Source organism: Aquarana catesbeiana, linkage group LG04 (genome assembly GCF_042186555.1).
Source record: "Aquarana catesbeiana isolate 2022-GZ linkage group LG04, ASM4218655v1, whole genome shotgun sequence".
In the NCBI taxonomy this organism is placed as follows: Eukaryota; Metazoa; Chordata; class Amphibia; order Anura; family Ranidae; genus Aquarana; species Aquarana catesbeiana.
Window position 1 is genome coordinate 517,633,208 of NC_133327.1, and position 288,358 is coordinate 517,921,565.

The 288,358-nt window shown below is 41.8% G+C and overlaps 1 protein-coding gene across 10 annotated transcripts; it reads right to left on the reverse strand.

Annotated features, from left to right (window-relative positions):
* Window positions 1–326: 326 nt before the first annotated feature.
* VIT (vitrin) lies at window positions 327–233,032 on the reverse strand. Of its 10 annotated transcripts, none has more exons than XM_073627772.1 (28): window positions 232,700–233,031; window positions 110,784–110,856; window positions 110,467–110,628; window positions 105,401–105,452; window positions 95,904–95,960; window positions 94,888–95,044; window positions 89,134–89,267; window positions 87,375–87,434; window positions 85,472–85,681; window positions 82,961–83,008; window positions 82,803–82,844; window positions 81,042–81,098; window positions 69,717–69,770; window positions 63,193–63,261; window positions 63,037–63,105; window positions 62,462–62,530; window positions 62,312–62,380; window positions 60,597–60,662; window positions 59,583–59,651; window positions 51,128–51,190; window positions 40,122–40,184; window positions 39,801–39,902; window positions 38,232–38,297; window positions 35,497–35,644; window positions 34,838–34,941; window positions 21,203–21,429; window positions 9,062–9,575; window positions 327–1,850 (listed from the first exon to the last, which is right to left on the reverse strand). In XM_073627772.1, exons 4-28 carry the CDS (start codon window positions 105,429–105,431, stop codon window positions 1,672–1,674), a joined length of 2,727 nt encoding a protein of 908 aa, XP_073483873.1. In that variant the 5' UTR covers window positions 105,432–105,452; window positions 110,467–110,628; window positions 110,784–110,856; window positions 232,700–233,031; the 3' UTR covers window positions 327–1,671. The 10 variants fall into 10 exon arrangements, with proteins under 10 accessions (XP_073483873.1, XP_073483874.1, XP_073483867.1 ...); XM_073627773.1 differs by having other exon boundaries at window positions 63,037–63,099; window positions 82,961–83,011; window positions 232,700–233,030; XM_073627766.1 differs by having other exon boundaries at window positions 82,961–83,011; window positions 232,700–233,030.
* Window positions 233,033–288,358: the final 55,326 nt, after the last annotated feature.

Consider the following 288,358-nt stretch of genomic DNA (forward strand, 5'->3'; position numbering starts at 1 on the left):
GTATGCATTAAGCATAAGTGTACATATTAGCAGATCAATAAAGAATCCTGAAAGTTAGAAGCAATTATGTCCGCATGCTCATGAGAACCCCTAGTGCAGGTGTGACTGTTATCTTCATAGTGATTTCTTGTGCATTTATGTTTAGTAAATCAGGCCTTTTGGCTTCATTCACTTCATAACACATGTTTAAATCAGAAAGCAATTACAAGAAAACTAACAAGTAATAATACATTCTTTAAAAAAAAAAACATTTTCTTCAAAATAACTTTTGTGAGCAGTGAAAAGTGTTCAAACTAAGAGACACAAACATGACATTACAAAGACAATTCTACAGTACAGGGGCATTTATTCCAGCAATAACACAGTAATATTGTAACTTTTTATTTTTTTTTAAATTACTTTATGATGTGATAGAAACAGATTGGATGACATTCTCTCACAAAATATTTGCTCTTTGAAACTGCCAGTAATCATTGCTATCTGTCTCATAATTAATACATCACAAACATTGATTGTGTTGTAAAACTCACAACTTATATTGCATCAGAATTGAAGCAGTAAAACATTTTCTTATATACAAAACAATTTTATAAGTAAAAGGAACAGTATACAAGGCACTGAAACACCTTTAGCTGTATATAAATGCTATATTATATAATGAAAATAGAATAATATTAAAACTGTACAAACTATGCTGAAATATATAGTTTTTCTGATTTTTTTTTTTATGTAAAGATTTTTTTAATTAAAATATACAAAATAATTGAAAAAAACTCAAAACGTCTTACTGATTTGCTATATTGAATTTCATGACTTTTTCCCCCTCTAAAACTTGGATTTAATGTGCATTTTATACAGTTCTGCTTATTCTATACAACTGCTTAGAACTGTGTCATGTGACCCTATGAGGACCAAAATTCATGGCACTGTGTTGATAGATTTCTTTGTAGTCAACTACAAAATCATCACTTATGGAAGAGCAGAAAATAGCTCTTGCACCAAACGAACATCATTTTTTTTCTTCAGTTACAAAGTTACTTGCAGTGTGAACCCACCAATATGAAGAAATCATAAAAAAGAGGAAGAAAAAAAAAATTAATCTGACATATCCTTGTCTTTAAAAGATATGATGCTTTGGGATAGCTTTTGCAAATAAAGCTTTGTTCTTATGATGTATATTAGTAGTTTGACACTAGAGGGCAGTATTGGATAATAACATGATGACATTACTTACAATTATGTTAAATTTGGGCTTTGTTTATTGCTAAGCCTGAAAAAAACTACCATAGATGTCATCGTTCTGTAACAATACTGCCTGTGACCCGTTTTAATAAAGTGTTATTTTTGCATGCTAAGCAGGCCAATAGGTCAGGTAATACCAACTGACTTCATAGCCAGAGTACATTGAATATTTCAAGATTTGCCATATGAATGTCTAACTGTGATGATCATATTTTCAGTTAATTTCATACCTTAAGTGCGGATTGAGGCTGCAATTTACAGGTGGAAAGAAAACATTAGCGTGTCATGGATCAAGATTTAGGACACAAGAATATCTGTAGTCAAAGACAGACCTCTCTAAATTAATACATAATTTGTTGTAGTTTTTCTGTTCAATGCCAGAAAGTGTGTTATACAAGCAGTATGAAACTACTTTAACCAACGCATACTTTAATTTCTTGGTTGAGAATTATACTCTGTACAAATATTCTGGATAATCTTTCCTACGAACTTATAGAGACTGTCAAATTCATCCACAAAGAACGAATGCTCTTTTTTTGGATCCGTAGCAATGGATTCCAGTTCATCTTGGGCTGCCCAGGCGATACCAACGGCATATGCAATGACCCCTGTGAATAAAATGTAACGTTAATAGCAGAATTCTTTACATAGGCATGATTTGAAAAGTCATTTCATTCACATTTGAAGATAAAGAATCCAGCTAAGTAGTAAATAAAGCTGTCAGAGGTTTTAACCCTTTTCTCACTCTTCTAAAAAGAAAAATTTATTGTATTTCGATATGTGTTAGGAGCCTGACAGCTATAAAACAAACAGCAATAAAAAACCTGACAGAGCTTCCCTTTTGCTGTGTATTGCTACTTCTCTTCATCATTGAGGCCCCTTTAGGGTTGCCAAACCTGAACACTTTAGCTTTGCACAGCAATTATTATTTTTTTAATATACACTAAAGGATTCAGTGGTGGCCTGTCCATTAGGGGTACAAGGGCGCCACCCCCCCATCCATGCGTCCGGCCCCCTGATCTACATACAGGGCACCGGACTATGGATTCCAATGGAGGAGGGGTGTTTTTATGAAACACGTGAATAGAGCCAGAGGCTCTAATAGGCTTCAAAAAAGGGTGGATCCCAGCCAGTTGTGTGACAATAGGTTATGAATATTTGCTATTTTCACACTAAATCTCCTCTCCGCCAATCAGGAAGCGGGTCGGTAGACCCATTACCCGATTGGCCAAAACGTCAGGTGATCCTATTGGACGCCTAGCGCCTAGATCGGGTCTGCTGTGCTGGAGCAGAGGACCCCGGAGCCGCTGCCCGCAGCCCACCACTCAGATGGGATAAGTGCCAGACCGACCAGCAGACAGCGGTTGGGGGGGTGTAGTGCCGTCGCTGTGGGCCGCCTAGGGGGAGGGGTTGTTTGCCACCCCCCCAAAAAAATACACCAGCCGCCACTGATATGATTGTAACAGACCTGGGACACCTTTGGACACTCCAAAGAGAATAGTAATGCAGCGGACATAGTGCCCCCTCACCCAGTGCCATCTTAAGAGCATTATAGGCCCCCGGACAATACAGTGCACTGGGGCCCTGTCTACACAATCACGCATGATTGCCCATCAAATGCAGCTTTACTGTTCCTGTGAATGCAACCTCACTGTGCCCATAAAATGCAGCCTCACTGTCCATGAATGCAGCCTCACTGTGCCCACCATTGCAGCCTCACTGTGTCTGTGAATGCAGCCTCACTGTGCCCACCATTGCAGCCTCACTGTATCCGTGAATAGAGCCTCACTGTACCCACCATTGCAGCCTCACTGTGCCCATGAATGCAGCCTCACTGTTCCCACCATTGCAGCCTCACTGTGCCCCCCATTGCAGCCTCACTGTGCCCGTGAATGCAGCCTCACTGTGCCCACCATTGCAGCCTCAATGTGCCCATGAATTCAGCCTCACTGTGCCCACCATTGTAGTCTCACTGTGCCCGTGAATGCAGCCTCACTATGTCCACCATTGCAGCTTCACTGTGCCCACCATTGCACCCTCACTGTGCCCACCATTACAGCCTCACTGTGCCCATGAATGCAGTCTCACTGTGCCCACAATTGCACCCTCACTGTGTCCATGAATGCTGCATCACTGTGCCAATTAATACAGACTCACCATCGCCTGGTAAAACACACACACAGCGGGCATCTCCTCCTGTGTATTACGGAGCTGGCTGGGTCTGTGTTCGGCGGCCGTGCTGTAACAAGGTCCCACCCCCCTAGATCGGCTCGTGTGATAGGTGGAACACTGATTCAATCTACTATTACACAAGTCGGTCTAGGGGGGCGGGACCTTGTTACAGTGTGGCTGCCGAACACAGACCCAGCCAGCTCTGTGATACACAGGAGGAGGAGGAGAAAGGGAAAGAGCGGAGCGCTGCAGCCGCAACTCAAAGTGGCCCCAGGGCAGGCCGCCTACCAGGAAATATCCCAGTATCCTGGTAGGCTAGTTCGGCCCTGGCTGGGGTCGCTGGGCAGGTGGGGCCCCCCAGGCAAGTGGGACCCCCGGGCAGCTGCCCAGCGTGCCCATGTGAAAAGACGGCCCTGCCCTCTCTCTCCTGTCAGGCACTGTTTCAAGCCATGCTCCTGTCTGAATAATGTGTCCGGTTTTCAGGTGGACTGAAATCCAGACACATGATCCAAAACCCGGACTGTCCGGCTGAATCCCGGAAAGGTGGCAAATCTAGGCCCCCCTTTAGATATTACCATACAGGTGTGCTGTGTGCTTACAGGTGTAAGCTCCGGAATTTTTTACCCCCTTCATGACCAGGGCATTTTATTGCTTTTCGGCACTGCTCTACTTTGGTGATTGCGCAGCCATGCAACACTGTACGCAAATAAAATTTGTAATTTTTTTTTACACAAATAGAGCTTTCTTTTGGTGGTATTTTTTTTTTTTTTTTTTATATATTTTTTACATAAACGAAAAAAGACCGACATTTTTGAAAAAAAAACTTTCTGCTATAAAACATGCAATAAAAAAATAAATGAAAAAAATTTCTTCATAAATTTAGGCCAAAATGTATTCTGCTACATGTTTTTGGTAAAAAAAATCCCACTAAGTGTATATTTATTGGTTTATGTGAAAGTTATAGCGTCTACAAATAATGGTATATATACTGGAATATTTCTTTTTAATTTAAGTATAAGCCGACCCGAATATAAGCCGAGGCACCTACTTTTACCACAAAAAAATGGGAAAATTTATTGACTCGAGTATAAGCCGAGGGTGAGAATGCAGCAGCTACTGTAAGTGGAAAATAGGGTCAACAATGCCCATCTGCAGCTTCACTGTGTCCATCTGCATGCCTCAGCCTCATGCCTATGCCTCATGCCTCTGTCTCAGCCTCATGCCTCTGTCTCAGCCTCATGCCTAATGCCTCATGCCTCATCCTCATGCCTCATCCCTCATCCTCATGCCTCATCCTCATGCCTCTGCTTCATGCCTCATCCTCATGCCTCTGCCTCTGCCTCATGCCTCTGCCTCATCCTCATGCCTCTGCCTCATGCCTCTGCCTCATGCCTCTGTCTCAGCCTCATACCTCTTTCTCAGCCTCATGCCTCAGTCTTATGCCTCTTTCTCAGCCTCATGCCTTTGCCTCTGCCTCATGCCTCTTCCTCTGCCTCATGCATCATGCCTCTGTCTCAAGTACTTTGATCGGTGTTGTGCCGGCGTTATCTCCTGGCGCTGTGCCCATCTGCAGTCTTATCCCCCAGCGCTGTTATGCATTCAGTCTAATCGGCGGCCATGCAGTGTAACCAAGCGCCGCCTCCTCCTCGTCGTCCTCTGTGTCCTTCTCCGTGACAGAACACTGACTCGGTATCCCAGCAGTGAGTCAGTGTTCAGCCTATCACTAGGACGACAAGGAGGAGGCTGCGCTTGGTTACACTGCATGGCCGCCGATTAGACTGAATGTATCACAGCGCTGGGGGATAAGACTGCAGATGGGCATAGTGCCAGGAGATAATGCCAGCACAACGCCGATCAAGGGGCATGAGGCTGAGAAAGAGGCATGAGGCTGAGACAGAGGCATGGCATGCGATTAGACTGAATGTATCACAGCGCCGGGTGATTAGGCTGCAGAGGAGTACTCGAGTATAAGCCGAGGGGGGCATTTTCAGCACAAAAAAATGTGCTAAAAAACTCGGCTTATACTAGAGTATATACGGTAGTAATGGTGGTGATCAGTGACTGGAGACTGTGGGGATTGTGATAATGTGGCAGGCAATCTGACTCTCCCTGATACTGGGTGGGAACTGACTAGCTGAAACTGACAACATTATTGACACTAATACAGTGATCAGTGCTAATTCTATACACTGTCACTGTACTAATGGCACTGGCTGGGAAGGGGCTAACATCTAGGTGTAATCAAGGGGTTAACTGTGTGCCGAAAAATGCGTAATGTGTGCTGCTTTTACCAATCTGCGTGGCTGATTTTTCTCCCTGCTTTGCTGGGAGAAAGAAACAGCCACATTGCTGCTTCATGTACAGAGCCCTATGTTGTTAGTAAATACAGGGCTCTGTGCTTTGATTCACTAAACTGATCAGCAGGTCTTGGCCATAAATTATTGGGCGGTACCTGCTGACCGACTTGTGCTGTACCGAATCACAGCACAGATGGGGCGGCAGACGCGCTCAAGTGTGCTGTGTGCCCCCTACTCGGAAATGCCAGATCACAGACATATTTGTGATCTGATGCAGAGTGGCTAACCCCCCCGCCATATATCTACATAGGGTGGTCCGCTAGTGGTTAAATTGAGTTCCTACATTGCTGGACTTGCTACTAACTAAAGATAACCTGAATTCTGCATATTTTGCACAGTATGCTCAGTTTGAATTGTGCAGGGATGATAAGATATATAACCACTTCATGCCCAGCCTATAGACAAATGACGGCTGGGCGGTGGCTTTCCCATCCTAATGGACATCATTTGATGTCCTACCAGGATACTCCATTTGCAGGGCCACGCAGAGGCCACGCGATCTGTCACTGGCCGTGTCCATGGGGCACAGCTGATGACTGAGCAGAGGACCAGCACTATGTGACCACCGTGACAAATCACAGCAGGTCACAGTTGTACACAACTGATGGCCTCGTTCAAGACATCCAATGTGTATAATTGTGTTGCTAGCTGTGATTGGTCAATTTTATCACATGGTACAGACGGGGCCAATCACAGCCCATCTGTACCATGTGATTAGCTGTGACTAATCACAGCTAATCACAACAAAACAGACTGAATGATTCAGTAAAATACTTGCTTATAGCAATGTAATACACCGCTATAAGCAAACATAAGATGTAAAACAAACAAACAAACAAAAACATACTGATCACTTCCCCAGAGCAGTACAATGTTACTATGGTAACATTATATTGCTCTGGTCACAGTGTGTTAAAAAAAAAAATCCTTAAAGAAAAGAAAAAAAAATTTAATAAAAAATGACACCAGTCAGTGTCCTTGATCACCACCACACCAGTTACAGTGGGGACAGAAAGTATTTAGACCGCCTTAAATTTGTCACTCTTTGTTATATTGCAGCCATTTGCTAAAATCATTTAAGTTCATTTTTTTCCTCATTAATGTACACACAGCACCCCATATTGACAGAAAAACACAGAAATGTTGACATTTTTGCAGATTTATTAAAAAATAAAAACTGAAATACCACATGGTCCTAAGTATTCAGACCCTTTGCTGTGACACTCATATATTTAACTCAGGTGCTGTCCATTTCTTCTAATCATCCTTGAGATGGTTCTACACCTTCATTTGAGTCCAGCTGTGTTTGATTATACTGATTGGACTTGATTAGGAAAGCCATAGGTCTATATAAGACCTTACAGCTCACAGTGCATGTAAGAGCAAATGAGAATCATGAGGTCAAAGGAATTGCCTGAAGAGCTCAGAGACAGAATTGTGGCAAGGCACAGATCTGGCCAAGGTTACAAAAAAATGTATGCTGCACTTAAGGTTCCTAAGAGCACAGTGGCCTCCATAATCCTTATATAGAAGATGTTTGGGAGGACCAGAACCCTTCCTAGAGATGGCTGTCCGGCCAAACTGAGCTATCGGGGGAGAAGAGCCTTGGTGAGAGAGGTAAAGAAGAACCCAAAGATCACTGTGACTGAGCTCCAGAGATGCAGTCGGGAGATGGGAGAAAGTTGTAAAAAGTCAACCATCACTGCAGCCCTCCACCAGTTGGGGCTTTATGGCAGAGTGGCCCGACGGAAGCCTCTCCTCGGTGCAAGACACATGAAAGCCCGCATGGAGTTTGCTATAAAACACCTGAAAGACTCCAAGATGGTGAGAAATAAGATTCTCTGGTCAGATGAGACCAAGATAAAACTTTTTGGCCTTAATTCTAAGCAGTATGTGTGGAGAAAACCAGGCACTGCTCATCACCTGTCCAATTCAGTCCCAACAGTGAAGCATGGTGGTGGCAGCATTATGCTGTGGGGGTGTTTTTCAGCTGCAGGGACAGGACAACTGGTTGCAATCGAGGGAAAGATGAATGTGGCCAAGTGCAGGGATATCCTGGATGAAAACCTTCTCCGGAGTGCTCAGAACCTCAGACTGGGCCAAAGGTTTACCTTCCAACAAGACAATGACCCTAAGCACACAGCTAAAATAACGAAGGAGTGGCTTCACAACAACTCCGTGACTGTTCTTGAATGGCCCAGCCAGAGCCCTGACTTAAACCCAATTGAGCATCTCTGGAGAGACCTAAGAATGGCTGTCCACCAACGTTTACCATCCAACCTGACAGAACTGGAGAGGATCTGCAAGGAGGAATGCCAGAGGATCCCCAAATCCAGGTGTGAAAAACTTGTTGCATCTTTCCCAAAAAGACTCATGGCTGTATTAGATCAAAAGGGTGCTTCTACTAAATACCGAGCAAAGGGTCTGAATACTTAGGACCATGTGATATTTCAGTTTTTCCTTTTTAATAAATCTGCAAAAATGTCAACCATTCTGTGTTTTTCTGTCAATATGGGGTGCTGTGTGTACATTAATGAGGAAAAAAATGAACTTAAATGATTTTAGCAAATGGCTGCAATATAACAAAAAATGGAAATTTTAAGGGGGCCTGAATACTTTCCATCCCCACTGTATATGATGACACTGTACTGCACTGATGACAGAATGTAAAAAAAAAAAATAGTGAAAAAAATATTTTTTTTTAATCTTCAAAAATTATGACAAAAAAAAATTCAAAAAACCCGCCATGCCACTTACTAATTACCTTGGATGGTCTACTTTCCAAAAAGGGGTAATTTGGGGAGTATTTCTACTATGCTGGTATTTTAGGGCCTCAAGAAATTAGATCAGTACATCAGGATTTATCAGTTTCCAGATGTATACCATAGTTTGTGGACTCTATAACTTTCACACAGACTAAATAATATACACTGATTTGGGTTTTTTTAACCAAAGAAATTTAGCAGAATACATTTTGGGCTAAATTGATGAAGAAAGATTATTTCTTTGCAAAATTGTATAACCAAAACAAAGAAAAACTTTATTTTTTAAAAATGTTCAGTCTTTTTTTCGTGTATTTAGCAAAGAATAAAAAAAACAGTGGTGATTAAATACCACCAAAAAAAGCTCTATTTGTGTGAACAAAATGATAAAAATTTTGTTTTGGGTGCAGTGTTGCATGACTGCGCAATTGTCATTGCGACAGCGCTGAAAATTGGCCTGGGCAGGAAGGGAGAAAATGTACCCCCTATTGAAGTGAGTAATGAGGAATTTCTTGTGAAAAGAATTACCATTTCGATGAGCAGCTGCAGCCGGAGCTCGGACATCATCATAAGAACGACCATCAGTTATTACAATCATGATCTTCCTCTTGTTTGGTTTTGACTTGCTAAATAGCTGTTCAGTAGCATATGTGATGGCTGCTCCTGTACTTGTGCCTCCACTCCAATAGCCGATTCTCATTATGGCATTCACGACATCTTGCTTTGTGCTGTACTTATCGAAACCAAACTCCAGCCTCTGTTCATACGTATACTGTAAAGCTCCAATTCTTGTGTCTGTGTCTGAAATCTCAAATTCGCTTGTTATATTAGCTATGAACTGCAGAACTGTGCGGAAGTTTCCTGTACCAACACTACTGGATCCATCGATGATGAACCCAATATCAGCAGCATTAAGACAGGTCTTGCTACAGACTAACTTATCAATATCACACATACGCTTCACCAGTGGGTTCACAATTTTATGGAGACCAAACCAACTGGGAACATTGATGGAAAAATGACCATTGGTTCTGCAAACAGCCTGCAAAAAAAAATGATGACTGTTAGTTTGAAAGCATACTGTTACACTAATTAGGCTAAAACTGGTGGCAGAACATAGATATATGTTACCAATTTTCGCACCAGCACAAAATACAGTTGAAATCTGATAGGTATATATATATACTGTAGTATATATTAGTCTACAATGCAACCAGTCATATTCTTAATTTTGTTTCTAACACGTGAAGGTTTTCAGTTATCCAGGTCATGGTATACAGTAGCTAGTAGCAGTTAGTCACATTAAACTGGATTTGTTCTGTAATGTTGACGATTTGCCACTCATCCATCTATATCTACTAGTAATGCACCATTATATTGGCCGCCGAAAATTTTTGGACGAAAACAGGGTTATCAGCATCTTGCCAATTGAAAAAAAAAAGGTGCCGCTAATGGCATGCTGCGTCCCATTGACCTCAATGCAAAATCGCATCCTATTGACTTAAATATAAAATCATGTCCCATTGACTTCAATGCAAAAACGTCCCCTGGTGACTTTAATGCAAAATCGTGTCCCATTGACTTAAATGCAAAAGTGCCAACCACAATAATTACATTTAAGATAAAAATTAAAACTGTCTGTTTTGGTTTTCAGCCAAGTGCATCCTGAATTTTCGGTTTCAGTTTCACCAGAATTCTCATTTCGGTGCACCGCTAATATCTGCACAGGTAAATTAATCACCTTAATCCAATCACCATGGAATATTTTTAAGGCAGATGTTGATTGCCCAAAAACAGCGTGGGAGATGAAAAAGTTTGTGAAAACAATCTTTTCTATTGATATAATCCAATCCCATATGCTAGAAGGTCTTCAGTAGGTATTGATGCTTAAATTTACATGGCTAAACGTGTTGTTTTTTTTTTTTCACTTTGCCAGTATAGAGCTTATGAAGTGGCATTTGTAGAGCTGATGAAGTTACTTTGATAAGTTGCAAAACATCTTCAATATTTCAACATTTCTTTCGACAAGTTCAGTTGAATGTCACTACTGCTAGCTAATAGCTGGAATCCAATTGCTTCTCACACAAGCAAACATATTTTAGGTATTTTATATACATAATATCTGTTGTTTCTCTCTGCTTTTCTTATCAATGTGAACTTAAAGGTAACGTACAGTATAAAGATTCACACTTTTTTTTTTGTTTGAGCTTTATAGTCAGGTCTAATAAAAAAAAATGAAAAAAACATTTTTTTCAGGTAATATTAAATACTGCATATGATAATTTAGTATTTTTGCAAGTAACAAACAGGTGGGCATTTAAGCCCCTTTTACCCACTGTCCTTTGAATCCCTACCTATTGTAAATATCCCGTAGTGTACAGAGTTCAGTAGGTCAAGCAAAAATGTACTGACAAAAGTGAATGGGTCAGAGGAGTGACTCACGTCTGTGTCTCCCACCCTCCATATAGCTGCCTTCAAGATTTCATGCAAAGACAGCATGCCTGAAAGAAAACTACTACTGTGTGCTCACTCTTTAGAAAACAAACAGTGCTCATATCCTCATATAATAAATCATAAAATTGGTACTGGTGCTACTGTGGATTGAGGAGCAAAAAATAGGAATATTAGATGCCTAAAATTCTGCAAGTCTAATATGACAGAGTCTGGACAGGGATTAGTCTATAAATACACAGAACAAAAAAGGGAAACACCTGTCACTTGAAACTAAACTATAATAAATTGGTTAAATGAAAAAACTGATAACATTAAAGCAGCTGTAAAGCTTATAGCAGAGTTCCACCCAAAAATGGAACTTCTGCTTTAAGTGCAGGTGAACCCCTGACATGCCACATTTGGCATGTCATTTTTTTGTGGGGGGAGCAGGTACCCTGTTTTTAGAGGCACGCTCTCCCACTTCCTCCCCTGGTGCCATGGCGCTGGAAGGAAGATCACCTCTCCCCCCTCCCTCCCTGCAATCTTCTGGGACACGTCACAGGTCCCAGAAGATTGCCCGGCTATTCACAGCGCGCAGTGCGGCTCGCGCATGTGCAGTGCTTCACAGCCGGGCGCCCACAGTTAGAGGGAGAGGAGCGAGGCTTCGTATGCCCGCATCGCTGGACCATGGGACAGGTGAGTGTTTGATTATTAAAAGTCAGCAGCTACACTTTTTGTAGTTGTTGACTTTTTAAGTTGGTGGAACTCAGCTTTAAGATTCTTATTTTCTAAAAAAAACAAGTTATACTTACCTGCTCTGTGCAGTGGTACTGCACAGAGCACCCAAACCCCCTCTTCTGGTGTCCCTAGCCGGCGCACTAAGGTCTTTTTCTCTGTGTGCCCCCGTGGAAAGCTGCTTCCTATGGGGAAGCACCTGCAGGCTCACTCATGAGCTGGCCGGTGTATGTCTTTAGATACACACAGCGCAGCTCAGCCCCACCCCCTGCTCTCTGCTCGTAGGATTTGATTGACAGCAGCAGAAGCCAATGGTTTCCATTGCTGCCTCTGTGTCCCCTGTTGAGCGTAAAGACAGGAGAGAGCTGCTGTAGAAGGGCACTCAGAGACTGGAGTTGGGAAAAGAAAACCCGGACCGGTTTAAAAATAAACCGGACTGGAGTTGGGAAAAGAAAACCCGGACCGGATTTGACGAAAAAAACGGACTGGAGTTGGGAAAAGAAAACCCGGACCGGATTTCACGAAAAACCGGACTGGAGTTGGGAAAAGAAAACCCGGACCGGAATTTAAAAAAACTGGACTGGAGTTGGGAAAGGAAAACCCGGACCGGTTTTACCAAAAAAAACCGGACTGGAGTTGGGAAAGGAAAACCCGGACCGGATTCAACGGAAAAAAACGGACTGGAGTTGGGAAAGGAAAACCCGAACCGGATTTTACTAAAAAACTGGACTGGAGTTGGGAAAGGAAAATCCGGACCGGATTCGACGAAAAAAACTGGACTGGAGTTGGGAAAGGAAAACCCGGGCCGGATTTGAAAAAAAAACGGACTGGAGTTGGGAAAAGAAAACCCGGACCGGATTAGACTAAAAAACCGGACTGGAGTTGGGAAAGGAAAACCCGGACCGGATTCGACGAAAAAAACGGACTGGAGTTGGGAAAAGAAAACCCGGACCGGATTTAAAATAAACCGGACTGGAGTTGGGAAAAGAAAACCCGGACCAGATTCGACTAAAAAAACGGACTGGAGTTGGGAAAGGAAAACCCGGACCGGATTTACCAAAAAAAACGGACTGGAGTTGGGAAAGGAAAACCCGGACCGGATTGACCGGAAAAACCGGACTGGAGTTGGGAAAAGAAAACCCGAACCGGATTCGACTAAAAAAATGGACTGGAGTTGGAAAAGGAAAACCCGGACCGGATTTACCAAAAAAAACGGACTGGAGTTGGGAAAGGAAAACCCGGACGGGATTTGACGAAAAACCGGACTGGAGTTGGGAAAAGAAAACCCGGACCGGATTCGACTAAAAAACCGGACTGGAGTTGGGAAAGGAAAACCCGGACCGGATTTACCAAAAACGGACTGGAGTTGGGAAAAGAAAACCTGGACCGGATTCAACTAAAAAACCGGACTGGAGTTGGGAAAAGAAAACCCGGACCGGATTCGACTAAAAAACCGGATTGGAGTTGGGAAAAGAAAACCCGGACCGGATTTAAAATAAAACCGGACTGGAGTTGGGAAAGGAAAACCCAGACCGGATTTCAAAATAAACCGGACTGGAGTTGGGAAAGGAAAACCCGGACCAGATTTACCAAAAAAACCGGACTGGAGTTGGGAAAGGAAAACCCAGACCGGATTCGACGAAAAAAGTCGAACCTAGAGACAGGACTCAGGTAAGTATAAAGGGAGGTAAGGAGGGTTGAAACAAATTCAGGGACTTGTTACTTTAACCTCTTGCCGACCAGCCGAAGCAGTTTTACTGCAGTAGAATGGCACGCAACGTGTACACGGAGCCGATGTGAGTGCCCGGCGGCCGCGATGACCGTCGGGCTCCCGCAATCGCTCGTGACAGGGCGAGAACCGGGATCTGTGTGTGTAAACTAAACCTGGACTGGATTCGACTAAAAAACCGGACTGGAGTTGGGAAAGAAAAACCCGGACCGGATTCGACGAAAAAAACCGGACTGGAGTTGGGAAAGGAAAACCCGGACCGGATTTGACGAAAAAAACGGACTGGAGTTGGGAAAAGAAAACCCGGACCAGATTCGACTAGAAAACCGGACTGGAGTTGGGAAAGTAAAACCCGGACCGGATTAGACGAAAAAACCGGACTGGAGTTGGGAAAAAAAAACCCGGACCGGATTCGACGAAAAAAAAAATGGACTGGAGTTGGGAAAGGAAAACCCGGACCGGATTCGACTAAAAAACCGGACTGGATTTGGGAAAGGAAAACCCGGACCGGATTCGACTAAAAAAACGGACTGGAGTTGGGAAAGGAAAACCCGGACCGGATTTACCAAAAACGGACTGGAGTTGGGAAAAGAAAACCTGGACCGGATTCGACTAAAAAAACGGACTGGAGTTGGGAAAGGAAAACCCAGACCGGATTTACCAAAAAAACCGGACTGGAGTTGGGAAAGGAAAACCCGGGCCGGATTTGAAAATAAACCGGACTGGAGTTGGGAAAGGAAAACCCGGACCGGATTTACCAAAAAAACCAGACTGGAGTTGGGAAAGGAAAACCCGGACCGGATTTACCAAAAAAACCGGACTGGAGTTGGGAAAGGAAAACCCGGACCGGATTTACAAAAAAAAAAAACGGACTGGAGTTGGGAAAAGAAAACCCGGACCGGATTCGACTAAAAAAACCGGACTGGAGTTGGGAAAGGAAAACCCGGACCGGATTTACAAAAAAAAAAAACGGACTGGAGTTGGGAAAAGAAAACCCGGACCGGATTCGACTAAAAAAACCAGACTGGAGTTGGGAAAGGAAAACCCGGACCGGATTTACCAAAAAAACCGGACTGGAGTTGGGAAAGGAAAACCCGGACCGGATTTCACGAAAAAACCGGACTGGAGTTGGGAAAAGAAAACCCGGACCAGATTCGACTAAAAAACCGGACTGGAGTTGGGAAAGGAAAACTCGGACCGGATTTACCAAAAAAACGGACTGGAGTTGGGAAAGGAAAACCCAGACCGGATTCGACTAAAAAACCGGACTGGAGTTGGAAAAGAAAAACCCGGACCGGATTCGACAAAAAAAAATGGACTGGAGTTGGGAAAGGAAAACCCGGACCGGATTGGCCGAAAAAAACGGACTGGAGTTGGGAAAAGAAAACCCGAACCGGATTCGACTAAAAAAATGGACTGGAGTTGCAAAAGGAAAACCCGGACCGGATTTACCAAAAAAAACGGACTGGAGTTGGGAAAAGAAAACCCGGACCGGATTCGACTAAAAAACCGGACTGGAGTTGGGAAAGGAAAACCCGGACCGGATTCGACTAAAAAACCGGATTGGAGTTGGGAAAAGAAAACCCGGACCGGATTCGACTAAAAAACCGGATTGGAGTTGGGAAAAGAAAACCCGGACCGGATTTAAAATAAAACCGGACTGGAGTTGGGAAAGGAAAACCCAGACCGGATTTCAAAATAAACCGGACTGGAGTTGGGAAAGGAAAACCCGGACCAGATTTACCAAAAAAACCGGACTGGAGTTGGGAAAGGAAAACCCAGACCGGATTCGACGAAAAAAGTCGAACCTAGAGATAGGACTCAGGTAAGTATAAAGGGAGGTAAGGAGGGTTGAAACAAATTCAGGGACTTGTTACTTTAACCTCTTGCCGACCAGCCGAAGCAGTTTTACTGCAGTAGAATGGCACGCAACGTGTACACGGAGCCGATGTGAGTGCCCGGCGGCCGCGATGACCGTCGGGCTCCCGCAATCGCTCGTGACAGGGCGAGAACCGGGATCTGTGTGTGTAAACTAAACCTGGACTGGATTCGACTAAAAAACCGGACTGGAGTTGGGAAAGAAAAACCCGGACCGGATTCGACGAAAAAAACCGGACTGGAGTTGGGAAAGGAAAACCCGGACCGGATTTGACGAAAAAAACGGACTGGAGTTGGGAAAAGAAAACCCGGACCAGATTCGACTAGAAAACCGGACTGGAGTTGGGAAAGTAAAACCCGGACCGGATTAGACGAAAAAACCGGACTGGAGTTGGGAAAAAAAAACCCGGACCGGATTCGACGAAAAAAAAATGGACTGGAGTTGAGAAAGGAAAACCCGGACCAGATTTGACGAAAAAACGACTGGAGTTGGGAAAAGAAAACCCGGACCAGATTCGACTAAAAAACCGGACTGGATTTGGGAAAGGAAAACCCGGACCGGATTCGACTAAAAAACCGGACTGGAGTTGGGAAAGGAAAACCCGGACCGGATTTACCAAAAACGGACTGGAGTTGGGAAAAGAAAACCTGGACCGGATTCGACTAAAAAAACGGACTGGAGTTGGGAAAGGAAAACCCAGACCGGATTTACCAAAAAACCGGACTGGAGTTGGGAAAGGAAAACCCGGGCCGGATTTGAAAATAAACCGGACTGGAGTTGGGAAAGGAAAACCCGGACCGGATTTACCAAAAAAACCAGACTGGAGTTGGGAAAGGAAAACCCGGACCGGATTTACCAAAAAAACCGGACTGGAGTTGGGAAAGGAAAACCCGGACCGGATTTACCAAAAAAAAACGGACTGGAGTTGGGAAAAGAAAACCCGGACCGGATTCGACTAAAAAACCAGACTGGAGTTGGGAAAGGAAAACCCGGACCGGATTTACCAAAAAAAACGGACTGGAGTTGGGAAAGGAAAACCCGGACCGGATTTCACGAAAAAACCGGACTGGAGTTGGGAAAAGAAAACCCGGACCAGATTCGACTAAAAAACCGGACTGGAGTTGGGAAAGGAAAACTCGGACCGGATTTACCAAAAAAACGGACTGGAGTTGGGAAAGGAAAACCCAGACCGGATTCGACTAAAAAACCGGACTGGAGTTGGAAAAGAAAAACCCGGACCGGATTCGACAAAAAAAAATGGACTGGAGTTGGGAAAGGAAAACCCAGACCGGATTTCAAAATAAACCGGACTGGAGTTGGGAAAGGAAAACCCGGACCGGATTTACCAAAAAAACCGGACTGGAGTTGGGAAAGGAAAACCCAGACCGGATTCGACGAAAAAAGTCGAACCTAGAGATAGGACTCAGGTAAGTATAAAGGGAGGTAAGGAGGGTTTAACCTCTTAACTTTAACTTTAACCTCTTGCCGACCAGCCGAAGCAGTTTTACTGCAGTAGAATGGCATGCAACGTGTACACGGAGCCGATGTGAGTGCCCGGCGGCCGCGATGACCGTCGGGCTCCCGCAATCGCTCGTGACAGGGCGAGAACCGGGATCTGTGTGTGTAAACTAAACCGGACTGGAGTTGGGAAAAGAAAACCTGGACTGGATTCGACTAAAAAACCGGACTGGAGTTGGGAAAGAAAAACCCGGACCGGATTCGACGAAAAAAACCGGACTGGAGTTGGGAAAGGAAAACCCGGACCGGATTTGACGAAAAAAACGGACTGGAGTTGGGAAAAGAAAACCCGGACCAGATTCGACTAGAAAACCGGACTGGAGTTGGGAAAGTAAAACCCGGACCGGATTTGACGAAAAAACCGGACTGGAGTTGGGAAAAAAAACCCGGACCGGATTCGACGAAAAAAAATGGACTGGAGTTGGGAAAGGAAAACCCGGACCGGATTTGACGAAAAAACGGACTGGAGTTGGGAAAAGAAAACCCGGACCAGATTCGACTAAAAAACCGGACTGGATTTGGGAAAGGAAAACCCGGACCGGATTCGACTAAAAAACCGGACTGGAGTTGGGAAAGGAAAACCCGGACCGGATTTACCAAAAACGGACTGGAGTTGGGAAAAGAAAACCTGGACCGTATTCGACTAAAAAAACGGACTGGAGTTGGGAAAGGAAAACCCAGACCGGATTTACCAAAAAAAACGGACTGGAGTTGGGAAAGGAAAACCCGGGCCGGATTTGAAAATAAACCGGACTGGAGTTGGGAAAGGAAAACCCGGACCGGATTTACCAAAAAAACCAGACTGGAGTTGGGAAAGGAAAACCCGGACCCGATTTACCAAAAAAACCGGACTGGAGTTGGGAAAGGAAAACCCGGACCGGATTTACCAAAAAAAACGGACTGGAGTTGGGAAACGAAAACCCGGACCGGATTCGACTAAAAAACCAGACTGGAGTTGGGAAAGGAAAACCCGGACCGGATTTACCAAAAAAACCGGACTGGAGTTGGGAAAGGAAAACCCGGACCGGATTCGACTAAAAAACCAGACTGGAGTTGGGAAAGGAAAACTCGGACCGGATTTACCAAAAAAACGGACTGGAGTTGGGAAAGGAAAACCCGGACCAGATTCGACTAAAAAACCGGACTGGAGTTGGGAAAGGAAAACTCGGACCGGATTTACCAAAAAAACGGACTGGAGTTGGGAAAGGAAAACCCGGACCAGATTCGACTAAAAAACCGGACTGGAGTTGGGAAAGGAAAACCCGGACCGGATTCGACTAAAAAACCGGACTGGAGTTGGGAAAGGATCGGCTTTACCAAAAAAAACGGACTGGAGTTGGGACAGGAAAACCCGGACCGGATTTACCAAAAAAACGGACTGGAGTTGGGAAAGGAAGACCCGGACCGGATTTAACGAAAAAACCGGACTGGAGTTGGGAAAGGAAAACCCAGATCGGCTTTACCAAAAAAAACGGACTGGAGTTGGGAAAGGAAAACCCGGACCGGATTCGACGAAAAAAAACGGACTGGAGTTAGGAAAAGAAAACCCAGACCGGATTTAAAATAAACCGGACTGGAGTTGGGACAGGAAGACCCGGACCGGATTTAACGAAAAAACCGGACTGGAGTTGGGAAAAGAAAACCCGGACCAGATTCGACTAAAAAACCGGACTGGAGTTGGGAAAGGAAAACCCGGACCGGATTTACCAAAAAAAACGGACTGGAGTTGGGAAAGGAAAACCCGGACCGGATTTGACGAAAAACCGGACTGAAGTTGGGAAAAGAAAACCCGGACTGGATTCGACTAAAAAACCGGACTGGAGTTGGGAAAGGAAAACCCGGACCGGATTTACCAAAAACGGACTGGAGTTGGGAAAAGAAAACCTGGACCGGATTCGACTAAAAAACCGGACTGGAGTTGGGAAAAGAAAACCCGGACCGGATTTTTAAAATAAACCGGACTGGAGTTGGGAAAGGAAAACCCAGACCGGATTTACCAAAAAAACGGACTGGAGTTGGGAAAGGAAAACCCGGGCCGGATTTGAAAATAAACCGGACTGGAGTTGGGAAAGGAAAACCCGGACCGGATTTACCAAAAAAACCGGACTGGAGTTGGGAAAGGAAAACCCGGACCGGATTTGACGAAAAAAACCAGACTGGAGTTGGGAAAGGAAAACCCGGACCGGATTCGACGAAAAAAGTCGAATCTCGAGATAGGACTCAGGTAAGTATAAAGGGAGGTAAGGGGGGTTGAAACAAATTCAGGGACTTGCTACTTTAACCTCTTGCCGACCAGCCGAAGCAGTTTTACTGCAGTAGAATGGCACGCAACGTGTACACGGAGCCGATGTGAGTGCCCGGCGGCTGTGATGACCGTCGGGCTCCCGCAATTGCTCGTGACAGGGCGAGAACCGGGATCTGTGTGTGTAAACACACAGATCCCGATTCTTTCAGGGGAGAGGAGATAGATCGTGTGTTCATACTATGTTTGAACACCGATCTCTCTCTCCTCCTAAACAGTCCCATCCCCCCACAGTTAGAAACATACACAGGGAACACAGTTAACCCCTTGATCACCCCCTAGTGTTAACCCCTTTCCTGCCAGTAACATTTATACAGTAATCAGTGCATTTTTATAGCACTGATCGCTGTATAATTGTCAATGATTTCAAAAAAGTGTCCGATGTGTCCACCATAAGGTCGCAGATCGCCGCCATTACTAGTAAAAAAAAAATAATAATAAAAATGCCATAAATCTATCCCCTATTTTGTAGACACTATAACTTTTGCGCAAACCAATCAATATATGCTTATAACGATTTTTTTTACCAAAAATATGTAGAAGAATACATATTGGTCTAAACTGAGGAAAAAATTTTTTTTTTTTTATAAAAAATGTGGGATATTTATTATAGCAAAAAGTAAAAGACATTGTGTTTTTTTCAAAATTGTCGCTCCACATAGGCCATCAAATACCACCAAAAGAAAGCTCTATTTGTGGAGAAAAAAGGACATCAATTTTGTTTGGGTACAACGTCCCACGATTTGCACAAATGTCAGTTAAAGCGACGCAGTGCAGAATGGCCCCAGTCATTGAGCAGCCAAATCTTCCGGGGCTGAAGTGGTTAATGAATTGAATGCATTAAGTTAAAAATATCCTGTCTTTAGAACCACTTTAAGTAATAAAACAAAGGTACACTTACACCAGTTGGAAGCTGGAGAAAGGACAAATGCAAGTAGGAGATCATACAGTATATGTTGGTTTGCTGATCTGTACATGTATGGGGTGGAGATTGCACTGAATCCCTCAAGTGTCATCATCTACCTGAGTTATTCAGTACAGCCTCCACTCCATACATGGACAGATCAACAAACTGAAATACAGTGGCGGCTGGTGCTCAATTTTCTTGACCCCCCCAGCCAGCCAGTCACCCCCCCCGCAGCCTGCCAACCACATAAACCAAGTGGCTCTCACTCAATCGATTGCCACTCCCCCGTCGCTCAATCGATCGCCTGTGGCATGCCAGGCCCCCTGTCATCCTCTGCACTTACCCCATGCAGGTGGGGGCTCCCCCCGCGTTTCCTCCCGAGTCCCGGCGATCGCTTCTCCTCCTGGCCAGTAAGGAGTTAGGACTTGCGGCCAATCGGGTCTTAGGACTCCCAAACGAGACCAGCTTCCTGATTGACCGGGAGAAGCAACAGAAGACATTAGCGAATATTAATTTGCTAATGTCACAATACTGGGTGGGCTCGGGGGCACAGTGCTCTTTCCCCCGAGCTCACCCTTTTTGAAGCCAATTAGAGCCTCTGGCTCTAATCATGTGCTTCTAAAAAAAAAACAAACAAAAAAAACATTGGAATCCATGCATCTGGCACCCTGCATGTAAATTAGGGGCCAGACGCATGTATTAGGGGGCGACACCCCTGCGCCCCTAATGGACAGGCCGCCACTGCTGAAATAACAGTATATGATCATCCACTTGCATTCGTCCTTTCTCCTACTTCCAACTGTGAGTATACCTTTTCTTTAGTAGTTCATTTTATCAGTTTCTTCATTTAGCCAATTTATTATAGTTTAATTTAAGTGCCAGGTGTTTGCCTTTTTTTGTTTCATATAATAAACGTTTATCAAGAAAACAAGCATTTTTATATTTAAAATATAAAAATATATAAAAAATATAGAATAGTAAAAGTATATATAATTTTAAACATTTATGAATGCAAAAAGTTTTATTAAATGAATTGACCCATGAACATTATATTTATTAGTTAATATAAGTTAATGACAGACAGAGATACAGTATATTTTTTCATACTTTCTCTGCTGTGTGGTTCATTTTAGATCTACACATATAAATATAAAAGTTTAAATTACCTTCTCTACAAAGTTTGGTTCCACAACACTAGACTTTTCATTGTCGTCTGCACCTTCAATTGTCACAAAAAAAATATTTATTCCCGATTCCCGAGCAAGACGAGAGGCTTCTTCCACTTTATCTGTTGGCCATCCATCAACAAGAACTACAGCCACATTTGGAGCTGATCCTCTATTCCCACTGGCATCAGAAAAGTAATTCTTGTTCACATAGGACAGAGCCTTTCCTGAAATTATAGTCATAACGATCTAATGATATCACGAGATATGGTGGTGCTATTTGATTTCGTACACATCAAGGTTTTATTGGTGCATTGCAGATTTTTTGCATGCTGTATACATTTTTAAATATCTTTCACTATGGGAAAACAATCATTGTTAATCACCGATGTTTAGCCAATGGCTAAATACATGCTTTTTGGATGTTTTAATTTTCACCAAGATTGGTCACAAATGGAAGAGGGTATGCCTGACTAAATATCAGTGGTTCACTATGATTGTTTTCATGGACACTTAAGTTTGTTATGTGAAGAACAATATCGCACAGATTGTTACAATTTACACGTGTACTGATGGTTTAAGTGTATGCTATCTATTTTTAGTAAATTATGTGTAATGTAGGGATGAGCTTTCTGTTCGGGTCAAACATGAATTTGACTCGAACATTGGCTGTTTGCCCGTTCGTAGAAAACCGAACATTATGGGCCATTCACGCCAAATTCGAGCGGCGCGTAATGGCCCATAATGCACTGCAAGAGCACAGTGCATTGCTGTATGATGATTGGCCAGAGCATGCACCATGACCTGTATGCTTTGGCTAATCACAGCGCCCTCAGCTAAGAGAGCCATAATTGGCCAAAGGTAGGGTGCCTTTTGTCAAACATGGCTCAGGGGTACTAAGTCCACGCCCCACACTGTATAAGTCAGCCTTGTGTAGTGTGTTGTTGACGTGGACGGAGAGAGAGTGTCATTTAGATTGAGCAGACAGGCAGGCAGATTATTCAGTTAACTGCAGTGTATTTAATATATATATATATATATATATATATACAGATAGTCTCGTATATATATATATATATATATATATATATATATATATATATATATATATATACATCAACTGTATCCAGTTTAGCTAGATCTGACTGCAGTCCGTTCCTGGTGTACTGTTTCTAATATACTTCAGGCAGGCAGGTTATTCAGTTAGCTGCAGTGTATTTAATATATATATATATATATATATATATATATGTAGAGATAGTCTTGTATATATATATCCACTGCATACAGTTTAGCTATATCTCACTGCAGGCCGTTCCTGGCGTACTGTTTCTAATATACTTCTGGCAGGCAGGTTATTCAGTTAGCTGTGTACACAATACATACCGTGCACCCATAGTTGTTATTACACTTCTGTTGGTGTACACAGTACCGTGCACCCCTAGTGCAGTTGCTACTACTTTCCTGGTGGTGTACACAATACATACAGTGCACCCATAGTTGTTATTATACTTCTGTTGGTGTACACAGTACCGTGCACCCCTTGTGCAGTTGCTACTACTTTCCTGGTGGTGTACACAATACATACAGTGCACCCATAGGTGTTATTAAATTTCTGTTGGTGTACACAGTACCGTGCTCCCCTAGGGCAGTTGCTACTACTTTTCTGGTGGTGTGCACAATACATACAGTGCACCCATAGTTGTTATTAAACTTCTGTTGGTGTACACAGTGTCGTACACCCCTACTGCAGTTGCTACTACTTTCCGGGTGGTGTACACAATGCATACAGTGTACCTATAGTTGTTATTATACTTCTGTTGGTGTACACAGTACCGTGCACCCATAGTGCAGTTGCTACTACTTTTCTGGTGGTGTACACAATACATATAGTGCACCCATAGTTGTTATTAAACTTCTGTGGTGTACACAGTGCCGTACACCCCTAGTGCAGTTGCTACTACTTTCCTGGTGGTGTGCACAATACATACAGTGCACCCATAGTTGTTATTAAACTTCTGTTGGTGTACACAGTACCGTGCACCCCTAGTGCAGTTGCTACTACTTTCCTGGTGGTGTACACAATACATACAGTGTACCCATAATTGTTATTATACTTCTGTTGGTGTACACAGTACCATGCACCCATAGTGTAGTTGCTACTACTTTTCTGGTGGTGTACATAATACATACAGTGCACCCATAGTTGTTATTAAACTTCTGTTTGTGTACACAGTACTGTGCACCCCTAGTGCAGTTGCTACTACTTTCCTGGTAGTGTACACAGTACACAATACAGTGTGGTGTTTTTTTGCTAAACAAAATTTACAGCATGTCCGGAAGGCCACCAAGGAGAGGCAGACACTCACAGGCCACTAAAAGAGGGTAAGCAGGCTCTGTGTCTACAGTCGACAGTGCTGGTCCTGGACATGGTGCATCCTCAGCACGTGGCCATGGGGCACGCTTGTCCTTTTTTCCTGCAGCTGGCTGTGTTATTGAGCTACAACATGCAGAAGAGTTGGTGGAATGGATAACAAAGCCGTCCTCATCCTCCCCATCCTCTCTCACCCAGGCTCAGAGTAGTTTGCCTGCCAATGCAGCTGCCAAAGCGGCCTATTCCATCAGCTCCATGTCAACAGTCACTCCTTCCCTAGCCCCACCATCATGCAGGGAGGAGTCCCCCGAACTATTCAACCACAGTGTCAGGTACATGCTACAGGAGGTTGTGCAGCGATTTGAAGGCTCCAATGATGGCACCCAGGTTGAGGAAGGGAGTAACGTGAGCCTAGAGAGAGGGGGTGCCCAAGAAGGTCAAGAAACTGGCAGTCATGTTCCCCCAGCTGCAGCATACTGCCAAGTTTGCTCCAGTGACGAGGGAGGGGATGATGAGGTCACTGACTCAACTTGGGTGCCTGATAGAAGAGAGGAGGAGGAGGCACATCTCCAATGAGGTGGGGGGGGCAACATTACATTATAGCCGCAAAGAGTTTTAAATTACTTTTTTTCCTTTAGAAATGTAATTTTGCTGTGGTATTGTGCTAAACATGGGAAAACTGCGCCACTTTACAGGCATACTATAGTCACCCCCCAGGCATGATATTTAAAGAAATATTTCATTTTTATTGTTTCACTTTAAGCATTATTAAAATCACTGCTCCCGAAAAAACAGCCGTTTTTAAAACTTTTTTTTGCATTGATACATGTCCCCTGGGGCAGGACCCAGGTCCCCAAACACTTTTTATGACAATTACATTGCATATTAGCCTTTAAAATTAGCACGTTCGATTTTTCACATTCGAGTCCCATAGACTTTAACGGAGTTCACGTGTTCGCACTCATTTTTGGTCTGTTCACATGTTCTGCCGCGAACCAAACCGGGGTGGGGGGGGTGTTCGGCTCATCCCAAGTGTAATGCTTGTGTGTCGTTACTATTAATTCTACTTCACACTTTTATTAGCTTTTATTAGTATTTAGTACTGCACTATTTGGTTTTATATGCACATCTGCTTAGCCTGTATAGTAGAAGTATTTTATGTTTTTATCCATGTATCTTATTATTAAACACTTCAGCTCCTGCGTCTGTATACCCCTTAAGGACCTGAGCAAATTTTGCATTTCCACTATGGGAATGTTTTTTTTTGTGATAATTGTGCCATTACAATAATGTTTTACCAAAAATATTTTATTTTCCATAGATTCTATGAACACAAAATGTAATATTTTTAAATGATTTGACCAATGCTAGCCTTACTGTATGGAAAAAGCATGATGTTTATTCTTGCATTTCCCCATTTAAAAAAATCTTTAAAGTATGTTTTTTTGTACAAAGTATGGTAAAGTGAATTCCAAATGAAATAAATAGCTTTTTTTCAATTTATCCTTTTTCTTGTTATACATCACTGAAAAAGGTTACGAACAAAATGAATGAAAACAAAAAAATATTAATGATAATAAAAAATAGACAAATAAAAAAAACTCCAGAAAAATAATAGCTAAGGGGAGAAGGGGAGAAAAGAGTTCATTTGGGCTTAATAGGCATAACTAAAGGTTAAAAAGGAGCTAAATATTAGGGATGAGCCGAACACCCCCCTGGTTCGGTTTGCGGCAGAACATGCGAACAGACAAAAAAGGCGGTCACAAATGAGGCGGTTCTTGGGCAGGTTGCATTCTCTTTGAATGTCAGCCAGCTGAGCACTGCCATTATATGACCGGCGGAAATGACCACAGACTTTCCTGGCCTGCCTCAGGAGATCCTGTAAGCCAGGGTACCTGCTCAAGAACTGCTGCACCACCAAATTCAGGACATGAGCCAAACAGGGAAGATGGGTCAAGTGTCCCTGTCAGAGGGCGTAGAGGAGGTTGCTTCCATTGCCGCATACAACCATTCCTGGCTGAAGCATAGAGGAAGAAGAGGAGGGGGTGGAGGAGAGAGCTGAGGCAGAATCACCACTAGCATTTTGGAGGCGTGGTGGCGGAACAAGCTCCAAGAATACTGAACCCTGTCCTGCATCCTTCCCAGCTGCCAGCAGAGTTACCCAGTGCACCGTGAAAGAAAGGTAATGTCCCTGTCCATGCCTGCTGGACCATGAGTCAGCAGTAATATGCACCTTACTGCTGACCGCCCTGTCCAACGAGGCCAAGACATTGCCTTCCACATGCTGGTAGAGAGCCGGAATGGCCTTCCGTGAAAAGAAATTTGGGAACCTGCCACTGAGGTACCGCACATTCCACAAATTCACAAAAGGGGCAGAGTCTATCAGCTGAAAAGGCAGCAGTTGCAGTGCTAGCAATTTGGCCAAGCTAGCATTCAGACGCTGAGCATATGGATGGCTGGGACCAAATCTCTTTTGACGGTTTAGCAACTGGGGTAGGGAAATTTGCCTGCTAAAATCCGAAGTTGGTGTACCACTAGCAGATTGGCTGAAAGTACTTGGGACACCTATTTCTATACCTTCATTCCTCTCAGTGAAGGTTTCTGAGAGGACTGGAGGTATAGTGGGGTTGGAAATCCCAGCTGATGAAGAGCAAGGAGAGGTCCACCTTGTTCTTTGATGTGGGTCTTTTAAGTGCTGTTGCCAAAGTAGAGTCAGTGACCTCATCATCCCCTCCCTCCTCGTCACTGGAGCAAACTTGGCAGTATGTTGCAGCTGGGGGAACATGACTTCCAGTTTCTTGAATCCTCTTGGGCACCCCCTCTCTCTAGGCTCACGTTACTCCCTTCCTCAACCTGTGTACCATCATCGGAGCCTTCAAATCGCTGCGGATCCTCCTGCAGCATATACCCGACACTGTGGTCGAATAGTTTGGGGGACTCCTCCATGCATGATGATGGGGCTGGGGAAGGAGTGACTGTTGACATGGAGCTGATGGAATAGGCCGCTTTGGCAGCTGCATTGGCAGGCAAACTACTCTGAGCCTGGGTGACAGAGGATGAGGAGGATGAGGACGGCTTTGTTATCCATTCCACCAACTCTTCTGCATGTTGTGGCTCAATAACACGGCCAACTGCAGAAAAAAAGGACAAACGTGCCCCACGGCCATGTGCTGAGGATGCACTGTGTCCACGACCAGCACTGTCGACTGTAGACACAGAGCTTGCTTGCCCTCTTTTAGTGGCCTGTAAGAAGTTTAGAGAAGTTTAATAACAACTATGGGTGCACTGTATGTATTGTATACTGTGTACACCACTAGAAAAGTAGTAGCAACTGCCCTAGGGGTTCACGGTACTGTGTACACCAACAGAAGTGTAATAACAACTATGGGTGCACCGTATGTATTGTGTACTGTGTACACCACCAGAAAAGTAGTAGCAACTGCACTAGGGGTAAATGGTATTGTGTACACCACCAGAAGTCTAATAGCAACTATGGGTGCACTGTATGTATTGTGTACTGTGTACACCATCAGGAAAGTAGTAGCAACTGCACTAGGGGTGCACGGTACTGTGTACACCAACAGAAGTGTAATAACAGCTATGGGTGTACTGTATTGTGTACACCACCAGAAAAGTAGTAGCAACTGCACTAGGGGTAAATGGTATTGTGTACGCCACCAGAAGTCTAATAGCAACTATGGGTGCACTGTATGTATTGTGTACTGTGTACACCATCTGGAAAGTACACGGTACTGTGTACACTAACAGAAGTGTAATAACAACTATATGTGTACTGTGTACACCACCAGAAAAGTAGTAGCAACTGCACTATGGATGCACAGTACTGTGTACTATGTACACCGCCTGAAGTATATTAGAAAAAGTACATCAGTAACGGCCTGCAGTCAGATATAGCTAAACTGGATACAGTGGATATATATATATATACGAGCCTGTCTGTATATATATTAAATGCACTGCAGCTAACTGATTAACCTGCCTGCCAGAAGTATATTAGAAAAACTACACCAGGAATGGCCTGCAGTCACACTTTTATTAGCTTTTATTAGTATTTAGTACTGCACTATTTGGTTTTATATGCACATCTGCTTAGCCTGTATAGTAGAAGTATTTTATGTTTTCATCCATGTATCTTATTATTAAACACTTCAGCTCCTGCGTCTGTATACCCCTTAAGGACCTGAGCAAATTTTGCATTTCCACTATGGGAATGTTTTTTTTTGTGATAATTGTGCCATTACAATAATGTTTTACCAAAAATATTTTATTTTCCATAGATTCTATGAACACAAAATGTAATATTTTTAAATGATTTGACCAATGCTAGCCTTACTGTATGGAAAAAGCATGATGTTTATTCTTGCATTTCCCCATTTAAAAAAATCTTTAAAGTATGTTTTTTTGTACAAAGTATGATAAAGTGAATTCCAAATGAAATAAATAGCTTTTTTTCAATTTATCCTTTTTCTTGTTATACATCACTGAAAAAGGTTACGAACAAAATGAATGAAAACAAAAAAATATTAATGACAATAAAAAATAGACAAAAAAAAAAACTCCAGAAAAATAATAGCTAAGGGGAGAAGGGGAGAAAAGAGTTCATTTGGGCTTAATAGGCATAACTAAAGGTTAAAAAGGAGCTAAATATTAGGGATGAGCCGAACACCCCCTGGTTCGGTTTGCGGCAGAACATGCGAACAGACAAAAAAGTTTGTGCAAACACCGTTAAAATCTATGGGACTCGAGCGTGAAAAATCAAAAGTGCTAATTTTAAAGGCTAATATGCAAGTTATTGTCATAAAAAGTGTTTGGGGACCTGGGTCCTGCCCCAGGGGACATGTATCAATGCAAAAAAAGTTTTAAAAACGGCTGTTTTTTCGGGAGCAGTGATTTTAATAATGCATAAAGTGAAACAAAAAAAATGAAATATTCCTTTAAATTTCATGCCTATAGTATGTCTGTAAAGTGGCGCATTTTTCCCGTGTTTAGAACAGTCCCTGCAGCAAAATAACATTTCTAAAGAATAAAAGTCATTTAAAACTGCTTGCGGCTGTAATGTAATGTTGCCCCCCCCCCCTCCGCCAGCCCATTACCAGGCCCTTTGCATCTGGTATGGATATTAAGGAGAACCCTGCACCCAAATTAAAAAAAAAAAAGGTGTGGCCCTATATACTCTTAACAGCAGCAGTATACAGGCTGTCCCCGGGTTACAAACAAGATAGGGACTGTAGGTTTGTTCTTAAGTTGAATATGTTTGTAATTTGAAACAGGTACATTTTGTAAGTGTAGCTCCAGCCAAAAAATCTATTTTTAAGCTTTTTGGATAACATAGGGAAGGGTTATCATCACCCCTGTAACATTTGTTTTGCTGTCTGTGCCCCTGTTCAGAAGATTTCACCTCACTTCCTGTCCAAATGACAATTGGATTTAGGAAATTTTGGGTTATTAGCGAAACAAGGATTGGTGATAAAGCATCAGTGGAGACACCTTTTTCCATATTAACTCTCACAGGAGAGAATTTCCCTTCCTAGGGGTAGATTTTCTCTCACTTCCTGTTGTCTCCCTCCGTTTGTAAGTAGGAGTCGTTTGTAAGTCAGATGTTTCAAAACAGTGGACTGCCTGTATATACTATACGGCCTGCCCTATACACTCTGCGGAAAATTGGGCCTTAGGTGTTGGTGGTACCAGAACACTGTAAGCCCTCCCAGTTAATCTTGGTGGGCGCTGGAATGGGCCCTGCTGTGAATTATTATATCAAGAATTGTAATTACGCACCCCTGTTAAATAGGGGCATAAAAATTGGGCCTTAGGCAGTGGTGGTTATGGTGGTGGCACAACACTGTAAAGCCTCACAGATACTTTTGTTGAGCTCAGGAACAGGCCCTGCTGTGAAATATTAGAACAAAAATTGTAATTACGTGCCCCTGTTAAACAGGGGCAGAAAAATTGGGCCTTAGGTGGTGGTGGTGGTGGCACAACACTGTAAAGCTTCACGGATACTTTTGTTGAGCGCAGGAACAGGCCCTGCTGTGAAATATTAGATCAAAAATTGTAATTACGCGCCCCTGTTAAACAGGGGCAGAAAAATTGGGCCTTAGGTGGTGGTGGTGGTGGTGGCACAACACTGTAAAGCCTCACAGATACTTTTGTTGAGTGCAGGAACAGGCCCCGCTGTGAAATATTAGATCAAAAATTGTAATTAAGCGCCCCTGTTAAACAGGGACAGAAAAATTGAGCCTTAGGCAGTGGTGGTGGTGCCCTGAACTGAAAATATTCCTAGAAGCTATCATCATGAAGACTGAGGAGGAATAGGAAGTCACTCAGCATAATAGGATAGTCACTCAGCATATGCAGTCTTCAAGGGATCCCACATCCATAGAAAAATCAATCGGTTACATCAGCATCAGGTGCTTGGTAGCTGATGATCCAAGACTGATTCATTTTTATGAATGTGAGCCAATCAACAGAGTCTGTGGACAGGCGCACTCTGTGATCGGTTACAAAGCCTCCAGCAGCACTTAATGTGTGTTCAGAAAGAATTCTGGATGCAGGACAGGCCAGTAGCTCAATTGCATATTGAGCAAGCTCTGGCGAGTGGTCCATCCTCAAGACCCAGTAACCCAGTGGATGTTCTGGTGGAAAGGTCTCCAAGTCTGATCTTGCCCCTAGATATTCCTGTACCATGTAATTCAGACGCTGGCGATGGTTGCTGGAACCGATCAGACCTGGGTGCTGAGGACTGAAGAATTGTCTGAAGGCATCAGTCAGCCGGCCACCTTCTGCACCGCTCTTTCTGTGACTGAACGAAGCCTCAGCAACACGTTGTCCAGCACCAGGAAATTTTAACCTCCCAGGCTCTGGAAACACATTGCACACACCTATCTGCAAGGCCTCCCAAAGATGTTTCATCCTCTGCTCCCTCTGCGAAGGCTGGATAAGTTCTGCAACCTTACCCTTGTAACGTGGATCAAGAAGAGCTGCCAGCCAGTAATGATTCCTCTCCATGATACCATGAATCCTAGAGTCTTTTGCAGGCTTTTCAGGATCAGGGAGGCCATGCAGCGTAAATTTGCAGAGGCATTCGATCCTGAGTCCTCTGAGTCACTAAGGATCACATGATCCTCAACCACCTCCTCCCACCCACGTTCAACTCCATGGGTTTCTGGGGACTGCAAACGATCCCTTGAAGACTGCTGCTGATGCTAAGTGCTATCCTCCACCTCCATGCTGACACAATCCTCCTCCTCCTCCTCTTATTCATCCTGTGTGATCAGTGGGCCTGCAGGAATACTAGTATCTGGATAAAGGGGGCCTTAAGAGGTAAGGAAGTCCTCCTCTTCCTCCCGCTGTTTTGCCTCAAATGCCCTGTCCATTATTCCACAAAGCGTGTGCTCCAACAGGAAGACAAGAGGGACAGTATCACTGATGCATGCACTGTCACTGGTCACCATCCTCGTGGCCTCCTCAAATGGTGACAGGACAGTGCATGCATCCTTGATCAGTAGCCACTGGTGTGGAAAAAAAAAGCCAAACTTCCCTGACCCTGTCCTGGTGCCATACTCACACAGGTACTCATTGATGGCCCTCTGCTGCATGTGCAGCCACTGCAGCACTGCCAAGGTTGAGTTCCACCTGGTGGGCATGTCACAAATGAGGCGGTTCTTGGGCAGGTTGCATTCTCTTTGAATGTCAGCCAGCTGAGCACTGCCATTATATGACCGGCGGAAATGACCACAGACTTTCCTGGCCTGCCTCAGGAGATCCTGTAAGCCAGGGTACCTGCTCAAGAACCGCTGCACCACCAAATTCAGGACATGAGCCAAACAGGGAAGATGGGTCAAGTGTCCCTGTCAGAGGGCGTAGAGGAGGTTGCTTCCATTGCCGCATACAACCATTCCTGGCTGAAGCATAGAGGAAGAAGAGGAGGGGGTGGAGGAGAGAGCTGAGGCAGAATCACCACTAGCATTTTGGAGGCGTGGTGGTGGAACAACCTCCAAGAATACTGAACCCTGTCCTGCATCCTTCCCAGCTGCCAGCAGAGTTACCCAGTGCACCGTGAAAGAAAGGTAATGTCCCTGTCCATGCCTGCTGGACCATGAGTCAGCAGTAATATGCACCTTACTGCTGACCGCCCTGTCCAACGAGGCCAAGACATTGCCTTCCACATGCTGGTAGAGAGCCGGAATGGCCTTCCGTGAAAAGAAATTTGGGAACCTGCCACTGAGGTACCGCACATTCCACAAATTCACAAAAGGGGCAGAGTCTATCAGCTGAAAAGGCAGCAGTTGCAGTGCTAGCAATTTGGCCAAGCTAGCATTCAGACGCTGAGCATATGGATGGCTGGGACCAAATTTCTTTTGACGGTTTAGCAACTGGGGTAGGGAAATTTGCCTGCTAAAATCCGAAGTTGGTGTACCACTAGCAGATTGGCTGAAAGTACTTGGGACACCTATTTCTATACCTTCATTCCTCTCAGTGAAGGTTTCTGAGAGGACTGGAGGTATAGTGGGGTTGGAAATCCCAGCTGATGAAGAGCAAGGAGAGGTCCACCTTGTTCTTTGATGTGGGTCTTTTAAGTGCTGTTGCCAAAGTAGAGTCAGTGACCTCATCATCCCCTCCCTCCTCGTCACTGGAGCAAACTTGGCAGTATGTTGCAGCTGGGGGAACATGACTTCCAGTTTCTTGAATCCTCTTGGGCACCCCCTCTCTCTAGGCTCACGTTACTCCCTTCCTCAACCTGTGTACCATCATCGGAGCCTTCAAATCGCTGCGCATCCTCCTGCAGCATATACCCGACACTGTGGTCGAATAGTTTGGGGGACTCCTCCATGCATGATGATGGGGCTGGGGAAGGAGTGACTGTTGACATGGAGCTGATGGAATAGGCCGCTTTGGCAGCTGCATTGGCAGGCAAACTACTCTGAGCCTGGGTGACAGAGGATGAGGAGGATGAGGACGGCTTTGTTATCCATTCCACCAACTCTTCTGCATGTTGTGGCTCAATAACACGGCCAACTGCAGAAAAAAAGGACAAGCGTGCCCCACGGCCATGTGCTGAGGATGCACCGTGTCCACGACCAGCACTGTCGACTGTAGACACAGAGCTTGCTTGCCCTCTTTTAGTGGCCTGTGAGAAGTTTAGAGAAGTTTAATAACAACTATGGGTGCACTGTATGTATTGTATACTGTGTACACCACTAGAAAAGTAGTAGCAACTGCACTAGGGGTTCACGGTACTGTGTACACCAACAGAAGTGTAATAACAACTATGGGTGCACCGTATGTATTGTGTACTGTGTACACCACCAGAAAAGTAGTAGCAACTGCACTAGGGGTAAATGGTATTGTGTACACCACCAGAAGTCTAATAGCAACTATGGGTGCACTGTATGTATTGTATACTGTGTACACCATCAGGAAAGTAGTAGCAACTGCACTAGGGGTGCACGGTACTGTGTACACCAACAGAAGTGTAATAACAGCTATGGGTGTACTGTATTGTGTACACCACCAGAAAAGTAGTAGCAACTGCACTAGGGGTAAATGGTATTGTGTACGCCACCAGAAGTCTAATAGCAACTATGGGTGCACTGTATGTATTGTGTACTGTGTACACCATCAGGAAAGTACACGGTACTGTGTACACTAACAGAAGTGTAATAACAACTATATGTGTACTGTGTACACCACCAGAAAAGTAGTAGCAACTGCACTATGGATGCACAGTACTGTGTACTATGTACACCGCCTGAAGTATATTAGAAAAAGTACATCAGTAACGGCCTGCAGTCAGATATAGCTAAACTGGATACAGTGGATATATATATATACGAGCCTGTCTGTATATATATATTAAATGCACTGCAGCTAACTGATTAACCTGCCTGCCAGAAGTATATTAGAAAAACTACACCAGGAATGGCCTGCAGTCAGATATAGCTAAACTGAATACAGTGGATATATATATATATACAAGACTGTCTGTATATATACATATATATATATATATATATATATATATATATATATATATATATATATATATATAAAATACACTGCAGCTAACTGAATAACCTGCCTGCCTGAAGTATATTAGAAACAGAACACCAGGAACGGACTGCAGTCAGATATAACTAAACTGGATACAGTGGATATATATATATATATATATATATATATATATATATATATACACGAGACTGTCTGTATATATATATATATATATATATATATTAAATACACTGCAGCTAACTGAATAACCTGCCTGCCTGCTCAATCTAAATGACACTCTCTCTCCATCCACGCCAACAACACACTACACTGGGCCAACGTGCAGGCAGCCTTATATAGTGTGGGGCGTGGACTTAGTCCCCCTGAGCCATGATTGGCCAAAGGCACCCTGCCTTTGGCCAATTATGGCTCTCTTAGCTGAGGGCGCTTGGATTGGCCAAAGCATGCAGGTCATGGTGCATGCTTTGGCCAATCTTCATGCAGCAATACACTGCGCTCCCGCAGTGCATTATGGGCCGTTACGCGCTGCTCGAATTTGGCACGAATGGCCCATAATGCTCGGTTTTGGACGAATGGGCGAACAGCCAATGTTCGAGTCGAACTCATGTTCGACCCGAACAGAAAGCTCATCCCTACTAAATAGGAATACATTGTATTTTTACAAAACTTGTATATTGTGATATACAGATAAAGGTTATATAATTATATAAATTATCTAATTATAATATAAATTATATAAACCTTATAAAATGGAAATAGTAAATACAGTAAAACAATGCATTGATTCATTGTATTTACTTAATGACACTTGCATACAATCTGCAAGTGTCATTTTACACAGGGGTGTCTGCATTTTGACTGCTGTTCTTGCTGTGTCACACAAAGCAAGTTCCAGCTGTCATTTTGACAGCTGGCAATTGCCAGTATTAATGGTGGAGGGAGGAGCTGGACATAAAAGATGAATCCTTAAAACTTTGTTGATGTTTTTAGAATATATGTGTGCCATTCAAAATCCTGAAGTGGCTAAGCATAACCACAGAATAATATATTGTTTGGCATGTGGGATCAGTTTGCAGCAATATATTGTAAACAATTGTAAATCTACAGTAGAATCACTTCTGAAATAAGGCTTCTCTGCAAAGATTAGGGTTGATTTAATAAAACTGTAGAGTATGGTTTTACTAAATCAACCCCATTGTGTGAATAAAGTGATGTTTACATTAACTTACCAACATTAGAATATCCTCCTTTTTGTGGAATTTTTTCAATGGCGTTTCTCAGGTCTTTAGAGTTGAAGTACGATCGTAGGCTGAATTCTGTTGATGGGTCATCCCTGAAGGAAGGAAAACAAGTAACTGTCAAACTTATGACAAACACATGCTTTAGCAGTACATGATCAAAATGAAATGATTATGTTAGAAAGATTAAATTAATTAATTTACATTTCCTTATCTATTACAGCATTTCTTTAGTAGAAAGCGCCACATTTAACCTTGTACTAGTGAATGTGTGCCTGTGCATGCATGAGGTCATTTTTTGAATGGGGCGCAAGTCATTAAGGTTGATTTACTAAAACTGGAGAGTGCAAATTCTGGTGTAGCTGTGCATGGTAGCCAATCACCTTCTAACTACAGCTTGTTCAGTTAAGCTTTGACCAAAAAAAAAAATGAAAGCTGATTGGTTTCTATGTAGAGCTGCACCAGAATTTGCACTAAATCAACCCAGTTGTGTAAGTACTTCAAAAGAAGAAACAGAAGCAATCCAGAATGAATCAAGTGGACCTCTTTTACATGATAAAATATTGAACTAGGTTATCACCTATTATTTTAGACAACCACACTATTGTTAGATAAAGAAAACGTACAGTATATAATGAAAAGATTCTTACCCATATTGTACAATACCCATGAGAGGTCCAGAAATGCCAACATCCAGAGCATCCGCCATCTGGCTTAGGAAAAGTTTCTGAATCCTGAAACGTCTCTTACCAATGCTCCAGCTGCCATCAATGAGGAACACCAGATCTATTTTGCAGTCTACAACATTAAATGACAGAACATTAAAATAAATCATTCTGTATAGAAAACTGTAGAATTTATGACATACTATGTTAAACCCCTTGCATCTTATGCCACATACACATGATTGGAAATTCCACCAGAAAAACTCGACGAGAGCTTTTTGTCGGAAAATGCGACCATGTGTATGCTCCATCAGTCTTTTGCTGGCGGAATTCCAGCCAGCAAAAGATTGTGAGCATGTTCTCTATTTTTCGGTCGGGAAAAGTTCCTATCCGAAAATGCGATTGTCTGTACAAATTCCTACGCGCAAAATTCCTACGCATGCTCGTAAACAATTCGACGCATGTTCGGAAGCATTGAACTTCATTTTCTCGGCTCATTGTAGTGTTGTACGTCACTGCGTTCTTGACGGTCGAAAGTTCAGAGAACTTTTGTGTGACCGTGTGCATGCAAGGCAAGCTTGAGCGGAATTCCGTCGGAAAAACCATCCAAATTTTTTCCGAAGGAAAATCCGCTCGTGTGTACGGGGCATTAGGGGCTATATTAAGAAAGCTGTTTTCCTTTGTTTGGATGTTATGTTCTTGATACAATACATTATTTAGCTCCTATGTCTTAGATTTCATATTACAAAGGTGCATAGCCTGCTCTGTAAGTAGTTGAATTTTACTACTGTTATTACTTAACCTCTTCAGCCCCGGAAGATTTTACCCCCTTCCTGACCAGAGCACTTTTTGCGATTTAACTGACAAATGCGCGGTCATGCGACATTACACCCAAACAAAATTGATGTCCTTTTTTCCCACAAATAGAGCTTGCTTTTGGTGGTATTTGATCACCTCTGCGGTTTTTATTTTTTGTGCTATAAACACATTATTTTTTACTTTTTGCTATAATAAATATCCCCCCAAAATTTATAAAAAAACACTTTTTTTCCTCAGTTTAGACTGATATGTATTCTTCTACATATTTTTGGTAAAAAAAAACGCAATAGGTGTATATTGATTGGTTTGCGCACAAGTTATAGCGTCTACAAAATAGGGGATAGTTTTATGGCATTTTTATTTAAATTTTCTTTTTATTAGTAATGGCGGCGATCTGCGATTTTTATGGGGACATGTCAGACACTTTTGACACTATTTTGGGACCATTGTCATTTATACAGTGATCAGTGCTATAAAAATGCACTGATTACTGTGTAAATGACACTGGCAGTGAAGGGGTTAACCACTGCAGGTGATAAAGGAGTTAAGTTTGTCCTAGGGAGTGATTCTAACTGTGGGGGGATGGGCTACTAGTCACATGACAGCAATCACCGCTCCTGATGACAGGGAGCGGTGATCGCTGTCTTGACACAAGCCAGAATGGGAAAATCCCTTGTTTACATAGGCAACTCCCCGTTCTGAGGTTCCGTGACACAATCACCGAGAGACCGGCAGACATTGAGTCCGCGGGTCCCACGGGCACGGTCACACTGTACGTGGCGGCGTGCCCGTGCCTGCTATCCCTGGCTCTTAAAGGGGACGTACAGGTACGCCCATTTGCCCACCGCTGCCATTGTGCCGACATATATCAGAGTGCAGCGGTCTGCAAGTGGTTAATAATGCTGTTATCTAACTGTCAGTATTATTTATGCAGCCCTTATGATAAAACCAATGCAATAGTAATTTCTGTCATTTAGGCCCCCACAGCTAGGTAGCCTTACTATCTCCAGGCTGTGATTAGACAGTGAGGTTGCAGAAACAGAGGCTGACATGAAGTCAATTTCAGTTACTTGCACTTAAAATATTACATTTGACAATTTAAAAACAAAACAGAAACACAATTGCATTCATTAGTGTTTCCAAGTGCCAGAAATTCATCTTTGAGCAGTACATTTTAAATTGTGCACCAAACATGTTATGTATAACTTTTCTCCCATCTGTTTCGTCAGTGGCGGCCCATCCATAGAGGGCGCACGGGCACCGCCTCTCCTATCCATGTGTCCAACCCCCTGATCTACATATCAGTGATGATGGACCATGGATTCCAATGTGGCGGGGTGTTTTTTTGAAGCACCTGATTAGATCCAGAGGCTCTAATAAGCTTCAAAAAAGGGTCGGCTCAGAGCACAGAGAATGAATTTTCACTATTATCACACTAAAGTTCCTCCCTGCCAATCAGGAGGCAGGTTTCCTGATTGGCTAAAGTGTCCGGTGATCCTATTGGATGCTTAGGGCTTTGGCGGAAGAGGAGACACACGGTTGAGGAAGCTCAAGGAGCAGACACCGGAGCCGCCACGGCCTCTGCCCACACTCCAGGAGAGGAGAGAACACCACAGCCACGCCACCCCAGTGGGTAAGTGCCGTGCCAGACCACCCACGGGGGGGGGGTTCTGTTTCATTGCCGTGCCGCTGGGGGGAGAGGGGGGTGTTGTTTGTTTACCACCCCCCCAAAAGAAGATCCCACCAGCTGCCACTGTGTTTTGCCTTCTACTAGCAGTATTTTAAAAAGAATTTCGTGGTCTTCTGTTTTTTTTACCTAGATTCTTGAATTAATAATATGCAATATTATAAATACACTAAACACTTATAAGTTGTATGCCCTTTATAAAAGGTTCTCATACTTATGCCTCCCAAGGCTACTGTTTCCACGGGTAGTCTTGAGTTCACTTCTTCTTTGGCAGGGACTCCTGAAAGTATTGAATGCATAGAAATCAGTCTAATTTCCTAACTTATTTATTCCACAGAACACAATAAGACCATACTGAATGGAATTTCCCAGCATAATGTGGTAGTAAATAGCTGAGAATTCCTGGTCAGATGTTACATAAGATCAATAATTGGCACATTCCTTCAGTATCAAAGGATATTAATTTCACTTATGCGGAGGAAAAGGCTGTTATAAAGAGTTTAAAAAGGAACATCCCTTCTTGCAGGGCAAAGATTCTTCCCTGTAAACTGTAATTTGGAAAGAAAATTGTTGCTAGCATGAAGTATTTTAAAACAACTTCCAGAAAAGCCTAGTTACAAGACAATGGAAATGTCTGGTAAGGATATGAAAAGTCGGATGAATGGATGAACACATTAATCAAATGCTGACAGCTATTATAAGTTAAGAAAAAGATGTCTAAACTCACATAACATGGTTAAATATATTTATTCAGAATGAGTAATGGTATATGCAATTACGCTTTTCTTTGTACAATGTTGTTTCTATAACGTCCTTGAGATGAGGTACAATTAAATGTCAGTTTATTTTGTCTTAAAGACCTATATGTTGCTTATAACCCACTTTCCAGTGACAGAAAAGCTTAGTTAATCTATCAGTTCCTGAATTCCATAGCGACTATCCATCAATCTGTAGCCATTATTAAAATAACAGGGGTAAGTAAAATCTGCGTTTTCCTGTAAAAAAGTACACCTATTATTTGTAGGTAACATTAAAACTAAAAGTTGATTGGTTTTTATGGACACCCTTATACTTTTTCATTACTCTCATTTTCAAAAGTTATCTGTATTTCCTTAATGCCCACCACACACATAGTTAGTCATAGATCTAAAGGAATTAAATAATCTGTGTCTTAAAAAAACAACTGTTTAACAAAAATAAAAGTAATCTGATTAAATTCGATTGGATTGTTCTCCTAGACTGACTGCTCTTTTTTCAGTTAAATGGAAAATACAATGCGTTTAGTTACATTTATTTAAACATTTTTACGTTTCTACTTTTGTGAAGTAATGTTTTGTTTTATTTACTGCAAATATAAACTTTGTTTTACAAAGAGATGTTTACAATAAGGCAAATTTACAGAGCTTTATGGTTTAGCTGGCATGACACCACATCAGAGGCTACCTGCCTTTTGAATTGCTATTTCTGCATGCCATTTGGAACCATCTGATAAGAGATGAATGCCTGTGAATTCATAACAGTCTTTTTGCAATGATGAAGAAGAGCAGACCAGAGAAAGGATGCTTAAAGCTCCACCCATTGGCTGGATAGAAGACTACATAATATTCACGTGTAATATTGAACAACTAGGCTTTTTTTTTATGAGTGCTTCTAGTAATAACTGACAGAGCATTGATATTTCCATTTGGCACAACCATGGAAAAACACAATTATGCAGCAGGCAAACATAATAGAATAGCACCAACTTTTTCTGTAAGAATTGGTAGTTTACAAAGAAACATACCACTTTCTGAGAACCCTCGCCATGGATCTGGTTCAACATCAACTTTAAATTCAGGTTTAACTGGAACTGGCGCTGGAACTGGCACTGGAATTGCAACAGGAACTGCAATGTAAAAAAAAAAATGTAGTGACCAATACAGCACATGCATGATTGTATTGTATAGCAACTTTATATGTTATCAACGTATACAAAAGTTGGAACAAAAGAGGACACAAAGGCCACTTATTGTGCCTAACTAACAAAGTATGTTGAGAACTAAAGAAAAAAGAAAGTGTGGCTATGTATTATCTAGGTGTAGAACCGAATTGAAAATGTACTTACCTTTGGTTTCTGGCACCTCTTCAGCAGCTCTCCAGGTTGTGTCAGTGTCAGTGTTTCTGGAATCTGAAAAGAAGTGCACACTGACTATATTCACCAAAATAAAATGTAACTGATAGTAGGCATCATGCTTTTTGCTATTGTTTAGGGAACCCAAGTTTGTGAGCCCATAAAAATATCCTTATATACGTTTTCACCCACAGTGCAAAATTAATAGATGTAGACCACAAGTAAATATAAAGAACATATAAATAATTATTATAAACCTGCATGCATTTATTATGTTCTTTATCAAGCAGCAACCGACACAACTTTCTCAAATATCTGCTTTTAAAATCACAAACAGTTTAATGTGGTATCTTAACTCGAAACAAAGTGAATGGAGAGCTAACTTCGTAAGTTACCATCAATCTGCTACCCTCACCAGAATCATTGACTGGTTATATGCATGCCACTTTAAGGGATGGAATAATGTATAATTCCAGCTGAGTGACACTGATTTAAGCATCCCTTTCATCTGAAACTTCTCTTTTCACAACTTTATCCCTAACTACTTGAGGTTACATTTACTCATAACAGTAATATCCCTATAACTTACTATGACTCCTACTGCTGGGTTATTACTATTTCTTTTGGTCCTTCCAGATCTGGAATTTGAAACTGGTCTTCAGAACAACCTCTCCTACTACACTGTGTAACCTGAGGTTCAAGTCTGAAGTCATTTCCAGCAATTATAGGACTCAGTGCCTCACAAAAGATGAATTATTGGAGATACACTCAACTTTCACATAAGTTCCCTATTAAAGCCATTCCGCTGTTTTGATTAACTTAATCCCCTTGAAACTCTCTTGTGTGAACCTCTCATTGCCTGAACCTCTAAACAAATGCATCTCTCAATTGTATAGGTTAATTTTTGAAATGGGTTCTGCCTATCCACAATATATGTCAATTTGAGAAGCAGACCCAAGTCATTAATTGTAGTCAGAGACTTCACTTGGAAATGCAATACCCTAACTACCAAGACCTGGGGTGTACCTTGGCCTAGCTGGTCAGTACGCCTAAAACAGGGCAAAAAGACACAAAAGTAGGTGTGATAAGAAAGCTTGATGAAGGGTAGGTGACAATCAGTCTAGTAGAATAGCGAACGCCCGGATGGCTGCAGTATACGGATCCGGTATGTATCAGCTATAACAGGAGGAATTCCAGTGTCCCATGAATTGATGATAAGAAGGGACCCCCTGTTTGGAACCGGCGAAACTGCCCAGATCCCAAATAAATGTCCCGTAAATGATTTGGATTAAGCCTAATTTCTGAGAAAACACAGACATGAGAATGAACTGCTTTTAGTGAGAGATACGTGGGGGAAAGGGAGCAAGGGCTGACCCGAGGAGCCCCTGCAAAATAATTGCAGAGAAGATCAAACACTTCAAAACGGACACCAGTAAAGTAGCTCTGTAAATTTCCCAATGAACCCCTGACCTGTCTGTCGATTCTTGGCATAGGGAAGTTTTGAGAGGGTGAGCCGCAAAAATGGACGAACTGACAGGAGTTTGCAGGGGTCTGAAGTACTGGATACCTGATAGATATGCTTGATAGTGTTGGCCAATATGCTTGTGGCTAGGGATGAGCCGAACACGGTACCAGAACATACACAAAAAATTCAGCAGAACACACGAACACCGTTAAAGTCTATGGGACACGAACATGAATAATCAAAAGTGCTCATTTTAAAGGCTTATATGCAAGTTATTGTCATAAAAAGTGTTTGGAGACCTGGGTCCTGCCCCAAGGGACATGTATCAATGAAAATAATTTTTTAAAAAACGGGCGTTTTTTCGGGAGCAGTGATTTTTTTTAATGCTTAAAGTGAAACAATAAAAATGAAATATTCCTTTAAATATCATGCCTGGGGGGTGTCTATAGTATGCCTGTAAAGTGGCACATTTTTCCCGTGTTTAGTACCACAGCAAAATGACATTTCTAAAGGAAAAATTGCCATTTAAAACTGATCGCGGCTGTAATGAATTGTCGGGTCTCGGCAGTATACATAAAACTCATTGAAAAAAGAGCATGGGGTCCCCCCAGTCCATTACCAGGCCCTTTGGGTCTGGTATGAATATTAAGGGGAACCCCAAACCAAAATTAAAAAAAAAAATTGTGTGTGGGTCCCCCTAAAATCCATACCAGGCCCTTTGGGTCTGATATGGAAATTAAGGGGAACCCTGCACCAAATGTAAAAAAAATGGCGTAGGGGTCCCCCCAAAATTCATACCAGACCCTTCAGGTCTGGTATAGATTTTAAGGGGAACCCTGCGCCAAAATTATAAAAAAAATGGCATAGGGGTCCCCCAATATCCATAGCAGACTCTTATCTGAGCACGCAACCTGGCAGGCCACAGGAAAAGAGGGGGGAAGAGTGAGCGCCCCCCCTCCTGAACCGAATCAGGCCACATGCCCTCAACATAGAGAGGGTGCTTTGGGGTAGGCCCCCAAAGCACCTTGTTCCCATGTTGATGGGGACAAGGGCCTCATCCCCACAACCCTTGCCCAGTGGTTGTGGGGGTCTGTGGGCGGGAGGCTTATCGGAATCTGGAAGCCCCCTTTAACAGGGGGATCCCCAGATCCCGGCCTCCCCCCCTGTGTGAAATGGTAACAGGGTGCAAGTACCCCTGCCATTTCACAAAACAGTGTCAAAATGTTAAAAACAAAAAGACACAGCTTGGGGACAAGTCCTTTATTAAAAAATAAAAATGTCCCACAATGTCCGAAAAAGAAAAAAAAATCTGCACCCAATCCTCCTCTATGGGAGGCTCCCGCCGTGTGGCGCTTCATTGCCTTTGACATTTCTTATATAACTGAGGGCAGGGCCACCTGGTGATGTACCTGGGTGACCCCGCCCCCTCTGACGCCACGGGGAAGCCATAGGGAAGTCCCCGTGGCGTCAGAGGAGGTGAGGCCACCCAATGACATACCTGGGTGACCCCGCCGCTCTCTGATGCCACAGGGAAGCCATAGGGAAGTCCCCGTGGCGTCAGAGGGGGAGAGGTCACCCTGGTACGTCACTGGGTGGCCTCAACCTCAGTTATATAAGAACTGTCATCAGCGAAGGTTGCAGATTTTTTTTTCGGTCCATCACGGCGAGATAGAAGAAAATGAATGGACATCGTGAGACATTTTTATTTTTTTATTTTTTAATAAAGGACTTGTCCCCAAGCTGTGTCTTGTCGTTTTTAACATTTTGACACTTTTTGTGAAATGGTAGGGGTACTTGTACCCCGTTACTATTTCACACAGGGGGGGAGGCCGGGATCTGGGGGTCCCCTTGTTAAAGGGGGCTACCAGATTCCGATAAGCCCCCTGCCCGCAGACCCCCACAACCACTGGGCAAGGGTTGTGGGGATGAGGCTCTTGTCCCCATCAACATGGGGACAAGGTGTTTTGGGGGGCTATCCCAAAGCACCCTCCCCATGTTGAGGGCATGTGGCCTCGTATGGTTCAGGAGGGGGGGTGCTCTCTCGTCCCCCCCTATTTTCCTGTGGCCTGCCAGGTTGCATGCATGGATAAGGGTCTGGTATGGATTTTGGGGGGACCCCTACGCCATTTTTTTTAAATTTCTGGCGCAGGGTTTCCCTTAAAATCCATACCAGATGTCTGATATGAATTTTGGGGGGACCCCTACGCCATTTTTTTAAAAATTTGGCACAGGGTTCCCCTTAATTTCCATATCAGACCTGAAGGGCCTGGTATGGATTTTAGGGGTACCCCCACACAATTTACTTTTTAAATTTTGGTTCAGGGTTCCACTTAAGATTTATACCAGACCCAAAGGGCCTGGTAATGGACTGGAGGGGGATCCCATGCTCTTTTTTTCAATGAGTTTTATCTATATTGCTGAGACACGACAATTCATTACAGCGGCGATCAGTTTTGAATAACAATTTTTCCTTTAGAAATGCTGTGGTACTGTTCTAAACATGGGAAAAATGCGCCACTTTAAAGGAATACTATAGGCACCCCCCAGGCACAATATTTAAAGGAATATTTATTTTTTATTGTTTCACTTTAAGCATTAAAAAAATCACTGCTCCTGAAAAAAACGGACGTTTTAAAAAAAAAATTTTCATTGATACATGTCCCCTGGGGCAGGACCCAGGTCACCAAACAATGTTAGTGTCCCATAGACTTTAACGGTGTTCCGGCGGCTTTCGAATTTGCCCCAAACACCGCATATTGTTCGGTGAACATCCAAACAACCAAAGTTTGGCCCGAACTTATGCTCAGGCCGAACCGTTCGTCCATCCCTACTTGTGGCAATATACATCGAAAGCCAGAGTCAGGAACCTTAGGAATCTTCCAACCCCCTGATCCACCTTATAAAAAAAATAGGCTATGGCCAAACCATCCATAACACTGAGCTCCCTGACCAACTGGTCCCCATGTGACTGTAACTGCCAGTATTGGGCAAATAAAGAAACAAAATATGCGCAAACTAGGGCAGACGAAAAACTTACGGGGGCTAAAACCAGCGACCTTAACACTCCGAGAGCCCTGCTCATGGTTGTGGAATAAACATGGAGATACCATACCAGACACACAGAAAACTGATCCCACATGATAAACGTCGGCTCGTGCTTCTGCTCGTAACCCGACAACCTAGTCGGAGTCCTAAAACAGGGGAAGGCGGCTAGACTTCATCCTGAGGAATAATTCTCATGGCCTGATTCAGCATACCCAAAAGTGACTGAGAGCCCTCCTTGGAACAGGTTGGGGATCGGACCAAAGATGCATGGTCTGAAGTATCTGACCAGTTCTCCAGGCAACCTTGCAAACAAGAGATTAGAGCCGAGAGTGAAACCCAAAATAATGATGATTTTTGGCCCAGAACTACCACTTTGTGTGCAGACAGGGGACGTTCAGCGTCCACCCTGAGAGAGATTGCAGATCCCTGGGCTGTAACCAGGGTCTTTACACAACAGGAAATCAACTAAATGAATTATCCCCTGACCCCCCTGCAGTTACCCAAAATCCAACGGAGTGCTCGGCAAATGTGTCAAATAAGTAAGGACTGCTTTTGACCCGAAGGTTAAGCTAGTGGTGAAATGACAATTGTGCCATTTACCATGCCATACTAGCAGGCAGGTCTGATAGAAGATGCTTCAAAGCATTGGTAATATCAGATGGATAGCCAATACCCCCCCTAACTGTAGAAAGTGTGGAAAAGCCAGGTCCACGAACGAATACTTCGTTGAAAATACTTCCGCAGGAAAGAGGGCAGCCAAAATGTAAACAAACTATATCGGAAACTTGACACTGGACACCCCGTGGGTCGACCCTCCACCTTCAGAGCGCTGGTCAAAGAACCGGACCAAGAACCCTTGGAAATGACTGCGTACAGTAACTAACCGACCATGAAAGCATGACTGTCTTCTGAACACAAGATACTACATAGGAAAGACTCAGACGAGATAGTGATGAGGCCCGTGTGCAGGCCTGAAAATTCCCCCAACAGGGGCTGTCTGGAGACCGAGGATGGGAGCTTCCTGCACAGCCCCATGACGAAGAAACATTACTTGGCTCAGACATATTAAACCAGAAGGCTTGACAGGACCAGTGGACTAAGGGGATGCTGACTTTGCCTGCAGGAATGTAGGAAGAGCAGGAGTTGGGAGTGCGCTGACACCCTGCCTCTGACCGAGCGAGCAACGATCACCTCCATCCTGTCTTGCAACCATGGAGAGCATATTTAGCCCACATGAACCTGAGTTAAAGAAAAATGCCCAGAACATGTTCCATGCTGGTGGATGGGAGTAGCTGGAACAGAATTGGAAATAAGACTTCGAAGCGTTCTGCCTTCCCGGCTGTGGCCAGGAAAGGAAAACCCCTATGACGAAGCTCCGCTGTGAGTTTAAGTATAGACCAACTCCTTAATGATGGAGTGCTACCATGCTCTGAACCCCCACGTGGGGTTGAAGGGATGAAGGGCGTGAATGAACCTGATGACCCCCACCCTAATGTATGTAGTAAGTGAGCCCGAGTCACCTGCAGTGCAAAGACAGGTGATTAAAACTGAAACACTCAGGGCTAGTGTACCCACAGACCGTGGTGGGTAGTCGTACAGGTGTAATAAAATGAACGTGCATCATATGACATATGGTATACGGGCAAGAAGATTGTGGTCAACAATCATTTAAAAACAAAACCTCAGCCCGTATGGATCTGTAGACGTGACAGATCCCGAGATGTGAGCACTAGCTAACTAAACCCAGGTATACAAAGAAACCTGAACGAAAGGTACGATGAGACAGGGAAACAAATGAAGATGAAACAGCTACTGGTGTATGCCGTAACTGCATGGCACTGACATGCTATGACAGAACACGCTATGACAGAACCGCTATGACAGAACACGCTATGACAGAACACGCTACGACAGAAACCCGCTAAGACAGAACCGCTAAGACAGAAACATACTATGACAGCACTGCTATAACAGAACATGCTATGACAGAACCACACTATAAAAGAACATGCTATGAGAGAACACACTATGAAATAACCTATGACAGCACCGCTATGACAGAATATGCTATTACAGAACCGCTATCAGAGAACCTGCTATGACAGAACTGCTACGTCAGAACCGCTATGACAGAAACCCGCTAAGACAGAAACGCTATGACAGAAACACGATATGACAGGAACACGCTATGACAGGAACACACCTATGAAAGAAACACTCTATAACAGTACCGCTATGACAGAACATTCTATGACAGACCTGCTTTGGCAGAACACGCTGTGGCAGAACACACTATGGCAGAACTGCTATGACAGAACCGCTATGACAGAACACTCTATGACAGAACCGCTGTGACAGAACACCCTGTGGCAGAACATGCTGTGGCAGAACACGCTACAACAGAACCTGCTACAACAGAACCTCTATGATAGAACCGTTATGACCATGGAAGTCTGCAGGTGGGGGCAAAGGGGGGTTCAAGTGCCCCCCCTGGAAGCGAGTACACAGGGTGCCGCACCCAGGTGCCGCAATCTGAGGCAGAGAAGGAGAGCTGAAGCTGTCGGTGCTGCCCGGCTCCTATCACAGGATCTGCACACACAGATCCTCTCAGTCTCCAGGAGCTTCAGGCAGCTGTGTAGAAGAGGGGCGCTGATGTCATCCTCTTCAGCAGAAGCCCAGAAGGAAGAAGATCTACCATGCTGCTAAAATGAGGTCAGTAAACAGGAGGGATTGAGCAGAAACTGACCTTTGGGGGTGAAATTATTGTACTGGGGCAGGCTGCTGCTCCCCCCATGTCATATGCAGTGCAGCGACCACCATGTGATGTATTGTGCCCACCATGTGCAGTAACCACCCTGTGATGTATTGTGCCCACCATGTGCAGTGACCATCATGTGCTATATTGTGCTTACCATGTGCAGTGACCACCATGTTATGTATTGTGACCACCATGTGCAGTGACCACCATGTGATGTACTGTGACCACCATGTGCAGTGACAACCATGTGCAGTGACCACCATGTGATGTATTGTGACCACCATGTGCAATGACCACAATATGACGTATTGTGCCCACCATGTGCAGTGACCACCATGTGATGTATTGTGCCCACCATGTGCAGTGACCACATTTGATGTATTGTGCCCACCATGTGCAGTGCAGTGCCCACCATGTAAAGCAGAGTGGTGTGCCCTCTGTTTATTGTGCTGTACCCACTATGTCATCTGCTGTGCTGTACAATGCCCATCATGTAATGCGGAGTAGAGTGCCCTCTGTGTGATGTGCTGTGCCTACCATGTAATGCAGAGTAGAGTGTCCCCTCTGTAATGTGCTGTGCCCACCATGTCATGTGCTGTAAAGTGCCCACCATGTAATGCGGAGTAGTGTGCCCTCTGTGTAATGTGCTGTGCCCACCATGTCATCTGTTATGCTGTACAGTGCCCACCATGTAATGTGGAGTAGTGTGCCCTCTGTGTAATGTTCTGTGCCCACCATGTCATGTGCTGTGCTGTAATGTTCCCACCATGTAATGCGCAGTAATGTGCCCTCTGTGTAATGATCTGTGCCCACCGTGTCATGTGCTGTGCTGTATAGTGCCCACCATGTAATGCAGAGTAGTGTGCCCTCTGTGTAATGTGCTGTGCCCACCATGTCGTGTGGCGTACTCATATGTAATATGATCTGCTGTGCCCACATGTGGTGCGGTGTGGTGTGCCCACTGTGTAATGTACAGTGCCCACCGTGTAATGTGCTGTGCCCATCATGTAATGCAGAATGGTTATGACAGAAACAAGCTGCGACCGAACACGCTATGACAGAACACGCTATGACAGAACACGCTATGACAGAACCGATATGACAGAACACGCTATGACAGAACACACTATGACAGAACATGCTGCGACAGGAACGCCAAGGTTACAGAAATGATTCAATAGCTGCTGGCATGGAATCATATGAAAATGACCATGGCAGTGGAGCTACCCCACCAATCAGCCCCCCTTCTTGGTACTTGCCCTCGGTGACCCCCCCGAAAGCTTGCAGGGAGACATGCATCAACAGACCTCACAAGTGCTGACTGATAAACCTGCTGGTCTGCATCTTCCTTGATTTGTGACCCCAAGGTAGCATGGACCTGGACTATCAAGCAAGTCTCAAGCCCCCCCCACCAGACCTCCAATGACAGACCAGCTGGCTTGCTCTCCAGGCTCTCAAGGCCATGCTAGGACAGGTGACATGCTGTGCTGCGAGCAGCCCCCCGTTATTAGCCCCCCCGGCCCGTACAAACCAGGACTAATAGCTAACAAATGCAGGCACCCCCTCCCCGTAGAAGCCAGACGTGAGCACCGGGAGAAGTAAGCAGGCGAGTGGCCCCCCCATGATGCCCTGCATGAGCACTGGGAGAAGCGGGTGGGCGGCCCCTCCGATGATGCCCGGCATGAGCACTGGAAGAAGTGAACTCTGTCGAGATCCCTGGAGCCGAGTGTGCTGCCCCTCTGCTGTATGAATGGCAGGAAGTGATGTGGGTGAACTGAAACCCGGAAATGACACTTGCCAGCTGTATTCAGAAAACCCTGAAGATGAGACTACACAGGATCAGACAGAGGAGGAGGGATATATACCCCCAGACTCCTACAAATACAGGCTAGCCTCCATCCAGCCTTCTTACTTGTCTGATTATCAGAAACAAAGTATCTTCAGTCTTGTGTAAGATTGAGGAAATTACCCATAAGTTTCTGTCTCTTTGGTACAGGGACCTTATTGTGTTACACTGAGTTTTCTGGCAATCTCCCCAAAAGTGCTGGAGAAGTTGTGGGGATGTAGGTACTCATGCCCTTATCTGGTGCTTTTGCCCAGCAATTCAGAGCTTTTGGACTATGGTTTCCCAGTATATAAACCAAATACAAGGAACCTCAGTGACCTTCTATGCTTCTGTTCCATTGTATAAGTGAAATAGAATGATATAAGCAATCTATTGCACCTCATTTACTTAAAGCGGTTGTATACCTTCACAAAATTTTATTTAAAAAAAAAAAACCTGTAAGGCAAAAGGCATAATGAGCTAGTATGCACCGCATACTAGCATGCTAGCTCATTATGAAATACTTACCTTAGAACAAGGCATCGGTAGCTGATCCCGGTCACCCTCAAAGGGAGCTGACATTTACCCTCGACGAATCTTCCGGTTTGTGGCTCCGCAGCATGCACGAGGGGGGCTACTTTCCCGTAAGGTCCGGCAGCGTCTGCAGGACCTTCACAGCGCATGTGCCGCTGACATCAGCAGCTGCATGCAAAGTGAATAACTCCTAAACCGTACAGGTTTAGGAGATATTCATTTTACCTACAGGTAAGCCTTATTATAGGCTTACCTGTAGGTAAAAATATAAAAAAAAGGTATACAACCACTTTAATGTGGCTTAATTCCCAATACCTTAAATCTGGAAACAGCCTACTATCCCCTCCATAAAATTATAGTTTCAGAAAATGTTTTGGATTCGCCCATGTATGAACTAACTCACGACTCCAAAAATACCCAAGATATTTATTACATGATATGGGCCTCCTAGACATCTTTAAAAACGAAACCCTCTTACCTGAAGGCTATGTTAACCCATTAATGATTCATATTACTGAATTGTCATTTAATAAGCATATAGTTTCCACCAAAATTAGATATGTTTCTAAACCAGACCGGGTCTCCATCTTTACCCCTTTTCTTTTTCCTACCTTTGTTTCTTTTTCCCTCCTGTATACACTCTATCCATTCCCAAAATCCCTAACCAGTATTAGATGGTACATCTGATATATCATAATGTCTTTTCAACGATATTGGGTATGTTTATAAGTGTGAACAGTGGTAATCACTAAATCTATGTAGTGCTGAATTACTTACTGTACCTAATCTACTTCTGTTTGTATGTGGTTGTATCATCTTTCTCATTAACTTGAAAATTGAATAACAAATAAATACTAAGGCTCCATTCACAACGCATGGTTCTGTTTTGCAGGCAGAAACGTAGCAAATTTTCGCGCTTATCTGAAACACCGCAAATCCCCTTGCGATCCCCGTTACTTTGAATGGCACCCAAATCGCGTTGATTTTGCCACGATTGTGGCCTGAGGAATTGCAATAAATCCGCGCAATCAGAATCGTGGGATGCCTGATGCCCAAAAGAAGTTCTTGAACTTCGGGTGACAATCGTAGCAAAAGCGCGCCATGATTTGGGTGCCAAAGTAACAACTGTGGAATAATCACGCCGTGGTTTGGGTGCCATTCAAAGTAACTATTGAGGAAAAATGGTGCTGTGATTTTGGTGCCATTCAAAGTAATGGGGATCACGATTTGCGGCATTTCCGAATCGTGCTTATTCCGCCCACAAAATGGAAAGCCATGGTGTGAATGGAGCCAAACACTTATTGATATACATATAATAAGGTCGTTTTTAATATTTTGATTTAACACCATCATACAAAATTGGAACTACTTACTGCTTTGTGAGAAGCCGGAGACCCACCTGTCAAACTCTGACATGCTAGACCTTGGATTGGAAACTAAAAAAATAAATAAAACAAATCAAACTTTTGTGATGATGATCTCATAACAAAATTATGTGATAATATGATTATATGTAATAACACACCTAATAACTGACAGACTTCAAGAAACGTGGAATGACACTATATTTATGCTGCCTTTTTTTTTATTTCTAATGTAAACATGGAGCAGTCACTCTGGAGGAGCAGAGTGATCTGAGCTACAGAAAAAGGACTTTAATAACAATATTTCTGTCGTTAACTTTTTAGATAAATTGCTGAATGGTTTCTGCAGCTTCAGACATCAGCAAGGGCTTGCTTTAAAACCTTTAGTGCTTGTAAAGAATATGTAAATACTTGCATGCCCAAAGTCGTGCCATAGATTTACCTTTAAAGGATAGGTGTGCTTTCAGGGTCACATAAAAATATATAGAAGATGACTTTACTAGCGCAATCAGAACAATGCAAGATTTTTTTGACAGAGGCTATTACGATTTCTGTAGGCAATGGCTATACAATTCAGGTAACTATGCATTGAGGATAGGAGAATGTCTGTTGGGTAGGTAAAAAAAGTTTTTTTATGAAATACAATAGTATACGCACCCCTAAATTATTACTAAAGGTACATTTATTTTATTTAGAATGAAAGAAGTGGCGAGGAATTAGAACCACTGTCAGATTTTTATTGCTGCCTGTATCCCTGTTAGGCACTCTTTCTAATAGTCCTGGTCACCAGTGTCACCAAATATAAAAGAACTACAGTTCTTTAAACTACAGTTCTTTAAACTGACAAATATAGAATTAGTGGCAAAATATTTTGCTGAAGCTTTTACATTTTAGTATGGAAAGAGATGCTGAAGTACCTAAAGTTGTTTTGATAGATTTAAAGTTTTTTCCACCCAGCTACAAATGTATCATGCTTTCACCTAAGCATTCTGTTAAAATTGTACCACTCTTGCTATGATAGCCTATTTAATGATACTGTAGTTGTCAAAAACACTCTCTTATTGACTGTGATTAGCTGCCTTGATCTTTTTTTTTGCTTGTTGATGGTCTCAGTAAGAATCAGCATAATTAAAAAAACAGATAGACTATAGAGTTTGTAGACATAGCTTTTAGTAATCTTTTTAAAAATTATAGATTTAGCTTTAAATACTGTTTTGTCAAGTAAAATCCCAGAAAGCTTGGATTGGATTACCCATTTGAAGATGTTACTACAACTGACCTGCCAGCACTTCTCTTTTGGCATGACCACACAAACTGCGGTTTACCTGTGCAGACCATATTTCACGAAAGTGTACAGACATCATAGTGTACAACATCTCAAAAACATAAACACCTCTAGCTAATGATTGCCATAAGTAAATTCAGTCAGAAGAATGATAGCTTTGGAAGAAATAGGGCAACAGGATCAAGTGGCTGCATTTCAGACCTATGCAAATCATGTTTTATCTGGCTTTTGCGGATGGCACCCTCACACCAGCCATCAATGGTGGCAGTGTGCTACTGCCTGAGTCAACAAGTTTCATGTATAAATTGCAGAACAGACACCCCATATCAGAAAAAATGGAATACAGATAGTGATCTAGATAACCTTTAAAAAAGAAAACACATCCCTTCAGTTGTTTACAACTGCACTAGCTAGAGGCACACAACTTCATGGGATACTAATTAATTATAGTGCTTGTGGCTAACACCACTTGAGATTATTTCCTATAGCTAAAAGGCCACTATTCTTAGAAAAAAAATAAATGCATAAATAGTATGGTCACAAAACACAGAGCTACTTTGCCATTGCTTAATGGGTCTATAAAAAAAAAAAAAAAAATATATATTTACTGGTTTATTTCTGCTACAGATTTAAAAATATAATAGCCAACAATGTACATCAAGGTCTTATTTTTGTTACCTTGGTACACTATCTCATTTGCTTAAAATAAAAAAGAAAACCTTGATGTTATACTTTGTATAGTTTTAAGACTTTACCTCATTCCCTATCATCAAGTAAATTGGCTTGACATTTAATTTTTTTTAAATACTTTTTCAATACTTTATTGAAACATTTGAAAACGTTATACATGTACATAATACAAATTTGTATTGTAACAACACATAGTTATACAGTTATAGGACCATCATAGACACCTACAAGAATCATCACTGAGAGACCATATGGGTCACTCATGAATTATCCAGATGTTCACCCTGATACATACTATAGACCAAATCTATAATGTAGCTAGTACTAGTCAGGTATCAATCACCCATGGAGAGGAAAAAAGGTAGGTATGGGGAGGTGTTGGGGGGTAGGGAGGGAAGGGCTGGAGGGGAGGTCCCCAAGAACTCGAAAGAGGGTGTGGACCAGGGAAGGAGAACAGTACATTCCAACCTCCAAAGTGGGGCGATATAACACCCATTTCAGAGAGTAAGATTCCTAGCTGCAACCCATGCTGACCAAATCTTCTCATACTTTTGAAGGCAGTTACTACCATTATACGAAAGCCAGTAAAGAGGTAGGGCTGGACATTTAATTTTGTTAGGTTAGATCTCTTACTTTGACACAAAAGAAAACACTTGAAGGATAAATCAAAAAAATAAAATGTATAATTACTCAAGCTATTATACTGTTTATACTTAAAAAGATATATAAATATATAGTACATTTTAATCAAACATCAATATCGCCAAATAAATTATAAAATACATAGGAGCACATGGTACATTGAGAAAATGGCTCTGTCAACATGCATGTCACCTATGCAGATAGAACAATATTTTTTTCCCTTCTCTCCTTAGTTTTTTTTAAATTTAATTGGTTAATAATATTGTACAGGGAACATATTGTTAGTGTTTCTCTAAAACATTAAAAACGTCACAGAAAAGAATGTGTATTTTTTATCTACATTAATATTAACTATTTAAAACTTCAGTTTTTGAATAGCCTTTGTAAATAATATACACAGAGTTGATTATTTTTTTATGTGAAGGGTGCTTCTAATACCTACCTCAAATTCCTTGACTAAGCTTATCAATTATTGGTTCTTTAACTACTGAATTAAACAAAGAATTATACTATTGACTATAATTTGCTGCACTGAATAAGTCCATAAGCCTATTATAGTGCAAATTGCATAAAACATGGCTGTGAATGCTGTAAGGGAACTTCAGATGTTACCCTCATGATGTACTAGTACAGGAAATACACACAGTGCCTTGAAAAAGTATTCACACTGCTTGAAATTTTCTACATTTTGTCATGTTACAACAAAAAACGTAAATGTATTTTATTGGGATTTTATGTGATAGACCAACACAAAGTGGCACATAATTGTGAAGTGGAAGGAAAATGATAAATGTTTTTCAACATTTTTTACAAATAAAAATGTGAAACCTGGCGTGCATTTGTATTCAGCCCCCCTGAGTCAATACTTTGTAGAACCACCTTTTGCTGCAATTACAGCTGCAAGTCGTTTTGGGGATGTCTCTACCAGCTTTGCACATCTAGAGAGTGACATTTTTGCAAAATAGCTCAAGCTTTGTCAGACTGGATGGAGAGCATCTGTGAACAGCAATTTTCAAGTCTTGCCACAGAATCTCAGTTGGATTTAGGATTGGACTTTGACTGGGCCATTCAAACACATGAATATGCTTTGATCTAAACTATTCCATTGTAGCTCTGTCTGTACGTTTAGGGTTCTTGTCTTGCTGGAAGGTGAACCTCCACCCCAGTCTCAAGTCTTTTGCAGACTCTAATGGGTTTTCTTCTAAGATTGCCCTGTATTTAGCTCCATCCATTTTCCCATCAACTTTGACCAGCTTCCCTGTCCCTGCTGAAGAAAAGCATCCCCACAACGTTATGCTGTCACCACCATGTTTCACAGTGGAGATGGTGTGTTCAGGGTGATGTGCAGTGTTAGTTTTCCGCCACACAGAGCGTTTTACTCTTAGGCCAAAAAGTTCAATTTTGGTCTCATCTGACCAGAGCATCTTCTTCCACATGTTTGCTGTGTCCCCCATATGGCTTCTCGCAAACTGAAAACGGAACTTGTTATGGCTTTCTTTCAACAATGGTTTTCTATTTGCCACTCTTCCATAAAGGCCAGATTTGTGGAGTGTATGTCTTGTGGACAGATTCTCCCACCTGAGCTGTGGTTCTCTGCAGCTCTTCCAGAGTTACCATGGGCCTTCTGGCTGCTTCTCTGATTAATGCTCTCCTAGCCCGGCCTGTCAGTTTAGGTGGACGGCCATGTCTTGGTAGGTTTGCAGTTGTGCCATACTCTTTCTATTTTTGGATGATGGATTAAACAGTGCTCCATGAGATGTTCAAAGCGTGGGAGATTTTTTCATAACCTAACCCTGCTTCAAACTTCTCCACAACTTCTCCCTGACCTGTTTGGTGTGTTCCTTGGCCTGCATGATGCTGTTTGTTCATTAAGGTTTTCTAACAAACCTCTGAGCGTTTCACAGAACAGCTGTATTTATACTGAGATTAAATTATACACAGGTGTACCCTATTTACTAATTAGGTGACTTCTGAAGGCAATTGGTTCTACTAGATTTTAGTTAGGGGTATCAGAATAAAGGGGGCTGAATACAAATGCACGCCACACTTTTCAGATATTTATTTGTAAAGAAATTTAAAAACCATTTATCATTTTCCTTCCACATCACAATTATGTGCCACTTTGTGTTGGCCTATCACATAAAATCTCAATAAAATACATTTACGTTTTTGGTTGTAACAGTTTTAAAACTGCCTTCTCAGTCACGTTGTACTTTTTTATTTTAACATAGTAACAGTTTATGAAGCCTAAGCAGTTTCACATTTTGCCATATTGGTAGAAACCATCTCTGAGCTCAGGTGACTCTCAATCAATGGGTATGACACTGGGTATATATGGTAGAAAAGTAAAACCTTGATGAGTACCTTGATGATCTACCCCAATGTGTCTAAGAGTTACTATTGGCTAAGCATCTTCAGAATTTATGGTATGTTATATAGCCTTAGCTACATGTACAGTATTAGTTGTTTTTAAAAGCTTTAGTACAATCCCTGGAGACTATCTTCATTTAACTGGACAATATCCTTTGTGGCTTTTTCAGACATTAACCCAAGAGCCTCCTAATTCTAAAAAAACATTGGATGTCTAGTCACCTAACTGCAGTCGATTATTCTCTTGTATTATATTGCAATACTAAAGTCACTGCTACAATTGGTGTTTATGTCTGCCACACTGATTACTGTACCATTTGGCAACACTCTGTTTTCTTAAAATACAGTTTTTCATTTGAAAAATATAATGACATGCTAGAATAAGAGTGGCACTGGCAGCCACCATGTTTTGCCTGACTTTGTCAGACTTCTGTACGTGGGGGTCACAGGCTCACAGACATGTAGCAAATAATAGCCAGGTAAAAGTCCTTATGTTCATTATTATGTGCATTAATTGAAGTATTAAAGCTCCTGTATCCGCATAACAACCAGATAGCTAGCATTTTTCTGAAAAAAACTTCTGAAAAAACTAGATACTTCACCTTTAAAAGTTTTCCTTTAATGTAGTAAACGCAAATCTTAAAATCTTATTTTACATTTTTAGGGGTTTTTATATTAATTTTTTTAACAACTGCTTTATACTGTATTCTTCAAAATTCTACTTTAGAACTAGTGGAAAAAAGATGGATCATTTTGTTCCTTTATAGTGGTATTAAAGGTTCCCCGTTGACTCTCCTGGCTCCTCCCCCTTGACCAATGCCCCCAATAGCAAGCTGCTTGCTATGGAGGTACTGGTGCATGCTCGCTCCTGAGTCCTGCTCTATGCATCTATAAAACTTGTTGAGCCGAGTCTCGGACCTGTCCCCTGCTCTTCCTTCATTGACCCATTGGCTCATTGGCTGTGATTGACAGCAGTGGGAGCCAATGGCAAGGCAAAGGGAGTCCTCGGACAGCGGAGGCTTTCCTGGACATCACTGGATCAAGAGGGAGCCCAGGTGAGTATTAGGGGGGCTGTGGGGTGAGTAGCACACAGAAGGTTTTTTACCTTCATGCAAAGAATACTTGAAGGTAAAAAATCTTAAGGCTTTAGGCCCCTTTCACACTGAGGCGCTTCTAAACTGCCAGTAAAACACTGAGTGATTTTGAAGAGCTTTTCAGGCGCTTTTGAAGAGCTTTTCAGACGCTTTTGAGGAGTTTTCCATTCATTTCAATGGAGAGGGGAGTTTTTTCAGCGCTCTGCCCCAGTATGAAAGCATTCATTATTTTAATGGAAATAGGTTTTCGTGAGCTTTTCAGGTGCTTTCTTTAGCGTGAAAGCGCCTGAAAAGCGCCTGAAAGGGGTCTAATCTACATTGGAAAACATTACTTATAAGGTCACATTAAAAAAGATGTAGTAAAATGTTGACAATTATAGATTTAAACTATACTTCTTTTTTATATTTACAGCCTACCAAATTCTTTATTAGTAAAATCTTCATTAATAAGGCTTCATTTACACAGGCCTTTTGCATTTATTTTATTTAAAGACAGAAGAAATCGATCTGGGAAATATATGTTATTAGGCATTAAAATGCCGCTGGGCACAGATTATTTTTTTTATTTTGTATTTAATTAAAATGAATTCACTTGAATGCAAGTAAGCCTACAGTGTTAATTATACCATTTAAAATCAGTACATGCATTAATAGCATTTATAAATATCCTATAAATGCACATAATTGCTGGTATGCCATTGCCCATGTGAATGCGGTGTAAGAGAACATCATAATCTTAAACATTATTGCTGAAAACATATAAAAGACAAACATGTGTTAAACCAATAAATAATATATTCATAAAATAACTGTGCATTGCTTGCAAAAGCAAATAAAATTCTTCTTAACTTATAATGCTTGCTTATGTGTGCTCGCATTTCTAAAATGTGTGGGTATACCTAATGGGTTAGCTTTTATGTACATCTGTGAGTCCTAAATGTGTCTAGTCTACAGTATGTTTAAAGCAGAGGATGCCTTAAAGCGGAAGTTCCACTTTTGGGTGGAACTCCGCTTTAAGTTTTATGTATATTTGTACATTGGATGTAGCGTATTTATCGGCATATAACACGCGCACAGGCGTTATACGCCTCATTTTAGGAGGGAAGTTTCAGGAAAAAAACTTACATTTTAAACAAAGAACTTTGAAGCAAAATAAGGGTCAGTGCCCATCAATGCAGCCTAACTATTGCCCATCTGCAGCCTCACCATTGCCCATCTGCAGGTTGATAAATGCCATCTGTAGCCTCACAATTGCCCATCAATGCAGCTTGATCAATGCCCATCTACAGCCTCACAATTGCCCATCAATGCAGCCTGATCAATGCCTGTCTACAGCCTCACAATTGCCCATCAATGCAGGTTGATCAATGCCCATCTGCAGCCTGATCAATGCCCATATGCCTCACCATTGCCATGAATGCAGCCTGATCAATGCCCGTGTGCAGCCTCACCTCAGATTACTGCTGCCTCGGAGGGGACAAGGAGGGGGGCGTGATGAGCGCCGTCAGATTACATACAGCAAGAATCTCCTGTTTACTCGGCGGCCTCTTTAATACAAAGTCCTGCCTCCTGGACCGGCTTCTATGATAGACAGAACACTGGTCCAATGCCGGCCCAGGAGATGGGACTTCCTATTACAGAGGCCTCTGAGTAAACGGGAGATTCTCGCTGTATGTAATCTGATGGCGCTCATCCCGCCCCCCTCCCTGTTCCCTCCTAGGCAGCCCAATTTGCAGTATGGGCGTATAACACGCATGCACTATTTCCATCCGATTTTCAGCGTTGAAAAGGTGCATGTTATACTCCAAAAAATACAGTATATGTTTTTGTATGTGTAATAGTTTCATTACTGTTTTTACATGTTACATGTTTTCACATGTGGCACTTCAAAAAACAGCCTGTAAGGAGCATGTGCGCTCCTGCTCAGTCATAGCGGCTGGTTCCAGCATCCTGGTTTTGGCTGTGGCATTCTCCTTGTCTGTCTGTCCACCTGCAAGGTGATTGATAGTGGCCAGACTGGGTGGAGACCAAACCTGTTGTAAACTAGCTAAGCCTGCAGTCTCATGCTTGTTATAGAGTGTGTAATACCTGGTCAAGGTGCCTGTTTATCTGCCCTGCTCTGCTAGTTTAGATTTCCCTGTGTATGAACTCACACATAAGAGAGAGAGCTGTGCACGATGTCATTAGCCTAGGCTAATGACCAGACAAGAAAAAGGAAGTGGGCTGTATTTACTGGCAGAAAAAAGGTATTTACTGGCAGAAAAAAAATGTTTTACAATCCAAAGTTTGCATTTACCATAGTGTATATTATTGAAGATGTTAGTACTACTTATGGTAAAAATGCTAGTAACAGCACAATTATAGGAACATATATAGTCTTTACCTTGAGTATCACGGGTTTCTACGGGCCAGAATGGAGCGGCAGGAGGAGCTACATTGCTGCTTTCTGGAACTAAAGATATGAGCTGAAATCAATATTTAGACTTGCTAGTTATATAGCTACCAGCAGAGATGAGCAAATTGATTGCTGTGGTGGCTTGGGTTGATCGTGACTAATGGATATTGACAAACATTTTATTAGAATTTAAAAATGTTCCAGCCCCATTTATAGTAAATTCCAAGCTCATTATGCTGTGCATACAAGTTTGTATCCACATGGGTATAAGAACCCAAGTATGCCAGCCTCCACCATGCTGGCATCAGCCTGCATGTCCTTCACAAGAAGAATTTGGTGGTTACAGATTTATATAAGGATTTTGCTGTTTATTTCTTTGCAAAAAATGTTTATATATCAGTAAGGCCTTGTTCACATTGGTGGCCAGGGGGCTGTAAAAGCAGGTGGTTGAACTTCGGTTATACTGCCCCCAATCACCAACTTGAACAAGGAGATGCAACTACTTAGGGCTGTATACAAGAAAAGCATTGCAACTGCAGAAATAATGAATGCCATGCCACATTCGGCTGGCAGTACCGATGTTCAACATTACGTAGTTAAGTGAATTGGGCCAGTCCAATTACCTCCATAAATTGATTGAAACTTTTGCTTAATGACAATACGTTGAAAGGGGGCCCCCTGTTTTTTGGGCAGTGAAGTGTCAACCCATCCATGGAGAGCATATAGATTGATTTCTGCATGGTAGAGGATCTGCACATGTGACTTTCTAGTCATGGGATTATCAGCCCTTATACCTGGTGAGCTGAGAGGCTTATCATTAATTAGTATAAAAAGTGTGAAAAAAAGGGGAAAAAAGCCATAAAAAAAACACTAGAGGAATGGTGGGTATGAACCTGGTGAACTTTTGTGTGGACACATTAAATAAAATACCAGAAAAGTGCAGTTCTAATGGTATGCTCATCTTAATAATAAGAAAAATATTTCAACAGTTATCATTCATACCTGCTGGTCTGCGCTGTACTGGGGGAACATTTAATCGGTAATTTGGATTTTCTCGCCTCTGTGAAACTGAAACATAGACATGACAACATATATTAAGGGCTAGTCCATTCAAACAAATTAATGTTTCAGGTGTTATTTAGCTAGATTTAGAAGAAATATCATGAAAGCGATATCTTTTTTAAAAAAGTCTACAAAATTTTAATTATTTTTGTGTGTTCCAACTCAGCTAAAATATTCAGTTCACATTCTAATGCACTTTCACCCTATGTTGTTCCCCACTCTTTGACTTTTGAGACTAAGCATTGGTATAGAAAGTAAATATATACTTTAAACGCAAAAATTTACTTTGCTAAGTAAAAAGTCTTCACTTCTTCAGTAAACCAAGCTTGCTGTTAATATACTATATGTATATATATATGTGTAAATTAAAGTTGTACTAAAGTCTTGTTTTTTTATTGTTTAAAAACATCAATGGAGGCACCCGAGCCGAGCGTGTGTCCATTCAGACACGGAGCTGTGGCTTGGTCCAGCCCCCTCTCGTTCCTCAATGGCTCAAGGACTTTGATTGAAAGCAGCGGGAGCCAATTGCACCCGCTGTGTGCCTCAGCCAATAAAGAGGTAGGGTCCTGGACAGCCAAGTCTCTTGTGCAACATCACTGGATCTAGATGGGGCTCAGGTAAGTATTAGGGGAGCTGAGGGGGGTTGCTGCACACAGAAGGTTTTTTATCCTAATGCATAGAATGAAATTAAGATAAAAAAACGTTCTGCCATCAGAACCACTTTAAATGGTATTATAATAAATTCAGTTCCCACCCAGAGGTGTGGCCTGTCAAGGATAAAGCTGGGGCTTAGATACTGTAGGGATTTAGGGGGTTCCATTTACCTCGGAGCATCTGTAGCACAGCAGTTGTTAGTCGATAGTGCTAACGCCATGCTTGGGATGCAACCTGCTAGCTTTCACTAGGGAAGCACCTCGACACAGTTCAGAAAATTACATCACTTTCTATTTTTTATTCACCCAAAGTGCACTTACAGGCAACATCTAAGGGCACAGTGAGTGTGGCCAACCTCCTAAACAGTTTTGAAGGCAGAGTGGATGGTGGACACTACACATGGGAGAAGAAGAAATAGAAGGTGGAAGGAAGATGTGATGAGGTGGAGAGGTGGGGTGGTGACACCACAATCTCCATATCGCCCAATCAGAGAATGCCTTGTATTCATTGAAAAAAAAAACCACAAGGTTTCCTCTGAATGGTGGCGGTGCTGAGCAAGCAATCCCCGGTGGTTACTATAGATAATTGCAGCGGCTTGGCACTGGTCCTACAGGACTGCTGCTATCACTTTAGTAGCCAGGACTACTACAGTAATTTGCAGCTTCAGCTTTAACTAGACCTTAACTACTAAAGATAGCAACATACATAACATGATTGCAACCCAGTCTGGTTGATTACAGTTAGGTAGGGAAACTATGTCTATGGGCACCTTCTGACCTCTTCTTAAATCCCTGTTGATGTGTTGAATCATTATCTTGCACTGAGACACCAGTCATATGAAATTACTACCAGCATTCCCCACTCTGTCTCAACCACCACGGTGTCTCATATCTCATATCTCTTGCTGCAATCTCAGTATTTCTATCTGATGTAAATGTCACAGGCTGAGAATACCTGTTTCATTTAGCCAATAAGTATGTTAAAATAAAATCAGCCTTTACCATCAGCATCATATGTTTCTGCAGACCAGTTAGGCACAGCAGGGGGAGCATTATAACCAGTATCAGGACCTATAGAAAATACATACCATGGTCAGCTAATCATATACTTTATAACAGAATAACTCACAACTTTACTTTTTATTACCATACCTGTTGGCCTACGCTGAACAGTTGGGACTTGTACTCGACTTGGAGTTTGCCAGTCTCGTCGCTGTGAACCTAAAACAGATCATTCACAAGAATACAAATAAGCCATTATGGTGTCATAATACTAGTAGCTTGTGACAGTTGATGTATTAAGAGAAGTAATGAGAGGAAAATAGACTGTAGTTCACTGTTCCAGCATGCAAAAAAAAAGCAATGAGCTAATTTCTGAAAACTACAGTAAATTGCTAATTACAACCAACCAGAATTTAGCCTTCAGACATGTGTTGCAAACATGAAAAAAGTCTGCTTGGTTGCTATGCCTTAAGAGGGCAGCTGCAGAGAAAAATAGATGGGCTGATAATAAGGCTAAATCTCACAATGGAAAAATATGCATCAATAAGCATCAATAGCTGTCAATAGTTGCTGATTTGAAACATTATTTTTTTCACAAACATGTCCTAATTGCCTGTCTTTAGTTAGACATAGTAATTATTATCATAAACATTAGAGTAGAAACAGTAATTATTAATATTATAAATATTAATATTTATTATCAATAATAGTTATAAATCAGTTACCTTGAGTATCACGTGTGTCTGAGGACCAGCTGTGTCCAGTATTTGGAGCTACATTGCTTCTTTCTTGAGCTAAGGTTGCAAAAGTGTTATCATTTAGCACATGCAAATATAATGATTACATTTTCATATTGTTTGTAGCTGCTAAAGTTATCATACCTACTGGTCTGCGTTGCACAACTGGAACATTTCCTCGGCTAGGACTTTGCCAGTCACGTCTTTGCACACCTTGGTAATATAGATGATAGCAAATATATAAATATATAAACAGTTACATTTCTTATTTTATTATAGCTGTTATTTTAGAACTGTAAAAACATTGAATCACATTTAATATTTTTTTTTTAGAGTGAAGGGTTTTCAAGTTGAAATAGCAAGATTGAAAAATGATGATTGAAAATTACAGTGGGGAAAATAATTATTCGACCCCCTGCCGATTTTGTAAGTTTGCCCACTTACAAAGAAATGAAGGGTCTATCATTTTCATAGGTGTATTTTAAAATGATAGAGACAGAATATCAACCAAAAATCCAGGAAAAACACATAAAACAAATGCTATAAATGAAGTTGCAGTTCAGTGAGTAAAATAAATATTTGATCCCCAAGTACTTGGTGGAGAAACCCTTGTTGACAAGCACAGAGGTAAGACGCTTCTTGTAGCTGGTGACAGGATTTGCACACATCTCAGGATGGATTTTGATCCACTCTTCTTTACATATCTTCTCTAAATCCTTTAAGTGATACTAAAGCTTTGTTTAAAAAAAAAAATAACAAACATGTCATACTTACATAGGATGCCATAAGGTGAAAAAACATGAGCCTTTACAATCGCTTTAAGGTTTCTTGGCTGTCTCTTGGCTACTTGAAGTTTCAGCTCCCTCCATACATTTTCTATAGGATTAAGGTCTGGAGACTGGCTAGACCACTCCATAACCCTAATGTGATTCTTCTTGAGCCACTCCTTTTTTGCCATGGTGGCGGTATGTTTTGGGTCAGCCAAAACACTGAAGATGGGTCATGGATGGGTCTTTCAGCATGACAATGACCCAAAACATACCACCAAGGCAACAAAGGAGTGGCTCAAGAAGAAGCACATTAAGGTCATGGAGTGGCCTAGTCAGTCTCCAGACCTTAATCCTATACAAAAATGTATGGAGGGAGCTGAAACTTCGAGTTGCCAAGCAACAGCCAAGAAATCTTAATTAGAGAAGATCTGTAAAGAAGAGTGGACCAAAATCCCTCCTGAGATGTGTGCAAACCTGGTCAATAACTACAAGAAATGTGTTTCCTCTGTTCTTGCCAACAAGGTTTTCTTCACCAAGTACCAAGTCATGGTTTGCTTGGTGATCAAATACTTGTTTTACTCACTGAACTGCAACTCAATTGATAACATTGTTGTCCTCTCATTGAGTTACAGTGCTCTGAGCTGCCTTTAGTGTTTCTCAAACTGGGGGGAGGACATATGTGTGAATGATGAGTAGTTGTGTGGCTGAACAGGCAAGGATCATTATGGGAAAACATTCACCTTCCCATAGTATTCCTGTGAAGAAGAAACACAGTCATTTTGGGTGACCTCATGTTCTATTTGATATGATAAAAGGCATTAAGGACCTCGGCTGTGAACACATACACAACACATACATATAACTGATTTTATTCTCTTTCGAGAAGAGGCAATTAGGAGGGAATATGGTCACCTTGTATAAATACATATGTGGTTCATATACTGGACTTCACTTTAAGATCATTGCAAAAGGGCAAGGGGGTACTCTTTACAACTGGAGGAAAATCTAACCTCTACATATGGAAAGGCTTCTTACAGTAAGAGCTGTGAAAATGTAGAATAGACTTCCTCAATAACTTGTTTTGACTGGTTCAGTAAATTGTTTAAAAAAAAGCTGGATGCATTCATAAAGGCACAAAATATGACTGGAAATGAACATTTATAGGTAAAACCACCAAAAGACGGTTGGTCTGGGGAATATCAGATTTTAAAGGATCAGGAAGGAATTTTTTTTTCCCTCTGGAGAAAATTGGATCATGCTTTATGGGGTTACTTCTTCTGTGGGCACAGGATTCTGGATATGAATATATTCTATTCAATCCTATTCTATTCTACTCGTTATTTATTTTTCCTATTGGTTGAATTAGATACACTTGTGTCTTTTTTCAACCTAACAAACTATGTAACGTGTAACTATTTGAACAAGCTGCTCTCTCTAGCATCTAGGCATACAATGTAGGTAAGATATTGGTTGCACTGATATGCTTATAATACCACTAAAATCGTATATTAATATGATATAAACTATATATATATATATATATATATATAGATATACAGTATCCCACAAAAGTGAGTACACCCCTCACATTTTTGTAAATATTTTATTATATCTTTTCATGTGACAACACTGAAGAAATGTTACTTGGCTACAATGTAGAGTAGTGAGTGTACAGCTTGTAAAAACAGTGTAAATTTGCTGTCCTCTCAAAATAACTCAACACACAGCCATTAATGTCTAAACCGCTGGCAACAAAAGTGAGTACACCCCTAAGTGAAAATGTACAAATTGGGCCCAAATTGTCAATATTTTGCGTGGCCACCATTATTTTCCAGCACTGCCTTAACCCTCTTGGGCATGGGGTTCACCAGTGCTTCACAGGTTGCCACTGGAGTACTGTTCCACTCCTTCATGATGACATCACGGAGCTGGTGGATGTTAGAGACCTTGCACTCCTCCACCTTCCGTTTGAAGATTCCCCACAAATGCTCAATAGGGTTTAGGTTTGGAGACATGCTTGGCCAGTCCATCACTTTGCTTGGCCAGTCCATCACCATTACCCTCAGCTTCTTTAGCAAGGCAGTGGTCATCTTGGAGGTGTATTTGGGGTTGTTATCATGTTGGAATACTGCCCTGTGGCCCAGTCTCCGAAGAAGGGGAATCATGTTCAGCTTCAATATGTCACAGTACATGTTGGCATTCATCGTTCCCTTAATGAACTGTAGCTCCCCAGTGTCGGCAGCACTCATGCAGCCCCAAACCATGACATTCCCACCACCATGCTTGACTTTTAGACAAGACACACTTGTCTTTGTACTCCTCACCTGGTTGCCGCCACACATGCTTGACACCATCTGAACCAAATAAGTTTATCTTGGTCTCATCAGACCACAGGACATGGTTCCAGTAATCAATGTCCTTAGTCTGCTTGTCTTCAGCAAACTGTTTGAGGGCTTTCTTGTGCATCATCTTTAGAAGAGGCTTCCTTCTGGGACGACAGCCATGCAGACCAATTTGATGCAGTGTGCAGCGTATGGTCTGAGCACTGAAGGCTGACCCCCCCCACCCCTTCAACTTCTGGAGCAATGCTGGCAGCACTCATACGTCTATTTCCCAAAGACAACCTCTGGATATGACGCTGGTCTTGGCCACCGTGCTGCAGCTCAGTTTTAGGGTCTTGGCAATCTTCTTATATCCTAAGCCATCTTTATGTAAAGCAACAATTCTTTTTTTCAGATCCTCAGAGAGTTCTTTGCCATGAGGGGCCATGTTGAATGTAAAGTGACAAGTATGAGAGAGTGAGAGTGATAACACCAAATTTAACACACCTGCTCCCCATTCACACCTGTGACCTTGTAACACTAATGAGTCACATGACACTGGGGAGGGAAAATGGCTAACTGGGCCCAATTTGGACATTTTGACTTAGCGGTGTCCTCACTTTTGTTTCCCATGGTGGTGGGAGTGTCATGGTTTGGGGCTGCATGAGGTGCCATGTTGAACGTAAACTGACCAGTATGAGAGAGTGAGAGCGATAACACCAAATTTAACACACCTGCTCCCCATTCACACCTGAGACCTTGTAACACTAACGAATCACATGACACTGGGGAGCGAAAATGGCTAATTGGGCCCAATTTGGACATTTTGACTTAGGGGTGTACTCACTTTTGTTGCCAGCAGTTTAGACATTAATGGCTGTGTGTTGAGTTATTTTTAGGGGACAACAAATTTATATTGTTATACAAGCTGTACACTCATTACTTTTCTTACCTGCATCCTGCCTTTGCCCAATTATGGCTCTCGCAGCAGAGCGTGCTGTGATTGGCCAAAGCATGCAGGTTAGGTGCATGCTTTGGCCAATCATCAGATGTCAATGCACTGTGATCTCGCAGTGCATTATGGGGCGTTCCGCAGCGCTTGAATTTTCCGCGAATGCCCCATATGTTTGATTCGTTTGCGAACAAACGAACACCCGATGTTCAAATCGAACTTACGTTCGACTCAAACCGTGTGCTCATCCCTACTTAAATCCTCTTTCTTCCCCATTCTGATGCTCAATTTGAACTTCAGTAATTCACCTTCACCATGTCTAGATGCCTAATGCATTGAGTTGCTGCCTTGTGATTGACTGATTAGCAATTTGTGTTACCAAGCAATTAAACAGGTGTACCTAATAAAGTGGCCAGTGAGTGTCTCTCTCTCTCTCTCTCTCTCTCTCTCTCTCTCTCTCTCTCTCTCTATACTGTATGTATCTCTCAAAAGTGAGTACACCCCTCACATTTTTGTAAATATTTTATTATATCTTTTCATGTGACAACACTGAAGAAATGACACTTTGCTACAATGTAAAGTAGTGAGTGTACAGCTTGTGTAACAGTGTAAATTTGCTGTCCCCTCAAAATAACTCAACACACAGCCATTAATGTCTAAACCGCTGGCAACAAAGTGAGTTATACAAGCTGTACACTCATTACTTTCCATTGTAGCAAAGTGTAATTTCTTCAGTGTTGTCACATGAAAAGATATAATAAAATATTTACAATAACTGTGAGGGGTGTACTCACTTTTGTGAGATACTGTGTATATAAATATATATATATATATATATATATATATATATATATATATATATATATATATATTGCAGGTAAGAAAATTATTGAACACCTTACTAAAATAAGTATTGAACACGTCACCATTTTTCTAGGTATATATATTTCTAAAGGTGCTATTGACATGAAATTTTCACCACATGTCGGTAACAACCCATGATAAAAGGGAATTACACAGGAAAAAAGTACTGAACACGCTAAGGCCTCTTGCACACTGCAGCTTAAAAAAGCTCAGCACAGCCTTTTTTTTACTGAGCTAAACTACAGGCCAATAATTGTAATGTGCCTATGTACACAGACGCATAAACAAGTGCCGTGCATTCTTCAGTAAAGAATAAATAAACAAATAGAAAAATCTGCTTTTTTGGTCAGTAATTTACACAAATTTGCACAAATGCACACAAATACACGCAAATGCCCACAAATGCCCACAAATGTGCGCAAATGCTCATTTATATATTGTGCAGAACGAGAACATGAGAATAAGTTTTGTGTGCGAAATTGCACGCGTGCATGCGAAGTTGCGCAAACACATATATGTGAAAAGGCACTTAAATACGCGCAAATACATGCAAAAAAAAAAAATCTGAAAAAGTACGTGCTCAAACAGAAGTATCATGTGTAAGAGGCCTGACTGAAATTTATTTAATACTTTGTACAAAATCCTTTGTTGGTAATGACAGATTCAAGTCGCCTCCTGTCTGGAGAAACTAGTCGCATGCATTGCTTAGGTGTGACTTTGACCCATTCTTCCACACAAACAGTCTTCAATTCTTAAAGGTTCCGTGGGCCTCTTCTATGAACTCTGATCTTTAGTTCTTTCCATAGATTTTCTATTGGATTCAAGTCAGGTGATTGGCTGGGCCATTCTAGCAGCTTTATTTTCTTTCTTTGAAAGAATAGCGTCCAAGCCCCGCCCAGTGTGATGCTGTCACTGCCCACCTGACACGTAGCGCCCAATTGGCTTTCTCAAAGGATACTATGCGTCCTAGCTCTGTTAGCTGGTAGCTGCTTTCAATTATAATATATTATATATTTTTATTATTTCTGTGATAAGTTTTGGGTAGAATATAGTAGCGGGGGGATATATATTTACTCATTCAGTAGATGAAGGTCACTCCCCTTCTTTTCATGCGACAGCACTTGTGCTTGGTGATTGGCTCAGTGCATTCACATGGGGGTAGGTATAATGTTCTCAGTCCTGTGTAAGCTCTGACTGAGATCAACTTGGAGCTTACACAGGCCTTCTTCACCTTGCTTCCAGAAAGTATAAAATGTTGTGGAGGCTGGATTTGAAGTAAACCTGCTTCTTTTCCCTGCACAAGCTCCAACTTCTACTTTAAAAATTAATTAATATAACAGTTTAGAGAAGATGGCATTTTAATCCACATAACCACTTGGCATTTTAAAACAGAATGACCCATTTTGCCTCATTTGTCAAGGTCACAGAAGACAGAGCAGGGAATGCTAGAGCCTCAAAATTTGAGGCTCCCATTCTTCTTTGTGGTTCGGAAATTCTATATTTAATGCAAACCATAACTTTCTTTTCAAGTTCTAATGTACTCAGCTTATTAGATAAATATATATTTAATTTGTGTTGCACAAATCTGGCAGCCTTTCTATCACAAAGACCCTCAATAACTTCAGAATAGATTTATTGGAAAGGAAAAAATAAAAACAAGCTGAGTACCATAATAACATTTTACAGTATTTGCTTTCCTGCCTCCAGATGTTATATAATACTACGTAAACATTTTACACTCACATGCTCTGTACTACTTACTTGGATTTGCTTGAATTGCCTTTTCAGCTAAAATCTGCTGAATTCTACTGGCACCTGTCAAGAGTGAAAGGCAAAAATAAGCACGTCTGTTGGTGATTTAAGTTACTACAGAAAACAGACCAATATTTAATCGGATTTTTAATGTGGAATACTGACGGCACAATTAAAATAGCAAAACCAGAGTCAAAAAAAGTTCAGTAGTGCAGACAGAGAGCCTATAAGTTCTGAAATATTGGGACAAGATGATTAGTGTCAGTTTGATGCAGATAACTTTCTAGACAACCTGTAAAGTCAATCAGTGAGCTGCTAATGATATCTAGGTAACAATGCAATTGTGCAAAAATCAGAAAGTCCATTCTGTTCATTAGGGTTTAAAACAAAATTACTTGTAAAAAAAAACACAAGAAGCTGGGCACTACCATGGTGGACATGCAACAATAAAACAAAAACTAAAAATAAATACTGTATAGTAGACAGAGGGCCTTTTCATGTGACTTCAAAGGCAATATAGAAAATAGACCACAAATCCTTTAACCACTTCAATACTGGGCACTTTCCCCCCTTCCTGCCCAGGCCAATTTTCAGCTTTCAGCACTGTCACATGACAATTGCGCGGTCATGCAACGTTGTACTCAAACAATGTTTTTATCATTTTGTTCCCAGATATAGAGCTTTCTTTTGGTAGTAATTGGTCAACACTGGGGTTTTAATTTTTTTTGCCAAACAAATAAAAAAAGACCTAAAATTTTGAAAAAAAAGTTTTTATTTTTCTGTTATAAAATTTTATAAATAAGTAAGTTTTCTCCTTCACTGATGGGCACTGATGAGGCTGCACTGATGGGCATTGATAAGGCGGCACTAATGGGCACAGATGAGATGGCACTAATGAGGTGGCACTGATGAGGTGGCACTGATGGTCACTGATCATGAGGCACTAATATGCAGCACTGATGGGCACCGATAGACGGCACTGATGGGCACTGATAGGTGGCACTGATATGCAGTACTGATGGGTATTAATAGGGGGCACTGATGGGCACTCATAGGTGGCACTGATGGGCACTGATAGGCGACATGGATGGGCAATGAAAGGCCGCACTGATGGCCATTGATAGGCGACACAGATGGGCAATGGAAGGCCGCACTGATGGGCACTTATAGGTGGCGCTGATGGGCACTTATAGTCAGCACTGATGGGAACTGATATGCGGCACTGATAGGTGGCATTGATGGGCACTAATAGGTGGCACTGATGGGCACTGATAGATGGCTCTGATAGGCAGCACTAGTGAGGAAGCACTAGCAGGTATTACTGATGGGCACTAATTGGCACCTCTAATGGCCACTGATTTGCAACCCTAGTGGTCATGGGTGGGCATACCTGGTGGTCCTGGGTGGACATCCTTGGTGGGCATGGGTGGGCATCCTCGGGGGGGTCTGCGCTGATAATCAATCAGCGCAGACCCCCCCTGTCAGGAGAGCAGCCAATCGGCTCTCCTCCACTTGCGTCTGTCAGTGCGAGTGGAGCAAAAGCCAATAGACAGCTCTTCCTGTTTACGCTTTGATCTGCTGTGATTGGACACAGCTGGTCACATGGTAAAGAGCCTATGTCAGAGGCTCTTTACCGTGTGTCACTGTCAGACTGACACACCACACCAACGATCGCTGTCCTGCTTATCCTGCTGGAAATATGACGTCCAGTCAGGATAACTTTGCGGCCGTCATTTTGCTATATGGTGGGTGGAAAGTGGTTAAATAACACACTTGGAGAATGCTTAAAGCTGTATATGGTGTTATGGAACAATCTGATTTTCACAGACAGTCTCTGGCACAGCTTACACTTGCAGCACAACTTTGGCTGTGGAAACAGTGAAATTGTTTTTTTTCTTCTTTTAGCAGCAGCACCCCAATCTGATTAATTTCAGTTTGACAAAAAATCTTTTTTCATCAGAAATTGCAAGTAGTTTGTTAGGGCTGTCTTTTTCGCACTGATGCAAAACTTGCTGATGACCAATTTCTATTAAGCTCTCATAAAGAATTAAGAGACAACAGATGATACAGGAGTGTAAAACTGACCAGCGTCAGGACTTTTTATTGAAGAAGAAATTACTGAAATATGCTAGAGAAAAAGAGTACATGATGTTGTTTTACTACAAGAATTAAGAGACCATAGGGGCAGAGGCGGCTCTATAATTAGGCAAATTCTGCAGTCGCCTTGGGCCTCGCACTCCCAGGGGCCTTGCGGCCGCCTCGTTTGCCTGAGGTGTATGTTGGAGGGAACATCCCCCTGTCAGTGTCCCCACTGAGTGAGCCGGATGGATGAGCGAGGGTCTCTACTAGTATGCAGCCGCAGTGCTGTTATATCATCAGCGCCACGCCTACCTGAAGTCTCCTCCTGTTCCCTCTGCCACTCTCAGCATTCTCCAGCACCCCCTCTCAGTCTCCTCCAGGCAGTGTCGCCTGCAGACAGATTATAGGAGTGGAGGCGGAGCTGATGGCTGCTGCTGAACCCAGGAGGCATGCATGCACATGCAGGAATTCATTCTGCTACAGAAGGACACCGGATGTGTGGAGGGAGGTGATCTGACAGACTCATGTAACTTGTGTGCAGGTACTTGAGATGGGGGAGGGGGTGGTGAGTGCAGTGTTTGCAGCAGGCTGGGAGGCCAGTTCTGGTGCTGTGTTGCTAACTTCAGTTTCTCTATGCATGCCACTGCAAGGTGACCTCTGCAGTGATGGGGAAATAAATTAGGGCTCATTCACCCCATATACCACTTTTCTACCATGTGTACCCCTCTTATGTACATACTACCCCCCACTATACACTCCGCACCCCTCTCATGTACATACTACCCCCCACTATACACTCCGCACCCCTCTTGTGTCATACTACCCCCCACTATACACTCTGCACCCCTCATATGTACAGTGAGGGAAAAAAGTATTTGATCTCCTGCTGATTTTGTACCTTTGCCCGCTGACAAAGAACTGATCAGTCTATAATTTTAATGGTAGGCTTATTTTAACAGTGAGAGACAGAACAACAACAAAAATATCCAGAAAAATGCATATAAAAAAAGTTATAAATTGATTTGCATTCTAATGAGTGAAATAAGTATTTGACTCCCTCACAAAGCATGACTTAGTACTTGGTGGCAAAACCCTTGTTGGCAATCACAGACGTTTCTTGCAGTTGGCCACTCAGGAGGAGTTTTGTCCAGCTCTTCTTTGCTGATCCTCTCCAAGTCATTAAGGTTTCGAGGCTGACGTTTGGTAACTCGAACCTTCAGCTCCCTTCACATATTTTCTATGGGATTAATGCTGCGTACACACGAGCGGACTTTCCGGCAGACTTGGTCCAGGGGACCGGACTCCGTCAGACAATTCGATCGTGTGTGGGCTCCAGCGGACTTTTTTTCCCCAAAAGTCCGACAGACCTAGAAATAAAACATGTTTCAAATCTTTCTGACGGACTCGAGTCCGGTCGAAAAATCCGCTTGTCTGCATGCTAGTTCGACGGACTAAAACTGACGCTAGGGCAGCTATTGGCTACTGGCTATCAACTTCCTTATTTATGTCCGGTCGTACGTCATCACGTACAAATCCGTCGGACTTTGGTGTGATCATGTGTGTCCAAGTCCGTTCGTTTGAAAGTCCGGCGGACCTACGCTGCGAAGTCCGGTGGAAAGCCTGTCGGACCTAGTCCGTCGAAAAGTCCACTCGTGTGTACGCGGCATAAGGTCTGGAGACTGGCCTAGCTCATTTAATGTGCTTTTTCTTGAGCCACTCCTTTTTTGCCTTGGCCGTGTGTTTTGGGTCATTGTCATGCTGGAATACCCATCCACGACCCATTTTCAATGCCCTAGCTGAGGGAAGGAGGTTCTCACCCAAGATTTGACAGTACGTGGCCCTGCCCATCGTCCCTTTGATGCAGTGAAGTTGTCCTGTCCCCTTAGCATAAAAACACCCCCAAAGCATAATGTTTCTACCTCCATGTTTGATGGTGGGAATGGTGTTCTTGGGGTCATAGGCAGCATTCCTCCTCCTCCAAACGCGGCGAGATGAGTTGATGTCAAAGAGCTTGATTTTGGTCTCATCTCACCTAAACACTTTCACCCAGTTCTCCTCTGAATCATTCAGATTTTCATTAGCAAACTTCAGATGGGCCTGTACATGTGCTTTCCTGAGCAGGTCACTGCAGGTTTTCAGTCCTTCACGGCGCAGTGTGTTACCAATTGTTTTCTTGGTGACTATGGTCCCAGCTGCCTTGAGTTCATTGACAAGTTTCTCCCATGTAGTTCTGGGCTGATTCCTCACTGTTCTCATGAGCATTGAAATTCCACAAGGTGAGATCTTGCATGGAGCCCCAGATTGAGGGAGATTGACAGTTATTTGTGTTTCTTCCATTTGTGAATAATCGCACCAACTGTTGTCACCCTCTCACCAAGCTGCTTGGCGATGGTCTTGTAGCCCATTCCAGCCTTGTGTAGGTCTACAATCTTGTCCCTGACATCCTTGGACAGCTCTTTAGTCTTGGCCATGGTGGAGAGATTGGAATCTGATTGATTGCTTCTGTGGACAGGTTTCTTTTGTACAGGCAACAAGCTGAAACTAGAAGGCCTCCCTTTAAGAGATTGCTCCATATCTCAGCTCGTTAGAAGATGCCTGGGAGACAGAAATCTAGCTGATTGATAGGGGATCTAATACTAATTTCACCCATTAAAATGCAAATCAATTTATAACTTTTTTGAAATGCGTTTTTTGGGATATTTTTGTCGTTATTCTGTTAAAATAAACCTACCATTAAAATTATAGACTGATCATCTCTTTGTCAGTGAGCAAACATACAAAATCAGCAGGGGATCAAATACTTTTTTCCCTCACTGTACATACTACCCCCCACTATACACTCCGCACCCCTCTCATGTCATGCTACCCCCCACCATACACTCCGCACCCCTATCATGTACATACTACCTCTCACTATACATTTCGCACCCCTCTCATGTACATACTACCCCCCACTATACACTCCGCACCCCTCTCATGTACATACTACCCCCCACCATACACTCCACACCCCTCTCATGTACATACTACCCACCGTCATACACTCCACACCCCTCTCACGTACATACTATCCCTCACCATATACTCTGCACTCCTCTCATGTCATACTACCCCCCACCATACACTCCGCACCCCTCTCATGTCATACTACCCACCACTATACACTCCACACCCCTCTCATGTACATACTACCCCCCACCATACACTCCACACTCCTCTCATGCATACTACCCCCCACCATACATTCTGCACTCCTCTCATCTCATACTACCCACCACTATACACTCCGCACCCCTCTCATGTCATACTACCCCCCACCATACCCTCCGCACTCATCTCATGTCATACTACCCCCCACCATACACTCTGCACCCCTCTCATGTACATACTACCACCCACCATACACTCCACACCCGTCTCATGTACATACTACACCCCGCCATACACTCCACACTCCTCTCATGTCATACTACCCCCCACCATTCACCCCACACCCCTCTCATGTCATACTACCCACCACTATACACTCTGCACCCCTCTCATGTTATACTACCCCCCCACCATACACTCCGCACCCCTCTCATGTCATACTACCCACCACTATACACTTCGCACCCCTCTCATGTCATACTACCCACCACCATACACTCCTCACCCCTCTCATGTCATACTACCCACCACTTTACACTCACCCCTCTCATGTCATACTACCCACCACTATACACTCCGCACCCTTGTCATGTCATAATACCCACCACTATACACTTCGCACCCCTCTCATGTTATACAACCCACCACCATACACTCCTCTCATGTACATACTACCCCCCCACTATACACTCCGCACTCCTCTCATGTCATAATACTCCCACCATACACTCTGCACCCCTCTCACATACATACCACCCCCCACCATACAATCTGCACCCCTCTCATGTCATACTACCCACCACTATACACTCCACTCCCCTCTCATGTCATACTACCCCCCACCATACACTCAGCACCCCCTCTTGTACATATTACTCCCCACCATACACTCCGCACTCCTCTCATGTCATACTACCCCCCACCATACACTCCGCACCCCTCTCATGTCATACTACCCACCACTATGCACTCCGCACCCCTCTCATGTCATACTACCCCCCCACCATACACTCCGCACCCCTCTCATCTTATACTACCCACCACTATACACTCCGCACCCCTCTCATGTCATACTACCCACCACTATACACTCCACACCCCTCTCATGTCATACTACCCCCTACCATACCCTCCGCACTCATCTCATGTCATACTACCCCCCACCATACACTCTGCACCCCTCTCATGTACATACTACCCCCCACCATACACTCCACACCCGTCTCATGTACATACTACACCCCACCATACACTCCACACTCCTTTCATCTCATACTACCCCCCACCATTCACCCCACACCCCTCTTATGTCATACTACCCACCACTATACACTCCGCACCCCTCTCATGTTATACTACCCCCCACCATACACTCCTCTCATGTACATACTACCCCCCCACTATACACTCTGCACTCCTCTCATGTCATAATACTCCCACCATACACTCCGCACCCCTCTCACATACATACCACCCCCCACCATACAATCTGCACCCCTCTCATGTCATACTACCCCCCTCTCATGTCATACTACCCACCACTATACACTCCGCACCCCTCTCATGTCATACAACCCCCCACCATACCCTCCGCACTCATCTCATGTCATACTACCCCCACCATACACTCTGCACCCCTCTCATGTACATACTACCCCCCACCATACACTCCACACCCGTCTCATGTACATACTACACCCCACCATACACTCCACACTCCTCTCATGTCATACTACCCCCCACCATTCACCCCACACCCCTCTCATGTCATACTACCCACCACTATACACTCCACACCCCTCTCATGTTATACTACCCCCCACCATACACTCCGCACCCCTCTCATGTCATACTACCCACCACCATACACTCCTCACCCCTCTCATGTCATACTACCCACCACTTTACACTCCGCACCCCTCTCATGTCATACTACGCACCACTATACACTCCGCACCCCTGTCATGTCATAATACCCACCACTATACACTTCGCACCCCTCTCATGTTATACAACCCACCACCATACACTCCTCTCATGTACATACTACCCCCCACTATACACTCCGCACTCCTCTCATGTCATAATACTCCCACCATACACTCCGCACCCCTCTCACATACATACCGCCCCCCACCATACAATCTGAACCCCTCTCATGTCATACTACCCACCACTATACACTCCCCACCCCTCTCATGTCATACTACCCCCCACCATACACTCCGCACCCCTCTCATGTCATACTACCCACCACTATGCACTCCGCACCCCTCTCATGTCATACTACCCCCCACCATACACTCCGCACCCCTTTAATGTTACACTACCCACCACTATACACTCCGCACCCCTCTTATGTCATACTACCCACCACTATACACTCCGCACCCCTCTCGTGTCATACTACCCCCCACCATACACTCAACACCCCTCTCATGTACATACCACCCCCCACCATACACTCTGCACCCCTCTCATGTCATACTACCCACCACCATACACTCCACACCCCGCTCATGTCATACTACCCACCACCATACACTCTGCACCCCTCTCATGTCATACTACCCACCACCATACACTCCACACCCCGCTCATGTCATACTACCCACCACCATACACTCCACACCCCTCTCATGTCATACTACCCCCCACCATACACTCCGCACCCCTCTCATGTACACATTTGTTTTATTATTTTTTTACTTTTTTTATGTTTTTTGGTGAGAGTTTTTTCGTTTCTTTGGTGAGATCAGGGGTCTAAACAGACCCCTGAAGTCTCACTTTAAGAGACAGGGAAAGGGACTAAGGACACAGATTCCCTAGTCCCTTTCTCTATGGCCTCAGGTGCACTGCAGATGAATGAACATGAAACAGAGGCTCCTGTTAATTCATAAACTGAAGCATAGTAAACACAGTCACACACTCACTGTGTTCATTTAGAAAAGGAACGGGCTGGTAAATTACATATTTACCAGCCCCTTTTTCTGAAGATCTCCCACAGCAGTCAGCAGGAAAGAAGAGGAGGCAAGCCGGCAGCGCTATGGTGGGATATAGTTATTTTTTTATCGCTTGAATTATTTTTCCCATTATGGGGGTGAGTGGGGCCTCATGTCTAAGTTTTGCCTAAGGCCTCACAAAGTCTAGAGCCGCCTCTGCATAGGTGGCATAGCACTGTAGAATTGTGCAACAGCAGGACAATTTTAATCAGTGATAATAAGCCTAACTAATGTATGTACAGCTTTTATTTTTAGGAGAGTGGAGAATAGGGTGCTCTGGATAGCAAGAAGACTTAAACAAACAGCCCATGACTGGCTTTTGAAATGTGATTAATGCACCACAGCAGCACTTCAGAAAAGAAGTGACGTCAGAGTGGGCGGTTACATGTTTCGGAATTCCACCACACTCCCTATTTCTACCACCTCCCAAAGGTGCATAAGAGCCTTACCAACCCCCCAGGTCGACCCATTGTTGCCGCAATGGACAGTATAACCAGTGGGTTCTCCCAATACCTCCAACCACTGGCACAGGCTCAGCAATCATACATTAGAGATGGAACGTACCTATTAGAACACATGTGAACCCTCCTACATCTGGGTCTCCTTGGACCTTCAATCCTTATATAATTCCATCCCACACAATATTGGTTTACGTGCCTTGCAGTTCTTTCTGTGTGAGGACCCAATGCTCAATGCCCAATGCTCAATTCTGCTCAATGATTTATATGCCTTTTCTTTACTCCCATCGTGTAAGTGTTTTAACCCTTCCTTGTCATTAAAGTGTTTTATTACTGCACTTAGAAGCACCTTCTTCTCTGCTTTGTACAACTTTTATTTTGTCTATGCAGCTAGAGGGTGCATTGAATGTGAGTGATATAATGTAAAGCAATTTAGATGCACACTGTTCTTGAACCTAGATTTTATTTATTTTTTCTTACAAATTTTGCAAAGGCATGCTGAGAACAAAGGGCAGCTTTTGCAGATGGACAGTAGTAAATGAACGCTCTGTCTGCTCAACATGCGCTACTTGATCTATGGTCAACACTTATAGTGTGGCATTGGGGGTTATTTACGAAAGGCAAAGCCACTTTGCCCTACAAGTGCAAACTACAAGTACAAAGTGCACTTGAAATTGCACTGAAAGTGCACTTGGAAGTGCAGTCGCTGTAGATCCGAGGGGGACATGCAAAGAAAATAAAAAACAGCATTTTAGCTTGCACATGATTGGATAATACAATCAGCAGAGCTTCCCCTCATTTTAGATCTACCGCTCAGATTTACAGCAACTGCACTTCTAAGTGCACTTTCAGTGCGATTTCAAGTGCACTTTGCACTTGTAGTTTGCACTTGTAGTGCAAAGTGGATTTACCTTTTGTAAATAACCCCCATTGTGCCATGATGTGACATAACCTGATGCATCTTTTTGTAAACATTTTGAATCAAGACACCTTTATTGAACCACATGAGACTACATGGTTTTGTATTGTTCCAAGTTGCTCTTTTCTATACTGTACATGTGCAGGTTGTCACGTGATGTATTATGATGTCAATTTGTTAACTCATGCTGTACCCTCTTTTATACCCTTCTACTGATTAAAACATGTACTATTTAAACATAAAAAAAAAAAAAAAAATATATATATCCCTAACAATTAGAACCCAAAGATACTGCCCCCAGAAACAAAAGTCCATTTTTGAAAAGGGAAACCTTGCAGCACAAAAAAAATTGCTAACAATAACAAACAGCAGCTAATAGTGACCTCAAATCAACCACGCAATAACACGAAAAACAAAAATCCCCCAATAATAAAAGCAAAAAATAAATAAAAAATACAGCAACATTGTTATTTGCTTAAAGAGCTAGCAATCAGAATCAGTACTGTTTCCTAACTGACTCTAATCTCTCCCTATGCACTCTCATACTGACACTATGGCTGCTCTGTGCCCCCTCCCCCCACATTTTAAAGTGAGGAACTGGACAATTTAAAAGCCCCCTTTATTGGCTCTTTTAGGCTTGCTGGCCTTAGTTTAAAGGTCATGCAGTGGAAATCTGCACAAAATCTAAAAAAAATAAATAAAAATATCCTGGGACTGTGAATCTCAAGGAATTGCTTCAAGGCTGTAGTATCTAACTTTAACCTCATCACTAATCACTAGTAGGAGAATGATTACATTTTTGATTTTCTGGCAGAATCAACAGGTAATTTAATTGCACTTATTTAAGAGATATAACAATATATTTTCATTGTATATTTGACAGACCAAAACAGAGAATATAAGCAAAGAACATTGTAAGGGTTTACATTTATATTAAAGGGGTTGTAAACCCTTGTTTTTTTTCACCTTAATGTATCCTATGCATTAAGGTGAAAAAACTTCTGACACTGACTGGCCCCCTAGCCCCCCCATTTTACTCACCTGAGTCCGTTCGTTTCCTTGGCGGAGATGTGCTGTACCTCTCTGCCCGGGGTTCTCGGCTCTTGATTGGATAGATTGATAGCACCTCAGCCATTGGCTCCCGCTGCTGTCAATCAAATCCAATGACGTGGGTGCCAGGGGGCGAGGCTGAGTCCGCTGAGTCCGGCTTTCTGTGTCTATACACGCAAATGCTGGACTCAGAAGCACGCCTGCACGGTAACCCCCAGGGCCAGCGCGTCTCCCAGAGGGTTTACTGATGCGAGGAGGAGCCGCGAGAGCCGTCGGGGGACCCCAGAAGACAAAGTTCGGGGCCACACTGTGCAAAACGAACTGCACAGTGAAGGTAAGTATGATACATTTGTTATTTAAAAAAAAAAATAAAAAAAAATAGGGTTTACAACCTCTTTAAAGCTGAACTGCCTGCAATCCATTGTAAAGTCAGACTGTGACAGGGAGGGGCAACAGTAAGAGCCAATCAATGTGCAGACAGATGCACTGACAGAATGAGAGCATAGAGGGATTACTCAATGTGGTACTTTGTGCAATCATAGAGTGATAGGGGTGGAAGAGTGACTTAGCTATATTAGTTGATTGCTGCAGTTAGGTCTTGTATAACTATCAATTAGATATTCTAGAACAGTTTGGTGGTGAATATCTACGTGTAAGCTTTAATTGTTTTTCTTACCTGGATTACTCCTCGTTATTTGTCGACTGCTTGCATAAGTAGCTGGTGACCTGACAACTTTAAAAACAGTTTGCAATGAACAATACTGAATGGTCTCAATTTCAGTTTGGATACATTAAAGTGGAACTCCAGGTAAACAGGCAAACACATTGAAATAACTCTGTATATGTTCATAGTTTACCTACCTAAGGATTTGTAAACTTGTCCACATTTGTGATAGTTTGTAAGATCATACTGCTACTTTTGGATTTAGCATTACTGCTCCCCATTATAGCAATATTATTTCAGGATCAGTTCCCTGCTCATTGGACAGGGGGATGGTGCTGATTTATTATTCAAGTAAGTAGTGTGAAAGTGAGGTGTGGGAGAAGAAAACTGAAATGCTTAAAGTATGCTTTCTCTTATGCATCCAAATTGGGATACAACCTACTTTACATCTGTAACATGTTCTCACTGAAATAGCATAACTTAAATAAGGCCTCTTTCAGACGAACGATCCGTTCAGGTCCGCCTGTCAGTTTTTTAGGCAGACCTGAACGGACCCTCCATAGATCTCTATGGAGGTTCGGATGTCAGCGGTGACATGTCCACTGACATCCGATCCGCTCCGATCCGAAAAAGTGTAACGGAGGAAAAACCTACTTTTCCATCCGTTTTCGGATCGGATCGGGTGATGACGGACTCTACGGTCCGTCATCATCCGATCCCCCATAGGGGAGAGCGGCGCTCTGACAGGTCCGTCGATGCACAGAGACAGACCTGTCATCTTCCTGCTCAGCGGGGATCGGCGGAGTGATCCCCGCTGAGCAAGCGGATGTTCACGGGGCGGATCATCATGGATGCGTCCCGTGTGAAAGAGCCCTAAAGATTCAAAAATCTTAGTTCACTGTGTTCATGAGGCGGTTGGGAAGCTGTTTTTGCAGAAATGAACCTTGTACTAAATTTGAACACTGTCTGCCCTAACCCCTTTTTAGATCTGGAAGTTTGCCTTCTGTATTGTATGTTAATAAGAGAAAATTCAGCCTGACCTAAGCCTTTCTATTGGGACAGGCTCAATATGAACTATGGGGACAGGCTTAACTCTGGACTAAATATTTAAAAAAAGAAATTGTCTCCCAGTAGTATTACGTTATTCAAAGCAGCTCAGGCTGCAATACTGCTGCCCCTACTTCTATTCTGCCAGAAGATGTCCTTAGTCTTCTGGGTTGAATGATGCCCAGCATCACTCAACCTAAATACTTTATTGAGGACTTTACTATGAATGTTGGGGAATCATGGAGATGCCCTCTTAGGAAGCGTCCCCATGGTACTCAGCATTTATTGTGTATTTAGTCAAAGAGCAGTGATGATGTGATGATACTAAACCGCTCTCTCATCTCCAAGGACTGCCCCCTAATGGAGAATATTGGCTCATAAGGGGACCCAATGCATCACATGACTGGCCATCAGAAAAAGTTACATATATTAAAATAAAAGCATAACATGTATGGTTGGTGGATGGCTTCAGGAGGAAGAGGGTAATTTCTGTGTGTGGGTTAGTACAGAGCCTGGAATTGGACTTTAAACACGAACTGTGCACATTTTCTGCCTAGCTGTGTAGTTTGTAAAATGTATGTAAATACATGCAAATACAAAATCAAAACTTCAGAATTACAAATCCTTTGGCAAGTACACATATACTGTAAGTATTTCAACTATGCATCTAGTTGTTCATGTACAGTTTCACTTTAACATTTCAGAACAAGATGTGAAATGGTATACCTTGATTTGGAACTCTTCCTTGTGGAGCGGGCATGGGTTGCCCTAAAATATTAACACAAATCAGTGCAATTCACAAATTTCCCAACACAAAAATTTTATAAAGAGTTTATTTAAATATTTCGGGTACAAAGATAAGCTGTCCTGTATCAAACACTTACTTGATTGAGCAGCAACAACTGATGAGTACGCTGGATGAATGTTACTTGCTGCTAAAAAAAAAAATATGAGGAATCAATAATTTGCAATATATTTAAAATAACCTTAAATGAATCCATAAACTGAAAATAGTCCGACATAATTGTGACCCTATGAAAAAGAATCACAGATTTATTTAACAAGGCAATGCAATGTGTAAATACAGTATGACACACTAAGGGGGTTATTTACAAAGGACAAATCCACTTTGCACAACAAGTGCAAACTTCAAGTGCAAAGTGCACTTGAAAGAGCAATGAAAGTGCACTTGGAAGTGCAGTCGCTGTAAATCTCAGGGGGTAGATCTGAAATGAGGGGAAGCTCTGCTGATTTTATCATCCAATCACGTGCAAGCTAAAATGCTGTTTTTTATTTTCCTTGCATGTCCCCCTTGGATCTACAGCAACTGCACTTCCAAGTGCACTTTCAGTGCAATTTCAAGTGCACTTTGCACTTGTAGTTTGCACTTGTAGTGCAAAGTGGATTTGCCTTTAGTAAATAACCCCCATGTGTGGTAATCCTTAAAAAACAATTTCAGATTACTGTTACCAAATTACTTGAAAACTCAAGCTGTGATTAGTTGCTGTACATTTTATATTGCTATAAAAACGTGAAAAAAACACGCTAGAAGCCAGAAATATTCTGAATGAAAAGTGTAAGCAGCAAACCTTCTGTGAGACATATACACAGTGGGTAAACATAAAATAGATAAAGGTCACGCTATTCAATCATGTATATACAAATGTAAAAATTAGATCATTAGAAGAGTCCACAAGTGATGTGAAAATAAATCCTGATGTCAATTTCCACCATCCACCACTGTAGTGATCTTAAATATCAGTGCCTCCAACAACAGCTGAAAGGCTCGCTTACCAGTTCCTATCAATCTCTCATTACAAGGGTTCGTTAGCGCTTGTGGCTTTAGCCCAGCCAAGGCCTTTATCCAGGTGCAGATGGTCTCTCAACAAGATCACCCCTTGGCACCGTATAAGATGTGAATATTTCTCACTCAGGTTCCAGGTGATGCATCTCCTCCGTCTGGAGGAAACACAAAGGAGTTGGTAAGCAAGCCTTTCAGCTGTTGGTGAAGGCACTGATATTTAAGATCACTACGGTGGTGGATGGTGGAGATTGACATCAGGATTTATTTTCACATCACTTGTGGACTGTTCTAATCATCTAATTTTTACATTTGTATATACATGATTGAATAGTGTGTCCTTTATCTATTTTAATTTTATATTATACAGTACTTTTTACTATCTTACTAAATAAATATGAAATTGTTAAAGAGGTCTTAACAGCTGCCAATGCTTGATGAGAGGGGGGTATTTTGGTATAAAACAGACAGTGGGGTAGATTTACTAAAACTGGTGCACTCAGAATCTGGTGCAGCTGTGTATGGTAGCCAATTAGCTTCTAATTTCAGCTTGTTTAATTAAGCTTTGGCAATAAAACCTGGATACTGATTGGTTTCTATGCAGAGTTGCATTTGATTTTGCACGCTCTGGTTTTAGTGAATAACCCTCACCTTTTACCATTATTGGGGTTTCAGTTTGTTGCTATGTATAGTGCCATCCTTACAAGTCTTCCAGTACTGAATATGTTTATACTTAATGTATTCATAAGTAACATAGTGTGGAATTATTACTGATATCAATAAGGCATATTGGCATATGTTAGCATAAGCAATTCACAGCATTATTTTGTGTAAAAAACAAAAACTTTTTGCTCCCCATGAATAACAAATTGCAGCTCATCAGCTCCCAGCCAACCACCTTGGGCTGTCTCAGGTCTTTGAGTACTGGTTGCTACTGTGGAGAGCCTTTTGTTTTCAATGAATTGCCTCCAGTACACAGGTAATTATGAACTGAACATAGAGTGAATTTTTTCTTAACATGATGCAGCAACATAATGATAGTGTTTTAACTTTATTACATGGAAAAACAGTCTTGGAGCTTGCAAGGTGGAGAGTAGCATTTCAACATTATCCTAAATGTATAACTAAATCCACAAATTAAAAAACAATATATTGCAACCTAACAGTCCTTAGATGTGGTGGCTGCATCAGTTTTCCTTTTTTTTTTTTCTTTTGCAGGTGGCAGTTCTTTTTTTTTTTAAGGTGAGACTTCACTACCACTTTCAAGTAAAAAAAAACTGAAAAAACGTAATGCATCCACTTCAACTAAGAACAGGTAGTCTATAATATGCTGCAATTTAGTTTTGGGGTTTTAATACGCTCTAATCCTCAATAATAAGGTTGCTTACAGCATAATATGTTGATATATTTCACATATATATGGAAGGCTTCCTTTATGTCTCTGTATTTTTGGTGTAGTGAACATTACCTTTCTGAAAACCTCAGCAAGCAGGACCACATTAAAAACAGTATTTATGAACTATTTTTAGAAAATAGACAATTGTCTACTAAACTTATGTCAAATAATTTTATAAATATATTCCAACCTACCTACCTGTATCTCTTGCCCGTACCAGTGGAGGTCTCATCCTGGCTGTTGTAGTAGTAGTAGTTGTGGTGGTAGTAGTAGTGGGGGTGGTTGTAGGTTTTGGAGTTGTTGTAGGCTGTGGAGTTGTAGGTTCTGGAGTTGTCGTAGGTGTGGTCGTAGGAACAATTGACTGAGTTGTGGTCAGAACTGGGGATGGTGCCTCTCTTTGCGGGACTTCTATAAAAAACAAAAAACATTTTTTTCTAGCCATAGTAGAAGCACTTTTAATTTAACATCAGTCACTCATAGAATATAACCAGATTGATTTAAAAGCAGACTCACATTTTTAAGACTCAATCAGTAAGGATAATAATTCATATGGACTAAAAATTGTGAAGGGTTGTTTATTAACTTGTATCATCTTTATAAAAAAGCAAAAGGTGTAGCGCCAGTCTTTCTCTCAGCCCACCCATAGAACAGCCAAACAGACTGTTCTTAGTTATCAATCATAAAAATAATTTTGGCTGCACCTGTCAACCTGTCTTTGGGAGTTTATACATTAAAATCTAAGTATGAGCTAGATTAAACGGTTGTAAAATAGATAAGGTCTCCAGTAATTGATTAACACTTCAAAACGTAATCCCAGAAGACTATGGGTTATCTAAAATTATAGCAAAGCAGAATCTGCTAGGCTTCAGATATTAGCTGACTGAAACCCCAGACACAATCATCTGAAAATGAATGAGTCGCTCGTTTGATTCGTTACCAGTATAAATTTCAGCTTAAGCTACTGATCTCTGTACATACATGTTTTTTTTAAATCATGGCAGTAAGGAGACAGAAGAAGACATGTGAAAATTAGCTTTTAGATCCCTCCACTTGCTAAAATAGGAATACAAAATATTAACTAAAATTTTAAGTGCTTTTATACAAACTATGGACAAAATCCTACTTAAATGCTAAGCCTTTTCTGAAATGTCTATTATTTTAGTATTGGATAATTGTCAGTATTATCAAATATCCAACTACTTATGTTTTCCTGTTGCACAGTTTAACAATATCCCTTCTGTTTCTGGCCCAGGTTTCAAGATTAGGGTTAACACATTTTCGGGAATGGTATTATTCAGCATTACTCTAAATCACAGCTGACATTGCAAACGCACTGCATTTTTGACCTGCGTTTGAAGTGTCATTAACTTTGTATTGACACCTGCAGCAGATCACCAGAGAGTGTGATTTGCATGCATTGTGGGAAATGTGCACAGATTGCTGCATCTCCCACATCGCATATGTGCAAACCTAGGCTTAATCTGCACTATAAAAATGTTTTTTCAGTGAAAAAGTAGCATATAGCAGTGACAGTTAGATCAAGCCAAACTGGTGTACCACTCAAAGGCTTTTCTAGGATGCTCCAGCCAGCAGTATGTGTCAGCTGATATAGGGTTCTATTTCAGTGTTTCACAAAGAATTCATGACTGCGCCTTTCACGTTATTTAGGCATGTCAAATATATTCATTGTTTATAGCTGAGAACTCACACCCCACAAAAACTCCTCTGCAAGGTGAAACAAGACAAATTGGAGGAGTTGTGATGAGTTACTATTTCCACCTATAAGCAATAAAGATATTTTAAAAGCTTAGATCACATGGTCAGTGCAGTATTGAATTCTTTTGAGTTCTGATAGAGGTAGCCTCTACTATTATTCAGAAGGTATGTTCAATCTGCTCTCAAAAAGAGGATATTTATTTAACCGATTTAGGACCACCGGCCTGCATTGTACTGCAGATGAGCGGCTCTTACAGGCACAGCGACATACCTGTACGTCGTTGCCTGTTTCTGGGTTCAGAAGAAGATCATATCTAATTTTGTTTACTAAGTGTAAAACACATTAAACCAGCTTCAAAGAAATTGCATTAGGGAAAAAACATACCTCTAGCTTCCACGTATTCAAGAACAGCAGGATATGTTACACCTTTCTTTCCTTTTCCCTCTGATTGAAACACACATAACACAATAACGTTACATATTGGTTTAAAATATATGTGTTAAAATTAATAAATAAATAAAAATGAATAAATAACATATAATCAGACCCGATTCACCTCAAATACCTTTAAATATCAGATGATCAGCTAGCCAATCCTGAACTGATCTGATTTTTAAAACTATAATAAATTGTATTTATTACATTTATGATTTTTTTTTAAATGTGAGCCTTTAGACTAAAGATAAGGTAAAGCAGTACATCTTGACAATCAAAAATTACAAGTCTACAGAGAATTAGATACTTGTGTGAGATATACATTAATATGTACATACCATATCATCTTGTAGTGAAAGATAACCTTCTTGCCTTAGAGATTTAGGAAAGATTATTTTTCCCTCTTGGAGAAAATTAAACCATGCTTTATAAGGATTTTTTGCCATCATGTAATGATGCAGGTGTTTCATTTTTTTTTGGTTAAACTCATTGGATGTGTCATTTTTTTAACCCGACTATGTAACTATGCAACTTCTAATTTTCTTATTTATGTTTTTTTTTCTTCAGTTTGGTGGGTTAACATACTATATTTAAAAAAAAACATGTAAAGCAAAACTCTAAATTGTACCCTACAAAGGAATAGTTGTATATATCAACATGATTTAATGGTCGGTTAATGGAAAAGCAAGGGCTATCAAAGGGAACAAGGTATAAATTACAGAAAACACATAAAGAGTGACTAACAGAAAGGGCTACTTTCAGAAAACAAAAATATATTGAGAACATCAGTTATTGCTGTGAATTTGGTATCAATTTGTATTTTTCATAAAATGTGAAGTCATATGCATCATCTCCACTGAATAAACTAGCTTTTATCTTGATCTCCATCTACCTTCTAGCACTGAATGCAACAGCAACATTACGATGGCCAAGCTTCAAGTCAATGACTGGCCAGACTGGATCCTTTATGGAAGAAAGCAATCAAACATAATTTAAAAGGAAACTTTTTTTTTTTTTTTTTTTTTAATGGGCCTATTTTTTTGCCCCAAACTTTGCTGGCATAAACTCACAAAACTGCATTGCTGCATTGGTGTTCCTTATCTCCCACTACATTTCTTTTATATGTCTAAGGAAATGCTACTTTGTTCTGATACCAACTCTTGGCTAAACACTTTCATTATTGAATTACCTACAGAGTACTATATCTGCAAGTTCAGACCATATGTAGGTCTGAACCTACATATGCATTATATCTCCAAGTAAATTTCTTGATAAAGGACTTTGTACATTACATCAATAAAAATAGACCACAATTGACTTGCATTAATACTGCTAGCCTAGGATGGGCTTTGTTGTATAACCAGCAGTTATATTATGGATTAGCCTACTTTCATTATTTCCCATCAAACTGAATGCTACAAGAAGAAAATACATAGGTAATTATACAACCTATGGATCAATTTAGCCCTAAAATGTTTTGATTCATTTTTAATTTTATGTTTTCTTTTTCTAAGAAAATGTGTGTTACTCCGTATACTAGGTTGATATGTAAGCGCCCGTTCACTTATTCGTATACCTACACTTAGTAATAATGTACAACTTTAATCCAAGTTGGAGATTGTTTTTATGAGAAGCAGTGTCCCTCTTAGATTTTTTTAATATATACAAGTTTTTTTTAAAAGTACATATACACTTTGCTATCCATTACCTGAAACAACAAATGACTCTTTCCAACGTGGTAAAGACAACGATCGTACCCCGTTTGAGAAGCTTCCTTTATATCCAGACTGTCCAGCTACTTTTCGAACAAGAATTTTCCCCCCAGAATTATCAATGACACCACTGTAAATAGAAAGCATGTTTTTTTTCAATTAAAAAAATCATCACTTTAAAAATATCCGATTTTCATTTCGTTATAGTCATGTGACCCCAATGCATTGCTAGCTGACCATAACAAATTTTCAAATTTTCACTTTGCAGATCAAAACGGGACTATTACAGGTGTATTTATAAAAAAATTCTGGAACTTTTTGTCCTAAGCATCTGCAGGTACATTTGTTATGTGTGAATATGAGCAAAAATTAAATGCTGCTAGGCTATTTTCTCTCCAGATTTAATGTTATATATTCATACAGAATAGATCAAATCAGGAAATTATCAGAATGTAGTCACTAAATGGAGCTGATAATCATATCATAGCTCCATCTTTTTAATTAATACATACCATTCAACCTGGATAGAAAATAACATCCAATTTTGCCTTATTCACACAAAACAAATTTTGCAGGATGGAAAGATGTGCATTTTTTATTTAGAAATACACACCTTAAGTGTTTTCTGATTGCTGTTAGATCCCTAAACTGTCAGGAAAATATCCAATGAAACCTGCAGAACTTGTATATGTGTGGATAGTTTTGCAAAATACCAGAATTATGTCCATCAAAAATGAAATTGCCATAAAATAACATAATGTTACTTTAGTTATTCTTTTAAAGGCTTATTTTGCCCAAACGTATGCTTGTAGTTTGGAGCCACCTATTGTCTTTTTTTTACTTGTGGGCTACGGTCAAAAGATATCCCTACCAAAGTTCTAGAATTCCAGGCTCTATCTTAAACTCTACAGTCATTACAGAGCCAAGCAAGAAAGTTTCATCAAACCACAGCAGCAGATGAGAGGGTTAGAAAGGTTCATCAAATCACAGCAGCAGATGAGAGGGTTAAAAACTGGTCCTGAGAAAAATAATTTGATTTTAAGCATAGGGAATACAGTCACAAGACCTTGATTTTGTAGTGACTGGATGGAGTTGCTGGAAAAACACAGCAGGCCCTCAACACAAATAGGTTGTACTATTATTTACAAGATGTAACAGCCACTAGAGTAGATACCAGAGGCATTGCCACTTCTGGACATTGCATAATCAGGTAGAAGAGGTTGTGGGTCTTGTATAGGTCCTCTGTGATTTTTGGATAAGTAGGTTTCCCTTAGTTAATGCAGAGGTGACTCAGCATCCATGGAATACATTGTACTCATTATTGCTGTTATCCATGGCAAATTTCATCTATAGTCACCACTTAAATGGTGACATCCATTAGATGTGTTATATTAGCAGTAGCTGCTTATTAATTGATGTGTCCTAAAAAGATGATACAGCCATGTAGCAATTCCTAGACATAATCCAGGATTTTTATGTAAGCAGTAGTCAGATTATGCTTAGATTTGTTAACCTGGAAAGATGTAAACTGTGCAGGGGTTCGCTCTTCACCCCTAATTGAATCCAGCAATAGCTGATCTATTCGTTTATGCACAAGCTTGAGCTGTGTTTTAGAATATCATATGAGCTTATAGTTATAGTCATACAGTCATTTTCTTTAGTTTCCTTCAGTCAGCCACCCAACACAGAGATAATTGTTAGTGGAATGACCTTTCAGGGTAGCTATTAAATATATGAATAAGATAATGGGAACTGGTTTGTTGAAATCTCCCAGAATTCTATGTTTGACTACCATAATGAATCTTTGAGACTACTTTATATTGTAGCTTGAAGCATGCAGCATTGGGCCACAAGCTAACATAACCCCCCTGGCCTTTTCTTTGCCTGTGTGGTGTGATTCCAGTGTTCAAAAGAATCATGCTGGTGTTTTGGGAGCCCATGTTTTGAGCCTCCCTCTAGAATCCTCTGCTTGATGCTCAAGAGGTGGCTGTACACTTATGCCCCGTACACACGGTTGGATTTTCCGATGGAAAATGTCCGATCGGAGCGTGTTGTCAGAAATTCCGACCGTGTGTGGGCTTCATCGGACATTTTCCATCGGATTTTCCGGCACACAAAGTTGGAGAGCAGGAGATAAAATTTTCCGACAACAAAATCCGTTGTCGGAAATTCCGATCGTGTGTACACAAATCCGACGGACAAAGTGCCACGCATGCTCAGAATAAATAAAGAGATGAAAGCTATTGGCCACTGCCCCGTTTATAGTCCCGACGTACGTGTTTTACGTCACCGCGTTCAGAATGATCGGATTTTCCGACAACTTTGTGTGACCGTGTGTATGAAAGACAAGTTTGAGCCAACATCCGTCGGAAAAAATCCTAGGATTTTGTTGTCGGAATGTCCGAACAAAGTCCGACCGTGTGTACGGGGCATAATTATATGCTGGAATATTTGTTTGTATGATATATATATATATATATATATATATATATATATATATATATATACACAGTATCTCAGAAAAGTGAGTACACCCCCACATTTTTGTAAATATTTTATTATATCTTTTTATGTGACAACACTGAAGAAATGACACTTTGCTAAAATGTAAAGTAGTGGGTGTACAGATTGTATAACAGTGTACATTTGCTGTCCGCTCAAAATAACCCAACACACAGCCATTAATGTCTAAACCGCTGGCAACAAAAGTGAGTACACCCCTAAGTGAAAATGTCCAAATTGGGGCCAAAGTGTCAATATTTTGTGTGGCCACCATTATTTTCCAGCACTGCCTCTTGGGCATGGAGTTCGCCAGAGCTTCACAGATTGCCACTGGAGTCCTCTTCCACTCCTCCATGATGACATCACGGAGCTGGTGAATGTTAGATACCTTGCACTCCTCCACCTTCCATTTGAGGATGCCCCATAGATGCTCAATAGGGTTTAGGTCTGGAGACATGCTTGGCCAGTCCTTCACCTTTACCCTCAGCTTCTTTAGCAAGGCAGTGGTCATCTTGGATTTGTGTTTGGGGTCGTTATCATGTTGGAATACTGCCCTGCAGCCCAGTCTCCAAAGGGAGGGGATCATGCTCTGCTTCAGTATGTCACAGTACATGTTGGCATTCATGGTTCCCTCAGTGAACTGTAGCTCCCCAGTGCCGGCAGCACTCATGCAGCCCCAGACTCCCACCACCATGTTTGACTGTAGACAAGACACACTTGTCTTTGTACTCCTCACCTGGTTGCCACCACACATGCTTGACGCCGTCTGAACCAAATAAGTTTATCTTGGTCTCACCAGACCACAGGACATGGTTCCAGTAATCCATGTCCTTAGTCTGCTTGTCAGAAAACTGTTTTTGCGGGCATCCTTGTGCACCATCTTTAGAAGTGTCTTCCTTCTGGGAAGACAGCCATGCAGACCAATTTGATGCAGTGTGCGGCGTATGGTCTGATCAGTGACAGGCTGACCCCTCACCCCCCCAACCTCTGCAGCAATGCTGGCAGCACTCATACATCTATTACCCAAAAACAACCTCTGGATATGATGCTGAGCACATTCACTCAACTTCTTTGGTTGACCATGGCGAGGCCTGTTCTGAGTGGAACCTGTCCTGTTAAACCGCTGTATGGTCTTGGCCACCGTGCTGCAGCTCAGTTTTAGGGTCTTGGCAATCTTCTTATAGCCTAGGCCATCTTTATGTAGAGCAACAATTCTTTTTTTCACATCATCAGAGAGTTCTTTGCCATGAGGTGCCATGTTGAACTTCCAGTGACCAGTATGAGAGAGTGAAAGCGATAACACCAATTTTGACATGCCAGCTCCCCATTCACACCTGAGACCTTGTAACACTAATGAGTCACAAGACACTGGGGAGGGAAAATGGCTAATTGTGCCCAATTTGGACATTTTCACTTAGGGGTGTACTCACTTTTGTTGCCAGCGGTTTAGACATTAATGGCAGTGTGTTGAGTTAATTTTAGGGGACAGCAAATTTACACTGTTATACAAGCTGTACACTCACAACATTACATTGTAGCAAAGTGTAATTTCTTCAGTGTTGTCACATGAAAAGATATAATAAAATATTTACAAAAATGTGAGATACTGTATATTGTGTGTGTGTTTATACCCTTCTTTGTACCACTTATATTATACAGCACCAAAGGAATCCATAGAGCAATAATACTGGGTCATATGTTTTGTTTATCTTTCAGGGATATTTTTTTCATTAAAAAATTATGTTTTTTAAATAAATCATCAAAAAAATTAAAAAATAAAGAACAAGTTAGAAATATGTGGACTGGTGAAGCCAGAAAGGATCAGAAGAGTGGGTCAGTCAAACTGGTAATAGAACAGGTTTTAACCACTTCCCGCCCGGCCTATTGCAGATTGACGGCCGGGCGGTGGTTCAGTTATCTTGACTGGGCGTCATATGACGTCCAGCAGGATAACATGCCGCCGCATGCCCGTGGGGGCGTGCATCATGGCAATCGGTGGAACGGTGTGTCAGTCTGACACACCGCTCCACCGATCTTGGTAAAGAGCCTCCGGCGGAGGCTCTTTACCACGTGATCACCCGTGTCCAATCACGGCTGATCATGATGTCAATAGGAAGAGCCATTGATTGGCTTTTCCTCACTCGCGTCTGACAGATGCGAGTATAGGAAGAGCCGTACGGCGGCTCTCCTGACAGGGGGGTCTGCACTGATTGTTTATCAGCGCAGCCCCCCTCAGATGACCACACTGGACTGCCAAGGACGCCCCTAAGACCACCAGGGAAGTAGGCAACATGTGGAAGGCCAGGTATGTACCCCATGGCCATCCACATGTGCCCAATGTGCCCAGTCTGTGCCCAATCTGTGCCAATCAGTGCCCACAAATGGGCACTGATTGGCACCATTATATTTCAGTGATGCCCAGCAATGCCACCCATTAGTGTCATCAGTGCCACCAATCAGTGTCATCAGTGCCACCCATCAGTGTCCATCGGTGCCACCTGTCAGTGCCCATCCGTGCCCACCTATCAGTGCCCACCAGTGCCCTTCCGTGCCACCTATCAGTGCCACCCATAAGTACCCACCAGTGCCATGCATAAGTACCCATCAATGCTACCTATGAGTGCCCATCAGTGCCGCCTATGAGTGCCCATCAGTGCCACCTATGAGTGCCCATGAGTGCCGCATACCAGTGCCACCTATCAGTGCCCATCGATGCCACCTATCAGTGCCCATCAGTGCCGCCTATCAGTGCCCATCATCAGTGCCCGTCAGTGCCACCTCATCAGTGCCACCTCATTGGTGCCACCTCATCTGTGCCCATCAGTGCCGCCGTATCAGTGCCTGTCAGTGCAGCCATATCAGTGCCCTTCATTGAAGAGGAAAAATTATTTATTTAAAAATTTTTTTAACAGAAACAAAGAAAAACTTGTTTTTTTTTCAAAATTGTAGGTCTTTTTTTATTTGTTGCGCAAAAAATAAAAGCCACAGAGGTGATCAAATACCACCAAAAAGAAAGCTCTATTTGTGGGAACAAAATGATAAAAAATGTGTTTGGGTACAGTGTTGCATGACCGCGCAATTGTCATTCAAATTGCGACAGCGCTGAAAACTGAAAATTGGCCTGGGCAGGAAGGTGTCTAAGTGCCTGGTATTGAAGCGGTTAATGAATACATCTATTTATCATTTGTCAATAAACTTTAGAGTACAGTAAAAACAGAATAGGTAAGACAGGGTATTTAACTACAAACCTGTGAATGGCTGCTGTGCAAATACTGGAGATTGAGGAGTATATATCTGTGCCATAAGTACGATATTTCCCATCCTGACATCCAGGGGGACATTTTGCAAGGAATTCAGGATTGACTATTTTTCCGGCTTTAATTTCACATTCAATACTAGGCACAGCTGTGAAAGTAAACAATAAGCTTTATATTGTATTCATATATACGTATCTTTGGTGACATAAGGTAATAAAATCACAATCTCATTCTTTATTAAAGCTGAAGTGTGGGCAAAAACTTTATTGGTAGTATTATCTAGATACCACTAAGGTACCTCTAATGATGTGTGCCCCAATGGTGGCTGGTCCTTCCTTCCTGAAAAGTGTGATGTACATGCAGCCTCTGTCAGTGATATCACCACTGAAGTTTCAGCAGTAAAATTGACAGTCGGGGCCGGATCCCACTGATTACAGTGGGTCGCTTGCTGTGCAGCTTCTCCATTCAGAAAATATCTTGTATTCTCTTTAAAGAATACAAGGCATTGTGTGATTGTACAGGTGACGTAAAATCTTTACCATCTCCGCTTGTCCAATCACAATGCAGAGGCTGTTATCATTTACTATTGAAATACAAACTTGTAAAAAACAAACACAATGCCTCAGTGAAAAAACAATACGTTGATAAAGTTCACAACAGTGATAAATGACCTGCTGGGAAGGTAGATGGGAAAATGCACATACTTTCTCCTGCAGCCCCTCACCAAGGATCTGGGAATATCTCATTTCTTTGCACATCATTTATTATTGCAAAACCAAATTATGTTGTCCCCTCCAGCCCCAAGCTATTCCCCATAATGTAGACTAAACTAAATAAATTAGACAATACAATAGAAAACTGGTGACATCTCTATTATGGCCTTTTGTAAGAAGTGAAGATGCAAACTGTACAAAACCAATAGATATACTCTAATTTAGGTAAAAAATGCTACACATAATACTGTATTATATTTACAACATAAGTGATGGAGCGGCATCAAAACCTACGTTGTCTGTTCTTTCTATTCTTCTTGGAAGATACACCAGTACACCCCAGGATTAAAACTGTACAGTGAGAAACAGAGCACAAATAAATGGATTAATCATGAACAAATGCTCTAATTAGCATTTTTAGACAACAAAAGTTAACAAAAGTTAACAATAACATAACTGTTACTTGCTCAAGACATCACTTATACAGATGCTTTCTAAAAGATTGCATTGGGGACTGCAACCGCATAATATATCCAACTGGGAAGAATTTCTAGGGTGTCCAGCGCACTCTGGGAAAGCCTTAGAATATTAAAGTATACAGAAGCGCCTGTGGCTGCGCAAGAAAAGTTTGTGCCAACCTGCTTGCATGCTTCCTGATCACTTCTATTCTTTACAGAAGTCTTGTAATTTTGTTTCTCGTTTCCTGAAGTAAAGTAACAGGTTAGAATCCCTGCGTAGTTTGTTTTCTATATTCTGTCCTGTATTTAGATCATTAAGAGTGGAAGTCAGGTTTTTTGTGTTCTATAGATGCACTGGAAAGAAAAGCCTGTTAGGTGTCGGGGCTTTTTTATTTTTTCAATCGGTTGGTTGATGGGTGTTGGGCATTTTGATTGACATGGATCTTCATAGCTGGATGATGTGATTGAAGATAGGGTCCCTCATTAACACCTGTATCAGACCCTTTTGTAGGATAAAGTTTTGGTATAGTAGAATGGAATACCAGGCTGCTTTGTTTACAGTTCATTTAACAGAATGCAGTGGCTGGGAGCTAATATTTTGCTGGCAATTTAAACACACTTTTTTTATTTGTAAATGTCACTTTTGCTGTAGTAGGTTGTATACATTGTACAGATGCACTAGTTCATAGGCAGGGTCAGGGTATTCCTTTCTATGTTATATAATGCAATTTTTCATTTTGAATGTTTCACTTCAAGCATAATTAAAACTGCTGCTCACTGCCAATTAGAATTTAATTTTTTTTTTCTTTGGTACATCTTTCCAGAACAGTGCTCAACCCTCCATGCTGTTTGTTAGTCAATTTTATTGCCTTGCCTATTATTCTAGAAAACGGCCATTACTGTTTTTTTTTTATTTCACGTAGCTGTTATTGACTTTAATGAGGTTTGGATTCAGCATCCAAACTTTAGTAATGTTCACTGCCCCCCCCCGCTTGAATCAATCCCAGGTATGTTAATCTCATCACTAGTCATGGTATCAATTGTCATTGAGACAGAGAGCTCTGGGTTTTCCAAAATTTTATAGTTGGCCCCAAAATTAAATCTTCGAATGAGAACACTTTGTCCAGTGACAACTGACCCTCACTTTGGATATATTTGCCCTCACTTTGTTGATATTTCCTTTTACTTCCCTTTGCATCTCCTGGACAGGAAGTGAAAGAAAAGCTCCTCAACGGGACACAGACCACAAAAAGATAATATGCAAGGAGCTTTGAAGTGGTTGTACAGGCACAAGGTTTTTACCTTCATGCATTCAGCCCTCCCAATATTTACCTGAGCTCCCTCTCAATCCAGCGATGTCCACGAGAGCCTTGACTCTCCAGGGACTTGCACGCCTGATTGGCTTTTGGTAGCAGCAGGAGCCAAGCCATTGACTCCCACTGCTGTCAACCACAGTCAGTAAGCTAATCAGGAGATGGAGGGGCGCCCCGTGAATGGACACACAGAGCTATGGTTTGGGAGCGCACCTGCTTCGATGCCAAGCTGTTTGCTGTGAGGGCACCCCGCCGGAGGGAAGGGCCAGTTGCGCCAGAGTGCTACCCGAGAAGAGGAGGATCCAGGCTGCTCTGTGCAAAACCAGAGCACAGAGCACGTAAGTATAACATGTTAGCGTTTTCAATGTAAGGCAGTAATATAAGGGTGTGAATATCTCCCGAGTAGGAAGAAGTGGGAGGAAGACTTAGGGAACATAACAGAGAAGCAGTGAAGGCGTATACTAGAATTAGGCCCCTTGGTGTCGCTGTCTCCTTCACAGATAGTATCACATCTATTTTTGTTGCATAGAACATACCGCACCCCCCAAAATATTATTTTTTTTGGATGGAGACCAGATGCCAAATGCCCAAGGTGCGAGGACATTAAGGGGGACCTCATACATACGGTTTGGAGGTGTCCGAAGCTACATAGATATTGGAGGGAGGTTATTGGTACCATAAATTTGGTCTTTGGGACATCTCTAAACCTAGATGTAAGGCTTTGTATGTTGGGCTACATAGAGGAGGATGGAGCACCAGGTAGTAAACAGACTACAACAATTAGATGTTTGTTTCAAGCAAGAAAACTGATTGCACAGAGGTGGCAAGCATTGGCCCCTCGACCCGTGGGGAATGGATGAAGGTTATAAATGATACGATATGGAAGGAAATGTTTGTATATATTAAGCGAGGATGTCTCAAGAAATACAAAAAGATATGAAAATCCTGGTTAGATGTAAATGTATTCAATCCCTAGAGATAGGGGGAAGAGGTGGACGGTATAAGTTTAGCTGCTGACATTTAATAATCGGACAATCACCTGTCCCACGGGCCAGTGATGCGCCCGCCCCTCTCCCCCTCCTCTCTGTGGCACCAGCATTGTAACTGAGGTTGCCTGCTGCGCTGCGTGCTGTGAATGGCCAGGCAGTCTTCTGGGACCTGTGACATGTCCCAGAAGATTGCAGGGAGGGAGGGGGAGAGGTGAACTTCCTTCTGGCACCGTGGAGCCCGGGAGGACGTGGGAGCTGGGTGCCTCTAAAAAGAGGGTATCCACCCCCCCAAAAAAAATGACATGACAAATGTGGCTTGTCAAGAGGTCACCATAACTTAATGCAGAAATTCAATTTTTGAGTGGAACTCTGCTTTAATAGTGTACATTTAAATTTAGCTCAGCTCTTCAGTAAATGCTTTAGAAAGCTTGTGTTTAGTTTGGTAAGATATATATAACATGCCCAGTTCTGCTGTAGCACATAATTTGATTGGGCTTTTTAAATTCTTATTCACCCCAGAATGCATGCATGTATGATGTATTGGTATCCCTTTTTAGATGTATCTGGTATGAATGAGTTCTCAAACCTTACATTGAAATATAACAGCTTTATGCCAAATACAAAAGGACGAATTCTTTGTGCTCCTAGAAAATACTTGTTTTAACCATAAAAATAAGTAAATGATAAACTTTTTAATGTCAATGGACAATGATTTCGATCTTGAATTGCACAATCTCGGAGCCAAGAGGTAGTGGTTTTAATGAGCCAGAAAACATGTTTTTTACTTTTAACAGTAAAAACACAAAAGAAACAAAGGAAACCTCTACTGGCAGAAATATATAGGCTTGCATTGCCAGCCAATGTTAGTTGTCTAGTTTTCTCTGGCTTCAATACTTTCCGAGTAACTAAACTCCTAATCGGCATACTTGTTTCAGGTCATTGACTCGAGATATATTAAAGCCAGAGGACATGACCGCTATGGCAGCCTTGATGTTTCTCTCAGTACAGATTTACTTACGAAAAAAAAAAAAGCTGGTTCACACTTTTGAGTATTAGAAACTTTGACTAAGTGTGTATGCCTCTGTGTGTGTGTCATGTGTATAGATAATTGTATAAACACATTCTTATATTAGAATCAATGAATACAACAACCCACATAGGGTCATTTTTTCAGCACCTAGGCCTTAGGCTAGCCACATATGTGGGCACACTTTGAAGTGAGTGGCTTGATCATCAAGATACTTGACCATACACAAACATGATCAAATCTGACATTTATTTAGGTCATATCCACCCAACTGCATTTGCAATGAGCACATTCTATTTCTACAAGTCAAGGTGGTCAACTCTAATACACTTGTTCCATGCTGTGTACCAGGCAGAATGAAGCATTTGCTCAAAGCAATATAATACTGGATGTTTGGATGAGCACTGCACAAACTATTTCCCCAAAAGAAAATCACACTGGTTCATTGGATGCCAAATTTTACAAAATGTAGTCTGTTTTTGCCAAGGAGTTTGTTCCATTTTCATTTCCTGTATTCTTTAGAGGGCTTCACAACTGCTCTTTCAACTGCTCCTACACTTGCCATTTTCCAAGTCCACAGTTGGTAGACTCTTCATCTAAATGTTGAACACTGGCATCAGTCACCATGCAAATAACTACATCTGATTTTTTATATTTACAGCTTAAACAAAGGTTAAATGTATAAAGGAATTTAATTTGTTTTTCTCTGTTTTTTCAGGAGGCAAAGCCTATAGTTAAAACATTTGACAATTAAGGGGACAGTCATTTTGTTAACCCCATTTTGGGGATGTACTGAGCAAACTTTGGCAGATTAGATTTTAAAATGCAACAGTGCTCCACAGTAAAGGTTTGTAGTAAAAGTGTTTCCCAGGATCAGACACCACAGGATCTTTACTGTTACCCTTATTACCCAGAAAACTTCCATGTGCCATATTGGGGTCTGAATACAGTGCCTTGCAAAAGTATTCACCCCCCTTGGCTTTTTACCTATTTTGTTACATTACAGCCTTTAATTCAATGTTTTTTTTTTTTAAATCTGAATTATATGTGATGGATCAGAACACAATAGTCTAAGTTTGTGAAGTAAAATTGGAAAAATATATACATAAAACAATTTTTCAGAAATAAAAAACTGATAATTGGCATGTGCTTATGTATTCACTCCCTTTCTTATGAAGCCCATAAAAAGCTCTGGTGCAACTATTTACCTTCAGAAGTCACATAATTAGTGAAATGATGTCCACCTGTGTGCAATCAAAGTGCCACATGATCTGTCATTACATATACACACCTCTTTGAAAGGCCCCAGGGGCTGCAACACATAAGCAAGAGGCACCCCTAACCAAACACTGCCATGAAGACCAAGGAACTCTCCAAACAAGTAAGGGACAATGTTGTTGAGAAGCACAAGTCAGGGTTAGGTTATAAAAAAAAATCTAAATCTTTGATGATCCGTGGGAGCACCATCAAATCTATCATAACCAAATGAAAAGAATATGGCACAACAGCAAACCTGCCAAAAGACGGCCGCACACCAAAACTCATGGACCGGGCAAGGAGGGTAATAATCAGAGAGGCAGCACAGAGACCTAAGGTAACCCTGGAGGAGCTGCAGAGTTCCACAGCAGAGAGTGGAGTATCTGTACTTAGGACGACAATAAGCCGTACGCTCCATAGAGTTGGGCTTTATGGCAGAGTGGCCAGAAGAAAGCCATTACTTTCAGCAAAAAACAAAATGGCACGTTTTGAATTTACGAAAAGGCATGTGGGAGACTCCCAATATGTATGGAGGAAGGTGCTCTGGTCTGATGAGACTAAAATTTTACTTTTTGTCCATCAAAGAAAACGCGTATGTCTGGCGCAAACCCAACACATCACATCACTCAAAGAACACCATGTTTTTCAGAATTCAGGACTGGGAAACTGGTCAGGGTTGAGTTAAAGATAGATGGTGCTAAATACAGGGATATTCTTGAGCAAAACCTGTACCACTCTGTGTGTGATTTGAGGCTAGGATGGAGGTTTACCTTCCAGCAGGACAATAACCCCAAACACACTGCTAAAGCAACACTTGAGTGGTTTAAGGGGGAACATGTAAATGTGTTGGAATGGCCTAGTCAAAGTCCAGACCTCAATCCAATAGAAAATCTGTGGTCAGACTTAAAGATTGCTGTTCACAAGCGCAAACCGTCCAACTTTTAGGAGCTGGAGCAGTTTTGCAAGGGGGAATGGGCAAAAATCCCAGTGGTAAGATGTGGCAAGCTCATAGAGACTTATCCAAAGCGACTTGGAGCTGTGATAGCCGCAAAAGGTGGCTCTACAAAGTATTGACTTTAGGGGGGTGAACAGTTATGCACATTGACTTTTTCTGTGATTTTGTCCTATTTGTGGTTTGCTTCACAATAAAAAAAATATCTTCAAAGTTGTGGGCATGTTCTGTAAATTAAATAATGAAAATCCTCAAACAATCCATGTTAATTCCAGGTTGTGAGGCAACAAAACACGAAAAAGGTTTCAGAAATTTGTAATCCCTACTAATTAGGTTATAAAAGGGCAATTTACAAAGAACATATGTGAAAACCAACCTTTTGCAAACACAGCACCTAATGCAGTCTATAGCTAGTTGCCCAGTAACACTTCTTCTAGCTCTACCTCTGCTGAAGATGTTTTCCTAGAGGGTCCCTTCAAGTGGAAAATTGCTATGTCAAAATATAAACTAAGGCCAGAAACTTCACTGATATCTTTTATATTGTCATGAAATAATTTACAGTTATCTTCAATGAAAACTAGTGATGAATAACATTAAGATTTTTTTGCTCTTCTCCAACATCTCAGTAAAGTGATTTTGGTCACATTTCACTGTTTTGGCTAAATGTATTGGTTACTAATGGGAAATGTGAAATAATGTGTATTTTTGGTGGTAAAAATGGCAGTGAATGACTACTGAAGGTTATGGATGCTCCCTTAATGTGGTTGCAAACCTCAAACATGAAAAATAAACAAAGCATGTGTCACTAAACACAGAATTTGGCTCCTCTGATCTATCCTCTCTCTGTTATCTGCATAAGTCACTTTTTTCTGACACAGCAGTCGGGAGATGGCCTGCCCCCTCTCCAGCACACAGCAGATGACTCATACCCTCAATTCTGTATATTTTTCTACGAACCTGTAAGCCTGTGTAAAGAGGGGTTATGTCCCTTCCCTCCACTCAGCTATCAAATAACAGGGAACTCTGTGCTCTAACTTTGCAGTGTGTGTGACTTCATATCCCTGCCTCCTGCTGCTAGTGCTGAGAAAAATCCTTTGATCTGTGTGTTTTTAGAAGGATCTACAGGATAAATGGCTGCAGATAAACAGGTACAATTTATGCATAAGGATTTGTTTAATCTCTGTGTATCACCTGGGGATAGTCACTCCACTCTATGTAAGGGTTTACAAACACTTCCTGGACTTAGTCTTAGACCAAGAAATGGCCCTATAACTACTGTATGTTTTTTTCACAATAAGAAAAAGACAGTGGAGAAAAATGTAAATAAAGCATTAGTACACAAATAACCACCACATAAAAATAGCCTCTAATTAAGGCAAATTTTGCTTATGGAGTTTGTCAACATTGAAAATAATAATTTAACATCAAAATCAATTTCACCTAAATTACTCCACCGATAATTTCAATATAGGCAAGCAATGCACTACCTATTTCTCATAAGTTATATTTTATATCTACTTTTTTTTAAGCCTCAGAAAAAAATGTACAAGTTGGGAAAGGAGCAGATGACCTTATTGTTTCAGTAAATCTTAATGCTTTATTACAATACATTTTAACTCTGTGAGGTGAGGAGAGGAAGGTGTGTCTATTGCATATCAATATATTCCATTGTATATCTGAGAGACCTTGTGCATTGAAAAACTGATTTTAATAAACTTAGGGGCGTATTTATAAAGCAGTGAATGTGACATTGGTGCAGCAGAACTATTCTACCGTGAATGCTTAAATCAGAGAGACACTTTTACAACGCGACTAAGTAAAGTTTACAGGCTTGGAAAGATCAGAATTCAGAGAGTAGTGGTTAATGATTCCTACTCTTAATGATCTAAGGTTATCAGTGGTATACCCCAAGGTTCAGTGTTGGGACCCCTACTTTTTAATATATTTATAAATGATATAGGGTCTGGAATTAAAAGTACAATTTCAGTCTTTGCAGATGACACCAAGCTATGCAGTGGAATAACATCCTTACAGGATGTCTCTAACTTATAAGCCGACCTCAATGCACTGTTTAATTGGGCGACTATGTGGCAAATGGGCACCAGTTCTCAAAAAGGATATCGGGGAACTGGAGAAAGTGGAGAGAAGGGCAACCAAACTGATAAGAGGCATGGAGGAGCTCAGCTATGGGGAAAGATTAGAGAAAATGAATTCTCTTGAGAAGAGGAGGTTAAGGGGGGACATATACATAAGGGGTCCATATAGTGAACTTGGTGTTGAGTTATTCACTTCACGGTCAACACTGAGGACAAGGGGGCACTCTTTACATCTAGAGGAAAAGAGATTTCATCTCCAAATACAGCAAGGTTTCTGCACAGTAAGAGTTGTGAAAATGTGGAATAGACCCCCTCCAGAGGTGGTTCTGGCCCGCTCAGTAGATTGCTTTAACTGCTTTCCGACTGCCTGCCGTCAATCGGCGGCAGAATGGCACTCCTGCGCAAATTGCTGTAGCTGTACGGCAGGCCCTTTAAGGAGTATAGGGGGCGCATGTTCCTAAGGAGCCGATGCATGTGCCCGGCGGCCGTGGTGGCCACCAACGCATGTGCCCGGCAGCCGCAGTGGCCACTGATGCACGTGCCCAGCAGCCACAATGGCCGCCGATGCACGTGCCCGGCGCCCACGATGGCTTCTGGGCACCCGCAATCGCTCCTGACAGAGCGAGAATGTTCTGTTAGGTGAGAGGAGACAGATCATGTGTTCCTAGTATATAGTCCCCAAATCAGTCCCATCGCCCCACAGTTAGAACACAAACTGAGGGAACAATTTAACCCCTAGAAACCCCTTCCCTGCCAGTGACATTTACATAGTAATCAGTGCATTTTTATAGCACTGATTGCTGTGTAAATGTCAGTGGTCCCGAAAATGAGTCAAAAGTGTCTGATCTGTCTGCCTCAATGTCGCAGTCCTGATAAAAATTGCAGATCGCCGCCATTACTAGTAAAAAGCAAATAACTAATAAAAATGCCATAAATCTATCCCCTATTTTGTAGACGCTATAACTTTTGTGCAAACCAATCAACATACGCTTATTGCGATTTTTTTTACCAAAAATATGTAGAAGAATATATATCGACCTAAACTGGTGAGGAAATTTGTTGTTTTTTTAAAATTTGGGATATTTATTATAATAAAAAAGTAAAAAATATTGTGTTTTTTAAAAAATTGGTGCTCTTCGTTTGTTTATAAAAAAGTAAAAACCACAGAGGTGATCAAATACCACCAAAAGAAAGCTCTATTTGTGGGGAAAAAAAGGTTGTTTGGGTACAATATCGCACGACCGCGCAATTGTCAGTGCCGTATCGCAAAAAATGGCTTGGTCAGGAAGGGGGTAAATCCTTCCAGGGCTGAAGTGTTTACAAAAGGCCTGGATTCTTTCCTGTACATAATATAACTGGGTACAAACATTTATAGGTAAAGTTGTTTCAGGGAATATCCGATTGCCTCTTGGGGGATCAGGAAGGAATTTTTCCCCCTGCTGTAGCAAATTGGATCATGCTTTGCTGGGTTTTTCACCTTTCTCTGGATCAACTGAGGGTATAGGATGGGATTGTGTATATGGGATTCTATGGTTATGTTTTTTTAATTTTTTTATTGGGTTAACTAGATGGACTTGTGTATTTTTTTAACCTGACTAACTATGCAACTATGTAACAATTAAAAAACCTTTGGAAATATATTTTAGTAAGAGAGAAAAATATACTAACTGTACAAAATATATACAAATATAAGACTTACCAAATAAAACCGTTATAACTTTTTCCTTCATCGTAGCAAAACAGAAAACACACTGAAAAAGAAAATGGAAATGTTAAATATAGATAAATGCAATACTATATTTATAGTCATGTGAAAAAAATGAGTTCTCCCCTGGAAATGATTTACTTGTTAAATTGTTCAAAAATATTTGAACAAGCAAACATTAAATCTTTATCAAAACAGCGCTTACACATAAGAGTAATATACATTACTTGAATAAAAAACACGGAACATATAAACATTTCAAAGAATTTATTCAAAGGACTTGTAAAGGCAGAAGGTTTTTTTTTTAATCTTAAAGCCTTCTGTGTGCAGCAGCTCCCCTCAGTTCCCCTAATGCCCTGTACACATAATAGGATTTTCCAACAACAAAATCCATGTTTTTTTTCCGTCGGATGTTGACTCAAACTTGTCTTGCATACACACGGTCACACAAATCTTGTCGGAAATTCCGAACGTCAAGAATGTGATGACGTACAACACGTACGATGAGCCGAGAAAAATGAAGTTCAATAGCCAGTGTGGCTCTTCTGCTTGATTCTGAGCATGCGTGGAACTTTGTGCGTCGGAATTGTGTACACACGATCGGAATTTATAACAACGGATTTTGTTGTCTGAAAATTTGAGATCCAGATCTCAAATTTTGTGTGTCGGAAATTCCGATGGAAAATGTCTGAGCCTACACACAAACAGAATTTCCACCAACAAGCTCCTATAGAACATTTTCCGTCGTGAGTACGGGGCATAACACTTACCTGAGGTCCCTCTCTGTCCAGCAATGTCCACGAGTGTCGCAGCCATCTAAAATTCTTGATTGGCTGAGACACTCAATCAAAGTTAGCTAGCCAATCAGGGGAGAGAGGGGGCAGGGCTGGTTTGGGGTTCCATGTCTGCATGGACACAGGGAGCTGTGACTCGGCTCGGGTGCCCCCACAGCAAGCTGCTTGCTGTGAGGGAACTGAACAGGACGGAGGGGCCAGGATCACAGAAGAGGGACCCAAGAAGAGGAGGATCTGGGCTGCTTTGTGCAAATCCACTGCAACAGAGCAGGTAAGTATATGTTTGTTATTTTTATAGGAAAAAAAACAAGACTTCACTTCACCGTCATCCGCTCGATCTATCACAGTGCCGAGCTCCGTTCCCTGTGAGCGTTGCGACGCATGCGGGACAGAGAACGCCGCCAAATTCAAAAAGTAAAACACACAATACTTATACAGTACACTGTAATCTTACAGATTACATTACTGTATCAATTTATTTCTCATCCCTTTTGTCCCTAGTGGTCTGTCCAGTGCCCTGCATGCAGTTTTCTGCTTGGAAACTGGAGATTGTCCGTAGCAACCAAAACCGTCCCTTTACATCAAAAGTGGTTTTAGACCAGCTAGAAAACAGTGATAATAAATTAGAATCACTTGCAGAACTGAGCGATAGTGATTTGTGGGGAAATCCTTCATCAAACACTGAAAGTAATGACAGCGACAATTCTGCAACTGAGCAGATTTCAGTGTTTTTGATTTGATTACATTATTGAACAATTTTTATTATTATTATATTAGTATTTGTTAAAATTATTTATAGTTATTTATTAAATTATAATTTATGATTTCGTTTTTCAAAACTTTATCATACCCGAGATGTCTACTAGACTCTTGTTTGGACAGATTTAAGTGAGTTATTCCTAAGAATTACAGGCCTACAATATAAAATGCCAAATTTCCATGCAAAAAAATTGTACCGCTTTCAGCATCAAAAATCTGAAATAATCATACAGCCAGGGAGGTTAAGTACGCCTTCCAGGCTCTGACATCAACTTATTGAATTTTTTGAATACTCCTTCATGCAATTTTTTTTTTCATTTCCAAGTTCATTTCAAATACCCTCACTGGGATTGAAATCAGGGCTTTGACTAAGTTGGTCAATAACATTTTTTTATGTTTTTGAGGTACTCCTTTGCCAGTGTTGAAAGCTTTTTGATCAAGTAATGAATGATAGCCACACACCAATCAGCTAATAGTGCGTAGAGAGGAGGAAACAGCCTCAGCTCCCCCTGATGGCCATGCCCCCGTGGCCGTTGGGAGGAGCTGAGATTGTTTTTTACTCTTTACTCTTTTTACTCTCTACACACTCTTAACTGATTGATGTATGGCTAGCAATCATGAGCATACCCACACCAGCACCCTTTAAACAATGGAGTATTTTGAGCAACAGCATCTGGCGCTTGGATCAGCGCATGTTCAAGTCTATGTGAGGTACTTTACTGGTGTGCTTTATTATTCATTAACATGCTGCAAGATCCATTTCCAGTACAACTTTAAGTTTTGGAAAAATAGCTTCACATTTCTTCAAGCACACTTCTATATGATGTAGAATTATTAATTCAATGACTGCAAGTTGCCCAGGCCTTAAAGCAGCCAAGCAACCTCAAAACTAAAAATCATTCCAAAACGCAAAAACATTTCCACCACCATGCTTCACAGTTGGTACAATGTTCTTTTTCTGAAATGCAGCCATTAGTTTGCACTAAATATGTCTACTGTTACTATAGCCAACAGTGAGACTGGGATAATGTATAGGAGGATACCCAAATATCCAAAAAATATAGCGCCCAAAACTGAGTCAGATATATGGGGTGGGGGGGGGAAGAGGGAGGGGGAAAGAGGGTGGGGGGAACTGTTAGGAAGGAAGATATCTGGAATTTAAATAAGAGAGGTGTCATCTGCATACTCCCTAAAGTTAACCATACATGGTTAGACAATCGTTCCAAAAAGCATTCAATGCGCTCGATTGTTTGACTTACGAAACGTCAGTGGGCTCATTTTGATTCTCGAAATGCAAATATTTATGCCAAAATACAAACCAACATGTCGGATTTTTTGCACCGAAACAAATGATTTTCTAAACATTAGTAGTGGAATCGATTGAAAACAGTACGAACAAATCTACAGCACATGCGCATGTTAAACTGTAACCCCGCATCATGTAATCGATCTACAAAAAATCTACCGAAAATCTACCATTTATGTTGTTATCGATCGATAGCATGTCAATAATCTACTAATACAATGATGGCATTATCACATGCACGTTCTACAGATTTTTTTACGACCATTTTTGTCCAACTATTTTCTTACTGTGTATGGCCAGCATAGGAAGTATCTAATTATTAGCACCTAATCTAGAACATCTGATTCTGATTTCAAGTAAGTGGTGTAATTTTTCCACATCTCTAAAAAGGATTTTTAATGAATTTAGATTATGAGAGTGTATACGCATGTCGATTTTATGTGTAATTTGTTCAGGTATATTACCTTTATCTTAATGCAGTGTTTGAATGAACATCTAATGTTTGCCTGTTCAATTATATTGAAAAATGAATAATTTCTATGGGGAGTACTTACTTTTTGTATGACTGTATGTACTAAACACATACCATAACTGTCTGTGTATGTACTAAAGGAAGAGAGCATGTTTTAGTTTTTAAAGTGTATATCCACTTAGGGAACTGGATGAAGCTGTATTTATTTCAAGCTTTTCCCATGATTGGGTTTTCATGAGAACATATTTTTACTGTATTTACTATGATACCTAAACATTATGCAAACATACCATTCACATTACTAAGTGAACAGCCTCTACTTTGTTAGTAAATCAACCCTGATGTCCTTCATTGTGTGACGTAGTTTTTTACATTCTTCTATAAATGTATATCTTTCATAGATGAGCCTGCATGATAATTCAGAAATATTCAGATTGATGCACAAACCCATATGTAACTAGTTCTCTTTAAATTATAGATTTTTTTGTGATACTAAAAAAGGGTTAATACAGTTACACAATGTAGCTTAGTTCTCGGCCTTTCTAAAATTTGCCTCTTTTAAATATGATTTAAATAAAGGCAATCTAAATCTATGTTGGCCAAGCCAGGATTACAAAAAGTTTCTATTTTCTTAGAAGCTATTTTCATTACTTAAGGATGCATATGTGGTTTAGATTTGCCCATGAAAGCGGCAGCCCAACTAAGGTTTGTTTTATACTTACAGTCAACTATTCATTATATTATGTGTGGCTGTTAATTAGAAATACACATTTGGGTTTCGTCTGAGAAACCAGAGATGCTTGAAATGCTCAGACATCCTAGGAATAGATCTTTATTTTGGGTTTGCTTAAAAAAAGTTCAAAAATGATCTCTTTGAATTAGTAAACACCAGGGTGCCACCAACATGTTTGGGTCTAACATTATAAATGCAATTTTAGTAAAACCTCACACCCTCCTCAGCATCTAGAGTTAAATAAAAAGAATACTTTAAATCAGAAAGTCAATTCTAGCATCCAGCACATCTGCAGTGCTCCTTGCTATTTACTTTGCTTCTGATCTGCTGTCTGCAGAATGAGCACAGTTCCCCATCTCTGCTAGTCAGCTGCATAGACTTCTATTGGTTCGTAAAAGCATTTTTATGGAGTTTGACCCTATTTTCCCCACCACAGTATGGCAACATAATTTCTATTCTCTGATTGATGGAAAGGGGACTCCAAATCAGGAGAAAGGGGGTAAAAGTCATTTAGTGGTGGCACTTGAAATTGAGAGAGAAAGAAGACAAGAGAGAAAGAATGGTAGCATGCAGTCACCAGGAGGAGGCATTACTATGCTGTCTATTCTGTCATTCAACCTTTATAGGTGGATGAAATTCATTGAAGTCACTGGAGGGTTCCACCTTCAATGCACACATAGAGGTTGATTTACTAAAGATAAAACAGACTGTGCACTTTACAAGTGCATTTGCGCCAGAGCAAATGAGGTGAGGTGAAGCATTCCAAAAATATCCAATCACATGCAAGGAAAATAACAAAACTGCATTTTTGCTTGCACATGGGCTGATGGAAGTCAGTAGAGCTTCCCCTCATGTACTAAGCCCTGAAGCAACTGCACTTGCAGAGTGGCATGGTAGGATTGCTTCCATTTTATTGATGTCACTACAACAGCTTGTAGGAACTATTACTTGGATCAGGTGCAATATATATTTGCATATAAGCAAGGAAATACCTACATTTAAGTTATATGTAGTCTTCTGCAATCAGATTTCGGATAGTTGCTCACATGTGGAGTGCTTGGGTGGGTCTCCTTACTCTAACTTTTGCTGTGCAACTTTCTCTGTGTCTGCTTGATATATTACCAAATAGGTTCACAGTTCTGGCAGTAAGGTTTGAATCTGATGGAAGAAACTGTAGATAAGATAAGCTGAATAAGGTACCATAACAATCAAAGATAGTTAAAGGAAGTTTGTATAAAATCCATAGGTTGCCATTGCTCAACCCTCTTTTTAAAGATTGAAGATGCTTGGCTATTGTGCTATGACTTTCATACCTTTAGTCTGTAGTTCTGTCAGTGTAGGTTTTTTTTCATGGGCTTTGACACCAAAGGTGATAACCACAGGACACTAGCAAAAGAGAAATAATAGTTTAGATGGTTTAGAAAAGTATGCCTGATAGCAAATTTTCTTGAGTGTGTGTAAAGTGCAGGACCTTTGGCTATTTGTATCAATCATATTTTAAAGCAAGCACTTAACTGTCTTATATAAGGGTTGGCAAGGACTATAAACATAGAATGATCAAGTACAAAAGTGAGAACTTTATAGCTGAAAAAAGGCCTTCCTATTGGGTATCAAAACTCAAAAACAAAATGTAATATATTACAGCTTATAAATCCTTAGATTTGGTGACTGCATAAGTTTTAATTTTTCAAGCTAAAACATTTTCAGCAAGTACAGAAAATTTCTGTTCATCGTGCCAGAAGTGCAGTGTCCTTGCCACTTCCTGTGGGCGGAACTAAAAGTATTATTTGCATTAGTTTTTCCTTTTTTAGGCTTTACACCTTTATTTTCACCTGGTGACCCATCATTAACACATTACTGTCCTAAGCTGATGTCACTAACTCACTGTACTATATCTATAAAGGAGCATTGTTGCCACCCTAGAACAAGAAGAGTGTTCAACTACAGAACTATAGATCAATCCTCCCTTTGCTCATCTCTATAAAATAGGATGAAGGTGTTCTGTAGTTAACAGAGGTGAACTGGGTAGGGATGATACAACTGATTCAAATAACCTTGCAGAGGGCATGAGACAGCACTAGATTGCTGGCATCATTAACAGGCATTTTTTTATACTGATCCAAGAGATATAACAAAACACTTTCAATTACATATAATAAACAGACCAACATTTAAGGAATAGGAAATCTTCATTGTTAGGCTTTACATGCGCTTAAAGTCTGTTAAATGTATAATTATTTGTATTAGCATATATATTTACCAGTGAATTAATTCAACATCTTTCCTATACATTTCATTTGTCTTTTTTTAACTGTCAAATTTTCATATATTGTGGTAGCTCAGTGTTCAAAAAAGCTGCTAAAATCAAAATATTTTACTCTGAGCGTGTGCTCTCTGCCATGTCTTAAATGCCTCGAGAACATGTCTAAATTATCATGGTAATAATACTCCTCTTACTTGTTTTCACTAAAAATGGCGCCATGAGCACTATGCTGTTTGTTTCTTATGTTGGAATTCAAAAACAAAATGTGTTTGGTAATTAAGATTTATAGTCAAAATGTTCTTACTGCCTTAGGGATAACAGAGTAATTCAAAGTGAAAGAAAAGTAGAGCTATGCCTATGTAATAAATGAACAAATTAAAATCCATAAACACCTACACCTGCATATACATATGCACACATTACAATGAAAATGTATCTCTTTTTATATGGTAAAGAGCTTTCCAACCATAACTGATCATAAATGAAGAAACCTGCATGAGAAACTTGTTTTAATCAAAGCAAATGGTGTCCTTCTTCTTAATTCCAAGTCAGTAGGACAGAACGAAAGTGATTTCAGTAAAGCTGTAGGTTTATTTTCATATTACTGTTCTTCTTTTAGGGTACAGCATGTCATGGTGGAGTATTTATTATAGCAGACTACAAAACAGTGATGACTTTCGAAGTGCAGTAGTATTTGGCAAAGCCTACGCTTATTGGAGCTGAGTGAAAGTTACATTTCAATTGCTTTTATTGATTTATTGTTTTTGACACAATGAATTCTGCATTATTGAATGAGTGTGAATAAGAGTACAATTGGATGGCCAAAGCAATTTGGGCAACAGCCATTGGTTCGACCAAACTGTGGTGTTTTAAACTTAAAGGTTTCATAAGTGGTAGACTTATTGTCCAGTTTTGTGGCTTATTGGCAGTTAAAAAAATAAATGAACACTGACAAGCAAAGGTAATTTCCTATAGCCTCCTAAAGTATATATATGCAATGTATGCGCATTTGTCTCCAATGATTGTTTTTAGTCTAACCTTTGTGTTTTGGTTGAGACCTGAGTCATTTATTGATGGCATTGAAATGGAGCTCTGCCCAAAAAGGCTTTTCATGGTGACTTTGCATCTCCAGAAAGGAGAGCTGTATCAGCTTTCTGCATGTTTAAAAAGAGTCAGAAGTTCTATTATATATCTATCATTTATAATTTTTAATCAAATGTAATTAATGTAATCAAATGAAATGAATCAATTCCTAACTGAAATGACTGTCTTACGTGTGATCTTTGATACTCCTGAAACCAAATAACATACAAAAATATACAAAGACCTAAAGAAGATTGTGGTGTCTGCTGCTGGAATGTCCCATAAAACGTGCAGTTTAAAACTCTCAAAGTCTAGCTTTGATTCGCTTTTTAGGCTAATTTTTAGTCTAGTTTTTATTTGAAGTTGTATCTCTTACCCATACCCCATAAATAATTAATTGCACCCCTGAATTGATTAATTTACAAATGAAGGTCTTTTGGCTTTGAGGAGATCATATGCATCTGGTTATGAATATCAGGAGCTTGTCCAGAGGGTAGTGATGGCATATTCTCTGAATGGTCTATAGTTGTGTGCAGGGCTCTGTCCTGGGACCAGTTCTATTCAACTCATAAATGATACAAAGGTTGAATAAATAATTCTATATCAGTGATTGCTAGTTATACAAAGTTAAGCAAGTCAATAACTTCACAACAAGATATAACAACAAATAGCAGATGAGGTTTAATATTGAATAATGTCAAGTAATGCACTTGGGAGCTAAAAATATGCACGTCAGATATTCACTAGGGGGAGAACCTCTGGGGGAACTGAGGCTAGAAAAGGATCTGGGGATTCTAGTAGTTCACAGGCTCAGTAATCGCATGCAATGCCAAGCTGCAGCAAACAAGGCTAGCAGTCTATTATCAGTTGCCATCCAGTTTTGGTCACCGATCCTCAGGAAGGATTTGCTTGAACTGGATAGAGTCCAAACAAGGGCAACAAAGCTAATAAGGAGGCTGGAGGACCTCAGTTATGTGGAATGATTACAAATATTAAATGTATCCTTCCTGTAGAAGAGAAGCCTAAGAGGGGATATAATCACAATATATAAATGGTTAAATGGTGACTCCAGCATTGGGAGGAAACTTTTTAATCCAAAGTCTCTTACTCATCTATGACTTTTAGCTATAGGTAAGCCTATAGTAAGGCTTACCTATAGGGATAGTAAATATCTCCTAAGTGCACCGTTTAGGAGATATTTACTTTTGATGCAGCCGGTGACATCACCGGTGCATTCCCCCCTGAAGGAATGGCACATCACTTCAGAGTCCTATGCCACAAACAGTGGCTCCCGCATGTATGTGGGGGAGTGATGTCATTGCGGTTCTGGCCACTCACACAGCCAGAGTCTGCGAACCCGGAAAGAAGACCAGGTGAAGTTGGAAGCAACTTTAGTATGGACAATGCGTCACTGTAGGGCTTTGTTTTAAAGTAAGTTTCACACAATGTGCTAGTTTGCGATGCATGTTTTTCTTACCAAACACAATGTACAGGTATACTGAAAATGGTACTAACACATGTACAGGTATGCAAGTGCACACACACGCACAATCAGGTTGACCTGGATGGACTGATGTCTTTATTCAGCCTTAACAAATATGTAATTATATATCTCATTGTATATGCAAGTGGGTTTATCAATTAAAGTGATTGTAAAGTCTATTTTTTTCCTATAAATATAACAAACATGTCATACTTACCTCCTCTGTTGCAGTGGATTTGCACAGAGCAGCCTGGATCCTCCTCTTCTTGGATCCCTCTTCTGTGATCCTGGCCCCTCCAAGTCTCAGCTCCCTGTGTCCATTCAGACACGGAGCCCTGACCTGGCCCTCAGACGCAGAGGCGTAGCTTGAAGCTTGTGGGCCCCGATGCAAAAGTTGACCTGGGTCCCCCCCTCACTACTTCCAACGTGCATGCAGATACATCCACCGCACGCCAAGATACTCAAAGTGGCTTAAGAGTTTTGAGTTCCCAGAGTTCCTCTTTACATCAGAGGACAGGGATTACCACTGGAGAATCAGAGGACATGGACCCCTGGCAGGTCACTTGGCAGAGCTCCTTTCCCATTCCAGCACTGTATACAGCTCCCCCCACACTACACAGGGCTGAAATCACATTCCTTTACACACAGTCTGTCAGTCTTCACAGGGTGCATCTGGCTTTTATGTTGCCCTTCTGACCTGTGAAATTCTCTGGTCAGAACGGCAGTGTAGTTGCAGAAGGCAGATACACCCTATGCAGATCATGGCTAACTGGCCGTGTGGTAAAGGAATGTGATTTCAGCCCTGTGGAGGAGGAACAGTATAGAGTGCTGTAATGGAAAATGAGCTCAGCAGCCAGGCATAGCATGCAGGGTGGGGGGGGTGGTCAGGGGGCTTGGGGGGGGCAACTTAGATCTGGGAGGGCAAAGCCATGTGACACAAAATCTGGAGCCTGCAGCCATTCAGGGGCCCCCCGAGGAGGTGTTAAGGGATTTGTTTTAGCAATTTCTGAAGGTTTCTCTGTCAGTGTTGGCAGGTGTTGGGGGAAGGTCACCTCCCGGAGGTGTGTGTCTTTTCCCCAGTTGTCAGGGAAGTGGGGTAAGTAGACATCCCTGGATGGGGGGGTACAGAGAATCCCAGCTGGTAACTAGGAGACACTGAGCAGTGTCATACCTCACCAGTGACATCGATCGGTCCCATCGTGGTTACAGGATGGCACTCTCCTCCTCATGCCTCGCTGAGCTCGGTTACCATTCCATGTTGCCAGCACACAGCACAGACACTTCCCCACCCTGGGCTGTTCTCAACTCGTGCTCCTCTTCATTCAGGAAATGGCTCACAGCTTCTCCCTAGCCAATGGGAAGAGAAGAATGTGGACTGTGGAAGGCAAAGTATAAACCCAGTACTGGAGAGTGGCTGTGGGGCCCTAGGGCAGATTGGAGCTGGATTTTGTGGAGGATATGATAATATGACAAGGAGGCTTCTGGGGCCCCCTGGAGCTAGGGGTTGACCCCCGCAACCCCTTATGCTACGCCCATGCTCAGACGGCTGAGACACTTGTGGACATCACTGGACTGAGAGGGACCTCAGGTAAGGGGGGCTGAGGGGGGCTGCTGCACAAAGAAGGCTTTTTATCTTAATGCATAGAATGCATTAAGATAAAAAAAAAAACTTCTGCCTTTGCAACCCCTTTAAGGCAATGAGAAATTTGGTAAGGAGGAGCTAAGTGCACTAACTAGGAGGTCACTTTTACACTATAAACATATAAAAAGTGTATACCATTGTAGATTTGTCAAGCTCAAAACTTTGTGTAGAGGGCAAGATGTATCATTAGTATACAGCATTAGTATAAATAAACACAAACCCATGAAGGCTTAGCACAAAGAATAAAGTAAGCTACAGACCAATGAGGCCTGGAGGCGTGGTTAACTTGAATGCCATCTTGCTACTTGGTGACAAACAGAACTAACTAAAAAACATTAATTGTAACATTACCAGAGAAAATGTAACGTTAACGTGAATAACTTAAATTGACAAGTGCTTTTGGTAACCTAAACTGAGTCAAGAAAGGAAATCACTTTTATTTGGTTGCTGTGAGAGATACATCACCATTGTTCTTTGTACATTTCTTCTAAGAAGGTGTATTCTAAAAGGAACACATATTTTGGAATTCAAAATTATGTTTCCTATGATTGGAATTTAATGATAAAAAAGTGAGTTATTATTATTATTATTATTCATATATAGCACAGTTTGCGCATTGCTTCACAACATGGGGGCAGACAGTACAGTTACAATACAATTCAATACAGGAGGGATCAGAGGGCCCTGCTCGTTAGAGTTTACAATCTAGAAGGGGGGATCAAGTGGAACAAAAGGTAATAACTGTGGGGGATGATCAGATGTAGAGTTCCATAGGACACTAAAACAAAAGGTTGTCATGGAAGTCTCACCTAATACATATTTCTGGAGAGGGAAAGGAATTAGGTAAATAGTATTACAAAGTAACAATTCTGCAGTCCAGTAATACAGACCATTCACCTATATAAATACAATTAAGTAATAAGGTGTGTTCCTCTGAATCTAATCAGCATATAGAAAAAAGAGGGAATGGACCACAGTGTCCAGGAAAGAGATTCTTCAAAAAGGAACAACAGGTATTTATGAAAAAAATTCAAAACAGAGAAACAATACTTCCACCACATAAATTAAAATATGATAACGTTATCAAGACAGAAATGGCACAACAAACACTCAACCCTTATTCAGATCATAAGCCAGGTGGTAAGATGATGAGTCCCTAGAAAAATATTCCCCACATATGAAGAAGCCGATCGCTATTTAATCAATGGGAAAATTCATAGGGAATTCAGCACACATCCGCTGGAGACACCAGTACTGTGTATAAAGTATGATTCCAGGCAAAACTGTGTATTTCAGGGAGAGTAGCTCTATGATAGGGCTTACAGCGGGATTCTAGAAACCGAATATGTGTTCAATGTAGCAGAGATAGTTCATGAAAAATGGATCATAGTAAATGATGAGAGACTAGCCAGTCCCGTCACTTACCCGGCTAGTTGGACGTACACACTGATGAAGGCTTACCACTCTCCCAATGTCCAGTGATCCGAGCAAATAGAGTCACTGAAGAGGGTAATAAACTTTCTGATGGTACAGGGGGGGAGAGGGAAGTTTGTTCGCCGCTAGCAGGTAAAGATCAGCATGTCTGCTTGTGTAGCGGTCTCTCATGTTGCTGTCTACATTCGGAAATTGAAACACTTCCACATTCCAGGAGTCCTCTGTGCTTCCGTAGATGTCTGGAAGGGGAATAGATGTTGCAAATGATCTGTGTACAGACTATAGATGGTGTGGTGGCATAGTCCTGATGCGTTTTACTCGGTGGTCGAGTTTCTTCATAGGATTGGAGAGGCTCTGGAAAAGTCCTGGAGGCAAGCATGGGAGGAGCTGATGAGGGAGCTAGAGAGCAGGAGGTCTTGAGAAGAATGAAGAGAACGATTAGGTTGCTATTTTGAGACTATGTCAGTGATGTAGCTGGGAGCAGAGTTGTGGATGGCTTTGTAAGTAGTTGTTATTATTTTGAATTTAATTCGTAGGGTGAGCGGAAGCCAGTGGAGGGATTGACAGAGAGGAGTAGCAGACACAGAGCGGTGGTAAGGTGGATGAGTCTGGCAGCAGCATTCATGATGGATTGAAGGGGGGGATAGACTATGTAGAGGTAAGCCAATGAGGAGGGAGTTGCAGTAGTTGAGGCGAGAGCTTTGTTGTGTCATTAGTTAGAAAGGGGTGTATTTTGGAGATGTTGCAGAGGTTGAGGCGGCAATATTTGGACAATGATTGGATGTGATTAAAGTAGAGTTCAGAGTCCAGGACTACACCTAGGACCTTGGCATGTGGGGATGGGCTTATGGTTGTTCCATGGGTTTTGACAGAGAGATCAGGGGAAGAGGCACACGGGGGAGGAAAAATGATAAGTTCGGTTTTGGATAGATTACGTTTGAGGAAGTGGTGTGACATCCAGACTGATATATCTGATAGTAAATTAGTGATACGTGAGGAGACTGAAGGAGTGGGCTGAGGGGTAGAGAAATAGATTTGGGTGTCGTCAGTGTAGAGGTGGTATTGGAAGCCATGGGAGGCTATCAGCTGACCCTGGGAGGAGGTGTAGAATGAAAAAAGGAGAGGTCCAAGAACAGAACCTTGGGGGACCCCAACAGAGAAAGGAAGAGGAGAGGAAGAAGTAGAATTGTAACGCTAAAGGTGTGGCTGGATAAGTAGGAAGAGAACCAGCAAAGAGTACAGTCACAGAGACCAAAGGCATGGAGTTTCTTGAGGAGGAGGAGGTCAACCACATCAAAGGCAGCAGAGAGGTCCAGGAGTAGGAGTACAGACTAGTGTCCATTGGTTTTAGCCATTAGTAGATCGTTTTTTTAGTTTTAGGATAGCAGTTTCTGTGGAGTGTTGAGGACGAAATCCTTACTAAATATAACTACACCAACTAAATGTGCAAATACACCAAGCAAGAACATTCAGTAGGTGCTAACTCACATGCAATCTTAGCTTCAGCAATAATCCTGGCAGGCTTTCCTACCACAGAGCTAAATTCACTAACTTTAATATCTACTCTAAGATGTTGTTGCTCACAAAGTGTTAGCAGTTTGGCAAGATCTTAACAGAACAAAAGTTTGCTACCACAGAATTGGTGCCTTTAAGATATACGCATTTTCATAGCAGTAGATGTAGTCACACAGACACATGTCTATGTCTACTTGAGTGTAGTCCAGCAACCTAGATTTTTTGCAGACCCTACAGTGGCCTGTTCTGCAGGTTTACCCATAAAGTACTCTAAAATATGGGAAAAGGCTTATCTTTACTGAAACATTAATGCATGAAATTACTTCTAATCCCCTTCTTAACCTTTGGTCCTGCTTTAATGGGCAGACCTCAAATACATTATTTTAAACAGAGTCTGTTCAGAGGGCTGTCGGAGATTTGACAGATTAGGGTCAACATTTATTAAACAAATACTTACAAGACCTGTCATTAAATGCAAAGTAACATTGCTATGTAGACGATTCAATAAAAGGACAGTAGTTTAATCTGTTTACAGAAATGCAAACGCCTGCTTTACAACTTTTTAGACACTAAGATGAATCAAGGTTAGCCACTGACACTGGTGAAGATTGTTAGCTGTTCCATCAGAAGCTTAAACTATGCCCTTTTCCCAGGATTGCTATTTACAAAAGCGCCATGCAAGCCTGGGAGAGTCCTTCAAGTTTATGTAAATGATTAAATAAATTTACAGACGCTTTTCAAAATTAACCACATGCATATTTTATACAGCAATTTACTTCAAGGACAGAAATAAGATGAATGTGTGTAGATGCACAGCGGCAAATGAAAATTAAAGTGGCTGCAATAAGTAAAATAGAAAATCAGGAGTTGTAAATATGACGATAACAAATTGAGAAAGACAGAGTGGTCTGGAATGTTCAAAGTAATAAAATGTAGACAGGTCTATTTTGTGTACATCCCCATTAATCCATGTTAGATTCTTCTTTCAATAACAAAGGGCTGCTTTTTACATCCAAGTTCTCTGGCTCTCACTCTTCCATCTTATATTTGGTCTTTTCCTCCAATATGCCAGCATACTTAGCAACGTCTATTAATCACTGAACAATTTTTTTGGGAAGTGTGAGCTACTTAGGGCGCCAAGCTCCATTCTGCCACATCATTAATTTTCCTAATATATGCCATTCAGTTTGTATAAACCTTTCTTTGAGTGTATTGAGGAAGGATGGAGCGTGACTCCTTTTTTTCCCCTCTCTCACAACTTTCAACATCTTTAATTGAAGGAACATAGTGGTCGGTTCAGTTCACTGAAAAACACCACTTGTCAGAGTCTTCTGCAACAAATTCAAACGATGAATAGCACATGTTGAAATACCATGACAGAGACCTCTTAACGAGGGCTGGTAATCTGTCATGGTGGTTTGAAACTGAAGCCAGCTAATGTCTCTTTTTACAAATACCTGATGGTTTTACAAGAACCATGAATGATTGTTTTCGCCTGTTTTTGCACATTTTAACCAAAATGTCATGGTTTTTAAGTGTATTTGCAAAGCTGGCTTGTGTTGCCTCAGCTTCTTGGGTTCTTGTCCAGTACTGTTTAGGAGGAATAGCTTAGCAGTAGGAATGGCATGGGAAGAAAATGAGAATTTACTAGACACAAGTAACTGTTAACTGGAACCAGTGTTTGAATCTGCAACAGATACTGTTCAATAAAAGGATCCATGGATGTTGGCCAATATATATATATGAAAAGTGTGTGAGCAAGAAATATTATTGTTGCGCATAGTAAACAAGAGCAAGCCACAGCTTTCATAGCCACAACAGGATAAGAGGGCTGTACTTTCTGGATGAATGAAGGTATGATTTATACATTGCAAGAGCATAGATCCACATGTGTGATAAATATCTTTAGTGATAACACACCACAAGTCATAAAAAAACACTCTTCCTGGAGCTCCGCTTTAATCATAACCCTAGCCAAAAACCTACATCTAAAATTAAAGTTCTATCTTTAGTCCTGTACCTGGCTCTAACCTAAGCTATCCCTATTCCTTGGCAAAAAAAAATAACTCATTAGTAACAATGAATGTTTACAGGACCACAGGAGCCAGCGTACTGGATCCTGCACAACCGTCAAATCAAGTTTTAAAGAAGTTCGAAGCCTCACCCCTATGCTACCATGTAGCAAGGTCTTTGCTATGGTCCTGCTTTTCTTGAATATTCACTTAGTTTATTGAGAGAAGATTCTGAACTGATTTAAATCAGCCCCCACTGTATGGGTCTGAAATTGTGTGTATATACATAAAAGAAAGACAAAAAAAAGGGTAGTTAGTTAGCAACATTAAATAATTTAAGTTATCAAAGAAGAATGTAAGACTATCTACTGTAGATAGCTAGATATGAGTTTCAGGTTCATAGAAGTAGATGTAATCTGGATATATAGGGCTGGTCTCCCAGAGGGCATATTACACATATAATGATTTCTTGGTTGCCATGTGATATAGGCACTTTCCATCAGGAATTATGTCACACCTATATGACTCACCAGAACAGTAAATGCAATAAATCTGCTCTGTTAGGTCAATGAAGCATAAAACACATGGAATGTGAAAATAATTCTGTTTGAACAGTGATTTTACTTGGGCTTGTGCATTCTAAATAGTTCTGTCTAAAGTTGTTTGAACTTTAGCAGCAGAAAGGGATAATAGTAGTTGTCAGGCAGGCTGTACAGACAAATGAAATGTCAGTTCAGCTTTAACTGCGGAGCCACAACCAAAATCCGCCCAAGAAAATTGTTACCATACCATACTAGGATCCATGTCCTACCAAAATGTCAACAAAGCCAAAGACACAGTTTATTTGACCTTTAGTAAAGCCAAGAGAAATTCTTCATTACATTTTCTTTTTGACAATTTTAACTGCTGCCAGGGTCTCACAACTTTGTCTGTATACTATTCCTCTCCCACTCCTGCCTCGCATGGGCTCTAGTCCTTTGTATGGGTCTGTGCTGCCATTTTGGATCCCGTCCTTTAGTAAAGGCTAAATGTTACCTTAATGTATTCTCTGTATTAGGGTAAAAAACCTTACCTGAGCTGAACCTCGATCCAGCACTGTGCCGGAGAGCAGCGGCACTACTCATGCGCTACCTCATCACTGGACTCAGTGAGTGCATCCTGATGCTTCTGATGCTGTCAATCAGATCCAGTGGCAAGGGAACAGGGGGCCAGGGACAAGCCACACTATGTGTGTCAATAGATGCACACAGTGAGACTCAGGATCAAGTCCACACAAGTGCACCCCTAGTAAGCAGATTGCTAGGGGAAACTTGGAAGGTAGAGGAGGATCAGGGCTGCTCTGTGCAAAACCACTGCACAGAGTAGGTAACTATAACATATTTGTTATTTTAAAAAATCCTTTAAAATCACTTTAACTTTTAATATACATATATATATATATATAGATCTATATATATATATAGATCTATATATATATATAGATCTATATATATATATATATAGATCTATATATATATATATCTATATATATATGCACAGAGTATTCAGACCCCCTTACATTTTAAATTTATATTGCAGCCATTTGCTAAAATAGTTTAAGTTCATTTTTTTCCTCATTAATGTACACACAGCACCCCATATTGACAGGTCATGAGCAGTGCCTGGTTTTCTCCACACATACCACTTAGAATTAAGGCCAAAAAGTTCTATCTTGGTCTCATCAGACCAGAGAATCTTATTTCTCACCATCTTGGAGTCCTTCAGGTGTTTTTTAGCAAACTCCATGCGGGCTTTCATGTGTCTTGCACTGAGGAGAAGCTTCCTTTGGGCCACTCTGCCATAAAGCCCCGACTGGTGATGGGCTGCAGTGATGGTTGACTTTCTACAACTTTCTCCCATCTCCCGACTGCATCTCTGGAGCTCAGCCACAGTGATCTTTGGGTTCTTTTTTACCTCTCTCACCAAGGCTCTTCTCCCCCGATAGCTCAGTTTGGCCGAACGGCCAGCTCTAGGAAGAGTTCTGGTCGTCCCAAATCGTCTTCCATTTAAGGATTATGGAGGCCACTGTGCTCTTAGGAACCTTAAGTGCAGCAGGAATTTTTTTGTAACCTTGGCCAGATCTGTGCCTTGCCACAATTCTGTCTCTGAGCTCTTCAGGCAGTTCCTTTGACCTCATGATTCTCATTTGCTCTGACATGCACTGTGAGCTGTAAGGTCTTATATAGACAGGTGTGTGGCTTTCCTAATCAAGTCCAATCAGTATAATCAAACACAGCTGGACTCAAATGAAGGTGTAGAACCATCTCAAGGATGATCAGAAGAAATGGACAGCACCTGAGTTAAATATATGAGTGTCACAGCAAAGGGTCTGAATACTTAAGACCACGTGATATTTCAGTTTTTCTTTTGTAATAAATCTGCAAAAATGTCGACAATTCTGTGTTTTTCTGTCAATATGGGGTGCTGTGTGTACATTAATGAGGAAAAAAAATTAACTTAAATGATTTTAGCAAATGGCTGCAATATAACAAAGAGTGAAAAATTTAAGGGGTCTGAATACTTTCCGTCCCCACTGTATATATATATATATATATATATAGAAATAGTAATATATATATATATATAAATATATTTATATATATATATATATATATATATATGTGTGTATATATATATTTATGTATTTACGAGGGGTCATCAAAAAGTTTTCACACTTTTTTATATTTAATAGAGTTAAAAAAAGTGATGGATAGGAGTTGCCTATCTATAAAGTTCCATGACACTCCTGAAACCTGCTCTGTGTGTCCATAAGACACTGTGCTCCGAGCCCACCCAGTTGTGTTACAATAGCGAATGAATATTCACTATTGTAACACTGAATCGCCTACCGGACAATCAGGAGGGGGGTCATGGGACCTATCACCCAATTGGCTGAAAGGAGATCCGATCGGATTGGCTGGTAGGAGATGCACAGCGCACAGAGGAGAGGAGGGAGAAGACACATGCAGGGGAACCGAGTAGTAAACAAGCAGCCCCCAGTCCAGAGAGACCCTGTCCCCTCCCGCCACGCAGCCCGCAAAATGGGGTAAGTGCAGGGCCCCAACTGACACTGACCAACTCTCTGTTCGTATATCCACAAAGCTGGAGGAAGTGTCATTGGAGTACAAGTACGCTGATTACCGCACACATGTTCTATTGATAACTACAAGTCTGTCTGCTGATGTTTAAAATGTTTAATCTTTGCATATGAAAAGTGTTTGTCACTGTGAAGAGTTGTGAAAGTGTGGTTCTTTACTTCTAAAGCCTACCAAAAGGAGGGGACTTCCCCTCTTTGACAGTTGTTCCTGGAAGAGGTGTCCCCAGTGAAATATTTAATCTCACCTTTTTCTCTGGGGGACAACCTTACATTTTTTTAATTACCCATCTCATGGCGGAAGTGGTACCCATCCCACAATAAAAACTTTGGCTATAAGCCTTCCCCACTCCATTTAAAACTGGATAAAATTTTTTGAATTTACTTACACTTTAATGGCATGCATGAACCTTTCTATCAAGGCATAGGTGGCATTGTGATGGCATATAAGAATTTGTAGAAGAACATTCCCAATAATAATTTTTCAATTAGATGACTTTAGAAATGTTTTTAAGTGTTTATGAGAATAAAGGTTAAATCATTAAAGATAATCAAAGTATTGATTAATGAAAATGTACAGGATTTCCCCCAGAGCTGGTTCTGCTGACAGCCTGACCTATAAAATGCTGGATTTTCCACCATATTTTGTCCAGATATGCAAACTTGTTGTTCTCTAAACTGTACAGTGAAGACTGCAGGTAAGCAAAATACAGATACAAAAAGAAAGTAATGCCAGCCTGGGCCTATAATGTGCTTTTTAAGCACAGGTAAAGAAAAGATCTGGTGTGTTTAGAGTGTGAGTTATAAAAACTTACAATGGAACTTACAATGCAACTTACAATTAAAGCCTATATTGCTAAGTGAAATATTAAAGTGTTACTAAACTCACAACAGTAAAGTCAGCCTGTACATGCAGTAAAAGGGATAGTAAACCCTCAAGGTTTTTCACCTTAAAGCATTCTGTGCATTAAGGTGAAAAACCTCCTGTGATGCAGCAGCCCCCCAGAGCCCCCCTTTTACCTACCTGAGCCTGGTCTTTCCAGCGATGGGGATGAGCACACCAGATCCAGCCGGTGTCTCGGGTCCTGATTGGATAGATTGATAGCAGCACAGCCATTGGCTCCCACTGCTGTCAATCAAATCCAATGACGTGGGAGCCGGGGGGCGAGGCCAAGTCTTGCTGTCTGTGTCAATGGACGCAGCAGCAGGACACGGGAGCTCACCCGCATCAGTGCCCCGAGGGAGAGCGGCTCTCCAACGGGGCACTCAAGAAGAGGAGGAGCCAGGAGTGCTGCTGAGGGACCTCAGAAGTGGAGGATCGCGGCCACTCTGTGCAAAACCAACTGCACAGAAGAGGTAAGTATGAGATGTTTTTTTTTTTTTTTTAAACAAACATTTACATATTCTTTAAAGCATGCTTGTTATACTCACTGTGGAACCTAAGAGGTTAATCCTCTGCGTTGTGTAAAAAGGCTGTTCGATTCTGTATGCACAGATCCTCCCCCTCTGTCTGCATAAGACAGAGTTACTGGAGTCAGGCTGTACATGCTCAGTTTGGTGTGTATTGCTAGAGAGTTTTTTTGTAGCAGTGGTACTGGAGGGGGGGTTGTAGCGGTGGTACTGGAGGGGGGATGGCAGTGGTGGTATTGGAGGGGGGGTGGCGGCAGTGGCACTGGAGGGGGGTGGTGGCGGTGGTACTGGAGGGGGGGTGGCGGAAGTGGTACTGGAGGGGGGTGGTAGCATTTGTACTGGAGGGGGGGTGGTGGTGGTGGTACTCAAGGGGGGGTGGCAGCAGTGGCAGTGCCATCCTCTCCCACCACCACCTCTGCCTCTTACTGATCCCACACCCCCACCACTGATCTCATCCCTATTCCCCCCATTATCACCTCTGTTGTAGTGGTGATGGATGGGGCGGGGGGATAGGGATGAGATCAGTGGTGGTGGGGGGGATGGGATCAGTAAGATGCAGAGGTGGTGGAGGTTGGGATCAGTGCAAAATGTCACGACTTACCGCCAACCAATCAATCCCCTACCTCAGAAATGATCCTTCACCGTGCCTCCTCCAGGAATGCCTTGCCTCATGGGTAGATGGACTGTAGACGGGACAGCAGGTACTCCATGCAGTCACAGAGGGGAGTGCTCCTTCCCTGCTTTCACTCAATTGGTCTGCTGACTTTTTTCAGTGTCCGCCTCCCTACATTCTCTCTGTCCCTGGATAGGCGGGGCCTGGGTGGTCCACACACACAGTCTGCCTCTGCCTTCTCTCTCCTCAGCGGGCGAAAGCCACCCTTCCCGCGGCATGGACCGACAGATGACAAATGGACACCGACACACACTCACACACTGAACAGCCAGGTGGGCCCCTCACGTGGCAGGAGGGCCCCTCACAGTCACACTGATGAATGGGCAGTCGGCGGCCCCCCTGAAGTGGCAGAGAACTGCGGGGCCCAGTCGCAAGTGTGACTGTTGCGACCCTGATAATTCCGCCACTGATACTGCTGATGAGAAAAGGTATTTAGCAGTTTGTATTTACTAAAATGATTACATTTCCATGTTATGTGTGCTGTGGGAGACCAAATATAGTGAATGCACGGTCCTGGGTTTAGTGATACTTTAATTCCTGTTGGACTGACCTAAATGTGTATAATTAGGTGGGTGCAAATACTATTCCTTTGCCGGTTTTCAGATTCTGGTAAAGTATGTGACTCACACCCCTTGCTTTTATGTGACTGTTTTGGTGCTTGGCAATTGACCTGGCACTGTCATATAGGAGTAAGGACCCTAAGCCTAGTAAGAGCTCGAACAGTGATTTCTATACTCTTAGAGGCTCAGAGTAGCCGTAGGGGAGCAAAGGAAAGGTAAGTATGGGCTATTGGCGAGGGTTAGATTCCTTTCCAGTGGATCCTTATCCACACGTCTCTTCACTACCTTAAAGCAAACTTGTAGCAAAAAGCAATATTTAAAGGCAATAGTCCTTAGATATGGGGGTTGCGTACATTTTCATTTTTCAGGCTAAAAACACTTTATGACTTAAAGTGACACTAAGCTCTAGTTTAAAAAAAATTCTAATAAGTACAGTATGTATTCTTAACTCAGAAAAGTACCTTGTATTGATCTCATTCTCCCTCAAATAAATGATTTCCTGGCTATGTTTGTTTTCCATGGTTCGACTCTATGTATCCCCTGCTCTTACACACAGTGACCATGAACTTTGGACTATGGAATGTGTAGTGTCCATAGGGCAGTGCACATGAACTTTGGACTATGGAATGTGTAGTGTGCATAGAGCAGTGCACATGACCGCAACTAACGTGTACTGCTCATTCAGGTTCAGGAGCTCATAGAGGACAAAGAGGAAGAAAACCACAATAGGAAACAATTTTATGAAAAAATAGATTACAGGGTCATTAGGTAGTGGATATGTATGGATAATGTTTTGAAAATAAGGATATCAGAAATAAGTATCATTAAGTCCACATCATTAAAAACTATCAATAAATGCTGTATTACATGCTGTTCATACCCACACAAACACTATGGGATTTGTTTTCCGTATTCTTAAATACGTAAAACCTTCTTGATGTTCTCTATCTCCCCCTTCTAACCATGTCCCCAATGTAGTTGGAAATTTTACAGGGCAGTGTTGACAGCTAGTGCACATGCTCTTTTTTCAGTGAGTTTCTGTGCAAAAACATTTCCTCCCTATCACATCTAAGCACCTCATGTAACCACAGAGTCACACATGTGGGCGTATACACAGTGGTAAATGACAGAACACTCCATCCCTCCTCCTCCATGCTCACTAACCAGCTAAACACAATGGAGGAGGGATATTGCATCTTGATTGATGGGGACTTCACCTCCCTGTTAATCTAAGACACAGGCTAGAGGGGCGTGACAAAGCCTGTGACTAGCAGAAATCATCTCACACCATGTTATTGCCAAAATATAAAATCGATTTGATTTCAAATATATTTTTGTATGACAATTTAAAACAGTTTATTGATATTAATTATTTATTTTTATGCTATATCCTGAAGGCTGTTTTTTTTTTTTTGTTTTGTTACTTTGAACATGTGATCAGCAGCAGAGGACAAAAAAGCTCCTCCTGCTGATGTTTCCCTGCAGACAGGCTACGAAAGAGCTGAGTCATGTGACAGCTGTATATCGATTAGGAAAGAAGGTACTTCGATTTTTTATTTTAGTAAAATAATTACAGTGCCATCATCCATATACAGGCAGTCCCAGAGTTACAAACATCTGACTTACAAATGACTCATTCTTACAAACTGAGGGAGACAACAGGAAGTGAGAGGAAATCTGCCCCATAGGAAGGGAAATTCACTCCTGTAACGCGATCTGACTTTCCGCCAACAAAACTGTGGAATTTTGTCCGAAGGGCGTTGGCCCAAACTTGTCTTGCATACACATGGTCACACAATTGTTGGCCAACAATTATGAACGTAGTGACATACTAGACGTACTACATGTTTTTTCAGCTCTTTTGCGCCACCCTTTGGGCTCTTTCTGCTAATTTTGTGCTAGTAGAAGTTTGGTGAGTGTTGATTCACGCTTTTCATTTCGCACTTTTTATTTCGCACTTCTCATTTCGCACTTTTCAGTTTGCGCTTTTCAGTTTGCGCTTTTCAGTTTGTTTCTGAATGGCCGTTCGTCAACCAGCCATGTTGCGGAATCGGAGGAGATAACGTTTTATTTATTATTGGCCTTGGAGTTATTGCCTTGATATTAATTTTTTGGTTGAATAATGATTTGATTTGGTAAATTTTCTATATTTTTGGATGCATAGAATGCACTTTTTGGTTAGGTTCTATTGGCAGATAGCATGTCTAATTTTATTTTTTAATTTTTTTTAATGCACAATAAAGAAATTGTGTAGAATAATACTTGGCTATGTGTTTTACTTCAAATGACAGTTTGGGAGTAGGCAGTTACATTTAAAAAAATACAATGTAAAATTTACAAGGGACACCAACATAGTTGTATCTTTGATTTTAAAAACTACGGGATAATGGTGTTGCGGTAACTTGCCCAAATAAAAAAAAAAAAAAGCATAATAATATTATTCTTGATATCACTAGAAGAAAAAAAGCCTTTGAAAATTTGTTTGCAATAACTCCATCAGTATCACCAGCAATGCAGCTTCATTATTATCCCATTAAAGAAGAAGAGAATTGTGCGCTGCATTTGGAGATTTCATAATTTGCTGCACTGCAAATGTTAATTCTCCATTACGAACGCTAGTGTACAAGACCGACAGCTTCTGCTTCCGAGCATGCGTGTTTGTACTTTGTACTTTTGTCCAACGGACTTGTGTACACACAATCGGAAAATCTGACAACACACATTTGTTGGCGGAAAATTTGAAGATATGCTAGCCAACATTTGTTGGCAAAATGTTGGACAACAATTGTCCGATGGAGCATACACATGGTCAGATTTTCCGCTAACAGCCTTACATCTAACATTTCCCATTGGAAAATCCGATCGTGTGTATGGGCTTTAAGAGTTATCGTGGGAAAAAGGTGTCTCCACTGAAGCTTTATCACCAATCCTTCTTTCCACAACAACCCAAAATTTTCAAAATCCAATTGTTACAGGGACAAAAAAAGAGTGAAATCTTCAGAACAGGGGCACACACAGCAAAACAAACGTTACAGGGGTGTTAGCCCTTTCCTATGCTATTCCAAAAATATTTTTTTGACTGGAGTTACACTTAAAAAATGTATTTGTTCCAACTTACATACAAATTCAACTTAAGAACAAACCTATAGACGCTTTCTTGTTTGTATCCCGGGGACTATCTATACAGAAAGAGAAGGGATAATGTAAATTAAACAGTGTGTTTAATATCACTGTAGGGTATTAAGTTGACAGAAAAACGCCCTTACTCATAGAAACTGTGCAATATCTATTATCACTTGTTACTGTGCAGAGTTAACACATTATCACATAACTTGTCTGAAATTCATTTTTATTCTGTCTGTTCCAGTGAACTGTCCCTTTCTTTAATTGCAGTTCTAAGGAGCCAGTCTTGACAAGATGATGTTTATGATTCTGTTGTATGGGGGTGAAGCATAACATACAACTCATTGTGCAGACTTTAACAGCCTCCAGGTATGTTTTGTACGTGGGGGAGAAGAATTTACATCCAGTCTCTTGCTCTGCACAGACACTTAACATTACCTGAGGGATGCATTTGTGCATTTTTTCAATGTACTGTGCATGTCTACACAAAACTTGAAATACACCTTTTCAGAAGTAAAAAAGAGAAGGATCAGTTCACTCCTGAAGCAATATATAGTTTTCTTGTGGTAAGTATTCACGAGCTACCTCTTTTGTGTGTTGCTTTATTTGTTATTAAAAAGCAGATTAGTTGAACTTAGCCAAGTAACAGCACATGCCACCTTCTCTGATACATGGACATACTATGTGGTATTATTGTCTTTATGTATTTACAGTAGACAACCGAGATGCATAAGGAAGCGATTTAATTTTTTTTTTTACTTGATTGCTAAAGAAAACCTATCATGAGAAACAGAGGTTGCCATAGCTAATCCTCCCTTCTGAAATTGCTAGTGGCCCGACTGCCTTGTAACCTTCTTGCTTGAAATCTTTGAATAAGTGACCTAGGAACAAGTACACTGATGAGAATTTCTGAAGCTGCCCAAAGATTAATTTTTTTTTTTTTCCTTCAGCCAGTGGGCCAAATAAAAAAAAAAGAAGAGATTCCTCCATCACACAAGCAAAGTAGACAGAGGAATCCTACCTACTGTGCCAATACTTTGACAATGGGACTCCTCCGCTGTCAGAATACACAGATCAGCCAACGGGCTACAGCCTCTGATCTTCAAAAGCCTTCAAAAATTCTCATTTGCCAGGATTCGATCATTAGATTAACTTCTGTTGAGCGGGAATATCCACAGATGGTACAAAATTCAGCAGGTCCCTGCTGAACCAGCCAAATTTCTATCCATCTATGGCCAGCTTAAGTTTTGTCTGAATGACCTGATCTGCACTGATTTGGATTAACCATTTGCCGACCACCCCATGTTTTTTTGGTAAACTGCATTTATATCCTGCTACTCCAATCCACTTTAAACTTAATACAGACTGACTGCTTTTCAAATGTCTCTTTGGTAAAGTGAATTTATGTTACTGGTGTGTCACATTAAATCTGTAACCATGTTCACATTATTGTGATGTTTACTTTGTTTAAGTCTTACCTAAATTATGGGTTCCCTTATCTTTATAATTCTGGCCTTTTGGTCCTCTTGCAGTTTGATTGTGGTATGAAAATTTTGCTGTGCTAGCTGTCTGCCTAATATTACCTCCTGATTAATTAATAGCCAAATTCCATCCTCATCCATCACAGTATAAAACAAGACCTTCTTTATGGGGAGGCACATGCGGAGGGCACATGCTAGGAGGGCATGTTGGGGTTCTTTCAAAAAAGTAGGGTTCTTTAAATAAATGGCACTTCCGCTCTTGCACTTCAGTGATTTGCACAAAGCATACAGCATCAGCAGACTACTTTACAAAACACCAGACAGCAGGTAATCTCATTTCAAAATCAACTCTCCTTCCTCTTTGAAACATACATTTTTATCTCTCCTTTTCACAGTTGCAGCCTCTCTCCTCAAACTCTTTATTCTTCACCCCTCTTCTCCACCACACAATCTGTACATATCACCCTTTCTTCTCCCCTCTTCCTATTACTGAACCCATCACCTCTTTCAAACTCTAATCCCAAATGCTAACAAACCCCCCATGATGCTGAAGCATGTCTCCTCATATGAATCATATTCTCATATTACCTCCCTTACTCTTCTGCTTCTCCTAACCTCTGGAGATATATTCTCAAACCCTGGCCCTCCCTCATTTAACTGTGCCCAACACACCCATCACCCCACATCCTCTGGCAGTAGACACAATCTATGCAATTTAGTCTTTATTCCTCTTCTTCCCAATACCAGCCTCCCCTTCTCTGTGCCCTCTGGAACGCCCGCTCTGTCTGCAACAAACTCACCGCTGTTCATGACCTCTCGGTCACAAACTCCTTTAATCTACATGCTATCACCAAAACCTGGCTCCATGAATCCGACACTCCTTCTCCTGCTTCCCTCTCCCACAGTGGCCTTCTCTGGACTCACTCCCTAATGGAGGCAAGGGCGGTGGAGTGGGTTTGCTCCTATCCCCACAGAGCACCTTCCAGGTTTTTCACTCTCCTCCCTCTCTGTCCCTCTCATCATTTGAAGTTCACCATATATGCCTATTTTCTTCAACTTCCCTAAGAATTGCTGTGATCTACTGCCCCCCTGGACCGTTATCCAATTTCCTTGATGAGTTTTCGGCCTGGCTACCCTATTTTATCTCTTCTGATATTCCCACAATCCTTCTCGGCGACTTCAACATCCCTGTTAATACAAGCGATCCTGCTACTTCTAAACTTCTTAGTCTAACCTCCTCATTTGACCTGAAGCAATGGGTACAGGCTTCTACTCTGATGGCAACACCCTTGACCTTGTATTCTCTAACCTATGTGCTCCATACAACCTCTCCAACAGTCATTTTCCTCTCTCTGACCACCACCTTATTAGTTTCTCTCTCTCCCTGACTTCCACCACTTTTCCCTCCAATCGCTTAACCATCACCCGCAGAAACCTTCGCCACTTCAACCCTTCTCTCCTCTATTCTGCTACTGACCACCTCTATGACAAAATCTCACCCCTGCCCTGCCCCAACCAAGCCACTTCTGTCTATAATAAATCCCTGTCCTCAACCCTGGACAAGCTCGCTCCCCTCACTAGACACAGAATCAGGCCTCGACCTCTACAACCCTGGCAAACAGATGACACCAGAAATCCCAAAAATGTAGCAGTGCTCTTGGGCATCTGTGGCATAAGACTAAGTCACTCAAAGACTTCAACCAATACAAATCTGCCCTCCAAAAATAAAATTTTTGCCTCCACACTGCCAAACAGACCTATTTTACCACTCTCATTAACACGTTCTCATCCAGTCCTCGTCAGCTCTTCTCTACCTTCAACTCTCTATTTCGTCCTCCATCGCCTCCCCCACTAACTCACTCACTGCCCAGGAGATTGAAAATCACTTCAAAAATAAGATTGATACAATTCGTGATGAAATCTCCACTCTACAGGTATCTCCCCCAGTTAACAGCCCATGTCAACAGGTACAATCGACACTCCCTTATTCAAACCTGCTACTATAGACGAAGTTGCTAAACCCCTTTCTAATGCCCCCCTAACCACCTGCCCCCTAGACCCTATTCCCTCTCAAATACTACGGGAACCCTTTGACTCTAACCTACACTCTCTAACCCACGTCTTCAATCTCTCCCTCTCTTCTGGCATCTTCCCCAAATGAGCTAAAATATCTACTGGTTACCCCCATACTTAAAAAGCCGTCCTTGGACCCTACCAATCTTAACAATCTGTACCCTATCTCTTTGCTCCCCTTTTCCTCTAAACTCCTTGAAGGCCTGGTCTACAACCAACTGAATGACCACCTCATAAAGAATAACCTTCTTGATTCCCTTTAGTCTGGATTTGCCCTCAACACTTCACAGAAACTGCTCTTTTAAAACACACAAAAACCAATGGACACTATTCTGTACTCCTACTTCTGGACCTTTCAGCTGCGTTTGATATGGTTGGCCACCCCATCCTCCTCAAAAACTTCACTACCTCAGTCTCCATGACTGCTCTTTGGTGGCTCTCATCCAACTATCCCAACGTACCTTCAGTGTCACTTACAATTCTTTTTCCTCCTCTCCTCTTCCCTTCTCTGTCGGGTCCCCCAAGGTTCTGTTCTTGGACCTCTCTTATTTTCATTATATACCTCTGGGTCAGCCGATTGCCTCACATGGCTTTCAATACCATTTCTACACTGACGACACCCAAATCTATCTCTCCACCCCTCAACTCACTCCATCAGTCTCCTCACGTGTCTGGATGTCACACCACTTCCTCAAACTCAACTTGTCCAAAACCAAGCTCATAATATTTCCTCTCCCACATGCCTCTTCCCCTGACTTTTCTGTCAAGAGCAATGGCACAACCATCCACCCATCCCCACATGCCAGGGTGCTAGGTGTTATCCTGGACTCTGAACTCTCCTTTAGGCCCTAAATCAAATCCCTTTCCAAAGCTTGCTGCCTCAAATTCTGCAACATCACCAAACTACGTCCCTTCCTAACCAATGAAACCACTAAGCTCCTGATTCACTCCCTGGTTATCTCTCGCCTCGACTAATGCAACTCCCTTCTCATTGGCTTACCTTTAAATAAACTATCCCTTCTTCAGCCCATCATGAATACTGCTGCCAGACTCATCCACATTACAAACCGCTCAGCATCTGCTACCCCTCTCTGCCAATCCCTCCATTGGCTGCCACTCACCCAACCAATTAAATTCAAAATACTAACAATAAGTTACAAAGCCATCCACAACTCTGCCCCCCAGCTACATCACTAGCCTAGTCTCAAAATACCAATCTAATTTTCCTCTTTGTTCCTCCCAAGACCTCCTACTTTCTAGCTAACTCATGATTTCCTCCCATATTCACCTCCAGGACTTCTCCTGAGCCTCTCCCATCCTCTGGAATACCCTTCCCCAATCTGTCAGACTATCTCCAAATCTAGCTATGTTTAGGCAATCCCTGAAAACTTTTCTCTTCGAAGAAGCCTACCCTGCCTCCACCTAACAACTGTTCTTTTATTTTCTTCATCAGCTCATCCCCCGCAGTTATTACCCTTTCATATCACTTGACCCTCCCTCCTAGATTGTAAGCTCCAGGCCCTCTGATTCCTCCTGTATTGAATTGTATTGTAATTGTACTGTCTGCCCTACTGTTGTAAAATGCTGTGCAAACTATTGGCGCTATATAAATCCTGTATAATAATAAAAATAATATTTGTAGTAAAATGCATGATGGTGCATTTGAAAAAGGTCAAGTGAGATTTTAGCTTGGCATTCTCTTCATTTTAACATGTGTGCGTTATGACAACACAAAGATGTAAATAGCCCTAAAGTGTTTTTAGTTTTGAATATAGTAGGGAAGAATTAAAACTAATTTAAATTGGATTAAAAAAAATATTTTATTGTTGTCTGTGCCCCTGTTCAATAATTTCACCCTCACTAGTTGTGTTGGTGACCATATTTGTAGTAAATCCCAAATTTTTAAACTGTCACCAAAACAGGAGGTGAGGGTAAGTCATTCAACAGGGATGTCTGTTCATCTGTTCAGGTGACACTGTACAGAAGGAAAAACCCCTTTCTTTGTAGAAATGTACTTTCACATCCTGTTGCATCATCTCGATTTTTTCTGCTATGAACCAATTTTATCATAAACTTTGGGCATTTGCTTGGTGCGATCATTGCACTCTATATACGTGGATTCATAACTCTGCATATTCCCCCCATTTTCAAAGGATGTCCCCGCTTTGTGGAGTGCTGCTGAACTGGAGCTTGTATGTCCAGTGATAGTTTGAAAGGCACCTAACTTTTACTTGTGTTTGAACAAAAAACATTGACAGGGTTCTTAACTATTCCCTACTCCAGGGCTGGACAAATCCTAGTCACCATGGCAGTAAAAAAAGCTCCAAGTGACCAGGTATATTCATATTTTAAATTTATTGACTGTAGTTCCCACAATTGCCACAAGAAGTCACCTAAAGGAAATGAGATTTCCTTATTGACTGTAGATCTATCAGCCTCTACTAGATTGAACCTAATAGAAAGAGGATTTCCTCAATCACTGAACTTTACCAGAACAATAAATTGTTATTGCAGACTACCATGGACCAAACTTCTCTGTACATATATCAAACTGTGAAAAAATAAATAAAAAATAGAGCTGTGTTCCCAAGACAGATTGTTTATGTGTACACAATTTTAACACTAAAATACAATAATATGTAATAATATATTGTATATAATAATGTGCGTAAAAACCCCAAGACCACATTGTATCCAGGAGACTCCTTTAACTGTATTCTCACGGCCTACCTGATAGCAACTCCCTTTTTGGGATTAGGCAAGGATTGTTATATATGTTGTATTATGTGATGTACTAGTTCTGGTGTTAGTTAAGAATACATACAGTATATATGAGTCTTTTGACATATGGAACACAAAGCCCATAATTGAGCTCTTTTTTTTTTTTGTTATTATTATTATTACTATTCTTTTTTTTTGCACAGCTTGATATGTGTACACGGGAATTTGGTTTGTGGTAGTCTGCAACACATTTGCAAGTGTTTCCTCCCTGTATTTTTGTAGTGTATAAGAAAGTGAGATGACTTATGGGTCAGATCTGTGAGATGGAGACAGCATAGGTGTTAGTACTTTGAGACTGTAGGAACAGTTGGGTCAGCACTTTGTGTGTGAGAGTATAGTCCTGTCTGCATGGGATTGTCCAAAAAAAACAAAACAAAATCAGGGCAGTGGCCACCAGGATTTGTTTGGGTCTGTTTTATCGATGTATGTGCCCAAACATTCACTTTGGGGTCTATTTAAAAACAAAATGTACAAGTATTCGCACAGCCATCACAAAAAAATCCCTGTATTGTACCTAATTTATCTTTTCTATAATTGCCAGTTCCATTCAGTGGCCGTCATGCAGTATTTACCTGATTGAGGTATTTCAAGGAAATACTGCACTGTGGCCTCTGGAAGGAGCTGACGATCATAAGAAATAAACAGGCCCAATACAGGAATTATTTGTGACAGATGTGGAAATACTTGCAACATTCACGCAGCAATTGTTTATTTTTTTTATAAATAGACCCCTTTGTGTAAATATGTCAATGAAAAATAACTGGGCCATGGCGTCTGACTGTAGACTGCTGGCTCCTAGTTTTTTTTTCTGTTGGCTACTAGATATCTGAAAGATTTGTCCAGTCCTGCCTCACTCTATCCAAAACAAAACAGTAAAATGAAAAAGGAGGAAGAGGAGAGTGGGACTTAAAAGAGGCTTTTGACGGCGTGCCTCATTTAAAGTCCCACCCTCTTCTTCCTCCTTTTTCTACATAGACAGGGATGGAGGCATGAGACCTTAATAGGTCCCTGCCTCATTTAACCACTTAAGCCCCTGACAATTTGGCCGGCTAAAGACCAGAGCACTTTTTGCGATTCGGCACTGCGTCGCTTTAACTGACAATTGTGTGGTCGTGCGACGTGGCTCCCAAACAAAATTGACGTTCTTTTTTTCCCACAAATAGAGCTTTCTTTTGGTGGTATTGATGACCTCTGCGGTTTTTATTTTTTGCTCTATAAACAAAAATAGAGCAACAATTTTGAAAAAATTGCATTATTTTTTACTTTTTCTTATAATAAATATCCCCAAAAAATATATATAAAAAAAATTTTTTACTCAGTTTAGGCCGATACGTATTCTTCTACATATTTTTGGTAAAAAAAATCACAATATGCGTTTATTGATTGGTTTGCGAAAAAGTTATAGCGACATTATGGTGGAAACATCGGACAATTTTGACACATTTTTTGGGACCATTGTCATTTTTACAGTGATCAGTGCTATAAAATTGCACTGATTACTGTAAAAATGACACTGGCAGTGAAGGGGTTAACCACTAGATGGCTAGGAAGGGGTTAAGTGTGTCCTAGGGAGTGATTTTAACTGTTAGAGGGCGTGGCTATGAGTGACACGTCACTGATCACTGCTCCCGATCACAGGGAGCTATGATCAGTGACAGTATCACTAGGCAGAACGGGGAGATGCTTGTTTACAGTAGCATCTCCCCGTTCTTCAGCTCCGTGAGACAATCGCGGGCATCCCCACAGACATCGAGTCCGCAGGACCCGCAATCCTACTCACAGAGCTTGCGGCAGGGTCGCGCGCGTGCCGCCAGCGGTGTGCATGTGACCACACGGCGGCAAATTCAAAGGGACGTACAGGTACGCCCATTTGCGCAGCTGTGCCATTCTGCTGAAGTATATGTACATGCGGCGGTCGGCAAGTGGTTAAAGTCCCAACAAATCGTTTCTTTTCGCAAAACAGCAAAAAGGTTTTGGCTTTACATACACTCTAATTAATTTCGTAGTTTCACCTTTCTCACCAGTGTTGTCAAGCTCAAATTTAGTGGTGATTAGTCTAATTCCATCACTTGATTTGTCTCAGAGAATGCCAAAACATTCATTAACTTGTAAAACTGAGTTTCAAGGAATGTGTTGGTAACTTGCCAGCTGTCAGGGTATTAATTAAAAAGTATTACAATTATTCCCAGTAGCAATAATATTTGGAAATTCATCTGCCATTGTGATATTCCTTTCAGGCCTTCTAAAATGTCTTCATTTTGTTCAGCACGTTGCTGGTGGCCACTAAAGAAATTATCATTGTAAACTGATGTTTTGCTAGTGTTTTGCTTTGCTATACAAATTGAAATATTCTACATTTAAGTAGCATTTTAGGCAATTTACAATGAAAATAAAAACCAATAAAGCTACTGTAAGGCCCCTTTCACACTGGGGCGGTGGGGGCGTCGGCGGTAAAACAGCGCTATTTTTAGCGATGTTTTATCGTCGTTTTTGCGGCTGTATTCGGCCGCTAGCAGTGCGGTTTTAACCCTCCCCGCTGGCGTCCGAAAAAGGGTTAAAACCGCTCGCATAGCGCGGCTATAGCCGCGGTATTGCCGCGGTATAGCTGCGCTGCCCCATTGATTTCAATGGGCAGGAGTGGTTTAGGAGCAGTGAATACACCACTCCTTCACTGCTCCAAAGATGCGGCTTGCAGGAGTTTTTTTCTTCTCCTGCCAGCACACCGCTTCAGTGGGAAAGCCCTCGGGCTTTCACACTGAACAAACAGCAGCGGCTGTTTTGGGTCGGTTTGCAGGCGGTAGTTTTAGCGCAATAACGCCTGCAAACCGCCCCAGTGTGAAAGGGGTCTAAAAAGAAAAAGCAACATAAAACTGCTAGAAATGCACATACATATCTGTATAAATAGAAATATTTGCTACCACGATTTTAGGATTATGTCAATGTTAGTTCAAACTTAAAAGTTATGTGAAGGATTTGGTTGGGTGTTAAGGTTAGATTAGGTGCTAAAGATTCATTTTTAGGATAAAGAGAAGAGTAACGTTTAAAGTGGTTAAAAACCCTCATATATACCCAGTGAAGTGACTGGCATTAGGTAATACACAGAGATTAAAAAAATCCTTCTACATAAGCTGTACCTGTTTATCTACATCAATCTGTCCTCTACAATCTTCCAAAATAGTAATTTTAAACAGCATCTCAGCTCTAAAAAGCAGGGGGCAGAGATCTGATGTCTCACAAAGCGGAGTTCAGTGTGGAGAGCTCTGTGCCCTAATTGAAGGGAAGGAACACACCCCCTTAACACAGTACATGGGAACATGCACAGTTGTGGCTTTCAATTGCAGGTTGTGTGCTAGAGCCCCCCTCCCCATCACCAATTCCCTCTTGGAGTCAGAAAAAGCTGTCAGAAGTGACTCATGCAGATAACAAAGGAATGAGGCAGCAAAAAGGAATCACACTCAGTGCATTGGATAGAGACACCATACAGAAGGATATGCTTTGTTCAAATTTTACATTTGAGATTTACAATCACTTTATTGTTGATGAGGATAATCATTAGTGTTATTTTTACAGGTGGATTAAGTGTTAGTGTTCTCCTCAGTTTAGGGTTAATTTCTAGAATCATGTCAAGATTTAGGGATAAGTTTTACATCTGGATCATGGTAACTTTTAGTTAAAGTGGCTGTAAAAGCACAAGGTTTTTTACCTCCATGCATTCTATGCATTCTTTTTTTAACCCCTTCCCACTGCCACCACTCAGTGCTTTAACCACTTCAGCCCCGGAAGGATTTACCCCCTTCCTGACCAGAGCACTTTTTACAATTTGGCACTGCGTCGCTTTAACTGCTAATTGCATGGTCATGAAATGCTGTACCCAAACGAAATTTGCGTCCTTTTCTTCCCACAAATAGATGGTATTTGATCACCTCTGCGGTTTTTATTTTTTGCGCTATAAACCGAAAATTTTGAAAAAAAAAATGTCACTTCTTGAGGTGCTAAAATGGCAGGGCAGTACAAACCCCCCCCCCCAAATTACCCCATTTTGGAAAGTGGACACCCCAAGGAAATTGCTGAGAGGCATGTTGAGTGCATTGAATATTAATTTTCTTTGTCCCAAGTGATTGAATAATGACAAAAAAATTAAAAATAAAAAAAAAATTACAAAACGTTGTCACTAAATGATATATTGCTCACACAGGCCATGGGCATATGTGGAATTGCACCCCAAAATACATTTAGCTGCTTCTCCTGAGTACGGGGATACCACATGTGTGGGACTTTTTGGGAGCCTATCTGCGTACGGGGCCCCGAAAACCAAGCACCGCCTTCAGGCTTTCTAAGGGTGTACATTTTTGATTCACTCCTCACTACCTATCACAGTTTCGAAGGCCATAAAATGCCAAGATGGCACAACCCCCCCCCTACCAAATTGGAAATTGGACACCACAAACTATTTGCTGAGAGGCATGGTGAGTATTTTGCAGCTCTCATTTGTTTTTGAAAATAAAGAAAGACAAGAAAAAAATTTTTTTTTTTCTTTTTTCAATTTTCAAAACTTTACAAAAGGTGAGGTCTGCAAAATACTCACTATACCTCAGCAAATAGCTTGGGGTGTCTACTTTCCAAAATAGGGTCATTTAGGGGGGGTTGTGCCACCTGGGCATTCCATGGCCTCCGAAACTGTGATAGGCAGTGAAGAGTGAAATCAAAAATTTACGCCCTTAGAAAGCCTGAAGGCGGTGCTTGGTTTTCGGGGTCCCGTACGCGGCTAGGCTCCCAAAAAGTCTCACACATGTGGTATCCCCATACTCAGGAAAAGCAACAGAATGTATTTGGGGGTGTAATTTCACATATTCCCATGGCATGTTTGAGCAATATATAATTTAGTGACAACTTTGTGCAAAAAAAAAAAAAAATTGGTCTTTTTCCCGCAACTTGTGTCACAATATAAAATATTCCATGGACTCGACATGCCTCTCAGCAAATAGCTTGGGGTGTCTACTTTCCAAAATGGGGTCATTTGGGGGGGGGTTTGAACTGTCCTGGCATTTTATGCACAACATTTAGAAGCTTATGTCACACATCACCCACTCTTCTAACCACTTGAAGACAAAGCCCTTTCTGACACTTTTTGTTTACATGAAAAAATTATTTTTTTTGCAAGAAAATTACTTTGAACCCCCAAACATTATATATATTTTTTAAAGCAAATGCCCTACAGATTAAAATGGTGGGCGCTTCATTTTTTTTTCACACAGTATTTGCGCAGCGATTTTTCAAACGCATTTTTTGGGAAAAACACACTTTTTTAAATTTGAATGCACTAAGACACACTATATTGCCCAAATGTTCGATGAAATAAAAAAGATGATCTTAGGCCGAGTACATGGATACCAAACATGACATTCTTTAAAACTGCGCACAAAAGTGCATTGGCGACAAACTAAATACATTTTTAAAAGCCTTTAAAAGCCTTTACAGGTTACCACTTTAGATTTATGGAGGAGGTCTACTGCTAAAATTACTGCCCTCGATCTGACCTTCGCGGTGATACCTCACATGCATGGTGCAATTGCTGTTTACATTTGACGCCAGACCGACGCTTGTGTTCGCCTTTGCGTGAGAGCAGGGGGAACAGGGGTGCTTTTTTTTTTCCTTTATTATTTTTTTGCATTTTTATCTTATTTTTAAACTGTTCCTTTCATTTTTTTTAATCATTTTTATTGTTATCTCAGGGAATGTAAATATCCCCTATGATAGCAATAGGTAGTGACAGGTAGGGTCTATTAGACCCTAGATCTCTCCTCTGCCCTCAAAGCATCTGACCACACCAAGATCGGTGTGATAAAATACTTTCCCAATTTCCCAATGGCGCTGTTTACATCCGGCGAAATCTAAGTCATATACGTACAGCTGGCAGGAACAGGTTAAAGTCTCTAGCTAAAGCTGTAAATTACACACATAGTTGAATGAATCACAGAGACTTATTTCTAACAGCTCAGTACAAAAGTTCAGACACAGTCAGCCACAAGGCAGGCTGCTATTGCTGTGCTGTCCCTTTAGAAAAGTTATAGTATTCTGGGAATCCTTTGTCATATGTTAAATAATTGATTAATAGTCAATATTAATATTGATAAAAAAGTTTAAATAATAATAAACTGATTGGAGGTATTGTTAGTAGAGTGTATGTCATGTATCTTTTGAAGTCACACACGATAGAATATCCATGCAGAATAAAACTGGCCATACATGGATCGAAATTAGGCCAGTTCAGCAGGTACTAGTCAAATCTCGATCCATGTGTGGCCACTGTGGTTCAACAGCACTCAATCTACCGACATATAGACTTTTGTTAAACCACCCTGATGGTATATCTTTGTTTGATCAGCGCAGCAGGCAATAGGTGACAGTGCCGATCTGTGTATTCTGATGGTGGGGGAGCTTCAAATGTGTGGATGGGAGAATCAAGTTACTTTTTTCATTCAACCTGCTGGTTGAATGAAAAAAACTGACCCATGTATGACCAGCTTTGATCCCACCAATTTTGGAAGCCAATGTCAGGGCAGCGAATGCATAACTGGAAGTGTGACAGTTATGAATTATTTGCTTTTTCCTGCCTCTCTACTAATTGCATTTGTAAAAGTTAATAGTTTTTAAAGGTTTGGTCAGCAGAAAAGTTTTTTTGCAAGGAGTTAGGAATCTTCAGTAACTTGAAAAAGGTAACAAATAACTACTCAACCTGTATACAAAAACCTCAACCTGTATACAAAAAGTTTTGCACATGGCTGTAAGTCCTCAAAGTTTATTTATCAAAAAGATATACAACACATATAAAAAACAGCACTCAAAACAGCAATGATAAAAATAGGGAGAATCAGAAAACCTATAACTGTGTTGCACCCTGATTTTTTTGTAGCATTTAGGCTTAAGCCTTGTACACAAGATCAGATTGTTGGCCAACAAAACCGCGGACTTTTGTCCGAAGGGCGTTGGCCCAAACTTGTCTTGCATACAAACAGCAAGGAATTGTTGGCCAACATATACGAACATAGTGACGTACTACGTTGTTTTTCAGCTCATTAGCGCCACCCTTTGGGCTCCTTCTGCTAATTTCGTGTTAGAAGTTTGGTGAGTGTTGATTCACGCTTTTCATTTTGCGCTTTTCATTTTGCGCTTTTCAGTTTGCCCTTTTAATTTTGCGCTTTTCAGTTTGCGCTTTTCAGTTCGCACTTTTCATTTCACATTTTTCATTTCGTGTTTTTCAGTTCGCGCTTTTCATTTTGCGCTTTTCAGTTTGTTTCTGAACGGACGTTCGTCAAACAGCCACGTTACGGAATCGGAGGAGATAAAGTGTTATTTATTATTGGCCTTGGAGTTATTGCTTTGACATAATTTTTTTGGTTGAATAATGATTTGATTTGGTATATTTTCTATATTTTTGGATGCATAAAATGCACTTTTTGGTTAAGTTCTATTGGCAGATAGGATGTCTAATTTTATTTGTTTTCTTTTTTTAATACACAATAAAAAAAATGTGGAGAATAATACTTGGCTATATGTTTTACTTCAAATGACAGTTTGGGAGTAGGCAGTTACATTTAAAAAAATACAATGTAAAATTGACAAGGGACACCAACATAGTTGTATCTTTGACCTTAAAAACTACGGGATAATGATGTTGTAACTTTCCCAAATTAAAAAAAAAAAAAAGCATAATAATATTATTCTTGATATCACTAGAAAAGAAAGCCTTTGAAAATTAGCTGGAAGCCACTGGCTTAGAAGGGGTTAACACTAGGTGTTAACACTAGGGGGCGATCAAGGGGTTAACTGTGTTCCCTCTCTGTGTTCTTACTGAAGGGGGATGTGACTGTCTAAGGGAGATGACAGATCGCTGTTCATACTTAGTATGAACACACAATCAGTCTCTTCTCCCCTCAGAGAACTGGGATTTGTGTGTTCTCATTGTGTCACGAGCAATTGCTGGAGCCCGGCAGTCATCGTGCCAGCCGGGCCCTCGCATCGGCTTCGGGGGCGAGCAGCGGGTGCGCCTAGTGGCCACAGGGCGAAGCGTCGTAACATAGCGTTGTTTCGCCCAGCCGTGCCATTCTGCAGTAAAACTGCGGCGGCTGGTCGGCAAGTGGTTAAACAATTTATTGTATAAATAAAATTTAGCCCCTACTGTGGGGTACTCACATTTCATGGGTGCTACAGTGCACCACTCTTTACAAGTGTATACATGTGTATTAAACACACACTTTTTAGCGCAGCACTTTTTTTATTATATTTTTTTGCTGAATGCACTGCCTTTCAGCAAAAAAAAAATCAAAGGATTTTCCGACGAAAAATGTTCGATGGGAGCTTGTTGTCGGAAATTTCCATCAGACATTTTCCATTGGAATTTCCGTCACACAAAATTTGAGATCTGGAGCTCAAATTTTCCGACAACAAAATCCGTTCTTGTAAATTCCGATCGTGTGTACACAATTCTGATGCACAAATTTCCACACATGCTCTCCATCAAGTACGAGCCGGAAGCGCTTGTTCTGGTAAAACTAGCGTTTGTAATGAAGATAGCACATTCGTCACGCTGCAAATTTAAAAATTTTTGAATGCAGCGCATTCTCTTCTTCTTTATAATGCTAGAATAATGAAGTTTTGAAGTAAAACACATAGGCAAGTATTTGTAAAAAATAAATACACATTTATTCTGGGTCATAACAAAATAAAGAGGAAGGCAACGCTGGAGAAACTGGTGACATTTTTGAAGCCTTTGTACCCCAGGGCACACATCAGTTATTTTACAGTCAAAATTGGTGGCCTGAGGAGTCCTGATAATAGTGAGCACAATCCGGTCCAGGACTACAAGAGATCAGGAACAGCAGCAGATGATATCTGTTCCAGGCTGTGGTCTTACAACAGCCTCCCTGTTTTGTCAGACCAGACTGAACCCAGGCCATCACACTCTTGTCTTCCTTCCATGCGTGCTTCCACGCTGTGGCTCTGGTGTTGTAGTTGTGGCAGGAGGTGGAGGAGGAGGAGGAGGACCATGGTTGAACTCACAAATGTGGCTTTGGCTTGTGAGTTCACCCCTCAACCCCCTATTTAGGACTTCTAAGCTAACTTCCTCAAATAAGAGGTGTTGGCCCTCCTCCATTTCCTGCATTTTGCAGGCTGCCATGTAGGCATAGTCCTCTTGAATATTGGGGGGGGGGGGGTATGAGGGCCGCAGTAGCCTTCTGAAATAGGCCAAGTGCTGCCTCCTCTAGGTTACTCCTCTTCCTGGGACTTTTTTTGGAAGGCGGAGGGGAGGGACCTGGGATTCAGGCAGGCTACTGGGCCCGGCCACCTCCTGGCTGCCACTTACCCCGCCACCTCCTTGCTGCCACTTTCCACAGCCTCCTCCTGGCTGAGACTTTCCTGTGTATGAAAAAGGGACATAGTTTTAGTTTTTGGTTCATCAATCACACACAATTTTCATCTCATGACTGTTGCAAATTGAATGTTAATAAATAGAAAAGACTATCATTCTGACCCCAGCATTTTTCATTCTTGTCCCAATCATTTGCGGCCACTACTGTCTATTGATATGTAAAGCACTTTGTAAAATCAGAAATTACTGATCAATAATAACATTTAGTTAACATCAATAATTATTTGACAAGAAATATGTTGAACAATGCAATACCTGGCTCAAGCTGGGCTCCTCCACTTCTTCCTGGCTGAAAGACCCAGGTTGGACATCGAAAGTCTCAGCTGAGGTGGAAGGAAGCCTTGAAGGAAGACTGGAGAGTGCTGGCCTGGGTTCAGTCTGGCCTGCCAGAAAATGCAGTCTGTCATAGAACCACAGCCTGGGTACTTAAATGTCATCTACTGCAGCTCCTGATCTCTGGGAATCCTGGACCTTCTTGTGCTCCCTATTATAAGTGCTCCTCATGCCACCAATTAGGGCCTTCAAATAGGGGATGTCTGCCGTGGGGATCACCGGCTTCACAAATTCCAGCAATTGATCCAGCCCTGCCTTCCTACCCAAATGTCAGAAAGGCCAAGATCACCTCTAAAGTTATGAAAAGTCTGCACAGGAATTTTGGGGTACGGCGATCCAAGGATCAACTGAGGAAACGCTGGTCAGGCCTGAAATTGAGGGAGCAGGATCAGTGCAGAAAGATCAAGAGAGTTCTTCAAAAAAGTAAGTAGTTCCTATTATGATTATTATTATTACTTGCATTATTACTTGCATGCTGCTCCATGTACTTTTCTTTACTGTTGTACAGTTTAAAATGGCAACTTTCAGGTTCGTGGGCACAGTAATCGTTAGTAGTAAACATTGTTTGTTCGTCCATTAATACAATGTTTTTGGCAGATACAGGTTAACTACATTTGTTAAGGCCTATTTGTAGTAAAAGAATCTTAGTACATTGTTGTCTTGATTGGTTTGTACTAGAATGAAATGCAAACTTGATTCAGTGTAAGGAGAGGACACTCAGCAGCTGTTTACACATCTGGACGCAGGAGCACTAGTGTGGGACACCAGAACAAACTTTTAGGGTGTCCCACACAGGTGCTCCAGTGGATACTAGGGGTGTCTCCATGTGTGAAAATTGTACAAAAAAGGTAAGTATTACAGCTTTAGAAAGGGAAAAGAAAATATGTCTTCAGCTTGGAAAAAACACAATTGAACGACACTTCCAAGCAATGTTTCATATTACTATTTCTGGCCTCAAATATCTGAGTGCTAAGTATACCTTTTTTAAATTCACATAGGGGAGAAAAGACATCTGAGGACACCAGGGACCCCCCACGTCCAAAAGAAAAGCAAATCCCCACACCACAACCAGAAGATGTGTAGGAAGGACAGGTTTATGAAGTGGGCGAAATAGTGACCACAACAGTTAGGTGTCTGAGACCACAGCTTCAGGTAATAGATGGATGCCTGCATATTTATAATACATGATGTGTTTTTTCATTTTTGGTGATGTGGATGTTGTGGAAAAAAATTCGCATTTCACAAGTACAAGTGCACACATCCTCATTGGGGAGATCATGGTGTGCAATCATGATTTACAAAAGATCAAGGAAGACATCAATGATATTGAAAAAAGACTCAAACACATCATTGATATTTTAGGCCGAATCTAAAAAACACCTAAAGTCTTCATTTTTTTGCTATTTTTCACCAATTTTTTAATTTTGAAGATGCACACAGTATGTCAACATGTGCTATCTGCCATCATGGGATATCCATGTACGCGTTTGGTGGGTGCAACCCCTTCCTCGCAACTAAAGTAGCTGAGAGGAAGGGGTTGCACCCCCGAAACACGTCCATTGATCCCCCATGATGGGAGCTAGCACATGTTGACATTAGGCATGGGATCAGGAAGGAAATCCCCATTTTGACTCTCAATTTGTGCGCATCTTCAAAATTTGGCTTTCACAGGGGTGACATCACCCCATCTGATGAAGGCAAGATCAACACAGTTTGGACATACTAATGTCTGATCTTGCCTTAATTTTTTCTAAGTTGAACTTTGTAAGTTCCTGAGTTGGGTATGTTTTATGGTTTTAAACCTGCCTATTTAACACAAAAAAGGCTATTTGTACTGTCTATACCAAAAATGTTATTCCTAAAATATGTTGGTTTGTTCAAAAACCCTTTTCTAACGTACATGTGCACAGAGTAAAAATTTTAAGACTCAACAATGTGCGGCTTGTTCTTTCAATGCTCATTAGCAGTTTTTGGAGTAAGTTGTTGTTTACAGTGACAATGGGGGTTATTTCCTAAAGGCAAATTCACTTTGCACTACAAGTGCACTTTCAAGTGCACTTTTGCAGTGCACTTGTAGTGCAAAGTGGATTTTCCTTTATTAAATAACTCCCACAGTGCTTTATAATTTGCCACAATCATGCCATTTTCTTGACTCTGCAAATTTCATTTGTGGTGCTGAAAATTATGTATATTTTTAACTGTAATGCATTACATACATTAACAACAAAAACAAAGTGTGTGTGTAGCAGACCCACAACATAATAATTGTTCACTGAAGAAGAGATTGTCACCTCATATATCAAATAAATTACGTTTGCACTATTGAAGAAAATGTCAAAAAATAAAAGCCCATTGGAGAACCTAGGAGACAGTTAAAAGAAACACAAGCAGTAAATCAAAGGAAATATTATTTCAGTTTAAATAAAAAAAAATATCTGTAAAATGTTTCTAAAACATTTTCTGGCATATCAATAGCCACCCTACCCGCAAAGTACTCCATATATATTTTTTACGGACTTCACGTGCACTTTGGGGGGGCAAGCACTGAAAACCAGATACAAACCCACAAGCACAAACTGAGGAGCAGAAACGATCAGAAAAGCACAAGGCTGAAAAGCGCGAATCATCTCTCACCAAACTTCTACTAACACGAAATTAGCAGAAGGAGCCCAAAGGGTGGCGCACTTGGTATTGAACTTCCCTTTTCTAGTGCTGTTGAATGTGTTGTATGTCACTGCGTTCTTGACGTTCGGAATTTCCAACAAGATTTGTGTAACAGTGTGTATGCAAGCCAACGTCCGTCGGAAAAAAACATGGATTTTGTTGTCGGAATGTCTGATCGTGTCTACGCGGCATAAGTATGCGTAACAAAGTCATGTAGCTGTTTTCATGAACTAATAATTGGGTTCTAGCATAAGCTCTGTTATTGGTGGTTCTCTTTAACAGATGTAGCATTACAAAAAAACCTAGCAAAAAGATTTGTGGTGCACTTTTCCCTTTTTAGATTTGTTTTCACTGTACAGCTCTTGAAAAATAAAAGGTGACATATACTACAATTATATACATTTTTTTACATTCATGTGCCCAAGCTCTGAAATGTCTAGATTTACAGGTCAAACATTCATCAAAATGATTTGAGCCTCAGACTATCAAACTCTCCCAATAGATGCATGCAGATGAAATAATACTTAAGGTCCGAAATTATTCTTAGTAATTAGTTGCTTAGGTAATGCATGGCTTCTATTTGAACAAGGTTTGGTTCACATAACAGCCACACACCAGGCACTCATGACAGTAAATAATTGACTTAAAGAAAAAAGGGTAAAATGAAAGAAAATTATGTCGATAAGACTACTGTAAATCTTAAGGAAATGTAGCTGATGTTTTCTGTGTAACCTGGAGCAAAATGAATATTGTATGTGCTGTTATGCTTGTGATTTATGATCTTGCCACATATTAGAACATAGATGAGCAACATTGCTCCAGGTCTGGGTTAATGGCACCCAGCAGCAGAAAAAGACATGCATATCTCACAAAAATCTCTTTGTTTTCTAATTCTACAATTCTGTGAAATATTATCCAATTCACCAGCTTACCAAAAAGAACTTTGTTTTTTTTTTTTCAGTACATTTTTATTGGATTTTTATGATAAAGTACAAAACAAATAACAAGATTTACCGCCCAGCCACAAATCTCACATAGAGTATCATAGCGGTAGTACATATAGAGGCTATATGTAAAACAACAACCTGTAAGTCACTGAGAAACTAAGAAACCAAATTAGTAACAGAGCAGCATACATAATTGAGAAAATCTGAATAAGATTCAGTAAGAATAAAAATATATCAGACCATTATAACCAGGGACTCCACTGCTTAAGAAACAAGGGCAGCTTATCATTTTTCAGAGCTAACAATCATTCGTTAGCAAAGTTAACTATTTCAATGGTTTCTGAGGTATTAGGCAGAAGGTTTTGTATCTTAATGCATTCTATGCATTACGATAAAAAACCTTTTGTGTGTAGCAGCTGCCCCAGCACCCCCCTAATAATTACCTGAGCCCCATCTCTCTCCAGCGATGTCCACGAATGCCTAAGCTGTTCGCAACACTCCTCCTGATTGGCTGAGACACAGTAGCGGCGCCATTGGCTCATGTGGCTGTCAATCAAAGTCAGTCAGCCAATCAGGGGAGAAAGTGGCAGGGCTTGGCCGAGGCTCCTTGTCTGAATGAACACACGGAGCTCTGACTCGGCTCAGTGCCTCCATAGAAAGCTGCTGACTGTGGGGGCACTCAATAGGAGGGAGGGGCAAGAAGCAGCAAAGAGGGACCCGAGATGAGGAGTATCTGGGCTGCTCTCTGCAAAACCAACTGCAGAGAAGAGTTAAGTATAACATTATTGTTATAAAAAAAAGGAGACTTTACAATCACTTTAAGTGCCTCTAGTACCTAGTAATTGTGGTTCTAGCCGCTAAGAGAAAGTGGGAAATAACAGTATGAATGTAATGGGGGAAATCTTCAATCCCTAGATTTAGTAGTGCCAGGCCTGGAGAAGGCTGGGTAATAATTCCATTTATCTCAGAAATAATTTGGAATATTTTTTTCCAGAAACCACTGAGGTGTTCACAATACCATAAAATATGTGGCAACATGCCTACAGATCCATAATTTCTCCTACAGAGTGGGGAGTGCATAGCACCAAATTTGTCCAAACGATAAGGCATATAATACCATTGCAGGGCAATTTTTATAGTCATCTCCCAATGGTTTAGAACAACTTGAAGCGCTATATAATGATGTAAATGCCATCTTCCATTTTTTTCCCATAAATAGAGCTTTCTTTTGGTGGTATTTGATCGCCTCTGCGGTTTTTATTTTTTGCGCTATAAACAAAAGAAGAGCGACAATTTAAAAAAAAAACACAATACCTTTGACTTTTTGCTATAATAAATATCCCACATTTTTTATCAAAAAAAAATTTTTTTCCTCTGTTTAGGCTGATATGTATTCTACATATTTTTGGTAAAAAAAATCACAATAAGCGTATATTGATTGGTTTGCGCAAAAGTTATAGCATCTACATAATAGGGGATAGATTTATAGCATTTTTATTATTATTATTTTTTTTACTAGTAATGGCGGTGATCTGCGATTTTTATTGGGACTGCGACATTGCGGTGGACAGATCGAACATTTTTGACACATTTTTGGGACCCGATGCGCGTGGCCAGCGGGCATGAGGGCGCGATCGCTGCCTGCTACCCGCGATCGCGGGCACGAGAGCCAGCACGGGTATTTGTGTTTGTGTTTTTGAACTTAGTGTCAACATATAAATCCAAAAACATTGTAATGCCTTTTTCAACCCGTGTTTTAAACACAAAGGTTAAAATAACTAACTTCAAAAGCAAGAACTTCGGGAAAGGGAAGACGGATATGTGGGAGTAAGTATGAGTGCTGGCTAATATTGCTCTCCAAGCTAAAAGAGAAGAGTGAAACGTGGGTGGGAGGGTTTGTAGCGCTAAAGGTTTCCTTAAGTCAAGTATTGGTAATGATAGAGGTTTCCACCTGGGATTAGTATTGGCTCAAGGCCAGGCCAGGGTATATCTAGGGTCGGATGAAACCAACTTCTAAGTTGGTCTAAACGAATTGATGTAAAGTAATCTCGGTCTTCAGGCTGCAGAAGGTTAGCTCTCTTCTCTGCCCCTCCAGCGCTCATTTATGCCGCGTACACACGACCGGTTTTGCCGTCGGAATAGACTCCCAAGGTTTCTCCAACGGAACTCCGATGGAATTCTGCTCAAGCGGTCTTGCCTACACACGGTCACACCAAAGTCTGACCGTCCAGAACGCAGTGACGTACAACACATACGATGGGACTAGAAAAAGGAAGTGCAATAGCGATCGCGCCACCCTTTGGGCTCCTTCTGCTAATCTCGTGTTTATCTTGTGTTAGTAGAAGTTCGGTGAGAGACGATTCGCGCTTTTCAGCTTTAGTGCTTTTCAGTCCGTTACTGCTCTTCAGTTTGTGCTTGTGGGTTTGTATCTGCTTTTCAGAGTGTGTAGACTGATTTTCTGATTTTCAGCTCACTCTTCACAGGCCTTGCTGTTCTTCAGTGTGTTCTGTTAGTGCGTTCTGGCCAGCCGACCGTTTTGAAGCCATGTTGTGTGTACGTACTCGTCATAGAGTTCGTGCTGTGTGGAGGCTTGGTGTTGGAGTTCATTCTTTGACCCAAGCCCAGTCCATGAACAGGGTGGGGAGGAGTTCATGGACCAAAAATTGGTTACTCCAGCGTGACCAATTCTGTCATATGCCTTTGCTTCGTGAGATCCAGGAGAATAATCCTGATGATTTCAGGAACTTTCTCATGATGACGGACCACTTTTTTCACCATATGTTGGCTTTGCTGACCCCTTATATTAGCAGGCAGGATACCTGCATGTGGCAAGCCATCACTCCGGAGCAGAGGCTAGTCGCCACGTTGCGGTACTTGGTGGCTGGGAGAAGCCTGCAGGACCTCAAGTTCTCGACAGGCATCTCCCCCAGGCTCTGGGGATCATTATCCCAGAGACCTGTTCTGCTATTATTCAGGTCCTGCAGAAGGACTATATTAAAGTAAGTTTTGTCCTTTAACATCACATTCTATTGTATTTAATGTTTGCTAATATTTTGTATTTCTTTCATCATTCCCTAATTACCATGATTGTAATATGCTGTGAATGACCCCTTTGTGCCCATGCATGCTGTAATTTTTTAATACTCCTTTTTTGGCCTACATGCATATTTTCCTTCACTAACTTCCCCAGCATGCTATCCTGGGCCCATATACACCTATAGCCTAGTCACTTAACAATGTATTTTGTCAGCTCCATTGTAGTGCTTTACCCCAAACACCCCCTAAAATCTGTACAAATGTTATTGTTGTCCTTAAATTCAGGCAGAGTATCAGAGGCTTTTTTTGGGGGGCCCAAACTCATCTCGAACCCTACCCCCCTAAAATTTTTACAATGGGCCATCAGAGGGGGGGATTAATCTGATAAGTGGCCCTTATATTTTTGTCCTTAAATACTCCTTAAAATAAATGTTATACTGATGTTGGCCAAGAATGTTTGTGTCTAATCTGCTTGCAATGTTATGTGCAAAAGTACTAATATTATTTTTTCTGTTTTGACTCCACAGTTTCCTTCAATGACACAGGAATGGCAGACTGTGGCCTCCCATTTTTCAGACCGTTGGGACTTTCCCAACTGTGGAGGGGTTTTAGATGGCATGTCCACACTGTGCCACAACCCCATTCAGGGTCATACTATTTTAACTATAAGGGGTTTCATAGTATCGTGTTATTGGCGGTGGTGTCAGCACAATATGAGTTCCTCTATGTGGACATGGGGAAGAATCGCCGGATGTGGAGTCTTCGCCCAGACGGAGTTTTACCAATGGCTCCAGAGTGGTGGCCTGGGATTGCCACCTGATGAGGACAACGTTGATGGACTCCCATTTGTCTTTCTTGCTGATGAAGCGTGCGGTCTGGGCGAGCACCTGATGAGGCCATTCCCCCAGAGGAGGGTTTTTAACTACTGGCTGGCCAGAGCCAGAAGAGTCATGGAGAATGCCTTGGGGATAATGGCCATCCGGTTCCGCCTGTTTCTGACAGCCATACACATGGCGGAGTATAAGCTCAACCACATAATCTTATGCTGCTGCATATTGCACAACTTTTTACGTAAAAATTCACACAATTATCTTGCCTCAGTTGGGCCTGAGGCCGGACTTACTTCCAATCCTCTTACGGGCCTGGATACTGACCGTCCTGGCTTGTCACCCCAAAGCACCCCTGAAGTTCGGGAGAAATATGTTAATTATTTTACAGGTAGGGGGGCCATTGCAATGCCAGACAATGTCTAATTTTTAATAATAAAAAAAAAGATTTGATAAAATCTTGAAATTTCTTTATTGCTTGTGTTTCTTTTTGGCTGTCTCCTAGGTTTTCCTAGTGCACTTGTAGTGCCAAGTGGATTTTCCTTTAGTAAATAAGCCCCATTGTCACTGTAAACACCAAATTACTTATAAAACGGGTAATGAGCATTGAAATAAGAAGCCACACATTGTTCAATTGTTCATTAGCAAACATTTTACTCTGTGCACATTCACATGTGCATTTTAAAATTTTGCTGTAAAAATTTTTTTTTTCTCATTTTTTTTTTTTCAAAAAACATTTTTTGTTGTTATAAACATGCATGTTTCTAAACATAACATACCCAACTCTGGAACTTACAAAGTTCAACGTTGAAAAACTGAAGGCAAAATCAGACATTATAGAGTCAAAAATGTCTTGATATTGCCTTCATCAGATGGGGTGATGTAACCCCTGTAAAAGACAAATTTTGAAGATGCACAAAATTTGGGAGTCAAAATGGATATTTCCATCTTGATCCCAGGCCTAATGTCAACATGTGCTATCTCCCATCATGGGGGATTAATGGACATATTTTGGGGGTGCAACCCCTTCCTCTCACCTCCTAGAGTTATGAGGAAGGGGTTGCACCCACAAAACGCTACATTGATATCCCCTGATGGCAGATAGCACATGTTGACACACCGTGTGCATCTTCAAAATGTGGCTTTTAATATGTAAAAAAAAATTTTTGGTTGAGTCCAAAAATGGCAAAATGGTGGGATTTTGAAGAAATTCAGATTCTCCCCAACACATCAATCATGTTCTTCATTTGTTGTTCCATAACATTCAGTTTCTTCCTTATGATGTCCAGTTCACCATTCCACACCATGATGTCGTGGATGATCCTTTGGGCACTGTCACTTGTGAAATGTTCAGCTTGCTCTTCCACAACCAGCACACCTAAAAATTAGAGTAAAAACATGAATTATAAATATGCAGGCATACATATATTACTAGAAGCTGGGGTGTCAGACACTCACCTGTTGTGGTGACAATCTCACCGACTTCCTCTACCTCTCCTTCCTCCAGATCCTTGGGGTGTGTTATTTTTCTCACTTCCCCTTCTTTTTGAGGTGGGGGGTCCCTGGTGTCCTCTGAATGGTGTCCTCCAAGTCTTTTCTCCCCCTATGAGAATGAAACAAAATGTATACTTAGCACACAGATATTTAAGGCAAGAAATAGTAATATGAAACATTGCTGGGAAGTGGGGGACAATTGTCCTGTTTTGGGCAGAGTTCTAAGCTGAAAACATGATTTTTGACCTTACCAAAGCTGGAATACTTCCCATTTCTGACAATTTTCACACATGGAGACACCCCAAGTATCCACTGGAGCACCTGTGTGGGACACCTTAAAAAGTTTGTTCTTGTGTCCCACACTAGTGCTCCTGAGTCCAGATGTGTAAAAAGCTGCTGAGTGTCCTCTCCTTTATACATTACACTGAATCAAGCTTGCATTTCATTCTAGTTACAAACACATCTAGACAGCTATGTCCAAAAATGAGTTTTAGACAAATAGGCATGACCAAATGTATTTAACCTGTATCTGCCCAAAACATCGTAGTTATTGAGCGAACCGATTACTGTGCCCATGAACATGAAAGTCGCCATTTTAAACTGTACAACAGCTAAGAAAATCACATGGCGCAGCATGCAAGTAACAATAATAATAATAATAGGAACACAGGACAACTTACTTTTTTGAAGCACTCTCTTGATTCTTCTATACTGATCCTGCTCCCTCAGTTTCAGGTCTGACCAGCGTTTCCTTAATTGCTTCTTGGATCGTCATACCCCAAAATTCCTGTGCAGACTCTTCACAACTTTAGTCATGATCTTGGCCTTTCTCACATTTGGGTTTATGTACGGTCCATGCCTCCCATTATAGTCGTTCCTCCTCAAAATGTCCACCATCTCCACCATCTCTATAAAGGCCATATTTGAGGCCTGAAATCTTCTCCTCCGTTTCTCTGTTTCTGGCAATGGGCTTTCCTCCTCCTAGTTACTATGATAAGTAGCACACACCTGCTCTTTCTCCGCCATGTCGCTCCTTCTGCACGCCTTAAAGAGAAAGGGCGGGGAATATTCTAGAAATAACGTCAGGGGCAGGTGACGCAGGCGGAGTTCCAGGCATGCGCAGTGTATATAAAGTTAACATGCATGTGTTGTACGTACGTTCTGCGTGCGGAGGAAGGAGGGCCGGAAGCGATGTACATTATAACAAAGGTACATTTTGAACTTGGGCCATCAGTGGCCTATACTGCTTCAAGATTGAGGCCTATATTGGTATAAGATTATGAGCGTTTAGGCTGACATTAGTGTTTTTGTCTTGTGTATTGTCTTACAGCAAAGATGAATCACTTTAAGGACCCAGAATTCATGTCCAGTTTCATAGACAGATACAGGGAGATGAGGAATTTGTGGGAGGTGAAACACAGTTTATATTATAATAAACAAGCTAGGAGGTCATCGCTGGAGAAACTTCTGGAATTTGTGAAGACTTCGGTCCCCGATGCAAACATGACGTTTTTAGACAATAGGAAAGGAACACCCTCGGCTGTGGAAACTGCAAAAATATTCATCAAAGAAATTGTAAGGCTCCATCCAACATTGTCCCAGCCAACATTGTGTCCAAACGGGGTGTCCAGTTCACCTCCAAGTTCTGGAAAGCTCTGTGTGGATCCCTTGAGATCGAATTGGCCTTCTCCTCCGCATACCACCCTCAGACGAACGGGCAAACGGAAAGAACCAATCAGACCCTGGAGCAGTACCTCCGTTGCTTTTCTTCGTTCTCACAAGATGACTGGGTCGCTTTACTCCCCATTTTGCCGAGTTCGCTTATAATAACTATTCCCATTCTGCCATCAAACAAACTCCATTTTTTGCTAATTACAGCTTTCACCCGTCCTTTCTGCCTAGTACCATACCTGAATGCTCAATCCCTGCAGTCTCTGAAATGATAGATTTCTTCTCTAAAAACAACAAACTATTACAAGAGACCATGACCAAAACACAAGAGTACAATAAAAAGATCTTTCAGGAAAAAAACGAGGAGAACTAATTCTGGAACCCGGCAACCAGGTATGGTTGTCTACTGTGAACTTGAAAATGGCTTGCCCCTCAAGAAAATTGGGCCCTAAGTTTGTGGGCCCCTTCCCTGTAAAGAGAAAGATCAATGACGTAGCTTATGAGCTGGAATTACCCAATTCACTTAAAGTTCACCCTGTCTTCCATGTGACTCTTTTGAAACCTGCTGTTCTGAATCCCTTCCCTGAACGAAGTACTGGTCCACCGGAGCTTGTAATTGTCAATGGAGAGGAGGAATTTGAGGTGGAGCCAATCTTGGATTGTAGAAGGAGATACAATCAGGTTCAGTATCTAATTAAATGGAAAGGGTATGGGCCGGAAAATAACTCTTGGGAGCCTAAAAGCAATAGTCATGCTAAAGAACTAATACAATCCTTCAAGAGATCCCATGATGTGAAGTTGGCCAGATTCCGGAGGCTGCCCTTTAGGAGGGGGCAATGTCATGGATCTGCCACCTAAGGGTTAACTTAGTCCAGGCTGATTTCAGTGATTGGCAACAGGCTGCCTTATTTAAACACCTCAGCAGCACTGTGTCCTTGCTGTCTGATCTGCAGCTCTGTGTATGTGTTTCCTGAAGATCTGATATCTGCTCCCGTTTGACCTGGCCTGTTCCTGTTATCCGCCTGCATCTGACCCTTGGCTTGTTTGACGATTCCTTCTGCCTGCTCCTCTTGTACCTCTGTTGCCAGCCTGATTATCGACCCGGCCTGCCTGACGTTCCAAGACTCTCCTCCAGTCTGCTATACTTACCTACTGCAGCCATCCAGCTTCAGTTCCAGTCTGCTTACCTGTCTGCTGATCCATCCAGTCTGCTCACCTGTCTGCTGATCCATCCAGTCTGCTCACCTGTCTGCTGATCCATCCAGTCTGCTCACATGTCTGCTGATCCATTCAGTCTGCTCACCTGTCTTCTGATCCATCCAGCCTGCTGGTCCTTTCTGCTGTGCCGGCCATCTGACCCATCTGCTGTTGATCCTGCCAGGCACTCCTACCATTCTGCACTCCCATGCCACCTGTCTGCTCTACCAGGGGCTGCGAGTCAGATACGTAAGGGAGGCCTTCCTCTGCACTATTGGGCTCCTCAATCAGGTACGTGAGAACTTGATAGCTGCAGGGAAGGCTGCAGGGAAGCATGGAGGGAAGGTGGCAGCAAAGAGAAAAAAGTGATGGCCTGGGTTCAGTCTGGTCTTACAGAAGACACAGCCTGGGGACATAAATATCATCTGCTGCTGGTCCTGATCTCGGGAAATCCTGGACCAGATTGGGCTCAAAATTATATGGACTCCTCAAGATAAAATTTTTTGTTTACACAGACTTGATGTGTGCCCTGGGGCCAAAAGGCTTTGCAAATTCCAAAGTTTTTCCAGCGTTGCCTTCCTCTTTATTTTGTTAACCAGAATAAATGATTATTTTATTTTCAGAAAATACTTGCCTATATGTGTTTTTATTAAAATAGGACATATTGTTTGTGAGTAGGCAGGTACATTTCAAAAAGACAATGTCAAATTAACAAGGGACACCAATCAGCCTCCTTGAGGTTACAAAATACAAGATAATAATGTTATTGTGGTAACTAGACACACCAAAAAAAAAAATTATGGAGATCACTAGAAAATAATTTTGCAATAATCAAAAAAAAGGAGATCTTGATGAAAAAAAATGATAAAAAAAGATGACTATAAAAAATAATTCTCAACATTTTTCTGGAGATCTATTCATGAGATCACAAGAAATAATAAAGAAAAAAGTTCTGTGAATATTAGCAGCAAAACAAGTTAATTCTTCTAGCATTATAAAGCACAAAAGAATGCGCTGCATTAAACGATCACAGATCTTGCAGCGTGAGGAATGTGCTATCTCCATTCCGAACGCTAGTTTTACCAGACCGAGCGCTTCCGTCTCGTACTTGCTTCTGAGCATGCGTTGTTTTTGGTACGTCAGAGCATCATACAGACGAGCGGGTTTCCCTATAGTAATTAGTTCTGTCGGAAAAATTTAGAACATATCTAAGTCCGTCAGAATTTTAGACGGAAAAAGTCTGATGGGGCATACACGCAGTCGGAAAATATGATGAAAAGCTCCCATCGGACTTTTTCTGATGGACATTCCGCTTGTGTGTATGCGGCATTAGGCTGTTCGTGGCTCACTCAGAGGCTGAGCCAGCTGTTGGTCCAGGCATCTGGGGGGGACCGACATATGGTCGGGATCTTTTTAGAGCCTGGAAAACTCTGTGACAAAAGCTGACAGCGGGTTACGCTGTTGGCTGTTAACAGGTCACAGGTATGCAAAACACACTGCACTCCTGTGATTCATAGGAGAAATACAGCCAAAATAGCTTTATACTTCTCCTTTAACAAAATACAGCTACATGCATGTATAACTTTCAGAATACCACCATAATGCCTCCAGTTACAACCAATGGATTGGAGCATATCTAAACCCCAAAATTTAAATGTAATATATTTCAGCTAGTACAAAAAATACCTGTTGATCTGGCCAGAATTGCAATGTCCTTATCACTTCCTGTGGGCTAAAAAAGAAAGTAAAAGCATCCCTATTTTTGTGTAAACTACTAGTCTTATGCAGCTACTACATCTAAGGACTAGTGAGCTGCAATATATAAAATGTTTGTTTTTGGATTTAACCACTTCAGCTCTGGAAGATTTTCCCCCTTAATGACCAGGCCATTTTATTGCGATTTGGCACTGCGTTATTTTAACTGACAATTGCGTGGGCGTGCGACTTTGTACAAAAACAAAATTGATGTCCTTTTTCCCCACAAATAGAGCTTTCTTTTGGTGGCAATTGATCACCTCTGTGATTTTTATTTTTTGCTCTATAAACAAAAAAAAAGCGTCAATTTAAAAAAAAAAAAAAAAAATTTTTACTTATTGCTATAATAAGTATCCGCCATTTCCTCTGGGTTCATGCATATTGGTCCACCAACCCCATCCACCACATGCCCATATATTCCGTTGTCATGTCCAGGACAAGATACGACATGATTATGCGTTTTCTCCACTTCAATGACAATTCACAGTGCCCTCCCCGAGATCATCCCAACGATAACAAATTGTACAAGATACACCCCCTAATCAATTCCTTTTCACAGCGATTTAGAGACATTTTTATCCCAGACCAAAAAATTTGTGTGTACGAGTCCCTCATACATTTCACTGGCCGACTGCACTTCAAACAGTATATATCAAGCAAGAGAGCCAGGTATGGGCTGAAATGAAATAAATTATGTGATCGAGGCACTGGATACGTCTTCACATTCCGGATCTACGAAGGCAAAGACTCCCAGCTCCAGCCCCGTGATTGCCCCACATATATTGGAACCAGTGGGAAAATTGTCTGGGAGCTGACATGCCCCCTGTTCGAAAAAGGATACCATTTACAGTATCTCACAAAAGTGCGTACACCCCTCACATTTTTGTAAATATTTTATTATATCTTTTCATGTGACAACACTGAAGAAATATTTGTACTTTCTAGTGTCTCAAGAAATGAGATAGGCCTTCAGTACTTCAGGTGTGATCAGATGTGATCAATTTTCAGTGATTGGCACCATAGTGTGTAGACTCTATAACTTTCACAAAGACCAAATAATATACACTAATTTGGGTTATTTTTACCAAAGATATGTAGCAGTATAAATTTTGGCACACATTTATGAAGAAAAATTACTTATTTGCAAAATTTTACAATAGAAACTAAAAAAAGTGTGTTTTTTTCAAAATTTTCGCTGTTTTTTCACTTATATCACAAAAAATAAAAAACCCAGTGGTGATTAAATACCACCAAAAGTAAGCTCTATTTGTGAGAAGAAAATTTTGTTTGGATACAATGTAGCATGACTGAGTCATTTAAAGTGTGAAAGCGTTGAAAGCTGAAAATTGGTCTGGGCGGGAAGGTGCATAAGTGCCTGGTATTGAAGTGGTTAAACAAGTGTGATTTAACTGTACTTCTGTCTCAGTCTGATTCATGGTTTCTGACACATCCAAACTAAACCAATTTACATGCAACAATATTACCATGGATATTCCTTCAATCAACAACGTATTTGATATTTTTCTTTTTTTTTAAAGTCAGCATCTCTCCTGCTCTGATCCTCCCCGCTCATTAGAGCGATGAGCTGTGGAGGGGCAGGGGGCGGCCATCTCGCTGAGACGCTGTGACTACCATCAATCAAGGTAGCTGGCAGATCCAGCTTGAGAAGTTGGGATGACGAGCTGCCTCGACTGATGGCAGTGACGTCAGCGGAGAGCGGACTTCAGACGGGTCACAGGAGTGCAAAACGAATTGCACTCCTGTGACCCAGAGGAGAAGCCCAGTCTAAAAAGCTCAGGCTGGACTTCTCCTTTAACCTACCAGCATGGCTTTGGAGTGTGGGAGGAAACCCACAAACCCACACAGGCACAAGGAGAACACGCAAACTCCAGGCAGGTAGCGCAGTGGTTGGGATTCAAACTGGCGACCACATAGCCACTGTATTATTGCCACTCTTGTGAAAATGGATCTATGGTGGGTTGCTTTTCAGAGGATCTTTCACAGGCAGTGAGGAGGTTATATGTTGCCTCCTCACCACCTATCTTAACCCTCACAATGTTGGACCGTTGCACTCAAGCATTTGCAGCACAGCCCCATTTACGTGAGTAGGTTTAGTTCAGTGGCAGTATCATTCACTGCATGCGACCTGCCATTAGATTTTTTGTGTACAACCCTGTGTGGCTGCATTCAGTGTTTAGGTGGCCTGCCAAGGGGTAGTAAAACCACAACTTAACTGTCTGCTTTTACTGCAACCTGACCACCCCTGTGAAGATCATTTGAATATAATAAACAAAATCATTTAGCTAGCATAGGGGCTGACAGAGCTGGGAAACACTGACTACTGGCTGCTAGGGCTCTGAGGCCACCCAATCAGTACCAGATGGGTGCATGTTTTATACAGTTGTCTGTGTAAAAAGTAAAAAAATATATATACAGTATATACTCGAGTATAAGCCGAGTTTTTCAGCACATTTTATTGTGCTGAAAACGCCCTCCTCGGCTTATACTCGAGTCTCCCTGCCTCACTGTGCCCATCTGCAGCCTGATGCACCTGATCTCCAGGTGCTGTGACATGCAGTCTAGTTGGTGGCCATCCAGTGTAACAAAGCCCCGCCTTCTCCTCGTCCTCATCTGTTATAGGCAGAACACTGACTCACTTCTGGGAAACTGAATCAGTGTTCCATCATGGATGAAGTTGAGGAGGATGCGGGGCTTTGTTACACTGGACGGCCGCCGACTAGACTGCATGTCAGCGCCGGTGTTCTGGAGATCAGGTACACGAGGCTGCAGATGGACACAGTGAGGCAGGGAGATGGCACAGTGAGGCATGCAGATGGCACAGTGAGGCATGCAGATGGCACAGTGAGGCATGCAAATGGGGACAGTGAGGCTGCAGATGGACACAGTGAAGCAGGGAGATGGCACAGTGAGGCATGCAGATGGCACAGTGAGGCATGCAGATGGCACAGTGAGGCTGCAGATGGACACAGTGAGGCAGGGAGATGGCACAGTAAGGCTTGCAGATGGCACAGTGAGGCATGCAGAAGGCACACTGAGGCATGCAAATGGGCACAGTGAGGCTGCAGATGAACAGAGTGAGGCAGGGAGATGGCACAGTGAGGCAGGGAGATGGCACAGTGAGGCATGCAAATGGGCACAGTGAGGCATGCAAATGGGAACAGTGAGGCTGCAAATGGGCACAGTGAAGCAGCAAATGGGCACAGTGGGGCTGCAGATGGGCATTGTTGACCCTCTTTTCCACTTACAGTAGCTGCTGCATTTCCCACCCTAGACTTATACTCGAATCAATACGTTTTCCCAGTTTCTTGTGGGAAGATTAGGTGCCTCGGCTTATATTCGGGTCGGCTTATACTCGAGTATATACGGTAGTTATTACCCATAAAAAACAGCTTTAGGCTTACATTTTTCCAGGCACCCATTGCTTGCTTACAATAGTATCTGAGATTTAGCAACACAATTAAAATATGAAATATGGCTCAGAAAAACAGTGCAAGACTTAGTGGCATATTTATAAAGCCACATGGTACTAACTAAACTTTTTAGAGTACATTGGAACTCTGAGGCCAGTGGAGCACTACACTTATAAATAATAGGTTAAAAAAATAAAACAACTACAACAACAAAAAAGAAGAACCTGGTCACTTGACCTGTCAATGCCACAAGATCAGATCTCCAATCATTGAGCTCTATAACTGCTTAACACATATATGCAGCAGCAAAAGGGTGGGCTTTAACGTCCACACACCACACATATGCGTCGCTGGATGGCTAACATTTCTGCATTTTATGAATGGTCTGTAAAATGCTAAGACAGATGCTATCCGGAGAATCTAGTTGCTGCACATGGTATGAACGTTTTTGTTTTTTTTTGTTTTTTTTTATACTTTGGTAAGATTAAAGTGGCAATGGTTTCATCAGTCAGGAACTGATCAGAGGGAAAATCTGCATTAGGAGGATATAGCCTCCCTCCTACACTATTATTAAAAGCATTTTAGTCTGTTGCTGGAGTTTTTTCTCACTGGCTGTCTGGTGAAATTGTTTTTCCAGAGCAGAAAATTAGGAGAAATCCTCAAAGCTAACAGGGGTTCTAATTGTTTTGCATGAAAGCCAAGCATTTTGGCTGGACATTCATTTTAAAGAAAATACAGACATCTCTAAGGTGCACATAAAAGCATTCTATATAGCTATGCGATATTAGGCAACATCTTTGAACTTGTCTTATCTAAAGTGCTAGCATAAATCTTGCAGGTGGTTGGCCTAATTTATCACAAATTCGACAACCATTTCACAATCACACAGTTTCTTCTACAAAGTAACACAGCAGAAATTTGTACTGAGGCCAACTCTTGTAATAACTAATATCTGCAGGGCTTTGCATCATATTCTGATAGGCACCTGCAGAACTCCTAGTGATAAAGCTTTTCTTCCACTTTAATGTGCTTCTCTGGTTTTATTTCTTAACTAATGGATGAGGAACAGTAATATTTTTTAGATAGAAGTTTGCTAAGATTTCACATTATTATGTTATATTGTTTGCTTGCAAATGTTCTGCCTACAAAAAGAGCTAAACAATAGCAGTTAATATTAAAAGGTTATACAGATTAAAGAGAATACCCAAACAATAAGTGAAAGCATTCAGTATTATACCAGTGCTACCCAGTAAACATGGAAACATCCACCGATTTACTCAATTTAACCTAAAGGAAACCTGTCCTGAAAAATATGGGGACGACTATTGATGACCATTTTCTGATAATGCTAGCTACCTCTCTGTCTCTAGTTTCACTGCTGATCTGGAACCTGCAAGATGATTACAAAAATGCAAAGACAGTTAGTACTTTCAGCAGCTGATTGAATCACTTACTAAATAAGCAGCATCTTTTATTGCCTTTCTATGTTCCAGTTTAAAATGGTGCCATGACTGCTGCCCCAGGTTTCCTGTTTCAGGGTGGTTCTTTTCTCTTGCAACATCCTATGGAGCTACCCTTGCATGCAAAGACCAGAACTGTGTCTCTTTACACTTTGTGCATCAGTAGAAACACACAATTCCATCCCATAGGATGGCAAGCCACTTCTCTGCTCCTCTCACCACCTCCCCCATCCCTTCTCCATACTGTGAGACTGGATGGAGACTGCATTGTTCACGGTTTCCCGTGAAGACTGGAAATTCAGGGAAGTAGCACTCAGAGAGCAGGCACCAGCAGCCATGAAAGTTGTAAACTGCAAGTGCTGGGGTATAAGATTGAAGAAATAGTTTATTGGGGAATGTTTATTTTATTGTGCTCAATGTGTTAAGATAAAAAAACCCTGAAGTTTTAATACTATTTTAATTCCCTTTTGCATCCCTGAGATGGGAAATCAGGGGAAATATCTCCAATTGGATACTGACATCCAAAAAAACTTTATGTGTAGTACAGTGGAGGAAGTGTTAGAATTTGTATTTTATCATTGCTTTTTCTTTTTGGTATTAATTCCCTTCCCAGTGTCTAATATTACCAACATGGAAGTGAGGAGAAAACTCCCCACTTGTTCCACGTTCAATACCTGTAGAAGTAAAATTAGAGAATGAACATAACAGTCAGGACAAGTGCCTATACTTCTACTATAAAAGGTTTATTTTAAGGTAACAAATATACAAGGATCAAGTAAAAGCTGAGCAACTAGAAGTCACACTCTTCTCCTGACCCTCAAATCGCCTGTGTCTCAGCTCCTCCTTACTGTCGTCATTCAGCTCTACTAGCTACTGTCCTAGCTACAGGGCCAGTGCTAAACTGTTTCGTGCCCTAGGCAAGACCAGCTACTTGCACCCCCCCAGAAAAGAATAAAACTTCAAAATGTTTAAAGTAACACAACATGGTTGTTAAAGGGGGCTTCCAGATTCTGATAAGCCCCCCACCCGCAGACCCCCGCAGACCCCCACAACCACCCTCCAGGGTTGTGGGGAAGAGGCCCTTGTCCCCATCAACATGAAGACAAGGTGCTTTGGGGTGGTGCCCCCCTGCCCGAAGCACCCCCCAGTTGCATGTGCCCTGGTATGGTACAGTGGGGGGGGGGGGCGCTTACTTGGATAAGGGTGTGGTATGGATTTTAGGTGGGACCCCATGACAATTTTTAAAAAATTTTTGCCGCTTTGAATGGAGCCCTGTATGGGGAAGCCAGCGGAGTGTTAGGAAGCTGGCAGAGAGTAGGGTAACCAGCGGCCTTGGCTGTGCCCTAGGAGGCTGCCTAGTTCACCTAGCAGTAGCACTGACCTTGCCTAGCTAAACTCTCATCTTACACAACAGTTCAGCATACTAGCAATAAAACATTTTATTTGCCTACTATTATCCTTCAACTTAAAATACGTGATTAATAAACTGCTCTATGTAGACATTATCTTTCAACTACAGTTTAGAACATTATAATTTATACAAAAAGATAAGATAAAAAAAAGGCAAATGAAGTGAAGGATTCACAGCATATATCCTCTGAAAACCCATTACATTGAGATATTTGATAGTATTATAGTCTTTTGCATCTGCAGTAAATGGAACACCTCAATCCCTGGAGGTAAAAAAAAAAAATCTTGCTAATTTTAGCAACCCAAATTTTTTATGTGCCCTGAAAGTTTATAAATAATAAGAAATCTTTAAGATCTAGCCAAGTGACTGTGACTACGGCTGAGTGGAGCATTCTTTCTCAAGCAGCAGGAAACATTTATGTATTCTCCTTACCCCAGGGATCACACACTGGGACTTGTGTAAATTTCTGGCAGTTCTGAAGGTGAGAGGCATCAGCAGGTAGGCAGAATTGTGTATACACATATGCAAGAACCTGAAGAATATTGTGTAGGAACCAGGGTTTACACTAGTATCATCTATGGGCTAGAATCCTGGTCTAGTCCTGGAAGTAGATGCTGCCCTGAAGTATGCCTAAAGGGCCTGAAAATACAGTGACAGCAGAAAGGAAGATGATGGTCTTGTCAGAGGTAAACTTTGTTTTCTTTGAAAGGTTAAATATGCACCAACACATTAAATAGCATGCATGGACTTGATGCAAAACTATCTCTGGAGCTAGGTCTGCTTTAGTCCAACCAGTGCAGGAAACATAACAGCTATAGGATGAAACATAGAAACATATAGGATGGCAGAAAGGGTCAAGTGGTCCATTGAGTCTGCCCCTATTTTATTATAGTGTGTTTCAAAAAGAATGACCCCATTTTAAAACCTTATATCTGGGCAGCCATGCACCACCAATGAATGAAACCTGTACTACTTGAACGGGCATGGCCTAGAATTTTCAAATGATGGATGCTAGATATCACTATTAGCGCCCAAGTAGACGCTAACCTCAGTCATTAACAAGATGATGTCTATGCAACAAAAGGCATTTGGTGTTCTCCAATTTAGCAAGACTGAGTCTGTAATAATGGTGCAGCTTGCGTTTTGACGGAGTTTAGGGATTCATCCACCAGTGGCAAAGAACATTCGTCTTGGATATAAACAATTTGAAGATTCAGGGTGTTTATGTAAGGGGAAGAGTTCAGGTTGACCACGCATTTCATAGGAAAATGTGCAACAAATTCAAGAGTCTTTTAAGCACAAGTCTGCTCATGTGTTAGCCGAGAAGTTGCAATCCTTCATATGACTGTTTGCTTCTATGGCCATACCGACTGCAACTGGTACAAGCTCTTCGTGTAAGTGACAGAAGAAAACTTTTAGATTTCTGTCATATGTTTTTAGATGACATGGAGGCTGACAGATTCTTACAGTGATTGATTTTTAGCAATGAAGCAACGTTTCATCTAAGCGGTAAAGTTTTGCGTCACAATGTTTGCATATAGGGACTTGACGGAGATTCACCAAAAATGTACGTGTTTTGTGCAGTTTTGTTTACAAAGATTTATGAAACTTTCATTTTTCACTTTTCGCTTCTCCCACAACTTAATGCAGACTCTGAAGATTTCATTCTTCAACAAGATGGAGCACCACCACATTGGCACAACCAAGTTCATCGGTTTCTAAATGATACGTTGGATAGGTCACATGGCACCCCAAGACTTGGCACTACACTCTTGGCCCCCAAGATCTCAAGACATTACACCCTGTGACTTTTTCTTGGGGGGATATGTAAAACAATGTGTTTATGTTCCACTATTGCCCACTGACTTGGATGAGCTCAAAAACAGAATCATGGCTGCAGTAACTTCTGTGAAAGAAGATACTCTCAGACGCATTGGGGACAAATTCGTCTTGATGCTATTGGTGCAGTAGGTGGAAGGCACATAGACTATTTATAACATGGTGAGTGAAACGTGAGGACTTACTTAAAGGAGAAGTCCAGCCTAAGCTCATTTGACTGGGCTTCTTCTATGGGTCACAGGAGTGCAATCCGTTTTGCACTCCTGTGATCCATTTTCAGCAGAGAGCTGTCTGAAGTCCGCTCTCTGCTGACATCACAGAAATCAGTTCAGGCACCGCGTCATCACGACAATAAAGTCTGGATCCACAAGGTGCCTGGACTGAGAGCCTGAGACAGCCGTTTCCCACCCCTCCATAGCTCAGCGATCCAGTGAGCACGTGTGCGGGGGGGGGGGGGGGCAGAGCGGAGAGCTGCTGATTGACAGTGTTACTTGAAATTGTGCAGTGGCTTGTTGGAATAATTGTTTGTACATGAACATGGATTTTCATAGTAAAGTTTAATTGCAATATACAAAGATCTCATCCTCGTTTTTTTGTTGTTAATCTTCGGTGGATCAATTGGGAGCCTGCTGTTGGTGTGATCTCGGTGTGCTGAGAAGTGCATAACATGGCAGAAGTTACTCACTCTACTTTCAATATACTGTATATTGTATATATAGTACTGTATATATATGGTTTTTATGTTTTTGAGGGTGTTTTAGTGGTTGAGACAGAGTTTGGGAATTTTGGCCAAATTTCTGTTTAATCCCTGCACACTGAAAAAGTAATCACCTTCCATGTGTTTTCCTTTTTCTGTTGCACAAGTATATATTTTGATCTTCAGTTTACCATATCTAAACTCAGGTGAAATGTTGGTCATGTTAATCAGACACTCAGTTTCCCACACATGTCTTTTTCCTTGTCAAACTCAAACCTTGTCATCATTTTTTTTTTTTTTTATTAAGCTATAACAAAATGGGAAATTCTGGCCATTTCTCACTGTTAGCTAGCAAGCCACAAAACCCACCACTCTGTACTTCAAGTTAGGTGAGGAAAGTAGCTGTATGGTTCTTCTGGGCTCCAGGCACAAATGGGCTGGCTGCTTATAATCTAGGATTTAGGCTGGCTCTATGGCTTTACCTATATACGTAAAACCCAATCCAATGATTATTTTTTGTCTTTGTCAATACAAAACAGTTTACATAACTGCACTAATCCTTTAAATTGCGTTTAGCTTGTAATGCATTGCTTATGGTCAGCCACACATATACGGTATGTATAACACATACACTTTATCATTGTCTCATATAGTATACAGTGCCTTGCAAAAGTATTCACCCCCCTTGGCTTTTTACCTATTTTGTTACATTACAGCCTTTAGTTCAATATTTTTTTTTTATCTGAATTATATGTGATGGATCAGAACACAATAGTCTAAGTTGGTGAAGTAAAATTGGAAAAATATATTCATAAAACTATTTTTCAGAAATAAAAAAATGATAATTGGCATGTGCATATGTATTCACCCCCTTTGTTATGAAGCCCATAAAAAGCTCTGGTGCAACAATCACCTTCAGAAGTCACATAATTAGTGAAATGATGTCCACCTGTGTGCAATCTAAGTGTCACATGATCTGTCATTACATATACACACCTTTTTTCAAAGGCCCCAGAGGCTGCAACACCTAAGCATGTGGCACCACTATCCAAACACTGCCATGAAGACCAAGGAACTCTCCAAACAAGTAAGGGACAATGTTGTTGAGAAGTACAAGTCAGGGTTAGGTTATAAAAAAATATCTAAATCATTGATGATCCCTAGGAGCATCATCAAATCTGTCATAACCAAATGGAAAGAAAATGGCACAACAGCAAACCTGCCAAGAGACGGCTGCACACCAAAACTCACGGACCAGGCAAGGAGGGCATTAATCAGAGAGGCAGCACAGAGACCTAAGGTAACCCTGGAGGAGCTACAGAGTTCCACAGCAGAGACTGGAGTATCTGTACATAGGACGACAATAAGCCGTACGCTCCATAGAGTTGGGCTTTATGGCAGAATGGCCAGAAGAAAGCCATTACTTTAAGCAAAAAGCTAAATTTAACTTTTTGGCCATCAAAGAAAATGATATGCCTGGTGCCAACCCAACACATCACATCACCCAAAGAACACCATCCCAATAATGAAACATGGTGGTGGCAGAATCATGCTGTGGGGATGTTTTCAGCAGTCAGGACTGGGAAACTGGTCAGAGTTGAGGGAAAGATGGATGGTGCTAAATACGGGGATATTCTTGAGCAAAACCTGTACCACTCTGTGTGTGATTTGAGGCTAGGACAGAGGTTCACCTTCCAGCAGGACAATGACCCCAAACACACTGATAAAGCAACACTTGAGTGGTTTAAGGGGAAACGTGTAAATGTGTTGGAATGGCCTAGTCAAAGCCCAGGCCTCAATCCAATAGAAAATCTGTGGTCAGACTTAAAGATTGCTGTTCACAAGTGCAAACCATCCAACTTAAAGGAGCTGGAGCAGTTTTGCAAGTAGGAATGGGCAAAAATCCCAGTGGTGAGGTGTGGCAAGCTCATAGAGACTTATCCAAAGCAACTTGGAGCGGCGATAGCTGCAAAAAGTGGCTCTGCAAAGCATTAACTATTACGGGGGCTAATGGTTATGCACATTGACTTTTTCTGTTATTTTGTCCTATTTGTGGTTTGCTTCACAATAAAAAAAAATCTTCAAAGTTGTGGGCATGTTCTATAAATTAAATGATGCAAATCCTCAAACAATCCATGTTAATGAGGTTGTAAGGCAACAAAACACGAAAAATTCCAAGGTGAGTAAATACTTTTGCAAGGCACTGTAGCTCTTTGACGAGATAAAGAGGAGCTAAACACTAGTGTAGATGACAAGCATATTTTAATAGTCTTCTGTGTTTATGAAGACGGTCTAGATTTTATGGACTTGTTGAAAAGATGAACCAGCATAGTTATTGTTACAAAACATGCATGACTTCAATGTGTCATTGAATATCAGTGATGCTTTGAAAGATGTTAGTACTTTACAGACTTTGTTTTTATGTGTTCCATGGTCCATCAATTCACTTCAGTACTCCTGGTGGGAGTTCACAGACAATACATCCTACTTATGAAATAATGTTTTTTCCTACCCACTTACCTGTGTAAACAAAGCAAGAACAGAAATAGATCTTTTACCACAAGACATTAAAAAGAACTTAATTGCAAACACATACACATTTACCTTAACTGATGTTAGTCTAAGATAGCATGTAAATGCTTATAAAAAAAATACATAACTCTGTCTACACTTGATGTTTTGTATTTCTATAATGTGTAATGGGGTTGATTTACTAAAACTGGAGAGTACAAAACCTGGTGCAGCTGTGCATAGAATCTAATCAACTTCCAGGTTTTTCTGTCAAAGCTTAATTGAACAAGCTGAAGTTAAAAGCTGATTACCATGCACACCTGCACCAGGTTTTGCACTATACAGTTTTAGTAAATAAACACCAATGTGTATAAGCATAAACTACAAGGGTTTCACCAAATATTGATTTAATTTACTTTTTTTCAGTTGGTGAGCCTTGGGGTTGATTTACTAAAGGAAAACAGGGTGTTCATGTTAAATAGAAACAGCAAGTTTACTTGCACATGATTGGATGATGGTCAGCAGAGCTTCACTTTATTCCCTGAGCTCTGACGCAAATTCCCCTTCAAAGTTCAGCTTCACTTGCAAAGCATACAACCTATTTCTCTTTAGTAAACCAACCCATTTGTATCCATTTCATTATTTTTGAAAGCATCCTCCATTAACAGCTTTTCTCACAAAACCCTAAAACATTTGCACAGTACTATATACAGTATATACAGTATATCTGTAGGATATAGACATGGCATTTATCATTTTGAGTCAGTAGGAGGAGAAACCTATGAGCTGATTTATCTACTCTTGCAACCTCTGGGTTTGCACAAGTCAGATTAGTGTAGACATCATTTCAAAATAGTTCTTGTTGATTACTATACTTTACACTGTATCATTTCTTTTTATTAAGAGGTTCTATTCTCATTAACAATTGTTAATTTTACAATTGAGGGTGCAATTTAGTAATTTTATGATCAAGGCAACAGCTATAATTATGGTAGACTATAAAAACATCATGAGGCTTAGAAACACAGGGAGCCCAGCACTTTCTGCTTAAACTAAACTTTCTGCTGATTTATGTACATAGCAAAGCCATTTGGAGGTCATGGTTTTGCTATAGGAGCCCCATCACACACTTTAAGCCTTTATTATTCATTTATTACTGTGCATAAGAATGTTTTTGTCATATTGCTTTCAAGAATATGCTTTTTTTTATGAAGAATAGAACCAGGTGTATACATAAGAACTAGGTTTTATCCAATATGCAGAAAAACGCATCAGATGTAGCTACAGGGTGTAGAACTGCCCCCCCCCCAGATCAGGGGCATATGGAGTTTGGCAGGTCTACCACTTATATTTTATTTTACTGTATTTATGTCCTCATTTCAATCTGCTAAGAATAAAGCAGCCTTGTTATTTTCTTCATGTTCTCTAATCTGCTCTTTGAGCCTCTAGTAGTCTAGATTGAAAAATGTCAACTTTTACCCAATTTCAGCTGAAGGGCTAAACAGATCATTCAGACAATTTTTGGATATAGGAGTACTCCAGTATAAAGTGTATCTAAATGCAAGAACAGATGTTTACTGTATTGCAACTTAAAGTGGGGTTCCACCCAGAAAAAAAAAAGTACATGAAAAATCCTAAAAAAAACCCCAAAAAAACATTTGGATATATTTTTTTTTTTTTACTTACCTCTAAATGCCTGTTGCTAGGGGGTCCCTCGTAGTCTGCCTCTTCCAGTGCCTGGGCTGGTGACATCTCTTCCCCCTCGGCACAGGAAGGGCTCAGCTCTGCTCCCTCCCTCCTGTCAATCATCTGGGACCCATTACAGGTCCCAGGTGACTGAGCGGCCAATCACGGCGCGCGGCGCTGCTCGCGCATGCGCAGTGGGTGCCAGGCTGTGAAGCCACAGCCCGGCGCCCACAGTTGCAATGCCAGCGCCGCTGAACGGAGGGGGAGATGAGCGGGGCTTCAATCCCCCGCATCGCTAGACCCTGGGACAGGTAAGTGTCCAATTAAAAGTCAGCAGCTGCAGTATTTGTAGCTGCTGACTTTTAATTTTTTTTTTTTTTTTTTGACTGGACCTCGGGTGGAACTCCTCTTTAACAGTCCTTCAATGTGGTTTATATTTAACAAACCAAGAGGAAGCAAATGAGAGAAGTTAAATATAAGGGTTTCAATAAACTTTATGGTTTGAACCAGAGTTCTGTAACATTTAGTCATTTTTCTCTCAGTGGCCATTTATTTTCATAAAGATGTGAAACTGACAGATATATATATTTTTTATATATCCTGATTTCAATTTCCAAAAAGGTTTACTTACATGCACTTCCTTTCCTAGGATAAAAACAATCAACTGCAGTCTTGCCATACTTTCTTTCAAATGCCTGAGTTTGACTACAAACAGTTGTGCCAATGTGCAGTGTTCTGAGACATTCTGCCGCATACACACGGTCGGACGTTTCGGCTCCAAAAGTCCGACAGACTTTCGACGGACTTTTGGCGGACTTGCGGCGGACTTTCTAACAAACAGACTTGCCTGCATACGATCACACAAAAGTCCGACAGCCTAGTACGCGGTGACGTACACCAAATCCGACGAGACTATAAAACGGAAGTTGAATAGCCCGTACGACACCCTTTGGGCTCCTTCTGCTAATCTCGTGTTTATCTTGTGTTAGTAGAAGTTTGGTGAGAGACGATTCGCGTTTGTGAGACTCGTATTTTTCAGTTCGTTTTAACTGTTGTTCAGTCTGTGCTTGCGAGGTTTGTATCTGCTATTCAGTGCGTGTGGTTAGTTCGCATTATGATTTTCAGGTCACTCTTCACAGGACTTGCTGTTCTTCGGTGCATTCTGTTAAGTGCGTTCTGACCAGCCAACCGTTTTGAAGCCATGTTACGTGTACGTACTCGTCGTAGAGCTCGTGCATTGTATGTGCTTGGTGCTGTAGTTCATTCTTCAGCCCAAGACCAGTCCATGAACAGGGTGAGGAGGAGTTCATGGATGAAGAATTGGTTGCTCCAGCGTGACCAGTTCTGTCACGTGCCATTGCTCCGTGAGATCCGTGAGAATAATCCTGAGGATTTCAGGAACTTTCTCCGGATGACAGACCCCGTTTTTGACCATTTGTTTGCTTTGCTCAACCCTTATATCAGCAGGCAGGATACCTGCATGAGGCAAGCCATCACTCCGGAGCAGAGGCTAGTCGCCACTTTGCGTTACTTGGCGACGGGGAGAAGCCTGCAGGACCTTAAGTTCTCAACAGGCATCTCCCCCCGGGCTCTGGGGATCATTATCCCGGAGACCTGTTCTGCCATCATTCAGGTCCTGCAGAAGGACTATATTAAGGTAAGAATTGTTATCCTTTATTAGCATCACATGTTATTTTATTTAATGTTTGATAATGTAATGTATTTCTTTACTCAAACACTACTTACCATCATTGCAATATACTGTGAATGTCTCCTTTTTGTCCTCATGCATGCTGTAATCTTTTAATGCTCTTTTTTGTCCTGCATGCATATTTGCCTTCACTAACCTCCCAGCATGCAATGCTGGGCCCATATCCATATCCACCTAGTCTACTCACTTTGAATGTATTTTGTCAGCTGCATTGTAGTTATTTTCCCCTAAAATCCATCCAAATAGTGTGTGTGTGTCATTAACTCGATTTACAATCCCCTCCCCCCCTAAAATCCATCCAAATAGTGTGTGTCATTAACTCGATTTACAATCCCCCCCCCTAAAATCCATCCAAATAGTGTGTGTGTCATTAACTCGATTTACAATCCCCCCCCCCCCCTAAAATCCATCGAAATAGTGTGTGTGTCATTAACTAGATTTACAATCCCCCCCCTAAAATCCTTCCAAATAGTGTGTGTGTCATTAACTCGTTTTACAATCCCCCCCCCCCCTAATAATTTGGTATAATGTTCTGTGGTGTTGATTAGCAAAAAGCAAATATATGTAGCACTTTGCAAAATGCATTTGCACTCTGCAAGTGCATTTGCTCCAGGGCTTTAGAAAATGAGCAGAAGCTCTGCTGATTTCCATCATCCAATCATGTGCAAGCCACAAAGTTTTTGGATTAATTGTCCTTGCATGTGATTGTGTACTCCTTGCAACATGAAGCCTTTACCTTACCTCATTTACTAAGCTGTGGAGCAACTGCACTTGCAGAGTACAACAACTGCACTTTTTAAAGTGCACAGTCTTGTAGCCTTTAGTAAATCAAACCCTGCGTGTACTTAAACTTGATTTATAATTTCACCCCCCTAAAATTTTACAATGTGTCATCAGAGGGGGTGAGCAATCTGATAAGTGGGCCTTTAGATATTATTTATTAAATAATATTTCAATTATTAATGTTATACTGATGCTGGGCAATAATGTTTTAAGTGTAATGTTCTTGCAATGTTCTTTTCCAAATTACTGATTTTTGTTTTCTTGTTTGATTCCCCAGTTTCCTTCAACACCATAGGAATGGCAGACTGTGGCATCCCATTTTGCCACCCGTTGGGACTTTCCCAACTGTGGAGGGGCTATAGATGGGAAACACGTCCACATCGTGCCACCACCCCATTCGGGGTCATACTATTTTAATTATAAGGGGTTCCATAGTATTGTCTTAATGGCGGTGATGTTGGCACAATATGACTTTCTGTATGTGGACGTGGGGAAGAATGGCCGGATGTCCGATGGAGGAGTGTTTGCCCAGACGGAGTTCTACCAGCGTCTCCAGAGTGGTGGCCTGGGATTGCCACCTGATGCGGATAACATGGAAGGACTACCCTTTGTCTTCATAGCAGATGAAGCCTTCAGTCTGAGCAAGCACCTCATGAGGCCATTCCCCCAAAGGACCCTCACCCCGGAGAGGAGGGTTTTTAATTTCCGGCTGGCCAGAGCGAGAAGTGTTGTGGAGAATGCTTTTGGGATTCTGGCCAGCCGGTTCCACCTGTTTTAGACATCTATAAACATGGCGGAATACAAACTGGATTACATTATACTAGCATGCTGCATCCTGCACAACTTTTTGAAAAAACATTCCACCAATTATATTTTACCAGTTGGGCCTGAGGCCGGACTTATTAGTGACAATCCTCTGATGGGCCTGGATACTGTCCGTACTGGCTTGGCCCCCAAAGTGCCCGTCAAGTTCGGGATCAATATGTAGATTATTTTATGGGTAGGGGGGCCATTGCAATACCACAGAATATTTAATTTTTTAAAATAAAAAAATCTTGATCAGATCAAATCTTGAATTATATTTATTGCTTGCCTTTCTTTTTGGTTTTCTCCTAGGTTATCCTAGAGCACTTGTAGTGCCAAGTGTATTTTCCTTTAGTAAATAAGCACCATTGCCGCTGTAAACAACTAATAACTTAACAAACTGATATTGAGCATTGAATGAAGAAGCCACACATCTTGTTCATTACTTAACACATTTTTTATTAATCTGTGCACATTCACTTGTGCGTTTGTAAAAAATGTTGATTGTAAAAAATATATATATTTAAAAGTTTTTAACAATAGAATTATGTTTTATTTGTTTACATTATTTTATATTTTTGGGTTTTAACAAACAGGCCTCAATCTTAAAATGTTTATTTTTCTATTTTACAAACAGGCCTCTATATATTTTTTTGTATTTTTATTTAAAAAAACAAACAGGCCTCTATTTTTTTTTAATTTTTTAAATTTTTTTACAAACAGGCCTCCATATTTTTTTTTTTTTTTTTTTTTTACAAACAGGCCTCTATATTTTTTTATTTTTATTTTTTTTAAAAACAAACAGGCCTCAATATTTTTTTTTTGTTTGGTTTTTTGTTTTTTTCAAACAGGCCTCTAGTTTTTTTTTTTTTTTGTTTGTTTGTTTTTTTGTTTCTTTACTTACAGGCCTCTATATTTTTAAAAAGAAAAAAGAAAAGGCCCAGAATGGGTTCAGCAAACAAGGAAATGAAGTACATGATCAATGTTTTTTTTGGGTGAAAAAGGGCATTTAGATTCTCCCCAAAACATCGATCGTGTTCTTCATTTCCTGCTGCATACGATCCAGCTGATTACGCATTAAATCAATATCCCCATTCCAGGCCATTATCTGACCAATTAGGCGTTGTGCACTGTCTGTGCTAAAAGGTTCAACCAGACCTAAAATTGAAGTAAAAAAAGATGTGTTTAGAAATATGCAGCCATACATAGATTACCTTACCATAAGCTGGTGTGTCAGACACTCACCTGGTGGGGTGCCCATGTCACGTACTTCATAAACATCCTTGGGGGTGGCGCTGGTGCTTGATTCTTGCACAAACAGATCACCTAAAATAGATGTTAAAAAATGTATTGAAAAATATGCAGCCATACATAGATTACCGTAAGATGGTGTGTCAGACACTCACCTGGTGGGGTGCCCATGTCGCCCACCTCTCCTTCCTCAACTTCCTCTGTGGGGCTTGGGCTGATTTCCCAATTCGGGTGTTGCGGTCGGGGGTCACTGGGTTCATCTTGTCTGAGTCTTTTCTCCCCTATGTGAATGAAACAAAAGATATACTTAGCACACAGATATTTGAGTCCAGGAATAGTAATCTTAAACATTGTAGTGAAGTGGTGTACAAATTGTCTGTTTGGGCAGAGTTCCTAGTTGAACACATAATAAAAATTAAGTTTGAAATATCTAGAGATATATATATAGATATACATAGATATATCTATATAGATAAATATAGATATAGATAGATATAGCTATATATATCTATATATATATATATATATATATATATATATATATATACATACACATATAATATACACATCTATATATAGATATATATATCTATATATAGTTATATATATAGATATATAAAGATATAGGTGTGTATATATGTAACGGTGTTTAATAAGATCGTTTTAAACGACCTAAACTCGTACGTTAAAGAAAAGCACATGGAGCAGTATACAAGGTAATAAACAGAATATGAACACACGACAAGTACTTACTTTTTTTAAGCACTTTACGGATTCGTCTGTACTGATCTGACTCCCGGAGTGTGAGGTCGGACCATCTTTTCCGAATCTGATCTTTCGAGCGCTGTACCCCAAAAGTAAGATGCAATGTCTTCATCAACTTCGCCATTATTTTTGCTTTTCGGAAATTAGGCCGGGCGTATGGTCCATACTTCCCATCATAGTAATTTTTTCTCAAAATTGCCACCATCTCCACCATCTCTTTAAAGGCCATATTGGAGGCCTTAAATCTCTGCTTCCCAGATCGGGACGTTCCGGGCTCCGGGCTTTCGTCGCTACCTGATGTGTCTCCGCCATTGTTCCTCCCATTACGCACCGTAGAGAGAAGGGGCGGAGAATATTCGGTAAAAAAGAACGTCAGGGGCGGGCGACGCAGGCGGAGTTTCACGCATGCGCAGTGTCAAAAAATAGTTATTACACATGTATCATACGTACGTTCTGTGCGTAGAGACAAGGGGGCTGAAAATATGCGTAAAAAAAGAACGTCAGGGGCGGGCAAAGCAGGCGGAGTTTCACGCATGCGTAGTGTATAAAACGTTATTACGTATTGTGTCGTATGTACGTTCTGTGCGTAGATGATAGAGGACCGGAACACCATAAACGAAGGTAATTTTAATTTTTAATTATTTTTTTAACTTTGTAGCAAACAGCCTATATGGCTATACAAATTAATGAGGCCAATCTTGGGATAAGATGATGAGGGTTTAGCTGAAACATTAATGTTTTTGTCTTGTGTCTTTATCATTTACAGAAAACATGAATGCAAAATTTAAAGAGCTTGAATTTCTGTCTGCATTTATTGACAAGTACAGGGAGATGAGGAATCTGTGGGAGGTGAAACACTCTCAATATTACCTAAAACACGTAAGGAAGTCAGCGCTGGAGAGACTTCTGACATTTGTCCAGACGTTCATCCCAGAAGCAACCATGGAGATTTTGTTACAGAAAATTGGGATCTTGAGAAATATGTATAAGAGGGAGCATAACAAGATCCAGAATTCCCTGAGATCAGGAGAATCAGCAGATGATGTATATGTACCCAGGAGGTGGTACTACAATGAACTACGTTTTCTTGATGACCAGACTGAAGCCAGGGCATCACTTTCAACCCTTCCCTCCACCCTTCCCTCCACCCTTCCATGCACCCTTCCATGCACACTTCCCTCCACCCCAGCAGAGGCTGATGAGGACCAAGCTGGGTCTTCCATCCTGGAAGAACCGGATGTGACCATCTGGAGTCAGGTAAATGAATTTTATAAATATTTAGTGTACTAATATTTTAATGATGTTACCTAGATATTATAATTGATTAAGAATTTTATCCTCAAAATGATGTATACATATCAATTGACAGTAGTGGCCAAAAATGTTTTTCACCTGCTTTAAAAAATGATGGTGTCAGATTTCTATACTCTTATTAATATATGTATTAATATTTAATTTGCAAGTCATGAGAAGAAAATTGTGTGTCATTGATGAACCAAAAACAAAAATATAAAACTATGTCCCTTTTTTATACATAGGATGAGGTCAGCCAGGAGGAAAGTGGCAGGCAGGAGGAGGCCGGGCCCAGGGACAGCCAGGAGGAGGCAGGACCCTGTGTCATCCAGGAGGAAGCCGGGCCCAGTGTCATCCAGAAGGAGGCCAGGCCCAGTGTCAGGCAGGGGGTGGCCGGGCCCAGTAGGAGCCTGACACAATCACAAGTGGCTCCCCTTCGCCTTCCTACAAAAAGGGCCAGGAAGGGGACGGTGACACAGGAGGCATCAATGCGCCTAATGAGAGAGGCAACACATTTTCTGAAGAGCCCCCCCGAAGCTGAAGAGGCCTATGGTTGTTATTTAGCCAGCAGGCTGCTTCAAATGGAGTGGGGCCAACGCCTCATTTGTGAAAAACTTTTTGCTGATACTATACACAAGGGGCTGAATGGCGAACTAACTGCCAACACCCAAATAAATGAGGCAGACCCTCCCCCCCTTCTCCTCCTTCTCCTCCTGCCACAACTCAACCACCAGAGCCACAGCCTACAAGGAAGGCTGCAGGGAAGGCTGCAGGGAAGGGTGCAGGGCAGCGTGGTGGGAAGGCTGCGGGGAAGGGTGCAGGGCAGCGTGGTGGGGAGGCTGCAGGGAAGAGAAGAAAGTGGTGACCTGGGTTCAGTCTGGTCTGACAGAAGATGCAGGCTGTTGTAGTTCCACAGTCTGGGACATCTATGTCATCTGCTGCTGCTCTTGATCTCTGGGATTCCTGGACCAGATTGTGCTCCCTCTTATATGGACTCCTCAAGATCCCAATTTTCTTTTCCACAGACTTTTGCCAGCGTTGACTTCCTCTTTATTTTCTTTACCATAAATAAATGGATATTTTAGTTTATGAAAAGACTTTATGTGTTTTAATTAACATCATTTATTTAGAGACAATGTCAAATTACCTTGAGGTTGCAAAAACACTTAAAAAAATATAATGTTCTTGTGGTAACTTTACCAAAATAAAAAAATAAAATAGATAACCAAAAAAGGTTCTTTGTGTGAACTTTATACACAAACAAAAATTACACATTTCCAAAAGTAATGGTTCTTTGTGGTAACTTTACAAACCAAAAAAAAAAATATGGAGATAAAGATAAAATAATTTTGCCAATAATCGTAACAAAAAATCTTGATGAAATAAAAAATAAAAGATGACTCAAAAAAAAAATTGTGTAAACATTAGTATGGAGATATGGCTTTTAAAAGAATCACAATATCATTCATGAGATCAAGAGAAATAATCCAGAAATCAGTTTGGGAGAACTCTGTGTGAATAGGACCATCAAAACATCTTCATTCTTATAGCATTATTAAAAAAGACAATTAATGCGCTGCATTCAACGATCACAGAATTTGCAGCATGAGGAATGTGCTACCTACAATACGAACACTAGTTTTACTAGACCGAATGCTTCTGTTTAGTATTTGCTTCTGAGCATGTGTCGTTTTTTTGTCCACCAAACTAGCATACAGACGAGCGGATTTCTGGGTCCGGCGGAGTTACGACGTAAAAATTTGAAGCAAGTTCCAAATCTAAAGTCAGTCAGAAAAGTCCGCTGAAAGTCCGGTGAAGCCCACACACGATCGGATTGTCCTCCGGATTTGGTCCGTCGGCGTCCATCGGACAAGTCCGGTCGAAAAGTCTGACCGTGTGTACGCGGCATTAGTCTCCTAAGTAAAAGTGTGAATGGGAACAAGCTTGGGCTGATGATGAGTTCAACCCAAACGCTAGCTGTTTGGGGTTTACAGAATGGGCAAACTAAATGGCCAGACTGGCCAGTTCGCCCTTCCAAACCTCTGGCAGTTACAGATGAAAGTCATTCATTTAGTGGAGGTATCACAACCAGCATTAAATTAATAACTTTACACTTACCACCGTGTTTCACATTGATAACAAGCCAGCAATATGACCATGTTTGGTCAATGATGTCAGCCAGCATCCCGGCTGGTTTGGTATGCATTCAGCAGCTGGCCAGGGATCTGTCATTCATAATGGAGTATAGGTGGAAGAGGATGGTCATGGGATATTATTTTTTGGACACTATGGGACATTATTTTCTTTTGAACATGAAAACATCAATCATGTCTTCCCATCAACTCTAATCAGCTTCCCTGTTCCTGCTGAAGAAAAGCATCCCCACAACATGATACTGCCACCACCATGTTTCACAGTGCGGATGGTGTGTTCAGGATGATGTGCAGTGTTAGTTTTCTGCCACAAATAGCGTTTTGCTTTTAGCCCAAAATGTTCAATTTTTGTCTCATCTGATCAGAGCACCTTCTTCCACATGTTTGATGTGTGCCACACATGGCTTCTTGCAAACGGCAAACTTCTTATGGCTTTCTTCTTGCCACTCTTCCATAAAGGACAGATTTGTGGAGTGCATTAATTTTGACACCAACTGTTGCAAGAGTTACCTACAGATCCCACAGCTAAATGTTAAGGTTATTGGGAACCTATTTTAGCATCAAACTATCAGCTCTTGAGCTGAATTTTCAGGGCCAGCCAGCCCTGGGCAAAATACCAGATATTTGAAATCTATGCCACTTAAAGATTATCTTTCTTACAATGACATCCACAACCTTCTTTCTGAGGACCTAAAGGAACTATTTTGATCTTGGTGTGATCATGCCACACACATCTAAAGCAAAGAATAAGAAAGGTTCCACCTACACACTCCCTAAGGAGGGTATAATCATTGACAACTAATCTGGGCACCTGGTTCCAATCTCCTGTATTTAAAGTATTGGTAAATGTAGGGATTTAGACCCCTTTCACACTGAGGCGTTTTTCAGGCGCTACAGCACTAAAAATAGCGCCTGTAAAGCACCTGTAAAGTGCCTGAAAAAAGCCTCAGCTGCAAACCCAGTGTGAAAGCCTGAGTGCTTTCACACTGGGGCACTGCACTGGCAGGGCGTCACAAAAAGTCTTGCCAGCAGCTTCTTTGCAGCGGTGGAGGAGCAGTGAATACCGCTCCTCCACCGCACCTCCCTATTGAAAACAATGGGCCAGCCCTGCTATACCTAAAGGAGCGATTTTTCCATCACATTTATTTTTTTCATTTATTTTAATTTAATTTTAATAATTTTTTAATATTCAATTTCATTAGATTTATCCTAATTTGATTACATATGGCTATCTTAATATTATTCATCATATGGAAAGTATATTTTTGATAATATATTTTTGATAAAATATTTTCATTTTATGTAGATTTAGATATTTTTAAAAATGTATACTATTAAAATTATTTCTGCATGTAACTGATGACCTCATATGGAATTAATGCACTACCTTACCTATTTTTATTCATACTTTTTGGTAACAACATCTAGTGGATTTTTTCGGCATAATCCGTAAACAGATTTTTTACTGTTCAGAGCCCTGCTTATGTGTTTCCCTTGGCTTGACCACAATGTGACGTTTGATTTCATCTAGAGTGGGGCATAGAATGGTATCTGAATAGGACATTTTTCATTATGAATATTTTATGTACCTACTTTTGAACTGGCGGAACAGTCCCGTTATGGGATATTACTCATGTCGAGGCCTAGTTCAGCATTCGGATGTTTATGCCGTGACGTTTGTGATGCAATGGCGTCGCGAGTGGCTGCGTCATCTGATTAAGAAAGGTCCCGTCATGTGTTTTTACCCATGTCGAGGCTTGGTCCAGCATTTGGATACTTACACCATGACGTTCGTGACGTAATGATGTCGCGAATGGTCGCGTCATCTGACCAGTTCTATAGTGAGGCTTGGTTTCATCTCCCGGCAACAATGCTACGATGATCCGATGTGGTGACGTCATGACTGTGCTCCATAACGAGGCTTGGATCCGCTTTTTATAATTCCCAACCCCTTGCTTCCTTTTATGAGGGGGAATATATATTTGGCTTATTGCCTCCCACATATATATATATGTATCTATTGATTGCAACCATTTCTATTAGGTGTATATGGTTTAAAGACACCTAATTTCGATCAACACTTCTGGTCTAACAACCGGAAGTGACGCAATCAATTTACTTCCGGTATTATGCATTTTCCACGTGGGGTCATTAGGGATTTATAAGTGGTAATGTTTGTGGGGTCCGCACCCCAAATGACGACTTTTTAGTTGAAACGTGTCGGGTGGACCCACTTATATATACCGCTCTTATTCCTGTATTTATATGAAGCTCATTTGATGATCCTCTAGCATGTGAGTTTACTTTTTTCTTTTAATAAACCCTAATTTTAAACGGTATCATGCTATGCACATTTTTTATCTATCTCTGCATGGTTTGTGAACACTGAGCTTCTGGCTCCTATTGGAATACTATCTCTAAGTTGATGTCTGTGCCAAGTTGTTGGTTTGATCCAGGATCTGTCGTGCCAGTTCAGCCCGGTGTATTTATCAAGTCAGCTGACTTACAAGCCTGTATGACTTGGGGGGCGTAAGCCTCTCCTGGTCATCGACATCTGGTAAGCCTCCTTTTGTTCACTGGTGGTGGCCCATTTGTTATCACAGTTTCTTTGGAGTATCAACATCGTGCGAATATCTGCCCAAGTGTGTTTTGGATCATCCTTGGACTTGTTAAATTTACACGTACTTGCCAACTTAAAAACATACTTGTCAGATTTGTCTTTCACATAATCATTTTATATTTAAGCATGGGTTTCTGTCACTATTGGCACTTTACTCACATCATAAGTGTTATTTATTGTGGTATGATCACTTTTTTTTATATATTCAGTCAGTTTTCATTGATTTTATTCACTATAATCCTATAACAGGTCATTCATGGATCTTCTACATATCAAGTTGTTTATTTAGCATGAGTCACTTATTTAGCATGAGTCACTTTTTTCACTAAGGCAGACCCGTTATGTACCTTTATATGTACCCTCTTGTATAGTGGAGTAGTTTTCAGCACCTTATTGCCTTTCATGGATAAACTTAATATTTATGTATGGTATAATAGCGCTACACTTTTTACACCAGTGCTGCTATACTGCCAGAAAAACCCTGGAAAAATGCCGCTGCAGCGGCGTTTTGCAGGCGGATTTAACCCCTTTTCAGCCTCTAGTGGCCGAATAGCGCCGCTAAAACGACAGTAAAGCGGCGCTAAAAATATCGCCGCTTTACCGATGATGCCCGGGGCGGCTCAGTGTGAAAGGGGTCTTACATACTTTTTCCAAAATTCCAAAACTGCATTTACATCAACTTAGATTATGAGAATAAATACACCATATCAATTGTATGTCTCTTTCTTGTATGTATATCACATTTACTTGTACGCAATATAAAAAAGGAGATCTAATGTTTGCCTGTTCACAAATGTGGAAAAAGTCAACAATTTCCATGGGATAAACTAGCTTTTTCACATAAATGTACATAGCCAGATTGGTCAAACTCAACAAATAAGAAATGTTAGTAATGAGGAAATGTATGGATAGTGAAAAAGAGATTACCAAATAGTTTTACTTTAAGACAACATTTAGGATGAGAGTTGTTTATCGGCATTTGACATGCATTTGAAATGCACGTCGAATGCAGGTCAGTAGATTCTCATTAACCTCAATGGATGTCTATTCTGATGCTGTGCTTGACCTTAATTGCATTGTGTTGCATTTCCCTAAAAGCAGCATGTCCTATTGAAGGCACATTTGTATTGCAGATCATGCAGGTCAAAAGCATGTATTTGAACTTCACTATGCTCAAATGTAAAATCCTACAGCTGACAGTAAGGTCAGTGTAAAACCATTACTTGGGTTTAGAAGTCTGTTTACGATGTGCCAAGACCAAAATGAATTATGTCTTTTTGAGAAAATTGGTAAGCAAAATCACTTATTTTAAGACCTCTCAGAATACATAAGCATTTCTCTGCGTAAATGATTTCTTAATATGTGATTTACACCATGGTGTTATATTAGTCGTTAAGTGAATTAACTCTAATAACCAAGTCATGCCGATTCAAATTTTCATGGCTGTCATGTATTCCACTTTCAGAGAAATTAGTTTGTCAAACTAAATTGCTTTGGCATTACGGTGTAATGCAAGAATGATCAGTAAAAAAGCGTATTCATTTTTTTAATTCATTAACTAAGAGGGATACATGATTTTTATTTTACTATCATCTGTTAAAGCTGAGCTCCAGTTATGATTTTTATTGCATACTTATATTGGTCCAGCCTGACATTATTGCCTAACACTCAGCATTATCATTAAAATTAAAAAAAAAGTACTTAACAGATTATTAGGTGCAATCAGAGGATGTAAGGGTGAATTTATAAAGGTTAAATATGACATCACTTTAATTAATAAGGGCCTATGAACAATTAAAGTAGATGGAAAGGTAAATCCCAAGGAAGATCCCTGTAGCACTTAAGTAAATATTTAAAACAATATTATGCTAATTTCTTCAAGAGTTGCTTGTCAATTACCTTTTTAATTGCGCTTTGTTCTGGTCATGTGACCACAAACCCTCCAGTTAATGTATCTCACTCTGTGAGGTGGTGGGTGACCTCAGATTTTTCATCTCGACATAATGCCCAGAAGAGACGTGCTCCCGGCTACCCCCACACCTGCCAATAGCTGCCCTGCAAAGGAAAAGTGCTGCAGGGGCTGAATGGAGGAGGAGAGGAGCTGCAGGGGCTAAAGTTTCTCCAGCATGAGGAATCCACAGAGATCACAAAAAAATTATTTACTACAGGAGTTTTTGGGTGCCCATATTGCTAAGGCACTTTAAAACTGCATGAAACCAATGGAGTGATGTCAGCCCAACAAAATGGCTCATATAGCTGTGCATATGAAAATGTATCCACTCAGTGGTGTAAGATTTATGCTAATCCAATGAACGATTTGCTATAAATACTCAAAAAAAAGAAACATTAAAAAAAATTACAGATGTTGCCTTATTGTAACTGGATTGATATCTGGTATAAAACTTGAACCTATTTGTAAAACACACCCTATTCTTGTTCTATCCAACTTTCTTGACATAAGATTAAAAGTAAAATTACCACAGTTTCTCAAAACCACAAAAAGTTTTTGTACAAGCAGGTATGAATATTTGAGGGTGATTTGATGACTCATTGACAAAATGCCAGCCAGTTGTCATTAAGTATTATAGAAAAGGATTATTTCATTATACCTGACAAGTAATCAAAACGGAGAGAATTTGCACTGCATTCAAAACATGTTAGTGGCCTGTTAGTGCAATTCCCAAAGGCTTAACAACCAATTAACATTTGTAACAAAGACTGAACAACACAGTTACAAATTACATCAAGGACATGTCACTTACAATAACATTTATGTAATGCTGGAAAAATACTGGATACCTTTTCTGTAATTACACACACACAAACACAAACACTCTTATAGGGCGTACACACGGTCGGACTTTGTTCAGACATTCCGACAACAAAATCCATGGATTTTTTCCGACGGATGTTGGCTCAAACTTGTCTTGCATACACACGGTCACACAAAGTTGTCAGAAAATCCGATCGTTCTGAACGCGGTGACGTAAAACACGTACGGCGGGACTATAAACGGGGCAGTGGCCAATAGCTTTCATCTCTTTATTTATTCTGAGCATGCGTGGCACTTTGTCCGTCGGATTTGTGTACACACGATCGGAATTTCCGACAACAGATTTTGTTGTCGGAAAATTTTATCTCCTGCTCTCCAACTTTGTGTGTCGGAAAATCCGATGGAATATGTACGATGGAGCCCACACACGGTCGGAATTTCCGACAACACGCTCCGATCAGACATTTTCCATCGGAAAATCCGACCGTGTGTACGGGCCATTACTTTGAACAAAAGCTGTAGCCTTCATTTTTGCTACTCCAAAATTCCAGAACTGGAGAAACTTTGGTATGTACAAATCTACATGGTGCCCTTAAGTATAGATGTTGGAAAAAATGCTGTTGTGTTATAATAGTTATTCTCAAGGTGGTAATAAGGAAGTACTACCAGAAACACATTCTTTTTTCTCTTGTCCCAGGGAATCAAGTGCATGTAGCAACTTTGTCCCATCTTTCTAGGTGGTGTGTATGGTGAGATACCCTTGTCAACAACACCCCCACTTCTGTCTAACCATACAGCTGACAAGGAGACAAATTCCTTGTGAGTAACCAGCAAACAGAGGAGAGGGGGCATTAGAGATGGACCACATACAGTAGAGTGTGGTAACAGTGCTGGTCTCTGGCGTCAGTTCATGATTCATTTGGCTTTATGTAAAAAAAAAATATATCACACATCATTTCCACATAAAGAATACATTTTGTAAACAGGGATGACAAATAGCACCCTGGATTAGAGCCCAGCCACTATTTCCTCCTCTAATAACAGCGCCCAGTCCCAGCAACCTGGTATTCTGGGGAGAAAAACTAGAGTAGTAACCATCAGTTTTTGTTGTTGTAAATGTCCATACACTGGAGGCAAGCACCACCATTGACAAAAAATACAAGCCTAGTCTGTCTTGCCAGAAAAGCAGGCTGATGGGTCTGGGCTCAGCTGTCTGGGACAGTGACTACAGTACTAACTTGCATGTGTTGCTTGCACATATAGCAGTGGATAGTTTAAGATTATATCCCATGATATCTTCCTGCCTGCAAGCAGTGATTCCTGTACTGACCCCGCCTCCTGAAACTCCTTCTCTCAGCACCTTTGCAGTTCAGAAGGCAGGCTCTGTGAAATGTGTTACGCAAGCAGTGCACAACAACAGGACATAGTAAATATGTGTCACAGACAGTAAATGTGTTATGGTCTTTGCAAAGCTTACACACTTCAAGTTTATTTAGATTAATAGGAGTAGACTAGAAATAAATGAAATACAATGTGAAAATTTACATCTCATCCATAGATATGCTTTAGAAAGACTGGATCGACTGGCTTAGGAATGATTTCCATTTTTCTACTTTAGGGAACTGTTGCCCCCTACTGTCTGTAAGTGGCTCTGCTGATTACTGTTTACAGAGATTACTCCCTCTTTACTTTACTCCCTCGGTCTCCGTGACTGTGCTGTTCAGTGGCTCTCATCCTACCTATCCCAACGCACATTCAGTGTCACTTAGAATTCCACTTCCTCCACTCCTCTTCCCTTCTCTGTTGGGGTCCCCCAAGGTTCTGTTCTTGGACCTCTTTTATTTTCAATCTACACCTCTTCCCTGGGTCAGCTGATAGCCTCTCATGGCTTTCAATATCATTTCTACGCTGACGACACACAAATCTATCTCTCCACCCCTCAACTCACTCCATCAGTCTCCTCACGCATCACTAACTTACTAACCGACATATCTGTATGGATGTCACACCACTTCCTCAAACTCAACTTGTCCAAAACCGAGCTTATAATATTTCCTCCCCCACGTGCCTCTTCCCCTGACTTCTCTGTCAAGAGCAATGGCAAAACCATCCACCCGTCCCCACATGTCAGGGTGCTAGGTGTTATTCTGGACTCTGAACTCTCCTTTCGGCCCCACATCCAATTACTTTCCAAAGCTTGCCGCCTCAACCTCCGTAACATCTCTAAACTACGTCCCTTTCTAACCAATGAAACCACAAAGCTCCTGATTCACTCCCTGGTTATCTCTCGCCTCGACTACTGCAACTCCCTCCTCATTGGCTTACCTTTAAATAGACTATCCCCCCTTCAGTCCATCATGAATGCTGCTGCCATACTCATCCACCTTACAAACCACTCAGTGTCTGCTACCCCTCTCTGCCAATCCCTCCACTGGCTGCCACTCACCCAACAAATTAAATTCAAAATACTAACAATAAATTACAAAGCCATCCACAACTCTGCCCCCAGCTACATCACTAGCCTAGTCTCAAAATACCAACCTAATCGCCACCTCCGTTCCTCCCAAGACCTTCTGCTCTCTAGCTTCCTCATCACCTCCTCCCATATCCGCCTCCAGGATTTCTCCCGAGCCTCGCCCATCCTCTGGAATTCGCTACCCCAATCTGTCAGACTGTCTCCAAATTTATCCACCTTTAGGCGATCCCTGAAAACTTTCCTCTTCAGAGAAGCCTATCCTGCCTCCATCTAACAACTGCACTATTTTCTCCATTAGCTCATCCCCCACAGCTATTACCCTTTTGTATAACTTGACCCTCCTTCCTAGATTGTAAGCTCTAACGAGCAGGGCCCTCTGATTCCTCCTGTATTGAATTGTATTGTACTTGTATTGTCTGCCCTAATGTTGTAAAGCGCTGCGTAAACTGTCAGCACTATATAAATCCTGTATAATAATAATAATAACAATAATAATGTATATCACTTCATGTAGCAGTGATTCCTGTACTGACCCCGCCTCCTGAAACTCCTTCTCTCAGCATCTTTGCAGTTCAGAAGGCAGGCACTGTGAAATGTGTTACGCAAGCAGTGCACAACAACAGGACATAGTGAATATGTGTCACAGACAGTAAATGTGTTATGGTCTTTGCAAACAAAGCTTACACATTTCAAGTTTATTTAGATTAATAGGAGTAGACTAGAAATAAATGAAATACAATGTGAAAATTTACATCTCATCCATAGATATGCTTTAGAAAGACTGGATCGACTGGCTTAGGAACAATTTCCATTTTTCTACTGTAGGGAACTGTTGCCCCCTACTGTCTGTAAGTGGCTCTGCTGATTACTGTTTACAGAGATTATTCATGTATATCACTTCCTGTCTCTGTGTGTCTGGGTCAGAAACTCCAGAAGGAGGAAGTGAAGAGAGGGAGACATAGAACTGAGCCACATGATCTTATACACACAGGGGCTACTGCTGCTGCATTTTTGCCTAGACCAGAGTAGAGACTATTAAACAAGTATTCCTATGTTTTAATAGTTTATTTCAGCTTCCTAAAGAGTCTGGGCAAAAAAAAAAAAAAAAAAGTCAGCATCTGCAAATACTGTAGCTGCTGACTTTTAATATAAGGACACTTACCTGTCCAGGGGTCGAGCTTTGTCGGCACCCAGGGCGATTCTTCCATTGGCTTTAGGTGCGGGCACCAACATCATCACTAAGGGAAACTATCAGTGAAGCCTTCAGGCTTCACATCCGATTTCCTACTGCTCATGCGTGGGTTGCACAACACTTTCTATATGGTCCTGCCTTCTTCTGGGACCTGTGTGTGTCTCAGACAACAGCAGGAGGGAGGAGGAGGGGCCGGACATACTTGAAGCTCATCTCTGTGATCTTACAAGTAGGTGGGTACCTGTCAAAACCTATATCTAGTTTTAGCTCATGGTACAATAACCAGCATAAGCTAGAGCTATGTTAGGCACTTGATAACCATTTTTAGAAGTTATAGGTCTGGTTGTATGTCATATTAGAAATTACTAGGGCCTAAAGCAAAGAGTAGATAGGCTGACCCTGAGTTTCCGTATTACACCACAGTTTCTGCTTGAGAGAAGCTACTTTCCAGGCTGGCTGGACAACAGCTAGAGGATTTCCCCATCACCACAGACTTTGTCTTTAGGTCTATGACACACCACACCACAATCATCCTCAGAGGCCCCTGCAGCTGAACTTTGCTGCAACATTCATCCGAAGGTATCTCTATTAATAACTATATATACACCTGGGTATATGTGCACAGTTTCACCAGGACTCCTGTTGGGCCCTTTGCTAATGATACCTGTTTGTGCAATGGATGTATATATTATTAGTCATCGTTTCTTATATAAAGCTTGTATTATTTCCATACTGGTGTTGTGCATCTATGTACTGAAGGTTAATCTCATATTTTGGTTACAGTAGTTCATCTGCTTCCAATTCATTTGATTAGAGTACTGGTAAATTCCCCAGGAAGGTAATCCCCTCTGTTCATAGAGGATCTGTTCTGGGTGGAGGCACTGCAAACTTTATTATCAATGTATTATAAGTTATCAAACCCACTCTTCCACTTAGTGAAGGTTCTGGTTCTCTTATGTTTAGTGCACTATCCTGTAAGGGAATTTGTCATAACCCCCACCCCCCTGCCTAAAAAAAAGAAGGTTACAGTGGATAGCAGAAGCAGTTTACAAAAAGTATTCGCTTGATCCCTAATCAATCAACTTATATTTTGAGATTATTGGAGACAAATCACTGAAAGATACGTTCTTATTGATTGCTTTGAGTGCTGAACTTTTCTCTTGTTACTAAAAAAACATTTTAAGTCGTCCTGGTTCATCTTTCTTGGGGTAAAAAGTAGGGTATAGACATTTCATGCAGTAAATGATGGCTCAGGAACTAGAGGATATGATTAAAGTTGACTTTCTACAGTGATTATTTTAGAGATTAAAGAGCAAAAAACATAATCATAATGTTTAATCACAACCTTCTCTGGGTGCTTATTAGCTCAAATCAGCTTTCTATAGGTTAGGGAGCTACTCCCTGGTCGCCAAAACTAAGGAATTGGAGCAAAAGTCTGGTATATAAGCTATTTGTCATAGAATACTAGTTTCTTTACTCTGTTAATGAACATTATTAAAACCACAAAAAAAGTATTGAAAGTGAATTTTAAGCTGCATGATAACTGTCAAAATCAATCCAGATTGAGAGCTGTATGCCAACAGAGTACATTTTAGGAGAGCTGCATGTAGAGAGCCATGCGTGATACATGCTACCAGGGAACATGCTACTGTATAGTGTTTCATATTACCTGAAAGAGGGCTGTGAGTGCTGCACAATAACTGAGACACTGCCAGGGCATTTTTTCAGCGGGAACACGGGGGAACGCAGTTCTGGCATCTTCTGTACTGATTGTATGTAATGGTAAGGAGTGCTGGGGTGTGCTGGAGGGTCTATTTGCTTGCCGACCAGCTGCCGCAGTTTTACTGCGGCAGAATGGCACGGCTGGGCGAAACGACGTTACCGTTTGGCCACTAGGGGTGAGCACGCGCCGCCGGTCACCCGCGATCGCTCGTGACAGATCGAGAACCAGGATCTGTATGTGTAAACACACAAATCCTGGTTCTTTCAGGGGAGTAGAGGCAGATCGTGTGTTCATACTAAGTATGAACTCCGATCTCTCCTCCTAGACAGTCCCATCCCCCCTACAGTTAGAACACACCTAGGGAACACAGTTGTCTTGATCCCCCCCTAGTGTTAACCCCTTCCCTGCCAGTGACATTTATACAGTAATCAGTGCATTTTTATAGCACTGATCGCTGTATAATTGTCAGTGGTCCCAAAAATGTGTCAAAAGTGTCCAATTTGTCTGCCGCAATATCGCAGTCCTGATAAAACTTGCAGATTGGCGCCATTACTAGTAAAAAAAAATTATAAAATTGGAATAAATTTATCCCCTATTTTGTAGACGCTATAACTTTTGCGCAAACCAATCAATATACGCTTATTGTGATTATTATTACCAAAAATATGTCGAAGAATACATATCGGCCTAAACTAAGGAAAAAATTTGCTTTTATAAAAAACAATTGGGGATATTTATTATAGCAAAAAGTACAAAATATTGTGTTTTTTTTTCAAAATTGTCGCTCTTTTTTTGCTTATAGCGCAAAAAATAAAAACCACAGAGATGATTAAATACCACCAAAAGAAAGCTCTATTTGTGGGAACAAAAAGAACATCAAATTTGTTTGGGTACAATGTCGCATGACCGCGCAATGGTCAGTTAAAGCAACGTAGTGCCATATCGCAAAAAATGGTCTGGTTTTTGAGAAGCCATATCTTCCGGGGCTGAAGTGACTATTGATGCTGATCTATTGTTCCTGTAAGAGATCTATTTTTACATGGCGGTCTATTGTTGCTGGGGATGTCTATTATTGTTGCTGGTGGGAGATCTATTATTAATGGGGGGGCTTATGCTGCTGGGGGTCAATTGTTACTAGAAGATATCTACTTGGGGGTGGGGTCTATTGTTGCTGGGGACATCTGTTTTTACTGGTTGGGGATCTATTGTTGCTGGTTCGGCTAGTGTTGCTGGGGGGGTCAATTATTGCTGGAAGGGATCTACTGTTGAGGGCTGCCGGAGAGTTTATTGATGATGGGCTGGCTGCTGAGAAATCTTTTTTTGCCGCCATGTCTAATTTTGTTGGGGTTCATTGTTGCTGGGGGATCTATTGTTGTGGGGAGGGTCTATTACTGCTGGCTGTGGGGGATCTACTTTACTGCTTTTCTTGTTATTGATAATGAATTCCATACAAATTACTTATCACCACAAAACAATACGTAGTTCTGTATTCTCTAGAAGGGGTGGTGCTGGGAGGTGGGTAGGGGGTGGAACCAAAGGATGGTGCTCGGAGGTGGGTAGGGGGCAGAGACAAGAAGTGACTCAGAAGGGGGGAGTTCCTACACCTAGTCTCTGAGAAAAAAAGCCCTGGACACTGCTATGGGACCTGCACATTCCTTAGAGAGTGCTATGAAATCCACACATTCTTTAGAGAGTGCTATGAATGCTGCACATTGCTTAGAGTGTGCTACGAGTATTGAAAAGGAGAGAGTAGTATGAGAGCTGCCAGTTAACAGAGAGTGTACTGTGAGACATGTATATAACTGTAAAAGTTCTGTGAGAACTGGACAATATACAGTTAGAACGCGTCTCAAAAGCTGCACATTATTAGAGAAAGTAAGAGCTGCATGTTTACCTGAGGGTTCTACTTACTGGAGAGAGTGCTATGAACACTACATGTTACTGCAGAATGCAACTATACACTACCAAAGACAATTGGTAGCTTGGTTCCAGAGAGGGTGGTGTAGGACCATATTCAAAGAAAGTGTGTCATAAAAGCTGCAGATTACCTTATAGTTTTTTTGAGAGCTGCTGGGTACAAAAGAGGGTACCGAGAAAGTAACAAACTGTTGGAATACATTGCTCAACAATTACATCAGCCAGTAAATGGCAGTGTTTATAAGTTTGTAGCTGCATCTATAGTACTGTATTCTCTATTGTCTTTTCTCTGATAATAAATGTTCCTGTTTCCTGTCTGGAGTTAAGCGGCAGATAAACCACATGTGGACTGTGCACTGTCTGTTCTGTAGGGCTTTATACAGAATTTCTAACAGGTGTTGGGCCCAGGCTTAGCCCAGAGAAAAGCTAAGAACCCAGACATAGCCCAGAAACCCACCCAGACACCCAGAGAAATGCTGAGGACCAAGTCATAACCCAGTCATAGCCAGCTACAACAGATAAGTGCAAGATACAGCAACAAAAAGAAGACTGCGAAGAGAACGAATGAAAATGGGCAGTAACAAAGCTGCAACAAAGCTTTCATTTGCAAATCTGACAAAGGAAAACTACCAGTTTTGGAAATTCAACATTAAAATTATGCTAATAATAGAAGGTATGTGGAAATGTATAAATTAAGTCAGGCCAGAACACCCTTCAGATGAGTGGACAGAGAAAGCCAAAAAGCTCAGAGCACAATCTCTTTTAGCATAGAAGATGATCAAATCATACAATTATTTAAGTGTGAAACTGCTAAAGAGATGTGGGAGGAATTACAAAAAGGGGCATGAAATAGCTAAACACAACAATAAACAGTATTTGAATAGAAAGCTATACCAAACCAAGCTGATAAAAGGCCAGGATATTTAGGATTAGATAAGGCACACCTTGGGAATGGTTGAACACCTGAAAGGTATAGGAGAAGAAATAAAAGATTTTAATGTCCTAGCACTAATACTCAGTGGCTTACCAGAAAGTTATAGAATGCTTGTCACAGTACTTGATGCACATCCAGATAATGAACAGACATTGGAATATGTTATGGGCAAGCTTGTGGATAAATATAAGTGTAAAATAGAAAGCATTAATAGTGACGGTGCTTCTGATGCTTCCGATGCAGAGTCTGCTTTAAAGATGAAAAATAGGAATAAAACAAGTAACATACAACAAGAAACACATGAATAAGAAACTGATTTTGCTTCAGATAATGAATATTAAGTAAGAGAAATGACCGCGCTAGAAATCTTTTTTTATAAAAGCAGCAGCAGCATAAGTGCGATAACACAGGAAGTCCAACAAAATGAAAAAAAGCTGCGCTGAAAAGTCACATTGAGTATATCCACAAAATACCATGGAGATAAGAATTCAAAGTAAACTTTTTAAGCCTTGATATCACCACAGTGTGCACACACAAAATTAAAAGTACCCGTCCACTGTAGCTGTAGATTCTGCTTACCAGACGGCAAGCTTAAAGGACAGGTGGCTATAACCCAGCCTAGGCCTTTTAGCTTGCTGATGATTTTGATTCTAATAAATGATTTTATAGACGTTATTACACTATGGCAGTCTTCTCTTTCCTTGAGCATCCTTTTTATTACAGACACTCCAGCGGGATAGAGGGAGCGAGCTGCTTCTTTCCGTTTACCATCATATGTGGTCATCAGCAAGCTAAAAGGCCTAGAATTCTTATCTCCATGGCAGTGGCGGAAGTATAGGGGTCGCTGAGGTCACCATGGCGACTGGGCCCCATGCTGCAGGGGGCCCTCAAGGGCCCCCCTGTTTATCTTGATAGGAGGAGCGGCTGAGATCGATCTCCCCGATCGTCGGACGAACTGTAATCGGCACTGTGCAGGGAGCTTGTCACACTTTTCTAAAGTGAAAGCACAGTGTGTGCTGTGCTCTTTGTCTCCCCCTACAGTGCAGTACCAGGCAGGAAGCGGTGAGGTAAAGCACTGTCGTTTTTGAAAAGGCTTTCTGTAAGTGTGTGTTCTTATATGTGTTTATATGTGTGTGTTCATGTATGTGTGTGTGTTCTTATGTGTGTGTTCTTATGTGTGTGTTCATGTATGTGTTTGCATGTGTTTATGTGTGTATTTATATATGTATATGTGTTTGTGTGTGTATATACAGTATATGTGTGTGTATATTATGTGTGTGTTTATCTATGTGTATGTGTGTGTGTGTGTTTAGATGCAGTGGTGGCCAATGCATTAAGGGCGCACGGATGCCGCCCCCTCTCTCCAGCCACCCCTCTATCACCAATAGATAGATTCATGCATTGCATGAATCTATCTATGGCCACCGCTGCCACCCCCTATTCAGGCGCCCAGCCCCTTTTTGGGCACAGGGAACCTGAATTACAGCCATAGGCTCTAATAGGCATCAAAAAAGGTGACCTCGCAGGCCACTCAGCTGTGTTAGAAAAGCGAATGACTATTCGCTTTCCTAACACTAAACTGCCTCTCCACCAATCAGGTCCTCGGCTCTGTTACCCGTCACCTGATTGGCTGAAACGACAGGCGCAGCTATTGGACGCCTATCAGGAGGAGAGGACGGGAGATGTGGACAGCAGGAGACGCATGGAGGACCCCACTCGTCGCAGTCACCCGCTGCCCCACCAAGACAGGGTAAGTGCCGATGAGCGGTCGGGGGTCACACTGGGGGCATTCAAGGGCACACTGGCAGCATTTAATGGGCAGACGGGCAGCATTTGATGGGCACATGGGCAGCATTTGATGGGCACACTGGCTGCGTTTGATGGGCACAGTGGCAGCGTTTGGCACAGTGGCTGCGTTTGATGGAACACTGGCAGCATTTAATGGGCATACTGGCAGCATTTAATGGGCACACTGGCAGCATTTGATGGGCACACTGGCAGCGTTTGATGGGCATAGTGGCAGCGTTTGGCACAGTGGCTGCGTTTGATGGGCACACTGGCAGCATTTAAGTGGCACAGTGGCAGCATTTTATGGGCACAGTGGCAGCAATTGATGGCACAGTGGCTGCGTTTGATGGCACACTGGCAGCATTTAAGTGGCACAGTGGCAGCGTTTGATGGGCACAGTGGCAGCGTTTGATGGCACACTGGCAACATTTAAGTGGCACAGTGGCTGCAATTGATGGGCATAGTGGCTGCAATTGATGATTTTTTTCAAAAAATGTTTGCGCCCCCAAAAAAATTTTGAGCACCAGCCGCCACTGTTTAGATGTATGTATGCACATTTTATGTATGCACGTTTAATCCTGACACCCTATATGTGTACAATCAGGACTGATTTTTTTTTCTTGCTCGTTCAAAGTACCAGCAACAAAATGCTGTTCCTCTGAAAAGCGATCCATGCTCAGATCACTTTTCAGAGGCATTTGACAGCCGGTAAAGAGGCAATATGCTGCCTCCTGACCACCTGTTTTAACCCCTTAAAGTGATTGTAAAGGTTTTTTTTTAAATAACAAACATGTCATAACTTCATTGTGCAGTTAGTTTTGCACAGAGTGGCCCCAAACACCGACTTCTGGGGTCCCTCGGCGGCTCTCGCGGCTCCTCCTCTTATCAGATATCCCCCTAGGAAAAGCGCTGTCCAGGGGTCAGGGGGGCCCGTCATGATTTCTTGCATCGGGGCCTTGAAGGTTTTAGTTACGCCACTGCTCCATGGTATTTTGTGGATATACTCAATGTCACTTTTCAGCGCAGCTTTTTAGATAATGAATATGTTTTTCAGTCCAAAAGGTGCACCTCATCTTTGCAGGTGTGGTGTGTCGGCTCAGGTGCTATGAGTCACATGAAAAATTACAGAAATTTCTAATTAAACTTGACCAGAGTAAAACAGAAAAAAATCACCACAACTAATGGGCAAATAATGGAATCAGAAGGAATAGGAAATGTTTTTCTTTACTGTCTTATTTAGCAGAGTGTCACCAGAAAGATATCTGTGGAAAATGTCTTCTATGTCCCTGCTCTTAAAACTAATCTTTTGTCAGTGAAGAAGCTCACAGAACAAGGCAATGTAGTAACCTTCCAAGATGACAGTAGCGCCATCACAAAAGGGGATATCTTACTTGTAAAGGCTAAAATTACAGATTAACTATATCAGCTGAACTGCAATGAGGTGGTTAAAGTGGAGGGCCACCCTTAAAAAAAACATTTCACTAAAAATCCTAAAAAAAAAAAAAAAAAAAAACATTTGAAAAAAAAAAAAATTTTTAAACTTACCTGAACCCTTGTTGCTAGGCAGTCTTCCTAATCTGCCTGTTCCTATTCCGCGGCATCTTCTGCTCCTAGCTGAGCGGCCCCGTTGCCTTCTGGGAATGGTGTGTGTTCCCAAAAAACCACGGGGCCATTCACAGATCGCCGCGCCGCTCGCGCGTACGCAGTAGGAAATTGGCAGTGAAGCCTGTTTCCCTTACCTAGGATGGTGGTGCCGGGACCCGAGAGCTGAGGGACAGGTCAGCCTCAGGCGGCCGACATCGCAGGCACCCAGGACAGGCAAGTCTACTTATTTAAAGTCAGCAGCTACAGTGTTTGTAGCTGCTGACTTTAAAATTTTTTTTAGCTGGCCGGAATCCTGCTTTAATACTGCCAAGGAGGAAAAACATTCAAACTGGGTTCACACATGGCACAGACGACTCGGGCACAGAAGTCCTGACATAATAAAGAAACTATGCACGTGAGCTAAAAATGAGCCCATGTGATCAAACAATAAGATGCACCAGCTGTATAAAAGGAAAAATGACAAGAAAAGCCTTTCCAAAGCAGAGTAACAGCAGAGCTAAGAAACCTCTGGACTTAATTCATTCAGATCTTTGTAGTACGATGGAAAAATTTACTCCAGGAAAGAAGAGGTATTTTCTCACATTTATAGATGATTACTCCAGGTATACTAAACAGGTTTATTTACTAAAGGCAAATAAACTTTTCACTACAAGTGCACTACAAGTGCACTTGGAAGTGCTCTTGGAAGTGCAGTCGCTGTAGATCTGAGGGGGGCATGCAAGGAAAATAAGAAAACAGCATTTTTGTTTGTACGTGATTAGATGATAGAAATCAGCAGAGGTTCCTCTAATATCAGATCTTCCCCTCAGATCTACAGTGATTGCACTTGTAGTGCAAAGTGGATTTTTAGTAAATCAACCCCTATATCTGTTACACAACAAAAGTACCGGAGAAACTTAAACAGTATTTGGCTACAGTAAGCAACAAATTTGGCAAAATTGTATTTGATGTATTGCGCACAGACAATGGAACTGAATATACAAATGATAACACACGGGTGATTCTCAGAAAGCATGGGATAATATTTCAAACTACTGTACCATACAATCCAAAACAAAACGGGGTTGCAGAAATAATGAACCATACTGTATGTGAGAGTGGAAGAACCATGCTGTTTGATGCAGATATGCCAGCCACATACTGGGGGGAGAGACCATTATGACCGCATGCTGTTTTCAAAATTGACCACCAGGAAAATCAACTAAGAAAACTCCATATGAACTGAGAAATGGAAGGGCACCAAATTTGAACCATCTAAAAGTATTTGGAAGCAAAGCCCAAAAGACAAACATCCTGAAAGAAAAACATACAAAATGGGATGCTTGCGCAAAGGAAGGTGTACCGTGAATATCGAAAAGTATACAGAATTCTACACCAAAACACAGACAAAGAAACCATCAGTAGAAGTGTAATTGTCTATGAAACTTCAGTGTGCTCCAAATTTCATGAACTAACAAAAAATGTTTCAAACTAAGGGAAATTACACATCAATACCATATGAAGATGAGCAACCAAGTGACACATAAATAGAAATAAAACAAGCCAAATGCTATAAAAGAAGAAACCAGGCCACAAGAGGCTTCAATCAGAAAATCCACCAGACGCAATAAAGGGATCCCAGCCAAACGTCTGTCCTATAATGCTCACATAGCAACATGTGATTCACAGCATTTGACAAAACCGCTTACAAGAAACAGATTTACAGAACTGAAATCCGAAATTGGACTAATATAACGAGTAATTGTTGAGTGGGGGTGTTGGAATACAATGTTCATTTGTATTTTATGCAACAACTACATCAATATCAGTATTCAGTAGAGATATATTCTTCAACCAGTAGATGGCAGTGTTTATATGTTTGTAGCTGCATCTATGGTTAAACTCTATGTCTTTTCTCAATAACAAAGTTTTTGTTTCCTGTCTGCAGTTAAGCAGCAAAGCCCATGTCTGTTCTGTAGGGCTATATACAGAATTTCTAACAAAAGCAATCAGGATAATTAAATAGTTGCTAAAAAGACAACAACAAAAAATAATCCAAATATATAAACAGTGAAAAGACTACATTTACGAGTGTGGGTCCATAAAAAAAAATCATAACTTGGAGGTAATCACTAGGGTCTAAAAGAAAGCAAGCCTATTGGATATCTTCTTTAGCTATACAAACAAGCGTGCTGTTACTGGTGTCCAATGAGAGAATGTTATTGAAACTATTTCAAATGCACCACAATGACTTAGCACTTATGTGTTTTAGAAACATTTAGACAAAATACATGTAAATAAATCAGTTAGATCTGATGGCTTACACCGCTAAATGCTTAAAGAGCTGGGTTACATTATTTCTCTTCTGCTGTTTATAAATTATAGAGACTCCTAAATTTGTTTAGGACCTGACACAAGAGCAACTAGAAAATAAAATCATAAGTAATACCTAGCATACATATATGAAGGACCCAAGTTCTCAAACAAATTTGCAATCCTTTTTGAAGAAGTAGGTAGAAACTTAGGCAAAGCAGTGATTGTGGATGTAATGTTTGATATAATTACTCACAGTGAATGACTGGAAAATCCAGTCTGCAAAATGGATAGAAAACTAGCTTAAAGTGGAGTTCTGCCGGCGGAAAAAAAAATAAAAGTCAGCAGCTACAAATACTGTAGCTGTTGACTTTTAATATAGCACACTTACCTGTCCAGGGAGCCCGCAATGTCGGCACCCCAGCCGATCTTCGGATCAATTCCCGGGAGCTGCCGCGGGCATTCCTGGTAAGGGAACCAGGCAGTGAAGACTTTCGACTTCACGCCTTGTTCCCTACTGCGCATGCGTGAGTCACGATGCGCTTTCTGATTGGTCCCTACTATCTTCTGGGACCTGTGAGTCTCCCAGATGGCAGTGGGGGGGGAGGAGGATTAGCTGGACATTGCGTAGATCTTTCCCCAGAAATGGGAGCAGATACCTGAATTTGACAGCTATCTGCTCCCCCCCTTCCTGCTGAAAGGTGCCAAACGTGACACCGGAGGGGGGGAGGAATTCTAACAGCGGAACTTCCATTTCTGGGTGGAACTCCGCTTTGAGGATACAGTTACTGGGCACTTAAACCCCCCTCCTGCCCAGACCAATTTTGAGCTTTCAGCGCTGTCGCACTTTGAATGACAATTGCGCGGTCATACAACACTGTACCCAAATGAAATTTTTATCATTTTTTCCCACAAATAGAGCTTTCTTTTGGTGGTATTTAATCACAGCTGGGATTTTTATTTTTTGCTAAACAAACAAAAAAAGATGGAAATTTTTGAAAAAAAAAAAATCATGTTTAATAGTTTGTTATAAAATTTTGCAAACAGGTAATTTTTCTCCTTCATTGATATGCGCTGATGAGGCGGCACTGGTGGGCACTGATAGGCTGCACTGATGGGCATAGATAGGCACAGATAAGGCGACACTGATAGGCACAGTTAAGGTGGCACTGATAGGCACAGTTAAGGCGGCACTGATGGGGACAGATAAGGCGGTACTGATGGGGACAGATAAGGCGGTACTGATGGGGACAGATAAGGCGGTACTGATGGGCACAGATAAGGCGGCACTGATGGCCACGGATGGGCGGCACGGATGGGTGGCACGGATGGGTGGCACGGATGGGTGGCACGGATAGGTGGCACGGATGGGCACTGATAGGTACCACTGATGGGGGGCACTGATGGGTGGCACTGATGGGGGCACTGATGGGTGGCACTGATGGGGGCACTGATGGGTGGCACTGATTGGCACTTATGGGCACTGGTAGGTGACACTGATGGGCCTCTGATAGGTTGCACTAATGTGGGTGCTGATGGGTGGCACTGATGTGGGTGCTGATGGGTGGCACTGATGCGTGGCACTGATGGGTGGCACTGTGGGCACTGATGGGTGGCACTGTGGGCACTGATGGGTGGCGCTGATTGATGGCACTGTGGGCACTGATGGGTGACTCTGGTGGGCACTTGTAGGCAGCACTTTGTGTTGTAATAGCGCCGTGATCGGGACTGATGTCCCGATCACGGCCGCCGGTGATCGGGTTTTTTTTTCCTCCTCACGCTGTCAGCGCGAGGAGGAAAAATAGCCGATTACCGGCTCTGTTTACATCACATGATCAGCTGTCATTGGCTGACAGCTGATCATGTGGTAAGGGGTCGGGACCAACCCCTTACTCTGATCTGTGATCAGGCGAGTCTCATAGACTCGCTGATCACCGAGCGCGCCGCGCGCGCCCTGCAGGGGGCGCGCAGGCCGCTCGTGCACGGGACGACGTCAATAGACGTCGTCCCGGCAATTTAGATCCGCGCTGTTGCCGTCATTTGGCAATGGCCCGGATCTGAAGCTGTTAAGCTCACAGTGTAAACACCTCTTTAAAACTAATTTTGCAGTCAACCTGCTCCTTATCGCAAATATTTTTTTTCTTAACTGTTGTAAAGTCATTACAGGGCCTTCAAAGTTTTCAAAGCAACAGCAGCCAATACCATCTGATGGGTGCTCACTCTGCAATGCTACTCCAAAGAACCCTCTTGGCCAATAGTGTATTAGTTGGCTGGCTCATGAGAGTTAGGCCCCTTTAACACGGACTGTGTGATAAGGTCCGCCTGTTGGATTGTCAGGCAGACCCGATCAGAAGCTCCATGTAAAGTAAGTCTGTGGGTATGTGGATGCAAATGAAAAAGGTCTGCATTCTTTTCTGTTTTTTTCTTTGTCTTAAAGGTGAGAGATCGGGGGTAGTCTGATGGTGCAAATTTGGCGACCTATATATTTTATATGGGGTCCAGAAAGATCTGATATTATGATAAATGAATCTAAACATTAAATAGACATGAATGTCATAGCAGGGGATCTGTTCATGGATCCCTTGTTGAACAGACCCGGTGATGCCTGTGTGAAAGTGGCCTTACCTGAGCATGTATGGTGGATGGGCTTCTGGACAGCCATATGCTGGTAAAGGAAAAGAGAAATTGTTTATCACTACTTTAGCATGGTTGCAATAGTGTCATCTACACCAGTATCCTGTGGACACAGATGCAGTGACATCTGCTAGGATATGTACAGTGTCAGTCTATTTTGCTGCAAGCTCTGTATTTACAAAATTACAGTTCTAGTAATATATTAGTACCAGCTGCAGCAACAGAGAAGACTGGCAACTTACCTATCCTAGTAGTGCTAACAGTGCAAGTCTAAACATTATTTTATAAGTGTTAGTTTAGCACCAGCTCAAGCAGCTCATTTTCCTGCTCTCCTCAACAGACCTTCAGTGAAACTTGTAGTTATCACCACCTTGAAGTTAGTGTCTTTTAGAGGAGTAATAATGTGTTTAGTATTCTTTGTGATTTGACATTTGCAATGATTTGATCATAAGGGTTGATAAAATAACTGAGGGCTATTATAGCACTACAGTAGTTGTGGTGAAGTACCACTACATACAAAGCAGGATAAATAAACCCTGGTATGCACATTTGTGAATTGAAATCTAAGGGATTTTGACTAAATAAAGTGTGTAATTAAGGAATTAACAGCCAAACAAGAGAAAAGCAGCTTTGTGAGCTGAGCCCTATGAATAGCCTAAGGTTGTAAGTGGTGTACCAAAATGAGCAGGCAACTACACAGAAAATTAGGTTTGAGTCAGGCCATAGATGATGCGATTTTTATTCTTGCAGCCGTCAGTGTTGATGGGGGAATTCCTCCCACGGATCTATTGTGTTCTCCCGGTGGGGTGCAGGAAGCCGTCCCTGTCGGGAGAACACAGTGATTATTGGAAGACACCCATTTAGCCCAACCTTGGTCTGATGCCACCACTAGCAATATCACTCACTACATCCATCAGCCTTTCTAGCTGCTCTGTTAAAAACTTAGGTGCCACTCCTCCCATAGGCTGACTCAGATTCCTGGTTCTGTTCCCTGCTGGTGGCATTGCTCTTCATCCAGCTAGGGAGCTGTGATGTGCACAAGGGAGGTTCCCATACCTCCTGCTGTCCCCCCTGCCCAATCTGGATGGGTGGGGCCAACTACACATCAGTGCCATGCAAACCACGCCCACCAGGTGACATTCGCAACCGCTGCGTCAGCTCGGTGTTGCGTGCTATGTCAGAATGAGTGACTAGGCGTGATCTGCGTACCCTACGTTTGCATGCCTTGTCACTCACACATGGCGTTGGGGGTGGAGCTTGCTGGGCCCTTCTGGGGTATAAATTGGTGGTCAGTCATGGCTGGGATTTCTCTGCTACTTTCATCCTATTTCACATGTGGTAGCTTCACTAGCTACAGGTGAGTTCACATTCCTTCATTGATTGATGGTAATCACGCATTTTTCTTTCCCCACCTTTGAGCACACACTGCTAGCATGCTGTGCTACACATCCTCTCACATTTTTATTTTTACCCATAGGGTCCATTAATTTAGCTTATTACACACTTTTGTCACTCTCCTCACTGTCCCTGAGTTTCCTAGTCCAATACAGCATTGAGCCAGATTGGTTCATATGCATACATCTTTTTATTATATTATATACTCCATGCTTACTCTGCTGTATAGCGTTAATTGATATATACAATCTCATGTCTGCTGGCCTTTACTATGGACTTTTGAGCATCTTTTGTGGGTCACACACTCCACTCATTATATATATTCCTTTCACTTCTCTTTCCTTTTCCCCCAGATTCCAAGTCCATACTTACACTGAACCAACTTGGTTCATGTATACACATATTTACATTGTATTATTTTCTGCTTTACACTTATGCTGCTATGGCAGTATTAATTGCTATACATGCATTTATGTTTCAGTTGATACTCTCTATGGATATTGCGAGATCCTTGGGGACACACACCCACATCCTAGCCATGCCTGCCCCCAGTTGCACTCTGATGGGTCTGGGTTTTTCTTGCTTCCTCAGCTCCCAAACTGGACGCTTATTGCTGCCGCCTATGGGTATTCAGCATCTGGTAGCCTGACCTAGCTGTTGGTAAGTATGGGGCCTTATGCCTCAGACCCCCTTGATCATTTGTCACAATACCATCATTCTGCAGATACCTATTTGGTTTTTCATACTTCTTTACAGATGTATACACACGTATCTACCCCTGATGAAGCGAGCATGGTCTTGCAAAACGCACAGGGTCCCTTTCTATGCCTGTGTATATTGCTATGTACATCTGAACTGCTATACGTGTAATGATATTGTCAGATCAGATGACCGGCTTGGCAATTTTTTGTTGTTCATGTATGTATGACAACTTTTAATAAACTTTGATACTGTATTTACTTGTGTCATGTGACTGGCTAATCGCATTCACCTCATTCACCTCAAAAGTCCAACATTCTGGTTGTACCAAAGTCGATTAATGGTACAAACAGCCTGCCCATCGATGGTTCCAATCTCGGCCGGTCGCTGCTGAACTGGCTGAGATTTGAACCATCTGTGACTGGCTTAATGTTAACAAATGTAAAAGTAAACTTTACACTCAGGGCTTTTTTATACTTGCAGTCAAAGCAGCCAGATGGGGTTGTACACATGCCACAGCCACAATGCTTTTCTTGATGGTGCAGGAAAAATTATGCTTCTGTCACATTCCTCGAGCAGTACCACTGCCAAATATACTGTATACAATAATTTATAAACATCCTTTATAGCACTGTAAAGCAACTCTGAAGAGTTTTAACTATTTTGCTGCTGCCAACATAACTACTGTGTCAGCAGCAGCATTAGCATGTAAACAGACTCCTAACCACTATAGCCTCCAGGGATTTGTTAACATTTTTTTGCCCCGTACACACAATCCGAATATCGGACGAAAACGGTCGTCCGAAGAAGAATCGTACGATTTTCGGATCGTGTGTATACTACTTTCGACATCCAATCAAGACAGTTCATCCGATATTATTCGATCGCACATGCACTAAAATTGTCCTCGTATGATTCCAGATCGTACGATTTTCGTTCAGTCAGTATAGTTGTCATCCGAAAATAGAATACAAATACATTACAACACATGACATCACTTCCGATTTTTTTTCTGTCGTACGAGAATTTTCGTGACTTTATCTACCTATTCAATTTCTACTTGTGACTATTAAGCGAAAACGGTCGTACGATCTGTCGTACGATATTCAGATCATGTGTACGGGCCATAACTCTCAGCTGCCATCTTTTTTTTAGATGTTATTCAGCCAGCTGTAAAGCTGCCTGATTACTTCTATATGCTCAGTAATGTGATCGACAGCAGTGATGTGCATTGATGGGCAGTACTGATAGACAGCACTGATTGCCAGCACTGACTGGCATCGCTAATGGGCACTGTTTGGTGGCACTTGTGGGCAGTGGTGGGCACTGATTTCTGCCACTGGTGGGCACTATATGCTGGCATTGGTGGGCAATGGTGGGCACTGTTTGTGACACTGTATTTATTTATTGTAATCAGTGCCCTGATTACATCCCTAGATGTCCCCTTGTGAGGAGATGCCGCTGATCATCCCTCCTCTCCTCACACTCTTTCAGTGTGAGGCGAGGAGAGCCAATTACCGGCATCTCCTTGTTTACATGTGACCAGCTGTGATTGGAATACAACCGATCACATGGTTAAAGAGCCGTGGACGCGGCTCTTTACACAGATCAAAGTCGCGCCATGTCCTAGCAACACGGCACGGCCACGATCGCCGCGCACAGGGGGGTCGTCATACGACGTCATCCCAGAACGAGAGCTGCCCCGCCATCATTTGACAGTGGGTGGGCAGCAAGCAGTTAATTAGCTTTTCTGCTGGCCATGCTCCTGTTCTTGACTATTTTAACCACTTAAGGACCATCTCATGTAAATATACTGCAACAGGGTGGCCCTTAAGCGCAAACTCAAGTATCTGTATGTGATTTTATCTTTAGCCCCGGAGCATGCGCCACCAGAGCCCCGCTGTGATTGGATACAGCGGGAGCAAGTCAGCAGGTCCAGCAGACACGATGTCCACCAATGTCTTGTTCTTAAAAGAGGCAGAATGGCGGTCTGCCTACAGTATCTAAACAAGGCAGATCACTGTTCTGCCAGAGAGGAAAATGGAGATCTTCTGTTTCTGCTAAGCAGAAACACGGATCTCTGTTTTGCTTTAGTCAAAGCACATCCTCCACAGTTAGAAAACACCCCCTAGGGACACACTTAACCCTTTGCTCACCCCTGAATTTAAACCCCTTCCCTGCCAGTGTCATTAGTACAGTAACAGTGCATTTTTCTTAGCAATAATCAGTGTAATAATGTCACTGGTCCCCAAAAAGTGTCAGTTAGGTATGCGATTTGTCCGCCGCAATGTCGCAACCCTGCTAAAATTTGCTGATCGCCGCCATTACTAGTAAAAATAAATAAATAAATAAACGAATAATAAATAAAATAGACACTATAACTTTTGCGCAAAAACCAATCAACATTGGAATTTTGTTTACCAAAAATATGTAGCAGAATACATATTGACCTAAATTGATAAAGAAATTTGATTTTTTACATTTTTTTTTATTGGGTATGTTTTATAGCAGAAAGTAAAAAATATATATATTTTTTCAAAATTGTCAGTCTTTTTTTGTTTATAGCGCAATAAATAAAAACCACAGAGGTGATCAAATACCACCAAAAAAAGCTCTATTTGTGGTGAAAAAAAGGACATCAATTTTATTTGGGTACAGTGTCACACGTCCGCGCAACTGTCAGTTAAAGCCATGCATTGCAGCATCACAAAAAATGGCCTGTCAGGAAGGGGGTAAAACCTTCCGGAGCTGAAGTGGTTAAAGTGCAATGCCCAATAATTCAAAATAGTCTTCAGCATTCCATACACCTCCAGGAGTGTCAGAAGCCTAGTTCTCTGTTTGGTGCTGTGGTCTTTTTTGTGGGAAAAAAAGAGATGACTGAACTAGACAATGCTGATAGATAATTAAAAGTGATGTTGGATTAGTCTTAAAAGCAAAAACAATACAGAAGGGTGACAGGTCCACTAATGGCACCTCTACCATTTATGTTGATTATTTCAGACCAAATGCCACTCACCCTAGTTAGGTATTGCTGCCGTAGCCAAGCAGACTAGACAGAAAGAGACATGGGGGAAACCCCAGATGAGGGAACTCCAAGAGGTAAAACGGCTACTAAGGCAGCAAAGGGCAATACTACAGTCTGATAAAAATATACAAAAGTTTATTCAATGTTAAGGATAAAAACATAGCTCAAATTACTGAGAGATGGGGTTACATTTACACTGGTTGTAGTTTATGAAATCCCACACTACTTGAATAGAGTGTGGTACACAGACAATGGACACACAGACATGTAAAATCAAATGACAAACCAAATAACAACAATGGTCCGGACGCCAAAAGGGTATAACTGAAACAGGGGTTCACAAGTGAGGAATCCTGTATTGGCGATCTATGTGTATATGGCCCCCCCGGGGGTATGGGAAGGCAATAAGTATGACAAGCCTGTTATATGCCAAGTGGGAGATATCTACTGCTGGGGCTCCTGGAAAGGGATTGCAAACTGTAGATGAATACATAAAGCCTCTAAGTTCATGTATTCCGCAGATGCTTATGCTGTGGCCAAATAAAGATGCATGGAGGTTACTTCTATCGCTTTATGTAAGTCCTGCGAAGAATGGATACAGTTCTGCATCAAATGATGACAACTACACGCACAAAATACATGCACCCAAGTTGCTGCTGAAATAGCTGCTGAACACTGATGGGTAGATCATTGGCCCCAGGTTATTAGTGCTGTATTGACTGCTGGTTCCTGAGAGGCAAACAGCGTTAAATCTCAACCACAGCATAAGCATCTGCGGAATACATGAACTTAGAGGCTTTATGTATTGATCTACAGTTTGCTATCCCTTTCCAGGAGCCCCAGCAGTAGATACCTCCCACTTGGCATGTAATAGGCTTGTCATACTTATTGCCTTCCCATAGCCCCGGGGGCCATATACACATTGATTGCCAATAGAGGAAGCCTCACTTGTGAACCCCTGTTTCAGTTATACCCTTTAAGCGGTATTTACCCCTTACGATCTCTGTGTGTATGGTAATTTGGTGTCCGGACCATTGTTGTTTTTTGGTTTGTCATTTGTTTTTACATGTCTGTGTGTCCATTGTCTGTGTACCACACTCTATTCAAGTAGTGTGGGATTTCATAAACTACAACCAGTGTAAATGTAACCCCATCTCTCAGTAATTTGAGCTATGTTTTTATCTTTAACATTGAATAAACTTTTGTATATTTTTATCAGACTGTAGTATTGTCCTTTGCTGCCTTAGTAGCCGCTTTACCTCCTGGGGTTCCCTCATCTGAGGTTTCCTCCACGTCTCTTTCGGTTTCGTTTTAAAAGGTACAGTATGTAAACCCTAACAAATAACTTCTCTTATTTGGACCATTTTGGTCTGTTAAACAATTAAGTACAATTTGTTTTATCTGTTCGGTAAGTACACAAAAACAACTGTGGATCCTGTCGCGTGAGCTGATCTTCCGTGAACTTCCTGTGCTCTCTGAGCTCTCTGCCTTTGCTGTACTCTTATCATTTAGTATTGTTCCCAGTTATTTCTATGGATAACAGAATAATTTCCTCCATTTATAAAGATGAGGATAGGGGGAAGTATCTGTTCAATGTAAAAAAATACCTGTTAATCTTGCCAAAAATATTGTCGGCTGATAAATTAAGCTGACCATACACTAGTAGATTTACAAACAAATGTTCAAATGAAAATTAATACCAACATTCATATAAAAATCCTCAGTACATTCGATAACTTGACAAAAGTCATTCAATAGAACAACAACATTTTGTTTGCTTTTAATAATTGATTTTGGCATGAATAGACTTTTCCAAATGAAAGCCACATACATTGTTAGAAATTCATTCAATTAAGAAAAAAAATTAATTCTCCCCTTTCAAATTTTCTCATCAATGTGCTTAAAGCTAATGCTGATTTGATCCTGCCGATGATTAGGACATTGATTGCATTTTTAATCAAATTCTACTAGTGTATGGCCAGCTTTACTTAACTCTCTGCTTATCCTGTGGTGTTATCAGTTACATTGTACACAACTATCCCTAAGGGCTACAGAACCCCCCTTCATATTATGGAGAAGAGTAGGAGGTTCTGTAGTCCTGTCCTAGGGTGACAATGCTGCATCTCCATAGAAACAATACAGTGAGTAAGTGTTAACACTCAAGGACTGGAAATGTGTTACTGGAAGGATCATCAGTTGAAAATGAAGCTTCAAAAAATAAAACTAATACAGCTACATCATCTGAGAACTGGCAACAATAGCAACTGTCCTGTTGAGGTTCTCTTTGGAGTGGTTGGAAGGCAGGTGTTTGCTTCACCCAACAGACATGAAATCGTTGCCTGATCTGGTTATCTTATGTCTATAGGCATCTTACAAAAATATTTTTTTTATGAAGCTTTCATATTGTTAGGAAATAATCTTAGTGGGACAATTCCCATCAGCCAAAATGGCATCTTTGATCCTTTGTTGTTGACAATTTTATAACATGGTGTTTGTTGTAACTGATCAAGAATGCAAACAAAGTAAATTTTCACCATCTACCAGGCAGTTACAGGAAGACCCTCAGGCTATTTTAATTCCCAGAGTTTGGTTTTGTGGTTTGCATCCTGAAAAGCATAATCCCTGCTTATCATCATACTGGCTGTTATGTTGTATGTTTTGATAAAAGATACCACTAAAAAGCCCTTTGATCCTGGAGTTTTCTATTGCAATTACACAAAACACCTTTTATAATTTTCAAAGAAATATTGAAAAATAGTATTAAACTGTAGCTTATGTTACAGATGTGGCTGTTGAATTAGTGCAAAGAGAGTGATACATGAATTGTATTTAGCGATGACTCAGGGGTGTATTATAAAAAAAATGTCCAGTTAAAATGTATGTACATTTGTTTTGTGTGAATGGGGCAAAAACATATTTTATTAGGCTCTTTCCTGTGCTGGTTAACTGTTTTTTATTGATTTAAAATGTAAAATACCTAATTTGGCCACTAACCTAATAACATTTTTTGTCTCATTTGCACAGAATGAGTATACTTGCACTTTACTGGGTGAATTGCTACGCATATACAGTAAGCAGTGTTTGTAGTATTAGTTTCAATTTTTAAATATTATTATTACCAAAATAATGGGACCCCATACCAAAATTTTGACTGGCTCATGCCCTCAGTATTTTCTGTTAGTGACCGATAGCCCATTTTACAGTTGATAAAATTGCCCCTTTTTTATTGTTGGCCTTTTGCCTATCATTTATGTTGCAAGTGGTCTGCCGAAACAAACAATAATTCCCCTTGCATTGGTAAACTTTGCATTTCATAAATGTCCTGCCCCATTAACATTGGTGGCCAGGAACTGTTTTGATCTGTTTCATCTGTTTACTCCTAACATACAGATACCCTTAGGTAGGGCATCAGTCTGCAACAGTCAAGCTCCTTCTTGGCATGGCAGCGAGCAGAACTGCTTCTTTCCTACTCACTGGCAGAAGGACCTAAATAAGCTGTATCACTTTCAATTGTCACAACACAATTTTTACTGTGAGTAAATGTAAGAACTGTTGTGCCAACTCAAAAAGAAAAAAGCAGCCAACACAACAATTATAGGGCGTACACACGGTCGGACTTTGTTCGGACATTCCGACAACAAAATCCTAGGATTTTTTCCGACGGATGTTGGCTCAAACTTGTTTTGCCTACACACGGTTGCACAAAGTTGTCGGAAATTTCTGATCGTCAAGAACGCAGTGACGTACACCACGTACGATGAGACTAGAAAAGGCCAGTTCAGAACCAAGCGCGGCACCCTTTTGGCTCCTTTTGCTAATCTCGTGTTAGTAAAAGTTTGGTGAGAGACGATTCGCGCTTTTTCAGACTCGTGGCTTTCAGATTGTTTTCTGCCGTTCAGTTTGTGCTTGTGGGTTTGTATCTGCTCTTCAGTGCGTGCAGCAAGTTCCGCGTGACTTTAGGTAGTCATTGTATTCTTGTTCGTTCGTTACTGTTTTTCAGGTCGCTCTTCACAGGCCTTGCTGTTCTTCAGTGCGTTCTGTTACTTCGTTCTGAGCAGCCGACCGTTTTCTAGCCATGTTTCGTATGCGTACTCCTCGTAGAGTTCGTGCTGTGTGGGGGCTTGGTGTTGGGGTCCTGACCTTGACACAAGTCCAGTCCATGAACAGGGTGAGGAGGAGTTCATGGACCAAGAATTGGTTGCTTCAGCGTGACCAGTTCTCTCATATGCCTTTGCTCCGTGAGATCCGTGAGAATAATCCTGATGATTTCAGGAACTTTCTCAGGATGACGGACCCCCGTGTTTCACCATCTGTTGGCTTCGCTGACCCCCTATATCAGCAGGCAGGATACCTGCATGAGGCAAGCCATCACTCCGGAGCAGAGGTTGGTCGCTACCTTGCGGTATTTGGCCACAGGGAGAAGTCTGCAGGACTTGAAGTTCTCGACAGGAATCTCCCCCCAGGCTCTGGGTATCATCATCCCAGAGACCTGTTCTGCCATCATACAGGTCCTGCAGAAGGAGTATATGAAGGTAAGATTTTTATCCTTTAATATCACATTTTATTGTATTGAATGTTTGATAATATCTTGTATTTCTTTCCTCATTCCCTAATTACCATGATTGTAATATGCTGTGAATGTCCCCTTTGTTCTCATGCATGCTGGATTTTTATGTAATTATTATTTTAGGTCCTTCATACATATTTGCCCTTCACTAACCTCCCCAGCATGGTGTCTCCTGCCCTATATTCACCTCATGTAGTCACCTAACAATGTATTTTATCAGCTCCATAGTAGTGCTTTACCCCAAACACCCCCTAAAATGTTTGGAAATGTTATTTTTTCTTTAAATTCAGGCAGAGTGCCAGAGGCTTTTTTTTGTGGTGTCCCCAAATAATTTTTAGTAACCCTCCCTCCCCCAACTGCTAAGTCAGCTGATCCCAATTCTCTATCTATCCTCAATCATCTATCTGCTGACTTTGCCAAACCCATACACACTATACCCACCTCTTTACTGGTCAGATTTATGGATGAATTACCCAAAGCATGTAGTGCAAAGACCTGCCTGTATACTTTCCAATGGTACTGTTTAAAGTTTTTGTATCCTATTATTATCTTGATAGGTAATAGCAGAATGTCCAAATGTCCTCAAATGTGTACAGTGTGTATTTATATCTTTGTATTCAGACACTTCTTACCTGTCCAGTGGGCTGCCAATAGTGTAACTAAGGAGGGGCTGTTCCAAGTAATCCCCATTATTTAGGCATTCATCTCTCAATGAAGTGAAGAGGGTTACCTGTCCAAGATTTCCACACACCCCCTATAATGTTAGAAATGGCCCATGAGAGGGGGGGAGGGGGAATATGATAGGTGTACCTTATACTTTGGTGTTGTTAAATTCCCCTTAATAAATGCTATCTGGAGGTTGCCCCATAATGTTTGTGTCTAATCTGCTTGCCATGTTTCAGAGTAAAAATAGTAATGTTTATTGTTTTTTCCTCAACAGTTTCCTTCCACGCCACAGGAATGGCAGACTGTGGCCCCCCACTTTGCCGAGCGGTGGGACTTTCCTAACTGCGGAGGGGCAATTGATGGGAAACATCGTCCCACCACCCAACTCGGGGTCGTACTATTATAATTACAAGGGGTTCAATAGTATAGTGATGCTGGCGGTGGTGTCAGCTAATTACGACTTCTTGTATGTGGACGTGGGGAAGAATGGGCGGATGTCCGATGGTGGAGTCATCGCCCAGATGCGGCCATTCCCAATGAGGACCCTCACCCCGGAACAGAGGGTTTTTAATTACCGGCTGGCCAGAGCCCGAAGAGTGGTGGAGAACACATTTGGAATCCTGGCCAGCCGGTTCCGCCTATTTATGACACCCATCCATATGGCGGAGTATAAACTGAACCATATAATACTTGCGTGCTGTGTTCTCCATAACTTTTTAAGGAAACATTCGGCCAACTATGCTGGCTCAGTTGGGCCTGAGGCCAGAATGATACATCATACCACACTGACGGCGCTTGAAAGCGGCCGTCCTGGCTTGCCCTCCCTGAGTGCCCGTGATGTCCGGTTACGATACCAGGAGTTCTTTGCGGGTAGGGGGGCCATCAATATGCCAGACAATCTGTGAAGCCTTTTTATAATAAATTAAAAAAAAAAATCTTTGTGGACATTTACTGCTTGTGTTTGTGTTAGCTGACCCTGACAGAAATGTTTGGAGTGCAGAAAATGGCGTGATTGTGTAACCTTGTACAAAGCACTGTTGGCTGTTATTTACTAAATGCAAAAACACATTTCACTACAAGTGCACTTGCAACTGCACTGAAACTGCACTTGTAGTGCAAAGTGGATTTGACCTTAGGAAATAACCCCCATTTTCTCATCAAACAACAATTACATCACCCCAAAAGTGTTGTAGCATTGAGACAATAATCCACACATTCTTGATTAACAATCTTTTTAATACCTGCACAATCACATGTGCATTTACCAAAGGTTTTTCACACAAACCAACATGTTTGTTGTATACCAATTTTTGGTGGCATTATCCAAAATCAAAATGTCCATTTTATAGAAAACAGGCCTGTGTAAAACCAACAAGAAAGACACAAATCTTGATCTTACAAAGTTCACATTTGGTAGAACTTGAAGGCAATATCAGACATGAGTATTTAGGAACTGTGTTTGATATTGCGTTCAGATGGGGGGAAATCACCCCTGGAAAAGCCAAATTTGGAAGATGCACACAAATTTCCCAATGTCAACATGTGCTACCTGCCATCACGGGGGATCAAGGGATGTGTTTTGGGGGAGCAAGCCCTTCCTCACCGCTACTTTATTATTGATGAAGGGGTTGCACCCCCAAAACGCGTCCATTGATCTCCCGTGATGGCAGATAGCACATGTTGGCACACTGTGTGCATCCTCCAAATTTGGCTTTGGGAAAAATCACAAAAACATTTAGCACATTGTAGCACACAAAAGAAGAAAGTGATTTGGAGGGGTTTTAAACTCGCCCCAAAACATCAATGATGTTTTTATATTTTGGAATAACATCATTGATGTTTTGCTTGATGATTTCCAATTGTAAATTACACCCCATGATCTCCCCGATCAGGATCTGGGCACTTTTGGATGTGAAAGGATCTTCATCCACAACCTCACGATCACCTAAAAAGAGAGGAACCCCAAAATAAACTTGGTTTAAAAAAAATGCCGCCATCCATCTCTTATCTGAGCCTGTGGTTGCAGACACTCACCTGTTGTGGTGACTAGTTCCACCACGTCTTCTTCCTCCTGCTCAGCTTGTGTTGGAGGGATTTCCCCTTCTTCCAGAGGGGGGGGGCTCTGGTCTCCTCAGATGAGGGGTGTCCTCCGAGTCTTTTCTCCCCTATGTGAAACAAAATGGTATAATTAGCACACAGATATTTAATGTCAGAACTATAAATAGGAAACATTGCTTGGAAGTGGGGTACAATTGTCAATTTTAGCAGAGTTCCAAGTTGTAATTTGTTGAATGCCCTTTGTCAACCTGCAATACTTTACCTGTTTAGTGTGAGCTTCACAGATGTAGCCCCCCCTATAGTATACACTGGAGCACCTGTGTGGCCCCCCTAATAAAAATAGCGTTTTTGTGTCCCACACTAGTGCTCCAGTGTCCAGATGTGAAAACAGCTGCTGAGTGTCCTCTCCTTACACAGAATCTAGTTTGCATTTCATTCTAGTAACAAAGCCATCTACACAACCCAATTCTTTGAAGACAAGTATAGGGCGTCAAAATGGTGGCCAAATGCATATGTGCTAAACAATGGTATTTTATATTTGGAACGAAAAATGTTTGATCCGAACGAATAATGTGCCCATGAACATGAAAGTTGCCATTTTAACTGTACAACAGTTCCTAAAAGCACATGGAGCAGCACGAACGTAATAAACATAAAGAATAGGAACACAGCACAACTACTTACTTTTTTGCAGCACTCTCCGGATCTTTCTGTACTGCTCATGTTCTCGTAATTTCAGGTCCGACCACCGCTTCCTGAGCTGATCTTTCGATCGTCGTACCCCGAATTTCCGGTGCAGACTCCTGACCACTTTCCCCATGATCTTGGCCTTTCGGACATTGGGGTTGGGGTAAGGCCCATACTTTCCATCATAGTCGGCCTTCTTCAGGATGTCCACCATTTCCAACATCTCCCCAAAGGACATATTTGAGTCCTTAAATCTCCTTCTGGATCGGGACGTTTCAGGCTCTGGCCTTTCCTCCTCCTCCTCGTTGCTCCAATTATCACGATCATGCTGTCTATCCACCATGTGCTCTTCCCCCACTGCGCCGAACGAAAAGGGGCGGGGAATAGACTAGAAAGAACGTCAGGGGTGGGCGGAGTTATACGTATGCGCAGTGTGTATAAAGCGTAACACACGTGCGTCTTACGTACGATCTGTGAGCGGAGGAAGGAGCATCGGAGACGCCGATCGTGATAACGAAGGTAAGATCTAAACTTGGGCCTATACTGCTTCGAAATGGAAGCCTATATTGTAACAAGATTAGGGGAGTTTGGCCTTACATTAGGGTTTGTCTTGTGTTGTGTCTTGCAGAGAAAATGGATGGATTCAACGACCACAATTTCCTGCCCCTGTTCATAGACAAGTACAGGGAGCTGCCCTGTCTGTGGCAAGTGAGACACCCCCACTATAACCATAAACAGAAGAGGCAGGCAGCGCTGGAGAAACTGCTGGAGTTGGTGAAGCCGGTGGTCCCCACAGCAACCATCCCTTATTTAAAAGCTAAAATTGGTGGCCTGAGGAGCACTTATATTAGGGAGCACAAGAAGGTCACAGATTCCCAGAGATCCGGAGCAGCAGCAGATGACATTTATGTCCCCAGACTGTGGTACTATGAGAGACTGCGATTTCTGTCAGACCACACTGAAGTCAGGGAATCCCTCTCCACTCTTCCTTCCACGCTTCCTTCCACCCCAGCTGAGGCTTCCGATGTCCAACCTGGGACTTCCAGCCAGGAAGAAGTGGAGGAGCCCAGCTGGAGTCAGGTATAGCATTCTTCTACAGATTTCTGGTCAATAAATAAATGATGTTTACTAGATTTTATTATTGATCACTAATTGCTGATTGAAAAAAGTGTTTTACATATCAATAGACAGTAGTGGGCACCCAAAATTGGGACAAGAATGAAAAATGCTGGGCTCAGAATGATAGTCAGTTATATTTGTTAACATTCAATTTGCAGCAGTCAGGAGGTGAAAATTGTGTGTGACTGATGAAAAAAAAAATAAAACTATGTCCCTTTTTCATACACAGGAAGACCTCAGCCAGGAGGAGGTTGTGGAATGTGGCAGTCAGGAGGAGGCGGGGATTAGTGGCAGCCAGGAGGTGGCGGGGCTAAGTGTCAGCCAGGAGAAGTCTGGGACAAGTCGCAGCCTGACTGAGTCTCAGGTCCCTCCCCTCCGCCTGCCACATAAATGAGCCAGGAAGACGACTCCGAGTCCCGTGCAGGATTCAGCATTCAGGCTGATCCAGGAGGCTTCTGCGTCCCTCAGAGCCTTACCAACTCCTGAAGAGGCCTTTGCCTGCATGGCTGCCACCAAATTGCAGGGCATGCAGGAGGGCCAACGCAGGCTCTCTGAGGACCTTATTTATAAAGTCCTACGTAAGGGGGTGAGTGGGGAACTAACACCCAAGACGGATGTCATTGAGATGGATGATCCTCCTCCTCCTCCTCCTCCTGCTGCCACAACTCCACCACCAGAGCCACCACGTGGAAGGAGGCGTGGAAAGAAGACCAGAGAGTGATGACCCTGGGTTCAGTCTGGTCTGACAGAAGATGCAGTCTCTCGTATGACCACAGCCTGGGGACACAGATGTCATCTGCTGCTTTCTGGATCTCTGGGACTTCTGGACCACACTGCCCTCCCTTAGATAAGGACTCCTCAGGCCACCAATTTGGCTTTTAAATAATTGATGTCTGCCCTGGGGGTACAAGGCTTCACCCAGTTCTGCAGTTTCTCCAGCGTTGCCTCCCTCTTTGTTTATAGTTGTGAGCCCTTAATAAATTTTTTGGGGAAAGTCTACTCTCCTGTGTGTGTTTTCATCCAAAAAGGACAGTTTGTTGGTGAGGATTCAGGTACATTTCTAACATAAAATGTGAAATTAACAAGAGACACCAACACCAAACAATCTCCTACAGATTAAATAGAACAACATATCAATGGTGTTGTGGGAACTTGTCACAAAAAACACACTCAAACATTTTCGGGAGTACAAATCAAAATCGCAAAAATAAAATAGAAACACAAAAAAAGAATCTACATTAAAGCCCAAAAATATATAAAAAATATACAAAAATATGTTGTCAGATGTGAGAAATCAAAATATATTGAGGGAATCCCGATAAATAGTAACGAAAGAAGTTTGTGAGAAGTGTGTGTGAATATGAGCAGCAAAACTACTTAATTCTTGTCACATTATAAAGAAGAAAAGAGTGCGCTGTATTAAACCATTTTTAACATTGCAGCGTGACGAAAGTGCTGTATCCATTGCGAACGCTAAGTTTACCAGAATGAGCTGTCCCGTCTCGGAATTTCTTCTGAGCATGCGTGGCACTTTGTGCGTCGGAACAGGCCACACACGGTCGGAATTGACGCGATCGGATTTTGTTGTCAGAAAATTTTATCTCCTGCTGTCCAACTTTGTGTGTCGGAAAATCCGATGGAAAATGTCCGATGGAGCCCACACACGGTCGGAATTTCCGACAACACGCTCCGATCGGACATTTTCCATCGGAAAATCCGACCGTGTGTACGGGGCATTAGACTAATTGTAAATATAAGTGAAACAGAAAAATGTGGCGCTCATAGAATGTGCTAAAAAACTATACTCATAATAATAGAGTCACAGTGAGTGACGATAACACATAAAGTAAACCAAAAGATGAGAGAAAAGAGGGTGTGACCCCCAAAAAATGATTGATGAGTCACAAGTAATATTTTACTGGTGAAAAATAGTAAGGACTAGGCTACGTGTAACCTCTAGTGAAAAATTTCACATAAGTAGATCAGTCATAGTGAATGTGACCTAGAAACTAAATAAAAATAACATATAATAAATAAACCTGGATGTGACCTAGAAACTAAATAAAAATAAAAAAAATAACAAATAATAAATAAACCTGGAAGCACCAAAGTAAGTGAAGGTAAATAACACCATACAAATAAAACTGCTATAGATGTAGTTGGGATGAACTCAACTATATTATGTGTCTGTCAGACCCATCTATTAGGATATAAAGTACATAACATATAGATGTGGCATATAATGTCTGTATGTGAAGTATAAACTCATTTAGATGCCACTATAACACTGTAGGTGCTCCAAATCTTCATATGTATTTCTGCAGGACTATTGGGAACATCACAGCATGCAGGATAATATTTTCTCCAGACATAATCTCAGGCAGATAAAAATATATAATGCCCTTACCAGAGGAGGTGGACTCACGGGCCGTCAGCGGTGAGTCAAAAGAGCTTGTACCATCAAACGGTGGGGTGGATCAAGTTCCGGTCACACAGGTAGGCTTGACTTGGAAGGGTAAAAAGCCTCAAAGGCTGGTGTACACCCTAGCAGAAGTCTTAGAGGATGAAACGCGTCAGCTTTGTTTTTATTTCCATAGCCACCACTTACTGCGCTGTCTGGTTCAAGTGAACCCAATTTTTACTGCCCTAGGTTTTATTATTTGTTGGATATAATTTTTTATAACTTTTATACCAATAAATTCCTATTTTTCTTCAACGGATTTATACTATGTGGACTTTTTTTCTTGTTTCCTTGCCATACCATGAGGCTTGTCGGGGATTAAGTAGAACCCAGCTGACGATCGAAGTTAGTCCAACAGGACGTCTGGGTCCAACTCAGCTCCTCCAGGGATACACCAGCCTTTGAGGCTTTTTACCCTTCCAAGTCAAGCCTACCTGTGTGACCGGAACCTGATCCACCCCACCGTTTGACGGTACAAGCACTTTTGAAGATTTGGTGCACCTACAGTGTTATAGTGGCATCTAAATTAGTTTATACTTCACATACGGACATTATATGCCACATCTATATGTTATGTACTTTATATCCTAATAGATGGGTCTGACAGACACGTAATATAGTTGAGTTCATCCCAACTACATCTATAGCAGTTTTATTTGTATGGTGTTATTTACCTTCACTTACTTTGGTGCTTCCAGGTTTATTTATTATTTGTTATTTTTTTTTATTTTTATTTAGTTTCTAGGTCACATTCACTATTACTGATCTACTTATGTGAAATTTTTAACTAGAGTTTACACGTAGCCTAGTCCTTACTATTTTTTCACCAGTAAAATATTACTTGTGACTCATCAATCATTTTTTGGGGGTCACACCCTCTTTTCTCTCATATTTTGGTTTACTTTATGTGTTATCATCACTCACTGTGACTCTATTATTATGAGTATAGTTTTTTAGCACATTCTATGAGCGCCACAATTTTTACTGCCCAAGACCAGGCCTCCTCAGAGCCTCGTAGTTTATTATGGTGAAAGTTACACTAATGATTATTACAACACATAAACATGACTACATTTTTCACGCAGCTGAAAGTCCCAAACTATCTATATTCTATCTATTCAACTTGGTTTCAACTGTCATTTTCCAATACTTGTATTCCAGTAATGATAGATGATAAAGAGCTAAAGCACCTTTTTGTCTTGTATTACTCTTATGGATACTGTTGGTGAGATCTCCGCACTAAAAGGGACCTGGATATTGAAAGATGTGGCCAGAAAAGTAAAGGCCAGAGGGATAGTCACCAATGTTACCATACCTTGATGCACACTGTGTTTCTGTGTGAAATGTGGCCATCTTGATAGAGAAGCTGGACCTTGATTGCTCATTACATAGCTGTCCACCAATGACTCGTGATCTGATGGCTGGTGGAGTAATGATCAAGCAGCCACAAGAGAGGTGAAGGAATCACAGGTCCACTGAATGAGTGAACAAAAAGCTGGGTGATCCTTGTACTGCAAGTCCTCAGATATAGCTTTCTCTCCATCAAGCCCTAAGGAAAACCGTGAGCAGCATGGTAGTGATATCAATTTCACTCCATCCAAATCTCATAAGGTTAGTAGACAGAGGTAACAGTGTCTTAAGCAGCCGATAGATGAGTCAACTTTTTTGTTTAACCAGTGGGTTGAATGAAAAAATTGACTTGATTCCCTCATCCACACATTTAAGGTGGGTGGGGTAATCCTACTACCAAGTTATTATAGCCCGCAGGGTTTATCGGGTGTCAAAAATCAGACAGGGCAGTTGTACAGAAGTTGATTGGTAGATCAACTTCTGTACAGCCTCCCTGCCTCTACATGAATCCAAATTCATCTGGTCCCTGCTGAACTGGTCTAATTTTGTTCCATGTGTGGCTATGAGGTAACAGAACATTAGCCCCTATGCGCAGTCACATGCCAGGAAAGCCAGAACTTTTTTGTTTCAGGAGGAATTAAAAACAAAATGTAAAATGTTCAGGTTACTGCTTATTAACATTTCTAGATGTTTCTTTTATAGGATAGCATATCTCACTGTTTCAGTTCGGGTCTCCATTAACTTCTTAGGCCTGCATACCTTCTCTTGTCATTATAAGGGGTTCCCACTATCTCTGTTGAGTTGTTTTATTATTATTATTTTTTTTATGTAATGGATGATGCACCTGGTTTATGCAAGTAGGTAATATGCAAAGGTGGCTGAGAACATCCAAAAACTTCCAGGTAGACAGGAACAGAGGATGGAATTATGGCAGGGGGCCCATAAAACTACACTGAAATATCACTTTTGGGTGGACTGACACTTTAATACATTTTAGTTATATGTCTTCTAAGTCCAGTCAATGAATATGTGGCTAAATTCATAGCTGTTAATATGGGGCAAATGGGTCCTCAACCCAGGTCCTTGAGAGCTAGGAGTCCTCTAAATTCGAAGTGAAGCATTTCAAATTATTTTTTAACGTAATCCTGGCTCCTGAAAGCCAATATATACTTTTCTTAAAGATTGGAAAACCATCTTTTAATGTTTAGCTCAATGTAGTACATGTAATATGTAATGCTGAACACAAATTTGTCCAGTCCTCACACACACGCCCTGCAATCAATACTACTATTATATTATTCTTAAAAATTAGTTGTGATATTTCCTAAAATCAAATCTTAAACAGCAGACATACAAGGTAAAATTGATTTAAGATACAAAGGATAAATCTTATTTTAGAAAGATGACTGGGGCCCACACAGTCTGGTAAATTGCAGCCATTGAAGATGAGAATCTGATTAGGAGATCAGATAAGTGAATATTTTTTTTTTTACGTGTATACATTTCTGACAGACTCTCATAAGTTTTGGAAATATAGAGAGAATAATAACCTCCCACAGTAATTTATAAGGATATTAGAAGTGAGTTAAGTGTTCCATGACCAAAGGGCAAGAACTGAGGAGTGATCTCTCTCCTCCTTTCAGTTATAAGCAAGCAATCTGTCAATCAGAAGAGGGTGTATACCTAATCAGAGTGTACTCTTCCTGTCTTTGATTAAGGCGGTGTAATCATACTGAGCAGAAAATTGCCTACTGGTGTGTACATTGTTGGCTTTTTTAAATTAGGTGTTTTTTTTGTGTATTTTTGGTTTTGCGGCCCCAGACATATCAGCAATCACATTTTTAGTACACAGGTTTAATCAGACATATTGCTAATTTGAGACACTGATAGCTATAACAATCACTTTTTAAGAATTAATTCTAACATAACCCCCTAAACCAAACCCCTAACATCAGCCTAACCCATAACACCAGATGTGCACAACAGCTATGAATGTGGTCCAACACAAAATTGTAAACTTACTTAAAAATTTCGATTTTTTTGGAATTTGTAAAAAAGTGATCACATGCAGCAAAATTGAACATTTTCACTTTACTGAATCTTTACAAGTTTTATCTACCTAAAGAAAAATATCCCACACTTCCTTATTCATGTCACCAGTTTTCGGGGAGCACCTATATCTGCGAGCAACTACTTTCAAGGATGAAGCACACGAAGAACAAAATTAGTACCAAAATATTGAATGAGCACCTTACGAATTTATTGAGAATTGCTAATGCATCCATCGGATCAAATATCGATGTGTTCATTTGACAAAAAACAGTATCTGTGCACCATAGATTATCCAATTCCCTCCTGAACTGGCCACAATGCTAGCTTATTTGGTTAACTGAGGCTACGTTGTGTCTGTTCCAATGTTTAAACTCTATTACATTATTAACTGCACAAAGTTTTTCCTAATGTAATGATATATCTATTCTATTTTAATAACAGATGAAATGTTACTGTCTCAACCTACTTTTTTCAACAATCAATGAAGAAAAAAAAACAGTGAAACAAAGTAAACTCTAAAGTTTGTAATGGAGATCACGTACAACTGTCACTACATGCATAGACTATAAACATAACAAGCTTGTCATTCTTTTGGTGGATTGCACCTGCTCTGCTGATAGCCTTCTATGGGTGCATGATCATGTAAAGTTCTCAGTTTTGAAAACTTGCAAGGAATTTAGATATAATGGCCTAAACATGACTACCCCTAGGTGTAACATAACAATGACCAACAAGAGTCTATGGATAATAAGGAGACTTGTCTCATTCACACAGTTTTTGAATTCCGGGTCTGATATTCATTTTCTAAAGTGCTTTAAATGTTATGGTAATTTGTCTATTGCAAATACAGTGAACCATTTCATTTACTCACTCCAGCATGAGACATACAAAAAAAAAATGGCTTTACAATTGGAATTTAACTTGCAAAAGAGATGGCAAATAAGCAGTCTTGGAGGTCTTTATTCAGGTGGACCTAGATCTTTTTAAAAACACAAGACAGGCAGAATGCCTCTTTGCTTTCCCAGATTGTTTGAATAGCAGTTGGGGTCAAATAACAGGGAAGACAATAGTATTACTTTAGGAAGGAAAATCAAAGGAACTCAGGTTCATTGCTTAGATACTACTTTGGACATTTTCTTATAGTGGCAAGATAGGTGTCACAAGTTACTATTACACAGTATATACATGACTACAGGATGAAGTAGTAAATACATTTATTTATTAAGTCTTTCTGTTAGGACACATGTTCACTGATGAATGGACTGCAATGATGTCATATCTGCAATTTTATTGCATTTGAACATGTTTCCAGTAGGACAATTTAGAGAAAATAAGACTTCTATCAATGGATCACTGCATGTTCTATTCAAGTACAATCAATGCAATGTAATGAGGATACGTGTACAGCAACCATATACCAAGGATGCCTATATTAATTTGTAGCCAGCAGTACCTAACTATATTTCACCAACTACTGAATATATTTTTAGGACCATATACGGGTTCTTTGCAGTACTTTTCTCAAATACAGATTTTTTTAAATCAGACATCTAGGCCAAATTATCTCTTTGTCAATCTCTCTCTTGAACATATTTACATTAGCTGATTTGCTTCTTTATTACCTTTGTTCATTACAATTTACTTACTGTATCTCTCTGGTATAAAAATAATAAAGGCAAGAAAAATAATTTCATATGACATAGGAATATATAATGGTTCATGTAGCAACAAAAACAACAACAACAGTTCAAGCAAATACATCTAGGGCAAATTATTGGTTTCAATTTGATATGAAAACACTTTCTCAGGAATGAAAAGCATAAAAATTATATTTTTAATAAAATCTAAAAAATGGATACATTTTATGAATAAATGTTAACAGCTCATAGACATGTAAGTTGTGCAAGGTTATTTTTTAACGTCTTCGCGCTTTCCGGTAATAAGGAGGGCAATACCTTGATTCTTCACTACTATGAAGTCAATGAGCAACACCACTGTCTAGAACAGTGTTTCTCAACCTTTTTTCAGTCAAGGTACCCTTTAAAATTATGGACAGTCTCGAAGCACCCCATTGTAAAATGTAAAAAGTATTCTAATAGTTTTACATAATGCAGAAACATTCATACATGTAGGACACCCAATGTTAGAGGTGATTTATTCTTCCAAAGCAAATACACTTTTGAACACTGGTACTGACTAGTATTCCAATGTTTCTCTTCTCCCACAAATTTTCTCCATCACTCAGATAATGTGACCCCAGCGCTGGAGAGGAGCAGGGATGGGTCAAACAAGGTTTCTGTGCAGGCAACTGCCATCCTCCTTATTAACCGATGATGTCATTGGTTGTTAGGACACTGGCAGCTAGAAGGTTGTAATGGTGCACAATAAAACTCTGTGGCTAAGTGTAACTAAAAGGCAGAATTGTTCCACTCACTGGCTTGTATACAGTTGTTGGCCAATTTTTAGGCATTTTGCCAAGGCACCCCTGAAGATACCTCAAGGTACCCCAGCGTGCCTTGTCGCCCTGGTTGAAAAAGGCTGGTCTGTAACATACTAAGGAGAGGAAGTTAGTCCCCTGCTATACTAGGAAGATTGTGCATGCAAGTAGAATGTAGATGTAAAACACCAATTCATACAGGTATATATTTATTACAAATATTAAATGAATTTTTATATGCATCTAATGTGAATACTGTATTTGCTGTTTCCCCTGTACAGCAGCTGTTTCCCCTGTACTGAAACTAGAATAGGAAGCTTCAGAACTCTGACCAGCTCTGCTGCAGTGTATACAATATGTGGTAGCAGTAAACCTGTGGTGAAGGAAAACAGTTTGAGAAGACAGATGGCTTAAGCAGTGTGTTGCTGCTCCTATATTGAACAATCAGTAGGTTGGGCATGTTTTTTGACCAAGCTGTACTGCTGCAGTGGAGGTCAATGACCTGTCTTTGATGACTAGAAGACGTGCATAAAATTGCAAGGCTGGCTGAACAGAATTACAAATCATTTGGCAAAGAATATATACAGTGTCTTGAAAAAGTATTCATACCCCTTGAAATTTTCCACATTTTACAACCAAAACGTAAATGTATTTTATTGGGATTTTATGTGATAGACCAATACAAAGTGGCACATAAATGGTTTTCACATTTTTTTTACAAATAAATATCTGAAAACTGCGGCGTGCATTTGTATTCAGCCCCCTGAGTCAATACTTTGTAGAACCACCTTTCGCTGCAATTACAGCTGCACGTCTTTTTGGTTATGTCTCTACCAGCTTTGCACATCTAGACAGTGAACTTTTTGCCCATTCTTCTTTGTAAAATAGCTCAAGCTCTGTCAGATTGGATGGAGAGCATCTGTGAACAGCAATTTTCAAGTCTTGCCACAGATTCTCAATTGCATTTAGGTCTGGACTTTGATTGGGCCATTCTAACACATGAATATGCTTTTATCTAAACCATTCCATTGTAGCTCTGGCTGTATGTTTAGGGTCGTTGTCTTGCTTGAAGGTGAACCTCTGCCCCAGTCTCAAGTCTTTTTCAGGCTCTAACAGGTTTTCTTCTAAGATTGCCCTGTATTTGGCTCCATCCATCTTACCATTAACACTTACCAGCTTCCCTGTCCTTGCTAAATAACAGCATCCCCACAACATGAAGTTGCCACCGCCGTATTTCACGGTGGGGATGGTGTGTTCAGGCTGATGTGCAGTTAGCATTTTGCTTTTAGGCCAAAAAGTTCAATTTTGGTCTCCTCTGACCAGAGCACTTTCTTCCGCATGTTTGCTGTGTTCCCCACATAACTTTTCGCAAACTGTAAACGGGACTTCTTATAGCGTTCTTTCAACAATGGCTTTCTTCTTGCCACTCATCCATAAAGGCCAGATTTGTGGAGTGCACGACTAATAGTTGTTCTATGGACAGATTCTTCCACTTGAGCTGTGGATGCTCTCCTTGCCCAGCCCGTCAGTTTAGGTGGACAGCTATGTCTTGGTAGGATTGCAGTTGTGCCATACTCTTTCCGTTTTCGGATGATGGGTTGTGTCAGGTACAAGATTAAAGTCTCCACAGATGAGGAGGTGTCCTTGTTGTATCAGTTTAAGTATACGCATGACTTAGTTTATTCATTTGGTGATCGTTGGGGGCATATATGTTCAGTAAGGTGTATGTAACCTTGTTGATAGAACATACTAAAATGATATATAGCCCATTGGGGTCCAGGAGCGAATGTTGTGGTTGGAAGGTGAGAGAGTCTCTTATGGCGATCAACACTCCCCTTTTTTTGGCGGGGAAGGAGGCTTGGTAAATATGCAGGAAATGTTTGTTGGAGCATTTGGGTGGTGCTATGGAGGAGAAGTGTGTATCCTGTACACAAACAATATCAGAATAGTGAGTCTGGGCGGTCTGCCAGAGAGATTGGCGCTCAACAGGGTGGTTGAGACCGTGTGCATTGATTGACAGCACATTGATTGGCATTGTTAGGCTTAAGGGTTTCTTTTGTGTAAAGATGGGCACTCACGGTTTGATGAGAAGGTGTTGGAACGCTCAACTGATGGAAGTCTGCTCCGGTTTTGAGGAGTTCCTGATTGGAGATTTCCAAAGTACGTCTCTGGGTTTAATGGAACTCTAAAACAGAAATTGCATTAGTAAAAGATATTTGTGCGCGATATTACTATGGTATATTAGTGTACCATAGTGTAAGAAGTTCAGCAGATAAACTGGGCTGAAATCAGCAGTTCCGCCTTGGGGGTAAACAGTCAATCACAACAACAGGCTGTGTAAACCAGGGGCTGGAGAGAACAACTCTATCTGAAGTATAGGCCTTTTGGCTGTAATGTTATCCATGTTTGCCTTGCGCTGTGCCGGAGTATTTTTCACGTTGAGGCAGCTGTCATGACGGGATTGAGAAAGAGTTGTTGTCTTTTGGAAGATCTGTTATGATGCCCCAGGAAGGAAGTATTTTCTTCCCTCCATTTAGTGTAGAGATGGTGGTAGAGACACCATTTTTGGTGACCAGTATGGTTGCAGGATAACACCACTAGTATGGGATCGTGTGGTTGTTCATGGCTTTCGTTAGCGGGTTTAGTTGGCGTCTCAGTTGTAGGGTATATTTAGAGAGGTCAGGGAAGAGTTGGATGTCAGTGAATGGGGCAGGGAGTGAAGATTTGTGTCTGGCTGCTGTCAGGAGTTTTTCTTTAGTGTGGTAAAAGTGCACTTTCATCAGTACATCTCTAGGCACTGAAGCAGCTAGATGAGATGATTTGGCTATTCTATGTATTCTGTCTATGGTGAGATTGAGTTGCGTAGCTTCAGGCAGAATCGCAGACATAAGATCTTTTGCGTACTGAAGGAGTGCAGGCGGTGGGATTGATTTGGGGACCCCCTTAGTTTCACGTTATTTCGGCAGGACCTTTCCTCTAGGTCCGCCAGCTTAGATTTTATCCAGTGTTGTTCATCCTTCATGTCATCATAAGCATCCACAAAATCATTTATAGTGGTGGTGCTGTCCTCCATTTTATTTTCAATGTATGTGACTCTGTCACCCAGATCATGTATATCTGTTGAAAATTTGGAGATTAATGAAGATAGGTTGGTTAAAAGTGATGATTGTAGTAACAGGAGCATCTCCTTTAGGGTCGTGTTCAGAACAGGCTGGCATGTGGTGGGGAATGCTGCCATGGAGGATTGAAGGGCTTAGTTAGATTGCAGAGGGTTAAATGGCTCCTTTATGCAATCTCAGTGGTGGTGCATCCATCCACATCCTAGCTTTTGCGGGGCTGCCTGTGATGGGATTGTCAGTTGCCTGGTCATCAGAGGTGGAGGGAGGTGTGGATTGGTCTTGTGCGACCTGTGGTTCATCTGGGAGATCTGTGTAAGCAGCGCATTTGGCGGCCGCGGCGGTGCCATCTTTAATTTCACTGACCTGCGGTGCTGGTTTAGTGAAGAATGCAGTCAGCTTTTTAGGCTGAAATTCTCCTTTTCTCTTGCTGGAAGCCATCCTCCGTATGTAGGTGCCCGGTATAAGTGGATGGTCCGTGTGTGGAAGGCTCAGTCGCTCCGTAGTTCTCTCCAGCCAGCGGAGCTCTCTGATCAAGAGGCCATTCCTGAGCACCGTCAAGCCACGCCCCCTCGGATGATGGATTAAATAGTGCTCCGTGGGATGTTCAAAGCTTGGGATATTTTTTTTTAGAACCTAACCCTGCTTTAAACTTCTCCACAACGTTATCCCTGACCTGTCTGGTGTATTCCTTGGCCTTCATGATGCTGTTTGTTCACTAAGGTTTACAAACAAACCTCTGAGGGCTTTACAGAAAAGCTGCATTTTTACTGAAATTAAATTACACACAGGTGCACTCTATTTACTAATTAGGTGACTTCTGAAGTCCTGAAGACAATTGGTTCCACTAGATTTTAGTTAGGGGTATCAGAGTAATGGGGGCTGAATACAAATGCACGCCACGCTTTTCAGATATTTATTTGTAAAAAAATTCTAAAATAATTCCAAGGGGTATGAATACTGTTTCAAGGCACTGTGTGTGTGTGTGTATATATATATATATATATATATATATATATATATATATATATATATATATATATATATATATATTTTTTTTTTTTTTTTTTGCCAAATGATATATATATAACAGCTTTGTGTTTAGCAGCCTGACTTTAGTAGGAATATCAACTACTAATCAAACATATGAATCTTGGTATTTTCAGCATATTAATGGGTAACACAAATTCGTTTAGTGGAAACTATTTAAAGGCTTGGCATACCACCCATTACTGATTTTTTTTTTTTATGACACTAGTGTTTTCAGAATTATCTTGGAGAATCAAACAGTAAAATGTTAGAGAGTTGCTAGTTCTAGGATTCCTAACATTAGCCATATGTACTACTTACTGCATTATCTGTAGGGTAAAAATTACATAAATAATTTAATGGAAAGAATAGGACCTCTGTGCCCTGAATGCATTAGGTTGGTAGAACTAGGAATCTGGATACAGTGATCTTGTTTTTTAGGTTATAATAAGCCAGTATGTGGTTCAGCTTGATGTAATCTACCTAAAGGCAGCCTGTCACCTGTAGGTATTATTTTGTGCAAAAAACCATAAAAAGGATTGCTAAAACTTTAGCAATGAATATAAATTTGAATCTACCAGTTTTGTCCTTCATGAACAGAATTTTTGCATATGCTTGTTATCTATAATGCCGTGTACACACGGGCGGACTTTTCGGCATCAAAGGTCCGACGGTCTTTCTGACAGACTTTTGATGGTCTTTTGACAGATTTCCGAAGGACTTTCGAATGAACGGATTTGCCTACACATGATCACACCAAAGTCCGACGGATTCATACGTGATGATGTACGACCGGACTAAAATAAAGAAGTTGATAGCCAGTAGCCAATAGCTGCCCTAGCGTTCGTTTTTGTCCGTCGGACTAGCATACAGACAAGCGGATTTTTCGACCAGACTGGAGTCTGTTGGAAAGATTTGAAACATGTTTCAAATTTAAAGTCCATCTGATTTTCGCCCGAAAAAGTCCGCTGCAGTTCCGATGAAGCCCGTCGGACCAGTCCGGTCAAAAAGTCCCCCCGTGTGTACATGGCATTAGGGAGGGTTTTTCTCAGAAGAAGATCCATTTAAAATGGCTTCAAATAATTTTTCCAGCCAAAATATCAGTTGCAGCTGCTACAATAAAATTACTTGAAAAGGTCTTGCTGGAGGTTTTGTGCCTTCACTGTACCTATGCCATCAGTGGAGAGTCTGGATGACTTTTACTAGGTATATAGACCTTCACTGAATCTTTATAATCTTACCTTTTAGCTGTTGGTGACAAACAGACCAATCAGCGTGAATACAGATCACTGATCAAGGCTTTCAAGATTGGTAACAGGTTTAATATGCTCATCATTACAAAGCATCCATGTATTATTCTGACAGCTTGTAATACCATTTATTGAGTTTGTACTGAAAAGACACCTTGACTACACCAATTCCCATGAACCAATTTTGACTTTCTAGTGATCAAAAAGTATGTCAAGCTTGCAAACTAAAGTAGGATTGCTATGAAATACATATGATGCTCCCACAGATAAAAATAAAGCCTCTTTGAGTGTTTAAAATGTAGCAGTCATCACAACCAGACAGGTAGGCACAGGGTACTCTATTAGAAAATAATACCTCCTCTAATGTTCCCGTATGAGTGTTATTAAAGATGGGAATCTGGTTTAATATAGAACTGTTGCCAAAGTGTTTCTGCTCTTGAACTGTAATCTTCACTTTGTATAGCTTGACAGAGCTCTCAGCTACAGAGTTCTTTCTTACTGTTCCAAGCTCTCTTACTTCAAACTACTTGCTGGAGGCATTTGCTTCATGTCCATACTAGTTCAACCCTTGTCAAATTTTCAAAATCTTTTCATAAATCTAATCTGTTGGTGGAATGATGAGCAGCTGTGATGGATTCATTATTTCCTTGTCCTGCATTCTCAGCTGAGGCAATAAGGTGTATGAAATACTGTCGTGTTTTCTGTCCATTACAAGCGTTATGCACAATTTATGCAACATCTGGGGAGTATCTAAATATCTCAGTAAGCTTGTGTATTAAATGGTATTTGTGGCTTCCTCATTCATAGTAATTATCTGACTACCTAAAATATTGCCAATAGGCATATTGCCAACAAGAGTAAACGCTTACACTCTTTAAAAATGTGTATCTTTTTTTCATTACACCACTCAGCAGTTTATAAAATAATATTAATTATTATCTATCTATCTATCTATCTATCTATCTATCTATCTATCTATCTATCTATCTATCTATCTATCTATCTATCTATTTATTTTTCTCTTTTTTTCGCTTTCCCATCCATCCATTCACCTGTCTATCTATCTTGGCACATATGAAGCAGAGAAAGTGGCAAACCACAGTCAAGCCTTTTTTGTATGCACCACTTCCACCTGTATACAAGATTTGCCATAAAAAAAACAGTAATAAGAACATAACATTTACTATATACCATTTTACAAAGCCCTCACTATTCTAAGTGCTATATATGTCAAACTGCTTTGTAGATCACAAGAGTCTGCTTAATGGATAAAAAAAAGGATGAAATGAGATTAGAGTATAACCAGTCACAGGGAATGTCAGTTCCCACTGTGGTTTTACAGCAAGCAAGCACAAATAACTCCCCAGTTCTCCCAGAGTACTACTTCTTTCCCACATTATCTGCCTGATAAAATGCATTCAACTGATTGCAGTAGCCAGCTGTTCCAGGCTGTCTGTAGCTATAGCAGACCTGCAGAAACTATTCTGCATACAGGTATAACATCTAAGCAGAAGCTATGTGAACATGAACAAGTAAAAAAGTTTCTTACCTTTAACTAAGATGAAAAAGAAGGATAATTCTCTCTTGTTCTCAATATCCTGCACGATTATAACAGTCCTAAATGTGTCCAAAATCAGCTAGTAATATATTTGATGGTCCAATGAAGTTAGCAAGCCTAAAGTCCCTTGCTGCTCCTTACACAGGCTAATCAAACATGTCCATTGATCTCTCCCCACAGTAGAAGGCAGACTGCCCTGACACACTCTCAGTCCCTCACTTTGATTTAGCTGCTGTATAAGGCAGTCCTCTTTTAAATTTTCACTCCCTCCCACTTTCTACCCTCTCCCTTGTCAGGATTTCTTTATAAGCCTTTGACAATTAAAGCCAGGTCCCCTCAGCACAGTACCTTAGCAAATATTGAATAAATATAGAAGAAAGACACAGCAAGGCACGAGAGAGGAAATTCTTGCAAAGTGTAAAGTCAACCTGGCAGGACAATAAGCTTTAGTTATAGATATTACGTGTGTTTGCTTTAGGATCTGGTCCTAGCTGTAGTTATAGTGTGAGGACTGGGAGTTTGAAATCATGCTGGATAGTATGTGTTGTAATTTTATACTACTAATAAACATTCAATCCAATTTTTGTTTGTCTTGGTATGGCTCCGTTTCATAATAACTTTATTTTTTACAACTATAAAAACTTTTATTGGTTGCTACTCTACACGTTTACTCTTGTGTCCTAGCTTTGCACAGACATGTATGTATGAAAATAGTGCATGGGTAAGTGCAAAAAATAACTGGTAATTCATAGCAGTAAGTTATCTGATATTTCCCTTTATTTTTTGTGTAAAAAATGATAGTATCATAATAATTGCAAGGTACCGTAGCCTCAGTTTACACTAAAGAGAGGGATCAGCTGCCAAAGAGAGACACAAGGGCAGTTGCACCCTGGGATGGTCACATGTCTAAGCATTTATAATATCTGGAACATTGAACAGACTGCACAGATGCCATCAGACTAAGGGAGCTTCTTGTATACATATTTTTTTAAACTTATGCAACATGTGGGCAAATAATACAATACACTGTTTTTAATAGGCCATATTTATGGCAGTGGCACTGAGAAAAAAATAATCAATGCTTTATTTTTGGGTAATCACCTGACATTGTGCCATTTAAATCAGTTGGATAAGGTCCCTCAATAATGTTAATTAATGCTTCTAGATACACATGGCAATGCGCTTAATGCAACATCACTACACGTTTTTTTTAAGCATATCTGGAAAGATTAGCCCCAGTATCTAAAATGTCTGCAAATGAATACTGGAAAGCAGCACATTTATGAATAATATTACTTAGTGTTTACACTACTAAACCAGATTTGTTATCCATGAGTTACTGTTTTCTGACACCACTGTATGGTATTTGCAGAATGGCACTGGCTACTTGGTGTCATCCATTACAATGAATCTTTATTATTTACATAATAGGGAACAACAGATAACACGCCAACACATTTTAGCAGAAGCCTTAAAAGAGAAGTTTGTTTTATATTTCTTTTTAAATCATAGTTACCTAGTTGGCTGCAACATTGGTCCAATGCTGCATCTGTCCCTGCTGGCTCTATGACTGAGAACTGAGCGATCAAAGAACACTGATCGCTCAGTTCTCAGTGCTCCATGACTAGATAGCTGGTGACTGTCAGTTCTCTTCTCTCCCCCCCATGCTCACTGGAGCTCTGGGCTAAGGAGGGGCTAATAAAGATTCATTGTAATGAATGACACCAAGTAACCATCTCCATTTTATCATTGGATTATTGCTGCAGTGTGGAAGCATCTGGGCCAGATGGTTTCCCCCCCTCGGGCAGCAGGGCAGCCGATGTGTGTAAACCCCTCACCTGCATGCACGAGGGCAGCCCAGTGGGAAGGACTTACACGGAGTGTCTGCTGCTGTAAACAGCGCCGCAATGCTTCTGGAAACCAAATTTGAGAAGAGTGACTACTCCCTTCCTGGACTTTGAGAGCAAATAGGAGAGCGGCTGTCTGTGTAGGGGCTTGGGTGCTGAAGCACGGCCATGTGGAGGACTGTGTACATACACAGGTAGGACAGTGCTATGTGAGGGGGGGGGCAGAGGGGACACTACTGTGTGTGTGTGTGTGTGTGTGGTGGGGGTGTGAAGGGGGCAGAGGACACTGCTTTGGGAAGGGCCCCATAGCAGTGTCCTCTACTGGCCTTCACATCACCCCCCCCGAACCCTGCATTCTGAGCACAATGCATTCCTGAACCTTGTATTCTGAGCACAACGCATTCCTGAACCCTGTATTCTGAGCACAATGCATTCTTGAACCTTGTATTCTGAGCACAGCGCATTCCTGAACCCTGCATTCTGAGCGTAACGTATTCTTGAACCCTGTATTCTGAGCGTAACGCACTCCTTTGAAAAAGCACAAAAGGTCTTTTCTGGGCAGAATCGTACGTTCATTCAGAGGGATGATCAGTCCCATCCTCTGTACAGAGCTACTCGTAGGTTTAATTCTGTGTTGGCACTTTGAAATAAATAAGTTGGTTTTGTGTTGCTGTTTGGGCACTTGGGCTCAAAAAGGTTTGCCATCAATGCCTTAGGCCGTATATAATGCTATTTTCCTGCAAGCATTTTAATTGAAAGCTAAGGTCTCCTGACAAGGTCTCTCTAACCCTATCATCTCTTTAAGGGCTCATTTACACTTACAGTGGGGGCCAGTAAAACCCCCTGGTTGAGCCACATTTTTACTGGCCCTCCACTTCTCTACGTTTGGATGGAAAGGCAGCAGCCAGGGGTGTACAAACGCCATGGCAGGAATTATATCCCCTATCTTGCTCAGTGGGCACTACCAAAAAATATATATTTAATATACATGATTTGTAATTTAGGAGTAGGGATGAGCCGAACACCCCCCTGTTCGGTTCGCACCAGAACTTGCGAACAGTCAAAAAATTTGTTCGAACACGCAAACACCGTTAAAGTCTATGGGACACGAACATGAATAATCAAAAGTGCTAATTTTAAAGGCTTATATGCAAGTTATTGTCATAAAAAGTGTTTGGGGACCTGCCCCAGGGGACATGGATCAATGTCCCCTGGGGCAGGACCCAGGTCCCCAAAAAATATATATTTAATATACATGATTTGTAATTTAGGAGTAGGGATGAGCCGAACACCCCCCTGTTCGGTTCGCACCAGAACTTGCGAACAGGCAAAAAATTTGTTCGAACACGCGAACACCATTAAAGTCTATGGGACACGAACATGAATAATCAAAAGTGCTAATTTTAAAGGCTTATATGCAAGTTATTGTCATAAAAAGTATTTGGGGACCTGGGTCCTGCCCCAGGGGACATGGATCAATGCAAAAAAAAAGTTTTAAAAACGTCCGTTTTTTCGGGAGCAGTGATTTTAATAATGCTTAAAGTGAAACAATAAAAGTGTAATATCCCTTTAAATTCCGTACCTGGGGGGTGTCTATAGTATGCCTGTTAAGGGGCGCATGTTTCCCATGTTTAGAACAGTCTGACAGCAAAATGACATTTCAAAGGAAAAAAAGTAATTTAAAACTACTCACGGCTATTAATGAATTGCCGGTCTGACAATACACATAAAAGTTCATTGATAAAAACGGCATGGGAATTCCCCACAGGGGAACCCCGAACCAAAATTAAAAAAAAAAAAATGACGTGGGGGGTCCCCCTAAATTCCATATCAGGCCCTTCAGGTCTGGTATGGATATTAAGGGGAACCCCGGCCAAAATTAAAAAAAAGGAAAAATGGCGTGGGGTCCCCCTCAAAATCTATACCAGACCCGTCAGAAGAGGGCGGGGTTACGTAACGGGTGACCCCGCCCCTTCTGACGTCACGAGGAATGCCACAGGGAATTCCCTGTCAAGTCCCCGTGCGTCAGAGCCACCCGTTATTTAAGAACTGTCAGAAGAGGAGAAGCATCACACAGCGGGAGCCTCCCTCCATGACATAATGGATGCGGAGCGGCCCGAAAAGAAGATGAAGACAAGAAGATGAAGAGAAGAAGATGAAGAGAAAAAGATGAAGAGAAAAAGATGAAAGAGAAGCGTCACACAGCGGGAGCCTCCCTCCATGCCATCATGGATGCGGAGCGGCCCAAGGAGAAGAAGATAAGAAGGCGCCGCGGAGGAAGATGCCAGACGACAACACCGGAGGAAGAACCAGAAGAACCAGAAGAAGAAGATGGAGGAAGAAACCGAAGGAAGATAGAAGAAAGAAGATAGAAGAAAGAAGAAGCATTTAAATAAAGGAATTGTCAAAAACTGTCTCTTGTCATTTTTAACATTTTTGACAGTTTTTTTGTGAAATGGTAGGGGTACTTTTGTACCCCCTTACAATTTCACACAGGGGGTTGGGCCGGGATCTGGGGGTCCCCTTGTTAAAGGGGGCTTCCAGATTCCGATAAGCCCCCCGCCCGCAGACCCCCACAACCACTGGGCAAGGGTTGTGGGGATGAGGCCCTTGTCCCCATCAACATGGGGACAAGGTGTTTTGGGGGGCTACCCCAAAGCACCCTCCCAATGTTGAGGGCATGTGGCCTGGTACGGTTCAGGAGGGGGGGCACTCTCTCGTCCCCCCCTCTTTTCCTGTGGCCTGCCAGGTTGCGTGCTCGGATAAGGGTCTGGTATGGATTTTTGGGGGGACTCAACACCGTTTTTTTTTTAAATTTTGGTGCAGGGTTCCCCTCACAACCCATACCAGACCTGAAGGGTCTGGTATAGATCTTGAGGGGGACCCCACGCCATTTTTTTTTTTTTTTTGCCGGGGTTCCCCTTAATATCCATACCAGACCTGAAGGGCCTGGTATGAAATTTAGGGGGACCCCCCACGTCATTTTTTTTTTTTAATTTTGGTTCGGGGTTCCCCTGTGGGGAATTCCCATGCCGTTTTTATCAATGAACTTTTATGTGTATTGTCAGACTGGCAATTCATTAATAGCCGCGAGTAGTTTTAAATTACTTTTTTTCCTTTGAAATGTCATTTTGCTGTCAGACTGTTCTAAACACGGGAAACATGCGCCCCTTTACAGGCATACTATAGACACTCCCCAGGTATGAAATTTAAAGGGATATTACACTTTTATTGTTTCACTTTACGCATTATTAAAATCGCTGCTCCTGAAAAACGTCCGTTTTTAAAACTTTTTTTGCATTGATCCATGTCCCCTGGGGCAGGACCCAGGTCCCCAAACACTTTTTATGACAATACCATGCATATAAGCCTTTAAAATTAGCACTTTTGATTTCTACCATAGACTTTTAAAGGGTGTTCCGCGGCATTCGAATTTGCCGCGAACACCCCAAATTGTTTGCTGTTCGGGGGAACTGGCGAACAGCCGATGTTTGAGTCGAACATGAGTTTGACTCGAACTCAAAGCTCATCCCTATTTAGGAGGTAAATCTCACAACTCTTTAGAATGGGTTGAAAGTACAGTAAAACCTTGGATTGAGAGCAACTTGGTTTGAGAGCGTTTTGCAATACGAGCAAAATTTTTCTATACATTTTGACTTGATAAACAAGTGATGTCTTGATATACAAGTAGCGTCATGTCACAACTGAGTATAAAAGAGAAGGGAGGTGCCTCTAAGTGTAGCAATATGGTTACATTTAATGAAGGTACAACATTTGATCATCAACCATGTGAGTTATTAAATGTTGTACCTTCATTAAATGTAACCATATTGCTACACTTAGAGGCAATTCTCTTCTCTTGTATACTCTGTAGCTCCTGCTGGATTTAGCTTCTAATCCCTTTGTGGGGGCTGCCATTTGTGGATGGACATTTTATGGTTACACAACCTTAAAATCAATCACATTGCTATAATATATTTATAAGGACTATAAACTGAATGACTTATGAATACATGGTTGTGGAACGAATCATCGGAGTTTCCCATTATTTCTTATGGGGAAATTCACTTTGATATACAGGTGATTTGGATTACAAGCATGTTCCTGGAATTAATTATGCTTGCAATCCAAGGTTTTACTGTACTTTGTATTGATGTGTTGTCTAAACATGTTGCACTGAAAAATGTACAGGACCTTGGATGTTCAACATGTAGCAACATGTAGTTAATTAGCACCAACAGGGGCAGCTAATAGATTCTAAAAAGGAAAAAAGAACAGAGGGTGCACCAGTCTTGCGCATTACCTTCGCAACCCTTTAATGTGTAAAAAATAATAAAAGTGCATACTCACAAATGAGTAACATATTCAAGCATAGAATGTAAAGTCCATAGTTAGCATTATCCAGCAAGATCAGCTGGCAAGTAACAGTGGTGGGATATATAGTCCAAAAGCAGCTGATGCATTTTGAGGGTGGCCCCTCTTCTTCAGAGCTAGATTTGGTATACAGGTTAATGGTCTTTATAAAGAAAGCTGGGATCAAGGGGATGGCCCATATGATTGAAGGCCCAAGTGACTGAAGGTCCTTCCTCCTATGGGAGGGCTAATGTGATAGATTATTTGTATACAAACATACATCATTCCCATTAGAGACATAAGTCACCAGTTACAATATGCATATTCTTATGCCCCGTACACACGGTCGGATTTTCCGATGGAAAATGTCCGATCGGAGCGTGTTGTCAGACATTCCGACCGTGTGTGGGCTCCATCGGACATTTTCCATCGGATTTTCCGACACACAAAGTTTGAGAGCGGGCTATAAAATTTTCCAACAACAAAATCCGATCGCATCAATCGCGACCGTGTGTGGCCTGTTCCGAATGCTCAGAAGAAATTCCGAGATGGAACAGCTCGGTCGGGTAAAATTAGCGTTCAGAATGGATACAGCACTTTCGTCATTCTGCAATGTCAAAAATAGTTTAATACAGTGCACTCTCTTCTTCTTTATAATGTGAGAAGAATGAAGTAGTTTTGCTGCTCATATTCACACAGACTTTTCACAAACTTCTTTCTTTATTATTTATTGTGATTCCCTCAATATATTTAGATTTGTCACATCTGATAAAATTATTTTTGGGTTGTTTTTTTTTTTTTTTTTTTTGGTTTTAAAGGCTGTTTTTGGTTGTTTTTTTAGGTTTGTATTTTTTTCAAGTCTGATCTTTGTTCTATTTTATTTTTAGTTTTACTCCATAATATTTTTGTGTGTGTTTTGTGTGTCACATTACCACAACACCATTGATATCTTATATTATTTAATCTCAAGGAGATTGTTTGGTGTTGGTGTCCCTTGTTAATTTCACATTGTACTTTAGAAATGTACCTGAATCCTCACAAACAAACTGTCCTTTTTGAAGGAAAAAACACATAGGCGAGTATAATTGAAACACAAAATCCTTTATTAAGGGCTCAGATCCAAACAAAGAGGGAGGCAACACTGGAGAAACAGCTGAAATTAGCGAAGCCTTGGACCCCCAGGGCAGACATCAATTCTTTAACATCAAAATTGGTGGCCTGAGGAGTCCTTATCTAAGGGAGTGCAGTCTGGTCCAAAAGTCCCAGAGATCCGGAAAGCAGCAGATGACATCTTTGTCCCCAGGCTGTGGTACTACAAGAGCCTGCATCTTTTGCCAGACCAGACTGGACCCAGGGTCATCACTTTCTGGTCTTCTTTCCACGCTTCCAAGCCTCAGCTGGGGTGGAAGGAAGCGTGGAAGGAAGACTGGAGAGTGATGACCTGGGTTCAGTCTGACCTGCCAGAAAATGCAGCCTGTCATAGTACCACAGTCTGGGGACATAGATGTCATCTGCTGCTCCGGATCTCTGGGAATCCTGGACCTTCTTGTGCTCCCTTAGATAAGTGCTCCTCAGGCCACCAATTAGGATCTTCAAATAGGTCATGTCTGCCGTGGGGATCACCGTCTTCACAAATTCAAGCAATTGATCCAGTGCTGCCTTCCTCTTTGTTTGGTTCTTATAATGTGGGTGGTTTATCTGCCACAGACAAGGCAGCTCCCTGAACATATCAATGAAGATTGCCATAAAGTCGTTATCTTTCAAGATATTCATTTTCACTGCAAGACACAACTTAAGGCAAACCCTAATGTCAGGCCAAACTCTCCTAATCTTGTTACAATATAGGCCTCAATCTAGAAGCAGTATAGGCCCAAGTTTGGCTCTTACCTTCGTTATCACGATCGGCACCTCCGATACTCCTTCCTCCGCTCACAGATCGTACGTACTATGCACGCGTGTTATGCTTTATACACACTGCGCATGCGTGTAACTCCGCCCGCCCCTGACGTTCTTTCTTCCAGTCTATTCCCCACCCCTTCTCGTTCGTCGCAGTGGGGAAGAGCACATGGTGGAGTCAGAGCAGGTGTGTGCGAACTACAGCAACGAGGAGGAGGGGGAGGAAAGCCCGGATCCAGAAACGTCTGGATCAAGAAGGAGAAGATTTAAGGCCTCAAATATGTCCTTTGGGGAGATGTTGGAGATGGTCGACATCCTGAAGAAGGCCGAGTATGATGGAAAGTATGGACCTTACCCCAACCCCAATGTCAGAAAGGCCAAGATAATGGTGAAAGTGGTCAAAAGTCTGCATTGGAATTTTGGGGTACAACGATCGAAAGATCAGCGCAGGAAGCGGTGGTCGGACCTGAAATTGAGAGAACACGAGCAGTACAGAAAGATCCGGAGAGTGCTGCAAAAAAGTAAGTAGTTGTCCAGTATTCCTATTCTTTTTGTGTTTATTACGTTCGTGCTGCTCCATGTGCTTTTCTGAACTGTTGTACAGTTTAAAATGGCAACTTTCATGTTCATGGGCACATTATTCGTTCGTATCAAACATTTTTCTTTCAGACTATAAAACACCATTGTTTTTGCCATATGCATTTGACCACATTTTTTAGGGGCTACTTGTATGAAACTAATTTGGTTGTGTAGATGTGTTTGTTACTAGAATGAAATGCAAACTCGATTCTGTGTAAGGAGAGGACACTCAGCAGCAGTTTTCACATCTGGGCACTGGAGCACTAGTGTGGGACACAGGAACACCCTTTTTATTAGGGGGCCCACACAGGTGCTCCACTGTATACTATAGGGGGGTCTCCACCTGTGAAGCTTGTACAAGACAGGTAAAGTATTGAAGCTTGACAAAGGACAATACAAATTATACATCTTGGAACTGTGCCAAAATAGACAATTGTACCCCACTTCCAAGCAATGTTTCATATTTATAGTTCTGCTATCAAATATCTGTGTGCTAAGTATACCTTTTTTGTTTCACATAGGGGAGAAAAGACTCGGAGGACACCCCTCATCCGAGGAGACCAGAGACTCCCCACCTCTGGAAGAAGGTGAAATCCCCCAAAAACAAGAAGAGCAGGAGGAGGAAGATGTGGTGGAACTAGTCACCACAACAGGTGAGTGTCTGCGACCACAGGCTCAGGTAAGAGATGGATGCCGGCATATTTATAATACATGTTTTTTTTGGTTTCTATCTTTTTAGGTGATCGTGATGTTGTGGATCCTGATCCTTTCACCTCAGAAAGTGCCCAGATCCTGATTGGGGAGATCATGGGGTGTAATGTTGCCTTGGAAAATATCACCAAAAACATCAATGATGTTATTAATAAAAATAAGAACATCATTGATGTTTTGGGGAGAGTTTAAAACCCCTCCAAAGCCCTTTCTTTTATGGTGTACTACAATTTTAAATTTTTTGCGCAAATTGTATAAAAGCCAAATTTTGGGGATGCACACAGTGTGCCAACATGTGCTATCTGCCATCACGGGAGATCAATGGACGTGTTTTAGGGGTGCAACCCCTTCATCAATAATAAAGTAGCTGTGAGGAAGGGGTTGCACCCCCAAAACACGTCCCCAGTTCCTAAATACTCATGTCTGATATTGCGTTCAAGTTCTACCAAATGTGAACTTTGTAAGTTCAAGATTCGTGTCTTTCTTGTTGGTTTGAAACATGCCTTTTTTATCTTAAATGGACATTTGTACTTTTTCTAATGCCACCCCAAAAATTGTTATACAACAAACATGGTTTGTTTTATAAACCTTTTCTAAATGCACATGTGATTGTGCTGGTATTAAAAAGATTGTTAATCAAGAATGTTTGGATAATTATCTCAACGCTACAACACTTTTGTGGTGCTCCAATTTCTGCTTTATGTGACAATGGGGGTTATTTAATAAGGGCCAATCCATTTTGCACTACAAGTGCAGTTTCAGTGCAGTTTCAAGTGCACTTGTAGTGCAAAGTGTCTTTGCCTTTAGTAAATAACACCCAACAGTGCTTTGTAAGGTTACACAATCACGCCATTTTCAGGACTCACCACATTTCTGTCAGGGTCAGCTAAAACAAACACAAGCAGTAAATGTCAACAAAGATTTGCTTAATTTGTTTTTATATTTGATAAAGGTTTAACACATTGTTTGGCATAATGATGCCCCCCCACCCGCAAAGAACTCAAGGTATCTTAGCCGTAAATCACAGGCACTGAGGGAGGGCAAGCCAGGACGGCCACTTTCAAGCGCCGTCAGGGTTGTTTCATTTAGAATTCCAGCCTCAGGCTCAACTGAGCCAGCATAGTTGGCAGAATGTTGACGTAAAAAGTTATGTAGAGCACAGCATGCCAGGATAATATGATTACGTTTATACTCCGCCATATGTATGGGTGTAAGAAATAGGCGGAACCGGCTGGCCATGATTCCAAATGTGTTCTCCACCACTCTTCTGGCTCTGGCCAGCCGGTAATTAAAAACCCTCTGGTCTGGGGTGAGGGTCCTCATCGGGAATGGCTGCATAAGATGGTCCCCAGCGCAAAAGCTTCATCCGCAACGAAGACGAATGGGAGTCCTTCCACATTGTCTTCTGGAGGTGGCAAGTCCAAGCTGCCATTCTGGAGACACCTGTAAAACTCAGTCTGGGCGATGACTCCACCATCGGACATCCGGCCATTCTTCCCCACGTCCACATACAGGAACTCGTAATTAGCTGACACCACCGCCAACATCACAATACTATTGAACCCCTTATAATTATAAAAGTATGACCCCGAGTTGGGTGGTGGGACGATGTGGATGTGTTTCCCATCAATTGCCCCTCCGCAGTTAGGAAAGTCCCACCGCTGGGCAAAGTGGGAGGCCACAGTCTGCCATTCCTGTTGCGTGGAAGGAAACTGTTGAGGAAAACAAAAAAAATTAGTCTTTTTGCACATAAACATGGAAAGCAGATTAGACACAAAACTTCTTGGCCAACATCAAGATAACATTTATTAATGGGATTTTTTTAAGACCAAAGTATAAGGTACACCTATCAGATTCACCCTCCCCCCTCTCATGGGCCATTTCTAACATTATAGGGGGGAGGGGGGACTCTTGGACAGGTAACCCTCTCCACTTCATTGAGAGATGAATGCCTAAATAATGGGTATTACTTGGAACAGCCCCTCCTTAGTTACACTATTAGCAGCCCACTGGACAGGTAAGAAGTGTCATAATACAAATATATAAATACACACTGTATACATTTGAGAACATTTGGACATTCTGCTATTACCTAGCAAGATAATAATAGGATACAAAAACTTTAAACAGTACCATTTGAAAGTATTCAGGCAGGCCCTTGCACTACATGCTTTGGGGAATTCATTCATAAATCTTACCACAAAAGAGATGGGTATAGTGTGTATGGGTTTGGGAAAGTCAGCAGATAGATGATTGAGGATAGATAGAGGATTGGTATCAGCTGAGTTAGCAGTTGGGGGGGGGGGTTCCAAATGATTTGGGGACCCCCCAAAAAAAGCCTCTGGCATTCTGCCTGAATTTAAAGCACAAATCACATTTAAAAACATTTTAGGGGGTATTTAGGGTAAAGCACTACTATGGAGCTGATAAAATACATTGTTAAGTGAATACATGAGGTGAATATAGGGCCAGGAGAGCATGCTGGGGAGGTAAGTGAAGGCAAATATGTATGAAGGACAAAAAAAATAATTACATAAAAATCCAGCATGCATGAGGACAAAGGGGACATTCACAGCATATTCCAATCATGGTAATTAGGGAATGAGGAAAGAAATACAGCATATTATCAAACATTAAATACAATAAAATGTGATATTTAAGGATAAAATTCTTACCTTAATATACTCCTTCTGCAGGACCTGTATGATGGCAGAACAGGTCTCTGGGATAATGATCCCCAAAGCCTGGGGGGAGATGCCTGTCAAGAACTTCAAGTCCTGCAGGCTTCTCCCCATCGCCAAGTACCGCAGGGTGGCGATGAGCCTCTGCTCCGGAATGATGGCTTGCCTCATGCAGGTATCCTGCCTGCTGATATAGGGGGTCAGCGAAGCCAACAAACGGTGAAAAACGGGGTCCATCATCCGGAGAACGTTCCTGAAATCATCAGGATTATTCTCACGGATCTCACGGAGCAAAGGCATATGACAGAACTGGTCACGCTGAAGCAACCAATTCTTGGCCCATGAACTCCTCCCCACCCTGTTCATGGACTGGACTTGTGTCAAGGTCAGGACCCCAACAGCAAGCCCCCGCACAGCACGAACTCTACAAGGAGTACGTATACGCAACATGGCTAGAAAACGGTCGGCTGCTCAGAACGAAGTAACAGAACGCACTGAAGAACAGCAAGGCCTGTGAAGAGCGACCTGAAAAACAGTAACGAACGAACAAGAACACAATGACTAATCAAAGTCACGCGTAGCTTGCTGCACGCACTGAAGAGCAGATACAAACCCACAAGCACAAACTGAACAGCAGAAAACGAACTGAAAACCATGAGTCTGAAAAAGCGCGAATCGTCTCTCACCAAACTTTTACTAACACGAGATTAGCAAAAAGAGCCCAAAGGGTGCCGCGCTTGGTTCTGAACTGGCCTTTTCTAGTCTCATCGTACGTGGTGTACGTCACCGCGTTCTTGACGATCGGAAATTTCCGACAACTTTGTGCAACCGTGTGTACGCAAAACAAGTTTGAGCCAACATCCGTCGGAAAAAATCCTAGGATTTTGTTGTCGGAATGTCCGATCAATGTCCGACCGTGTGTACGGGGCATTACACTTGTATATACACAGAACTTTATACATAAAAGAACAGAGTATCTCAGTATCAAAATCATATAAAAAAGTAAAATGAAATGAAAATTAAAATCAAATAGGCTGACACTTACTACTCTTATAACCTAAGCACCACATTTAGATGGGAAAGCAGCAGCCAGGAGTGTACACGCACCATAGCAGGAATTATATCCCCTATCGTGCTCAGTGGGCACTACCAAAAAATATATATATTTAATATACATGCTTTGTAATTTAGGAGGTAAATCTCACATCTCTTTAGAATGGGTTGAAAGTAGTTGGTATTGATGTGCTGTCTAAACGTGTTGCACTGGAAAATGTACACAGGGTCGTCTTTAATATTGATTGGACACCGGGCAAACATTTTCTTGCCCCCCCATGCAATTTTGCTATCCACCTTCTCTGAGACAGCATATCATTACCGCTTACTGACTGGTTGCTAAAGGTTACAGCACATGATTTCTGCTTATTGATTGGTTGCTAGAGGTTACTGCACATCATTACTGCTCACTGATTGGTTGCTAAAAGTTACAGCACATCTCCTCAATGCCTGCACACCATATACTGGGGAGGAGAGCAGACCCATCAATAGACAGAAAACTCCTATGGATCCTAGAACTCCTGGAATCAGTGACAGTGCTGAGGGGAGGGTGTGATCAATGGCAATGCTGATTATTTTTTTACCTACTACCAATATAAAGAGGAGTTTCAACACTGTCCCCCAATGTAATGGGGATTTACACTGACCACTAATGCAATAGGTGCATTCACAGTAACCACCAATATAAAGAGGGATTTACACTTTAGTGGACACCATCTTGTACTGTCAATCATAGGATCTATAGTATTTATCAGCATATTCTGCTCAGGGACTCGGGGGGGGGGGGGTTGACCCACCAGTGTCTATTTTTAAATCAACGTTGGTCACTTTTATGTATATATTTTCTATTGTCACCTGATATTGTGGAGGAACGGATCCCACCTGTGTGGATTAGCTCTGCATATGTGGGATCCCTTACCTTTTGTTTTTATGCAATTTTTCAATAAAGTTGTCCTTTTTTGGTTTTGATCTCACTACGTTGTAGCTTCTCCCTTTGTTGGCTATCCTGGGGCCACCCTGGTCCTATCTGTTTCTTTTGTTTATCAATATTTTGTTACTTGGGAGGGAGCCCGTCATATTGACGAATCGTACAGATCCAACTATATATTACACTCTACATGAGTAGATTCATATCAGGGGTAGTTTTTAGTACTATTTTTGTCTGGATTTACACTGACCACTAATGTAAGGGGAACATTCACACTGACCACTAGTGTGAATGAAAGGATTGTACACCAAGCCCCAATGTAATGAGAATATTTACACTGACCACCAATATAACTGAGACATTTAGACTGCGTTTACATTTTTGTGTGTCGGGAACGCATACAAAATCGCTTTCCTGATACCACAGAAACATGCTGTCCATAAATTGTTAATGACAGCCTCACGCATCTGCTGACATGTGCGGTGCAACCGTGTGAAAAAGGGTTAGGCACATATGTAAAAAAACCACACATGTGAGGTATCCCCATGATCTGTAGAGCAAGAGCAATAATTCTAGCACAAGATCTCCTCTGTACCTCTAAACAGGTAACCTGTAAAATTTTCAAAGCGTCACTTATTGAGATTTCTAAGTACCGTAGTTTGTCGCCATTCCACAAGCATGCGCAATTTTAACACATGACATGTTAGGTACCTATTTATGCGGTGTAACATCATCTTTCACATTATACAAAAATTTGGCTAACTTTACTGTTTTTTTTTTTTAGTTCATTAAAGTGTATTTTTTCCCATGAAATTGTGTTTGAAAGATTCTCTGAGCAAATCCAGCATGACATAAAATATTGCAACAACTGCCATTTTATTATCTAGGTTCTCTGCTAAAAATAAATAAATAAATAAATAAATAAATAAATAAATAAATATATATATATATATATATATATATATCAGAAAAAGGGCTGGTCTTATGGTCTTAAAGTGGTTAAATTAATCTCAATGATGATAAATAAAATTACAGTCTTATAGTCTTGTTTCATTCTCTCATTGATGGGTTGTAAGTAGTTATTCCTACAGGCAAGTAGTACAGATTCAGCAGGCAGAGACAAATCCAGTTAATAGACCAAGGTTTGTAGCAGCCAGGCAGAAGCAGTACCAAATCAGAGACAAGTCCAATAAAGAGGACAAGGTCAAGGTAACCAGAGGAGCAGCATTGAGACAGGATACAGAGGCGAGATCCAGGGAGAAGTCAGTCATACACAGGTAGGCAAATTCAATGAATCAGGTCTCAGAACACACAGGAACAAGCTGAAGACCATTTAGCCACCTTCCTCAGTGACTCATCAGTTTAAATAGGCCACTGGGCTTTAAGTGTGTACACCAGTTGCTACATGCACACGGCGGACTGTCACAGTATGTCTGGCATTGTCTGTTAGCCTAGAAGTATGAGCGGCACAATGTGCATGCACATGAACATAAGTCAGCAATGGTTTTCTGATCCTTAGAATCCAGTTAACCTTACACAGGGCTGAGTGGTTTTAAAACCAAATATTGTAGGATTTTAATATATTTAATTCTATTTTAAAGACAAAGAACTGTCATAAAATGTAAATGGTGTCAATTAATTAATATTTAACCCCTAGGCGCCAACAGTATGCAAATATGTGATATCTCGGAGTTTGGGCCTTGGCGCCGAAAGGCCGCCTATTTGTGTACCAATTTGCAGACACAACTGTGCTGAGAGCACGTGCTCTGCGCGCTCCCGAAACACTTACCAGCGGCTAACGGAAAGCCCCTGATCGCTTCTTGCGATCAGGAGCTTTCTGATCATGTGACCACCATGACATCCAAACACGGTGGTCAGATGACCATAAGCCCCGCCTTCTGGTATCTGAAACCCCTTAAGGGGCCGGAAGGCACCGTCTCTAAGGGGTTAAAACGTAATACAGGTAGAACAGTGTAAAATGATTGCTAGTTGTAGGCTGGGATTAATATTGAACTCCGCTCTTCCCAAGAGCTCTTTAGCACACTTGTTACTTTCCCACATGCTCACCTTGAGAGCCTTTCCCATCCCTTGGAACTCCTTACCCCAATCTGTCCAGCTCCTACTCTGTCTGCCTTTAAATTGCCTAAAAATCATACATCTACCTTCACCATCCATCCATTCTCACATTTATTACATTTTTTACCACTTGCTCCTCTCATTTAAATGGTAAGACTGCACAAGCAGGACCTTCTGAACCCTATTGTTTTGAATTGTACTGTAACTGTTCTGTCTCCCTTTATTTAGTAAAGTGCTGTGTAAACTGTTATGGGCGTACACACGGTCAGACTTTTCGGCTACAAAAGTCTGACAGCCGGTCCGACAAACTTTCGACAGACTTTTGGCGGACTTGCGGCGGACTTTCTAATGAACGGACTTGCCTACATACGATCACACAAAAGTCAGACGGATTCCTACGTGATGACATACACCGGACTAAAATAAGGAAGTTGATAGCAAGTAGCCAATAGCTGCCCATACCTAGGGTTTTTGTCCGTCAGACTAGCATACAGACGAGCGGATTTCTGGGTCTGGCAGAGTTATGACGTAAAGATTTGAAGCAAGTTCCAAATCTAAAGTCCATCAGATTTGCGGCTGGAAAAGTCCGCTGAAATTCCGGGGAAGCCCACACACAATCGGATTGTCCACCGGATTTGGTCCGTCGGCGTCCGTCTGACTTTTGTAGCCTGAAAGTCCGACCGTGTGTAAGCCCCATAAGTGCTTTTTAACCACTTTTGGACCGCCCCATGTAAATATACTGCAGCAGAGTGGCTGCTCTGTGCCGAATTACGTACATGTATGTGATCTGGCATTTCTGGGTAGGGGGCACGCATGCTCCCATTGCCCCATCTGTGCTGTCATTCAATACAGCACAAATCTGTCAGCAGGTCCCATCCAATGATTTGTGGCCCAGACCTGCTGACCGGCTTAGCGAATCATATTACAGAGTCCTGTAATTCCTAACAACACAGGGCTCTATGCATGGAGCATTGGTGTGGCTGTTTTTTCCTCCTTGCAAAGCAGGGAGAAAAAACAGCCACATCTCTTTGTAAAAGCAGCACATATTATTCATTGTTAGGCACACAGTTAGCCCTTTGATTTCCCTTAGATGTTAAGCCTTTCCCATGTCATTAGTAGAGTAGTAGTAGATGAGATAAGTAAATTGAGATTTACTATTGTCAACCCATTAATCTTCCCACTAAATGAAACTTTATAGCAAGCAGCTGACAATGAATCCTTAAAATGACACCAAACAATATCCTTATGTGGCGATACCCCCGCAGGTGCTGCTTAAATTACTTTAGTCCATTACTCTGCCTCTCAAACCCAATAACAGTCTCTGCCCCCTCTGGCACACCTAGCAATAGTGTAAGTGCAATGACCAATGAGAAACACACACACTATGATAAATCACAGAAATTGTCTTTACTGCAATATTTTTGTGGAAAAGAGTAATGCCCCGTACACACGGTCGGATTTTCCGATGGACATTGTCCGATCGGAGCGTGTTGTCGGAAATTCCGACCGTGTGTGGGCGCCATCGGACATTTTCCATCGGATTTTCCGACACACAAAGTTGGACAGCAGGAGATAAAATTTTCCGACAACAAAATCCGATCGCGTCAATTCCGACCGTGTGTGGCCTGTTCCGACGCACAAAGTGCCACGCATGCTCAGAAGAAATTCCGACACGGGACAGCTCGTTCTGGTAAACTTAGCGTTCGCAATGGATACAGCACTTTCGTCACGCTGCAATGTAAAAAATGGTTTAATACAGCGCACTCTCTTCTTCTTTATAATGTGACAAGAATTAAGTAGTTTTGCTGCTCATATTCACACACACTTCTCACAAAGTTTTATTTGTGTTTTTTTAGTGGGATTCCCTCAATATATTGTTATTAGTTGTCACATCTGACAGTTTTATATTTTTTATGTTTTTTTTTTTTTGTTTTTAAGCCTTTTTTTTTCTTTAATGTTTGGATTTTTTCCAAGGCTGATCTTTGTTCAATGTTATTTTTATTTTTACTCCAGAATATTTTTGTGTGTGTTTTGTGTGGCAAGTTACCCCAACACCATTGATATCTTTTATTATTTAATCTCCATGAGATTTTTTGTTGTTGGTGTCCCTTGTTCATTTCACATTGTATATTAGAAATGTACCTGAATCCTCACAAACAAACCATCATTTTTGAAGTAAAACACATAGGAGAGTATAATTCAAAACAAAAATCCTTTATTAAGGGCTCAGAACCAAACAAAGAGGAAGGCAACACTGGATCAACAGGAGAAATTAGTGAAGCCTGGGACCCCCACGGCAGACATCAATTCTTGAACATCAAAATTGGTGGCCTGAGGAGTCCATATGTAAGGGAGGGCAGTCTGGTCCGGGATTCACAGAGATCCGGATAGCAGCAGATGACATCAGTGTCCCCAGGCTGTGGTACCACAAGAGGCTGCATCTTTTGGCCGACCAGACTGGATCCAGGGTCCTCACTGTCTGGTCTTCCTTTCACACTTCCTTCCGGGCTGTGGCTGTGCAGTTGGAGATGTGGCAGGAGGAGGAGTAGGACCTGGAGGAGGAGTAGGACCTGCAGGAGGAGGAGGAGGACCATCGCGAAGGTGTGTTTGAGGTGTAATTTGGCCCCTCATACCTTTCGCCAGAGCCTCTGATATGAGGGCCTCACACATGGCTTTTTGGCCCTCCTCCATCCTCTGCATTTTATAGGCTATGAATGCAGCAATGTTCTCCTGCCTGGTGTGGGGTGCTCCCAGGACCTCTGTAGCCCTACAAAAAAATCTGATAGCAGCCTCCTCTAGGGTACTCCTCCTACTGCCACTTTCTGTTTCCAGGGGGGGTGGAGGGACCTGCAGATCAGCCAGCCGGCTCGGCCCGGCCACCTCCTGGCTGAGACTTCCCTGTGTATGAAAAAGGGACATGGTTTTAGTTTTTGCATCATCAATCACAATCATAAATTAGTACTCCCAACTAACATCTAGTTAACATCATTGATTGGACAAGCAGAAATATTTAGAGGAATGCTATACCTGGCTCAATCTGGGCTCCTCCACATGTGGCCTGGAAGGCCCAGGTTGGGCGTCAGAAGCCTCAGCCGGGGGGGAAGGAAGCGTGGAAGGAAGACTGGAGAGTGATGACCTGGGTTCAGTCTGGCCTGCCAGAAAGTGCAGCCTGTCGTAGTACAACATCCTGGGGACATAGATGTCATCTGCTGCTCCGGATCTCTGTGAATCCAGGACTTTCTTGCGCTCCCTCAGATATGTGCTCCTCAGGCCACCAATGAAAATCTTTAAAAAAGTGATGTCTGCCGTGGGGATCACCTGCTTCACAATTTCACACAATTGCTCCAGTGCTGCCTTCCTCTTTGCTTGGTTCTTGTAATGGGGGTGTTTAATCTCCCACAGACAGGGCAGCTCACTTAGCATCTCTATGAAGACTGAAATGAAGTCCTGATCTTTCAGCACCATATCCATGTTCACTGCAAGACACAACACAAGACAAAGCCTAATGTCACCCCAAACTCTCCTAATCTTGTTACAATATAGGCCTCAATCTATAGAAGCAGTATAGGCCCAAGTTTGTCTCTTACCTTTGTTCTTACGATCGCCGCGTTCAATGCTCCTTCCTCCGCTCACAGATCAAACGTAATACGCACGCGTGTTACGCTTTATATACACTGCGCATGCGTGTAACTCCGCCCGCCCCTGACGTTCTTTCTAGTGTATTCCCCGCCCCTTTTCATTCGGCGCAGTGGGGGAAGAGCATGATGGCGGACATACAGCAGGTGCGGGCTAATTGTAGCAACGAGGAGGAGGAGGAGGAGGAAAGGGCGGATCCAGGCACGTCCCGATCCAGAAGGAGACGTTTTAAGGCCACAAATATGTCGTTTGGGGAGATGTTGGAGATGGTCGACATCATGAGGAAGTCCGACTATGACGGAAAATATGGGCCTTACCCCAACCCCAATATCCGAAAGGCCAAAATCATGGCGAAAGTGGTCAGGAGTCTAGAGTGGAATTTTGGGGTACGAAGGTCTAAAGATCAGCTCAGGAAGCGGTGGTCGGACCTGAAGTTGAGAGAGCCAGAGCAGTACCGAAAGATCCGGAGAGTGCTGCAAAAAAGTAAGTAGTTGTGCTGTGTTCCTATTCTTTCTGTCTTTATTACGTTCGTTCTGCTCCATATGCTTTGATTAGTTGTAACGTTTCCAAAGGTCAACTTTAATGTTCATGGGCACATTATTCGTTCGTATCAAACATTTTTCTTTCGGCCTCTAGAACACCATTGTTTAGGCCATATGCATTTTCACACATTTTTGGGGGCCTACTTGGATGCCAAATATTTGTTTGTGTAGATGGGTTTGTTACTAGAATGAAATGCAAACTAGATTGTGTGTAAGGAGAGGACACTGAGCAGCTGTTTTCACATCTGGACACTGGAGCACTAGTGTGGGACACAAGAACACCATTTTTATTAGGGGGCCACACAGGTGCTCCAGTGTATACTATAGGGGGGGTCTCCATCTGTGAAGCTTGTACCAAACAGGTAAAGTATTGCAGCTTGACAAAGGGCAATAAAAAATATACATCTTGGAACTCGGCTAAAATAGACAATTGTACCCCACTTCCAAGCAATGTTTCCTATTTCTATAGTTCTGCCATCAAATATCTGTGTGCTAAGTATACCATTTTTGTTTTACATAGGGGAGAAAAGACTCGGACACCCCTCATCCCAGGAGACCAGAGACCCCCCCTCTCTGAAAGAAGGGGAAATAAACACAAGAAGCTGAGCAGGAGGAAGAAGAAGACGTGGTGGAGATTGGCACCACAACAGGTGAGTGTCTGCGACCACAGGCTCAGGTAAAAGAGATGGATGGTGGCAGATTTTTGAGACCTTTTTTTTTGTTCTTTATCTCTTTTTAGGTGATCATGATGTGAGGGATCCAGAACGCTTTACATCTGAAAGTGCCCAGATACTCATCGGGGAGATCATGGGGTGTAATCTCCAATTGCAAAACATACATCAACAAATCAGTGATGTTATTAAAAAAAATAATAACATCATTGATGTTTTGGGGCGAATTTAAACCCCACAAAATCACCTGTTTTATCGTACCAAACTTTTTTCAATGTTTAGAAAAGCCAAATTTGGAGGATGCACACAGTGTGCCAACATGTGCTACCTGCCATCACGGGAGATCAATGGACGCGTTTTGGGGGGGCAACCCCTTCCTCAATTATAAAGTAGCGTTGAGGAAGGGCTTGCTCCCCCCAAACACGTCCATTGATCCCCCATGATGGCAGATAGCACATGTGGACATTTGTAAATTGGTGTGCATCTTCCAAATTTGGCTTTTCCAGGGGTGATTTCCCCCCATCTGAACGCTATATCAAACCCAGTTCCTAAATACTGATGTCTGATATAGCCTTCAGGTTTTACCTAATGTGAACTTTGTAAGTTCAAGTTTTTTGGCTTTCTTGTTGGTTTTACACAGGCCTGTTTTATCTGAAATGGATATTTTGATTTTTCATAATGCTACTGCAAACATTGTTATACAACAAACATGTTGGTTTGTTTTAAAAACCTTTGGTAAATGCGCATGTGATTGTGCAGGTATAAAAAAGTGCCTTACTCAAGAATGTGTGGATTATTGTCTCAACACTACAACACTTTTGGGGTGATGTAATTGTTGTTTTATGCACAAATGGGGGTTATTTCCTAAGGGCAAATCCTCTTTGCACTACAAGTGCAGGTTCAGTGCAGTTGCAAGTGCACTTGTAGTGAAATGTGTTTTTGCATTTAGGAAGTACCAGCCAACACTGTTTTTTATAAGGTTACCCAATCACGACATTTTCTGCACTCAACACATTTCTGTCAGGGTCAGCTAAAACAAACACAAGCAGTAAATGTCCACCAAGAATTTCTTTTGGTTGTTTTTTATTTGAAAAAGGTGTCACATATTGTCTGGCATATTGATAGCCCCCCTACCCGCAAAGAACTCCAGGTATCGTAACCGGACATCACGGGCATTCAGGGAGGGCAAGCCAGGACGGCCGCTTTCAAGTGCCGTCATTGTTGATGTATTTGGGATTCCGGCCTCAGGCCCAACTGAGCCAGCATAGTTGGCTGAATGTTTTCGTAGAAAATTATGGAGAACACAGCAGGCAAGTATTATATGGTTCAGTTTATACTCCGCCATATGGATGGGTGTCATAAATAATCGGAACCGGCTGGCCAGGATTCCAAATGTGTTCTCCACCACTCTTCGGGCTCTGGGCAGCCGGTAATTAAAAACCCTCTGTTCCGGGGTGAGGGTCCTCATCGGGAATGGCCGCATCAGGTGGTCCCCCAGCGCAAATGCTTCATCAGCAATGAACACAAATGGGAGACCTTCAACATTGTCCTCTGGAGGTGGCAAGTCCAAGCTGCCATTCTGGAGACGCCTGTAGAACTCCGTCTGGGCGATCACTCCACCATCGGACATCCGGCCATTCTTCCCCACGTCCACATACAAGAAGTCGTAATTAGCCGACACCACCGCGAACATCACTATACTATTAAACCCCTTGTAATTATAATAGTACGACCCCGAGTTGGGTGGTGGGACGATGTGGACGTGTTTCCCATCAATTGCCCCTCCGCAGTTAGGAAAGTCCCACCGCTGGGCAAAGTGGGAGGCCACAGTCTGCCATTCCTGTGGCGTGGAAGGAAACTGTTGAGGAAAAAACAATAAACATTACTATTTTTTCACAGAAACCTGGCAAGCAGATTAGACACAAACATTATGGGTCAACCTCCAGATAGCATTTATTAAGGGGAATTTAACAACAACAAAGTATAAGGTACACCTATCATATTCCCCCCCCCCCCTCTCATGGGCCATTTCTAACATTATAGGGGGGGGGGAACTCTTGGACAGGTAACCCTCTTCACTTCATTGAGAGATGAATGCCTAAATACAGGGTATTACTTGGAACAGCCCCTCCTTAGTTATACTATTGGCAGCCCACTGGACAGGTAAGAAGTGTCATAAAACAAAGATATAAATACACACTGTACACATTTGAGCACATTTGGACATTCTGCTATTACCTATCAAGATCATAATAGGATACAAGAACTTTAAACAGTACCATTGGAAAGTATACAGGCAGGCCCTTGCACTACATGCTTTGGGGAATTCATCCATAAATCTGAGCACTAAAGAGATGGGTATAGTGTGTATGGGTTTGGCAAAGTCAGCAGATAGATGATTGAGGATAGAGAATTGGGATCAGCTGACTTAGCAGTTGGGGGAGGGAGAGTTACAAAAAATTTGGGGACACCACAAAAAAAAGCCTCTGGCCCTCTGCCTGAATTTAAATCAAAAATAACATTTCAAAACATTTTAGGGGGTGTTTGGGGTAAAGCACTACTATGGAGCTGATAAAATACATTGTTAAGTAACTACATGAGGTGAATATAGGGCAGGAGACACCATGCTGGGGAGGTTATTGAAGGGCAAATATGTATGAAGGACCTAAAATAATAATTACATAAAAATCCAGCATGCATGAGGACAAAGGGGACATTCACAGCATAATACAATCATGGTAATTAGGGAATGAGGAAAGAAATACAATATATTATCAAACATTCAATACAATAAAATGTGATATAAAAGGATAAAAATCTTACCTTCATATACTCCTTCTGCAGGACCTGGATGATGGCAGAACAGGTCTCTGGGATAATGATCCCCAGAGCCTGGGGGGAGATGCCTGTCGAGAACTTGAGGTCCTGCAGGCTTCTCCCTGTGGCCAAATACCGCAAGGTAGCGACCAACCTCTGCTCCGGAGTGATGGCTTGCCTCATGCAGGTATCCTGCCTGCAGATATAGGGGGTCAGCGAAGCCAACAAACGGTGAAATACGGGGTCTGTCATCCTGAGAAAGTTCCTGAAATCATCAGGATTATTCTCACGGATCTCACGGAGCAAAGGCATATGACAGAACTGGTCACGCTGAAGCAACCAATTCTTGGTCCATGAACTCCTCCCCACCCTGTTCATGGACTGGACTTGTGTCAAGGTCAGGACCCCAACACCAAGCCCCCGCACAGCACGAACTCTACGAGGAGTACGCATACGCAACATGGCTAGAAAACGGTCGGCTGCTCAGAACGAAGTAACAGAACGCACTGAAGAACAGCAAGGCCTGTGAAGAGCGACCTGAAAAACAGCAACGAGCGGACAAGATCGCACAGAGAACTCCAATACGAACTGACTGCACGCACTGAAGAGCAGATACAAACCCACAAGCACAAACTGAACGGCAGAAAACGATCTGAAAGCCACGAGTCTGAAAAAGCACGAATCGTCTCTCACCAAACTTTTACTAACACGAGATTAGCAAAAGGAGCCCAAAGGGTGCCTCGCTTGGTTCTGAACTGGCCTTTTCTAGTCTCGTCGTACGTGCTTGACGTCACCGCGTACTTGGCGATCGGAAATTCCGACAACTTTGTGCGACCGTGTGTAGGCAAAACAAGTTTGAGCCAACATCCGTCGGAAAAAATCAGAGGATTTTGTTGTCCGAATGTCCGAACAAAGTCCGACCGTGTGTACGGGGCATAACAGACAGTAACAATATATATTCAAAATAATCAACTAGAGAGCAATAACTGAGATTAAGAACAATATAGCTCTCAAGCTGCTTTCAGGGGATTCCATACACCAGAATGTCCCCAAGTGCAGAGGCACACTTGAATGGTAAATAAAGCACAATATGGCACTTCAAATTAGATTGGTTACCTTTACTCAGATTGGCTCTATGAGTACAGGCAGGATTAGACCAGAGGAATTATACTCTTTTTGTCAGTCCTCTTTCTACTGTCCCGTGACACCACAGGCTCAATTTTACACACCTATTGAAGTAAATAAACAATGGTTTAACTTTATAGATAAACTGTCCCACACACCCAATGTATATGCAGAGCCCTGAATATGTGTACGGATCTGTATGGCACTAACAGCATCAGTCCTTTTTTGAAGTAAAGATAAAATTTGCCACTTTCGTTGGTGCACTTTAACTTCTGGGTAACAGGGCAAACAACATAACTGGCCCAGATTACTAAGTGAAACAGACAGGATTTTGTTCAACAAGGTGAGAGGACAATGATGTCTGTATACAATGTCCCAGAAATGGATAACCTTATCTTTTATCTCTGTAGTACTACAAGTGTCAGCAAGATGATTGATTACCAGCAATGATGTTTGTATACAGTGTTCAAACAACTTCTTCTGTAGTGCAGTGTCTCTGTACCCTGCAGATGGGCAGAAATGCCCTCTCACCAATTCCTGCGAACAGGGCCCAAGCAAATGTCCTGGAACAGGCAGACTTTTCTGACAACCCGGCTGGTCCCCTCACACTGGAACGGTTCAGCGTTGGTGGAGATTAGGGATGAGCTTCATTTTTGAATCGAACGCATCGACTCGAACATTGTGTGTTTGGTCGCTCGCCGAATTAGAAACGATATAGGCCGTTCGCGCCAAATTCGAGTGGCGCACCATGGCCCATAATTCACTGCAGCATCGCAGTGCATTGCTGGCTAAAGATTGGCCAAGCATGCACTATGACCCGCATTCTTGGCCAATCACAGCGCCGTCTGTACAGAGAGACAGTGTCATTTGATTTACGTTAGATAGAGTAGGCAGGCGAGTCAGTTACACTGTATTCAGTTTAGCTAAATCCGTTCCTGTTATTCTCTTCCTACTACTGACAGGCAGGCAGGTGTTTTTACAGTATTTACAGCTAGCTGAAGAAAATTGCTGGTGTTCTTCTGATTCTATTAGTCCTATTAGCTACAGTATTTACAGTTAGTGTAGTGCGTCCTCTGCACAGTGTGCACCTAAAGCTACCCGAAGAAAATTAGTGGTGTTCTTCTGATTCTATTAGTACAGTACCGCAGGCAGCTGCAGTATTTACAAGTTAGTGTAGTGCGTCCTCTGCACAGTGTGCACCTAAAGCTACCTGAAGAAAACTAGTGGTGTTCTTCTGATCCTATTAGTACAGTACCGCAAGCAGATGCAGTATTTACAAGTTAGTGTAGTGCGTCCTCTGCACAGTGTGCACCTAAAGCTACCTGAAGAAAACTAGTGGTGTTCTTCTGATCCTATTAGTACAGTACCGCAAGCAGCTGCAGTATTTACAAGTTAGTGTAGTGCGTCCTCTGCACAGTGTGCACCTAAAGCTACCTGAAGAAAATTAGTGGTGTTCTTCTGATCCTATTAGTACAGTACCGCAGGCAGCTGCAGTATTTTCAAGTTAGTGTAGTGCGTCCTCTGCACAGTGTGCACCTAAAGCTACCTGAAGAAAATTAGTGGTGTTCTTCTGATCCTATTAGTACAGTACTGCAGGCAACTGTAGTATTTACAAGTTAGTGTAGTGCGTCCTTTGCACAGTGTGCACCTAAAGCTACCTGAAGAAAATTAGTGGTGTTCTTCTGATCCTATTAGTACAGTACCGCAGGCAGCTGCAGTATTTACAAGTTAGTGTAGTGCGTCCTCTGCACAGTGTGCACCTAAAGCTACCTGAAGAAAATTAGTGGTGTTCTTCTGATCCTATTAGTACAGTACCGCAGGCAGCTGCAGTATTTACAAGTTAGTGTAGTGCGTCCTCTGCACAGTGTGCACCTAAAGCTACCTAAAGAAAATTAGTGGTGTTCTTCTGATCCTATTAGTACAGTGCCACAGGCAACTGTAGTATTTACAAGTTAGTGTAGTGCGTCCTCTGCACAATGTGCACCTAAAGCTACCTGAAGAAAATTAGTGCTGTTCTTCTGATCCTATTAGTACAGTACCGCAGGCAGCTGCAGTATTTTCAAGTTAGTGTAGTGCGTCCTCTGCACAGTGTGCACCTAAAGCTACCTGAAGAAAATTAGTGGTGTTCTTCTGATCCTATTAGTACAGTACCGCAGACAGCTGTAGTATTTACGAGTTAGTGTAGTGCGTCCTCTGCACAGTGTGCACCTAAAGCTACCTGAAGAAAATTAGTGGTGTTCTTCTGATCCTATTAGTACAGTATCACAGGCAGCTGCAGTATTTACAAGTTAGTGTAGTGCGTCCCCTGCACAGTGTGCACCTAAAGCTACCTGAAGAAAATTAGTGGTGTTCTTCTGATCCTATTAATACCTCAGGCAGGCAGCTACAGTATTTACAGTTAGTGTAGTGCGTCCTCTGCACAGTGTGCACCTAAAGCTACCTGAATAAAATTGGTGGTGTTCTTCTGATCCTATTAATACCACAGGCAGGCAGCTACAGTATTTACTGTTAGTGTAGTACGTCCTCTGCACAGTGTTCACCTAAAGCTACCTGGAGACAATTGCTGTTGTTCTGTTCCTATTAATACCACAGGCAGGCAGCTACAGTATTTACAGTCAGTGTACTGTGTCCTCTGCACAGTGTGGACTTAAAACTACCTGAAGAAAATTAGTGGTGTTCTTCTGATCCTATTAATACCACAGGCAGGCAGCTACAGTATTTACAGTTAGTGTAGTGTGTCCTCTGCACAGTGTGCACCTAAAGCTACCTGGAGACAATTGCTGTTGTTCTGCTCCTATTAATACCACAGGCAGGCAGCTACAGTATTTACAGTTAGTGTACTGTGTCCTCTGCACAGTGTGCACCTAAAGCTACCTGAATAAAATTGGTGGTGTTCTTCTGATCCTATATTAAATCCACAGGCAGGCAGCTACAGTATGCCACCACGCCTCCAAAATACTACTAGTGGTGATTCTGCCACACCTGTCTCCTCCACCCCCTCCTCTTCTTCTTCCTCCATGGCCTCTTACAGTGCTGATTATGTTATTTCGGAACGAACATTCAGTGCTGCTGGAGGTTTTGTAACCGATCACAGGGTGCGCCTGTCCACCGACTCGGTCGATCGACTGACCTTCATAAAAATGAATCAGTCTTGGATCACCACCAGCTACCAAGCACCTGATGATGATGTAACCGAATAGTTTTTTTTGAAATATCAGATCCCTTCAAGACTGCCTATGCTGATGCTGAGTGACTATCCTGTTATGCTGAGTGACTATCCTCTTCCTCCTCAATGATCATGCTTATAGCTTGTAAGAATATATTTGGTTCTGGGCACCGCCACCAGTGGCTAAGGCCCAATTTTTCAGCCCCTGTTCAACAGGGGCGTGTAATTACAATTTTTGATGCAATATTTTGCAAGGAGGGCTCGTTGCTGCACTCAACTAGAGTATTTGTGAGGGGTTGCAGTGTTGTGGCACCAGTGCCTAAGGCCCAATTTTTCTGCTCCTGTTCAACAGGGACATATAATTACAATTCTTGATCTAATATTTCACAGCAGGGCCCCTTTCTGCACCCACCAAGAGTAACTGTGAGGACTTACAGTGTTGTGGCACCAGCACCACCACCACCAAAGGCCCAATTTTTCTGCCCCTGTTCAACAGGTGCATGTAATTACAATTCTTGATCTAATATTTCACAGCAGGGCCCATTTCTGCGCCCACCAAGAGTAACTATGAGGACTTACAGTGTTGTGGCACCAGCACCACCACCGCCAAAGGCCCAATTTTTCAGCCCCTGTTTAACAGGGGCGTGTAATTACAACTTTTGATGCAATATTTTGCAGGAGGGCTCATTCCTGCACTCCAACTAGAGTATCTGTGAGGAGTTGCAGTGTTGTGGCACCAGTGCCTAAGGCCCAATTTTTCTGCTCCTGTTCAACAGGGACATATAATTACAATTCTTGATCTAATATTTCACAGCAGGGCCCGTTTCTGCGTGCACCAAGAGTACCTGTGAGGACTTACAGTGTTATGGCACCAGCACCACCACCACCAAAGGCCCAATTTTTCTGACCCTGTTCAACAGGGACACGTAATTACAATTCTTGATCTAATATTTCACAGCCAAGCCCGTTCCTGCACCCACCAAGAGTAACTGTGAGGGCTTACAGTGTTGTGGCAACACCAACACTTAAGGCCCCAATTTCTGCAGAGTATATAGGGCAGGCCCCTACTTTCAAACATCCAACTTACAAACGACTCCTACTTGCAAACGGAAGGAGATAACAGGAAGTGAGATGAAATCTACCCCTAGGAAGGGAAATTCTCTCCTGTAAGAGTTAATATGGGACATTACATTAAAGCCGTAAGCAGTTTTAAATGACTTTAATTACTTTAAAAATGTCATTTTGTGCAGGGACTGTTCTAAGCACGGGAAACACGCGCCACTTTACAGGTATACTCTAGACACGATGTTTAAAGGAATATTTCACTTTTTTTCACTTTAAACATCATTAAAATCACTGCTCCTGAAAAAAACGGCCGTTTTAAATCTTTTTTTTGCATTGATACATGTCCCCTGGGGCAGGACCCGGGTCCCCAAACCCTTTTTAGGACAATACCATGCAAATTAGCCTTTAAAATTAGCACTTTTGATTTCGAACATTCGAGTCCAATAGACTTCAATGTGGTCCTAACGTTTGTGCGAATTTTCGGTCCGTTCGCAGGTTCTGAGAGACAGCACCTCTCCCTCAGGTCTGGTCTCTTCCCTCCCTCAAGGCTGACTGAACTTTACCTCAGAACACAAAATGGAGTCTTTTACTTTCCTGTCAGCAAAGCATCATGTGGTTTGTAGTTCTCCCTGTATACCAGTCTATGGGGCCATTTTGTGTTTGAACTGCATGTCCCAGATTCAATTGCTTCTCTTTCTGCAGTTCAGTACAATCTCTTCCATTGGCTGTTGTAACTGTGCTCTTAATTGGTTTTCCTCTTCTGGCCAATAGGGTCACAAGAGAGGCCACTGAATGCAGAATGCTGTGTGTGTCAGCTCATATTACATCAACTCAGTCAGTGAAAACAGGAAGAAGGGGGGGTTAAAAATCCCCCTTACAACTGCTAGCAGGCAGCTCTCCTTAACTCAAGCTGGAAAGCCTGTGTAAATCGTTCCGGCCAGCTTGGCGGGATTGTGGGTTATAGCGTGAGACGCCTGCTACACATTCCCCCCACCGAAGAACCTTTGGTCCCCAAAGGAAGTAACAGTCCTTCACCTGGTACTTGTTTTTAGAATACAGGTGGAGAAAAACAGGTTAATGTACACAGGAAAACAAACAATTCACATTTGCATAAAAACCTGGCAGAGGAACCTCCCATCAATGAGCATAGGAAGGGAGGTTGTCCTGCCTACAAGCTACCTTAATTGGAATGGCCCAGCTAGATGTGCCAGGGGGTGAGTTAAGGTTGCCCTTCACCAAATCTGTGGTGAGAATGTCAGGCTCTGTTGGCAACCCTCAAGGGGTGAGGATAACTTCTTTGGTGCTCTCACCGAACACATCACAGGTCAGTCTCTTGAGAGGATGCTTAACTCTTCACGTTCTTTGTTCCACTGGCTCAGACACCGTAGGCTCACTAGCCTCTTTTATCAGTTTGATTAGTTCTGCCTCCTGCAGATTAGTTTCTTCCACTTCTTCTGTGGATCCTTCTTCATCCACTACGTCCTCTACGGACAGAGACACTTCTCACTTTTCTGCTGACAGAGAAGGTGAGGGATCACATCCGTGAACAACAGGGACTAACAGCCACTTCACCAGATCTGTGTTGGTTCCAACGATCAACGAACTTCCTGTGGACCCTGGGAGCCAAGGGCACACAATGGCCAGTGTCTCAAACTTCTGAGGCTTCCCAGTCCTCAATGGATCAGACAAAAACTTGATCCCCAGATATCCATCACAAGGGTAATCCTCCATTTGAATATCCTGGATTTCTATATCTTCCAACTTTCGTAGGGGTATGTATGACAAATACCTCTCATAAAAGTTTCTTGGCAACAAGGTAACCTGAGCACCTGAATCAAGAATGGCTCTTGTATAAATTCCCTCCACCAAGACAGGCACTACAAGCAGAGGGCCTGCCAACTGAGCAGGAGGTTTGGTGGAAGTATTTAGAACAGCAGATTTTTGTGGCTGGACTCGTGTTTCCTTTCCCTTCTGACGTTGGGAATTCTGTTTCCATTGACATCTTGGAGTCCGAGAGTCTATTCTCACTGAGACAGACTAAACTCCAGGTGCCCTTCACTGTTCCCTTGCAGGTTCAGTGGAAGTTCTTCTTGAATGCCCAGGCCTTCTCTCCATCCTTGGATCACCTCTCTGTGGTCCACGCCGGTCTTCTACACTCTACATGGGCTTGGGCATACTGCTTGGTTATGACCCACACCTCCACAGTTTAAACAGACGTCTTAACTCATTGTGCTCTGGCCAGGCGCAGCAGGCGAGTCCAGGGGCACATTCTGACCCACAACACCCCCATCAGACAACTCAGTGAACTTTGCTGCCAACATGTTTACCATGTGGATAAAAAAAGTACAGCGCTCACAACACACAATATAGGTGAAATATACAAAAAAGTCCAAATAAATGTAATTGAAGTGTGCGTCCACAATGAAGTAGGTGCAAAAAATGCTTCACAAACATGCAGGAGTACAGTGACACCCCCTTTTGCATCCCCACTCACCAGAACAGGACGACTCCCAGCTTTGCAGTCCGGGGGTCACTTCAGGCTTGTTAATGGTATCCCACACATGCGGATTTGTGTCAAAACATCAGATGATGGATCGGTGTAAACATCAGATGATAGATTTCCAATAGGAGGCTCTCAACAGGATATGCAGGCACCCAGAAATAAAAAGAGGATGGACTGATAGTGAAGTACTGTTATAAAAGTAGGTTTAATGCGCATAGGGATCAGTACTTACAAGAAACAATTAAAAACAAGCATGGATATAGAGCTGTAGATACAGGAAACAGCCGTTCATAGCGTGCGTTCCACGGGCCGGAAGTGACATCACTTGAAACAGAAAATTATGTCAATGCATTTCGCCCTCCCTCAGGGCATCATCAAGGATCTCTAGGTGTCAGCAAGATGATTACCAGCAATTATGTTTGTATACAGTGTTAAAAAAAAACTCCTTCTGTAGTGCAGTGTCTCTGTTCCCTGCAGATGGGCAGAAATGCCCTCTCACTAATTCCCGAGAACAGGGCCCAAACGAACAGCCTGGAACAGGCAGGTTTATCCCGGCGACCCGACTGGTCCCCTCACATTGGAACGGGTCACCGTTGGTGGAGATGTGCCTCAACATTCACCTGGGATCCCCCTCTCTCAAGCGGGATGTCCCAACTGGCAGTGGAGGCCTGAATCGTGCAGTGAGATCATCTGAGAGACAGCACCTCTCTCTCGGGTCTGGTCTCTTCCCTCCCTCAAGGCTGACTGAACTTCAGGACACAAAATGGAGTCTTTTACTTTCCTGTCAGCAAAGCATCATGGGGTTTGTAGTTCTCCCTGTATACCAGTCTATGGGGCCATTTTGTGTGGGAACTGCATGTCCCAGAATCCATTGCTGCTCTCTCTGCAGTTCAGTACAATCTCTTCCATTGGCTGTTGTAACTGTGCTCTTAATTGGTTTTCCTCTTCCGGCCAACAGGGGCACAAGAGAGGCCACTGAATGCAGAGCTCTGTGCGTGTCAGCTCATATTACATTAACTCAGTCAGTGAAAACAGGAATAAGGAGGGGGGGTGAAAAATCCCCGTTACAACAGCAGGCAGCTCTCCCTAACTCAAGCTGGAAAGCTTGTGTACATCGTTCCGGACAGCTTGGCGGGATTGTGGGTTATAGAGTGATACACCCGCTACACTTATTTTACTTATACACATCCACTACTTAGTGGCCTCATAATCTGTTGTCATTAAATCATTCAATGCTGTGTTATTTTGCGTCCTTGTAATATTGTCCGTGAGTTCACAAACCACTTCTTTTCACTTTCACTTTTGTGTGTTTGGAACGAGAAGTGTATGTTAGTTGTGGACATGTGTACTGCTCTATGCACATCTGAAATCCCATAGTCCATAGTGAGCAAGAGAAGGTGGCTACATTCCTGCATACAGAGGGCCCATGGAGAATGAATGTAGTCACCCTCTAACAGGAAGTTAGATCAGAGCAGCAAAAACAAAAGTATTTGGAGATTTGGAGGGGGCTGACAGTAATAGAAGGCACTTTTTAAAATTAAGAATACATACTTGCATAGAGGTTTTTTTTTTAAATAGTTTAGTGTCACTGTAAAGGCTAAGTTCACCTTTGTTCACTTTTTTTTTTGTTCTAAATTGCAGCTTCCCTATGTACCAATATAGCATTAATGACATGACACAGGAAGGAGTTGAACAGCTGAGGGTAGATGATGCAGTGCTAATGAGATCAGCTGGTAAACTCCTTCCTGTGTCATGGCCTAAAGTTTGTCCAGGAAGTAAGGCAGAAGTAATCGAGCAGTGTATTTAAACAGCTATGAAAAGCATGAGGTAAGCTGATGTAGAATTAATGGAAAGCTGTTTTATTTTTGCAAAATAAGCACATTAATGCTATATTGGTACATAGGGGAGCTGGAATTTAGAAAAGAAAAAGGCGAACTTAGCCTCCAATGCATCTAATGCCAAATAATGATGTAAATTGGCCCCTTTATTAAGACCCCTTTCACACTGGCGCGGCTTACAGGCACTTTAGCGCTAAAAATAGCGCCTGTAAAGCGCCCGAAAACTGCCTCCCCTGCAGCCCCAGTGTGAAAGGCCGAGTGCTTTCACACTGGGGCAGTGCATTTGCAGGACGGGAAAAAAGTCCTGCAAGCAACATCATTGGGGCTACAGCACCACCCTGCTTATTGAAATCAATTGGCAGCGCTGCCGAAGCATCTACAAAGTGCTTTGGCAGCAGCGCTTTTCGGTCACTTTTAACCCCTTTTTAACCCCTTAAATCAGAGCTAAAGCGCCGCTAAAACTACTGGCACTTTACCGCTGACGCCCCACCGCCCCACCGCCCCAGAGTGAATGTAGACTAACTCTGTAATTCTGTGATCAGTACAGCTGGTCTCAATGTATCTTTTTTTTTTGAATCTAGTAGAGTTGCCGTGAGCGCAGGAAAAGTAGGGGAAACTATCCCGATATGTCTACAAGTGGCATTAAACCCCAAACCAAAAATGAAATACATTGCAGCTTACTAATCATTAGATGTAGTGGCTGTATTAGTCTGCTTTTTTAAGGCCTTTTCCCCCTGTTTTCACCTGGTGACCTGGCCAGTAACACACCTCCTGTATTAGAGTGCCCCCACTCTGGATGAAGGAGCACAGGCCTCACCTTCAGACAGCAACATTGTCAGTCAGTGTTCCAAGCACTAGCAGCTTTACATACAGTAGCAAACTGAAGCCAAATTCCAGCTAACACTTTACAATATGTTACAGCAAACAGTTTTTGTTTCCTTTTGGAATAAGTTCTTACATAAATAAATATAAACTGATCTTTTTAAGTACCCCTGCCAGGGATAAAGCGTTATTAAACCCAAAAGCAAACACTTATTATATTGCAGCTTACCGATTCTTAGATATGATGGCTGCATTAGTTTCCTTTTTTTCGGCTTTCTTCTATTTTCACCTGGCTATTCAGCCAGCAAGTCCATTGTTTTTCAAAAGCTCAAGTTCTCCAGAAGAATGTATCTGATTACATGGATGAAACAAACCACCTAACACTAATGCCCTGTACACTTGATCGGACATTGATCGGACATTCTGACAACAAAATCCATGGATTTTTTCCGACGGATGTTGGCTCAAACTTGTTTTGTCTACACACGGTTGCACAAAGTTGTTGGAATTTCTGATCGTTAAGAACGCGGTCATGTACACCACGTACGACGAGACTATAAAAGGGCAGTTCAGGGCTCCTTTTGCTAATCTCGTGTTAGTAAAAGTTTGGTAAGAGACGATTTGCGCTTTTTCAGACTCGTGGTTTTCAGATCGTATTTCTGCTGTTCAGTTTGTGCTTGTGGGTTTGTATCTGGTCTTCAGTGCGTGCAGCGAGTTACCCTTGACTCTGTCATTGTGTTCTTATTCATTCGTTACTGTTTTTCAGGTCTCTCTTCACAGGCCTTGCTGTTCTTCAGTGCATTCTGTTACTTCGTTCTGAGCAGCCGACCGTTTTCTAGCCATGTTGCGTTTACGTACTCCTCGTAGAGTTCGTGCTGTGCGGGGGCTTGGTGTTGGGCTCCTTACCTTGACACAAGCCCAGTCCATGAACAGGGTGGGGAGGAGTTCATGGACCAAGAATTGGTTGCTCCAGCATGACCAGTTCTGTCACATGCCTTTGCTCCGTGAGATCCGTGGGAATAATCCTGCCGATTTCAGGAACTTTCTCCAGATGATGGACCCCGTATTTCACCGTTTGTTGGCTTTGCTGACCCCCATATAAGCAGGCAGGATACTTGCATGAGGCAAGCCATCACTCTGGAGCAGAGGCTAGTCGCCACCCTGCGGTACTTGGCAATGGGAGAAGCCTGCAGGACCTCAAGTTCTCGACAGGCATCTCCCCCCAGGCTCTGGGGATCATTATCCCAGAGACCTGTTCTGCCATCATCCAGGTCCTGCAGAAGGAGTATATGAAGGTAAGATTTGTATCCTTTTACATCACATTTTATTGTATAGAATGTTTGCTAATGTATTGTATTTCTTTCCTCATTCCCTAATTACCATGATTGTAATATGTTGTGAATGTCCCCTTTGTCCTCATGCATGCTGGATTTTTATGTAATCATTTTGTTGTGCTTTATACATATTTGCCTTCACTTACCTCCCCAGCATGCTCTCCTGGCCCTATATCCACCTCATCTACTAAATTAACAATGTATTTGGTCAGCTCCATAGCAGTGCTTTACCCTAAATACCCCCTAAAATGTTTAAAATTGTGATGTGTGCTTGAAATTTTGGCAGAGTGCCCGAGGCTTTTTTTTTGGGTTCACAAAATCTTTTGGAGCCCTCCCTCCCCCCAACTGCTAACTTAGCTAATACCAATCCTCTATCTGCTGACTTTGCCAAACCCATACACACTATATACCCACCTCTTTTGTGGTCAGATTTATGGATGAATTCCCCAAAGCATGTAGTGCAAGGGCCTGCCTGAATACTTTCAAATGGTACTGTTTAAAGTTTTTGTATCCTATTATTATCTTGATAGGTAATAGCAGAATGTAAAAATGTGCTAAAATGTGTAGAGTGTGTATTTATCTCTTTGTATTATGACACTTCTTACCTGTCCAGTGGGCTGCCAATAGTGTAAGTAAGGAGGGGCTGGCCAAAGTAATACGCATTATTTAAATTATTTATGCATTCATCTCTCAATGAAGTGGAGAGGGTTACCTGTCCAAAACATCTCCCCTCTAAAATTTTATAAATGGCCCCTGGGGGGGGGGGGGGAGGAATCTGATAGGTGGACCTTATACCTTTGTCCTTAAATAGTCCTTAAAATAAATGTTATACTGATGTTGGCCAATAATGTTTGTGTCTAATCTGCTTTCCATGTTTATGTGCAAAATGATTCATTTTATTTCTTGTTTGACTCCATAGTTTCCTTCCAACCCACAGGAATGGCAGACTGTGGCCTCCCATTTTGCCCAGCGGTGGGACTTTCCTAACTGCAGTTGGGAAACACGTCCACATCGTCCCACCACCCAAATCGGGGTCATACTATTACAACTATAAGGGGTTCAATAGTATTGTGATGTTGGCGGTGGTGTCGGCTACTTACGAGTTCCTGTATGTGGACGTGGGGAAGAATGGCCAGATGTCAGATGGTGGAGTCATCGCCCACACAGAATTCTACAGGCGTCTCCAGAATGGCAGCTTGGACTTGCCACCTCCAGAAGACAATGTGGAAGGACTCCCGTTCGTCTTCGTTGCGGATGAAGTGTTTGCGCTGGGGACCATCTTATGCGGCCATTCCCTATGAGGACCCTCACCCCGGACCAGAGGGTTTTTGATTACCGGCTTGCTGTGTTCTCCACAACTTTTTAAGGAGAAATTCTGTGAGCTATGCTGGCTCCATTGGGCCTGAAGCCAGAATTAATCTCAATGAACCAACCCTGACGGCGCTTGAAGTTGGCCGTCCTGGCTTGCCCCCCTGAGTGCCCGCGAGGTCCGTCTAAGATACATGGAATACTTTGCAGGTAGGGGGGCCATCAATATGCCAGACAATGTCTGAGACATTTTTTAACTACTAAAATATTTGCTGACATTTACTGCTTGTCTTTTAGCTGACCCTGACATAAATTTGGGGAGTCTGAAAATGGCGTGATTGTGTAACATTAGAAAGCACTGTTGGGTGTTATTTACTAAAGGCAAAGACTTTGCACTACAAGTGCACTTGAGACTGCACTGAAACTGCGCTTGTAGTGTAAAGTGGATTTGCCTTTAGGAAATAACCCCCATTGTCACAGAAACCACCAATTTTACCACAAAAAAAGTTTTGGAGCATTGAAAGAAAAATCCACACATTCTTGATTATGAATCTTTTTAATACAAGCACAATCACATGTGCATTTATCAAAGGTTTTTAAAACAAACCAACATGTTTGTTGTATAACAATTTTTTGGGTCACATTAATAAAAATAGAAATGTCCATTTAAGGTAAAACAGGCATGTTTAAAACCAACAAGAAATACACAAATCTGGAACTTACAAAGTTCAACTTTGTTAGAAAATGAAGGCAATATCAGACATGAGTATTTATAAACTGTGTTTGATATTGCGTTCAGATGGGGTGAAGTCACCCCTGGAAAAGTCAAATTTTGAAGATGCACACAAATTCCTGAATGTCAACATATGCTAGCTGCCATCATGGGGGATCAATAGACGTGTTTTGGGGGTGCAACCCCTTCCTCTCAGCTACTTTATTATTGAGGAAGGGGTTGCACCCACAAAATGCCTACATTGATCTCCCGTGATGGCAGATAGCACATGGTGACACACTGTGTGCATCTTCAAAATTTGGTTTTTCGACAATATGTAAAAAAAGGTGCAACAATTTTTTGGGGAAAAAATGCCAACTACATTAGGGATTTCGAGGGGTTTTAAACTCTCCTTAAAACATCAATGATGTTCTTCATTTTGTTTTTACCATCATTGATGTTTTTCTGGATGTTTTCCAATTCCCTATTACAACCCATGATCTCCCCGATCAGGATCTGGGCACTTTTACTGGTGAAATGACCTTCATCCACAACATCACGATCACCTAAAAATATATAAAAAAAAAAAAAAAAAAAAACATGTATTATAAATATGCTGGCATCCATCTCTTACCTGAGCCTGTGGTCGCAGACACTCACCTGTTGTGGTGACAATTTCCACCACGTCTCCCTCCTCTTCCTCCTGTTGGCTTTGGGGGATTTCCCCTTCTTCCTGAGGTGGGGGGTCTGTTGTCTCCTCGGATGAGTGGCGTCCTCCAAGTATTTTCTCCCCTATGTAAAAAAAATAGGTATACTTAGCACACAGATATTTGATGGCAGAAATAGTAATATGAAACATTGCTTGGAAGTGGGGTACAATTTTCTGTTTTGGCAGAGTTGCAAGATGAAGAAATATTTTTTTCCTTTGTCAAGCTTAAATACTTACCTGTTTTGTACAAGCTTCACAGATGGAGTCACCCCTATAGTATACACTGGAGCAGCTGTGTGTGACCCCCTAATAAAAAGGGTGTTCTGGTGTCCCACACTAGTGCTCCAGTGTCCAGATGTGTAAACAGCTGCTGAGTGTCCTCTCCTTACACAGAATCTAGTTTGCATTTCATTCTAGTTAACAACTCATCTAGACACCAAAAATTATTTGAAGAGAAGTAGGCTAGCAAAAATGTATTCAAATGCCTATGTCCAAAACATGGTGTTTTCTATGAGGAACGAACAATGTTTCATATGAACGAATAATGTGCCCATGAACATGAAAGCTGCCATTTTAAACTGTACAACAGTTAAGAAAAGCACACGGAGCAGCACGAACGTTAGAAAAATAAAGAATAGGAACACAGACTTTGCAGCACTCTCCTGATCCTTCTGTACTACTCGTGCTCCCTTAATTTGAGGTCCTCTTGGCCTTTCTGACATTGGGGTTGGGGTAAGGTCCATACTTCCCGTCATAGTCGGTCCTCTTCAGGATGTCCACCATCTCCAACATCTCCCCAAAGGACATATTTGAGGCCTTAAATTGTCTCCTCCGGGATCGGGACGTTTCTGGCTCCGGGCTTTCCTCCTGCTCCTCCTCGTTGCTGTAATTAGCACACACCTGCTCGGTCTCCGCCATGTGCTCTTCCCCACTGCGCTGAACGAGCGGGCGGAGTTTCACGCATGCGCAGTGTATATAAAGCGTAACACGCGTGCGTAGTACGTACGATCTGTGAGCGGAGGAAGGAGTATCGGAGGCGCGATCGTGATAAGGAAGGTAATATTTAAACTTGGGCCTATACTGCTTCTAGATTGAGGCCTATATTGTGACAAGATTAGGAGAGTTTAGCCTGACATTAGGGTTTGTCTTGTGTTGTGTCTTGCAGATAAAATGGATGGCTTCAATGACCACAATTTCCTCCCCCTGTTCATAGACAAATACAAGAAGCTGCCCTGTCTGTGGCAGGTCAAACACCCCCAATACAATAATAAACAAAAGAGGCAGGCAGCGCTGGAGAAACTGCTGGAGTTGGTGAAGCCGGTGGTCCCCACAGCAACCATACCCTATTTAAAACCCAAAATTGGTGGCCTGAGGAGCACTTATCTTAGGGAGCGCAAGAAGGTCACGGATTCCCAGAGATCCGGAGCTGCAGCAGATGACGTTTATGTCCCCAGGCTCTGGTACTATGAGAGACTTCATTTTCTGTCAGACCAGACTGAAGTCAGGGAATCCCTCTCCACTCTTCCTTCCACTCTTCCTTCCACCATATCTTCCAACCCACCTGAGGCTTCCGATGTCCAACCTGGGACTTCCAGCCAGGAAGAAGTGGAGGAGCCCAGCTGGAGCCAGGTATAGCATTCTTCTGCAGATTTATTGGTAAAACATAAATGATGTTTACTAGATGTTATTATTGATCACTAATTGCTGATTTAATAAAGTGTTTGACATATCAATAGACAGTAGTGGGCACAAATAATTGGGACAAGAATGAAAAATGCTGGGCTCAGAATGATAGTCTTTTATATTTCTTAACATTCAATTTGCAACAGACATGGGATGAAAATTGTGTGTGATTGATGAAGAAAAAACTAAAACGATGTCCCTTTTTTATACACAGGAAGACCTCAGCCAGGTGGAGGCTGCGGAATGTGGCACACAGGGGGAGGCTATGGAATGTGGCAGCCAGGAGGAGGCAGGAGTTAGTGGCAGCCAGGAGGAGGCGGGGCTAAGTGGCAGCCAGGAGAAGGCCGGGCCCAGTAGGAGCCTGACAGAATCGCAGGTTCCTCCCCTCCGCCTTCCAAACAAAAGACCCAGGAAGGGGAGCAACGTGCAGAATTCAGCACTCAGGCTGATTCAAGAGGCTTCTGCGTCCCTCAGAGCCTTCCCCACTCGCGAAGAGGCCTTTGCCTGCATGGCTGCCACAAAACTAAAGGACATGCAGGAGAGCCAATGCCTCGTGTGTGAGGACATTCTTTATAAAACCTTAGCTAAGAGGATGAGGGGCGAAATCACACCCAATACCCACCTGTGTGATTTGGACTATCCTCCTCCTGCCACAACTCCACCACCACAGACACAGCGTGGAAGGAAGACCCGAGAGTGATGACCTGGGTTCAGTCTGGTCTGACAAAAGATGCAGGCTCTTGTATGATCACAGTATGTCATCTGCTGTTGTTCATGATTCTCTTGGACTTCTGGACCAGATTGAACACCCTTAGATAAGGACTCCTCAGGCCACCAATTTGGCCTGGAAATAGTTGATGTCTGCCCTGGGGGCCAAAGGCTTCGCCAATTTCTGCTGTTTATCCAGCGTTGCCTCCCTCTTTCTTTGGTTATGAGCCCTTAATAAAGGAATTTTTGTTTTAATTATACTTGCCTATGTGTGTTTTCCTTCAAAAAGGACAGTTTGTTTGTGAGGAGGCAGGTACATTTCAAAAATACAATGTGAAATTAACAAGAGACACCACCAAACAACCTCCTTGAGATTAAATAATACAAGATAATAATGGTGTTGTGGTAACTTGACACACAAAACACACCCAAAAATATTCTGGAGTTAAAAAAAAACAAAAAAAACAAGAGCAGGTTTGAAAAAATAATAACAAAAAAAAAAGAAGTCAGATGTGACAAATCAAAATATATTGATGAAATCACGATAAATAATAAAGAAAGAAGTTTGTGAGAACTCTATGTGAATATGAGCAGCAAAACAACTTCATTCTTCTTGCATTATAAAGAAGAACAGAGTGCGCTGCATTAAACTATTTAAAACATTGCAGCGTGACGAAAGTGCTATATCCATTCTGAATGCTAATTTTACCAGACCGAGCAGTTCCGTCTCGGAATTTATTCTGAGCATGCGTGGCACTTTGTGCGTCGGAATTGGCCACACACGGTCGGAATTGACTTGATCGGATTTTGTTGTCGTAAAATTTTATAGCCTGCTCTCAAACTTTGTGTGTCGGAAAATCCGATGGAAAAAGTCCGATGGAGCCCACACACGATCGGAATTTCTGACAACAAGCTCCAATCGCACATTTTCCGTTGGAAAATACGACTGTGTGTACAGGGCATAAGAGGGTTGATTAAAATGATCAGCTTTTATTTATTCATGCAAAACCTTTATCCCAAATGGAATAAATAAACAGTTTGCTGTAGCTGCTTATAAAGTTGAAGCTGTAGTTTCCCTTCAATTTATTAGTGTATCTAAATCTGCTAATACATTTAACACTACCCTCTGCCCCAAACTGACAATGCTGCTGCCTGCTGTTCCTCCTGTGCTCATTCCATAGTTAGTTGTGTCTTACTGATACAGGAGGTGTGTCACTGACCAGATCACCCGTTGAAAAAGGAGGGGAAAAAAATAAAGAAAAGCAAAACTCATGCATCCACCACATCTATGGATTGTTAAGCTGCAGTATAATACGTTTTTGGATCTGGGTTAATACTGCTTTAAATGATCTGTCTCATTCCTGTAACTGCAAGAGAGCTTGTTCTTTTGAAAAACAATAGACGTATTAGCTGAATCTTCAGTTGAAAATAGAAGAAAGAAAGCCTAAAAAAATGAATACAGCCAACGCATTTATGAATTGTTAAGCTGCAATATAATAAATTTTTACTTTTGGGTCTAATACCACTTTAAAATGAAAAAGAATCTTTAGCCTATTACAATTGAGTGGACAGAGCTCAAAGATAATGAAACAGTTTAGTGTCAGAGGTGCAAAGTTCAAATATTGACAGATTCCTACAGCCAATTCATCAAAATAAACATTCCTTCCTGATGATCCAAAAGACTAAAATAAGTAATACTACCAACTGCCCTAAGGAAATGTAGGGATTTCTAAAATTCTCCTTGTTTCTGGAATTTACATACTAACTTCAGGTTGTCTGCATAACTGCTAGGCTGTGTGTTTTCTTCATATAGACATCACACTCACAGTAGTTTTCTGAATGTGTTTGATTTGATAATGATAGTGTACAAGGTACGGGGATGTTAACCCATGAGAACCATTTTTAGGGTGACAAGGAAGTAGTAAGCAGCTTGGAAAAATGGAGTGTTGCTAAAAAACAGCTAAATATTTTAAAGGGGGTTTTAAGAATGCACACAATGAAAAAAGGAAATGTTGAGCAGCTCACCTAGCGAACATAAACAATGCCAAGAGTCACTTCAGAGTCAGGATGCAAGAAAAATGTCCATGCTGCCATAATAACTGTGTTCTTATATAGAGAAAAGGAACAAATACTGACAATTGAACCCAGCTTACAGGACAAAAGAAGTGCTACTGTACAACATCTATCTATACTGAATACAGATACTGGGAATTTCACACAGCATACAGAAAATATGAAGTGCCCTATAATAAAAATAAGTAGTACTATACAATGCTTATTACTATATGATTATATAATTATATAAAAGAACATCAAAGTAGCAGTGACTAGACGTGCACTGACAAAAAATTTGTTTGTTTTTGTTTCATTCGGTTTTTTTTGCTTTTTTCGGAAATTTGAAAATTCGTAAATTCAAAAATTCGGAATTCGGAAATTTGTAAATCCGAAATTTGGATTTTCAAATTTCCGAATTTCTGAATTTCTGAATTTCTGAATTCCGAATTTCCAAATTTTCAAATTTCCGAATTTCGAATTTCTTAATTTTCGAATTTCCAAATTTCCGAATTTTCAAATTTACGAATTTAGAATTTTTGAATTTCTGAATTTTAAAATTTCCGAATTTTAAAATTTCCAAATTTTGAATTTGCAAATTTTCAGATTTTCAGAATTCGAAAATTTGGAAATTCAAAGATTCGAAAACCGAAAATTCGAAAATCTGAAGAAAAGAAAGAAAATCAGTAAAATTAGAAATAATAACTAACTAATAATTACTAACTATTAAATTATGGGTATTGGAATTTCCTTTCAAATTTGGCTGTTTGTTAAGGCAATGAATACAAATTTATCTGAAATTACGAATTATCCGAAATAACGAATGCCGCATCTAAACAAATGGAATGGAAAAAATTAATAATAAATAATAATAATAATAATAATAATAAGGTTTCTTGTTATTGTTATTTATTATTATTACATTGTTACGTTCCATTCGTTTAGATACAGCATTCGATATTTCAGATAATTTGTAACTTTGGATACATTTTTCATTCTTTTGAATTTTCAGATTTTCATTCTTATTTTCAAATTTATGGAATTTTGAATTTTCAAATTACCTAATTTCGAATTTTCGAATTTCCAAATTTCCAAAATTTCAAACTTCTGAATTTCTAATTCCGAATTCAAACTTCTGAAATTTTCCAATTACGGAAATTTCCAATTTTCGAATTTTCGAAATTTCCTGATTTCGAATTTTTGAATTTCCTAAGTTCAAAATTTCAAATTCCTGAACTTCCGAATTTCCGAATTCGAATTTCCGAAATATTCCAATTCCCGAAATTTCCAATTTCTGAATTTCCAATTTCCGAAATTTAGAATTTCCGAATTTCCAATTTCCGAAATTTTGAATTACTGAATTTCCAAAATTCTGAATTTCCAAAATTCCGAGATTTCGAATTTTAGGAAATTCAGAAATGTGAAAATTTCGTAAATTCGAAATTTGGAAATTTGAAATTCAGAAATTCGAAATTTCGGAAATTAAAAAAATTGGTAATTTTCGGAATTAACTAATTTGTCAAAATTCGTTAAAAAAATGAATTCGGAACTAAACGAATTGTACATGTCTAGCAGTGACCATAACTTGATTTAATTTAATGTATCGGTCGGATTTTAGGCCAACAGTCTGTCATCACACAATTCCCGGCGGAAAATCCGATTGTGTGTGCGAGGCTTTAGACTGGGAGGGAATGTTGTCATTAAAGAACTCAGAACAGAAAAGGGAATGCTTCAAATCGACTGTATGCAAACATAGTGCAAAATATATTCCCAAGGGCAATACGTTTAAAAGGCTAAACATAAAAGTTAGAGAAGCTTAAAGTGGTTGTAACCCTTAGGAAAAATAAAATGATCCTGCTCCTTTAAACCAGGATAAACAGCATAGTGCTTGTTCTGTGTCATTTGTCCCTCTCTATGCTGTAAAACACTTGGTTGATCCTGCCTGTTCCTGTGTTCTCCTTGGTGTGCTGACCACAGTAATCATGGCTGCTGATCCATAAAACCATGGTCAGTTTATGTACCTCCGTCAGCCCGCAGTCTCCCCTTCTCCCCTTCTCCTCCTCCCTCCCTGCCTGTCAGCTCAGGAGTCTGTGTGTCAGTCATCTCATTCCTGCCCCTCCCCTCCCACTGCTGTGGCTGTAAAATTACTAATCCCAAATCCTCAAAGCCCCTCTGTTACAGAAAGATATACTCTGCAGTATCTGTGTTTTAAAAACTATGCAGCAAAATAACTTATTTCAGAGCAATGCTGTGTGGTCACTTGACCTCCCACCACTCTCCTCCCGGCTGACGTCATTGGGGAATCTCAGCCCCTCCCACTGTAGTCCTCAGATTGAGCAAGCTAAGCCTTGGGAGGTCATGTGTGCGCAAAGCAATGCTCTGAAATTAAGTATTTTGCTGCATAATTAAACACAGATACTGCACAGTATATCTTTCTGTAGTAGAGGGGATTCCAGGATTTGTGATTTGTGAATTGTGACTTTACAACCACTTTAAATACTAAGAGAAAAGCATTTCAAAATATAAAAATGAAGGAAAACTATAACCATTTAGAATGTACAAAGGATATTACAGAACATAAAAAGGAAGTCAAAGCTGCAAAAATTCAAAACGAATGACAGGTTGCAAAGTAGAGTAGGACCAACCCCAAAATTTCTTCAAATATATTAACAGAAAAAAAGTCTGGTCTGAGCATGTAGGCTGTTTACGATAATTTACATTTGGTGACTGGGGACAAAAAAAAGGCAAATATAATAAATACCCTCTTCAGCCCTATGTATACAAAGGAAAATGGGAGAGCTTAAGTCCATAATGGAGATAAGAAAAGAACCAAAATGGCTCAAAGTAGATATAGTCCAGAAGCATGTAGATACAAATAAAGGTAAAGAAAGCACCTGGACTAGATGGCTTAAGCCTGGTACACACTATGAGTAACTGTCAGCTCCGGTCGGAGCCGCTGTTCTAACTATGCAAAGTTAATATAGCAATCTATGTATCCTGACATTTGGCCCGTGTGTACAGGGCTTTACACTTGCGTGTCCATAAAATGTTAAGCTCTGTTATTTCAAAGCTGATGTTTCTAATTTGTAGAGACTCTGACTGGCTTAGTACCACTTTATGCAAGGCCAATGTGGTGCCTATTTTTCAAAAGGGATCAAAGTCTTTATCAAGTAATTATAGACCGGTTAGTTTAACCGCTTGCCGACTGCCCCACGTATATGTACTGCGGGGTGGCGGCTCCTACAGGCAAAAGAACGTACCTGCCGCTGGCAACCAGCTCCCGCTGTGATTGGACACAGCAGGAGCCAATCAGGGGGTCTGGTGGACCCGCCAGTCGTTCATGAGAGACACAGAATGGTGGTCTGCCAATATAAACAATGCAGATCGTCGTTCTGCTAGTAGGGGAGACAGAGATCCTGTGTTTCTGCTAAGCAGGAACACAGATCTCTGTCTTCTCACAGCCTAAGCACCCTGCACACAGTTAGAAAGCATTCCCTAGGTGCACATTTAACCCTCGGAGTGCCCCTAAAGTTAACCCCTTCCCTGCCAGTGTCATTAGTACAGTGACAGTGCATTTTTTCTAGCACTGATCACTGTATTGGTGTCACTGGTCCCCCAAAATTGTCACTTAGTGTCAGATTTGTCCACCGCAATGTCGCAGTCCCACTAAAAATCGCTGATAACTAGTAAGAAAAAACAAAAATTCTGCCATTGGTCCTATACACTTGTGCAGATGCTATAACCAAATTTTGGCAGGAGAATGCCCGGGAAGTGCCAGCGCTAATTACATGGGATGCTTTCAAAGCTGTACTAAGAGGAGCTTATATAAAAGGAGTTTCAGACCTTAAGAAAGCTAAGAGGAACGGGAGCTTACTCTGGCTTCCAACTGAAGGCGACTGAGGAGTATTAGGTCAGGGATCCCTCCCCAATTTGTTACCAATTGTTACAAGATGACCGAAGGGCTTATAAGCTGGCGCTGGTGTCAAGCACTCAAAAGCACTTACTGTATCAGCGTCAGAGGGTTTTTGACACAGGGGACAAAAATGGGAGGCTTCTTGCCTTCTTAGCTAAACCTATTCCCGACCCCATCACTATTTCTAGCATCTATGATAGTTCAGCCACTCTCCACGCCTCCCAGGATCGGATTATGGAGGCCTTTTTACAATTTTATTTGCACCTCTATAAATCCCAAGCTCACTATACTCCCCCAGAACTGTATGAATTTGTAGACTCTATAACCTTCCCTACCTTGTCAGATAAACAACAACTATCCCTGTAAGCATCCATTTCCATTGAGGAGATCATGCCCTTAAAAACTTTGCTAAACATAAAACTCCAGGGCCCGATGGGTTCCCCATTGAGTGGTATCTGGCGCACCGGGATGTCCTGGTCCTGAGATTACATAAACTTTATTCCACTATCTTTTCAGAGAAAAGTCTCCCTCCATCTATGCGCAAGGCCCTAATTGTATTGTTTCCTAAGCCTAATAAGGACCCCCTCTACTGTGAATCCTACAGGCCAATTTACCACGGATTAACACGGATCTTAAGATTATATCTAAAATTCTAGCCTCCCGCATAAATTTGGTAATTACTACACTGATAAGCCCAGATCAAACTGGATTTATTCCTAGAAGATCTACATATAGCAATATATGTAGATTGTTTACAAACCTTCAATCTCCTAACACTTTATCGGTCCCTAGAGCTGTTGTGACCCCTGATACCCATATAGCATTTGATTCAGCTGAATGGCCTTATCTCTTTTATATAATGGAGAAATTTGGGTTTGGAGATAATTTTCTCACCTGGATCCATATACTGTATGACCAACCTCTAGCCCGCATTAGGATTAATGGTATAATCTCTAAACCCTTCACAATTCGCCAGGGCACCAGGCAGGGGTGTCCACTCTCCCCGCTATTATTCACGCTTGCTATAGAACCCCTGGCCAGACTTCTCAGGTCTTCCTCGGATCTGCAAGGTATGTGGATCGGTTCATTAGAAGAACAAATATCACTATATGCAGACGATATGTTACTTTACCTCTCCAATCCCCGTGTTACGATCCTATGATGCTTCAACTAATTAGTAACTTTGGAACCGGAAAACGGTTAGAGTTGATGAGGGTACAGAATTGTTAAAGGTCTCTCTTAAGATATACAGACACTGTCTCTCTTTGGTTCCAGATGACCCAGCTCCCATTTCCCTTAATCATCCTATATGGTTTAACCCCACATTTCCTCATTTTTATGACCTACCTGACGCCTGCCTTTGGGCTAAAAAGGGGTTAAAATATATACATCAGTTATATGACCAAGGCCAATTTAAAACTTTTCCAGTACTACAGCGGGAACTTGGGATACCTAACGCATGGCGTTTTAAATATCTTCAATTAAAACACGCAGCTCTGTCCCAATTAGGTCTTAGAGGTGTTTCCTTTCAAAACTCTACCTTAGAAGGGGCGCTAATACAACCAGGACACACAGGTCTGATCTCCCCATATTATAAGACTTTGGGGCAACACAAATCCACTCGATTACAGGCTCTGAAAAACCATTGGATAGTGGACATACTAGATCTCGGATGAAAACTGGGAGAATGTCAGGAACTGGTGTGACCAGAACCGTGTGATCTGCGACAGAGGACACCCAAACGTATATAAGTGAAAATATATATTAATTTATTAAGGAAAGTGAGTAATAAATAACAACCAACTCCAATATGACACAGTGCAATAACCAACCACAGACAGAGACCTACAAATAACAATAGACGGATAAATGCAATAAATGGGAAATACCAGGTTCATAAACAATAGCCAGGCCAGGGTCATACACAGCAGATCAGCAGGGAATGTTCCAGAGACGTAAACATAAGCCAGGCCAAGGTCATACACAGGGAAGTCAGTAGATGGGGTATGGAACACAGGACAGGGAGAGGATGGATGGGTCAGACTGCAGGCAGGGATCCAAGGTAACAGGTGGGACAGGATAGGGTCCCAGACAGGGAGACAGGGACAGGATCAGGGCTCAGGGCTCAGGTTCAGGTTCAGGTTCAGGTTCAGGATCAGGATCAGATAGCTAGCAGGTCAGGAGGCAATGACGAAATCAAGGCAAACATGTGAATGTTTGCCAGGTATTTATAGGCCTGTGATTGGCCTCAAGTGACACCTGATTGTAGGAGGTACTGTCTGCTCCACACTGCCAGGATCCATCCGCTGGTGGACGCCAGTACTGCGGCCCAAAGATGATATACTATTAACAGGGAAAAGCTCTCCTGACAGTTCCAAACTGCCAGGAGACACCTGCTGGTGGACCTCAGTACTGCATGCGAAATAACAGGTCTTACCAGCGGATGGAACATTTCCTGACAGTACCCCCCCTCAAAGGAGCGGCCTCCGGACGCTCCAATTGGTTGTAATTGTCCATAGTCTATGGTATTAAGCAGAACAACAGATGGTGGCACAACAGGCAGAACAGGTGGTGGCACAACAGGCATGGGCACTTCAAGCTGGGCAGCAGGCTCATCAAGCTGGAGGGCAGTCACCGAGACATCAGGCTGGAGGGCAGACACACATCGAGCTGGGCAGCAGCAGGCACCGGGTCATCGAGCTGGGCAGCAGGCTCTGGGTCATCGAGCTGGGCAGCAGCAGGCACCGGGTCATCGAGCTGGGCAGCAGGCTCCGGGTCATCGAGCTGGGCAGCAGGCTCCGGGTCATCGAGCTGGGCAGCAGGCTCCGGGTCATCGAGCTGGGCAGCAGGCTCCGGGTCATCGAGCTGGGCAGCAGGTTCCGGGTCATCGAGCTGGGCAGCAGGCTCTGGGTCATCGAGCTGGGCAGCAGGCTCCGGGTCATCGAGCTGGGCAGCAGGCTCCGGGTCATCGAGCTGGGCAGCAGGCTCCGGGTCATCGAGCTGGGCAGCAGGCTCCGGGTCATCGAGCTGGGCAGCAGGCTCCGGGTCATCGAGCTGGGCAGCAGGCTCCGGGTCATCGAGCTGGGCAGCAGGCTCCGGGTCATCGGGCTGGGCAGCAGGCTCCGGGTCATCGAGCTGGGCAGCAGGCTCTGGGTCATCGGGCTGGGCAGCAGGCTCTGGAACATTGGGCCGAACAGCGAGCACCGTAAGGGCAGGCCGGATTACAGGCACCGGCTCAGCAAGCTGGATAACGGACCCCGGCCCAGTGGGCTGGGTAACAGGCCCTGACTCAGCGAGCTGGACACCGGGCACCGGTTCGGCAAGCCGGATAACGGATACTGGCTTGACAGGCAAAGTGATGGACTTCGGTTTAGCAGACTGGGTAATGGGCACCAGTTCAGCAGACCGGGTAACGGGCACCGATTCAACAGACTGGGTAACGGGCACCGATTCAGCAGGCCGAGACACGGGCACCGAAACCTCAGGCTGGGATACCAACATCACGACATCAGGCTGGAAGACAGATACCAGGATATCAGGCTGGAGGATGGACACATCAAACCGGAATGCAGGCTCATCAGGCTGAACAGTGGGCACATCAGGCAGAACAGCAGGTACATCGGACTGGTCAATAGTCGCTGGAGCGTCAGACTGGAACATGGACACTGGGGTTTCGGGCTGGAAGGCAGGCATACCAGACTGGAAGGTGGGCACACCAGACTGGAAGGTGGGCACACCAGACTGGAAGGTTGGAACGTCAGACTGGAAAGCTGGAACGTCAGACTGGAAAGCTGGAACGTCAGACTGGAAAGCTGGAACGTCAGACTGGAAAGCTGGAACGTCAGACTGGAAAGCTGGAACGTCAGACTGGAAGGCTGGAACGTCAGACTGGAAGGCTGGAACGTCAGACTGCAAAGCTGGAACGTCAGACTGCAAAGCTGGAACGTCAGACTGCAAAGCTGGAACATCAGACTGGAAGGCTGGAAAACCAGACTGGAAGGCTGGGACATCAGACTGGACGGCTGGAACATCAGACTGCAAAGCTGGAACATCAGACTGCAAGGCTAGAACATCAGACTGCAAAGCTGGAACATCAGATTGCAAAGCTGGAACATCAGACTGCAAAGCTTGAACTTCAGACTGCAAAGCTTGAACTTCAGACTGCAAAGCTTGAACTTCAGACTGCAAAGCTTGAACTTCAGACTGCAAGGCTGGAACATCAGACTGCAAGGCTGGAACATCAGGCTGGAAGGCTGGAACATCAGGCTGGAAGGCTGGAACATCAGGCTGGAAGGCTGGAACAGCAGACTGGAAGGCTGGGACATCAGACTGGACGGCTGGAACATCAGACTGCAAGGCTAGAACATCAGACTGCAAAGCTGGAACATCAGGCTGGAAGGCTGGAACAGCAGACTGGAAGGCTGGAACAGCAGACTGCAAAGCTGGAACAGCAGACTGGAAGGCTGGAACAGCAGACTGCAAAGCTGGAACAGCAGACTGCAAGGCTGGAACAGCAGACTGGAAGGCTGGAACAGCAGACTGCAAAGCTGGAACAGCAGACTGCAAAGCTTGAACTTCAGACTGCAAAGCCTGAACTTCAGACTGCAAAGCTTGAACTTCAGACTGCAAAGCCGGAACATCAGACTGCAAAGCCGGAACATCAGACTGCAAAGCTGGAACATCAGTCTGGAAGGCTGGAACATCAGACTGGAAAGCTGGAACATCAGACTGGAAAGCTGGAACGTCAGACTGGAAAGCTGGAACATCAGACTGCAAAGCTGGAACATCAGACTGGAAGGCTGGAACGTCAGACTGCAAAGCTGGAACATCAGACTGCAAAGCTGGAACATCAGACTGCAAAGCTGGAACATCAGACTGCAAAGCTGGAACATCAGACTGGAAATTGGGAGCAGGTTGGGTTACTGGCAGGATTGTATGAGTAGGGAAGAACTTCCGTTTCTTCTTTGGCTTAACTGCTGGAGATCTGTAGGTGGCTGTAGGACTGTAGACAGGAGGTGAGGCATACTGAAAGGAAGGGCTGGGATATGGCAAGGAAGGGGGAACAGCAGCCAGAGGGAGTTCTTGTGGGAAAGTTGCAGGTATTAGAGAAGAGGCAGGTGGGTTAAAGGCAGGATAGGTACAGGAAGGAGAAACAGGGCATTGATACTTGGTGGGGAGCAGGGTATATTGGGCTGTAGCTGAGGTTGCCATGAGCGATGGGGGAATAGATTCTTGGGAAGGCAGGTGATTAATGGCAGGGCTGGGTTGTTGTGGCTTGGCTAAATTAAAGAGATCTGACCATGCCTGTAGCACAGGATGAACAAACATTGATTTACACACAGCCTGACTAACCAGAGATTGCACTGAATGGATGCAATCAGACAACACCTGCGGGGAACAAGAGGCATAATGTTCCTTGAAAAAGGCTGGGTCATCCTCTAATAACCACACCAGAGACTCAACCTGATCAAAACTGAAGGGGGGAGAAAAATCATCCCTGCCCTCTGGAGTACTGGACAAGGCTAGCTCTGCACACAGCTGGATCAGAGGCTGAACATTTTCAAATAGCAATCTACCCTGATCAACCAGAGAATGGGCCAGATGGATACACTCCAGGAGCTGATCCCTGGCCCACTCTTTCAATACCAGACGACAGTAATTGTTATCCTCCAACACCAGTGAGGCAAGGAGAACAACTGTTTCTGATTGCATTTTCATAGCACTACAATGGTTCCTTTGCGCAGTCACTTCTGGTCAGAGATGGCCTTGATTTACTGTCAGGAACTGGTGTGACCAGAACCGTGTGATCTGCGACAGAGGACACCCAAACGTATATAAGTGAAAATATATATTAATTTATTAAGGAAAGTGAGTAATAAATAACAACCAACTCCAATATGACACAGTGCAATAACCAACCACAGACAGAGACCTACAAATAACAATAGACGGATAAATGCAATAAATGGGAAATACCAGGTTCATAAACAATAGCCAGGCCAGGGTCATACACAGCAGATCAGCAGGGAATGTTCCAGAGACGTAAACATAAGCCAGGCCAAGGTCATACACAGGGAAGTCAGTAGATGGGGTATGGAACACAGGACAGGGAGAGGATGGATGGGTCAGACTGCAGGCAGGGATCCAAGGTAACAGGTGGGACAGGATAGGGTCCCAGACAGGGAGACAGGGACAGGATCAGGGCTCAGGGCTCAGGTTCAGGTTCAGGTTCAGGTTCAGGATCAGGATCAGGATCAGGATCAGGATCAGGATCAGGATCAGATAGCTAGCAGGTCAGGAGGCAATGACGAAATCAAGGCAAACATGTGAATGTTTGCCAGGTATTTATAGGCCTGTGATTGGCCTCAAGTGACACCTGATTGTAGGAGGTACTGTCTGCTCCACACTGCCAGGATCCATCCGCTGGTGGACGCCAGTACTGCGGCCCAAAGATGATATACTATTAACAGGGAAAAGCTCTCCTGACAGTTCCAAACTGCCAGGAGACACCTGCTGGTGGACCTCAGTACTGCATGCGAAATAACAGGTCTTACCAGCGGATGGAACATTTCCTGACAGAGAAACTCCTTAATACATATTTTGTCACTGCAATTTCTGCCAGGGACAGAATGATACAATTACGTATCTTTCATAGAATTTATTACACTCCATTATGACTCTTCCGTATGCGTAAACTAAACAGTCCCATCTGCCATAAATGTCATAAGGACACAGGTGATCTACATCACATACTCTGGGGTTGCGAAAATATACGACCATTTTGGTCACAAGTAACCCACTTTATTGCGATTAACTTTAACTTACCCAGTAATTGCAGTCCAAGGTATGTTGGTGATTCCAGGATGTGGAGTTAAGCTCATATCAAAAACAATTCCTACGCTTCTTATTATTTTACGCGAGGAAAGCGGTAGTGTTGCGATGGATATACCCCACACCAATCTCCCTTAATCATTGGAAAACCTTGATTAATCAGGTATTACCGACTTATAAACTCACCTATGAAGCTAAGGGTTGTGCTAGTAAATTCATGAAAATATGGGAAAAGTGGACTGAACTCTCAGATACATGTGAATTTCCTGAATGATGGGTTGGACTCTTGAAGTGCGGATAAGGTGATTTGTCTACTAGGTTATAATGTGGAATAAAACTCTTCTTTGCCTGCGGTACCTGAGAAGTAAGAATTATATTTCTATGTTTCTACTGTTCATCGCTATATGTGCAAGTGCTTAGTTGGTTAAGGTTGCTTAGTTTAGATCTGTTAAATATTCTTGTTCGTCCGGGAATTGGTTAAAGATCAACCTGTTATGAAAATCTGTAGAATTACGGTTGAATTTTTGTGTTGTTACAAAAGGGGGGGGGGACAGAAATGCAGTTGATACTGGACTGATACATGTACACTGAATTTTCTATGTATTATGTTCCTAATGTATCCTTTGTGTTATAAAGATTAATAAAAAAACAAAATAAAAAAACAAAAATTCCATAAATCTATCCCATAGATGCTATAACTTCTGCGCAAAGCAATCAATATATGCTTATTAAGATTTTTTAACCTAAAACATGTAGCATAATACATATTTCTAATATATGTTTATATTGTTAAATATTTTTATATATTTAATTTTTTTATTGGGTGTGTTTTATAGCATAAAGTAAAAAACATTGTTTTTTTTAACCACTTCAGCCCCGGAAGGATTTACCCCCTTCCTGACCAGAGCACTTTTTACAAATTGGCACTGCGTCACTTTAACTGCTAATTGCGCGGTCATGCAATGCTGTAACCAAACGAAATTTGCGTCCTTTTCTTCCCACAAATAGAGCTTTCTTTTGATGGTATTTGATCACCTCTGCCGTTTTTATTTTTTGCGCTATACACGGAAAAAGACCGAAAATTTTGAAAAAAAATGATATTTTCTACTTTTTGTTCTAAAAAAAATCCAATAAACTCAATTTTAGTCATACATTTAGGCCAAAATGTATTTGGCCACATGTCTTTGGTAAAAAAAATGTCAATAAGTGTATATTTATTGGTTTGCGCAAAAGTTATAGCGCCTACAATCTAGGGTACATTTTCTGGAATTTACACAGCCTTTAATTTATGACTGCCTATGTCGTTTCTTGAGGTGCTAAAATGGCAGGGCAGTACAAAACCCCCACAAATGACCCCATTTTGGAAAGTAGACACCCCAAGGAAATTGCTGATAGGCATGTTGAGCCCATTGAATATTCATTTTTTTTGTCCCAAGTGATTGAATAATGACAAAAAAAAAAAAAAAAAAAAAAAATTACAAAAAGTTGTCACTAAATGATATATTGCTCACACAGGCCATGGGCATATGTGGAATTGCACCCCAAAATACATTTAGCTGCTTCTCCTGAGTATGGGGATACCACATGTGTGGGACTTTTTGGGAGCCTAGCCGCATACGGGGCCCCGAAAACCAATCACCGCCTTCAGGATTTCTAAGGGCGTACATTTTTGATTTTACTCCTCACTACCTATCACAGTTTTGAAGGCCATAAAATGCCCAGATGGCACAAACCCCCCCCAAATGACCCCATTTTGGAAAGTAGACACCCCAAGCTATTTGCTGAGAGGCATGTTGAGTCCATGGAATATTTTATATTTTGACACAAGTTGCGGGAAAGTGACAATTTTTTTTTTTTTTTTTTTTTTTTGCACAAAGTTGTCACTAAATGATATATTGCTCACACAGGTCATGGGCATATGTGGAATTGCACCCCAAAATACATTCTGCTGCTTCTCCTGAGTATGGGGATACCACATGTGTGGGACTTTTTAGGAGCCTAGCCGCGTACGGGACCCCGAAAACCAATCACCGCCTTCAGGATTTCTAAGGGTGTACATTTTTGATTTCACTCTTCACTGCCTATCACAGT

Coding starts and splice junctions, on each gene's coding strand:
- VIT (XM_073627771.1), bottom strand. CDS start 105,431: ATGAAGGAAAAAGTTATAACGGTTTTATTTG. Junction 39,903..40,121: donor AGAGGTGCCAGAAACCAAAG/GTAAGTACATTT, acceptor TTTACATTGCAG/TTCCTGTTGCAATTCCAGTG. Junction 1,851..9,061: donor TGCAGCTGCTCATCGAAATG/GTAATTCTTTTC, acceptor TTTTATTCACAG/GGGTCATTGCATATGCCGTT.